The sequence below is a fragment of the Talpa europaea genome (assembly GCF_964194135.1).
Source record: "Talpa europaea genome assembly, chromosome: 9".
NCBI lineage: Eukaryota > Metazoa > Chordata > Mammalia > Eulipotyphla > Talpidae > Talpa > Talpa europaea.
Window position 1 is genome coordinate 107,868,740 of NC_140076.1, and position 287,740 is coordinate 108,156,479.

Genomic DNA, 287,740 nt, shown 5'->3' on the forward strand with positions numbered 1-287,740 from the left:
GAACCTCTCCGCCACCAGGGAGGCCTGGTTATCTTTTAAATGTTTTGTTTTTGAGATTGTGAAAGCTGTCCCCACTTTCACTGTGTATTTACTGAGGGTCATCAGTGGTGACCTTATTTTTGTTTCTCAGGAAGAGTTGGTTCTTCGATCCTTTTATAAATGATGAAAGCTGTAGATTTATTCCAGAAAATTTTTCATTCCATAAGCATTTGTATGTAATTTCAAAGGGCTCATTGACTGCCCCCTGAAGACCAACTGTGGAACCCAGGTTAACTGCCCTGCTCTCTGGGTAGGCTAAAGGGACGTTATAGCGCTAAGTATTTTTCGGAAGGCGGAATTCTTGTCAAACTCTTCCCACAGTGTGTCCTAATCTTGTGTTTTCTAGGACTGTTCCTCCACTTTTTATTTCTAATGCTTGGATCCAAAGGGAGCAGCCATTAAGATAGTTCACCTATAAATGATGATATTGAAGAATGTAATTGGAAGTGACAGTCTTTATTCTCTGTGGCTGTCTTCACGATCACATATTTTGTTCCCAGACCTTTCTGCGAATTCGATTTGTGGTGAGCCAACCTATTAGGGATGGAGATAATGTATTTGTAGAAAGGAAAGCTCTTTCCTGTGTACATACTTGTCTAAGCAGTATGAACATTTTTCTCTGGGGCTGTCAGCAACCATCCACAGCAATTGTCATTTACTGTTCAACGCTCACAGAACAATCCTAAAGTGTTTCACTTGGATTCTTATCATTTGGATTGGGCAATGCTAGGCTTTATTTTTACATGTGTCAGTATGTTGTATGTGTATCTCCAAATTAGAATGAATTAAGACTACAAATAGCAATCTATAATTAGGTCCAGTATGCCATTAAGAAGTAGACTAATTACACATTTAAATCCTGTCATTGCCATATAATTGAACCTACCTTTTTTCCCCCTGGCCCTTTTCCCCACAAAGCAGCCCAGCTCATAGTTAGTCATTGCAAAGGGTTTTTTTTTTTTTTTTTATTGCTAAGGGATTTTAATTAGGATATTGCAGCATCTTAATTAGAGATGAAATTACCTATTAGCAGTGAAATTAATTGGATTCTCTCTTTAGGTTTATCTTTTGTGTTTGCATTTCTATTTTTTAAACAGAAAAATAAGCTAGAGGTGATCAGATGCATACCGCACGAAAAGACTAGTAGCTTCATTTTCCATAAGCATTTGCTAGGAAAATGACAGCTATTATCTTCCCAACTAAGGAAGGCACTTACAGTGGTGGCTGTGGAAGGAATCTGCTATTTGTGTGTGTGGCTATCTTTGTATAGAAATGACTTTCCTTTGAAATTGTTAGACTAAATGCATGTCTCTATCCTCTATCAAGGGACCACAGGTAGGTTTTAGTTCACTTGAGAATGTTCTGGTGCAGTGGAGTGTATGTTCTGCTGCTATTTTTTATTTTACCTTGTACTAGTTATTTAATACCTCTTAACGTCTGGTTTTCTTGACATCGGAACTCCATCCCAAAACTATTCTTTGTCTTGGCAGAATATTTTGTACCTCCATGAACGAGCATCTATGTTCCAGTTAATGTTAGTGATTTTAATGAAAAAGAATGCTTATCACGCACATCTGGTTTCCGGTTAACTTTGTTGGAAGATTATTTGAGCTGTGGGTCTGTGGTGACACCTAGTGGGAGATATGGATATGAGCATCAGTGATTGAAATGAATTTTACAGCCAACTTCTAGGGCCTTTAGGCATCACGCATTTCCCTGATGCTCCATTTTACAGTTTGGGATCTGGTTGGTTGAGATATGGTTGTTTTGGGGAAGTGTAAAGGATTTTGCACTGTTCCATTGCCACATTATGGTGAAATGTGAAATGCCTGTTGCTTTTACTACCTAGGTCAGAATTACTAAGGCTAGAGTGGCTCATTAAGACGTCTAATCCAGTTCGGCCATTTTTAAGATGAGGAAAGTGAAGCCAAGAGAAAAGTGAGTGGTAGGACGTCATACAAGTAATTGGTAGAACCAAAAATTGAGCTTCCATCTGATCCCCAAGCTTTCTGCTGCCTCTATACATTTAATTCTGTTTGCTTTTTAGTTTGAGACATTGGTTTAGCAGAAGGGGTAGCTTTTCATTGTATTCTCAGCAGAACCAGCACTGACACAAACGGGGGATTTTCAATAATGCAGGGCTAAGCCTCAAAATCAAGCTGTTGACAAGCAAATGCTCTCCTTGTTAGTGAATACCCATGGCTTAAGCATGCAGCAGGCTAGAACTGTCGGGGATGTCACACAGGAGTTGCTTGCCTTGAGGGAGGGTGGGGTAAGATGAGGCTAGACCCAGCAACCTTCTGAGATTTCATGACTTCTCTAGCAAGGTAGAAAGCCTTTCTTTCTTCAAAGGACCCTGTTTTCTAGTGTATAGCAGAGCCTTTGGGCGGACAGATGGCATTAAACATTCATAATCATTTTAGGGTTTGTGGCACATAGTTTGTTTAATCCAGATTGGATACATCAGGTACAGCAGTGGCACATGACTCAGTACTGTAAATGATATACATGTTTTAACATATGCACTACAGTTTCAAAAGAAGACGACAGGAAACTCAAAAGTTTTTTTCCGTAGAAAGTTTTCACATGTTTATCTTCCTGCAGTTTTGTACAGTATTTCTTCTTTGCCATTGTGATATTGATAAGCAAAGCCCATTTATTATACGAAAATAGAAAAGAACACACTTGATGTTTTCACGATAACATTAATGGGGGGGTGAGCTCTAAGGAAAACATTACATTGGAATGTCTTGATTATCAAAAATATACCATCCCTCCCACCTCCTAGGTTTGTAAAATAGTCCATTGGTCCAAGGAGCCCCTTCTCCCCCGAAGACTTGGGTCAGTGCCCTACACTGGGTAGAGTGACATCAGCCAGTGCAGGTAAGTAACCTAAGATAAACATCCCCACACTTGATGAGAAAAAAACAGAACATTCTGAATAGAAAAGATTCAAAAGGAACCCTTTAAAGCTATTTCTTTTCATTATAGCCATTTTCTCTTAGTTCTTACGATGTTCTTCATGATGCTATTTGGGCTCCAAGGATCGCAAGTCACAATGTTTTCCCTTCATCTAGTCATTTTAAAGCTTTGCAAATGATGAGATTTCATAAGGAAATCAAAAAGGGAAAGTAAAAGTCTTTCAGGTTCCTATTTGTCCTGGTTACCGTGCCTAATAGTTTGGAAGGGAAACTAATATTGCCTTAGGTTAAAACATCATTGGACTCTTTCTGCCTTGTAGTTACCTGGTAGTTGAAGTAAGGGAGCCTGGACCACTGGAATTCATTAATAACCTCAAAATCTAGGAATAGCTCAATTTCAACCACTACCTCGGCAAAGTCTGAAAACAGACAAGGAAAAAAAAAATCTAGGTACCTAATGTTTCAGTGTACACTTTTCCTTGCTTCTATTCTAATAAGTAAGTGACATGATCCTGAACCCCAGGAATCATACTTTGAAAACTGGATAAAGTCCTCAGCATATCCATGAGTGGACTTGGTGAGTCATGGGTCAGCATTAACCATCCGCTTTAACTTCTATTGAAATTCTTTGTCTTCCTTAATTTCGTTTTCCTACTTGCTGGCGTGACTGTGACTTAACGTATTCAACTGTCATTGAGAACATCTGTCTTTGAACAGGATTCTATGCAGGTAGTCCTGAGCTTGACACTAGTTATGAAAGTAGGGGGTGAGGGAGCGGGTAGAGGATGAGGGAGAGGTAGGGGATGAGGGAGAGGTAGGGGATGGGGGTGAGGGAATGCAGTTAGTCCTGAGCTTGACACTAGTTATGAAAATAGTTCGCTTCTGGAGGTCCTGGTTAAGGGTTCTGAAGGAAATGCTTCCTTCCTGTAATCGCCACCCTTGAGATCCAGGTGTGTAAGTAATGGAACATGATGTGGAGGAAAAATCCCAGGACAAAATATCTAAGCCCTGGATTGCAATCATAGTTCTGCTCCTAACTTGCCATAAAGTGACTTTGGATAAATCACTCAGCTTCTTCCTGCCTATTTTTCCTCTTATGAATCAGGGATTATAGTTCCTTGACCTGCTACCACCAGAGGTTATAATAAAGAGGACAAAGAATTTGAAGGACTATAAAAGCTATGCTTTTCAAATGTCACATTGACCTAGCCCTATCTCCATAGAGAGAAGATAGTATTTGACTGAAAAAGCCCAACTGTTCATTTGCTAAGTTGTTTTTGACAGAGTTGAGAGTCTGTAGCTGATTCTAGCCAGGGAGTGGTGGTTTCCAAAGTATGGTTTGGTTTAGCACAGTCTGGTGGTTTCCAAGGGCTCTGTCCAAGTAGCACTGACCTTTACTGAAGACTATGCCTCTAATTATAGCACGTGCTCTTTGATGGATCTCAGAAGCGTCACTGCTCGCAGAGGTAGTGGGTGCAGTGGAGAAGCATCAGTCTAACAGCCATGAGACTTGTGTTCTGGTCCCAGCTCTGTCTTTAAGCTCTGACCTTGAGCAAGTCACTTAATTTCTCTGGGCCTCAGCTTTCTACATTGGCAATTGAACTAGATATTCTTTCATCTTTTCTAGTTCCCATATACTCTTGATAAGGTGTGAAGTTGGTTTTGGTTTTTTTTTTTAACCCTCTTTAGTGCTGAGTGGGATTCAGTGGAATAGGTGGTTTTGGGAATCTTCAGTTGTGCCGAAGTGATCGTCATACCAGGTAGCCGCTGTCCCCAGGAAACCTTCATGTCCTGGTTTTTCATCTATTCACCAATGAGTTAGACTTAACTACACCAATTAACTAAACAAATAGTATTCTAGCACACTTTGGCCCACTTGTTTACTTGCATATGCCTTTTAGCAATGTAGTCTGGCATATTCTAATGCAATTGAAATTGAATATTAAATTTCCTGGGTTGACACCCTCCATTGGACCAGGGATGAGCTGGTAGTTTTTCCTGGCCAAGGCTACACTGGGGCTGGGGATGAAGATTATCTATTAGTTTTTTAGCAACTGGCATAATGTGAGCTTTGGATATGAAATCAAAGGGATACAAAACATTCAGTTCATCGGGGTCAAAAGAACGTAGTCTGTTGTGTGGGACGTGATTTTAAAGATGTGCTCATTCATTGTTATGGGAACCACTGATATGCTTTCTTGGTGCACCATCAAATAGGTCCTGCAGTGGATCAGTGACTATTCTAGCTCTACTATTCTAACTCTTTATGTGCATGAAGCCACATTCCTATTCATCTCATTCCCTGCCCCACTCACACCTTGTGATGTATAATTTAAGATACTTTGACCTTCCCATCTTGGTTCCAATACACACCTTTTGAGAGAAACATTCCTTTTCTAGTCCTTTGCCCCTCCTCCAAATGGAGTCCATCCCCAGCCCTCTGTCTTCCCTAGTGAGATACGTGTACAGAGTGAATGGATTAGAAATTGTTCTCAGATTCGTTTAGGTTGGTTGTGTGTACACACATATTCCTTTGTAGTTATAAAGCTTTTCTGCCCATGTAGACATAGTCTCAAACGGCCAGAAAAAACCCATCCCCAGATTAGGGGGAAATCCTTGAGGCCACACCCAGGGAGAGAACTCAGTCAGTGGTCAGTGTGGATAAACACAAGGAGATAAAGATAGAAGATTTCCTCTCCTCTGCCCTTCTGCCCACCTTCAGGTTAGATGCCATCGCATCTCCTTTGGGCCTCCCGCTCCTATAAGGTCAACAGAGCTGGGCTCATAGTGAAGTCCACAAAAGGTGGTTTTAGGTTCTTGGCTAATAAAACTCTTCTAGCTGGTGGGCAGAGAATTCTGGGCCTACAGTGGAACAGCTAACCACTAAGCCGCAGAGTGGGGAAGGAGCTTGCGAGTCTTAGAACCCAGGGCAGAGAGATCGAAGTAGGATGGCTGGGAGTTGGGGAGGGCAGGAGAGGGTTTGTCACTAACCTTGAGGCCCACCTGCTCTGCTGTAAGCAGTGGAAATGGATCGGAGGATGCCACAAGTGCTGTTCCCAGCCCACCAGGGTGCAAGCCACTGGAATAGGACCATTTTCCAGGTTCTCCAGAAATAACATCCACTCCCTTCACTTGTACAGAGGTGATCAGGCTTCTCCCCCATTTTCACCACCTTCAGGCACATCAGGCCTGAAGACTCTTCAGACCTCAAGGCATCTAAGAATCGCCTAGAATTTCTTGCTTTCACACTTTGGAGCATCCTTCGTGAGGCACCCAGCCTTCGCCTTCTGCAGCCTCTGCGCGGGAGCTGCCTCAGGCGCGGGAAGTCTGAAGCTCGGTTCCCACACCAGCGCCATCTCCGTAGGAAACTGTTTGTGGGGCCCCTCAGCAGAGCTCTGGATGGGTTTTGTGGTGGGTCCCGAAAGGGGGACAGAGCAAGGGGCCACAGGGGCCGGCCGCAGCTGTGATTCCAGCGCTTCTGCTCCCCTCACTGGCACACCAGCCGTGGCGGCGCTTCTCAGGTGTTGGCTGCTTCCCTTTTCAAGATCCCAGTGTGACCAATCCAGTCATACCCTTTCCTCCCCAGAAACCGAAACTGCAGACATCAGTGCTTCCAACCACCAAGGAAGCCCTTTGTTCTAGAAGGTGGACTTCCTTCATCCCTAATCTCTCCCTGTTTTTGCTTTCCACAAGTGCATTCCCACAGTGTAAATGCCAGGCGAGTCTGCCGGGGCCTGGCCCTCCTCGCTCTCAGGATCACTGAGGCTCATGTGGAGACACATGGAGACAGAGAAACAGCCGGGTGAAGCAGAGAGGGACAGAGACGCAGAGACAGGACAGACAGACAAAGAGGGTAAGGATTGCTGTGTGGTCACCTGGCAGCTTTGTGAAGGTCAACTGCGCAGTGGGGCCCGGCTCAGTTGCCCTCACCCACCTGGGGAACTGGAAAGAGAACTCAGTACCTGACTTCTTGGCCTAAAAGCTTTTGCTATAAAAGGAAAAAAAAAAAAAAAAAAAAAAAAAACCCTCACAAAATGCATTGTTTTGGTTCAAAGGTATCGGGTCCATGGAGAAAAACATTTCACAAAAATCCATTGGTGTTTTTGTTTTCCACCTTTTCCCATGAATAAATATTATCCATTAAGAGCCTTGAAAAAGGTGCTTAAATACACAGTGTTATATTTTCTTCCTGTTTTGCATGTGACAACTCGGCCTCTGTGCTGCTCTCGGTCTGGTATTTTCCTCACTGGGGTGTCCAGAAACAACTGATATTTGGTCTGAGGCCCCCTCCAGGCCTGTCCTGGCACGCAGCCTTCTATCCCCCGCGTCCCATCCCCTGCCCCCCACCCTCCCTTCCTCTGCCCAGTGAGCTGCAGTATCACAGGGCTCAGTCCACGCCCGCAGCAGTGAAGCTCAGGTGCCCTCTGCTGCCTCTTTTTCCTTCCAGGCACAGGTTTCAGTGCTAGGGGTGCAATGGGGGCAGGCAGAAATAGTGGGGGAAGGGGGCGGGAGTGGTCCCAATGGCCACCCACCAACATGCCAGCCCCCCTCACGCCCACTACCCACACTGGCCCTCTGTCCAGTGCTTTTACAAGGCAGAGACCTTGACCACGTTGCTGGCTATGGAAGGAATGTTCGTATTGGGGCCTGGGCTGGCAGGGGGTGGCCGGCTCTCCCCCTCTGGGGTTAGCACTGGGGGGGTAGGGATGCTGATGATGGCTGTGGTGATCTGGGATGTTTTGCAGTTTGGTCTCAGTCCGTCGTCTGCTTTCAGATTAAGGCTGGAACGACTAAGATAAAAAAAAAAAAAAGTCGATGTGAGCCGCTGGCAATCCTCTTGGCCTGGGTGCCTAAGCTTCCCGGCCTGCCTGTGGTAGTCAGCCATCCTGATTGTTATTCCTCAACTACCCGCTAGTGACCGCTGCAAGGTCATGTCGATTAGGGCGCTGGAATTCGTGAGGATACACCTTCTCCCCCGGGGATTTCACCTATTTCCTGGCATTTGGCATTTGCTGTCTCTAAATCCCTTGCCACTTACTGGAAGTAGCGGAGGTGGTCTCCAAGCAGAGAAGCCAGGGGAAGTCGGTCTGGGACAACCATATGTGACACAGCCGTGGAAGTTATGTCCTTGAGAAAATGTTTGGTCTATTCTTTGCACCAGGGAGATCCATTTGGGGGAATTTCCCCCCTGGTATCTCGCCCCACAGTGGGCCTGCTACAGTGGTCTTCAAAAATGGGAAGGGTCTTTGGGTTCCTTGCTGGGGTGAGAAGGAAGCTGGGGGGAAGTGGTGTGCTAGAACTCACGTGTCAGATAAGGGGGAGGGAGGCCTCGAGGACTGACGGGGTCTCCTAATGCTGAGGTTTGTTTAATTCTGGGAATGCCTCAAGCCTTTGGGGTCCGGGGAGGGAAGCCACCCACCTGGTCGTGAGGGAGGGCTGCTCGCTGCCTTGGATGTGGATCGTGCTGAGCTCTTGCATGCTGCGCAGGCGGGTGGCTGGCAGGTTCGACTTGGGCAGGTGTGTGGTCTTCTTACTGCGACGGGAGCAGCAGGTGGTGGTGAGGCCTGGGTGGCTGGACAGGGACGGACTCCTGGTGGACGGGTAGTTCTGCATTGAGCTCTCCATGCAGTTCTGCTCAAACATCTGCTCGTCAATAAACTCGTGGTTCTGTGGGGAGCAGAAGGAGAGGTAGGAAAAGGAGAAGGGAGGAGGGGCTGAGCCCCCACACTGTGTGGCTGCCTGACCCTGCGCTGGGCCTTGAGAGAAGGGCTGCCAGCTGCCTGGGGCACAGATAAGCATTCAGAAGGGGCAGTGCACCACGGCACCGAGAGAGGAAAGAGTCCCATGGGCATCCCTAGACATCAGGTTGCCGGGCAGGGACAACAGTTGTTAAATTGTAACATCATGTCCACTCCGGCTACAGCTTTGAGCTGAAAGGGTGACAGAGGACTCGAGGGGGTTCAGTGGCATCATCAGGGCCAGACGCAAAGACTTTACTTTGCACGGGATCTCTTGGGACTGTCCCGTAGGGAGTCACTGGTGATGGGTGGCAAGTAGGGTAGGGAGTCCTCCCTGGATTTATGGGTGAGACCCTATAAATCTTGGGCGAGGGTGAGTCATACATTTTCAAAGGTGCTGGATTGTTCGTTGAACTGGGAGAGCTTTGCTGGGGTCAAATGATCAGGGATGTGATTTATTGTTTTGTTTCCCCACCCCCACTGATTGTGGGACACGGATCCTTAATATGCCCGGAGACATGGAATTCCCTAAGTCAAGTGTAAGCCTGGCGGGGGACTGTTAAGAGCTTTCTGACTGGATGCCATGAGGGTGGGGTGGAACCGAACCCAGAATAGGAAAAGAATGGCCGCTTGGCCAAGGCTACTTAAGAATCTACGCGTTAGCGGTCCGGCCAAGGCTGTGAGAGTGGGGAGAAGGTCTGCAAAGAGGAGCATGAAAACTGTCAGAGAGAGACCAGCCCCGGCAGCCAACCCCCGGAGCCCCCGTGGAGCTGGGGAGGCCAGGCAGTGGGGAGCGTGGACACTCAGGATCCCAGGCCGGTGCCATGTCCCACCACCCGCTCCGAGCCCCTGGGGAGGTCTGAGAAGGAATCAGAAAGGCAGTTGCGTAGTTCAGCACACACAAAACTGGAAGGCTGAGCCGGTACTAGGCGTGACAGCGAGGTGGGGTAAGCCCGGGAGAACCAACAGCACATGCAGAGGGGCAGACCGGGGACTAAAAAGAGAGGCATCCACAGACTCAGAAGAACCAGAGAGAACAACAGTAATTGAATTTTTAAAAAGTTATACCTTGATGGTGGAGGTTCGTACAGATAACAGGGGATCATCCACAAGATAGGACAACCCCTACGGGACAACATGCCAACAGAAGATAAAAACACCATTGATTGTACATTCCGGCATTCCCGAGCTCGGCGTGACATTCAGTGTCTCCATCCCAGCATTCCAGCCCCTTCTCCCGGCCCCACGGTCCACCCCTGGCTCGACTCCATCCAACCCAACGTTCTTCGGTCTCCTCCCTCCCGACGTTGCTCCCCTAAAGCCCAGCATTCCAGCGAACCCCAGCACCACCGGGACCGACATTCCTCCCTGGAGCTCCGCATTCCACCCTCTGGGCGCCAGCATTCCGGCCCTCCAGTCCCAAATTCCATTTGTCCAATGCCAACATTGCAGCCCTCCCACCCCGGGGTTTCCCCCATGTCCTTTCCACGGACACATTCCACGTAGCACGTGCAACTTGGAAAGGGCAGTCGGGCCTGGGTCTCCCCCTTTGGCAAGCTCGGAGTCGCTGAGGGAAATCCTAGACATGCACGCGCGGGGCTGGGCTCGGAGCAGGAGCTGATCGATCCTGGAAACGATCGTTTCCACTTTGGAAATTCTCATTAGCTTCAACTCCATCCACGCGGCCACATCTGGCTCAGCTTAAGCGTCGTCTAATGTCTATTCCTCAGCAGCTGGGAGGACAGGGTAGGAACGTGCAGAAAGTTCCTTCTTTCGTGCGCTGAGCCCGACTGCAGGCTCACTGGGGGGGGAGTTTCTAGGAAGCTCCAGGAGAGGGTTTCACTTTGGTTCCCCTCCCTCCTTACCGCTCCTCACACTTTTTGCCAAAGGGTCCGGGGCTGGCCCTACTGCCCTTCCTTCGCCTGCTGGAGAGGCACAAGCATCATGCCGCGGCAGCCATGGCGCCCCACACCACGGCTGTTCTGACAATCTGCCTTTCAGAGTCTGGACTCCCTGGGGATTGCAGGGCGCCTGGGAGGGGGGCGGTGCCGGCAGAACCCCCAGCTGCAGGAGCAGGTGCGCTGCCTCCGTCCCTCACTCGCTCCAGTTCTAAGGGAGCGCAGCGAGCAGGGGAGCCCACAGATGTGCCAACCTAGCCCCCGGGCAGGCCGCAGCTCTTTCTTCTCTGCTGTGGAATCTAGCGCAGGCTCCGCCCTGGTTTGGAAAGGGGACCCCCTAGATTGAGACACTGATAGGCAGCGCCCCAGCCCTCAGCCCCTGGGAAAAGGCGCTAGAGACCATGTAGGGGTGTGTGGGGAGAACTCAGGGTACCAGCCCCACGGCCCAGAGCTGGACCCCAGCCTGGTGATCTCCCCTGCGGCGGCCTCCTACGGGCTGCTGGACACCTCACCTCTGCTGTTCCACGCGAAGGGGGCATGTTTCTGAAGCAGGGCCCAGGCGAGGGTGTGAGCGCCGGGGCTCACTGAGTGTGACCCTGAGGCCGGGTCTGGCCAGGGGCGAGGAGGGAGGTGGTCACGGGCAGGGACTCACAGTGGTTTTTTCCAGGCAGTGCAGCAGGTGATGGTGCTGGCTCTCGATGAGTGAGGTGGTCTTGCCCATCTGCTCCTCTTCCGGGGTACCCTAGTAAGCAAAGGCCAGAATGAGACAGAGCGGGAGGGTCCTCCTCTCTCCAGCTCCTCGTTTTTCCACAGAAGGTAGGAAGACACCCGAAAACCTGAATGAGCCAAGTTTTAGGGGCACTAGATACCGTATTAGCTTTCAGCCAGAAGGCCCTAGTGTTGATGATCCTATGGGAGACATAGGCGGGGGCTTTCACCACGGGAACATCTGAAACATACCCTTTCACCGTGCAAACTGGGCTCCGGGATGGGAGCGCTGGTGCCCGCGTAAGAGAAAACAGACCTTCCTTTCCCTCCTGCCCCAGCCCAGGGCCCCCTCCTCAACCTCCTGCCCCAGCCCAGGGCCCCCTCCTCAACATCCTGCCCCAGCCCAGGCCCCTCCTCAACCTCCTGCCCCAGCCCAGGCCCCTCCTCAACCTCCTGCCCCAGCCCAGGCCCCTCCTCAACCTCCTGCCCCAGCCCAGGCCCCATCCTCAACCTCCTGCCCCAGCCCAGGCCCCTCCTCAACCTCCTGCCCCAGCCCAGGCCCCATCCTCAACCTCCTGCCCCAGCCCAGGCCCCTCCTCAACCTCCTGCCCCAGCCCAGGCCCCTCCTCAACCTCCTGCCCCAGCCCAGGCCCCTCCTCAACCTCCTGCCCCAGCCCAGGGCCCTCCTCAACCTCCTGCCCAGCCCAGGCCCCATCCTCAACCTCCTGCCCCAGCCCAGGCCCCTCCTCAACCTCCTGCCCCAGCCCAGGCCCCTCCTCAACCTCCTGCCCCAGCCCAGGGCCCTCCTCAACCTCCTGCCCCAGCCCAGGGCCCTCCTCAACCTCCTGCCCCAGCCCAGGCCCCGACACTACCATCAGCTCCAGCGCCTCGTTGAGGAGTCCGTTGCGCTTGCTGTGCAGGTAGGCGTTGGAGCTGCCGGTCTTGGCCACACGGATCCGGGCGAGGCGGGCCTTCTGTGGGTGGCAGGGGTAAGAAGGGTGAGGGAGACCGAGGCGCGAAAAAGACAGGAAGGCCTCAAAGCCTGCAGTGGCTGGGCCGTCCCCGTGGGGTGTGTTCCCAGGGCACGTGTGATGAAGGGGTTCCCCTGCTTCCTCCCAGCCTCGTGGATCTCTGTTTAGGGACCTCGGGGCTGGGTCTGAGAGGCTGTGAACCCCCGTTATGCAGTGTGGTCATGTCAGAGTTTCTAGGGATTTCCTCGCATCTCTCCAGCCGGGCTGTAACCCAGGCAGGAGAACTGCCGCTCGCCAGAGTCCTCCCTCCTCCCGACAGCCTTGGGCCCTTTATCTGCTCCATGTCCTGTTGGAGCGGTTCTTGGCTCTAAGCCCCTGTGAGGGTCTCCTGACCCAGGGCCCAGCAGGACTCTGCACGCGGCAGGTGCCCACATCTCGTGCCCACATCTGGGTCAACCAGGAGGAGAGTGAGGAGTGGTTCCCCTTCAGCACTTCTCACTAAGGTGTTCTGTGCCTGCTCACCCTGCTACGGCCCCCTCACCCCTGAACCCCTTGAGGGTAGGGGTGGGTTTGCCAGATTTAGAGGGCAGGGGTGGGTTTGCTCATGGATATGCCCTTGGTGCCTGGTAATTTTTAAATTAAAAATGACAATTGCCTGTCTCTCTGGGAGTGGATTCATGCACAGCCCTGTCAGTGTATGTCTATCTTTTCTTTTTTTTTTTTAAGATTTATTTATTTATGGACACAAGAGCTGGGGTACAGGCCAGAGATGTGGGGGTAAGAGGATTCATCAGAGACAGAGTGGGGAACAGAACAGGCAGACTGACTGAAATACACTACTGAGGGGAGCAGTGGGGAGACAGGAGAGGTCTGCTGCGCCATATGGGTTGCTCCCTGGCTGGCCGGGGATCGAATTCATGCTGCAGAGGCTACGGATTGCTTCATAGTGCAGTTCTTAACCCCTTGCGCCACCAGGGAGGCCCTCCTTTTTTTTTTAGATTTATTTATTTATTTATTTATACATACAAGAGCTGTGGTTCAGGCCAGAGGTGTAGGGGGTGAGAGGATTCATCAGAGACAGAGTGGGGAGCAGAACAGGTGGATTAACTTAAATACACTGCCGAGGGGAGCAGCAGGTGAGTCAGGAGAGGTCTGCTGTGCCATGTGGGTAGCTCCCTGGCCAGGAATCGAACTCATGCTGTGTGGCTGCGGATTGCTTCATAGTCCTGAGACTTAACCCCTTGAGCCACCAGGGAGGCCCAGTGCATGCGTATCTTATGGTGGGTGCACATCCCTGGGATGAGCCAGTCGTGTGTGCACGTGACGGGGCCTCGACGTGTAAGAGTCAGCTTCTTGCGCCGCTTTGGCCCTGACTAGGAAGGGAGAAGCCCCAGCCGGACCTGGGGGCCTGCGGGGCTCCTGCAGGGGGGGGCGCCAGCTCCCAATACAAGCGCCACCCGCTCGTGGGGGCAGGGGAGAGGCTGGAGGCTCACACAGGCCGACTGCTCTTCTTCCTAATAACCCTAATGAGCGTCGCCATGACGGCAGCACAGACCCAGAGTGAAGCCTGGGCAGGCGTCTTGGGAGAGGCAGAAAGGACGGGCTGGAGGGGTTCTTGCTTCTTTAAAGACATGCAACTTGAGGTCTGGGCTCTAAATCTAGACCCTCTGCAGGTCCTTGCTCCTGGGAACAGAACCGGCTGCTCTCGCCTCCGGGTGCAGGGGTCCCTCCTTCGGGTGTTGGGGAAGGAACCCTTGCGAGCACTCTGGGGAGAAGAGATGGGGGAGATTGTGGCGGTTTTCCTTTGCTGTTACCCGCCCCACGCACGGGCAAGATCCCCTTGAGAGCCTGTGGCAGGTTAACCTGACACGAGCAGACCAGGGACGCAGGGACACGATCTCCATGGCCAGCTCGTGCTTGCAGGCCAGTTCAGCTCCCGGCCTGGACTTCTAAACGGGGGGAAGAAGCCAGGACTCGAGGAGGAGCGATCCCTCCCGGGCAGAACGCACAGGGGAGGCTGGGTCCCATCCTTCCACTTCTTGAGCAAAGAGCATCCACTCGAGGTCCAGAATGATTCTCCTCTGGGGGTCCTGCTGCAACCCCCCATCTCCCCCCAGCTAGATGTCTACATCCAAGCAAGGCCCTGGTCGCTGGAGGACGCTGGCTGTCTTGCTGTGGGTGAGAGCTGGGTGTTGAGAACTGTATATGGAAATCCAATTGTGTCAAACTCATTAGAGCCTTATATAATTTGATTGCACCACTTAGAGCCAGACCTTTCTCGTATCTGGGGTCTGTCTTCATTACTTTCCAGAGATGAAAGATTCTCCTGCTCTCCTTTGTGGCACTTCTTTTAATCTTATCTTACCCTGGGCTCTATTAAAGCAACAGATTGTCATATCAAATGCACTGTATCGTTTAATCATTTCCTACACAGGATAAAGAGGTTTGCAATGTATTTATGGAACCACACCGGGCATATGAAATTTGGTGAGGAGTCTTGGCTTGACTTTGAGCTCCCAAAGGCCACAGTCAGTGGCTTATGCATATATATATTTAAAGACTTATTTATTTATGCATACAAGAACTGGGGTGCAGGTCAGAGGTGTGTGTGTGTGTGTGTGTGTGTGTGTGTGGGGTGAGAGGATTCACCAGAGACAGAGTGGGGAGCAGAACAGGCAGATGGACTGAAATACACTGCTGAGGGGAGCAGCGGGCGAAACAGGAGAGGTCTGCTGTGCCATGTGGGTCAGCATCCTGGCCGGGGATTGAACTCATGTTGCAGTGGCTGGCAATATCTTGATAATGCTGAGACTTTAACCCCTGTGTCACCAGGGAGGCCCAATTATGCATATTTTTTATCTCCAGTAGCTGGCACAGAGCCTTACAGTGAGTGGGGGCTCCATCCATGATGTTCGTAGCAACTTCATGTATAATAATCCCAAACTGCAACCATCCAAGTGAATGGTAAAACAGACTCTGTGCATCCTACCATGGGATCCTGCTGTCCAGTAAAGAGGATGGCATGAGGGAGGCACACAATTTGGATGCATGTCCAGCAGCCACATGGAATGAGAATGCCCATCTCCAAAGTCTCCCCATTGTATGAGTCCATTATATATGACATTTTTGAAATGAAGACATTTTATAAATGAAGGCCAGATCAACAGCTGCCAGGCACTAGGCCTGGGGCGGAGGCGCTAGGGCAGGAGGGGGTATGGAACTACTCAGCCTCTTGACTCTGGTGGTGGATGCAGCAATCACAGGTGATAGAGTTAAGTAAAATTTTCCATGAAAAAGTTTTATTATTGTGCATTATTACATGTAGCATATATTTTGGAGCTAGCTTTCATGTACGTAGGCACCAGAATGGAGATGGGGACCAAATCCCCCACCCCAAAGTCCCCTTCTGTCTGTCCACAGCTAGAAGTCCTTTCCTGATCTCCGTGCACTTGGGCCAGAGAACACATATGCTAAAGAAAAGAGCCCTGGAGGCACCTCGGTAATAATCCCAAGCGAACTATTCACAGCGGCAGAGGCCGAGGACTTCTTACTGAGCTTTTCCCTCACCCAGAGGGGTGGGCTGGAGCTTACCTTTGTGGCTAGACAGGTCCTGCCTATGAGGTCTGAGCGACCACTGGTTTCCCTGGCCTTCCCCACCCACCCCTCTGAGTCCTGGGCCCTGCCTGCCTTGCCTGGAAGAGAGAGATTCCGAGCTGAAGCAAGGAGTTTTCCTGTGTATATTTTTTCTCCCTTCTCACAGGAAGCCCAAGGTGAAACAGACAGGGCTGAGCAACCTTGAGGAGAGGCAGAATCCAGGCTAGGTGAAAACACTGTAAATATTTACTCTGATTTCAAAGGGAGAGTGAAGAGGGAGAGGGAGGAAGGGCAGACAGCTGCGGGATGGAGGGAGCCTCATCTTTACGGAAGGAATAGGCCAAAGCTGATGCCTTCTGGGTCTTTTTTATTTTTTAATTTTTTTTACAATGGAAAGCCATTTCATTTTCCCTAGACAAATTTCCTTCTGGGTGTTAATCACACAGGATGAACTTTGCAAAGCCCCAGGAGGAAGGAGCACTGTTATATTCTTTGCAGGGGCATGAGCACTGCTGAGGTAAGGTCCTGCAGGAGCTGCAGCCAGCCCAGCCTGGTGGGGCTCTGCCGTGGGCACAGCTTTAGGCTCCTGTAGTTGCTGAGCATCCCTTTGAAGCTCATCTGCTCTGTGCAGAACCAGACTCAGCCTGAGCCCCTGAGGGCGGTGTTGTTCCAGGACCTCTGGCGCCCCAGGGCCTCATGCTCCCTGATTTGGAAAGAAGACCCTGGCTCCGCCCCCCCTTTCTTCAGGGCTGCATAATGAATTCAGATATTGCTCAAGTTTGCCAGCTAACTTGAATAGGGAGAGAGATAAGACTTTTATTTAGGGATGGCCTGCAGGGAATAGGGGTGGGGAACCCTGACCTTGGGTGAGAGGTAGGATAGAGGTGCTGGATGGGGAGAGAGAGGGGCACCCCCCAGAAGATAAGTCTTCAGAGAGGCTGGCAACATACAAGACCCAGGGTGCTGGGAGGCAGGCAGGGACACGGAGCTGCTCTGCCCCCCAAAGCCAGAGCTCTCTGTGCAGCGATGGTGGAGGGGGCCCAGGCCTGGCCACCCGAGCGACGGCTGCCCAGGAGAAAGGCCCCGCTCCAGGCCCTGCTCTGGAGCTGCCGCCTCTGTGCCCGCGCCCGCGGCTTACCTTCTGTGCCCGCCGCTTGTCAGCTCTCTGATTCTGGTGGTAAATGCGGCTGAAGTTGGAAACGATCACAGGGACCGGGAGGGCGATGACCAGGACGCCGCTCAGGGAGCAGATGGAGCCGAAGATCTTCCCGGCGATGGTCTTGGGCACCATGTCTCCATAGCTGAGAGGGAGACAAACAGGTGTGAGGAGCGGGGCCCGGGGGAAGCTGGCCAGGCTGCCCTGGTCGCCCGCCTGTGCGGCACTCCCTCGGCCACCAAGGCTGTGACACACCGGGGAGAGAATCAAGTAGGCAAGAGCCTTAGGCCGTGGAGCCAACAGCCTGCAGGGGCAGGACCAAAGATGAGCAAGTTCATAGAAACACTGGGACTTGGTTGTTTCCATGGAAAGAGGGGAACAGGGGCTGGGCCAGGTGGGCTGGAGGCGGCCAGGAAAGGCGTCTTGAGGAGGTGACACTGGAGCTGAGATCTGAGGTCAAAGGGTCCCATCAGGAAAACCCTTGGGGAGGAGTGTGCCAGGCAGCGGGAGCTGAAAGCAGGGCGCTGTGAGGGAGGAGGGAGCTGGGCACGTTCTTGGACAGTTACAGGGGCCGTTGGGAGCACGGCGAGGGAGGGGGATTTCACATTAGGAGGTCGGGGGGCCGGCAGGGGCCCCATCACACAATGCCCGTGAGGAGCCATGGAGAGTTTTATTTATTTTTACATATTTTTTAACATTTATTTTAGATGTTTAAAAAATTATTTTCTTATATTGTTTATTTTTGTTTACTGTTGTTTATTGTTATTGTTATTGTTTATTTTGTTTATTGTTGTTATTTTGTTTACAATATTTGATTTCTCCCCTCAGGTGTAGTCCTCATAAATCTCCCCCCACCACATCACCTGTGAACCATCACCACAGGCCTTTGTGTTCTTTCCTCCCCTGTGCCGACCCCCTTCCCTCCCTCGCCCCTACTGGATGGCTCAGATCTATGGTTTGCCTGAAAGTTTTGTCTTTTTTGACACTTTGTTCGGTTCCCCTATATTCCTCCTATAAGTGAAATTATCTGATATTTTTCTTTTTCCTTCTGACTTATTTTACTGAGCATAATCCCGTCCAGCTCCATCCATGTTGCTGCAAATAGCATGAGTTTATCTTTTTGATTGCTGAGTAATATTCCATGGTGTATAGGTAGCACATCTTCTTGATCCATGCATCTGTTCTTGGGCATTTAGGTTGTTTCTATTTCTTGTCTATTGTAAATAGTGCTGCAATAAACACAGGAGTGCTGGTTTCCTTTTGAATTAATGTTTTTGTGTCCTTTGGGTAGATCCCTAGGAGTGAAATCGCTGGGTCATATGGTAGACTCATTTTCAGTAATCTGAGGAACCCCCACACAGCTTTCCACAGTGACTGGACCAGTTTGCGTTCCCACCAGCAGTGTAGGAGGGTTCTTTTTTTTTGGCCATGGAGAGTTTTAAGCAGAAGAGCAACCCATCTAACTTATGCTAAACCCACTGTCTATTCCCGTGGAGATTTACAATCTACAAAGCACTTTTACATATTTACCTCACGTGAGCGCCAGCAGGCCCGCGGGCTCCGTGCTCTCACCCCGTGTTGTGATGAAGGAGCCTCAGAGACATCGTGTGGCGGCCCATGCTCTGTTCAGCCGGGATTAAAATCCACTCCCCTATATTTTCTCCCTTTTCTACTAACCACACTGTCTTGGAGGGAGACTGTGAACTCTGAAACTCAGTCCCTGAAGCCAGGAGGCCACTTTGGGATAGCGCTGGGTCCTCTCAGCGCCCAGGAAGCCTCTCCTAAGTACTTCACACCCGGGCAGCAGCCCCTGGGGCTGGCTTGGCCTGGCTCCCACCCAGCCAGGGCTGGCAGGCCAGAGCCTCTCTCCTCCAATCAATAAGACACTCTCCACAGCATTTAAGTGTTTAGTCTCCTCTTTATTGAGATAATTTAAAGGCCTTATTAAGCAAGACTGCCTTTGACCAAAGCCTGGCCATCTCGCTCCTCTCTATGCCCTCGGGGTGTTTGAGCACAAAGAAGCTTAGTATGTCCAGGAATTGTTGCTGCTGAAATAGTGGGGCTCCCTTCACTAGTCCTGAGGCCACCCAGGAATCCTGGGGCTCCAGAGAGGATGTGGAAGTGGCTGGAATGAGTGGTCGGTAATATACGGGCCTCACTTCCTCAACCCCGAAGGGCTTTGTGGAGGACATGTCTGAGGTTGGCTGATTTGGTGAGTGAAGGAATCATCTCTCTTAGGCCTCAGTGAGTAGGCTCCTGTTTTGAGATCTTCCTTCCTTCCCCTTCAGTGTCCAGACCCTTTTTCCTGACTCAAGCTTGCTCAGTCGTGCTACTGGCATTAAGGCCCATGATAGCGCCCCGGGGAATCTGTATCCAGGTTTGCCTCCTCCGCTGTGATGTGAGGCGTGGCCTCCGATGAAGCAGATGAGAACTTGGCTTCTAGAGTTAGACCATCTGGGTTCAAGACCCACCCAGCTCCACCATAAATAACTGTGTACCTTGGGCCTCTGTGTCCTAGTCTATAAAACGAAGAGAGTAAGAGTAACCTGTGTCCTACTCCTGTGCAGCTCTAGAGAGTTGCTCCATCAGCAGCGAATGCTCTTCCTGTGCCTAGGCAATTTGGAACCATGGTCTAGCTCTAAAAACACAGCAAACTGACCCGAGTTAAAAAATCCCAGGCCTCTCTGGTGGCGCAAGGGATTAAGCACAGCACTGTGAAGCTGTCCACAGCCTCTGCAGCACGAGTTTGATCCCCCAGCCAACCAGGGAGCAACCCACATGGCGCAGCAGACCTCTCCTGTCTCGCCTGCTGCTCCCCTCAGCAGTGTGTTTCAGTCAGTCTGCCTGTTCTGTTCCCCACTCTGTCTCTGGTGAATCCTCTGGCCTGTACCCCAGCTCTTGTATGCATAAATAAATAAATCTTTAAAAAAAATCCCAACAATGAAGAGAAGGGGCTTTTCACCCTGGAGGCAAATCGCGTCATCTGAGGTTTCCAGATGACATGTCTGAAAGGTGGACACCAGGCATGTGTCTGGGGAGAAAATAAAGCCTGGCAGGCGTGCGTGAGAACGGTGTCAGGAATATGGCGTTTCAGAGTGAGGGAGGCTGGTGAAAATACCAAGGATGACAGAAAGGCTGTTTTATCCACCAGAAGCAAGAGCGAGGCGGGAAGATATGCCTCAAGCCAGGGCAGAGAGTCTGCTGCTCACACATGACAGAGAAAACGGAGTTCTCTGTCTTCTCCACCGAGAAGGTGCCTCATCTTGGGGGGCTGGGACAAAGGCGAAGGCGGGTGAGAAGGAACCAGAGCTTCAGGTGGGGAGGCAGGTGCAGGTGAGGGCCCAGCTCTCTTACGTGGAGTCACATCACAGGTGACCCCACTGGATCCCAGCCCAGTGAGCCGGGGGAATGTGCAGAGGAGGCTGGAGAACCATTGCCTGAGGTCTTAGGGAACGCGTGCTGCAGCAGAGAACAACCAAGAGACCAGAGAGAGGGGGCCTTCCTCGTGGCACAGGGGTTAAAGACAGCACTGTCAAGCTATCACCAGCCACTGCAGCATGAGTTCCATTCCCAGCAGGCCAATGAGATACCCACATGGCACAGCAGACCTCTCCTGTCTCGCCCGCTGCTCCCCTCAGCAGTATTTTAGTCAGTCTGCCTGTTCTGCTCCCCACTCTGTCTCTGGTGAATCCTCTGACCTCCCGCATCTCTGGCCTGCACCCCAGCTCTTGTATGCATAAATAAATAAATCCTTAAAAAGAGAGAGAGAGACCGGAGAGAGAAAACTGTTGTGCCGGCATTTTTAAAGAAGAGAAAGGAGGTCTAAGAAACCACAGACCAACAGGCTTAACATCGATCAATTCTGCCACCAAATTGCTGGCAGAATTTGAGAAGGGATTATTAAGCGACAGCTTGCGAACACTTGAAAAATAAGCTGTGTTGGCTCAGTAAGCACGCATCTTGTCAAATTGTCCTTATTTTTTTGTTTTGAGAGGGTTAACTGGCCGGTGGATCAGAGCTGGGTACACAGCCATTGCTCTGGGTTCCTGTCCCAGTTCCTTCTACCCTTGACAAGCTGGAGGAATGTGGCGTGAATACCAGTGTGTTCGCTACAATTCTAGGGTTGAAGTGTCATCTGTGGCCTTCGGGCACTTCAAAGATTCCCAACAGTGCTCCTAGGCCAGCCAAGGATAGAGGGTCCACTTGGATGAAAGAGGAAATAAGTCAATAGAATAAAGAAGTGATCTAAAGTTAGGTCTCTGGTGGTACGTTCCAGAATTTTGCAACTTATATAAGCCAGAGGGAGGCAGCATGGCCCAATGATTGAAAGAGACTGGAGTCCCATCCGTGGTTGAACCCTAGTCGTACTAGGGTTACTAATTACTCAAGTGACCTTGGGAAGGTTATTTAACCTGAGCATCTATCAACATAACATTTGGTTCTATACTTAACTGACAGGGTTGTTGTGAAAATCGGTGTGTTTGGGTAAATGTAAATTCTCTATAAATAGCCAGTGCAGTGGGCATTGTTTTGTCTGCTAATAATCCCTCATCTGGGAAGTGCGCCCCTTGTGCCCCTCCTGACAGGGACGGACCAGAGCAGCTGCTTCTCAGAGGAGCTGCCCCCGTCTTGCAAATGTGCCCCATCCCCTGGTTCTCCCTGTTTCCAGTGAGTGAGTCTGGACAGGGCATCGGACTCAAGTGGCATCAACCAGTCCTTTCCTGGATTCATTTTTTAACAGCTTTATTGAGATATGTTATTAAACATCAAATTCATCACTGAAATTGTACTATTCAATGGTTTTTTAAGTGTATTTCTCAAGTTGTGTTACCATCACTACATTCTAACTTTAGAACATTTTCATCACCTCAGAAAGAAACCTTGTTCCCATTAACAGTCTATGACCGTTTCACACTCCACCCCTCAGCCCTGGACCATCGCTGATCTACTCTCTGTCCCTATAGATGTCCTCACTTTGAACACGTCCTATACATGGAATCATAGGACAAGTGGCCTTTTGTGTCTGACTTAGCACAGTGCACTCAGATCTCCGTGTAGTAGCAGCTTTCATACCCCATTCCTTTTCATGACTGAGTAATATTCCCTCGTGTGGATATACTGTATTTTGTTTATATGTTCTTCAGATGACAGCTATTTGGGTTGTTTCCACTTTCTGGCTATCACGAATACATTCTGCTATGAAAATTTGTGTACAAGTTTTTGTGTGGACATGTTTTCCTTTCTCTGGGAGGCATAAGGTAACTTTATGTTTGAACAGTTTGAGAAACTGTCAAATTGTTTGCAAAAGTGGTGATACCATTTATAGTCCCCAGCAATCATTTCTTCCTATCATTGCCAATACTTGTTACTACTGTGTCTTCTTGATTCTAGCTAACCTCCTGGGTGTGAGGGCTTGATTTGCATTCCCCTGTTGGCTAAGGATGTGCAACAAATTTACCCTGTTCCTGGATTCTTGCCCTTGAGACCAGATTAAGCTCTTGCAAAGAAGATCTTCAACAAACAAAGTGCTGGGGCAGCTGGTAGCCCGGCTTTCTGCCACGGGGAAGAGCCAGACGGTAGTTACAGAGGTAGGAGATTGACACATGGAGATGGGGGGGGGGGCGTGTGGGGGAAGTTGATGGAATGCCTGTCCTACTTCTGATCATGGACTTTATTTCTGCCTTTCTTGTGGTTAGTTGCTCCTAAGACTCTGTGCACCAACAAATTATTATCTGTGTTTAACCTTCTTCCATTTGGATTCTATGGAGATGATGATGATGATGATGATAAGGCTACCGCTGATTATTTTTCAGCAAGTTCTTTAAATTTCTAAATGACAGAGTTGCTGAGAATTGAGGTCTTTAGGCGTCAAAAGGATTTATAACAGGTTGTAATCATGGGTGAAACCAACCAGATTCATTTTAACAAAGAAAAATAATGATAGCATTTTGATTCAAATAATCAATGACTTAGATAGTTAACAGGAGAGTCCAGCTCACAAGCCGTCCATGTTAAATACACTGGGGGATTTGACTTCAACACAGCCACCCGTGGAAGGCCGCTGCTAAAAACCCAGGCCACCTGGAGGGATTAATGGGGTCCAGGAGAAGGGAGAGGGTGGGCCCACTGTGCTCTCGATGCAGAACCTCTCTAGGTGCAGCGTGGCCTTCCAGGCGTTACACAGTCCACAGGATGTTGTTTAACTGGATCATGTCCCAAGAGGGGAAGTTGGGGCTATTAACTGTGGCTTATGTGGGATGCAGTCAAAGAAGCTGGAATGTTTGGCCTGGGAAGAGAGAATGGAGAGGAAGATGGAAGGGAATGATGTTCTGAATCTGTGCTAGGAATGTCTCCTTCAGGGGCCTCCAGGGACCCTGTCAGGGAGGGTTAACCCTCCTTCGGGCTGAGGACCCCAAGTCCGGGGTCCTTGTTCAGGGCGCTCAAGGAGGAAGACAGAGCTGTCATGCCAGGTGAAAGAGCAGTCGGTCTGCTCCACGGCCCTGCCTCATCTTCACAGCCGCTCCTCTGGGGTGTGGGTGGGCAGAGAGGATGTGGAGGGGAGGGCTCGGGGCAGTCAGCTGGAGCTCACCCCCTACACCCCTTCTGCAGGGCAGCAGCATGGGGAGCTCAGTGTGGAGGCTGAGAGAGTGGACTCAGCAGCAGAGCACCAGGGCCAATCCCGCTCTGCCACGTGTAGCCAGAGGCCCGGGCCTCCAGCTCCAGCTCCAGCTCCTCCTCAGTTGCCTGATTGATAACACGGTAGCAGCTACTCATGGGGCTGTTGTCAGGGAGTCCATGAGGTTCTATCTGTGAAAGTGCTCAATTACGGAGCCTGGTGAGCATCTCACATGTGCTTATTAAATAAAGCCCCGGCCTCGACCGCTGTTGTTTCTGGACTGTTAACTGGACTTCTTGCTTCTGGTTTTGCTCCCCTGTAGCTCACGAGCTGCACACTCCAGGCCTGTCGCTCCCCAGCTGCGGCACCCCAACAAACTCCGCGGTGGGCGGGTGAGCGAGTGAGGCCACCCTGTGTGCCGGGGCAAAGACAACGGGCCTGTTGCGCAGGGGACACTCATCACCAGTGCTGAGCATGTGGTGATGACCCCGGGGTGGTGGCCTCTGTCTCGTAGCCCCCCGGGCTCGAGTGCTGAGGAGGGGAGAGCTGATGAGGATTCTCGAAGGCCTAATGGCATCTATGACCTATTTTCTTTGTGGAATTTGAGGAAAGAGAGGGGTCAGAGAGAAGAACTAGAAAAAGGTCACGGCCTACAATAAACTCAAGGTGTAACCTTTTTTCCTTTTTATCTTCCTCCTCTCAGGCAAACAAGGTTTCCGCTGCCCCCTCTTACCCCCTCCCCCAGCGCTGTGAGTAGGGAAAAGTAAAAGACAAAAGAGTCCCTCCTGGAGGGAGGTGACCTCCCAGGTACAGGAGACCTCTGGGGCTCACCCAGACTTAGCCTCAGCAGAAGCCAAGGTGGGGGCCGCTCTCTGGCCTCCTTGCTTCTCGGCGGCCTTCCCTCCCCCAGCACATCCTCGGCAATCCGCGGCGATGCCTGGGCTGTGGCAGGAGCAGAGACGCTTACCCTCCTAACATGGAAGGCTAATTAATTTGTATTAGGGCTTAGGGATAATTAAACTTTTTATCTGAACTTAAGCTGCACAAACCACCCGCCTTGTACAATTAATTGCTGCTTTCATTTCCTCCTCCAGGTGCCGAGAGATAAGTGCAAGCCCAGCTCCCCCGTCTGATTCCGCCTGCTGCTCAGGCAGGGGTGAGTCTGCCCATCTGGCAGGGAGTCCATGCTCTACTGGAGGCCAGGGCGCTGCCCATTCAGGGCCCAGCTGCTGACAGGGCAGGCAAGGAGCCGTGTCCTTGCATTTCTGCAAGGAAAACATCTGGGCCTCATGAGCCTCCCACTCTGGAGGACACATCCCCACCCAGCGGATGAATTCATCTCTTGACATAACACCTGGCCAGCCTCGTTCCACGCCCAGAGGCCCTCCATGACATGCTGAAGACATATCAGAACAGTTTGGGGGTCACTCAGGATGGGAGAGAGGACAACCTCTGGGTCTCCAGTCAAGCTCCCACCCTTTCCTTTCCTCTGCAGCCCACGCTCCTACACACTGGACTCTGTGCACCCAGATGCTCCTGGCACCATCAGGAGCCATCAGGCTAGCATGAAAAAGAACAAAATGGGGTTTCTAGAAGTGAAAAAGTTGTGTTGACCTCAGGACTGGACATGACGCCTTCGCCTGGCTGGTTACCCTGCTCTGGAGCAGACTCTTTCCAGCCTCATCCCCGAGTCTATTCCCGTCACGACTGGTGGGAGAACAGTAAGGCCAAGAAGCCCCGTCACCCGAGGAGGCCACCGTGGTCGCCCCAGACAGCGCCAGGGGAGGCCTGGTTCCTGCGGAGACGTTGTCGCTTTTGCTCACGTGGCTCCAGGGAAGTCGCTGACGGCGGAGTGGAGAGCGGGCAGGCGGCGGGGAGCCAGGACGGCGCAGCGTGTGTGACCCTGTGGGAGAGCCGCCTCCCACACCGGCCAGGAGAGAGACGCCATCGCACTGCCCACTGGTCTCCAGGCAATGGGGATCAGACTACAGAAAATGGCATTTGGCTCTTTCTAGTGCTACTTCCCTGGTATCCAGGCACCTGCTCCCTGCGCTCCCCTGGGCTTGCTGAGTGGGGTCTGCAAGACGCTTATATTTGGGAGGCAAGACGTGGACAGGCGGAGGCCCCAGAGACTGTCACACCCCCCAGCCCTGGCTGGACCCGCACTGGGCATGAGCCTGCTCAGCTCTGGGGAGGGCACAGACCCCACCTGGTGCACCCGAGGGCTGGGAGTCACCCCCAGGAGCTGGGAGTCACCCCGGCAAGTCCGTGCCAGCTGTGCTGTGCAGGAAACTGAGCCTGGCTCAGCCCCTTCCACCAGTCTCAGACGCCAGGAGATGTGTCCCCACTTATCCCGCACCCTCGGGAGGAGCGGTTGACAAGAAGGACCGCGAGGAGCAGCACACACGCCTGCTCCCTCAGAGGCCCTGTCCCTCGGGCCTGCGCCATCTGCTTCTCGGCCTCCATATGTTCGGCGCAACAGCCCTGCTCCCCGGGGCAGCTTCTCAGCCTTCTGCCACCCCTGGCCGCGAGATTCCCCAGAAGGAGGGAGCTGCCTCAGCCTCACAGAGGACAGGGCTTGGTTTGTGCAGAGATGACGCGTATTGCAGAAGGGTGGGGGGTCACGGGAGAAAGGAGGACCCCATAGAGTCTGAGCAGTAGAAGGGGGGACATGACCAGGGTCAGACCCCACATGGGACTCCCAAAGGAGGTGGGGCCAGTGAGGTCAAAGTCCACGGAGGTGACGGGGACCTAGTGTGGTTGTGCATGTGGGAAGCCAGATACTTGCGCAAGGGGTGCTTATTGTCGACTCAGGCCTCTCTGGGGTTCGCTCTGGCCTCGGCTGGCACAGCTGCTGCTTGCTTCTGGAGCTCCGGTGGGGTGGCCAGGGAGGGAGTGATAGCAAGAGGCAAAGGTCACAGGACTGAGGGGAGCCTTAGCTCCAGGCCAGAACAAGTGGAAGAGCTGAGTGACCTGGTCACTTGACCCTACATACGGCCACCAGGTGTCCCCGCTTATCACAGCACGTGGGCGCCACTGCCCAGAGGTAAATCAGGTTGGCCTGCTGCCCTTTCCAGACCTTCTCTGGCCCTCCTCCCCCTTGCGCTGCACTTTACTAGTAACCCCTTCCTCGTCCAGGGATTTCCTTCCTCAACCACACATGCCCTAAAGACCAGAAGCTCACCTGTGTCTGTTAAGCCTCATCTGAACTGCCCTTGAGTCCCTGTTGTCTCAGCATCTCAGACACAGGGTCTTGAAGGGTCTTATGGGGTGGCAGGCCCAGCCCCCTGTCACACCGGGATCCCCGCCACAGTGGCCTCTGCTCCACCCTGGGGCGGAGCTCCCCTCACAGGCTCTGGAGTCAGACAGGCCCACGCTGAAGGCCTTGCTCTCTCTCTTCAGCTGAGGGCCCTTGGCTTTGCACACCACCTGGGCCTCAGTGGACTCATCTGGTAAATGGGACAGCAGTGACCTACCTCCAGGGTTGTTAGGGAAGCCCCATCTGTAATGACACTTTACAAACTGAGGTGAACTTAGTTATAATTATAGATATAAAAATCTACATGCAAAATGTACGTCTATAGTCAAAATCGTAGAACTACATACAACTGGTTATAAGTCAGTTATAACTGGGAACTCAACCTGGGGACAGGTGGGTTCTCTGCACTGTTGGTTCACCTGTAACTTGCACTTGTAAGTCCCAGCTCCACCCTGGGGGCCTCGGCCAACACGTAGCCCTCTCTGAGTACCTCAGGCACTAAGGCTCCCCATCTCATCTGGCCTGCACTGCTGGCCAGTGTGACACCTGCCTGTCTCCTCTTCCCTGCGCGACCCAAGCCTGGAGGAAAGTTGAGGCAGGCAGCGAACATGGGTGTTAGCATGAGAAGATGCTGGGTGGCACACCTACTACTCCCTCTGGGTGTGCAGCCTCAGGTCAGGGGCTAGGAGCTCAGGGTCGAGATCCTCAGCCACGAAACCAAGAACGACTTCTTCCAGGACAGGGTCACTGTGCACGCAGAGAGCCGTGCACAGCACTCACAGGACTGCTGGCTTCATGTCTTTCTACCCCAAAGAGTCAGCTTTGTGGGCACAGCAGGAGCATAGCAGGTGCCACATAAAGTCAGCCCCATCACCTCTGTGTTCCTTCAGCACCTCTGCTTTCCTGGACACGGGGCACCTATTCAGAGGACACTTTTGGGGTGGTGGCCTGAATTCATATCTAAGGCAGGTTTCCCCTTGAGCCAGGAGCAGGACTAAATTCCTGGGTCCCCAAGACATTAAACTTTCACCTCTAACCTTATCCTATTCGAGGGCTTGGAGCCGATTCAATGATCCACTGAGCTTGGAAGAACCAGGAGAATCTTGCCGCATCTGACTCCTGCCAGCCCGGCTGGGCCTGCCTGGTTAGGTGTGATTCAGCTCGGAAGGCTCACAAGGCCTAGATCATTCCCCTGAAGCATTTCTCTGGTGTGGGGGGCGGAGGAAGTAAGCTGTGGGCCGCTGCTCGCCTGATCCTGCTGGAGGCTGCTGGGAAGGAGAGGCGAGGAGGCTGTACCACGGCCTTGGTGAGAGCCCGGCCTCTGCCTCCACCTGGAAGGGCCGGGAGACTCTGTGGCCTCCACCTTTAATTTCCTGGCCTCATTGTGTCTTACAGTCGTTCTGGGTGAAGGGCTTCTGGATGTGACACCCAGGAAGGGCACTCTCTCCCAGGCTATGCACCGGCCCGTTTGCTCTGACCCCCTGTTTCTCACCCTGTCTTCCATGTAAACTGGCGACAGCAGGAGCCTTGCCTGCCCCTGTCACCTCTGCTCCTTCAATGCCCAGCACAGCGCTGCCAGGCAGTGGGTCCTCATACATTCTATGGAGGAACAGGTATTTACCTGATTCGCTTTCATTCTCTGCTCTTCTTGGATCCCCATGTGCAAACCGCTCCAGCCAGCCTTGCCTGGGCTGAGATCTGGAGTTTGGGGGAGTAGAGGCAGCCTGAGGCTGCTGGTCATGTGTAGACGTACCAAGCAGCACCCCCCACATACACCAGACTCCCAAACACCAGGTCCCTCCTCCTCACCCCTGCAGAGAAACTCCCTGATACTGCCATCACAAACACACACACACACTCACACACACACACACACATACCACGTCAGAGCTGGAAGCAGCAGGACAAATCATCTGCTCCAGGCGTGCTGCAGAATTTATGGGTTAAATAACACATATCTGGGATTTGCATTAAAATACTCCAGGAGTGAAAAGGCAAGGGAGGACACACAAGAGGAAGCCAGGTTAGTGGGCCCATGGGGTTTCATACCACCCTCTCTGTCTTCTGTGCCTGTGTGACATTTCCATAATAAAAAGCTAAGAAAAGCCAGCTACCCCAAGCCGCAGATTGACAGGTCTGAGCCAGGAGAGTCTTGCTTCTTGAGGGCAGGGCCTGTCTTTTGCTATTCTGTATTCTCTTGCTGAGCAGAAAACAGGGCTAGCTAGGGCTGGCTGTATGCTTAAGGACTCAATAAACACTTGCTGGGGCCTGCCAGCCCTGGCTCCTTCTCTCATATGCCCAAGCCCTGGGTTGCTCCATCCTCACCCGCCCTGGCTCCCCTCTGCCTTCTGCCAAGGTGACAGGGGACTTTGGTCTAGGGCCCCCTCCTTTGCAAGCAGACCCTTTAGTCCTGGCAGCGCGCTCTCTTTGCTGCCAAGATCTCATTTAATTAGATCCAACTGGAAGGAAGCAGATGGGCTTGGGGGGTGGCCATAGGGTTGATTGGGCACACCCCCAGGCCCTCCAGTCCCTGATGCCGCTGCACACACACTGCCTTGTGATGGACCATGGCTGCTCCCAGCAAGGCGGTGGCTCCGGGGCCTCTGCTCTGCTGCGGTGGACATGAGTGACCCTAATGATAGGAATGCTCTGTGTGTCCAAGTGTTTTAATTCTAGTTTAATTCTCCCAGCAGCCCTAGGAAACAGGGTCTGTGTTATCCCCATTCTGCATATTAGGAAGCTGGGGCCGAACTGGAATCTGAGCGAGGCTTCCTATGAAGCTGGAGCAGCTGACCACTCCCTTCCAGTGAGGGGAGGGTGCAGAGCCAGTGCAGACAGACAGACAGAACAGCACAGGTGGTCCAGGTTCTGAAAAGACTCCGCACTCCCCCAACCCCACTGTCCCCTTCAAGGGCCTGGTGGGCGGGGCTGCTGGGGTGGGCGAGCCCACTGCAGGGGGCCGAGTATATCAAAGAAAGGGCAGAAGGCTCTTATCTCCAAAGCAGAAACAAGGGCTGTCTGAGCTGACAGGTGGGGCTTATTTACATGCTTTCTCTTCATCAAAGGGCTCCTTTAAAAATGACTCAATCAACTATTAATCTTGATGCAACATCAACCCAACAGGGAAAACAAAAGGAGTTAGGGAATCTGCAGGAGAATGCGTCTCAGCCTCAGTCCACCCGAGAGGGGACACGTGGGGACACGGCGGGAGGAAACCTTCCAGGTCCTGCTGAAGATCTATGGTCGCATCCTGGAGTGCACCAGCACCCCTGGCACCCCCCTCTCCCGCTCCCCAGCCACCCTCTCTGCCTCCTAGCTGGTGGGGTCCCCACTGAGCCCCATCACAACCAGACTGGCACACACCCTGTGCCTTAATGAGCTTCCAGTGTGGATGGTGTGAAAATTAATCTTAGAAATATCGCCAACTGCAAAGCGAAGTCCTAGAGGGGCATAAATCCGTCCCCTTCAAGCAGCGCAGCTGCAGAGGCCTCACACCAGGGAGAAAGCGAACTTGCCTTGAGAGCAAGATTATGGCTGGGCGGGCAGGCCTGCGGAGGCGGGGCTGAGTCGCGGTGAGCTGGGGAGAAATGCCTGCGAGAATCCCCCACTGCTGCTGGGGGTGCAGGGGGAAGCAATTACAAAATGTGCTTATGTTTCATAAATGCGGAGATCTAGGGCCAAGGTGTTCCGAAGAGGCTGTTGGGTGACTTCCCGGTAGCAGGAAGAGGACAAGAAGGGCAGGAGGAAGGGAGGGATGTGCTTTAGCTCCCTGAAGCTCCCATCATTACAGGGCAGCGTGAGGGGTGCCCCGGGAACCCCCAGCCTGCCTGCTCTAAAGAGGTTCTGCCATCTGACACATGAAGACAAAAAACATACTCTAGTGTGTAAGCCCTTCAGTAGACAATAACTAATACAACCAGTGTGCAATAAAGAAAAGAGAAAGAATATAGTTTAAATAGTTTCCAGTTGAACACCCAAAGCTACTCATCCCTTTGTGAGTAAATGTCCAGCCAAACAGGGTTGGCCCAGAGCAGAACCGCTGAGGCCCAAAAGCCTGCCACAAGGCTGGGGCATCTTTTGGTGGGGACACAGAGGAAAGGGGTGGAAGGGGCCAGGCAAGTCTGGAAGGAAAAGAGTAAAATTCAGAACCCAACTCAAGATAAAGGCTGCCGCTGTCGGCCTCCCCACAGGTCCCGGTAGGGGAAGGTAAACACTATCAGGCTTTTCTGCCCTCCCGCCATTAGGTGATGGAACCCTGTGGTCCCGAGTCGCGGAACCCTGTGGTCCCAAATCATGCCCAACGGCGGGCGCCTGGAGAGCGTGTGGGCGTCTGTAGATGGGATTCACCTGGGCTCATAAGGGCGATGTCACGGAGACGCCAGCAGAAGCAGAACAGAACTACCAGGGAGAGAGAGCCAGAGAGCAGCAGACAACTAGCCCTCGAGAAAATGCGGAGACCCCAGAAAGAGTGAAGACTTGCCGGGGGCTGGGAGGCCTGCCAGCCTCCCGGCCCCCAGCACCCCTGCCTGCTGTGTACACAGTAAATCCCAATAAAAGCCTGCAAAAGCCACCGAGGGCTCCAGGACTCCTCCTTCACCCGTCTGCTCGGGGCATAGAACACCTGCCCTGTGCCCCGTCCTGCCGTTACAGTCCCTCACATCTGTCTGTTTCAAGTGTCTCCTTCCACGTCCCCCAAGTCCCTGGGTCAAGTCCAAGGCCGAGAAGCAAGAGCAGCATCTTCACATGTCTCTGCTCCATGTGCCTCCTCCAGGTCTCTTTCTTGATCTTCCTCCCTTCTCCCTGTCTTCTCCAGCTTCTCCTTCCCAGACCTACCTTTCCTTAGGGTGGGGCAGGGATCCTGGAACCTCCCCTTTCCCTGCGGACCACCCTCTTACAATATCAGGCAGAACCCTAAATCCTCCATCTGGCCTCCTCGTGGGTCCTTTCACAAAGGACAATATGGCGTCGCCCAGTGGACACTCAGCCCGATCTGGGCTCCAGCTCCTGGGGTGCTCACCAGCCTCGGCCTGACTCCCCAGGCACAGGGGCACCTCTGTTTCAGTGGGGACCCTCCTCCAGTGAGAACACTTGCTCAGCTGGGTCTGCCATCAACATTTGAGGCTGGAAATTGAGACCAGCATTCAGACCTGGGAAAGTAAGGAAACTCTGGCTTTGAGCTCAGAAAAATCTTGATTCAACACTTGAGACCTCTCCTTGGGCACCCCTTGCCGCAGGTCAGGTTTCTAGTTCTCATTTTCTCATTTGCAAGATGGGAATAGTCATATCTGCTCACCTCACATGATTGTTGTAAGGAAAAATAAGGAAGGGACTTCCACTTCCTGTAATGGGAGAATAAACTATTTGGGAAAACCTGTCTGCTGAGGGCAAATAAAAAGTTGTATGAAAAAGAGCAAACGTTTTCTTAGAATCCTCAGAGAAAGCGAAGGAATGCGTGCTCAGCACCTTCCTTGCCTTTGAAATGAATCCAGAAGTTGCAGTGACAAAGTGAGCTCTGGCTTTTGCAGATGACTTGTCCAAGGGGGAAGCCTGCATAAATACTCACCACCTCACTCAAAGTTGGGATCGCGAAGGACTTTACCCTCGGGGCAAAGATGAACAGACTTGAAGCCTTGACTTTTTTTTTTTTTTAAGATTTATTTATTTATGCACAAAAGAGCTGGGTACAGGCCAGAGGTGTGGGGGGGGGGTGAGAGGATTCACCAGAGACAGAGTGGGGAACAGAACAGGCAGACTGATTGAACTACACTGCTGAGGGGACAGTGGGCGAGACAGGAGAGGTCTGCTGCGCCATGTGGGTAGCTCCCTGGCTGGCCGGGGATGGAACTTTTGTGGCAGAGGCTGTGGATCGCCTCACAGTGCGGTGCTTAACCCCTTGCACCACCAGGGAGGCCCTGAAGCCTTGACTTTGGGTAAAGGAAATGGATTAAGGTGATCAAGGGCTGGCAGTTTCCCAGGGGTCTGGCAGAAGCTAATTAAAATCCTCTCTGGGAGAAGAATACGCTCAATCCCCAAGCACAGATCATTCCTTTGAATAATGTTCAAGTGCACTGAGCAGCACAGAGTCAAAGATACCGAGTGCACAGGAGAGAAGACACCATGAGTGAGAAGCAGAAGAAATAAGAGCTAACAAGAGAGCCACAAAGTCCTACAATATTGGAGTTATCATTCACAGCTATGATTACAGTTCAAAGACATAAAAGGCAAGCTGGAAAATTCTGTCAGGGAATGGAAACTAAACCATGATTTAGCAATTTTGAAGAAATCCAAGTAGAGATTCTAGAACTAAAAAAAACCCCACAACAAACAAAACTAAGCACTCCATGAGTGAGTTTGAATGCAGATTAAACGCAGCTGAAGAGAAAATTAGTGCACTGCAGGCCAGAACGTAGCTCATAGGAAAAAGTGAGAAAATATATGCTCGATGCTTGCCACTGGCAAGCAGGAACTCAACAAACGTTAGTTTCATTCTCTTTCCTCTTGCAGATACTTAAAAAAAAAAAAAATTCTTGTTTAGGAAACCTTTTCTGACTCATTTGGCCTGACACACATCACTTTGTTATTCTGAATTCTCTCAGCATCTTTGTGGCTCTTTATTTTTTTTTTAATTTTTAATTTTTAAAAATATTTATTTATTTATACAAGCACTGGGTACAGTCAGAAGCGTGGAAGGGTGAGAGAATTCACCAGAGCCAGAGCAGGGAGCAGAACAGGCAGACTGACGAAGTACACTGCTGAGGGGAGCAGCGGGCAGCAGGAGAGGTCTGCGCGCTATGTGGGACCCTCCTCTGGTGGACGGGGAGCAGCTGGGGATCGAACTGGCGCTGCAGAGGCTGCGGGCAGCTTCGCAACCCAGCGCTCAACCGCTGCGCCACCGGGGAGCCCTGGCTCTTTATTCATATTGGTAGGAACTCATTTCTTTCTTGAGATCAATACGTGCAAAAACTGAAGTCACCCCCAAATCTTCCATGTCTCTTGGTCAAATGTTTCCTGGCCTACAAACCCATCCCTCCCCTTTGCCAGCGTGGCAAGGGTGTCCTTGTTAGACCTATTGCGCCGAGGAAAAGGGGTGAGTTGAATTCCGGAACGTGGTCATCTTCCTGGCTCTGTTCCGCGGTCAGTGCTGGGTCAAGGCGCCTGTTGGCCAAGCGCAGCCATGGCGTGCCCAGGTCCAGGGTGAGCGGGGGACACACACAAGCTTTCTGCTTTCCTCTTCCAGCACAGTTTCTGGGTTTAGCTCATTCTTGAATTGCTGATGAGCAAAACTGGTGAGTTGGGGGGGGGTGCTATGCATTACCACTAACGAGCAGTACACTGTCAGCTCTGCAAGTAGAACTTCTGTTTTGCAACCCCAAGTCCTCCCCCACTGCTGACCAGGGACTTTGAAGATCACAAGTGAGTCTTGTCCCATGTGCCTCCCTAACCTCACCCTAAAGCACCCGCCCTTCATTTCCAAGAGCCGGAGCCGGAGGGACAGGCATGCCCTGAGCAACCCCACACTCTACCCCCATCTGGGTCATCTCAGACCCCTGGCCTCAAGGCTACAGCCAGACTGATCTGTCCCCCCAGCAACAGGTCTGAAGTATAGGGGAGAGGATTGGAATCAGCTCTGGGAGAGAGAGAGCGATGAGAGAGACTTTGGAAGCTGCATGGCTGGCTGTGTTGAGTCCATGGTGCTGGCACAAGAGTGGTGCAGCGCTTGGGGTTGGTGCTGGGCTGCCACGGCAGCTGGCGGTGGGTGACAGGGAGTGGCTTTGTGTAGATGTCAAGGAGAAATGTTGGTTCTTGTGTTTTGATTAGTAAGTGCCCCAGGGGACTCCAGAATCCCATGTCCTGGCCTCTTGTGTTCTGTTTCAACAGCAGAAAATTATCTTTTTAGACTTGGAAAAAAATGATCACATTTCCTCTGTGGAGGATGTGTGTGTGTGTGTTTGTGTGTGCACGTGCACACACGAGTACGTGCACAGGCACTGACATCATGGGATCTAGGGCTCTCCAAGAACAAGGGTGCATGTCTCATTTTAAACAATGGTCGAAGGTCTTTGCATGTCAGATTCCGGGGTGAGCCCTGGGGACTCAAAAATACTCAAGACGGGTTCCCCATTCCTTCCTCGGACATTCACCAGCTTTCTCGATGGATCCTTGCTGCGCTGGCCTCCAGCATGCTTGCCATTCACTGACTAGCACCTGGTCAGGTCAAGATGGTTTTCACAGACCCTCCTGGGCTTCAAAGGCAGCCCTGGAAATTTCAAACAAGGAGCCAATTCCTGGTCCAGCATCGCCAGTGTGGACAGGATATTTCTGAGATGCTGGCCGGGTGCACTGCTTGGGCCCATTGGCCCCTTCTGCTGTGATTGTGGGACAGGAGATAAACAAAGAGTCAGCTGCAGGGGCCTCTCGAATCGACCTGCGCCTCTCTCTTGAATCCACTGGGGTGTGGGCTGTCTCATGTTCCCCTCTCGCTTTTATTTTGTCTTCTGATTTGGGGCTAGTCTATTTAGTGACTATTTAGTCTCCTCTGGTCCTCGTCCTCTGAAGTGGGACCCCATCTTGCGGGCAGAGGGCAGGCCCCTCTTGCTGAGCAGCACACCTTGAGAGGAGCCGTTCCTGGTTGCCTGGGGACTGTGGGCAGCTGTGCCAGATCGGAGCAAGCCCCAGGGCTCCATCCACCCCTTTACCCAAAGGCAGCACTCCAGGGGCCACGCGGGGCACAGCTGACATGTCTCTCAACTTGTCTCCAAGCGTCATCTTGGCTGGAGAGATGGCGGGTGTCTAAGAACTGTCCCTTCTCTGCTTGGTGATGATCTACAGCCAATTAGCTGGGCCCAGGAATGTGGAAGATGTCTCTGCAGCCCTGGAGCTAACAGCAAATCTGCTGTTTCCTGCAGGCATTTCTCTGAAGGGCAAGTATGGGGTGACCTCTCAGGGCCCTGGTGGCTTGTGGCTGTCAGCCCAGGGCTTTAAAAACAGAAAAGGCGAAGGAACATTCCACTAAGTACCTTAAAATAAGAGTAAAACTTGGCCCCATCTGTTCCAGATTCCAGACTGTGTCTGGGTTGTTTTGTGAAAAGGACAAGGACTCTCCCTGGGTCTGACAAATTGGGGTCTTTGCTGCAAAGAGCACACTAATAATGGGGGGCCTAAATAATTGGTCTCAGGAGGTATACTCCTGCCGGTCTCGCGTGTCATTCCCTCGGCTGCGTGGGCCTCTGGGCAGCTGACTCACACAGCCGCTGAGCTGACACATTCCTGACACCAATCAATATTCAATTTAATCAGATCTTATCTCTATAAATTGCTGCGTGAGAGGAGAGGGGATGGGGAGGGCTGATGTGCAGGGAGGTGCCAGTTCCATCACTATCCTGGAAGGTGCATACACAAACACACTCCCTCTGCGTTTCACTTTAGTTTGCTCAGTGGCTCTGGTGACCTGTGTCTGTCCCTTGTACCCAGCCTGAAATGAGGCTTCGTGCCCACCGAGCGAGGCGACAATGTGCTGGATGGGGGGCCAGGTAGGTTACGTGCAAGACCCAGCTTAATGTTATGGGGAGGCTCAGATGGAATAACATATCCAGGAACTTGGTCAAACCCCAGCAGAAATTCTACAAATATCAGGGTTGAAATCTTACTACTTGCCACCCCCAACTCAGCCAATCCTGACAGCGCCTGGCAGACAGTAGGTGCTTGGATGGAAGCACCTACTGGAGGCATGAACTTTGGGTTACCTGGGAGGCGTCCCTCCTTCCCTTAGTGGGCTCAGCCAAGGGGGCTGACTAGGGGAGGGAGGGGACTGAGCGTGGGCCCTGGGGTGGCGCCATCATGGGATTCCAAGCCAAACGCACTCTTGGTACCACCAAGTGCAGGGCTGGGCCTTCCGCCGGTGCCTCTGCCCCGCCTTCCCACCGGCCTTCGGTCTGGGCCTGGAGGGCTGAGGCTTGATTGCTTTTAGAAGTCAATCGGCTGCATGAAGGTATGACTAAAATTCTATTTTAAACTTCCCCTGGAGGATGTTGCACAACGGGAATAGGTGAGCAACGCTGGCATTTTTTGTCTAGTTGAAGGGGCCTAGAGAATTTAGGCTCAGACATTGCTTTTGCTTTTCCCCACCTGCCTGCCCCCTGGGCTCATCATAGAGATGCCCAGGGTCTGAGAGGCTGCGCGGCTGAGTGCAGAGGGGACTAAGAACAGGCACAAAGGACCTGGGAGAGTGCTTGTGGGGTGCTGGCACCTGGCACATGCTGGTGAGCAGGGCTATGGTGTGACAGGCAGGGCCTGCCCAGCTGGCCTCCAGCAGTGCCAGTAGGGGGAAGGGACAGAGGCCATTTGGGCTCTGCTGGCAGTGCTAGAGGGCTTGGTTTGCACCTATTGCACCCTAGGGTTTGCCCCGAGGGCCTGTGTGTCACACCTGCACCGGGCATTGAGGAGATGCAGAAATGGCAAAAAAGGTCTCTGGTCTCCCACAGTGCCCGTGGAGATTAAGTGCTGAGCCATGGCTGTAAGGTGCCATCAAGTCAGAACGTGGCTTTCCTCCGGAGTGAGCAGGGGCAGGGACCCTGCACCCAGTGGGTAATCAATTAAAACAAAGGCAGTGCACATTTATGGAGTGCTTACTGCATGCCAAACACTGCAAAGCACATTCCTCACTTGGAATCTTAATTTCATTTTATCTGCACAAGGGCTTGCACAAAGTATGTTCTCTTGTCATCCCCATTGCACGGGTAGTGAAGTTAAGACTCATTTATTTAATAACTTCACTGAGGTCACCCAGTTTGCAAGCAGCAGAAGCACACCTCAGACCCAGTCCCGGACTCCCTCAGCATCTGAGCCAAACTCCAGCACAGGGGTTGCTGGGCTCAGGCTGGCAGGAGGAGAGCCCAATGCCAGTCCCTGCTGTGCACATGCCGCACACACGCTGTGTTAACGCTGCACACACATGCTGCACACACGCCTGCACATGCACTTGCACTCATACGCTGCATTAATGCTGTAAAAATGCCTGCGCACAAGCACCTGTGCACACATGCTGCACACGCACTGCACATGCACCATCCCATACATACACTGCACGCACGCCACACTGCCATCCCTCGGGGTCCCCCCTGGGGTCATCCGGAAAGGTGTTCTCCAGTACTGTACCCTCTACCCCTTGCAGGACGGGGCCTGCCATCCAGAACTGGAGAGGAAGTGGCAGCGGTTCCCAGGTGAAGGAGCAGGTGTGGTCAGCCGCCATGGGGTGAAGTAACTGCCGGCTTCTGGGAACACAGCCATTGTACTACCCCACCCCACAGCTGGAAAGGAGTGGGGGCAGCTCAGCTGCCAGTCTGCCAGGTGGGGAAGGGGTCCCACCGAGACCCTAGATCACCCTCTGTACCCTACCGAGGGTCAGAAACCTGCAGATCTGGTGCCAGCCCTATTAGACTACAGTCCCTCAAATTAATGCACAATCCAATTTAATTTCCCTTTAGGAAATTATGTATTTTTTAAAAATACATGAAGAGTCAGGAAGGAGCCATGGTAACGAGAGAGGCAGCGCACCCAGCCCTGGCCAAACCTTTGCTCCCTCATCGGTTGTGGCTGGGCTTCCGGATCAGCACCTCCCGACCCTGCTCGCCTCGCGGCCTGGGGGCTGGGGGCTGGGGCACGAGCCGCAAGCAAGCAGAGCAAGCAGCCCGAGGCCCTGGCATCTGAGACTTCTCAGCCACAGCCAGGGTGGAGAGACCCAGGTCATGACCACCTGGACCAGGTGCGGAGGCTCTGTTCGGGGGTCTCTCCGCCCAGGTGCAGGTCCTCTAGCTGGGCAGGTTCAGCTGACACTGACTGGAACCTGTTAGGTACCAGGCGGTTTCACCCACAAGAATCCTGTGGCAGCTGGGATCACTCTTCTAGCACAGACGAAGAAACTGAGCCCAGGGGTCAGTGATAGAACATTTCTTGAGCACCCACTATGGCCACCCACAGTTCTGGGGCGCAGAACTGTGTCTGACATTACCTGGAGTGAGCCCTGCAGATCGTGGTGCTGCGGGAGGGGCCAGCTGAGGATGAATAATTGGGGTGCCTCTGTCTTCTTATTTTCTTATCCCTCAGATTAATCAAGCTTTAACAAATGCTTAAAGCAGAGAATTACTAGTGGAGAAACCTATTGCTGAGATAAAGATCTGCTCTGGGGGCACGGAGGTTATTGCCAGAGAGCAGGAGCGACTAGCAAGCCCTGGCTTCTTCAGCTGTCCTGGTGGCGCTGGGGACACGGGCTCAGTTTCCAAAATGGTGGTCAACTTTCCTCTCCTGGGTGTCGCTCCGCCCAGCCGCAGCTCTGAGGTCTGAGGCTCAAGCTTATTCATCTTCTCTGCCTGCGTCCCCAGGCTGGGTCTGCTTAGCCATGTTAGCGTCCTAGTATTTTTTTTTTTTAAGATTTATTTATTTATGCATGCAAGAACTGGGGTACAGGCCAGAGGTGTGGGAGGGTGAGCGGATTCACCAGAGACAGAGCGGGGAGCAGAACAGGCAGACGGACTGAAACACACTGCTGAGGGGAGCAGCAGGTGAGGCAGGAGAGGTCTGCTGCACCATGTGGGTAGCTCCCTGGCTGGGGATGGAACTCATGCTGCAGGGGCTGCGGATGGCTTCATAGGTTGTGTCTTAACCCCTTGTGCCACCAGGGAGGCCCAGCATCCTAGTATTTTGATCAAGGAGTGGGTGCCTGTCTATGTCTGCACACGACGCCTTGGTTCCAGACGAAGAAAAGCCACAGGCAGACTCATCCATTCTCTCTCTTTGGCAGAAGGGACAGCTAAGGCCCAGGTCTATGTCTGTGCCCCCTGGGCCGTGGTGGCCGAGTGTGGACTAGGACCTAAAGGGGAGAGGTGTTCAGGGAGGGGTGTCCATGCAGAGAAACTGCGTCGTGACGCTCAGTGCCATTTCTGGTGCTCTGTGAATTCACTCATCAAACAGCACCAGCAGCTCCTTCTCTTCCCTCCCTGGCCTCTCTCCTTCACCAGTCATTTCCCTCCCTGGGGCAGTGCAGCTCACAAGCTCCACTCAGGCAGGAAGGGATTTCTGGGCTTTCCTGGATGTTTCCACATGGGAAAAGCTTCCCACCAGCAGCCACCCCCAGGTCCCTAGGGAGGAAGTGACCGGCAGGGGAGCTGGGGTTATGGGGGGGGTTTACTGTGACAGGCAGCGAACCCTTCCGTGAACTCTCTCCCTGGATGTGAGGGAGGCGTTAGCACGACGCCTGTTTTACAGCTGAGGCAGCATCTCTAAGTTGTCACGCAGTTTGGAAGACGGGTCAGGATGTGACTCCGTGAAGCCTGGCCTCCCTGGGAGAGCGACAGTCCCAGGGTCCCCCGTGTTGTGACTCCCAGCAGCCCCCATGACCTCCTTGTCCCTCTCTCTTGCTCTTACTCAGAAACAGAGCAGGACGTGCTCTCAAGACCCTGCAGAAGGTGAGGCCGCTGGGAGCGCAGCGAACCGAGACTCCCACCTCTTCCAGTAAAGCCCCACGGGCACCCACACAGCGGCCCAGCCATGCGTCCCGCAAACACTTGAGCCCAAAGGACGGAAGGGGCTGGACTGGTGACAGGAAGACCAGGTGGGCTGGAAGGCCCTCCGGGAGCTCATCATCAGGTGGGTCCTCCCCAACATTGAAAGGTGTCCACTGCCCCAAGGGGGGATGGTGACTCAGGTTGGGGGGCTTCTGCTGTGTCTTCACTGGTTCTTGTCTTACTCTGTCATAGACAGTCTTATTCAGATGAGGAAAGAAAGACTTAGAAGACAGGCACTGACCAGGCACGCAGACAGCTACCAACGTGGTGTCACTGACCCCCAGCTCGAAAGACCCCAAAGCTTGCATTCTTCTCTCTTTACTCCCTTCTCCCACAAGAAAGTGAAGGTAGCCGTGCTTGACACTACTGCGCTCTCGCACCTGCAAATGTACCAATGGAGCTTCGGCTCTCCGAGGTGCTCGCGCAGCCTACCCAGCCGTGCACACACACACACTCACACGCACACAGTGCACTTCCCCTGTGCCCATAGGCACACACCCATGCACAAAGCCATGCTTTCCCCTAGTTTTTAAATGTTGCTAGTCACTACCTATGCAGAAAAATAGCCAAGCTCACTATCGAGTTAAAAAATATAAATAAAGGCAGCAAGGAAGGACTGTCAGTTCTGCCCATCAAATTAGCAAAAGAAGGGGGAGAATGAGAAAACCACCCTGGCAGGGATGCACGCCCTCCCCTATGCTGCTGGCTGGCGTGACTCTGTTGGAAAGTGACCTGGCAATCAAGAGATTGTAAAGTGTGCAACACCACTGGCCCAGCAATCTCGCCCGAGGGTCATCCAGAAATAAATGCACAAAAACGTTCAGGCTTCACTGTTTATGATGGCACAGATGCGACACTGACCCCACCGACCCCCGCGAGGGGCCTGGCCCGCTGCAGCCACAAGGGCAATGGCTGGAGGCAGCCCCAGCAGCACGGAGGTTGGGTGTGGATGATCGGAACCACAGTCCATGCCTTCCTTTTGCCTGTCCGTTTTCTTTCTTCTGGGTTTCTCTATTTTTTCAGGAGAAGAGAGCATACTTCCCATGCCCAGTAACTTTGTGAATAAAGCAGGGCGCCGATCACAACACCCCATGGTGATGGCAAGCCGGGCAGGAGCGCCCAGAGCCCAGCCTTGTAATCAAGCGGAACCCACAAGAGGAACCATCTATCACATCGGCATGAGCGAGAGCCGCTGTGCAGACGTGCTTGGACATAAATAGTGGGAAGAGCTCGGCAAGAGCTGTAATTAGCGTGGCTTTTAGACACAAAGCCAGCGTTTCGCTTTTCTCTTTGTACTTAGCTCTCGAGCATCTGTTAACCGCATCGGCACTTCCGGTTAAGCCAATTCCAGGTGGAGCTGCTGACAGATGTGAGCGCGTGCGTGCACACATCATTAGGAGGCAATCGTCTCGCCAGCAGTGTCCAGGGCTGGCTTATCAGAACGTCTCTCCTTCTGGTGGGTTCTAGGCAGTCAAAGCTGCTGCAAAAGGTGCAGTTGGGATGGGAAGAAGTTGGGTTTCTGAGCGGAGAGGGAGGGAGCACCAGGGCTGGGAGGACCGGGAAGGACCTGATGTGCCCAGACCCGGCTCCTCTCCAGCAGGAAAACAAACGGCCAAGGGCTTTGGGCAAATAAATGTTCACTGAAGCACAGGTGACTCAGGTCAGACAAGAGGCTAAGAGCAGAGTTGGGAGCCTGGCAGAGCAGGAGCGGCCCCAGGGGCTGGAAGGCTGAGGAAAGGCTTGGAGAAATAGCCTGACCTTTTAACCAAGGAGGGACCTGCGCCTTTCTGAGGGGGCTCCTCTGCATTTCTCTTACTGATATGCGGCCTCCAGGCTCTCCTGCAGCCCCTCAGGGATGAGGTTAAGACCCAGGAGAGCAGATGTGAGTGAGGGCGCTGCTCCATTCCCCAAACTTCTGGGTGCAGTTGAGAACGTCTATTGTCCCTCTAAGTTTTCCTTTCAGTTCCACGGCCTGGATGGGCTACTCCAAGGGGCCTCCTGACTCTCTTGCAGACTCTCCTGGGTCTGGGACTCTCTCTGCAGGTGGACAAGCCTCAGGCTCTCTTCCCTTTGAAGGAGGAGCTGGGACACAAGGCCCGGGCAGCCCAGTTCCACACCACAGTTCCTGTAAAGAAGAGACCTCCGGGAAGAGGGAGGCTCCCGCCTTATTATTTCTCTCAGGTCCGAGAGCTTCAAGATGAGAAGTAACCTCCAGTTTGAATTTGAATCCAGCCCAGTCTTCACTGCACCCGAGGCAGCTCACACAGCTCCATGCGTGGCCACACAAGCACACACAGCATCTCACACGCACGTGCTCACACGTGTGTTCACGTGGGGACACACGTGACCTCTAAGCCCATGTGCTTAGGGTCTGCCTGGATGGTCACGGTCAAGAGTCCACAGCGGGTCTTTTCGACTCACGGGGAGCAGGAGGAAAATGTGCAGCGTAGCTGGCGTTCAGATGAGAGATAGGAGAGAAAAAAATTCCCAAGCCCAACTGGGAAAGAAAGCTCATTAATGTCCCTGTTCCCCTCCTCATTAAGCAAGAGCTCGCTCATAAATATTCACAGAATTCTAAAGTAAGAAGGGGTGAAAGTTAAGTTAATATGCAACAATTAAGACTGCTCACGGCTCTTGAGCGCCCAACTGGGCTCTCGACTCCCCGGAGCGGAGCGGAGCGGAGGTCTGGAATGCTCTTGGCCTCCCAGAGGGGCAGGAGAGGGGAGCATGGGTGGAAAAAAAGGCTTGAGTAGAAGACTCCCCCCACCAAGACGCCCTCATGAAAGCAGCTCAGAGGCCCTGCTGGCTCTTCTGAGGTTGACAAGTGGCTGTGATGGGGTCACACCCATCACCAGTCTCCCTTTTTTTAAAAAAAATTAGTTTTTGGGGCCTCCCTGGTGGCGCAAGGGGTTAAGACACAACCTATGAAGCTATCAGCAGCCACTGCAGCACGAGTTCGATCCCCAGCCAGGGAGGAGACCCACATGGTGGAGTAGACCTCTCCTGACTCACCTGCTGCTCCCCTCAGCAGTGTATTTCACTCCGTCTGCCTGTTCTGTTCCCCGCTCTGTCTCTGGTGAATTCTCTCACCTGCCACACCTCTGGCCTTTACCGCAGTTCTTGTATGCATAAATAAATAAATCTTTAAAAAAAATTTCAGTTTTATTAAAATATAATTGGCGAATGAAATGGGAAGCTATTGAATGATCTGATGCACCTATACACTGCGTGGAAGGATCCCCTCCGTCTAGTTAATTAGCTCATTCATTGCCTCACGTGTTATCCTGTATGTACTGGGGAGAAAGTGTATGTTCTGCTCTCTTAACAAGTTTCAGTCATACACGGACTGGGGTCCCCAAGCTGACGTGAGATCCCCAGACTTTATTCCTCTCACAGATGAAAGTCTACAGTCCATAGCCTTTTGCCAGACTCCCCCATGCCCACACCCCAGCCCCCATGACCACTTTCCGAGTCTGTCTATGAGTTGGACATTGTTTTGTGCCCACAGACAAGCAACTCTGTGCAAGATTTGTCTCCCCAGGGTTACCTCACAGCCACTCTGTTTGATGAAGGAACGTGGCATGTCAGGGTGGCCACCCCAGGGCTCTTGCTGCGACCCACCTGTAGCCCTTAGCCAGGCCCGGGACAGCTCTCCCCTCCCCCGGGGCCTGTCCAGGTTCCAGTCCTGCCCCACCTCCCTGCTCCAGGGAGCCCTGAGCCTGCAGGCTGAGCCAGACTCATTTCTTAAATGCAGGTTTAATTGCGTCACTCCTTCCAAAAAACATTCATTGGCTCCCCATTGACTATGAATTAAGTGCAAACTCCTCATGTTCTGTGGCCCAAATGCTCCTTTACAACCTTAATTACCATTACTCTTTATTTATTTCCCAGTGTTCCAGCCAAATGGGACTTGGAGCTCTTCTCCAAGCCTCGACACTTGCCTGCCTCCCGGCTTGTTTATGTAGCTCTCACTTCCGGGAATTCCCTCCCCTGCTGGGTCTACCTGTCAAAATCCTATTCATCTTTCCAAGGCCTGTTTCAAATGTCATTTCTTCCATTAAACTAATCCTGTTTCCCACAATCTGATGTAATCTTCCCCGGGGTATTTTGCTTGAACCTCTCCTGTGCTACCGCTGCACACAGCTGCAGCATCTTGCAGCCCAGCTAATGTCAACGATGAGAACCACAGTCAGGCAACATCAGCTTTACTGACTGAGTGCCTACTATGTGCCAGTTACATATATTCTATGCTGTGAGGTCGATACTGCTGTCCCATTTTACAGCTGAGCACACCGAGGGCCAGGAGACCGGCTCTACCTGGCTCTGAAGTTTTTGCTCTTTCTCCTTTGCTGTGTTGCTTCACTCTTTGGGAAGCTCCCTGGGTTGAGCTGCACCTTCCAAGACCTATAGAATCCCTGACACCTGCAATCTGTGATGGTGGTCTTCCTCGGCGTAGGGTCTTTGTGGATGTAAATCAGTTTAGGTGAGGACATCAGGTCAGGGAGCACCTCTAAGGAGAAGGGGACTGGACCGCACTCACACAGAGGGCAGATGGCCGGTGAGGATGGACATGGAGACCGGACTTGTGTCTACAAGTCAAAGTTCGCTCACTACTGTCAAGCTGGGAGAGAGGCAGGGCTGAGTTCTCTCTCGGAGCCTCGAATAAAGAGCTGACGCCTTGATTTCTAGCGTCGAGGCTGCGGAGCTGTGAGAGAATCCTTTCTTATTGCTCTGAGCCCCCCAGTTTGTGATACTTTAGTCCCGCAGCCCTAGGAAATGAACGCAGTCCCCCAGGGCAGGATGGGTTTTTACCTTTCTCATCATCCTTCTCATACTGGCTGAGGATTTCACGTGGCAGGTGCCCAGTGGGATGGAGTGGAAACGTCCACGCCCTGCCTGTGGAGGTCCCAGGGAGGAGACCAGATTTAACATTTTATTGATGGGCATTAGAGGCCCAGGGCGGTTGGTCACCCTGCGGTTAGTGCCGTGCAGCTGGCCCTGGGGGAGGTGGGGCCTGTCTCCAAGTGTGAGGTCAGATCGGCCCTGGGCCTTGGAAATGCATGTATTTCTTTAGTGTCCTGACTGTTAGTCACTGATGGTGCCCTGGGTCCACGGTGGTGCTGGAGAGGGGGGTAGGGGAGGCCCAGGGTAGCCAGCTCTGGCCTGGGCTTCAGGGTCAGGCTGGGATTACAGTTTCCCAGGCGGCAGCTCAGGACGGCTTCTGGAAGCAGCCGTGGTGAGCCTCTCAGCCCAACCTGGTCCGGCACCCTCTCCTCCCACGGTGCTGGCAGCCAGGCAACCCCTCGCCCCTGGCTCCTGTTATCCCTGTGGGCAGGCAGAAGGACCTGGGGAGCAGCCAAGGGACCATCCTTTTTGGAAGGGGGATGGGAGCCTGTTGGCTCTGACATGTGCACGAATATGCTCTGATGTTCTAGAAGCCAGGAAGTGGGGTTCATCTCCTGTGTTGTTTACCTCTCCCCTGAAATGTGAGCGTTGGAGGTTCTTTTCAGGCAATTATAAGCAACACTCTGAGATTTCCCCGAGGCCTGTCTGGTCTCTCTCTGTCCTTGACAATGAGTCCTGATGGAATATATTTCTAGTCCTCTCTTTGTGTGGTGCCTCAGGCGGTCTTCCTCCACCCTTGCTTTTTTTTTTTTTTTCAATGTTAAAAATCAGTCTTTTTATTCTAAGATGTACATATTTTCACATTTTCATATTTCTGAAATTGCATCATGACCTCAAGTTAAGGTGTATTTTTTTGTTTTGAAAGCAATTTCTTTATTGTGGTAAAATGTATAGAACACATTTCAACCATTTTTAGGCGTCTAGTTCAGTGGCATGAAGCACATTCACTCCGTCCAGCTGAAAGTGTACCCATTAAACAATGACTCTCCATTTTCTCCTTCCCTCAGCCCCTGGCCACCACCATTCTACTCTATTTTTATGAATCTGAACACACTGGGTACCTCACAAAGATGGCACTATTTTTAGTATTTTCTCTTTGGCTCCGGCTGATTTCACTCAGCATAGAATTCTCCAGGTTTGCCCATGTCACCCATGTCCCAGGATTTCCTTTCTTTTCTTTGGGCTGAGTAATATTTCACTGTATGGACAGTCCACATTTTGTTCATCATCTGTCTATGGACCTTTACATTTCTCCTGCCTGTAATTAATTCTACTGTAACTACGCTGTTATGGATATTGGTGTACACACATCTGGTGGAGTCCCTGCTCTTCATTCTTTTGAGTATATATGCAGACATGGAATTGCTGGGTCACACAGGGTCTAGGTTTAACTTTGTTATGGAAGGAGCCCTGTTTTTAGATCAGAAACAGGGATGTGAGAAATGGAGAAAGGAAAAGAACTAACATCTCCAGAACACAAACTCGAAGCTATGACTTTCATGTCATCTTATCTCAATGCCACAGCAAGCCAGTGATTGTGAGGTCGTGGAGAGGTCATTTCCATTTCATAGATTGGAAAGGCTATGACAGAGGCTCTGTCAAGGGAAAGTCTTGAAAAAGCCAAGGAACTGACAAGTGGCAGGTAGGCCCAGCCAGGTGGCTGAGCTATGGATGGGGTCACAGAAGTGGGGTGTCTTAATCCTAATCTCCCAATACTGCTGAGGGGCAGCTGGGGAGATGGCAAGTTTCCCTCAAAAAGCTCGAGGAGTGTTGGGGTGTGTGTGTGCCACACAGGGTGGGATAGGGGAGGTGGTCAGAGGTGTTCCAGGAATGCCTGACCTGAGTGGGCAGTGGGATGGACCATCCTCTGGTCCTTTTTAATCTAAATTTCCAGTTTTGGGACCCAAGACAAACATCAACAGATATACCAAGATTGAAATCATACCAACCATCTTTTCTGACCATGAAGGCATCAAACTAGAAATAAACCACAAAAAGAAGGCAAGGAAATCTCCTACCTCATGGAGATTGAAAACCACACTACTGGAAGACCAATGGACTAATGAGATCAAAGAAGAAATTAAAAAATTCTTCGAATTGAATGACAAGGAGGACACCAATTTCCTAAAAGTATGGGATGCAGCAAAAGCAATAATAAGAGGAAAATATATAGCAATAGACTCTCACATCAAGAAACAAGAAAGAACTCAAAGAAACAACCTAATCTCAAAGCTCAAAGATTTAGAAGAAGAACAACAAAAAAACCCCAAAACCAGTAGAAGAAAAGAAGTAATAAAAACCAAAGCAGAAATAAATGAAATCAAAACTAAAAAAACAATCCAAAAGATCAATGAAACCAAAAGCTGGTTCTTCCAAAAAATAAATAAAATAGACAAACCCCTAGCCAAGCTCACAAAGGAAAAAAGGGAGAAAGCACAAATAAACAGGACCATAAATGAAAGAGGAGAAATCACAATGGACACAGCAGAAATCAAAAGAATAATCAGAAACTGCTCTGAACAGTTATATGGAAACAAGTTCAACAATCTAGAGGAGATGGAGAAATTCCTACAACTCTACAATCACCCAAAGCTAGATAAAGAAGAAATAGAACACCTAAACAGACCAATTACAAGCAGAGAAATTGAAATGGTAATCAAAAACCTCCCCAAAAACAAAAGCCCAGGACCTGATGGATTTACAAATGAATTCTACCAAACGTTCAGAAACAAATTAGTGCCTATCCTTCACAAACTCTTCCAAAAAATTGAGAAGGAAGGGATAATACCAAACACGTTCTATGAAGCCAACATTACACTAATACTAAAACCGAACAAAGACAACACAAAAAAAGAAAACTACAGGCCAGTCTCCCTAATGAACACTGATGAAAAAATCCTCAATAAAATTTTAGCTATCAGAATCCAACAATGTATCCATAAGATAATTCACCATGACCAAGTAGGATTCATGCCAGGGACACAAAGATGGTTCAACACCCAAAAATCAATCAATGTTATTCCACACATCAACAAAAAGAAATATAAAAACCATATGATAATATCAATAGATGCCAAGAAAGCTTTTGACAAAGTGCAACACCCATTCATGATAAAAGCCCTTGAAATTCTTGGGATACAAGGAACATACCTCAACATCATAAAGGCCATCTATGACAACCCAACAGCCAGTATCATTCTCAATGGCGAAAAGCTGAAAGCATTCCCATTAAGATCTGGAACAAGACAAGGATGTCCACTCTCACCACTGCTTTTCAATATAATATTGGAAGTCCTAGCCAGGGCAATAAGACAAGAGAAAGACATACAAGGAATCCAAATAGGAAAAGAAGTCAAACTATCACTATTTGCAGATAATATGATAATATACATAGAGAACCCCAAAAACTCCACAGAAAAACTAATTCAACTCATCAATCAGTTCAGTAAAGTGGCAGGATACAAAATCAACATGCAAAAATAAGTAGCCTTCCTATACACAAACAATAAATCTGAAGAAGAAGAAATAAAAAAACCCATCCCTTTTATTATTGAAACAAAAAAAAAAATCAAATACTTGGGAATAAATCTAACAAAAGAGGTAAAGGACCTATACAAAGAAAACTATAAAACACTGTTAAAAGAAATAGAAGAAGACACAAAGAAATGGAAAGACATCCCCTGCTCATGGATTGGAAGAATAAACATTATTAAAATGGCCATCCTACCAAAAGCAATATACAGATTCAATGCTATTCCAATCAAAATTTCAATGTCATTCTTCAAAGAAATAGAACAACTATTGATGAAATTCATATGGAATCACCAAAAACCCCAAATAGACAAAGCTCTCCTGAAAAAAAGAAAAGGGAATGGAGGCATCACACTCCCAGACTTCAAACTATACTACAAAGCCATACTCATCAAAACTGCATGGTATTGGAACAAGAACAGACACACAGACCAATGGAATCAAATAGAAAATCCAGAAATAAACCCACAGATTTATGGTCAGCTAATCTTTGACAAAGGAGCAAAGAATATGCATTGGAGCAAAGAAAGTTTGTTCAATAAATGGTGCTGGGAAAAGTGGGTCACTACACGCAAAAGAACGAAGCTTGACTACTACCTAATACGATGCACAAAAACCAACTCAAAATGGATTAAAGAACTAGACATAAGACCTGAAACCATAAAATACATAGAAGGAAATATAGGCAAAACACTATGTGACATGCACCTCAAAGACATCTTTACAGACACATCACCCAAAGCAGTGATAGTGAAGGCAAAGATAAACAGCTGGGACTACATCAAATTAAAGAGCTTCTGCACAGCAAAAGAGACAATAACAAAAACAAAGAGAAACCCCACCAACTGGGAGAACATTTTTGCACCCAACACTAATGATAAAGGACTGATCACAAAAATCTATAAAGAGCTGATGAGACTCAACACAAACAAAGAAAATAATCCAGTCAAAAAATGGGCAGAAGAGCTAAAAAGAAACTTCTCTGAAAAGGAAATGCAAATGGCCAAAAGGCATATGAAAAATGTTCCACATCACTTGTAATCAGGGAAATGCAAATCAAAACTACCATGAGATACCATCTCACACCAGTGAGAATGGCACATATTAAAAAAACTAGCAACAACAAATGTTGGCGAGGGTGTGGAGAAGAAGGAACTCTTCTGCACTGTTGGTGGGAGTGCAAACTGGTCCAGCCACTATGGAGAGCTGTGTGGAGATTTCTGGACCTACTGAACATAGAGCTTCCACAGGATCCAGCAATTCCACTCCTAGGTATTTACCCAAAGGACACAGAAACATCAATTCCAAAGAGCACCTGCACCCCTATGTTTATAGCAGCACTGTTGACAATAGCTAAGCTTTGGAAACAACCCAAATGCCCAAAAATAGATGACTGGATCAAGAAGATGTGGTCCATATACACCATGGAATATTACTCAGCATTCAAAAAAGATAAACACATGCAGTTTGCAGCAATGTGGATGTAACTAGAAGGGATTATGCTCAGTGAAATAAGCCAGAAGGAAAAAGAAAAATACCGGATGGTCTCATTCATAGCAGGAATCTAGAAAACTTAAATAAGGGACCAGGAAAAAGAATAACTATAAGAAAGAAAATATCAAAATCAACAAACAACTATGAACCAGAGACACTCTATGGGGGGTGGGGGGTGGGGAAAGAAGGGATTGGGGTCAAAATAAGGGGGTTGTAATTGTATGGGGAACATAAAAATAAAATTTAAATAATAAAAAAAAATTTCCAGTTTCTTTTGATGGTTCTCACGTGGGACAGTGGCCAAAGGTCCCACTGTCCCTCCTGTCTGCCCTCTGCTGACCAGCTTTGGTCCCCAGCACAATGTGCCCTCACACCTCACGTCACAGCCTTAGAGCAGGCCCGTTGGTTCTGAGGCGCTCAGGGACAGAGCTCATTTAAAGAGTGAACTACTCTTTCTCTTTGCTCCTATTTTGAGCTTTCGTTCTCTTTTTAATGGGGCTGGTTTTATGCTTTCCAATCTGAAGAACATTTTCCTTGATGGGAGAAGCAAAAGAAAAATAGGAGCTGAATAACACATTTCATCGTGGGGTGCATTATGCCCTGCAAAGCACTTTGTGCCTACTAGCTCATTTGGTCTCGCTTGCAACCCTGAGAGCTAAGTAGGGCAGACTTATTACCCGTCCAGAGAGGTTGAATGACTTGCTCAAGGTCCCTCAGCTAGTTAGCAGCCCAGCTAAGACTTGAGGGATGAACTCATGGCCCAAGCCCCTGGGGGGAGGGGGGGAGGTTCTGTCTATCTAAGCACAAACAGTCCCAATCAGAGGTCCTAAAGACAGTAATGTGGCCACCCTGGGGAATCTCTGACAAGTTCACGTTTGAAAACTTAAGACAAAAGAAAAGGCTGCCTTAGCTGTAAATAGACACAACCCAACTCTGGGCAGCAGCGTCGGGCTTGGAGAAAGGCAGGAGGATGCTGGCTTTGTAGGAAGGAGCTGAAGCTTAGGCCAAGTGCAGAGGCCAAGTGGAAACATTTTTAGGTGTGCCAATGGCATGTTCCAGGCCCCTCATACCCCTCAACTACAAAAATGCCCAAGAACAAACAGAACAAAACCAAACAAGAAATAACAATGCCTGCAAGGAGCAAGGCAGGATAAGTCTGCTGCTCTCAGGGAAGTGGAGAAATAACTGACCTGGAGGGGAAGAGCCCCAACGGGAACTGACAGGTGGTGGGTAGGCCCAGCCAGATGGCTGAGCTATGGACGGGGTGTAGGGTGGGGCTGGTCTGCCATCGGCCAGCCGGGGTGCTCACAGCATGCCTAGGTACCTCATAAAAGCGGAACTATGTAGGCTTCATCCTTTGTGTGTGTCAGGCTGACCCCTCGTCTTCCTTGACCCCTCGTGTTCTGGATGCCCAAGGCCTGGACTCAGTATTTATTACCCTCATGCACCCTGGTCCTGCCGGTTCTGCTCTGTGCACACACTGCCTGCATTAGGAATCCACCAGATGCCATTGTCTGCTTAAGGTAGGGAGCCCGAAGCTAGCTCATGCTTTATGAGAAAGGGAGATTAACAAGGCTTAGTGAGCCGCTAAAGATATTTCAGCATCAAACTAAGTCTTTGGAAAGATTGAAAGGAAATTGAAAAAGAAAATACTTAAAAGAAAAAATTCCTTGATCACACACCATCTCAATGCCTCTAGCTTCCTTTAGAGTCATTTTGAAGACCACATGTGGCCCAGGGACGACCCTATGGGGAGCGATGGACTCTGCTGGGGATCACAGAGGTCTCGACACCTTTGGGATTGTTGTCTAAGTCTGTGGTTCATGATTCTCCTCACTTTCTAGTACAACACTCCCCATTCAGGTTTTTCTGTGCACTCTGCACACATCCCCCAGGCAGCCACCCATCTCTGCGCATTCACACTGTGGGTAACACAGCACAGCCTCCTCCCGTTGACCCCTGAACGTCCCACGAGCCAGAGCCACAGGAAGACTCACAGGGCCTCCTTGATGGATGTGAGGCCTTTTCCTGGCCTTTGCAACTCCCTAGTACTGCCAACAAGTAAAGTTTCCTCCCCTGATAATAAAAGCAATGCAGGCTCAATGCAGAAAATCTGACCGTCAAGCAGAAGTACAGGAAGAACTAGCTGTCTTCTGTTCTAGCACTCCAAGATACCACCACTAGTGCTTTGCTGTCTCCTGGTCTTTCTTGCATTTTTAAAAATGAGAGTTGTTAATGCATCTGTGCATTTTTTGGTCTCCTGCTCTCCCCCATATTATCACGAACTCGTCATAAGCAATATCCTACATGGCTGCATTTTGATTATTTCTAATTTTGCTTGTACAAATAACATTAATAATGGTATTTCTAAGCATTATTTCCTCAGGATAGATTTGAGAAGTGACTCCTCTGGGTGCCATATCCCATCTGCAATGTCTGAACAGGACCATTTGCTGCAGTCTTACTAGAGTGCAAAAATCAAAATCAAAATCTTTGCTAATTTGCAAGGCAAAAATTGTTACCTAGTTGCTTGAATTTTCATTCTGATTACTGGTAAGACTGAAGAATTTCCATATTTTGGAAAGTTGGCTTTATTTCTTCTTCAGTGAATTGTTAATCCTTGGCTCACTTTCCTGAGGTGCCTGAGGGATTTTATTATTGATTTGTACGAGCTCTTTATATGTTAAAGATATTAACCCCTCGGGCCTCCCCGGTGGCGCAGCGGTTGAACGCTGGGTTGCGAAGCTGCCCGCTGCCTCTGCGGCGCCAGTTCGATCCCCGGCTGCTCCCCGGCCACCCGGAGGAGGGTCCCACAAGGCGCGCAGACCTCTCCTGCCGCCCGCTGCTCCCCTCAGCAGTGTACTTCGGTCCTTCTGCCTGCTCTGCTCCCCGCTCTGGCTCTGGTGAATTCTCTCACCCTCCTGTGCTTCTGACTGTACCCAGTGCTTGTATAAATAAATAAAATAAATCTTTAAAAAAAAAAAAGATATTAACCCTTTATCCAGTATTTGCTGCAGATATATTTTTCTCAGTTTGACTTTTAAAATATAGGTTTGTAAGCATTTTCCCCTGTAGCCACAAAGATTTTTTTTTTAGCTGCCACATTTTCTTCCTCCTTGGAATTATATGTGAGCTGTATTGTTATAATTTCATTTTTAGTCTTTCATTCCCTGAGCTATGTTTTCTTTCAGAGTTTTCAGGCATGGGACCATGATTTTACCTCTAAAGTCTAGGATGTGTGTCTGCTATTACCTAACATTCTTTTTCTCTACCTGTCCCCCTGAAAGGAGACATGCAGGAGCAGCCCTCAGGTGTGGTTCAGGACTTTCATCCTTTCTATTTTAATGCTTATTTGAGTCAGAAGCTCATACAGGTGGTTTATCATGTTAATGAATGCACAGACTCTGAAAGGTTCCTAAGGCTGAGTTTCTTTAGGATTTTCCTTGGACAGGGCACCATAGAGCAAACTTCCTACTCATTGGACAACTGGACTGTGCTTAATAATAATAATGGCTGTAATAGGAAAAGCATTGAATGGTCATTTAAAATAAGCCAGTTCTGGGGCCTCCCCAGTGGCACAGCGGGTTGAGCGCAGTGCTGTGAAGCTGTCCACAGCCTCTGCAGCGCGGGTTCTGTTCCCGGCTGACCAGGGAGATACCCACATGGTGCAGCAGACTTCTCATGTCTTGCCCGCTGCTCCCCTCAGCAGTGTCTTCGGTCCGTCTGCCTGTTCTGCTCTCCATTTTGTCTCGGGTGAATCCTCTCACCCTCCACACCTCTGGCCTGTACCCCAGCTCTTGTATAAATAAATAAATCTTTAAAAAAAATACACCAGTTCTAAGTGCTTCCCATGAATTATCTGGTTTAATCTCTGACAATCGGTTGTCAGAGATGAGACCAGTTTCTCCTCAAATTGAGCAAGGTTCCTGGTGACATGATATGCACAGAGCCCCAAAAGTGATGACTTGCATCTCAACTCCCAGCCAGTCCCTGTTCTGTGAGTCAGACCCACCTGATCCAACAACTTGCTGGACATTTCTACCCGGATGACCCGCTCTCCCAGGCACCCCCCAACCCACATGTTGCTAACTAAGCCGAAGATCATTCCCGTCAAGTGCTTCCCCCTGCGTGTGCACCGCATGGGAGAGCAACTCACCAGCTTCCCAGTTAGCAACTGACCTCGACCCCACCCTTCCCCTGACCGGAGAGCAGAGGTCCTGATCTCCAGGGGAGTCTTTTTCTCATGTCCACTGCTGCCCTGTGCCCCATCACTCCCAGGGAGACGCTGGTTACTTCTCTCCTTAGTCTAACTCTGCCTCTCCATCCTTGGTTGCCGGCGGGGTAGAGCCAGCTATGTCTATTTTCTGCTAATTACTAGAATATAAGTCTCATGAAGGTAGAAACCTTCTCTGCCCACTGTCACCCCAGGGCCTGGCACACGCTAGAAGCTCAACAAATATCAGTTGAACAAAAGAATGAATATAAAAATGCCAGTCTGATTCTGTCCCCCCACACCCTCCCCTGCTGATCACCCTTCCAGATACAGGGTGTCAGTGTAACATGGGGGACTTGCCCAGGCCTGTCCTCAGCTCAGTTCTTGAGCCTCTTCACTTGTTACTTTGAGGACCTCGGCCACATCCCGGCTACGATGACCTTCCTGCAGTTGGGAGAGCGTGCCTTAAGCCAGCGGTTTTTAAAGTATGTTCTGGGGAGCTCTGGGGGCTCTCAAAGGTCAAGGTTTTATTATGGGTAAAAGCCATTCCAAGTGCAAGAATAAGCAACTGAGTTTAGTGTAAACAGGGTATAAAAAGGACCTTGATATAATTCAGATTTTCTTTTTTTTCTTTTTAAATATTTATTTATTTATGCATACAAGAACTGGGGTGTAGACCAGAGGTGTGGGGGGAGGTGAGAGGATTCACCAGAGATAGAGCGGGGAACAGAACAGGCAGACTGACTGAAACACACTGCTGAGGGGAGCAGCGGGCGAGTCAGGAGAGGTCTGCTGTGCCATGTGGGTTTCTCTCTGGCCCGCAGGGGATGGCGGATTGCTTCATAATGCAGTGCTTAACCCTTTGCACCACCAGGGAGGCCCTGATTCAGATTTTCTAATGCAAACCCGCTACTTGTGTACTGGTCTGATGTCAAAAGAGATTATCCACCCTTGCCCGACAAGGCCATTAAAGCGCTTGATATTTTCCAACTTGCTGTGCCACGGGCTGGGACTAAGGTGCAGCGAATGAGGGCCATAGAACAAAGTTTAAGGGGATTGTCACTCTCAGGGCCAAGCCTGAGAGAAGGGGCTTCCTTCCAGGTCCTTGCTCCTCCCGCTCTTGAACTGGCCTAGCTGTGTGGTCTGGGCTTTCTTTACGAAACACAACCCGAACCACGTATGACAATAGATAGATCACAGATGTCCGGGTACGAGCCCAACTGTCTTCTCTTGGGCCAGACTTTAAAGAGATCTGCAAAAATATAAAGCAATACCACTCTTCTCACTACTTATTTTTTTGTGGAAACACTTATTTTTCATAAAATTGATGTTAGTGGGTAATGGATTTATTATTTTCAAATGAGTTCCTAAATACATATTCTTAAATATGTTACAAATCCCACCATTTCAATTCCTAATACCACATATTTCCCACATAAATTAAAGTCCTTTGGGGTCCTTGATAATTTTTCAGAGACCAGGAAGTCTGAGAACTGCTCTGTTAAATTAGAAGTTATGGGAAAGCCCTGTGTTTTATATTAAAACATGATGAACTTGGGCCTCCCCGGTGGCGCAGCGGTTGAGCGCTGGGCCGCGAAGCTATCCGTGCAGCCTCTGCAGTGCTGGTTTGATCCTCGGCCGCCGGGTGAGGGTCCCACGTGGCGCGCAGACCTCTCCTGCTGCGCCCACTGCTCCCCTCAGCAGCGTACTTTTTCAGTCTGCCTGCTCTGCTCCCTGCTCTGGCTCTGGTGAATTCTCTCACCCTCCTTCACTTCTGACTGTACCCAGTGCTTGTATAAATAAATAAATAAATAAACAAACAAATAAATAAATCTATCTTTAAAAAAAAAAAAGCCATGATGAACTTTATGATTAAATAAGACTTCAGAGAAGGGCAGTGGAGAGTCACGCAGCATCCCTGCTGCCTCAAAGGCTTAAGAGACTCACTTTCTTCAAAGCCAGCCACACCAACTGCCCTTTCATCCTCACGCAGCAAGGTAAGTGTTTCCCTTCCAGCAGGCTCATCTCGCCCCCTGTCTCCCAGCTCGATCCTCCTTCCTCATTCTGCTCATCCTTTCACCTGCTGCCCTCCTTTCCTTTTTTCCCTTTCAAGGTACAACTCAGGTCACCTCCTCCAGGAAGGCACTGACAACCCTCATCCCAGGGTTCCCAAAGGTGGGTCCACAGATCTGCACTGGGCTGGTGCCAGGAGAATCATTGGGGGAGCAATGAAAATACACAAGCCCTCTGAGTCCAACTCAGCCCCAAAGATTCTGATTCACAGGAGCCAGGGATATGTATTTTAAAGTCTCTCTAGCAGACCCATGCAGCCAGGTGGGTGGGGTGTGGGACCCCTGATTGTGTAAGGGGAACCACCTCTAGTTTTTCCCTTCAACAAGGCTGTAAGCTCCTGGAGCGCAGGGCTTGCTTTATATCCCCAAAACAATGAGTATGGAGTGGAGCTGGGGTTCAAGAGGTGGTCGTGGAATCCCACCAAACTGGGCTGGTGACAGGATGAATACTCTCGTCTGACCTCCCGGGGCCTCCCTCACTCAGGAAACATCAGGGAGCCAAAGGCACAGACTCAGCAAGCTCTGCCTTCACTGACACCTCCTGGCTGGCGTCATCCTCCCTCAAAAGCGGGTGCGTGTTGTCCCGAGCACATGCACACGCACAACTCATAACCTAAAAAGGCAGAATCATGGCTTTGAACTCTGAGATGCACCTGGGGTGCTGAGCGGTAAAGTGGATCAGAGCCGGAATTCCTTTCTTCATTCTTTTTCTGGAGACAGAAAGGGCTTTGCCAATCAAAGTCATCTTGAATAAATGTTAACGTAACTTTCCAATCATCTCTTCTATAATTTATCTATCTCCATTCTCTGAACCCCCTTCCTCTCTCCCATAATGCCTCCAACCCCACCCCTTCCCTGTTCCAAGACCGGTGCAGGGAAAGGTCATCACGGAGGGGGTCTGAGGTCCTGTTTCTTACCTAGACCCACATGTGTCCTGTCTAAAATTTCAGCGCTCCAATTCAGACCGTCGCTCTGTGTCTCCCACCCCTGCGCCCCATCCTTGCAGTGGCAGAGTAATACATGTGGTGCTGGAGCTAACTAGGCCAAAGGGAGGTGTAGTTCTAATGGCATAAATACATCTTTGGTAAATCTTCCCACCAAGATGTCTGTATAACTAAAAACAGCCACTCCGTTCCCCATGGTTGCTATGAAGGCCGGCGGGTTTTTGTATTTCCATGGGAGCTATCCGCGCCTCCCTCCCCCAGCGCCCCACCAGCACACAGACATCACACTGGGTGCCGGAAGCAATTAGAGCTTCAGGGCCAGGTGGGAGGCAAAGAGGGGAGAGCGCCAGGAAAGTAGTAGGACCACACGTTGGCAGCGTTGCCAAACTGGCTTTGGTCCCTGGTTCCTGGTGACAGCTGAGCATCCACATTAGCTTGTTTATCTGGAGATTGAGGAGAAATGGAGGCTTTACTTTTTGCCAGTGTTGACATTCCTTTGCTTTGCACATTAACACGCTCTCCACTTGACACCACGTCCGATCCATCCGCTGCTCTGGGAAGGTGTCAGGCAAACCTGCTGGAGATACCAGGGCCCAATTACGGTGCCCAGTTTGCACTTGGATCTTGACAGATGCTGGAAACCTTTCAGACTCGGATGATTAGTGCAGACCTTTCCCTCGCTTGCAAGCAGCTTGGGACCCTGGTACTGTTCTGCCGACATTCGATGTGTCCTTAATGAGTGGCCTTTCCCGGCGCGGCCCACTGGGGCAGTCAAAGGCTCAATGACACAGAGCCTGAGGCCCAGACTTGCTTGAAATTATACTTCAGGACTGTAACAAGTCTGCAGTTCCTTAGGAATCATGTTCAAAACAAGAAATACAGACAGGTCAGAGCAAGAGCCGTGAGCCAACCAGAGTTTGTTGGGTGAGGAAAAGAGAAGAAATTAAGGGGACTGCTGTCTGGAGTTGATGGTGCTGATTTCTGGCACAATTACTCTGCCCTTGGCTGTCCATTGATAAATGAAGGATAGAGTCTACAACAGAATCGCTCTGAATCACTGTCTTTATCAATTTCTCAATCGAGTGAGGCATAGCCCCAAATAACCAACTGATCAATATGCAGGTAGGAGTTCAGGTAAGATGGTGGTGGTAGAGATGGTTGAAAACCTTCCAAAAGGATAAACTAATCTGGTTAAAAATGTTGAAAAAGAAAGAGCGAAGAAAACCCACCCGAAATGGCGCAGAGCAGGGCTTATTCAGGAGGGCAGCAGCCTGTGCAGGGGCCGGATGGAGGGAGGACCCGGGCACACGGGCACCCGTGGGCAGACGACTCGCTCCCCATAGATACGGTTGCATCGTGCCCGCTTGGGTGGAGCCAAATCTATTTAGTGACTCTCCCACTTCACCCGGGGCCAGATTAATGCTTGGGCCCATGGAAGGGGTAGGTCTCTGCACCCACCCCTCCTGTTCCTGCGGCTACTTTGACATTAGAAAGGAGAAGGCCGCTTGCCTATGAGGTATAGGTGGCTTTAAACACCCCAAAGAAGCCAAGTCCTGGGACTCAGACTCAGACTTACTGTAAGCTCCTTCTGCTGCAAAGTGCTTGAAAAACAAAAACCAAAACTCAAGACGTGCTGAACCTCAGGGTTTTGTCTCAGAGGGATTTTGTCTACATGCTCATCTTGGTTCTTTCTGGTGAAGCGATGCTTCTCCTTCCGTGCTATCTCCACAAACACATAATGTGAGCTGGGAGAGGAATTCAGGGACCTCAAGAGCAACCTTGGCAGGAGCTCACCTGGTCATTGAGCTCTTACTACAATGAAGCCCAACTCGCCAGAAAGTCAAAGATACCAACTGTGAGAAAGTCCTCCTCAGGATGGAGCCAGAATCTGCCTCTCTGTAGCTTGCGCGCCTGGGTGCTAGTTCTGCCTCCTGAGGACACACAGAGGAAGTTTATTACTATTTGCTAGGACACCTCTGCAGGTATTTGAAGACAGCCAAGGACTCCCTAAATCTTCCGTCAGTGCTCCTGGCAGGACACGGTCTAGTCTGCCTAACTCTGGACGTGCTTCAAGCTGTCACTATCTTTCTTAAATCATGGGGGTGTCTTCTGCCTACAGAGAAGTCGACTCATCTGCATCCAGTGGGTTCAGAACAACAGGCAGAGACAGGCCGCACCTAGACCCAGGTGGTGGAGGGTGCACGGCCCACCTAAGCGTTAGGCTGAGAGCTGTTCTCAGAGAAACTCCGGTTGGTCGTTCTCCAAGGGATGCAGAGTTGCAGGCAGCACTGGCAGGGCGTCTGGGGAGGAATCAGCTAGACCTAATGAGGGTTTCACTGCAGCCCTCTGGGCACTTTGTGTTCACATTTTGTGCTCCCGACTCTGTTGGGAGCTTTGCTGCTTGGGCGGGTAAGGTGTCAGGGGTGGAGGCGATTCACTTTCATTATTGTTGATTTTATCAAAAAATATTCAGAAAATCAGTGTCTGTGTCATTTTATGTAAATCCAGATCCAGCTGTCACTCTTTACTGTACCTCCAGGCTCTGTAAAATTTTTTGAATACATTGTTGTTGTTGTTTTTCCCCAAAGACATGTGGTAACATCTTTAGAAATGCCAGGCATAAGATTGGGCACAGTGCATGACTTAATGCCCCGAATGATGTGCAAACTCTCCCAGGTGGATGCTGGGTTGGAAGTCACCCGTGATATGCAACAGGTCCCATGAAGCCTGACCAGTCCCTGCTACATCCCTGGTGTGCCCCTGATTCCTCTGCTTCTGGGACTGGACACTGCCCCTTGAGGCGCTTGGCTTCTAAGGACACCTGTCTCCTGCTAAGCCATGGTCACCGCTGGGTATGTCTCCAGACCTCCCCATCTCTCATCAACCCAATTCTCCTTCTTTTTAGCAATCTGATTCCTCCACTCAAGTTTTTTCCATTCCAGTAACTCATTTCATCCTCTCAGTCACCTTGCAAATTTGACCCAAAGGTGTCCCAATTTGTACTCTGAAGATAAGGAAGTAAAGATCCAGACAGACAGGCTTAGGGACGTGGTTAGAGTTTCAGTAAATTATTGATCAAGATTGTGGCTTCACCTGCTGGTCTCATTCTGCATTGAAGCAACAGCTCCCTGGCCCAGTGTCTTCTCCCAGGTAAACTCAGGAGTACCCCATCACTCCCTTATCTGATACCCCGACCCCCCCCAAGAATCTGGGGGGGTGCAGGATCGGCTCTAAAAATAGATAATCCTATTTTTAGGATTACCCCAAAAAATAAAGTGCAGTCACACCTCTGCTGGCTAGAGGTCCACCCTAGGGTGGGGCGATGGCTGGGCCCTGGCTTTGCCTGGTAGCCCTGCGCGGTCGTTATCTTATCAGCCCATTTTGCAGGTGAGGAAACAGGATTAGAGGGGTTAAATGAGTTGATTAGTTTCCTACAGTTCGTTTGTGGTGGGGCCTGGGCTTGAGCCCAGGAAGTTTGAACTCTGGAGTTGAGCCTACTCCGGTTGTCTGAGTAGTTGAATTGTCCACGCTGCTGATCTGGACCCCCTGGTTTGTTGGGGTGACCCGGGGCATACTCCCCTTCACAGCAATGCTGCCCAGGACCCTGTCGTGAGCTTGTGGTCAACTCAAAGCCCTGGGTTTCTTTTCTATAAGCTGAGTTTATTGGATGTCCCCCAAGCTACACTTAACATATTAAATCATTTTTTCAAAATGCTAATATAGGGCGGGGGCGGGAGGGGAGGGATTGGGGTCAGAATGGGGGGCTGCAATTGTATGGGGAATATAACAATAAAATTTATAAAAAAAAAAAAAGAATTATTACCCCCCCCAAAAAAAAAATAAATAAATAAACTTTCATATCAAGGAAAAAAAAAAATAAAAAAAATAAATGTTGTAGAACCAGAACTTTAAAATGTAGCTGAGAAAAGATGGATGACAGCATAATATTCAAAGGTAATTTTAAGTTGGTATATAGGTACTTTTAAATCACAAATCTTAAAAATTGTGTTTTTATACATTGCCCAGGCATTGAAATTCTATGTATTACCTTTACCAAGGTATCTGAAGCTCATACAACACGTTAAGAGAACTACTAGGGTTATAAACAGTAATTTTAACTGGAATCATTTTACCTGTCTTACTCTTTGTAACACCTAAAAATTCATGTTAAGACCTAAAATCAGGATACATATTTTGATCACTTTTAAGGGGTTCTCCTATTATTTTTACTTTCTGGGATCATTATGCTCATATCTGTTGGAATTAATATTTGAATTTTTTATGTTCATCACAAGGCTGTGTCCAGTTAAAAAAATTGATTTATGTGGGATGATATTTGTGACATTGTACTATGTGAGAGATATTTTTTCCCCTTTTGGTAATGGTTACACAATAACAATAATAAAAATCTGATTACATTCGTAAAAAAAAAAAAATGCTAATATAGTTTCTGTATTAAGTAGAATGAAAGCTTTAAAAATCTTAGAAGAGTATTGGGTTTGCAGAAAAGCGGTGAGGACAGTGTAGGGTATCTCCCACATGCCATACCCAGCTCCCCCTAGCATCACCGACATCTTACAGTACAGCAGGGCATAGAGTTGTTCAAAATGAATGACCCAATATCAGCATATTATTATGTAAAGCTCATGCTGTATTCAGATTTCCGTAGTTTTTAGCTACAATCCCGCACATTGCAAGAGTTGTCACATCTCCTCAGTCTCCCCCAGACCAGGAATGTCTCTTTGATTTTCTTTGTTTTCTGATGACCTTGACAGTTTTGAAGAGCATGGTCAGCTGTTTTGTAGACTGTCCTTCCACTGGGGTTGGCTAATATTTTTCTCATAATGAGATTGGGAGTGTAGGTTTTCAGGGTGAAGGCCACAGCGGTAAGTGCCATTCCCATCCCGTCACATCAGGCACGTGCTGCCAGCAAGCACTGGTGATGCCGACCTTGATCACCTGGCAGAGGTAAGTGTTCTCAGGTGTCTCCACTGTGAAGGTTAGGGTTGGGGTTACCCTAACTCCCTGCCCCCCTCCATTCTGCACTGACTGGAAGGCAGTCACTGTGCTTGGCCCGTGGGTACCTGCCTGAGGGCAGGCTGACTATGAAATGACCTGTAATTCTTTCACTTGTCTCCAATACAGCTTATCCAGTGCAAACCCCTTACTTCAGGGGGTAGAGAGCTCTGTTTGGCACCTATTAGCCCAGTTTCTGTGTCCCTCAGGAAAACAATGGACAAGCCAAAGACCTGTGCACAGGCCACTTTTTAAGAGATTCTCTTGACACTAGGGAGGACCATGTCAGAAAGCTGAGACTCGAACCACATTTGGCCTTTGAGGCGGGGACATCAACTTCATTAAATGTTTCCCTGAAGTCAAAATTCATGCCGATGGTATTCCTCAGCTACTCTAAAGACAATATCTACAGAAAATTCATTTTATTTTTTGCATGCCTTATTTTTAGTGGCTCCTGGGTATCTATTTCTTTAAGCGTACACAACAAACAATCTATTTACTGCTGCCTTTCTAGACTTTCCTCAGTTTGACACAGGGGGGTCAATCCTGAACATTTAGAAGTTCGCTTTTTCAAAACGAAGATGTTTCCAGTCTCTGAGCATCTCGTCTGTTCCTGGTGGTCTCTCAACAATTATTGGCAGTGTTTCGGTCGTCGTGTCTGCAAATTCTTTCACTCCTGGGGCATTGATTATCTGGGTCTGGAGGTCTGACCTCATTTTAGGAGAGAGATGGTCTTCCTGACATGACAGATCATAAGAGGCTGGAGGTTTTATTTTTCTCACTCTTTCTGGGCCATGATTCTCCATGCAGCAGCATGTGCTGTGGTCCTTTCCTGCCCTGCGAAGCTGCCTCCCCCCTCTTTTGCTTAGATATTTCTTTTGAACAAAGTTAATATTACCTCATCTTCCCCAAGGAGCAGTCTTTACCTTTTCATTTTCCTGCTTCAGACATTACTTAAAAATAACGAAATCACAAGAAGCTAAACTTTATTGATGGGTTTGTAGTGGGGAAGGAGAGCATGGGCATCGCAAGCAGAGAATAATGTGAAGAATAATGTAATGATGGCAATAATGATGGTTGCGACCTATTGAACCAGCTGTGCCAGGCACTAGGCCAGCACTGCCCAGGCATTACCTAATTCATTGTTGACAATAACGCTTTGGGAACAGACATCACCCCATTTCATAGATAAGGAAAGTGAGACCTATCGAGGTTGAAGAGCTTGTCCGAGGTCACCAAGCTGAGATTCGAAGAAGATGTGTCTGATTCCTGAATCTTTCCTCTTAGCAATTATATACAGAAATACTGAAAGTGAGTTTGTTGTGTGGATTTCTTTTTTTAAAGTGGGTTATTCTGGGCTTAGACAGTTCTTGCAGGGCGTGGAGCCCTCCGGCACCAACTTGCTATGGAGCCCGCCCACCTTCCCACGTGCCCTGCACCCTTTCGGAACAGGAACCCCTCAGAGGTCGTCTCTGAACCTTTATCGGTTTCTTTATTTTAGATCTTCTCGGCAGGAGCTCTCCAACATAAATAATACGCAAAACGTTGGAGAGGTGTTGTAGGTTTGTTTTCTGGGAGAACGGGTTTATAGTTTTCATCAGATTCTCAAAGTGATTTATTATCCACCCCCTCATTCAGACATGCAACAGTCATTGCTTTTGATGCCTCTCTCTCTTTTCTTTTTTTCCTCACATGGGGTTGTGGTTTATAACGGTAATGCAGACAATTTCATTTTTCGAGTCAAACAATCCTCCTGTGCTGGATTGCCCTCTGGCACCTTTGGCCATGGGACTAACTTACTGCCCCATTACATGTCCTAGATCCTTCCCTTACAAAACCTCAGGCTTATGAAGACACCAGATTTCCATTCCCTAGTTCCCAGCCTCACCAAGATGAAGGGCTATCTCCACCAGGTTCCCCTCCCTGCTCTTTTCATTCAGTGAAGAAATAATTATGTACCCCGCCAATGTACCAGGTGGAGGGGATACTGCAGAGAACAAAGACTAAGTCTTTGGCCAGGGCAATCAGCCTTCTTTAGAGTAAAAATGAATTCTTTGCTTGGGGTCACAGTTAAGTTTAGACTCAGCCCCCCATTTGCCGGCTCTACCTCTGAAGGGATAAAATTATTAGCGGGTCAAGTAAAAAATTCATCAGCTCTTCTGCTTTTAGCAGAGTGATATTTGAGGTCAATTAGCCAGAGGCCCCATCACGGTTCCTGTCTGTCCTGTTGGGGCAAGACTCTTGGGTGCCACCTGCAGGCAGTCAGCTGTATGTTCCCCCAACCCACCCCCCTGCACTCTCCCACCCATCCTGCCCCAAACTTGGGTGCCCCTCTGGCCCAAGGTCTGGCACTTTCATGGCCCACAGTGCTCCTCTCTCCCTAGGTGGCTAGAGCTTCTCTGGCTGGACGCTTCAGGTCTAAGTTCCATCCAACCAGCTAAGGAGGACACACAAACCAGTTCTGACCAGTTAAAACCAGTTTTGACCAGATCAAAGTGGCTGAAACCAGTTCTGGCTGAAACCGGTTCTGACTGGTTCCCACTGGTTCTGAATGGTTCTTACCACTTACAACCAGTTCAAATCGGCTGGAAATAGTTCTGACCGGTTCCAACAAGTACAGACAGGTTCTGAATGATACAAACCAAAAATGGCTGTAATTGTTTCTGACTTGTTTAAAGCAACTGAAACCAAATACATCACACTGGTTCCTACCAATGCAAACCAGCTGAAACCAGTTCTGATCAGTTCAAACCGGCTCCAACCAGTTCAAACCGGTTCTGACCAGTTCAAAAGGGCTCCGACCAATTCAAACCAGCTGAAACTGGTTCCAACCAGTTCTGACTGGTTCTGAAGGCTACAAAGCAAAAACATCTGTAACTGATTCTCACTTGCTTAAAGCAACTGAAACTGAAAACACTGTAAATGGCTCTAGCCGGTTCTAATTTGTTAAACCAACTGACAGTGAAACCAACTGAAACTGCCTTAAACTGGTTCCAACTAGCTTAAACTGGCTTGTGCAATTCAAACCAGTTCTGAAGGGTTACACATGGATCCGATGGAGCCAATCAGTTTTGACCGTTCAAACCGGTTCTGACCAGTTCAAACCAGTGAACCTGGCTCTGTCCAGTTCAAACCAGTGCAAACTGGTTCCACCAGTTCCAAAGAGCTCAAACTAGTTCTGAAGGCTACAAAGCAAAACAGCTGTAAATGCTTCTGACTTGTTTAAAGCAAATGACACAGAATACACTATAAATGGCTCTAACTGGTTCTCATTTGTTGAAGCCAACTGAAACTGAAACCAATGGAAACTGCCTCAAATCAAGTGGCTTAAACTGGCTCTGACCAGTTCAAACTAGCTGAAAACGTCTCAGATGAGGTGTAAACTGGTTCTGACCAGTTCAAACCTGCTGCAACCGGTTCAAACAATTTAGAATGGTTCTGAAGGCTACATACCCAAAACAGCTGAAAATGCTTCTGAATTGTCTAAAGCAATTGAAACCGAATACTCTGTAAATGGCGCTAGCTGGTTCTCATTTGTTGAAACCAAAAGAAACTTCCCCCAAAGTTCAAACTGCCTTAAGCTGGTTCTGACCAGTTCAAATCAGCTGATACTGGTTCTGAACAGTTCAAACTGGTTCCAACCAGTTCAAAATGGCTGAAACCGGCTCCAACCAGTTCAAACTAGCTGAAACTGGTTCCAATTGGTTCAAAACAGTTCCGACCAGTTCAATCCGGTTCTGAAGGCTACAAACCTAAAACAATTGTAAATGCTTCTGACTTATTTAAAGCAATAGAAAATGAATACACTGTAAATGGCTCTAACTGGTTCTCATTTGTTTAAACCAACAAACTGAAACCAACTGGACCTGCCTCAACTGGCCCCAATTGACTTAAACTGGCTCCAGCCAGTACAAACTATCTGATACAGGTTCTGATCAGTATAAACCTGTTCAGATCAGTACAAAGCTGTGACCAGTTCGAACAGGCTGAAATACATTCTGACTGGTTCCGACTAGTTCAAACCAGCTGAAACCGGTTCCAACTGGCTGAAACCAGTGCTGACCGATTCAAACCAGTTCTGACCAGTTCAAACTGGTTCCAATGGCTTTAAACTAGTTCCGACGCATTCAAACCTGTTCTGACCAGTTCAAGCCAGTTCTAACCGGTTCTAAAGGCTACAAACCTAAAACAGCTATAAATGTGTCTGACTTCATTAAAGCAATTGAAACCGACTACACTGTAAATGGGTCCCCATCAGTGCAGACTGGTTCTGAAGGCTACAAACTCAAAATAGCTGTAAATGCTTCTGACTTGTATAATGCAATTGACACCAAGTACACTGAAACCAACTGAACCTGTCTCAAATTGGCTCCACTGGCTTGAAATGGCTCCACCAGTACAGACAGGCTGATACCGGTCCCGACCAGCTGAAACCTGTTCTGACTGGTTCAAACCAGCTGAAACTGGTTCCAACCAGCTGAAACTGTTTCTGCCCAGCTCAAACTGGTTCAAACTGGTCCCGACCAGTTCAAACCAGCTGAAACTGGTTCTGAACAGTACAGACTGGTTCTAAAGGCTACAACCCAAAACAGCTGTAAATGTTCTGACTTGTATAAAGCAATTGACACTGAGTACAATGACACCAACTGAAACTGAAACCAACTGAACCTGCCTCAAACTGGCTCCAACTGGCTTAAAATGGCTATACTAGTACAGACTGGCTGAAACTGCTTCCGACCAGTTCAAGCCAGTTCCGACCAGTTCAAATCTGCTGGAACCAGTTCTGACCAGCTCAAACCGGTTCCAACCATTTTAAGCCGGTTCTGACCAGTTCAAATTGGCTGAAACTGGTTCCGATCAGTGCAGACCACTTATAGTCTACCATCCCAAAATAGCTATAAATGTTTCTGACTTCATTAGAGCAATTGAAACTGAGTACACTTTAAATGGTCCCGACCAGTTCAGACAGTTTCTGAAAGCTGCAAACTCAAAACAGCTGTAAATGCTTCTGACTTGTATAAAGCAATTGACACCAAATACACTGTATATGGCTCTAACTGGAACTGAAACCAACTGAAACTGCCTCAAACTGGTTCCAAATGGCTTAAACTGGTTCCATCAGTTCAAATCGGGTGATACCAGTTCTGAACAGCACAAACCAGTTCAAACCAGTTAAAACCATCTCTGACCAGTTAGAACTGGTTCTGACCAGTTCAAACCAATCTGAACTGGTTGAAACTGGTTTCAGCTGGTTCCAACCAGTCCAGCTGGTTCTGATCAGTTCAGATCAGTTCAAACTGGTTCTAATTGGTTCAAACTGGTTCCAACTGGTTCCAACCAGTTGAAAACTTTTCTGACCAATTCCAACCGGTTTTATCTGGTTCAAACCATTTTGACCCATTCAAACTGGCTCAAACCAGATAATTCCATCTCTCATAGGCTGAAACTTCTTGAAGACAACTGAAATCAAACCAGCTGAAACTGAATCTAAATGAAACTGGTTCAAACCAACTGAAACTGAAAACAACCATGAGACCAAGTGATACTGAAACTGGCTGAAACCAGTTCCAACTTATTCAAAGCAGTTCTGACTGCAGGGCAGCTGAAACTGGTCTGACTAGGTGAAACTGGTTCAAACCAACTGTAACTGGTTCTGACTGGTTCAAACTGGTTCAATTTGGTTGAAACCATTTCTGACTGTTCTAACTAGTTCAATCCAGTGGCAACCAGTCTGACTGGTTCAAATTGGCTGAGATTGTTTCTGACTAAATCAAACTGGTAGAAACTGGTTTTAACTACTTCAAACTGGCTGCAACTACAAGATGAATTGTTTTCCCTCTTTCTGTTAGCAGGCAGATGTCAGAGAATCTAGTTGCTCCCAACTCTTCCTGAGCTGCTTGGGCATCTCTTCCAAGAATAGTTCTTTATCCAGAATCTGTGCATTCAACGTAACTCTCAGTGCTACTTGGGGCAAATAAATTCTCTGGGGTCTTGTCATTTCTATCATGAGGATAGTAACTTATCTCATGGGGCTAATGTGGACATTAAATGAAGCAACTGGAGGTAGCTTGAGCGCCAGCTGCAAGGTGAGGCCTGTGTAAGGTCATGGACCAAGTCAGCCCCCTTGCTTTTCCTACCCAAGGGTTGGGCCTTTTCTGCACATTTTACCCCCTCCATTTTCCCTTTAAACTCAAACTTCAGGGTCTGCTTTCTTGGGGTACTTAAGGAGAGAGGAAGTTAAAGCATACCCTAAAATGGTCAGGGTGCCCAAGTTGCCCTGGGCATATAGGCTGTGGGGTCAGGCACGGCATTTCCAGCAGCTCCTGATGCTTGGCTCCTGCCTCTGGTCCGGGGCCACAGGGCTTTGCAGCAGGAAACATGCCCTGGGCATAGGGAGGGCAGCTGGGAAGCAAAGCACTGAGAGGGCCTGTGGGCATCAGTTTGAGTCCTGTTGTCCTGGATTCAGACTGTCTCTGACAGGTGGGTTTTCTCGGGGCACACAGGGCAGATAGGTTGCAGCAACGGTGCAGCCGCTTCGAGTCCCAGGTGGACCTCAACCACCTGGATTCTCCACCCCACCCAGAGGCCCTTTGACCAGATGGCTGTCTGCTCTTTACTTCACTTGCCGGATTTTAGTGTCCCCCTGGGGGGCAGCCATGGGGGTAGCAAGTGACCCAAGGAGGCCAGGGTGCAAGAGTGGGCAAGAGGTTGTCAGGGTTATAGGGGACTCTAGCAAGACCTGGGCAGGGAGGAGTCACGAGACGAGGTCCTCGAGGGGAGTCCAGGCTGCAAAAGGGCCAGCTGGAAAAAAGATTTCAGGCTGGGCTCCATGACCAGAGAGCAGGGGCAGGAAATGACTTGGGGAGTGGGGAGGGGTTTTCTCTCTGGATGGTGACCTGTGGGGGCTCCAGGGAGCAGGCTAGTGCTGAGAGTTCCTGTCTGTAGGTGTTGAGAGCATGTGGCAGGAAGGATGAGCCTGGGGGTGCTGCAGAGAGACTACAGGCCCCGGGATTCAGCTCAGGAACAACAAACACCGCTCTCCCAGCCCCACCCGCCACCTCCTCTGCTTTCCGCCCTTGGATCCCCGGGGGTCCCTGTGGGATAGAGAACAACTGTACAGCATCTGGAGGGCAAAGATGACGGTGTGTTCATTTCTGGCACCCTTAGCATCTTTCCAGGCACGAGCTCCCCCTTCGCGGAGTGAATGAATAAATGGTGCCCTTTATTACATTGTCTGCGTGAGCTCAACTGGGAGCCTCTTTATTGCTTTCACTGTCCTTTATCCTCCGAGTTATAGATTTGTTCCCAATATCGTGGACGCTCAAGCTGAGCTCAGAAAAATGTTAGCTGGGGCCTGGGAGGGGGGTCTGCAGAGCCAGAACAGCCCTTGGAGTTTGGGGTTCCCACAGGAAGGCCCTCAGATCAGAGACCCCGTGAGAGCCAGAGGGGCCTGTGTGGTTCTGGTCAACTCAGAGGCCCCACCATGTAGATTTTCTGGCTTAAATATATGGCCAGTTAGACGGCTGTGTTCTCTGGCTGTTCATCTGGAGTGGCGAAAAGGCAAAGCTTTCCCGGCCCCTGCACCGCGGCCAGGTGGTACTGCTGATTTCAGAAAGTGGGGCGGGGCTCAGGGACCCACGGGGCGTTCCAAATGAAGGCAGTCTGGTTCTGCCCCTTGGTGGGGGTATGGGTGGCAGCTGGGGACAAAAGAGCCAAGGTCTTCTGCCTGGAAGACCCTTCAGCCCTGCATGCAGGGCTCCTGATGAAGCCACAGTGCCAGACTCAGAAGCAAGGGAGATGAAAGAGGGACAGAAGTCTGATCAAGAAACTAGAGCTGTGGTTGCAAAAAGCCTAGCCCCCCCGCCCTAGCGTGACCCTCCTTATGCTGCATCCTCTATGCTTCTTTGGAGGCTCACTGCAATGCTAGTGACAAGGCAGTGCTGGCGACCATGTAGCAGTGACCCATTGGGCACACCCTGGGGTATGGGGTGGAGCAGCTGGCTGGGCGGGTCTCATGCTCTCTGGACTTTGGCTACCTCTGGGAGTAACAGCCAACACCCCTCTTTCCCCTCTGTCTCTCTCTTCCAGGCCCCCAGAAGGCCCCCAAGAAAACATGTAATCGACATGTAACTGGCACTTTTCCAGACAGCTCTAGAGGAAGAAACTCAGGCACAGGCAAAGTGCCCACCAGAACGGGAGCCTTCATTCATTCATTCATTCATTCACTCAACCAGCCACATGTTTCTGCTGCTTCTTGTTTTCCCACCAGCATTTCTTAGACCCTTTCGACTCTTTCTCCCTCCCTCAACCGCAGAAGCCTGAGTTCATTGATCAGTGTCAGCTCGTTTTTATAAGTATTTGGTTTGTGGAATCACCTGCTAATCTAAAAGTCGGAGATTTGTCTTTGTCATTCTGACTTGCTTTCCTCCACGTCATTCCCTCAAACTCCCTTTTTGCTGTAAGTGGCAACATTTCATCTTTCCTTATGACCAGCCAACATTTTTAAACGACCTATTAAATATGCCAGATGGGTAGGAAAATGAGGCAAAGGCAGATTGGCACTGATTCAAGTGCGCCATGTCCCCGCAGGCTCTCCGTGAGGAGTGCTCACTTTCCTAGGAGGTGGGGTGGCCGGTGGTAGCCGCTGCCACTTCAAAATGATGTCTGTTTTCGAAAATGTAAAAAGCAGCCCTGCTTCTTTGATGCCAGATATACACCGCTCCTGTCCTTTCCTGGCCTCTGCCATCTATCAACCTTCTGCTCACTGAAAACCATGGAATTTCATCTCAGCCCTCTGCAAAGCCTGCACCATCCCGGGTGACCCCAGGCCCCGCGTGGGCCACCAAACAATGGCGCTCCCTACAGCCCCAGCCTGTCCTCACCTTCCCCCAGAAAACACGTACTGCATGAGCGCACAGCTTTTCAAAGGTCCATCCTGTTGCTGTTCCAGAGAAAATGGTGCCATCTGCCTCTACCTCCTTGGCACGCCCCGGCAGTTATCTACTTCCCCACTGGTCCCTATCTCTCTCTCCCCATCTCCCCACAGAAGGCAGCCGTCCCCTGTCTGCACTAATCCTGCCCAAACAGTCCAGTCCCTTATTCCCTCAGGCCTCCCCCCAGGACTCTGCTCCATCAATTAAGCCTTTATCTGACATCAACTTCTCCCTCCACGGTTCTTTCTCAAGCTTCTTAAAGACGAACACCCGGCTCCCGATCCCAGCTCGAGGCGGCCACACACGGTCCCTCCCTGCCCTGCTTCCGGTCTTGATAGGTTTGACCATCTAAGGTGAAACTCGGCTTCCAAGGCTACTGGCGGCTCCATAGCTAAATCCTGGGGGTCCTGGGGGAGCCCGGCCTCAATGCCGCCTCCAGGACTGGTGCAAACTTCTCCAAGTTCAGATTCGATTCTTCCTTGGCACCTGGGACATAATTCTCTGCTGCTTTTTTCCTGCTTTTCCCATCCTGCCTCAGATCCCATTGTGGCTTCCTCTCTTTCAACCACCCAAAAGCTGTGCTCCAGGGTGTCTCAGGGGGGTTCGCTCCTGCTCCTTCCGGCTACGCGTGGGTGACGCCAAGGTTGGAGTCTCCAGCTCAGGCTTCCCTTGCATGTTCAACTTGGCATTGCCCTACACCTCTGACACTTCAAATCCAGCGTCTCCTACGGGGCTCACCAGCCCTGTGTCTTCCATCCCGGCGTCTCCTCCTGTCGTCCTGCTTCCATTCCAGGGACCTGGGCCAGCGACAGCGTCATCCCTGACTTGATACCTCTCAGCACGCCTCTCCCATGCCTTACGCATCAGCTCTATTAGTGCTCACAGCCACCGGGGAGGTGGTTCTATTATTGAACCTATTCAGAGACAGAGCTTGGTACAGCGAGACTAAATCAGTTACCACAGGCAAGGAGCTAGTGGCTGACCTGGGATTTGAACCCAGACGGCCTGGTGCCAGAGTCCACACTCCTCCCCAACAACCCCACTGCTCTGTAACCAACGCCTGTGAATCCTGTTCTTTAGTAACGCAGAGTCCTCGACCCCTGGACCGCACCCAGGTTGGGGTGGCCTTGCCTTGTCTCTCTACCTTCAGGACTCAGTGGGTCCCTGGGTCCTTTAGGATAAAGCCAGAGGCCCTGGGTGGGTCAGCAAAGTCATTTTGACTCCTGTGGTGCCTTCCCTGTGCGCCCCCTCACCTCGCAGCACATAGGGTGATGGTGACGTGTAGAATTTACCGACTTAACTGGGATCATCTGAGAGTGAACAAGGGACTGTTTATAATTAAGCTGGGCTGAGAGGAGTAAACCAGGACAGTCCCAGGCAAAGTAGGGTAGATGGGCTCCGACTGTCATCCATGGAGACGGAGACACCTGCTGCTCTGTGAACACCCTGTGTTCTCTCCCTTCTGGGCCTCTGGACGCGCCGTCCCCTCCACCAGAAAAAGGCTATTTATCCTCTAGGGGCTCTCCCCAGCTTATGTAAGGTGCCTTTCCTCTGTGCACCCAACACCCTCTGCCGCTGCTGCTGCTGAAAGAACGGGGGCCACTGTGACCTGGGGGTGGGCGGAGTGCACAGCAGGTGTGCAAAATCTCCCTCCTGTGTCACCCCATTACACTGCTTGGCCTCTTCCTTCCGCTGTTTCCTCCTAAGGGTTCTGTGGGAGAGTCCTGTGAAATCTGCCCAGTCAAGTCCGTGTCCGGGAGGAGGCTGGCACCCATTGAGCATGCGCTGCACCCAGGCTGGGCGAGCACCCCAGCAGGTGTAAAGCAGGTGTAAAGCAGGTGTAAAGCAGCGTTTTCATCGTCTCACTTGTACAACTGGGAAACGAAGCCTTGAAACAGTCCTGGCCCAGGTAGTAAAGGGCAGGCCCCAGGTTGGTGCCCAGACCCTCTGGACCCACAGCCCGCGTGCTACCCCTGGCTGCCTCTCTGGTGTCCCTACCCGGACTGGGAGCCACCTGAGGGCACAGACGCCACCTTGTGTCTCAGTCTGTGCCAGGCTGGCTGGCCCAAGTTTCCCGGATGAAGGCAGGAGCTTCCAGCTGGTGACAGGTGCGCTGGTGTTCATGCCCACGCGGGACAAAACACTGGAGTGGGTGCTGGTGGGGCCTGGGAGGTGGCAGGATCCTGCCACCAGGTGAGGGCACAGGGTAAACCCACAAGGGATTTGGGGTTTTATCACACACTATAAAGACCAGACGTGGCTACAGAGCCATTCCTCCTAGATTTCAGATTTTAAAACATATTTATTAAGGAGGAGGGAGGAAAATAATGTATAAGTGTGTTTGTGTGTGTATGTGTGTGAGTGAATTTGTGTTTTGCTGTAATTTGGGCTCCTCTACGCCTCTCATCCAAGATAAAAATAGCCAAAAATAAAATAAAGTTCCTTCAACCATTTCCATGTTCTTTTTTGGAATAAAAGCTGCACGAAGAACAGCCCAGAATGCCATGGGCCTTAGATGAGCATTTATAGTAATTCAGCAACAATGAAGACATCTCTGTGTGTGTGTGTGTATGTGTGTGTGTGCAGGGGCTGATCTAGGTAGGGGTTGGCATATCAGTCCCCATTCCTGAGGCTAAGCAGCAGCAAATTAACAAAAAATATTCCTACCAGGCCTCACACTGCTAAAGAGTAAATATAATTATCCTTAATCAATACAGGCCCTTCAGCACTAGCTAATGGCTGTCCTGGGCTTAATTGTTCCAGAGGCTGGGGAGGTAGGACGGCGGGTCCGAGTGCTCCGGTTTCCCTCCAGCAGCCGGCGTGTCCTGCAGTGAGGACAGGATCCCCAGGACGCAGGAAGGGGGACACTGGAGGGAAGTTTAGTCAAGGAGAAGCTCATGCATTTTGCCAGATGACTGAGCGGCCCTCCAGGCGTCCGCACAGCCCCTGCCGTGTCTGTACGGACACCTGTGCTGGCCTCCCCGCCCCGGGGCCCTTCCTCAGACCTGTGAGGTGAAGTGGGCAGAGGCCAGCGGCTCTTCTGCTGTTGCCTGATGCCCTCCAAATCCAGCGTCTGCCATGAGCACCCGCTGTGTTCTAGCCACTGCTGAGGACGGGCTACTGACTGAAGTGTGCCTGGTCTCGGCCTGCTCGTCCTTGGGACCTGACCTCTCGGCGCAGGGAAGCCATCTTGGGCGGGGAGAGGCGTCCTGCGGGTCTGCGGGGACAGAGTCTGAGTCCCAACAATCAGATCAGAGGACATGTCCAAGCGGGCTGCCCTACGGACTGAGGGGCTCCTGACCCAGCCCTCTGGGGGCATCCTCAGAGGGGTGTGGTTGTGTGGGATCTCTGGCACCTTCCATCTTCCAGAAAACCCAGTGGAGACACCTCAGGAAAGGGCTGTTCTTCCTCAGAGCCTAGACTCTTCCTGCCCTCCTGTCCCTGGATGTCGGCCCCAGGCGTGGGTCTCTACCTCTCTCAGGCGACTTTCAAGTGTCTGCTACGAAAAGTAGGCTCACACGTGTCAGAAATCTTGGCTCCCATTTCCTGGCACTGCACAAGCTAGGGGGGCCATACCTACTGACCTCATGGGCTTGCTGAGCAGGCGAGGCCCTAGACCAGCCTGCTCCAGGGAAGTCCTGGCTCCCCTTTCTTAGTTCCAGGAACCGGGGAGAATTACTGCCCCTCTCCATCCCTCAGGCCCTGCCTGTAAGCCACGAGTACTGAGAGTCCCTGTCCTGTAGGGGAGGGTACCATGAGGCATGCCCAGGGCAATGCAGGTGGGCCCAGCGCTGGCTGACCCACCCAGAGGTCGGCCGAGGCTCCCCCACACTTCACCATTCCCCTGGCTCAGGGGCCCCACCCCAGCCTGTCTTCCTCCAAATGTGGGTCTCCTGCCCTCTGGGGACTCACAGAACCCAGATTTTCTAAGGAACACCTGTGGCTTCAGGCCTGGCATGGCGCCCCTGAGGCCCTCTCCTCCTGCGGGCAATGCCATCTGTAGGGGCAGTCCAGGCCAGCGCTGGGCACCATCCTATCTCTAGGCAGGGGGCACAGAGGAGTCCAAGGGCTTAGCCTCAATGCCGTGTGCTCCTCACGCAGGCCCCGGCCAAGGCCTGCAATCTGTGCGCTGCCTCTGAGGACAGAGCGGCTGCACCTTCATCACACAGAGAGGCCATTTTGCCTGGCTGAACCCTACTCATCCTGGAGACTCTCTGGGGGTCGCTTCTCCTTGGAACTTGCTGGCCCGGATTCCTGCATGGCCTGCTTTCCTCTGGGACGAGGCTCCTTCTTCGGTCCCTCTGTCTATTCTTTTAGGAATCAATTTCCTGCCCAGCACGCCAGCCACCTTCCTGCCTCCGCAGGCCCCTCACACCTCCCTCGGTTCTGCCTGGAGTTGCCATCGGACCTCCTGACTGATTCAGCGCTTGCCTTTCTGAAGGCATGGAGAGTCCTTTTCTAGCCACCCCCAGGGAGCCCACAGCTCACTGGCTGTGCTCCTGTGCTCCGCCGCGTGACCTTTCCTCTGCAGGGCTGGCAAATACCTGATTCTCCCCCAACCAACCCCTGCCCAGGAATGCTATCTTTCCCGGTCAGTCCTAACAGACTTTGCATAGGTCTCCACTCCCCTGGCACCCTCGGTTGACCTGCTCCTTAATCAGAGAAGCCCAGACTGCCTGAGCACTAAAAATAGCATCTTCATCCCGGGCTGAGTCACCTGACGACCAGCAACCCCCTGGCCCCTCTGCCTTGTGTGCCCAGGAACACATCTCCTGGGCCACTGCTCCCTTGGGGGTTCTGGAAGGCTGCACTATTGGGGTCCCCCTCACAGCAGACCATAAGACCCACTTCCCCTTGGAACATACCCCTCTCTGTGGAAAGAGGGATGAGCAAAGTGGGGACACATGAGACCAAAAGGTCTCACCACAACCACCCTGGAGAGCTTCACTGCAGCACCCCCCGCCCCAGGGGAGAGTGGGGGCACATGCACGGGAGCCTCCAGGAATGCAGCCTCCAGGAGAGGCGGGGGGGGGGGGGGGGGGGGGGGGGGGGGGGGGGGGGGGGGCTAGTGCTAAGAGCACTCTCCGGAGATGCTGGCGTGGCTGGTTCAGGGGGAGCCACTGCACCAGGCGACTTCCCCGTGTTGGCCGTCCACAGGAAGCCCAGGAATTGGGACAGTGACTAGTGACACTGGGGGCATGAGAAGGCTAGTTCCACATTCAAACGCGCCCATGACTCACCCACACAGAGCTCAGGCCACACACACACGCAGACTGAGCTGCGCATGCTCACACGCGCAGAGAACCTGGGTTGGGCTCATTCTCCATCACAGCCATTCGGCACTTTGGAGTTTTGACGTCAATGTTGGGGGCCTTCTGTCACTCTCATGTGTCGGACTGTCGGACTCCTGTGCTGCCCAACTCTTTACGTCCTTATAACCATCCCCACCAACTCTACAACCTGCCGCTTTGACTTGGAAACTTCTAATTATCCTTGAAAGCTTTGACAAACCCATCCCTAGGAAGTCTGCCCCGAGCAGCTCCCCACTCCACGCAAGGATCTGTCTCTTCTTCTCTACAACTGGAAAACACTCTCTTTGCAATAAAAATATTCCACTCACTTGCAATATTTTTGTCTGTTTATTTTCCCTCCAGACCAGGGGCTCCTGTTGATCACCTCTGCCTTGAGTCCAGCACAGCACCTGGTGTACATGGGTCCTCAAGCAGGCTTGCGGGACAAACGAGAGCAACGCCAGTCTACCCACCTGCCTCTGTGCAATAGAGGAGACCTCGCTGCTCCGGTCCTGCCCCCCAACTCCTCTGCACTCAGTGGGAATCTCAACAATCTCACCACCAAGCCCCAGCAAATGCAGTCACTCCCCTTCTCTGCATTCAAACCTCTGGCATTGTGGTATTTATCTCACTGTATTGCAGCTATTTGTTTACATATCTGTCTTCCCCACTAGACAGGAGCTCCTTAGGGAGCAGGCGTGCTTCTCGCTCCTTTGTATTCCCCATCTCAGCACCCAGCAGGCGTCTGGCACGGTGGGGGTGCTCATTGCCTGCAGATGGAGTGAATCGCCATCATGATGGGGCTGTGGCTAGGGGACCCAGAATGGCTCACAGCTCGATGGAGACTCAGAGTGAGAACGATGTGGCTCTGGAGTCTCATACAACAGCCTTGCCAAGAGCCACTGCACACTTGTTGAGGGCAGTAAGGTGCCAGGGAAGTTTAGAAAGCTGCCCGGCTCCTGGGTTCCCCCCCACCCCATCGCCCCCTCTCTTCCCCTTCCTAAGACCCCGACAGACCTGCCACATCCATCTGCGCAGCTGCCAAGGCCTGGATAAGTGACCGTGCAGGGGGGTCCCGGAACATGTGGTCACAGGTTCGGTTTCTGCCCTGGAGGATTAATGGAGCATCCCTTTGTCTTCTTCCCATCCCAAGCATCTCTGCTCAGTATTAATCAGGTGTCCACTGTATTCTAGTCCCTGCTCCAGGTGCTGAAGGCGCTTTTCAGGAGAGAGTCTGAGCCGTCAGTGACTGTCACTGTTGGAGGAAGCCTGGTGGGGAGACGCGCGGGGGCTGGACCAGCACAGCAGATCCAGGAACAATAGGTTACACCTGCTGGAAAAACAGCTTCGGCACCTTCAAGGCCACTCACAGCTCTGCATGGGCCTGCTCCACAAGGGGGTCGCCAGGTAGGAGGCCCTTTTTGGGGACCAGCAAGGACAGGGCTGGGCAACATCCAGTGAACTAGCCCAGGAGGGTGTCCAGCCTGGTGCTGGGCTCTGCCCCGTGCCCCTCATTTAAGGGTAATCATTTTAATAAATATGAATTGTGGGGCCCCCGCCTGCGAGTGAAGCTGGAATCGAATCCATAATCCAGACAGAGGGGAGTGCAGCTGCACCGGGTTAATTACGCACACGCCAAGCATATGGCGGCGCACCTCCAGACCAGCAGGCGGAGAGCGCTCTCTGGGACGCAATTAGCTCCTGTGCATGCATAAAAAATGAACCAGCGTCTCCAAAAGAAAAATAAAATCGCTGAAGTCATAACCTCAAACCGGTGTAATTACAATCACAGAGTCGCGCCACTTAGGTTTAAGCAACGTTTACTCATCCGCTGCCTCGCAGGTGGGCTCGCCGTGGTGGTTCTCTCCACCCGCTTCCTGCCAGCCGGCCTCCTCCATTTGCAGGCCCTCTGTTCCCCCATAGCCTCCCTTCCTTCCCCAGGCCCCGGGCATCGCACTGCTCAACCCTGGTCCTCCAGCAGGAGTGGGTGAGAACGTCACTCTTAGACAAGAGCAACAACATGCACGCACCACCACCAACCCTCACGGGTCGCTGCCACGCAGCTCCTAAGGCCAAGTCCGCTTTGCAGATGGGGAAATTGAGGCCTGAGAATCAAGGGTATTGTGCAGCCCACCCTGCCTGACCCCAGCGCTTCCCCTTAAGCTTGGTGGGCTTGGACACGGAAGCACCAGGCCTGAAACCTGGCCCTGCCTGCTAGGTGCGTCACTTCATCTTTTTGAGTCATTTCATCTTTCCTTTCTGGAACTGTATGATAATAAAATTTACCTTCAGGGTGTTCTGATGTGGGGATTAAATGAAAGCAGGCAGGTGAAAGGGACAGGAGGGAGCAGGTTCTCAGGCGAGGCCTGCTGGGCAGAAATGCACCGTGATTACAAGCCCCGTGAGCTCAGCCACCAGGCTGGACCTCCCCCTGCTTCTGTCTGTCTGTCCTTCCTTCACCTCTTTGTTCAGTGGCACAAGTCAGGGGCCTTCCCGGTTACCCTAATTTGAATGACAGTCCCACACTGGCCCCCCATAGCCTTGTGCCTGCTTTGCTTTTCTCATGACACTTAGCGGCTTTCACCAGTTGCTGTCATGCATTGGCGCTTTGGCCAAGGAGGGACCGAATCTGCAGGCGGGTGCCAACTGGCCGCCCCAAACAGCCCGGGTGGGTGGTAGCTGCCCGTCTCGGTGGGTGCGACGATGCCTGCTGACCACGAAACTGCCTGACACCTGACCACACACCCCACCCAGCCTAGTGCCGCCTGCCTCGCCCCTGCGCCCCACCCCAGCCCGAGCACAGGGAGGTCAGGATGTTTATCTGCTTGGTTCATGGTTTGTATTCCCAGCACCAAGAACAGTGCCTGACACCAGTAGACGTGCAAGGAGTATTTGGGGGAGCAAACAGTTAGCCTCAAAAAGTAGCGCCTCTTGGGTTTTGGTGAGGACGGCGTCAGCTGGCAGCTAGGGTGTGTCACACAGGGCCTGGCGTTCAGTGCCAGCTCTACATGGTTACGAGAGACCGGACTGCTTCGTTCTGCTCCTTGTAACTCAGGGCTCAGGAGGGTGACAGGCACAAGGCGGGTGTTCACTCAGTACCTGCTGAAAGGGTTAGCGTTTGAGGTTCCTGGAGTCCAAAAAGGCGTAAGGGATATGTTAGGATGCAACACCCAGGTTTCCTACACGCAAGGATGGCCTGTGGCTCAGAGGGTGACAGCTGAGTGTGGGGTGTCCTCAGAGCTCAGCTTAGCCGAAGCCGGCCCCAGCAGCTGACAACACAGGGGTGCTTTCTCGGCCGGGGTCAGGGTTGCCAGAGAAATTACAGGATGCCCAGTGAAATTTGGACTGCCAATAAACGTTCATTATGTTAGGATAGGGATGTTCCATGCACCATGCACTATTTGGGACACACTTATACTAACAAGTCACTGATTATCCTATAGTTTCATTTGCTCAGCCTGGCAGCCCAGCTGGCGGATGTGTTTCCCAGGCCCCTTGAGAAGACGGAGCTTCAGGAAGATGCCCTCGGCCTCAAGCACGGCCCCTCCGCTGTGGCCAGGGGTACTTCGTGAACTCAGAGGGAGAGAGACAGGCAAAGGGGTGGGGTGGGGGGGGCAGGGAAGGCTTGAGAACTGACCCCCGCCACTGGACAGAGGCTGGTTCTGGGGGGAACAGGTATCTCCCTTGGGACTCAGACAATCACCTCCCCCATGTGCAAAGGCTTCACCCACAACCTCCATTCAGGTCGCCTCTATTCAGACATGAGGGTGTAGGGCCTCGGGCCATCAGGAGCACAGCCCAAGTTGCCAGAAGGCTGGCTGCTGGGCTAGGACTCAGCCCCCAGAATCCTGTTTGAAAAGGGGAGAAACGGGGCCACGCTGCCTCGTCTGTGCCGCGCGTGAGCCCCGGCGCTCCCGTAGGAGCCCACGGTTCCGTTCTGGCACCATGTCATGGCAGGGGTGGGTGTTTACAGTCTTGACTCCTGCCCCAAGTCTCATGAGCCCAGTCCCCATGCTGGCCTGGTGGGCCGTCCTGTCCCCGCTGGGGTCACCCTGGGGGAGGGGCGTGGGGAGCCAATACCCCAAGGCCCATGGGAGAGGTTAAACAGAGGCAAACTAGATGGAGACCTCAGAGCCAGAGATGCAGCTTCCCCTGGCCCCCAGACTCTGGGAGTGAGACCGCTGCCTCCCCCTCACCTGCCACCATGTTCTGGGGCTCCAAGGCCCGAGCTGCTCCAGAACCCGCGATCCCCAGGAGGTCCAGCTGGGCAGCTCCAGGCCTCCCCTCAGGGGGGCAAACCTGCCTTCTCCCTCCAGAGAGCCAGAGTCCTCGGTGTCCGTATCCAAAACCATCTACTCTCACCCTCCAAGGGTCAGGGAGGCATGTTCTAGCAAGTGAGACCCGGGGTGACTCTAATCACCAGCTTATAATTACTTTTCACACCCCAGCTGCATCTTGAAGGTCCTCTTTGAGCAAAGAGTCTGTGTCTTATGCTAATGACCAGGTAGGTGTGGGAGGGCCAGGAGGGATGCAGGCCAGCAAGGACACTGCAGGGACCTTCTTCCAGAGGCTGGCATTGAGGGGGTCCCCCTGCGGAGGGGCCAGGGTCAGCGGCCTTCTCTCCATGCAGGCCTGGGGGGACCACCCACCTCCCCTTACACCTTTCCCATAACCTCCGTCCCCAGCCCGCACCGCTGACTGTGGCTCACTCCAACGGGGCTAGGCATAGAGGGCCGCTGGGCAGAGGCGGGGGCAGCATGCGCTGAGACCCCGAGGGGCAGGCAGCACCGTCACCAACCCTTAGCCCAGCGGATGAGGGGACCTGGGACAGCATCCCCAGAAGGGCTTAGGGAGGAGCGCTGACCTTCAGCTGCTGGCGGAGAGGCTCAAGGTGACCTGCGGGAGGGAGCCAGGGACACCTGCACTTTGCGCTTCTCCCGCCCTCTCCCCCTCAGGACTCCCCGCTGGCGTGCAGGCCGCCAGGGCAGAGAGGACGGAGAGGGTGGGGAGCAGGAGGCAGCCCTCCCTGAGACATCCCGCTTCCTCAGGACGAGAAGTCAGAGTATTGGATGCCTCACGGAGTTGCCTTGTCCTGCGTTAGGTTTTGGCATTCATGTGGTGTGGGTAAATTTTTTAGAAATCTCAGGACAGACAAGGTGGGTGTCCAAGCGCGGGCACTAGAACTGCATGGGGGGTTCTTGGTGAGGTCACGTACCCTGAGGGAGTCTGTTCTTCTCTGCAAAGCGGCATCTAGCCCCAACCACCCAGGCCCACTGGGGGTCACAGAACAACGTGGCAAACTCTGAGCACAGTGTGCCTGCCGGCCAGTGCTGTGCAGGGAACACTACCCAAATCTAAATGTCAGCGGAAGGTCATTTGGGGGCCTGGGCGCCCCTACAGTCCCCGGCTTCGGTTCTCCAGCCTCTTCCCAGCTCGGGGTCAGCTCCAGGACGCGGCTGCCAGCCCCACCTGCCAGTTCCGGCCGCGATGCTCACCAGCCCTGCACTGCCCTGGCATCCGCCCGGAGCTTGGGTCTTCCTGTGCCCTCCAGTGACTGTGCTGCCAGGCACCAAGGCCAGCAAAAAGTTCTGAGGGCCAGACTAGGGCAGAGGAGGGAGGGGGAACCCTCCCTGCAAGGTCCTGTCCTGGGCACCCTGGATGAGCCCCGAAGCAGGGCCAGAGAGGCAGGGCCCCTCCTGCCGGGAGGAACCAGCAGCTGCCTGGCTACTTCTTTAACTGGAGCGCAATTAAGGCAGTTAGGAGTCAGAGGCTGGCTCATGTTTATTCATGGCCCTTCCAAGCAGTCTTTGCAGAGTGGGTCACCATCCCTGGGGCGCTCCCTTCTTTAACGTTCTCTGCCTCTGCCCAGCCCAGTTCCTGGGCTCACAGCTCTCATGGACTCATGGACAAGTCCTAGTGAACATCTGCACGCCCTTGGAGTTTACAAAGCACCTTCCGCATCCATTACTCCCTGCAGGTCTCACAGCAGCCCGCACCGTACCACCATCATCCCTATTTCACAGACCCTGCCTCTGGGGCTCCGGGACCCAGGGGAGAGGGAGGCAGCCTGATGGTGCAGCCGGCTCCTGGGGGAGTCTGGGCACAGCCACGGGGGCGGGGGGAGCGGGCTGCAGGGTCCTCATCCACATGCTGGGGGCCTGGGGCGCTGGAGACAGAGTGTTCCTGGGGGCTGAGCAGGGACTCTCTGGGTGAGCTGTCAACCTCCCCCTCTCCTGGCTGAGCTCCGGGGGCTCCTTTTGCCAGCAGTACAGCAGGGAGAAGCAAATACCCATCACTTACGGGGGTACTGGCAAGTATGCTGGAAGAACATCACAGCAGAAGTTGCCAGCTCAGTGCACCAGCCTCCTCGGACCATGGCATCCTGAGCTCCTGGGTACTCCAGCTGTGTCCCCAGCTCTGCTCCATCAGGGTGCCCAGAGCACTCCCAGGCATGCCCCTTTCTCAGCGGAAGGCCACCCTGTTCCTGGGGAACTCACTGTCCACACCAGCCTCCTCTGGGGGGCTTTTTCCAATGCTCCCTTCCAGGACTCTCCATCTTCTTAAACCACTTTTCTTCAGAGCACACACTTACCCGCAGTCCTCCACGGCTTTTGTGTCTGCGCTGTCTGTCCCTCCTGCTGGACCACAAGTTTCACGAGGGAAGGGCATGAAACTAAGCATTGGGTGTAAATGAATGAATGAATGATACTGGACCTTCAGGCAGGTCCAGATCCCCTCCGTGAGTGCCTGTTATGCCCCGGGCAGCTTCACTTGGGTCAACTTAGAAAATCTTTTGATTCCTGGAACAGCACTGTCAGATAGATTTTGGTACCCCCCATTTTGGATAAGGAAAGGGACGCTCTACTCAAGGTCACACGTTGGTCACATCTTTCTTCCTTGTAAAACAGGGGAGGGGTGTTCAACCAGCCCTGAGCTTACGTCTCCCCAAAGACCACGCTGTCCTGGTATGAAGGGCTGCTTTTTTGTGAGCCCTCTGTCTTCAAAGTCTTCTTTGAGCTCCATTAAAAAAAGTTAAAAACTACTTTGTAAACTACATTGGAGTAAAGAAAAAAAAATAATCCACGTCAGACTTCTTATTATATATGCATTATTATCATGCTCATTTTTACTTCCGATAAAAAAATGAAAAGTGAAACATTCTTGTGAGCATCTAAAGCTGTTGGATTGGCTGGTTCTGTTGGTTTCAGCATCGTAAGTTGGTTTCAGCATCAAGAGCCCCTCAGCCCTGGGACAATTGGTCACTCTGCTATAAGTCTCCCCACCTCAGTACCATACCCCAAACCCCTGTTGCCTCTCTGACCTCAATGCCAACTCTTTCCCTTGGCTAGTTCTACCACAAACAGGTGCACTGGCTTCCCTGTGGGCCCTTGATCAAACCAAGCATGCCTCTGCCACAGGACCTTTGCACTTACTCTTCCCTCTGCCTGGTATGAACTTGGCTAACTTCATTCAGATCTTTGCCAACTGTCACTTGTCAGTGTGGCCTCTGGACCACCAGTGCAATAGCCCTTTGTCTGGTCTCCTTCCCTCCTACTCAAGTGCTTTCTCCACATAGCAGCTGGAGTGCCCTTTCTAGAAAGTAAACTGATCATGTCTGTCTCCAGTTTTAGAATGTTTCTTGGTTCGAAGACCCTGATGGGCTGATGTGTCACTTCACGCCCCTGCTGGGCACACTGTGGTCAGAAGCGGGGCCCCTGGGAAGTTCCTTTCCCCCAGGACCCTCCCAGGACAAGCTGCCTTGTGAGCAGCTCTCCGAGGAAGCCCAAGCCTCAGCACCACCTTGTCTAAGAAAAAATGAGAGCTCCATGAGCCAAGGAAAAGGAGGCGTGGCGTACTGCACAGGCCCTGCAAGTGTGGGGTTTCACTCTCTTCCTGACCCAACTGGAAGCTCTGGGGTAACCCCAAAGGGCCCTGGGCCTACCTGGCAAGGGAAGCACTGATAGGGGTTTGCTTGGAAATGCTTGCCAGTTACTCCTGGGCACTGTTTGAGACTGGACAGTGCTTCCCAAAAGCTGCAGAAAAGGGGACTTACAAGATACATTTGGGGAGTATTTCCTTGTGCCTCCTTATCTTGTATAATACAGTTTCTCTCCTCAGCAGAAAGGGAGATCGGGGGATTCTCCTGCCGCAAAGCCCTTTGTTTCCATGAAAGCAGGGCCCTGCTAAAACAACAAGGATGAATATTTATCAAGCCTTTATCACATGTCAACCACTGTACTTAACATTTGTTTGCATAAAGTCACTTATTCCTCACAATAGTCCTAGGAGGTGGGTGCTATTGGAGGAGATTAGAAATTTGGGGTGCCTATCTCCTACAAGTTTTGATGCCAGGGTGGCAGGAGGTGTAAGGAAGTCTTTCCTCAGCCTGGACCCCTTTTGGGGAAGAAGCTTCTTCCACATTCTCCAGGAAAGTCCCCTAAGAATGATGGAGACAAATCTGAGGATTGGGGTGCCACCTGCTTTAGCTAAAGCTAGAGGAAAGCAGTTTCACAGTCTAAGGTACCATCACCCCCAGTTAGTAGAATGGTGTCGGCAACGTAGTGGGCACTTAAAAAACTCAGGTGCATAAATGAATTTATTGAGCATCTATTTAGTGCCAATGAGCTAAAAGAGAATTTGCATACATTGTCTCATTTAAACCACACAACGTCCTAAGAAGCAGCTATTGCTATTGTGAATTCCATTAAACAGATGAGGAAATAGCAGCTCAGCAAGAATAAGTAGCTTAACCAAGGCCAGAAAACTGATAAATGTGGAAGCTGGAATTTGTCTCCAGGTCTGTTTGACTTGCTTCTAATAGCTAAGGTGCTTGATGAATATGCGTTAGGCAGCTAATGAAAATGGAACAGCTGACAGCTCTCCCTGGGGTTAAAAACACCAAGCCCATGCATCCAGTCCTTTGGGGAAAAGGCGTTCTGGGAGTGGGAGAAGAATCTGATATGGCCACCGCTTCCTGGTCTTCCCAGCCCCACCTCCCCATGCATGCTACTAATGGATGACCTGCTCCCCAGCTCCCTCCCCAACCCTACCTATCCTTGAGCTTCAGCTGTGAAATCATAGTGACAGATTCAGTTTAGTTCCCAGGATGAGCCTGTGATTATGTCTGCCTCAGCAGGGAGGTGACTCCTTCTCTGTCCTTGACCTGTGACAAGAGTTCTCCTTTCTCCTTCTGAACTACTTTGAGATACCACCTCCTCCACTAAGGCTTCCTGGGTTGACTAGATGTCTGCTGTCAACTAATGTGGCTCCTTCCACTCATCCGTAGAAAGCTTTGGACCCAGAGCTCAATCAGCATCAGTGCCTGTCTTCTTGAATTATTGATGAAACATCACTGTGAAGGTTCAAGTCCTAGAAAGAAAATTCCCCTATTGTTCCTGAGAGAAGACCTATCTTGCTACCTCACATTCCAAGGGGTCTGGTGGTATAAACTCACCAGCTCTTAGATGGTGGCTGGGGAACAGACATGGGGCAGGAGGGGGAGAGAGGGAGATAGATAGATAGATAGATAGATAGATAGATAGATAGATAGATAAATAGATAGATGGATGGATGGATGGATGGATGGATGGATGGATGGATGCATGGATGCATGGATAGACAGATAGATAGATGGGTAGATAGATGGATAGATAGATAGAGATAAGGGGAGAAAGAGAGGCACAGACAACAATTCTGGGAGAAAGCTTATTTTAAAAAGAGAAAGGGAGCATTTCCTAGGGGAGGCCCTGCTGAGGGCCCTGGGTACCCCAAAGCAAGCTGAGTCTATGCCCCGAGTTCCAGTGAAGCTGTGCCCTAGCTCCAGGTTCAGAGATTTTCGCACATGGAGATGCTCTATATTTGGATTTGGGGGTTCATCTAGACTTTGATTGAGTGAATCCTCTTCCTTCCCCTGCCTTAGTATGATCTCAGGAATGCAGAATAATAAGGTTTTCGAGATCACTTTAAAAGTCATCTCATTTTATAGGTAAGAGAGACTTGTCCCGGGCTCACTGCAGGGTCCAGCTTGGGGGCACCTCACAGAGGGAGATTGGCTGTAGGAAGGGGGACGAGAAGACAGGACAGAACAGGGTATATAGTTCCTCTCTCTTCCTCTCCTCCCCACTTCCCAAGGCAGCATTTCCAGGCTGGCAGAGAAGGGATGGGTGCAGGGAGGCTCTGCAGGGAAGAGGGGCCTGCAGGGCCAGGGCAGACACCAGTGACAAGAGCAATTTATTTCCTGGGCACAGATTAGACGGCAACTGAGAAATTCTCCCTCTGCCATCCATCAGCTGGCCGCCGCCGGCAGCCTCGGTGGGTCAGGAAATTTGTCTTGACTGCACTGCTCTGCCACTTTATTTGGGCTCCTGTGGCTCAAGTCACGCCAGACACCCCCAAAGCAGCAGAATGAGTCAAAGCCTAAGATCATGCCCAGAGCTAGTTGGTATCTTATGAACTGCAACCTCCTCCTCCCACCTAGTTTGCCCAGATTCCCCCCAAAAGAGGTTGCCTTTCCTTGTGCCCCACTGGGAAAGAGGGGTTTCCATGAGTGCACCCTCAGCTTTGAAGGGAGCACCCCTGGAGACTCTGCCCAGATGTCTGGGATCGCTGGGATTTTCCCAGTCTGCTCCAAAGGGATGTTGGCTGAAGGTACTACTAGCTGAAAGGGTTGGCAGACTTGTCCTATTAAGGCCCAGATAGTAAATATTGTAGCCTCGCAGGCAATGAGGCCTGTCAGAGCCGCTGCACCCAGAGCGCCCGGAGACAAAACACAGGAAGGAGAGTAGTCCCTCTGGGCAGAATGCTAGTGCCCCAAGCCCCTGGGGATTTGGAGTTCCTCCACCTTTACAAGATGTATCGATGAATAATATAATGCTACATGTTTACAATGAAAAACTATAAACCAAACAATGGAGCCACTGGAGTTTACCCTGACTTCCACTAGGTGAGTTTGTCAGTTGTATCTCTGAGACTCAGAAGCTGAGGGGCCAGCTCTTCTGTGGGCCTGGGGTGTCATCGTGTTCTTCTGCGTGTGACAGAATAGGTTAGACGGTGAGAGAACAGACTCTGCTGTCATCTGTCTTAGCTCTGCTACTTAGGTAGCTATAGCACCTGAACCTCGCTTGTCTCAGTTTCTTCATCTGTAAAATGGGGACAGTAGCAGTTCCCCCTCGAGGTCTCTGTGAAGCTGAATGAGCTGTTATAGGAAAGCACTTGGGACATTCCTCTTTCAGGTCAACCCTCATGTCACCTTAACGTACATTAGTCCTCACGAAGCACTAGGCCAGGGTTGGCTGATCTGGGGTGATGTGAGAGGAGGAAGTGTGAGGTTGGTGTGCCCGCCTGATGGGCAATCACTGTTCATCCCCATCCAGTCATTGGGCATTTAGGATTTCTCTTTTCTTTTGTATTTTGATTAGAACAGAATTACAGAAGGAAGAGGAAGGAGGAGTAAACCCACTTATGGGATTGCTGTCATGGGCTGGGCAGGTGTTTGATATGTTTGATTTCATAAAATCCATGAAAGATAGGCCTTATAATCCTTGTTCGTAGGTAAAGAAAATTGATTCTCAGAAAGGTTATGTGACGAACACAAGGTCACCCAGACTGCCAATTTCATCCTTTCATCAAATGTATCTTTTTCACTCATTATGTGCCAGACATTTGTTTCACTATTTGTTTGGGGAAAAGAGACAAAACAGTTCGAGGTCCAGATGGGGGATGAGAATTGCGACCATTAAGGCAGGATTACAAAGGAGAGTTTGGGGGGGGTGGGGGGTCTTCACCAAGAAGAGACAAGACACTGCAGCTGAGTCTTGAAGGATGAGTGGGTGTCTACTGGATGGACGAGGAGGAAGAGGATTAGGATTCCAAGGAAAAGTAACATCATATGCAAACACACAAAAGCATTAAATAACACATGCTTGGGAGAGCAGCCATTTCTTTAGGTGACCCTCTGGAGGTATGCCAGGGCAAGCAATGGGCAATCAGGTAGGGAGGCAGGTTCCAATGGGCTCCAGAGGCCCTCGTGGGCCTTAATGAAAAGTCTGAACTTGATTCTGCATGCAACAGGGTTTTAAACAGGGTAGCAACAGAATCAAAGTGTGTTTTAGAAATAAAAAATGGAGATTGAACTGGAAGATGAATGAAGCAGGAAATAGGGGGATCCTCTGAAGACAAATGAAACAATTCAAGAGAAAAATGATGAGGGGTCAGCTAATAAGTGGCTGTGGAGATAGAGGAGGCTGATTTAAGAGATAGAGGAGGTAGACTTGTCTAGACGTGGTGATGATGGGAATTAGGGGTGTAGTGTGGAGGAAAGAATAGAGTCTAGGATGGCGTGAGCCTTGGAAGATGAGACATATGGGCACAACTTTGGTGGATGGGGGAAAACACGCGGAGAGGAGGATTTAACAAAGTGAGGTCACTTTGGCATGGTGAGGAGGGCTAGTGGGGGTTAGAGGAGGTGGAGTTTGTGGGTGTCTGAATGGCTGGATTTGGGAGAAAGACACTCATTCTTCTTTCAGTCCCATAGAACACTCATTGATAAGAGCTGAGAAACAGTACATTCATCAGACCAAGATAAACAATTTTGGGGAAACCATGGCATGAACACCCAAGGTTTCTGCTTAATGTTCTAAGAAGAACCTTGGAGTAGCAAAAGACAAAACCAGAAAATCTTCCTTTAAGTACATGATGGGAATGGAAGCTTTCAGTTCTTCTTTTCATTATTTTTTTCCTGGATTTCAGTAGAATGCAAATTATGATGGTCATATGAGGACCCAGGTATCTGGCCTTTTAAAGACTAAAAGAAGCACCATAAACAAAGATGAACAAATGGAGACCTTACCTGTTCTCTTTCTTGTCCCCATTCCCTCCAGATTCTAATCATTCCTAGCTGCTGCTGTCTTTGCCTCCACTAGGACAGCTCCTCCAAGTATACCCTTGAGCCACTCACTGCAATGCTCAGCCCTAACCTCAGAGAAGGGCACACCAGGAGGAAGGGACAGGGTTTCCCAAGGCGTGAGAGAATAGGGTACAGCCCCCCATCCCTCTCTCTCTCAAGTAAGGGGGCAAGGGAAGATAGAGAAACACATAGGAGACACATACGGTCAGAGAGAATGTTCACATACAAGAAAGGCAGAAATAGGGTGGTGGGGATAGAAAATAAAAGACAAGAAATAGAAGAAAGTAAGAGATAGGAAATAGAAGAAATAGGACACAGATGGGGGGGTGCTGGTGGTGTATCAGAAACAGCCAGGAATTCAAGTGGCCTTAGGGTGTTCCACTTGATCTTAGAGTGTCCTTGACCATGGTGCTGAACCCAGAAGCCATGAACCATGAACCATGGTTATGATTAACACATGAACCACGTTATGATTATCAGTTGTTATACTGTCTGGGATCCCGACCATAATTACTGAGTTTCCATCATATGCCAGACATTTGGTTACTTGCTTTCACATACACTATCTCATTTAATTACAAATAACTTCTTAACACAATAATTCAAAGAATTGCCAGTGTCTTGTCTTCAGCTAATCACACCCAAACCAATGAGGAGTCGGAGCCGACTGAAGGCATTTGACTTTGTGATAGAGCCAACGCAGATTTTGTCAGTAGCGCGTATCTCACAAGGATAGTGCCTGGGGAATTTTAGGTGTGACTGTAAATTAGTATCTTTTAAAGAAGAATTCATGTATCCAAAACCACCTTTCATCATAGAGATTCTAACAGCTCTAACCCATTCCATTTTTGTTGCTATTATTCAAACAGTTTTGTACTTCTGCGTTGGAGTTCTTCAAACACGTATTTATATGTTTTCAATTATAAAAATTTTTCATTCATTTTGTGCAAATTATTTTTGAAATAAAATATTTTTGGTCATTTTAGTTTTTATTAAACTTTTAAAAATAGATCTCATTTTTTAGAGCCATTTTATGGTCACATAAAAATGGAGAGAATATAATTTTCTTTTTCTGTGTTGTTTCTCTGGTTTTGCTTATTTATTTAAACACACAGAGACACATGCACACACACTGTGGCAGAGAAGCTGAGCAGTGCTATTTTGAGTCAAAAACAAGGTGTGACTCTAATGTATTAAGACTGACTTTCTCATTTAATTCCTAAGTCAGCTCTAATAGCCATTTTGAGAGAGGCATTTGCTACCAATCAGCAGTGCCAGCACCACTGAATCAAGTCTGCAGCCTCCCCAGGAAGCCCTGCGAAGGGCACTGCAAGCTTTCCCATGCATATCATGGCAAGATTCTCACGTGTGCTGATTGAAAAAAAAAAAAAAAACTACTTTTGCTTTAAAGCCCTGGCTCTGCCACTTATTCACCTGTGTGGCCTTGAATAAGCTACCTAACTTCTCCATGCCCCGTTCCCTCCTCTGTAGAAAGGGAATAGTAATAGTTGACACATGTGCTTCAACAATGGCCAGCCCATAGTAAGCACCAGTCAAAAGCTACTTTCAACGCAGGAAACCCAATGAGCTAAGGCACTCAGGTAGCTTGGTTCGGAGTGGCACCAGCTCGGTGGTCAGTATGCATCTGTGGCTGTAACTAGGGTGGGAGGCCTTCCATTAGGACAACAGAAAATGCTCTTGGAGTGTAAGATTCCAAGACCAACATGTTTTAACATTTACTGAATATAGAGAGCATCCCATACTGCCTGAGACTGGGTAAGCGGAGGGACAGGGGCCTCCGGAGCCCTTCGGAGCCCCTCCCCCATGGGAACACCCCCGCCATTATTCCCATGAAGTGGGGGCTGAACTCTCCTCTGGAACTCTCCTTGTCATATGGGAAAGCAGGTCTTGCTAGCGTGTTAGTTTTTGAGACTTAATGCCCTCTCTCCTGGGGTAATAGGCACTTCTAAAAGTGAGAAGCTTTAAAAACTCAAAGAACGGCTCTGCCAGTGAAAGCACGGCAGGCACCTTGCTGAAGGTGAACAGGAGAACGCTGGATATTTCATAAGGAGCTTTGAAGAATTCCTTTCTGAGTGCAGTGAAACCCCCAGGATGGTATAAGACACTGTTTCAGTGGGTAAGAGCACAGGCTGTGGTGTCAGACAGGCCTTGGTTCTGGTTCTGGCTTCAACATAGACGACTGCGTGACCTTGAGGAAGCTGCTCCTCACAATAAGCTACCTGAACTGTGACACAGGGATAACTCTAGCTTCCACCTCATTGGCCAATGAACTAAAGCTCTTAAAGCACCTAGCAGAGTGCGTGACACTCAAAGCCATCTGTAAGTGGTCACTATTGTTATTTCAAGTGACTGACAATAAAAATAGCAACCATTTCTTGAGCAGTTACTATATGCCAAACTACTAAAGTGCTTTATGGATGTTATTTTATTTAAACCCTGCAATAACCTTTTGTGGTATCATTCCCGTTTTACAATCAAGGAGACTGGGGATCTAGGTGGTTTTACCCCAGAGTCATATAAATAATAAGTGGGGAGCCACAATTTGAACCTGGGATGACGTGACTCCAAAGCCTCAGGCTGGATCCCCTTTCTTAAGCCCTGCCCCCGACCTCTCCCTGCAGGGCCATCAACACACTTGACTGGAATCTCAGCCCATCTTTCACCCTTTTACCGTTCCTTATATAATAACTTTCCAGGGCCTCTTGAAAAGTCTGCTTAACATTCATAGACTTGCAGACCTTTAAAGTAAGCTCACGAGACATGGAAATATACAAGCTGTTAGAATTATCAGACAGATATAGCTCCGAGAGTCCCCGTACTTCAACTGCCAGGACCCTGAGGAATCCTAGGCATTGGCTTCTGCTCAGTTTTCATTTCCGATTTGTCCAGCAGCTGCAACTCTCTCCTCTGCCCCACATCACCACGCCCTCTCCCAGTGTCACTATAGGATCCCACATGAGTTGGAACTACAGGCTCATTACACATACGGGTCCACATTTTCTTTCAAGGATCTTGTTGACCCTGTTTATGATTGAAAATAGAGAAATAGAGAAATAGAAGCAAAGAGTTAAAAGTGAACAAAGATCACTGAGTAGACAGGAGGCAGAGATGGAAACAGAGCTCAAATTTTATGCCATCAAGTCCTTTCCTGGACAGTTCCCGGATCTCGCTCTTCCCTGTGCATGGTCTGATCCCTGTCTGCACACTGGCCAGCTGGGCAATGAACAGGGAGCTCGAACCTCAAGGCTCCAAGCAACTCACAGCCCTATGAGCTCAGCCAGGGAAGAGGAGAGGAGTGAAAAATGCCATCCTGGATCCCGCGCCCTGCAGTTTCACATGTACCGTCTCATTTAATAACACTGTGAGATGTTGGAATTGGAATTCCACGCAGGGATTGGAATTCATGCAGATTAACATGCAGCCGGTAGATGTGGGTGTAAGTTTGGAATTTTTATCTGATAAAATCTGTCCTTTTAATTTTTTTTTTGCAAAACTGCATTTCAAAAGAGTGAAAACACACACACACACACACACACATGCACACATACACGGAGTCAGACACCTGACGTGCTAGACCACATCAATATCAAGGTCAAGGGTATTCAGTATGTTATTGGAGCAAGAGGATGGAAAGCAAGAGACTGAGATACAGACTAGCAGAAAAAAATCTGGTGAGCTTTATTGGGCACTTGCTGAATACCAAGCCCTGTTCTAAATGCTTCTATGTGTTACTTCATTTAAACCTCACACAGACCCTATGGAGAAGGTACGATGGTTATTCCCATTTTAACCATGAGAAAACTGAAGTACAGAGAGATGAGCCTTTTGCCCAAGGTCACAGACTCAGTCAGTGACTGAGCTCTAGCCCCAGCAACGAGTTCTCTTCTCCAGTCTGAGCCAGACCCCCTGGCCTCCTTTAAAAGCTGCCTTTCAATCAGGCTTTGCTAATAGCAGGTGTTAGGAGACAGAACAGCAGGAGGGAGGGAGGAGGTATGTTCCTATTTTTTCTGTTCCTGTCATTGTAGCTCTCACTGTGACTCTGAGCACCAGCCATCAGCTCCTTGGGGTGTTGTGGAAGCAGCCTGTATTCTCCAGCAGCAGCCGGGTACCTCCCTCTGACTCTCCCAAGGTCTGGGCACAGGTCATTGTGCTCTTGGTTCTGGTCCTTCCTGTCCTGCCAATGCTAGAGATGGTAGATGCTTCTGGCAGTTTTTATCTCTGTGTTACCTCAGTGTCTCCTGTTGGTTTTTCCAGCTCTCTCACAGCTGTGTGACCAACTCCCTGTATTAAAGCTTCTCCGTCTGAAATACCTAGGATGCCTTCTTTGTTTCCAGCTGGACCCTGACTACTAAAGTCCCTGGATCCAGTTTCTTATCTCCAGAGCACATTCTCTTACCCACTAGATCTTACTTAGCTCTCAGTATCTTTGGGCCTTTCAAATCCCAGCCCTTTTATTACTTATCGCACCCTTCCACCAATGCTGAGTCCACTTCTCACAAATAACCATTTACAATTTCCCTGCAGACCATGGGCACAGGCTTCACTGCAAAGATTTCCAGTGACAGGAGCCCAGATGGGCACTGGGCACAGTGGACACCAAGCCGGGCCAATCTGATTTTGACTCCCCTCATCTGATGCTGGGCAGAGTGAGTCTGAATTGAGGCCAATTTGACAATGAAGAAAATTAATGGGGATAATAAAGGCTTATGGTTTTGATTAGATGATTGACTGGTCTCAGTACTATTTTGAAGACATGGGCATCAGGCATTCAAAGGGACACAGCTTGGAGAACTTTCAGCTAGGGAACCTCATTAAAAGAACTTTGATCAGGTAAAGGGGAACACCAAGTCCAAGATTTGGAATGGCAGCTTTAAGCCAATGAGTGTAGTGCCGAGGGGTCTTTTATCTAAGATGGCATGTAGGGTTGCATCTTATCTAAGATGGCATGTAGGGTTTCAGCGAAAGAATAAAAGCCACAAAAAGAAGAAAGAGATGGGGTCCTCCCTGGTGGTGCAAGGGGTTAAGACGCAGTACTATGAAGGTATACACAGCCACTGAAGCATGAGTTCGATCCCCAGCCAGGGAGCTACCCACATGGCGCAACAGACCTCTCCTGTCTCGCTCGCTGCTCCCCTCAGCAGTGCATTTCACTCAGTCTGCCTGTTCTGTTCCCCGCTCTTTCTCTGGTGAATCCTCTCACCTCCCCCCACACCTCTGGTCTACACCCCAGTTCTTGTATGCATAAATAAATAAATATTAAAAAAAAAGAAGGGGTGGCCTTCACCACTCATCCATCCATTCATCCCATCATCTCTTCATCAGCTTACTCATTTAACAAACGTCTACGAAGTGTGCAAAGCATGTGTGGGATGGGACTCGGAGATGAGTCAGGCATGGCTCCTGTCCGAGGGGACTGCATCCAAAGTGGGAGAGATCAGAAGAGAAAGCCGCAGAAGCCACGCGACTTCATGAAGGAAGCAGCTGAGATGGGGTGCGGGAGGGGGAGTGAGGGGCATCTGTGAGACACACCGAGAAGTCCAACGGGCGGTCGTGCAGGCTTTGCAAAGCGAAGTCACGCGTGCATTGTGGAAGGACAGCTGAGTCTATACAGTAAAAGCCCTCGAGTCTCTGTTCCGGAGGTAGCAGGGGCTAACTGAATGCTTTCTGGAGGACATGAGAGGATGGAAATTGTTTCAGAAGAGTATTCTAGAAGCACAGTGTAAAAGGAGTATGGTGAGGACACCGGTTAAGACTTGTTATGATGGCCAAAGCAATGAATAGGCGAGACTCGTGGAAGGACAAGAAAATGCACCAGGAAATGGAGCCCAGAGCAAGGTGGTCACACCTGGGCAGGTGTGAGGGGTGGCGAGGACATGAAGAGAAGCAAGATGGGAAGGAAGGAAGATCCAGGGGAAGAGGGCAGGCTGGGGGTCAAGCTCTGGCCACCCAGAGCCCGAGGGCCTGTAGGGAATGAAGGTTGAATGCCCAGCACGGGGCTGGAAAGAAGGAAGCAAGTTGGGAGAGAAGCTGGGGAGAGAAAGTGAATTTAAGGGCCACCTGCCTTCCCACGATGAGCAGATGAAGCTCTGAAACGGGATGTGATTTCCTAAGGAAAGGATATTGGGAAGGAGCAAAAAAGAGCCACGGATGATTCTTGGATAAAATCTACATTATTATGGGGAGGGCAGGGAGAAGCAAGGGCGCTGTGGCAGGAGAACAGGAGGATAACAGAGAAGCAACGGAGGAGAGCGGCCCCAGGAGGGGGGCTGCAAGGACAGGCCTAGCAGAGCAGGAGCCAGCAGGAACAATAAAAGCCCTGGGCTGCGGTGGGCTGAGCGACCGACTGGGCCTACAGGCCTGGGACTGCCATTTCCCAAGCGTTCAGCAGAGCCCGCCCAGTAGGAGACCAGTCCAAGGGCTCTGAGGTTAAGTAAAATTGACATGTCCCTTTCAGGAATGCAGATTAGCAATTAAAGACCGAGAAGTCTTGCGCTGAAGGATAGTATTTAACTTTGTTAAATTCAATGTTTTCTAAACTTACCTGACCTGCAAACCTTGTCTGCAGCGCAGTGACCCGGGTGGTGCTGTCTGGGAAGTGCCCTGGTGAAGACTTTCCAGAACAGAACCACAGGAGCAGACAATGTGGGACAGAACTGAGGGGGTGGTGAGAGCTGCTCTTTTTTTTTTTTTTTTTGAGAGGGAAGAGCATTTGTTTTTATGATGGGGAGCAACATTTTAAGCAAGTGAGGGTGAGAGATGATGGGAAACGAGGTGTGCCCCACAGTAAATCCACAATGCGGTGATAGAGCTTGGAGCTGGAATCCCTGGAGAAAAGACCCTGGCAGAGCAAATGATTCTCAACTGTGTGGCAGGGTCTTCAGGCTGGCTGTCCATTCCCATGCACCCGCGGTCACCAATTTTCAAAGGCAGGGGTGGCCCCCTCATTCCAAGGTTATTCTGGTTCTTCCCCACCCACTCATTCATTCTTTCAATAAATACAGACTGGACTTGCTGGAGGCCAGGGGCCTCAGATGTTGTCTCTTCTCAACTCTGGGCTCTCGCTTCAGCAGCCTGGATTTTGTTCCTGTCTCTGATCCTTTGGAATGAAGTTTGTACTTAGTTTTCCCAGAGTCTAAAATGCATTTCCCCATTAGCATCTGGTGAAGCTTTGAGTAAGAGCACTAATCCTGCACTATTTAGTAACCAAAATATGGAAACAACCTAAATGTCTCAAAACAGATTAATGGATCAAGAAGATGTGATATAGATATATGGAATATTACGCAGCAATCAAAAAGGATAAACTCATGTCATTTGCAGCAACATGGATGGAGGTAGAAGGGATTATACTAAGTGAAATAAGTCAAAAGGAGAAAGATAAATATTGGATGGTCTCACTTACATGGGGGAATACTAGAGAAACCAAACAAACGGTCAGGAAAAAGACAAAACTTGCTAGCTGACCATAGATCTGAGACATCCAGCAGTGTGTGGGGAGGGAATGTGGTATTAGGCATATAACAGGGATGGAAAGAGAACAAGGGACTGTGGTGATGGATCATGGGGCTATGGTGGTGGAAGAACCACGGGGACTGCACCTGAGGGGGGAAGTCAAACACTGTCCAAAAATGAACAATGATGTAAGAAAATAAATACATATAAATCAATAAAGTGTGTGTGTGTGGGGAGAACACTGATCCAGTCCTGGGCCATCCACCCTGACACTGTCCCCTTGGGTAGTGTCCCAGCCTGGCCTGCCTTGAACTCTCCTTGTCCCCTACTGGGAAGCGTGTGTGTTGGGTGGGGGTGGAGTGGTGCAAAGGACAAGAATAGACCCTGCCCTCAAGGAGACCCAAATCTATCCAGGACAGAGGGGACACGGGTTCTCCTTAGGACCGCCTGCCTGGTGTCATATAAACTAGGCATGTGACTGTGTGGCACGTGACAAGAGACACACATGGTGTGACAGGTGGCAGGAATTATTGGCTAAAGATTTCTGAAGGGTTGAATCTTAGGCCAGTGGTCCCACTAGGGGGCGAGGGGCTGTGGGCAGAAGGAAGTAGGACTTGGAAATTCTACTTTATGCGTAAGAGGCTGCCGGTTTGGGCCAGAACTGTTCCACGGGGAAAGAAATGCTGCTCACTCCACCTGGGAAGACAAGCTAAGTATATACTAGTGTGCAGCTGTAGCCCAGCCCGGGGCCCATTTGGCCCAGGGCATCTGGCTGGAGAGGGTCTCTTTTAAGCAGATGCTTATTATAGACTTGTTCTGAGCACTTAACATGCCTTTTCTTTCCCAGCTGCTGAATGTCCATTTCCAAGTTATTGAAATTCACTGGGAAGTATGGTTAATATGCGAATATAGATTAGTCCCCTTGCCACTGCTGCAAAGCTGCCTGCTTGGCAGCCTCTGTACTCAAGATTCATAAAATATCTGGCACAAGCAGGGGAGAATGAAGAATGACTGGTTGGAGGTGGGGATGGGGTGAGGCTTAGTTGTTGAGCTGCTAGCAAACGTGATTGCAGGCAATGCTCAGTTATACCCAGGTGGATTTCACACTGGGCACGTAGAAAATGTTAAATCCTGTGAGATCTCCCATCTCTGCTTCGCACACCCCAAAAGCTTCCAAGCAACCTGACCCAGGCATAATTGGCGTGCGTGCACAGCTGGCCAGCTTATTTCCATACTGGTTTAAGCAAAACATAATTAGGAAGGTAAACATGGTGTACGGGGTGTGCAGTATCTATATATCATGCACATATCTGAAGTCAAACAAAAGTGAGCTTTTTGGTTAACCACTGTTTGGAATTAATCTCCCCACTGCTCTCCTGCCACCAAGAGCCAGTGAGAAGGAGCTGTGGGCCATGAGGTTGGTTCTACAAACATCTGAAAACGTACACACTCAAGAGTCTTCTTTCTAAACAGTCACCTTGGGGCTGAGCTGCTGCCTGGCTTAAGCCATTCCTAGAGGTTCTTTTGGGGGGGCAAGGGGAAGAGCTTTTTGCCCATTCTTCAAAGTGCCTGTCTTCCCCCATGGGGGCCGATCCCCACTGTGGGGGCAGGGTTGACTTCCCGTGACAGCACAAAGCACGCGGAGCCAAGCGTGGTGAGTCGAGGCAATCTCATTGTTTTTACTCATAGAGATTTGTTACCCCACTTCCTTCTTGTATTTCTTTTTTTCCAAGAAAGTAGTTGCAGAAGAACTTGGCATAGTAAGCCTCGCCTAAACAAAGGTGAGCTCATCAGAGCTCCCCTGAACAAATCGAGCAATAGAAAAACAACCCCCAACACTGACACATAAACCCTTTTTCTTCTGAGCACACACGTCTCCCCTGGCACCCCACACGGCCGCGCAGACATGGCCACATCTGACTGGTCCCGGGGCCTCCCTTTGTGCGTGGCTGGGGCATTGCTTCAGACATCCACCCCCCGGCCGCCCACCCACCTGCCAGGCCAGTGATGCCTGTGCTAGTAACAACACGTGGATTCACAGGAATGTCAAAGTCCAGGGTAGTCAGGAGCTGGGGTTGAGGCAACAGCCCTCAGGAAACCAAAGGTCCTGAGAAGGGACTCCAGGTCCAGAGGGGCAGCGTGGGTGGGGGCTGGGACTGGACATGTTTCCAAAGAAAGAGCATCACTGCCATCGGAGCTGGCAGTGCTACAAGGTGAGGGCCCCCAAGAAAACCTCTCAGGGGCGAGCAAACCTCCTATGGGACTTAGGAGCTCTGATGGCTAAAAAAAAAAAGTTATTGCTTGTGGTCAGAGGGAGTGCTGCTGTGCTGTGCCAGGGGAGGGGGTGGGCAGTGCTGGGGGTGGGTAGACACTTGGCGAGTCTGTGAGAGATGCTGGGGTCCGTGGCTGGATCTCTAGGAAGGCAGGCAAGCTGTCCCCAAGAGCTGGCTCCTTTTCCCTAAATCAGTCTCTCCCTTTTGCACATCGAGGCTGTAGGTGCTACAGTGGGGACTGTCCATTCTGCATAAACAAAGGGGTGAGAGTTTTAAGAATGAAAAATCACAAGGCCAGACCCAGAGGGGAGGGGTCCTGCAGATCAGGGAGAATTCTCTGAGATGCTCCAGCCTCTTCTATAATCCTTCCGGGGAGCCACGACCTCTGCAGGCACCTGTCCCTGGAGACTTCCCTGACACCGGGGAAAAGTGAATTCTGGGGTTGCCCCCAGCTCGCTCTCCCCCAGGGGGGCTGCACAACCAGCTCCAACAATTTCCATCTTTCCATTTCCCTGGACACGGAGCCTCCAGATTCAGAGAATCTAGAATCCCATTCTTGCCTCTAAGGAAAACCATTAGCCCCACACTTAGCAACCACCAGGAGGGTATTTTTAGCTCCCTGGCAGAAGTGTAATGTACAAAATGTAATAATCTCGGCCTTGAAGTTCCTCGCAGCCCCATTCAACATGAAATTGTGGCTGATGGATGTGCGTGGAGGGAGCAGAAAAACAGGGCCAGTGAGCTCGTCTCCGCCGGCCTTCTCCGATCAGGATGCAGGTACCAGTGATGGCGAGAAAGAGCAAACACACACTGAGGATGTTCCCCGCTCCGCTGGCAGGGAACCTGACCCCCACGGGTCCATCTCTGACCCCCAAGGGTCCATCTCTTCCTCGGGTCAAGTTGATAGCCCCTGGGCTAAATCCACAGAACTGGCATTTCTGAGGGCACCAGTCGCCTGGATCCCTTCTCCTGGGTGAGCCTGTCTGGGCGCTGATTTGCATACCTGTAAAGTGACCCTTTTCAACTAGGACATTGCAATCGACCCAAGGCAAACCCCAGAGTGGACAGGGGCCCAGAGCAAGCAGCCGCGTGTCTGCTGAGCCTGTGTGAGCCACACCGCCGGCTGTTGCTCCAGGCTACTCCGCGCCCTGGATGCTCTTTGACAAGTTTTCGTCCCCATGATGCCACCTCTGGTGTCTCTGCTTCCAGGCTTCCAGTCCCAACTTTGCTAATGGAAACTGTGAGTGGATTTTAACTCCAGCCCCAGCAAATCAAAACCAGGCTGGCTCCTTCTGCTCTGGAATCGTCATAGGACTGTAGGCGTCGCCCATAGGCCATAGGACTTATTCTGAGGCTAAAGAAAAGTGAGCTGGGGGTGAGTTACTATTTCCAGATAAACTAGGGGTAGGGAAAAGGCACATTTTGTCTTCCCACTACTGACCGTGTTCTCCCCAAGGCAAGAAAAGGTGAGGAAGAGCAAAGGGAAGTTTGTAAGGAGTAGGGGTGGGTGGAGGATGGGGAACTGGGTCTCTGGTCCAGAGTGGGTAGGGGGTCAAGATGAGGGGGTGGAGATGCTCTGTCCTGATCTCCCATCAAGCCTGGCACCTGGGGACCCTCCCAGGTGTCATCGCCAGGTGGGAGGGCGCCACATCTCCCTGGGCTGACTGGAATTCTGCCTCAGAGCTCCATCACACAGTCACTCATCCATCCAAACGCATTTAGAGAAGCACCTCGCATGCGTCGGGCGCTGTATTAGGCTCACAAGGTGTCTGTTTAGAGCACCAGTCTCTTGTGGGGACGGGATGAAGTTTCTCTGCTTTCATTTTGCCTAGATCTGAAACTGCTTCAAGCTCCAGCCAGCCAAGGTCCTTGACACTTCTGGTTCTTGTACACCTCAATGCTCACACTTGAGAAGTGGAGGCAGGGCCCAGGGCGGGGGAAGCAGGGAGACAACACTCTGCACACAACGAGCAAGCCCCACATTCCTGCAGTGGGGGTGTGGGGTGGGGAGGGGTGGAGCGTGGAGGGCTGGGTAGATCATTCACTCTGGCAGCATGATCGGTGGTGAGGAAGGGCCAAGGGTGAGGATGCAGGGGCTCAGGGCTGGGAGGGGCATGGAAAGGTTAAGCGATTTGCCCAAGACCTCACGGCGGGTAGGTGGTGGATGAAGTGTGCCAGGGACAAAAGCCCCCATCTGCTCCTCAGCACCATCTCACCTATGGCCTTCTGGAGAGGGAGGTTTGCACTTATCTCCTCTGGCTTGTTGCCACCGCCAGCTTCCAGCCAGCAGGCCGAGGAGCATGTACGTGAAGCCCCGTCCCGTCTCTGCTGGTTCCCATGTCCCAGAGTGTGAAATGAGCTTCCCTCCTGCCAGCCACAATATGGCCTTATTATGCCTAATCAGACACGAGGCTTCTAGTCAGCACAACTCAGCTGCTGAGCAAAGGGGAGACTTGGGGACTCTGCTTCCGCTCCAGCATCCTACTGCTCAAGGTTCCCAGGCTGAGGCCCAAGGCCACAGACTAGGCAGGGCCCCTGTGTAGACCGTCTCCCCATCCCTGGCTTCCCTGCTCCATTTCCCTGCTAGCGTGGGGTCTGGGAAGGAAAGGAAAGGAGGCAAAGCATGGAGGGAGGCGCTCCCACTGTATGTGCTGCTGCCTCAGCCTGCACAGCTGGCTGCTGAAGACGGCAGATGTGGGAGGCCAACGGAAAGGGCAGCCTCATTAGTGGAGCTAATGGGATGCTCTAGACAAGCCCCACATTCCTGCCTCCTGGAATAAGAGTTTAGGGGTGTGGGGTATGCAGAGCTGGCTGCACCCAGGCAGGGGCACAGTGACAGTTAATGTCATGTGTCAACTTGGCTGGGCCACAGGCATTGAGTGGGGTGAGCGGGTATTCGGTGACGTCTGATTCGGGTGTGTCTGTGGGGGAGTTTCTGGGCCAGATGACCAGTTGAATCAGCAGACTGAGTAAAGCAGACTGCCCTTCCTAAGGTGAGTGGGCCCCATCTAATTAGCCAAAGACCTGAATAGAGCAAAAGGCCGACCCTCCTGAAAATTATAGGGAGACTCCCGATGGCTTGAGCTGGGACATGGGTCTTTTCTGGCCTTTGGACTCAAACGGAAACATCAGTTCCTCTTGAACTGACACCATCAGTGCTTCTGGTCCTTGAGCCTCAGATTCAGACTGGAAAATTGGTTCTCTTGGGTCTCTAAGTCACCAACTTTAGATCATGGAATTTTTCAGCCTCTGTAATTATATGAGCAAGTCTTTAAAATATGTATGTTTCTATTGGGTCCGTTTCTCTGGAGAACTCTGGCTAATACGAGCACCATAAGTATCATTGGTGAGGACCTGGCTTGGAGGGTGGCGGCTTGGGTTTCTGTGTGCAACCGAAGGTTCTGTTTCAAGCATTTACATTCTTGTTTCTCAGCTTCCGGGGTTACTTTAATGGCCCCTGAAATGCAGCCTTGAGCAGGAAACTCAGCATGAAAGCAATTCTCGGGCCAAGTATTCCTAGGTATGGTCTCACTTTCAAAACTTGAAATTAAAGTCTGAGCCGGAGCTCTCCAGTCTCTCCCAGCTCTGCATGTGCAGCAGGGCTGAGAAAACTGGTATGACATGACAGGCAGAACATTTGCATCTCAGTCTCGCAGAACAGAGCGTGCTTGGGTGCCCAGATGCAAGGACCGTCCAGGGAAGCAATGGTGGAGTTCAAGGGCATTGTCCTGACCAGTCTGCTGCCTCTAAGAGGAAAGGCTCGCCCCCAGATATGTTACCTCCTCAGTTTCTCCTACCGCCCCAAGCTTCCCCACTCATTTATCCCAGCGTTGGCACATCCAAAAGATTTCAACTACTTTAATTCTAAGGGAAGTCAATGTTTCTGCAATGCAGACTTGAGTAGGTGAATCCAGGGCAGGCTGGCAAAGCAATGTAAGGACAAGCACTTGCATTGAGCTAAACTGTCCGGTCCTTCCTGGCTCTGATGGTCACCACCTATGAGGTCTTGGACAAGTTACTTAAGCTCCTGTCCCTCACTGAAAGATGGGATGATTATCGTCATTCTACTCTTAGATCTTTGAGAGGATGAAATGAATTAACATATATAAATATATATAGGAGTATTCATATGTATGCACACATATATACATAGGTACTTTATTAAAATGCATGCTTTGTACAACGGCTGGCATCTAGTGTGCTGCCTACATCGCAGTTACTCTGAAGTACTTACGGCTGGCAGAATAGTTTACCCTCCTGTGTATCCTCCACAAGGTCTAGAACTTATCTGCTAGTCTAGAAACTATCCATAGAATCATAGTATAAGCAGATGCTAAATCAGGTAATATCCTGATGTCAGATATTACCCATGGAAAGATCCCAGCTCAACCTGGCCTCAGCAAGTGGATACTTGAGACCTGGTCTTAAGCATCAAGGACTTGTAAACCGAGTTATAGAAACCTTCCTAGTTTCCGTGGGTCACAAATTGGCAACTCGCACTGCAGGAGGAGCCACTGAGAACACCAGGGCTGAGGGGGCGGTGGTTTGCCAGTCAGTAGGAATCTTAGCCTCCGGGACCTGAGGTGAGTCCCCTGCGGCCTGAGGCTTACCCCACTGAGGTCTCAGGTGCTGCAGGGGGTGACTCCTCTGGGGCGTGGATTAGGAGAGAAGCACTTTGAATAGTAACGAAGTTTTGAAGTTTCCTGCTGGGACTTCTTTGCTAGTGCCATATAAATACGGTGTAGGAGCACAATGTCTTAAGTAATAAAGGAGGAGGAGGAAAAAATAATCCTGAGAGAAATCAACTTATGGTTCATTTAAACCTTATTGAAATTTCTGCTGTGGAAATATTTAAATATCATAGTTACTGCCGTGTGTCTTCGCTCCTGCTATTCCCGGGTGGATGTTTCGCTGCACATTTGGTTGGGGAGCAGAACAATAAAGCTGCTTGGAAATTGCTTTCCCACTGCTAGGTAATTACAATAGGTTTTTTATTCCAAATGTAAAGAATGAACCGTTATTTTTTTTAATAAAGGGAGCCAGCTCTGGGTGGCTCCCAGCCCTCTCCACTCCCCAGCTTCTGTCTGCACTAGCCCTTGGCCGCCACCTCCTCTGTGGGCTACCCGGGCATGGCCCCTCCGTTCCTGCCTTTCCCCTGAGAGGCAGCTGGAAGCAGCTCTGCAGGCTCCTCTGTCTCCTGCAGGGGCCTTGCGCACAGCTGTTTAGAGAAGGGGCGGCCCCTCCAGGTCTCTGTCAAGAACATTCAATATTTAGCCAGACTCCCTCCAGGCCATCAAGCACACTCCTGTCTCTGTCCCCACCCAAAGGGACACATTTCCCACCTTCATCTTTTTTTAATCCCCGCAAGCGATCCGGGATTAACTTGGCATTTGTCAGTTCTGTATGAGCAGGGGCGTGAGCTTGCCGGCGCTCTCCCACCACATGGGCCAGGGAAGTGTCCTTCGTCCTCTCAGAGGCACACGGAGCCTGGCAGTCCAGGGATCACCAGGCCGAGGCCCTCCAGGCTCGGGACCCCCCAGCTGTTCGCACGCTCGGGACTTGTCTCAGCTCAGGCCTCATGTTCAACCCTGGGGCCGGCTCCCTTGCCACCTGTCTGCTTCCTTCTTTCCTCCCACTCTGACGCTGGCTAAAGTGTGCTGGAGAAGCAAGTTCTCTTCATACTCGATCACCTCCAACATCACCAAGAGGGAGAAGCCCAGGTGACAGCCTCTGTGTCTCATGTGACATCCTGGGAGCCCGGGTGGCCCCTGGCAAAGGGGAAGAGCAGGGCCCCGTGGGCCAGCCCAGCATCTCCAGCTGTGCGCCTCTGCACACCTGCTCCTCTCTCGGAGCCTCGGCTTCCCTCTGCAAAACATGGGGATTACACTGGGTATCTTCGCGCTCTTTCTGGCCGGCACACCCTGCAAAGCAACATTAAAATATCCACGCGATCTGCCGCCTGTTGTTTTCTTTGTTGAGTCTGTGCCCACGTACCCTTCCCTGAGTATGACCATGCGCAGCCGGGGTCAGATGGGAGAGCAGTGCTAAGCTGAGAGCCACACGACCTTGAGGGGCGACTGTCCCCACAGTCCCATTCCAGGGAGCAGAGGAGACAGCGGCACCACTGGCAACTAAGGACTGACTATGATCGAAGACATGGCATCTTGGAGGGAGGTAGATGGGGGGCCTCTTCAGGGCAGACTAGCTGTAGCTTTGGGGGATGGCTCCTATACCTCATTTTCTGTCCCTGACCTTTGGGGACCCCACCTAACTCTCTGAGCTCTGGCTTTCTTCAGAAAGAAAACTCTCTGAGCTTCTGGCTTTCTCTATTTGGTGGCGCAGCATTATCCATGCCCCCACTTAGAAACATCAGTGAGGAATGGGAAAAAAAGTTCTTTGGGAAGGAAAAGAAACCAGAGGGCTAATGGGGAAACTGAGGCATGGGGTCCCCCACATGAGCGTAGAAGTGCTGCTGAATATTCTACCCTGGAGTGAGGCAGAGCCTCCTGCCTCTGTGGTGTGCTCAGTGGGCAGGGTCACTGTGAGAACAGCCTCCTGCTAGTCTCTCCTGCCTGGGTGCAGGCCCCCTGGGAGGAGCCTGCTAAGGAGGGCAGGGCTAAGAGGCGGCCTGGAATTCCAGTGTGCTGGCCGCTCTGGTCCGGAGTGTGTTGGGGGGTGACAGCACGGGCGGGAGCCTCAGGGTGTGAGTCCCAGTGCCCAGGCAAACTGGCCCAGGCTGCTTCTGAGGTGTGGCCTGTGAGGGGCTGGGGGAGGGGAGAGCAGCGGCTGTGCTGGGGGCGGACAAAGGGAGAAGACAAAGATTATTTTAAACCTGTATTAATCACGGCTCCAAACAGGGACTGGGGGTGGGAGCTGCAGCTGTCATCGGGAGGCTGGTGAGGATGGTGGAAGAGAGTCCAGCAGGGAGGGTTCTGGAAGGCTTCACTTCCATCCAGGGCCTCAGCCCAGCCCAGCTGTGAGCCCAGGGTTTTGCAGAATAGCTGTGACATGCTCTGAGTCCAAAGTAAATAAATGGCAAAAACTAAACTGCAGTCTAGTTTCCTGGGCCAGCTGGTCACTGTGGCCTCCAGCGGGTCTCCTCCACAGTCTACCCTCCACACTGATGCCTAAGTTAGTCTGCAACAGTTCAGATCATGTCACTGTTCTCAGAAATTGATAATGGCTTCCATTGCTGAAACAATTGGCTCCTTCTTGGCCTGGCATGCAAAGGCCTTGACAACTAGACTATGGACTTTCCAGTCTCAAGGTCAAGTTCCCAGCTCAGTCCCAATAGTGACTGTCCATCAAGCACTTACCATGTGCCAGGCACGGAGTTAATGCTTCGATGTATTGCTCCACAGAGCACTCACATCCACCCTGCCAGATACTTTTTACAGAGAAGAAGACTTAAAAGCTCACAGAAGTTCGATGAGCAGACCAAGGTCTGTCTGACAAGCTCTGAACTTCCTGGAAAGTTCCACAAACACACACGCGCCCCTTCTATGCTCAGCTCCCGTCTCCCCAAGAGGTCTTCTGGGCCTTTAATGTCCTCACAAACATTCTCCTCCTTCCTCGAGACTTGGCTCAAATGCCACCTGTTTCAAGAAGTCTCCCTGCTTGAAGGTCCACTGCAGACACCAAGCATTTATTGAATATTTACTGCCATTTAGGCACGCTGTATTATCTCTATATTATAGATAAAAAAGACAGAGACTTGAAGCAAAGCATCCGTATTTATACAACTATTGAGATGAGAACAGAGTCAAGGTCAGCTCTGTCAGCAGCTCCTAGTTCAATGTTCTCCCAAACAATGTTCAGCGGCTTCATGACTCTTCCTTTATGGGTCTACGGTCCTTTGTTTGCGCCTTTATTCAGGGCTGATCAGATTGTGCACATCTAATGTCTGTACTAGGATATTAGAGTGCTTTGTAATAACAATATTGACTTATTCTGGGCACCAGGCATTTCAGATGCTTATTTTCAGTTTGTTTTCATAACCCCTAGCTAGGTCCAGCTATCTCCACCCTATAGAGGAGAAAAGGGCAGTCTGGGGCATTAACTATTGAGTCCAGTTAACATAGTGTCACGATTTCTGTGGGATTCAGATGCAGGCTTGTCCCAATTTGATGCTTTCCTCAATATTCGGGCTGCTCCTTGTAAGCTCTTTAAGAGCAGCGTGCAAGCTTTATTTATCCCTGCGTGAACAGGGCCTTAACAGCATTTTGGATACAGAGGAGCTCAGGTAATATGGTGATGGACTATCTCTGGCTGGGAGTCCTGGTCTTGGGGAACCTGGGGCTCTGGGCTCTGCTGGACACCAACTGCTCCTTCTTTAAAGTTTCAACTCAATTCTCATTAGACTTAGTCTTCTAAAAAGGTCCGGGAAATGCTTTCTATTTCCACTTGTCAAGATTTTTGACGCTCATTTGGGGACCCTGACACCTCCCTAAGTGGGAAGCAGGCACATTTAAGAAGGCTACTGTCCTGCGCCTGTCCCCCTGTTGCTGACATCTCTGTAGGATTTCCTAACTTACCGTAGATTCTGTGTCCTTCCCGGCTCGGGTGGGGAGTAGAAGGAGTCATCCCCAGGAAACAGGAATGTGAGCAGTCCTGGATAACAGGAGAGAAAGCTCTAGAGAGGACACAGTCACACTGAGATCTCTCCATGGAGCAGGGCACCCCTGGAGAACTTACTCCCCAGGAAAGAAGCAGCCCCCCAAATCTGGACACTCTAGCTAGGAAAGATCTAGATGATGAAAAAATCATTCAATCAGAGGATCCTCTCTCACCAAACAAGAGTATGTTACTGTAACACTTGAAAAATGGTGATTATTAAGAACCAGAATGGATTTTTAAGACCATATAATGCCACATTAATCTTAAAACTTACTTTAAAAAAATTTTAGTAAGCTTCAGCATTTCTCAACCTTGCAACTACTGCCATTGAGACCCGATCATTCTTTGTTGTATGCGGTTGGGGGGGTGGGGGGTGAGGAAGGGCTGTCCTATGTACCGTAAGTTCCCCAGTTCTGCCTCAGCTGTGCTAGATACCAGCAGTAGTCTCCTGTCCACCCCCTCGTACTCTAACACACACACACACACACACACACACAACCAAAATGTCTCCAGGTATGGCCAAAAGCCCCTAGGGGAAAAATATTCCCTAGCAGAGAAACACTGCTCCAGATTGATAAATCAAGAAGCTTCTCTGCACCTAGTTCTTTACTGAGGGCTATAGATTTAGATGCTGTCCTTAAGAAGGAGAAAATGGGCTGAGAACCAACCAGGTTACTGTTCTCAGTAACTGTTAGAACAAAGTACTGCACTGCGGTGTTAATTTTTTGAGTGGGATCAGCCTGGGATATGGTTGTGGTGCCAGACCTCTGGTTCTATACATTTCCATCAACTATGTGAACAGAGAGTGAGGATATGCTTACTTTACATACTCATGTCACAAGTCTGGTAGATAGGAAACCATGTCAGATGAAAGACTGAAGCTTCAAAAGGATTGCAGACACTGACAGGGGAAAATGCAAGGCTCAGAGCACTGTATACCAGGAGCTACCCGTTGGGTAAAAAGCAGGTGAAATAGAAGAACCAATCTTGGAATTGGCTTGTACCTGCCCAGAGAAACTTCAGGGGGATATATAAGAAACTGAGTGCAGTCTGGGCAGATGGGGTGCAAGGATGGCGTGGGAACTGCTCACAGTTTACCCTGTTACATTTTTTTGATTTCTAAATATGAAAGTGTATTATCTGTTCAAATAATGCAATTAAAAACAGATTTTCAACCTACAACTAGGGGTCAAAATAAATTCCGTGTATTAAACAGACGCAGCATCCATCCTGCATTAGTTCAAAATTTTAATTTGGCTCGTACAATGAGATCAATGAAATCGGGCTGGGAGATTCATGGAAATCTTGGAGTTTTTCTCTGGCCACAGGTTGTCAAGTCAACTGGTCCTCAAACAGACACATGGACACACACTAATGAAGACTGGCTGCTCATGGTGCCCAAGGTGAGGGTAACAGGTTGCATTTACTGTGGGCAGGTCAGACCACATCTGTAGCCAGACTTTCACTTCCGTGTGTGCTGTATTTCTGGAAAGGCATTGCCAGGTATGTGCAAAGGACAGTGACCTAGATGGCACAGGGCCGAGGGAGAAATATGAGGAATAGGTGATGAAACTAGAGCTACTTAAATTAGAGAGGAGAAGATTTAGAAGGGACAGGAAAGCTGCCTTCAAACATTTGAAGGGCTATCCTATGCAAGAGGGATTAGGTGCTTTTTTGTATAGCTGCAGACTGCAGAAGCTGGCTCTCTTCAGTTTATTGGGAGGCCAATTTCAGTTCAGAGCCATGCAAAAGTGGCCTTGCGAGATAATAATAAAATAGCTGACACTTTCCGAGCACTTACAAAGCGTCAGGCACTGCGATAAGCACTTTCCCTGCACCATCTCCCTGACTTTTCACAATACGCCAACAAAGGTATTTTTTCACTGTCATTTTACACAGGGGAAAACTGAGACTTAGAGAGGTTAAGTAAACATGCCTGAGGTGATACAACCGGTAGGTGGTGGGTCAGTGTGACCCCTGGACACATATTCTTTTTTTAAATATTTATTTATGCATACAAGAACTGGGGTATAGGCCAGAGGTGCAGGGAGTGAGAGGACCCACCAGAGACAGAGTGGGGAGCAGAACAGGCAGATTGACCGAAGTACACTGCTGAGGGGAGCAGCAGGCGAGTCAGGAGAGGTCTGCTGCGCCATGTGGGTCACCTCCTTGGCTGGGGATGGAACTTGTGCTGCAGTGGCTGCAGATTGCTTCATAGTGCTATGTGTTAACCCCTTGCATCACCAGGGAGGCCCCTAGACACATAGTCTTGACCACCAAGCCAAGTGCCTACAGGCTGGCCAGCTGTCCATCCCAGCCAGCACCCACCAGAGATGTAAGCCTGCCTGGTGCACACGATGAAGACAGTCCTGCAGTGTGTAGGGAAGCTGCTTCACCCTAATGTATCGAAGTCCCCCAAGAAGATAATAAGCCTGTGTGTGAGAACACCGGGAGCCAGCATGCAGGGAGAAGGCAACCAGGCTCCCGCTCCATTGTTTAGGGGCAAAACTGCGGTTTTAGGTGCGGGTGGTGACAGAAGTCAAAGAGGGGAGTCAGTGGGAAACAGCCCCAGGGCTGGGGAGCTGCCCCTCTGTCCAAGGAAGCTGTGACAGCATTTACAAACCAAGTGTCAAGTTTTCCGGTTCAGGGACACAACCTTATTTAAATATTCAACAACCTTGTAAGAAAATATCCCTCTGGCAGGTGGGGGTGAGAAGGGATAAGAAGAATGTCTCCAGAGACAGAAGGGGACAATGACAAAAATAAAGAGCAATTTAGCGGTGGCCCTTCTACAGATGGAAGAAGAGGGGGGAGAGAGGCGACAAAAATACATCACCCTTCCTGTCCTCAGGAGCCCAGGCAGACTCGCTCTGCTGCCTGCAGGTATTTAACAACATCAAGTGAAACAAACTCCCCAAAGGCAGAGGATCCCTCAAGCACCCCATGATTCCTCTATCACAGAGTAGAAGGGGTGACTATTTACTGCTTTGAAAAAGGAAGAATCAGCAAGTGAGCCAGATTTAAAACAGACTGAACCAAAGCAAATAAACCAGAGGCTGGTGGTAAGTTGTATAAAGTTATCTGACAAGCTGGCTATAAAAGAGAAGGATGGGCAGGGCTTAAATATGACAAGGAATCGCTTTGCAATGTCCAGAAGTGGAAAATCCACGCTCAGTGGGAGCTGAGCTGCAGAGAAGCATTGCGTACCTTGGAGGGGGCTTGGAGGGGGCTTTTCCAGGGAACCAGTTACAGTCAGATACTCAGAAAATTAGCATGAAGTCTTGAAGAACCACCACCTTGGGGTTTAGACCCAACTTCAGGGCCAGCCCCTGAGAAAGGGAAAAGTCCCAGGTCCTAGCAAAGGCCACACAGTGGGCCAGGACAAGGTCACCCCTTTTGGTAGACCAGAAGCACGGAGCAAGCAAGCTCCAGAAAAGCAGAGGCGTTAAGAGGGTAGGGTCCAGAGAAGAAGAGGAGAATCAGGAGCAAGAGGAAAACAGAAAGGGGAAAAAAAAAGGGGGGGGGGTTGGAAAGGAGGAGAAGACCTGAGATTGGAGAGGCACCAAAACACGCAGACGTCGATGGAATCAGAATAAAAACTTAGACGAGACAGAGACCCAGATACGGAGAAACTCAGACCTAGAGAGACAGAAACCTCCGGGGCGGGGGGGGGGGGGCAAGAGAGAGGCGGGAATGCAGAAGCAGCGGCGGAAAGAGGCAAACATCCATTTGGAGAAAGAAGGGAGGAGCTGGCAACACACCCATCTTCCCATCACTACGACAGCAGCTTCGCTGATGCAGGATTTTCTCTGGTTGTGTCTTGAGGGAGGCGGGAGGCCCGCAGAGGTCAGTTTATCCCGCTATAGACAGGGGCTGCCTGTTTATCTAGATACGTGAGTCCGTCTGGGCAAATGGAGGTGCGCGGCTGCTCGGCTGGTGTTGACTGAGCCTCTCAGGGCCCTGCTGCTCAACTGGGCCAGCTCACGGTCGTCACCCCACAGCCAAGGTTGCCTCGGAAAGGCCAGCCCCATAGCAGACGGGGAGACCCTGACCCTGATGGAGCAGCGAGGAAGGACAGGACAGGACGCTGGCACCCTGGAGGCCTTCACCCAGATGGTCACTCCCCGGCGCCTGCGGCTCTGTTAGGTTCTGTCTTAGGTGCTGAGATTACCCATGCACAGAACAGCGCACCTTCCAGCGAGGGGAGCAAACCATACCACGTGTCAGAAGGTGAAGGACGCTGCGGAGGAAGGGGGAGCGGTACTCCTGGGGAGATCAGGGTGGGTTTAGAAGGCAAAGTAAGAGGGACTTGGCTGAGGGCATCTTGGGGTGAGCTTTGCAGGCAGTGGGAACAGCCAAGTGCAAGGCGGGAGCAACTGGGGTAGGGCTGGGGGGTGAGAAATAAAAGGCCCTTCTGAAACCCTGTCATTAGTCTAAGAGGAGGGGACGTCCAGGAACCCCCAGCCTTGGGCATGTGGGACAGGGAGAAGCTTCTTGGAGGAGGAACCTGAAGAACAAGCCGGAGCTGGCAGAGCGGGCAGGAGGGTGGGGTGCGCCGTTGCAGGTGGAGAAGCGCGGGCCAGGCCGCGGGGAGAGTGGGGTCAAAGCTGGCTCGTCCCCAGGCAGCCACCGCCCGCCTGGCCACCCAGCCTGCAGACCCTTCCGCGACCCCAGCAGTGCCTGCCCTGAGCATCGCCTGCCTTCCCAGTGTGTCTCCAGGTGGCTCAGCAACAGCTTGTCCCTGGGAAGCCTCGAGAGTCGTTTGCTCACAAAATAACCCCTAAGCGCCTACCAGTGCCGGACACGGTTCTGCTTGCTGGGGAGTCGGCCATGAAGGAGACCCATCAGGGGACTCACATGGCATTTGGGAAGATTCGTCAATAAAGAAACAAGCAGCCGGCGAAAGATAATCTCGGGGCAGGCAGAGTAACGAGGAGAGCTCGCGAGGCTGGTGTTCCTGGAAGGCGGCTCCACGGAGCTGAGGCCGAGCGATCACTAGCTCCTCAACCAACTAATGTCCAAGAGGGAGTAGAGGCAGGAGGACCTTCTGAAAACCATGTTCTGGGGAGGATGGAATTCAAACAGGGAGCCCAGGGCTGCAGGGACTCCGTAAAGGACGCGCAAAAATCAGAGAAGATGTCCTAGAGGCGGGTTCCTCTCAGTTTAGCCTGAAGTAAGGTGTGCGTGAAGGGGACCAGGGGATATTTTAAAAATCCCTTCAAGTCCTTAAGCAGCTTCCCTGGACATGAAGTCCTTTCCACACTGAAGGCAAGCGAGACAACTCAGCAAGCGCGCCTCTCGCCCCTACGCGGCCTTGTCTCCTGGGAAGAACAGATGACAGATGGGGGTCTCAGCAGCCTTCACCCCCGGTGGGGAGTGTGTCCTGTGACTGCAGGGGCCCTGGGGAGGCACAGCCAGGGGGACACGTTTGGGGTGAACTGGACCCCGGAACTGAGCCACCCCGAGCGATCTCTGATAAGGCCTCAATCTAGGGTCTGGGCAGTGAATGAATGCTGGTGAATGCTGGTGACTTGGGTTGGGGGAGTACCAGGTGGGACCTGGGGAGAGAGGAGTCAGCAGCCCAGTTTTTGGACATGCTAGGTGGGAGGAACATGCAGCTCAGGGGAAGGAACAGGACGGCCGGGAGAAGTCAAGCCCACTCCCTGGACTTCATAGTCAGCCTTCTCACTGGGTGTGCAGCTCCTCTGGTGCTCCCCACGGTCTACCTGCACGCCAGCAGGAGTTAGCTTTCAAAGCACAAACCAGGTGCAACCACCCAGCTACTTCCAACCTCCCAGTGGCTCCTCATTACCCCACAAATATACTCCTTGGCCAAGAGTGAGTGAGGCCTGTGGCCAGCTGCCCCCTCTCTGCCCCCGTGTTCATGGCTCCACCTCCTGGGCTGTCCTCCCGTCCCACCTCGGCCTCCGTGAGGCCGTGTCCTTCTTCCTCTCTCATGTTTACAGAGTGACCTCCTGCGTATCAGGGCCGCGGCCCTTGCTCATCAGGCCTTTCTAAGCGCCTGGGCTAAAGCTGTCCTTCTCCTGCACCCTATGCCGCCTGCGCTTTGCTGCACTTGTCTTGGTCATTTGTGTGTATCATTTTACGTGCTTGTTTATGTCCCGCCCCCGACACTCATTTCCCACCCATCACCAGATTGCAGGCACAGGAGCTCCGACTTATTTATGGCCACCCCAGGCCTGGCACAGCGCCTGGCACACAGTGAGCACGGATGGACTCTCTCCCCAGAGCGAACGCTGCAGCAGTGACGGTCCCGGGCTGGCCGCCTGCTGGCAACGTGGGAGCTCCCAGCGGTGGGTGGCGGAGGCGCCTGGCAAAGGGCTGGTCCAGGGTCCGCCTGTGCAGGGGAGACGGTTCTGGCTTCACAATGCGCCTGCGAGCAGGACCGTGGCCCTGCATCTGCCTGACCTTCCTGAGGACTTCTGTTTCCTAAAAGATGACCAAGGAGACCACGCCACAGCGTGACCAAGCAATGCACAGGCCATGGGGGACTTTGGAGACCTCACTTCATGATCCAGCCGTCCATAGGGCGTCCCAAAGCAGAACAAGGGGACGACAGAGCGGGAGCAGGAGGAGGATGGAAGAAGAGAGGAGAAGGGGGGAGCCCGAGGAGGGGGAGGAGCAGGAGGAGGGAGAGCCACGCAGATCTGCGGGAAGGGGCTGCGGCCCAGACTGCCTGGGGGCTTATCTGCCTTTACTTTGAGGATCTTGGCAAGGGACACACGTTCTACCTTCCCTTGGCCTCACAGAACAGAGTGCACCCCAAATGCGGGTGGGGGTGGGGGAAGGGTAATAAAAATTAAATTAAATTTTTTTTTTTAAGTTGGAAGAACAAATTATTTGGAGACGGAGCAAAAATATCTGTGACACACCGAGCACTGTTTTAATGACAGCCCGTGTGGGAGGACAGTTTAGTCATATTTTTCATTTTCTCTTCCCCGGGGAGCTGCGTTCCAGTGATCAGGCCCTGATATCAAATTGGCATGTTCCCTAAATCAGTCACCTTCTTGGATTATTCAGCAGTGTGATGAGTCAGGGGGCTGCCGAGTAACCCCTTCTCCATATGCTCAGGATGCCGCCCTTGGCCTCCTGGGGTGTGGGGGGCCAGCTGCCGGGTGCGGAGCAGGCCTGGTGGGTGGGCAGGAAGCCGATACGGCAAGGCTGCCAGCTCCCCACCGCTGGGCAGGCCCGGGGGGGCTCACGGGTGCATCCACGCCTCCCGCGAACTCCCAGGGGTAAGGATATGACGAGTCCCCCATCTGGGGCCACAGCAAGTGCGGAAAGCATTTCTTCGAAGAAAGCTTGGTTCAACGCCAGGAGGAAGGAGTTCAGGAAGCAGCTCTGCCATCCCCTCAGGCACCAGCACTTCCAGGACTGAAGATAAAAATAATGAGGAGAATTTTAAGTGACTACCAGGACGCCAGTGCTCAGTGTGGGCAGACGCTGCTCACCAGCGCCTTCCTCTCTCCTCACAAGAGCCCAGGAAGCAGGTGTGCAGCCCCGGGCTCCGCAGGAGACAGAGGCCGAGAGCGGGGAGGAGCCGTCCCCAGGAAGGCAGCTGCCACCTACACCTCAGAGCAGAATGTGAACCCTAGTCTGTGGGATCCAGAGTCTGGCCGCCCTCCTTCGCCCCGCTGTGGGGTCAGAGCCTTCTTCTCTTGTGAGTGCGCTGAGGTGAAAATACAAGACGGAGCCACCCAGAGGGGCCAACTCCAGGTGTCCACTCAGATTTCAACTCGCTTAGTTACTCTCTTCCTTTAATGCTGTCCTTCCAACACCACGTTCCTTATGCTCTGGAAATTAGGGGGGAGCAGACGTGATTCTTCCTTCCTTTACAGATGGGGAAACTGAGGCTCAGAAAGAGGAGGTGACTGGGACTGGCAGAATGTCTGAGCTGAGTCCTACCAACTCTCCAGGAAACAATGCATTATTAGATATTTGGTCTCTAGTGTCCTCACCTGTAAAATGGGAATAAGGACTCCACCCAGACACCTGCTGAGGGCTCCAAGGGGCTCCAAAAAGTGTGTTTAAAATGCTCTGCACACTCTAAAGGGCCACACCAAAATGAGAGGTGGCGTCTTCCTCCCTCCTGGACACCATACAGCACCGTCGTCAAAGATCACAGTTCACACAGGCTCCCGGCTGCCTGGATTCCTTCATTAGCTGCAAAAGCTTAAACAAGTTTCTTTACTTCTCTGTGCCTCAGTTTCTCCCTCTATACGTGGGGGTGTTGTCAGTACCTCCCTCATGGTCCTCTGGGGGATCAGACACACTGAGGCTGGTGGATGGGTGAAGAGGAACCTGGTACATGGGCAGGGCTGGTAGCGAGGGTCATTATACCCTCATCGCCGCCCTGATACTTCCTGCCATGCTGCACCCGCCTGAGCATTCTGCGTGCTCGGCAGGCCCCAGTGTGTGCTGGTGAACGGAGGGTTTGGGCCGGCACCGGCCTCCTTTGGGGCTTCCCTGCCCAGGAACCCCCAGAGACTTCCTAAAGTGCTCGCCCGTGTCTGGTGTTAGGGGTTTCCCGGGGTTGTCACTTGTGGACTCTGTTTATGAGGACACTGAGCCTGCTAGAGCAGGTACAGCGTGCCCCTACGGGGGTGATCATACATGGGGCTAGAACACTGACCCGGCTGTCTGGATTCTGAGCTGGCCTCGTAAGGATGCCCAAGGACCGCAGAGGCTGGGTAGAGAGAGAGATTGTGTCTCCTAGAACAGGGCTGCGTTTGGAGATAGGAGGCCGCGGAGGTCTCAAGTGTTTGTCATATTTGGAAATAAAACATATTTTCTGCTTTGCAACTGACCTACACTTATTCCTCCCTCAGATTCCTCATGGAGATAAAATGTGGGATGCATTTCCCTGTCTCAAGACCCAGTTATGGGGACGGGCTCCAATACTCTCTCCACCCCTGCCCCCTCTCCTGCGTATTTACACTTCAACTCCCAAACGGCACCCAGCCCTCACCTCCTCCGCCCACCTACAGATGCTCTGGTCTCTCCCTGTGGCCCAGACACCTGCTCCTGGCCCCACCCGCCTCCTGTCTCAGTGCACACCTCCCAGACCTGCAGGTGCCTCCCCGCATGATCCCCATATACAGGGACACGTACCCCTCCACTGCTTCCCCCCTGTGCCCCCAGAGATCTGCCCACATTCACATGAGCACGTGCACAGAACCCTACTACGGCCCCAACTGTCCCTATATACAGACTACTCTCCCCACACGCCCCTGGGGACCCCCACCCCTCCAAGGCAGTGATGGGGGAGACATAAAGCCAGGGCCAGACCTGGAAAGACATTTGGACCAAAGTTTGGGCTCCATGCCAAGGACTCGGGGTTAGCAGTTTTCTGGGGGTGTGGAGCCATGGAGGGTAGGGTGGGCTCGGCTCCTCACCTCTCAGGCTGTGAGGACCTGGGGGCAGCCTGCCAGGTCCTGGATGCCAGGACCCAGCCTCTGTGGTCCTTGGGTATCCTTACTAGACCAGCTCAGAATCCAGACAGCCGGGTCAGTGTTCTAGCCCCACGTTCAGAATCCAGACAGTTGGGGTCAGTGTTCTAGCCCCACGTATGATCACCCCCGTAGGGGCACGCTGTACCTGCTCTAGCAGGCTCAGTTTCCTCATAAACAGAGTCCACAAGAGCATTCCTGGGGCGGGGCTGAAGGGGGGGGGTGTGAAGAGGGAAGGGCGAGGTTTGTGAAGATAAGTAAATTAAATAATCCACGTGGAGTGCTTAGAGAGAAGGACTCCAGTATTCTTATTATCCTCGTCTTTCTCTACCTTGATTACACCCCTGGGGCTGGACATAAAAATGAATGAATTCCAAAAAGCCCAGCCACCCGCTGGGAGAAACCTCCCTGAATCTCCCGCAGGTTAGCTGCTGGCTCCTCTGCTCCCCAGGGTTCAGGCAGCGCCTCCCAAATTGCTCAGAAAGGGCAGGTGGCAGGACATCATGGCCATCAGTGGGGTGAGCCATCTGCCCCGGAGGCCGTGCGCTTCCAAGGCTCTGGGGTCTGGCGCAGGTGAACCAGACACTCAAGCAGAGCTGCTCAGGGACCTCTCCCCTTCCACCCTTTGCCTCCCTCCCTTTTGCCTGAACGCCCCCACCCTAATTCTCTGCTTCCAGCTCTGCCCTTGGCCAACCGCAGAGGGTCCCCCATAGCAGGAGGCTGCATTCCTTTAGGCCTGGGAAGTCTGGGTCAGACCTGGGAGGGCTGATAATTTGCCCTTAGATAATTTGCCCTTAGAATGTGCATGAGTACACAAGTGTGCACGTGAGTGTGAGCATGTGTATGTGTGCATGGTGGGTGGTGGCAAAGGAGGACAAAGAGAACTGGGTACTCCCAGGGGAGCCACCACCACACAGGGCAGGTAAGTGTCCACTGAACATGTGTGCAGGTGCTGCGGGGCCTCCCAAGGAGTAGCTGGGCTCCTCCACAGACCCATCGGCGTCCCTGGGGGACCACCATGTCCATGCAACGCCTCCCAGATGCTCCGGAGCAGGGCCACCAGACATCCTGTAGTGCTGCTGGTCAGCTAACCTGAGTCAGTCCCTCCACATCCTCTTCCCTGGCCCCCACATGCTCTCATTTCCTGGTGTTGCCTCTGGCAGAAAGAGAACCTTTTTAATCTCCAAAAATCCAGATGATACTGGATCTAAGGGGAGTGCAGGGGCATCCCCCACCTCACCCCCTCGCCCCCAGAGTATCTCAGGGACTGACAAGTTTACCCACCAGACAGTCATTTAGACAGGAACTAAGCAGCCTCCACCCTACAAATTGGCTACAAACTTGTGTTTGCAGAGGGGCTCAATTCCCTGACTCGGCAAAGGAAGGATGATTCAGAAACAGTTGGGCCTCCCTGGTGGCACAAGGGGTTAAACACAGCACTGTGAAGCTGTCAGCAGCCTCTGCAGCAGGAGTTTGATCCCCTGCCGGCCACGGAGCAACCCACATGGCGAGGCAGACCTCTCCTGTGTCGCCCCCTGCTCCCTTCAGCAGTGTATTTCAGTAGATCTGCCTGTTCTGCTCCACACTCTGTCTCTGGTGAATCCTCTCACCTCCTGCACCTCTGGCCTGTACCCCAGCTCTTGTATGCATAAATAAATATTAAAAAAAAAACAGTTTTGTCACCTAGGCGCTTTCTAATCACAGGTAAGTTATTCCAGAAATCCCCGCGCCAGTTTCCTCATCTGTAAAACGCGGAAAGTAAAATGGTGCTTATTTTGTGTCCCATTGTAGGCCCAGTGGCTGGCAAGCAGCGAGTGCTCAGAAAGGATTGGCTGAGCAGATGAATAAATGAATACAAGAGGATTGTTATTGGGATTAAATGAGATGAGGGAAGTAAAGCATTTATCACAGCGATGTCACATATTAGCATTCAAATATAAGGAAGTTATTATTGTTAGCTATTATCCAGGAGAAAAATCTTATCAGTCAGTCAGACTGGTTCCCAGAGCTAATATAAAATCAGGTAATTAAGGCTAAATAGCAACACACCCCCAAAGAATCGAAGCAGTCGCCCCTGGAGTCCACGGGGTGATATGTTGAATTTCATCCCATTTATTTTAACAAGTGTATATTGAGCACGTCTTTGTGCCAAGAATAGGTGAGATCCTATGCAAGACACAGAAAAATTAAGTCAAGCTACCCTCCTACAGGAGTTCCTGCCTAGTTGGAGCGGCAAGATCAACACCATTAGCATAAACACCTAAGAGCTTGAGCCAAAGACCAGGCTGATTGCATGCTGAAGGCCCGCGCAGAACTTCCATTTATTTCTTCAACAAAAATTTCTAGCACAGCTACCGTGCAGCAGCAAGTCCCTACTAGGCACTAGGGACAGCGAGATATATATGATGAATTAGGAGTTGCTCTCAGACTGGACCATGAGTTCTCGTAAAAATGGGTCAGGACAATAAATGCTAAAACTGAGCACCATATGCAGGTCACTGTCCTTGTGTGGGGTGACAGAGTCATTCCCAACGCTCCCTGGGAAAGGCGATAGCAAGAGTGCTTGCTCTTCTTGGGAGATGGGCTTGTACAGACCAGCCTGAACCGCACGACCGGGGCCCCCGGGGCCCAGCCTGAGCCCCCTTGGCTGGTGGTTGGAGACCTCGCTGCCAGTCCAGCACCCCATACTGCCCACTGTGGCCCTTACCCCCAGACTCCAGGGCCCCCTGCCCTATGAGAATCCCAAAGGATCAGCACTGGAAGGGAACTTGGAGACCATCCAAATGGAGGCAGAGTCCCAGGTGAGGACAGCAAGTCACCCCATTAGGCAGTGATAAAGCCCAGTAGGTCCCCACGCGTCCTGATGTCTTGGACAGTGCTTGAGTTTCTGAAAGACTGAAATGCTTGGGGGTTCAGAATCTACCAGAGCCCCTGGCTTGACCCGGCAGGCCCAGATGTCAGATGGTGCCTGTCAGATGCAGCAGGTAAAGGAGGAGAGGTGGCACCTGCTCCCAGCACCTCACCAGGCGTGGGGCCCCAGTTAGCCGTGAGCAGAGGGGAGGCCAGTCCCAGGGTGGTGTTCGGATGCGGGGCACCTTGTACCGTGTGTCAGGGAGTCTGGGTGCAGGGATGAAGGAGAAGGAGGCAGGAGCAGGTGAGGGGCAAGTGAGTCACTGAAACACCTGTTCACGATTGCAACAGCTCTGCACTCCATCCGGGTCCTGGAGAAACTGACAGCAATTTGGTGGGAGAAAACGCACTGTGGGACCAAGGAGAGCAGGGATGGGAGACAAGGAAGTGTGGCTAAAACAAGCCCCTAACCCAGGCTCAGGGCTCCAGGGCAGGACTTAGGGTGCAGTACTAAGCTCCAGTTCAGAGACATGTTGTCTGTACCCCGCCCTGACCACGCTGTGGATGACACTGTGAGAACGTGCCTGTCCTGTGAGCTCCTTGCACACTTGTGTGTAAGCTCCCACAGGTGGGCCATGTGTTGCTCAGGGCTGGTGAGTCAGAGGGTTTGCCAGCCCTTTCCAGTGCTGTCGCCCGGGCAAGGGTCATCTCGCTGATCCTTAGTTTACTTGTCTGCAAAGTGGGGCTGAGGCTGCGAGGTATTTGAGAGGCATTAAATGCACCAGGTGTTGAGCAGCTAATACAGTGTCTGGAATCTACTAGTTCTCAGCAATTAATGCCATCAATCCCTTCACATATTCCCTTGGCCATTTTCAACACATTTTAGAGAGCTACACAGGCTTTGCTCATAGTAGGTGCCCAATAAGTGCTTTAAAAAACACATATTTACACATACACAGACATATGGAGTCAGAGTAAACAAGCTCACTTGTAAGCATAAGAGCTTACACACACACATAAGTACAAGCTGCAGGAGCTCCGAACAGACCCTGAAGGCAGAAGGAGTTTCTCCTCCCAATATGTTACAGGGCGGGGCTGGGCTGTCCAGAGAAGGCAGTGGGATTCATTCAGTCTGGGACATTACGCAGCCTGGTCACTGTCCTGAGAACCTGGGGAGCAGCAGACCACAGCGGGTGGGGTACAGGGGGGTGCTGTTTCCAGCACTCAGCTGGTTTCTGTGGCCTGCTTTGAGGCCTCTCTGTCACCTCCAGGTATGCTAGGGCGGGAAAGGCTGAGCAGATGGCAAGTACAACGGGCCACGTGAGTACGGCAGGGGTGGAGGCTGTTCAGACATCCCAGCTTACGGAGACGCGCCCTTTCCATGCTTCCCGGTAGCCGAGGCTCAGAGGCTGAAAGCTGCTTCTCTCCTCAGTTTCAGAGCAAAGACTCCAGGGAAAAAGCCATTGATTCCCGGTCTGTCTTTTAACTAGCTCGTTAAGCAGCAGGGTTACCTGCATTTACTACCATATCTGAGCAAAAATTTAAGCTATGATAATGAACTTGGCCCCAAACTCCTCAGCATCACTGAGATCTATAAAGAAAGTGAAACGTGGGGCCTTCCTGGTGGTGCAAGGGTTAAGACGCAACCTATGAAGCTATACGCAGCCTCTGCAGCACGAGTTCGATTCCCGGCGATTCCCCGCCAGCCAGGGAGCCACCCACATGGCGCAGCAGACCTCTCCTGACTCACCCGCTGCTCCCCTCAGCAGTGTACTTTGGTCAATCTGCCTGTTCTGTTCCCCACTCTGTCTCTGGTGAATCCTCTCACCACCCCCACCCCCCGCCGCGCCCCTGGCCTGTACCCCAGCTCTTATATGAATAAATAAATAAACCTTTAAAAGAAAAGAATGTGAGATGGGCCTGATACTCCCTATACAGACTGACTGGGGAGAAGGTGCAAGGCCTGAGCTGGCAGGTACCCTGCCTTTAGTCCCCCAGTCTCACTGCCTGTTCCTGCCAGGCCCCTGCACCAGTTCATGCTGTGCAGATTTGCTCGTGGCTCTGTCTCTGTTCTCAGTCTCCTTTTCATGCTGGCGTTCCTGGGAGCTCAGCACCTTGGGAGCCCAGAGCGTCCAACTCTCCGATGCTTCTTCTCTAAAAGGCCCCAGGTTTGGGGGAGCTCAGACCAGGCTACCGGATGGCTGACAGCCTGGGTTGCAGAAGCAAAGTGAGGGACATGCAATTATCTGGTGAATTCAGGCACATAAACAATTTGTCCGCCTCTGACTCCCCTGGTGTGCTGACTCTCTTTCATATGTCTTTGGATAGCTTTGGGGGAGTAGTGGGGCTCAGAGCAAACACACAGGCTGGCAGGCCATTAACTTGAATCTCTATTGAACCAGATCCCTCCTGTGTCCTCAGCCCCCCAACCCCCCAAAAAGTAGAGCCTCTTCAAAGGGTCATTACTAGGACCAGGACCAAGCTGAAGGCTCCTTGATCCACAGAACCTCTTTCTCTCATGCTCCTGTTCCAACACTGGCCCTTGCTGGTCCCCTCCACTGCCCAGAGGCTCTAGAGATGGGGGTGGGGTGGTGGTGATGGGTAGAGGAGCTGTTCACGGGTACTTTTTCCTCGTTGCTATAAAATCAATTTAACTTAGTTGCTCTCTTGCCTCTTGCTTTCCTTTTTCCCATTTTTCTTTAACCCTCTCAATGGGCAAAAAACAGCCCCTCATAGTGTGCCTAACTGGGGGCTGCTAAACCTTCCCACGCTGGCCTGGAAGTCAGCCTCTTTCAAAGCTGTCCACCCGGATGTACCGGTGCAGACACTAAATATAGAAAGGGCTCCTCCTCCCCAGCCCCCTCGTCCTCTGTGGGCACCCGTACAGGCGAGATCAATGTGCGCCTGGCAGTGCCGGCTGCATGACAGCCGCCCCTGCTCCGAGACCCTTGTCTGCACCTGCCACCGATTGGCTCTGATCGAGCCCTGCCAGACCGGGCACAGGAAGTCACCATGGCGACCTCGCACAGCCGAGCGGGGCGGGGACGAGGGCTTGGCGGTGGGGGCAGACACAGGATGCACACGCGCCCACCCTCGAGGCCTCGCCCCTCTGCCCTGGCCACTCCGGCGGCTTCCTGTCCAGCCACCTGCAGAGGGGGCAGCCCAGTGGGCGACAGAGGGGGAGGCAGCCTGTGTTATTCATGCCGGAAGTCCATGGCATTCACAGGGACCTCTTCCGTGTGCCTCCCCAGAACACTGAGAATGGATGAATCAGTCCCGGCTCATCAGAGCCTTTCATGCTAAAGCAGCCCAAGTGACTGATTTAGAAACTGCGTGGTCTTGTTCTTTGAGTGGATTTCTGAAGCACACGCCAGACTAGGCCAGGTCTCCGTTATCTCCATCCACACCCTTTGACTAAGCATCTGTGGCCACACGTAACTGGGTCCTGCACCCAAAGGGGCCCGGAGCAGGAGACCCCATGCAGAAATGCACGCCCAGAACACTCAGGCCGCAGGAAAGTAAGAAAGACACTGGTGTTTGTATCAGCATCTCAGCTGATCGTCACAGCCCTGAGAGGAAACACTCTCATGCCGCTTTAACATGAGAACAGCAGGGCTGGGAGGCTTTCACGAGAGCCCCCGGTAAGGGACAGGACGGACACTTCAAGCTTCCCAGTGCCAATGTTGGTAAGGGCACCCAATGCCTCCCAGACCCTGGACTGTGACCTGGTATCAGAGGCAGCTGGGGAGAGACAGCAAGGCTCACTCCCCTGGCCCGGATTCTGTGCCAGGAGGGAGAGATGCAGCTCCGTCCCTGGTGAGTGTGGCCTGTGGCTCTAGGGTACTCGGGACACTGACCTTGCTCTAGGAGCCTTGGGAGCTCAGGTCCAGCCCTTCTGATGAGCCCAGCATGGAGCACAGCTTTTCTAGGTCCCTTTGTTTTGCTAATGAGGTCCCCAAGCTCTGGGGGGTGGGGGGAGTGGGCCGCTGGCAGGAACACACTGAGCTGGGTGGAGAACAAGGAGAAACCCATTTCCTGACTCTCACTTCAGAGCTCTCTCCGCTCCAAGCTCTGTTTTGGGGCTGTGAGCCCAGAAACAGCCACGAGATGCAAACTTGCTTTTCCTGGACTCCCAAGTTTGAGGAATGAACTATCAGGCTAGAAAAGCGTGTGCAGACAGACACCAGGAGCTCCCTGCTCTAAGGTGCTGGAGGCAGGGCGAGCCCCCTGTGAGTCCCCCTGAACCCCGGCCTCAGTCAGCATTGGTGATGATGAGCATACCTGGACACAGGGGCTGCCTCCCTGGCCTGGGGGGCATTTTGCTGCCCAAACCCCCTGGCCATGTTTCAAAATCCATTGAAAGTGCCACCATGTCCAGACCCAGCCCACTTTGGAAGGAGGTGCTTATGTGACTCGGTGTCTGCATGAGGTATGGGGGTTGGTGGTGGCTGGTCATTTACTTGTGGCTTATGCCAGCCACCTGGTACATCACTGCATTATTTAAAAACAATCATATCACCTGTCTTATCAAACCAGTGACTTGGATTTTGAATGTTGTTCTCATCTTGACCTGGTTCTCTCTCAAGACACCCCCTTCTGCACCTCACTTCTCTGCCCTTCCCTGGCTGTCGGGTTGTGCCGATAATTCCTTCCTTTCTTATTCCAGATTGACCTGTGCATGCGTCCCACTCCTTGCTCCAGCTGGACCTAGACCATCAAGATGGAGCTATTGAGAACTAGAGAATCAGCTGCCCAGTTAGCTGCTGGGCCCTGGTGCTTCCAGTTTCCCACATTCCCCCAACTCTCCCACTCTAGCAGTCCCAAAGCCTTGTTTGTTCCCAACACATGACCCAGTTCTTATCTGTCCCCAGCAACTCAAACACACGTCCACTCTAGCTCACTCCTTGACCCTCAGGATCAGTTTGGAATGTGTCTTATGGGCGGGACACCTTCGACCCCATTCCCTCTATGCTCTCCATGTCCCCTGCACTGGGTTCCTGTCCCATCGTGTTCTGTCATGTTAGCCACCAGAATTCACAGGCACAAGTCCCAATAAAGACTGATGCACTCAACTGGTCTCGAAAGGGGACAGGCGTGTCATGGGGCTACGCTTGGGAAGCCCCAAATGTTGACCTCAGACTCACAGGCTCAGAAGACAACGTTGGCTCATACACACGAGAAACAACAAAGCGGACATGGACCCCGGCTCCAGGGCGCTGTGGTTCTTCTTTCTGCTGGCTGTACTTAGGAAAAAAGCATCCTGCCTCCTCGAGTACCCCCAGTGATACCCCCTGCCTCCTGGTCTCACACTTAGTGCACTGTCCTTGGGCCAGACCTAATGACTTGCTTCTGAAGAACAGAATATACAGAACTGATGGGATCTCACTTCTGAGATTATAAAAAGGCGGTGGCATCCATCTTGCACACTCTCCCTTACATCAGTTGACCTGGGGGAAGCCAGCTGTCATGTCGAGAGGCAGGCCACATGGTGAGGGGCCAAGACAGACCAACAAGGTCAGGAGTCCAGCCTTCAGATGATTGCAGCTTGTCAATGACTTCTGATTATAGCCACACAAGAGCCCTAGAGCCACAGGCACCCAACTGTCACAGCTGGATTCTTGAGCCATAGAATCTATGAGCTAATGATGTTTGTTGTTTAAAGCAGCTAAGTTTGGGGGTATTCTGCTATGCAGCAATAGGTAACTAACATGTGTCTGTGTATTTCCCCTATGTGCACATCAGCCATGGGCACACCCAGGGTAAGTGACACCCCGTGGGGTGTAGGGCTACCCAAAGGACTGGGAGGGAGCATTTACCATCCTGGCCCTCTGGGTCCTGGGGTCTCAGCAGAGTCTGATGAAGACTAGCCAGTGCAGGTTCTTTCTGCTTTTCAAAAAAGTCTGTTCACATCCCAGCTCCTCCACCACCTTGCTATGCTTTCTAGCACTCCCTGGACTCTGCCTCTCCAAATGTCTCCAGCACACATGGCCTGATTTATTAGTGTTTCCTTCTCTTTCTACTGGAAATCCACCCATTCATTCATTCGACATTTGTAGAATACCTACTGCGGACCTAGCACTGCTCACTGGGCAGGGGTGTTCTGCAGCTCACAAAGCAGATGTCATTGTTTCACCTGCATTGTTCTTTAACCCTTGGCTACCCTGAAGACACCTTGAAGCAGGTCTCTTGCTTTTTTGGACTTTCCACCAACCTCAGCCCAGTTAGCACTCTGCAAGATTCTGATGGTCGAGAAGGGGAAAATGAAGAATTGCAGTCAGAGGCATTTTAAGGATACACGTTTGTGTGGGGCGGGACAGAAGAATGGGTGGCTGAACCTGACAACTCTCTCGACTGACTCCCCTCTTTAGAATAATAGATCAAGGGTTGACTGACATTATGTAGCATCTATTGTATGATTAGAAGACAGCAGCTGGGTGTTCTCCCACACATCATTTTATTGAATCTGCACAAGTATTTGTGTGAAAATCTGATTCCCATTTTACCAGTGAGTAAATCAAGGTCCAGAGAGGTAAAACAACTTAAGCAGGTTGCACAGGAGAGAGAACAGCTAACAGCAATGGAGCATCCCGAGCCAGTTCATTTCATCTTCCTCCCGTCTAGACTGAGGCAGATGAACATTAGGTGAATAAGTTACCCAAGTTTGTAAGATAGTAAGTGTCGGAGCTGAAGAGAATCTGCGAGCCTGGTCTCTTCCTCTTAAACATGCGAATGGGCTCAGAGTTAATTCTGCTCAGAGTTAATTCCCACCGAGAGTTGCTTTCTCCTGCCTCCTCCCCGGCACCCCCATTGTTATAGGGCAGCCCCGATATTGAACGGGTTGCTTGGCTGTGGGTCCTCACCTGCGCGCTTACAAGGGACTTATGAATACTCCACTACAGGCACACACAGAAGGTTCATAAAAGGTTTATTTACAAGGGAAAAGGAAATAAGGAAAACGGACAACTCAGGGAGAAAATAGGGAAATAAAGTCTTTAATGCGTCCTACCAGATCCGCCGACCTGGAAACCCAAAGGCACTCTCCCAGCTGGCCGGACACTGAGAGCTGGCGGGGCGCCAAAAATGGGGACCCCCCCCACCCCCGCAAAGCCCACGTGTCTGGCTTTATACCCACCTGGCTGCTTAACCCCACCCTCAGGTCCCAGCCACCTTCCCTTGGGTGGGGATGGGATTTGGAGTTCCCAGTGTCTTTGGCTTTGGCCTGGGGTGGGGGTGGAGTCCACAAAGCCTGTATGGAATCAGCTTTAGGACAGCCTTTTCCCCCTAACATCATCACCCACTCAACTCCAGCTCCTCCAGGGTTCCAGGAAGGTCCCAGTTTGATGATGAATTTGGTTGGCCTTTCTTTGACTTAATTCAACATTTTTTAGTCTCAAAAATAAAGAACTCAGAGCTCTTCTCCTAGACTGTCATGAACAAGACCGACCCCCCCACTCGACTCTACCCCTTTGTCTTCCCCAGCTTTTTGTAGGTTGTGTGGTTGTGTGTGGAAAAAAAGGGAAGGAAGGAGGGATGATGAGAAAAAAACAAAACATAAAAAAATAACCTAGAGCAACAGGGAGCGTCTCATCTCTGAGGCTAAGTTTTGATTCAAAATGAGTCTAAAGCCTTGTGTGTGTGTGTGTGTGTATTTGATAAGACTGTGTCAGTAGGAGAATAATGTGACCTGGAAAGTAATAAATAAAGTTTCCATTGGGCAGGGAATTAAAATTCAGAGAGGAGACTCCTCAATTTTGAATTAACTTGCTTTCTTCCTGGACGGAGGTTCATGTTTTTGCTGTCTCCCCAACCCCACACAGGCTTTTTCATGCAAGTCAACATTCCTGCCCCACAATAGGTGTGATTGCTTCCCATTATGTTGTCATGGCAACACCCATTGCCATCTGGGGGGTGGGGAGGTGGCAGCTGAAACAAGTGAGTGGCCAATCAGGTTTTCCAGGAAAGTCTCAGAAAGACACTGCTCCTCACCACCGCTGGAGCCACACGGAAGAAGGTCAGTGGACAAGGACCCTATTAACGGGGTACGGGGAAGGTCTCCCTCCCTCCTGACCGAGGCATGTCGAGTTCAAGTGAATGTATATTTGCTGATTGATGAATTATTGATCAGTGTGAGAAGAGAGATTCAACTACCGAAGGGGAACAAGAAAAGTAAAAAGCCTTTCAACATTGTAATTGTCATATGATTTGTATGAAAGACACAAGGGCTAAGTCTTTTCCTGGCCCAGATATGTGGAAGATTATAGAACCTTGGTATCGTCATGGTCTCTACCAACCTCCCCTTCCCCACCCTGAACCCAGGAAGAAATGAAAAGCCCACCGTAAAGACAAGTGTGGGTCAACCCCTGGTTCTGGTAATAGACCCTGTCTATGAAGGATCTGCCAGTAGCAACTGGGTGGCCTCTCTGCTGTGAACATCTCTCAGCCTCAGTTTCCCCTTTGTGAGATGAGATCAGAAGACCACACGTCTCGTGGGGTTATTATGAAGATCAATTGAGCTCATGTGTGGGCTAAGCACTCAGTAGGAGTTAGCCATTCTCATAATCAGAGGTCTTGTAACAGGGTGGTCCCCAGGAAAGGGGGAGGTTCCCTGCCCCACCCAAGGGAGGGTGGAGCTGAGCAGGGAGAGGAGAAGCTGCAGAAGAGACTGAGGAAGGAAGCAGGATGGAGCAAGGAGACCTGGAGGAGGCGCATGGAGCCTAGAGACACGTGAAGAAACTGCGCTTGTCTTTTGGTCGTGGACTGGGTGACACAGATGTGGGTGAGACCCATGGGGAGGTGACCATGGCAGCTTTTATCTTGATGTTGATTTTTCTCTTTTCCTTCCGGGCTTGTCTGGTAGTTTCTGATCCTTTTCTGTGGGTCCCCACTGGAAGATGCTTTAGACTTGTGGCAGGCTTTGGGGCCTTGCTCTGGGCCGATCCCATTTGGATGGAGTTTTACCCATTAGGGGATGGGTAACTTTGGGTGCTTCATTTAGAAACTAGACTCTTTGCCTTACCTGTATTGTTTCCTAGTTTTATTAAAGTTCCTTCCCATTAAAGTCTCATATGTTTTGTGTTGATGCGGCGGATGGCAGAACCCATGTAGAATAGGCAGGTTTGGGGGTTTGGGCTGCCCCTCTCCCTGTCCTATAACAGTCTCAGATGCTCGGTGCTGTCAGGGATGGGGGTGATTGCATTGTCTCCCCACCCCGCAACCTTAGGTTCTACATTCTGCATGAATTTTCAGTGGCCCAAAAGCCACAATCTAAACCTTTCATGATAAGTGACTCCCAAATTCTCTTTATCCGCCCAGGTAGGAGAAAGAATTACTATTCTCTCCTGGCCAGAGAGGGGGTGGACAACTTGTTGACTTCAAATTGCTATGAACCAAAAAGTTCCTTTGGCCTCACGTGGGGAACATCCATGGATGTAAAGATGAAGCACAGAGTCATCCACAGAGCCGCTGCAAGTGTTCATGGGAAATCTGTCAAGGTTCAGATCAACAAGTCTCTGCTCCCGTTCCTGTCCCAGTGCCTAGTGCCTGACACGAGCCCCTGGGGCTTTCTGATGAAGACTGGGGAAGACAGCCAGCCAGAGGCAGCAGTGAGGTCGACTGGAGCAATTAATCCTAAAGGTTAGGGAGCCTGTCCTGCTGGGGAGCAGGAATCCAATTACCCAAAGCGACAGCAGCTCCGTCCCCAGGGAAACGCTTATTTGCAGGGCAGTGCGACAACCTGTTTGCCTGAAACCTTCCTGACAAGCAGTCCCCAACCCTCTTCATCTCTACACACCTTCAGCTGACCAGGTCACTGGGGCTGCAGCTCTGGGCCTTTGGAGCAAAGGAGTGAATTCTGGGAGGCTGGACCAGGACAGCCTGGAGGGCTTGTGAGAAGAGCCCATTTACCATTCAGAAACACAGAAACAAAGACCAAAAGAACAGGTCATTTTTCCAGGCTGAGCCAGACCTTTATAATACATCAAAGTGGGAGGAAAAGAGAGGGAGAGAATCCAAATGAGTTTATTTGGTCATAAAATAAATATGCAAAATTATGCAGATGTGGAAATGGGCATATAATTTTCAATCAATTGCTCTGCCATCATGTGACACAGACCTGTAGTTCTGAATAAGGGGGCTACTGAGAGAGAATTCTGGCACCTTTTCCTCCATCATCCCCCAAATGTGTTGGGGAAGGAGCAGGAAGTTGAGAGGAAGGCGTGCTATGCCAGAGGATATTTTTTCTCTTTTTGTGACCCCAACTCAGACTAAGATGGGTTCCTGCTTGACCAGGACCTCCACCCTGGACCAAAGTGAAACAGAGGCTAAGTCTTTTTGCATGACCCACCACTGGGGAAGGGAATAGACTTTTGTAATGCAAATTGGTTTCCTGGCTTGAAAGTGCATGATTTAAATGATATGTTTCAATGCAGGAGCCAGATAGCAGATTGGGTATTAGAAAGCAGCAGCTGCTCTTTACACACAGAAGTATAGACAAGGTGTGGGCAGGTAAAGATGTGTTTAATGGGGCTTGGAGACTCCATGACTTGCTAACCAGCACAGACCATTCAGATGAGATTATTATAAACACAGTCTGGGTATATTATAACAAAGGCTGTGTTCCTTCTCTCTTCTTTCTGGGAAGAGGTCTATCCAGTTCCAGATTGATCAATCAATTATTCATTCATTTATTCAACAACATTTACCGAGTACTAACAGCATACCAGGTGCTGTGCTAGGGGTCTGGTGTGTAGCAGTGAACAAGAAAGGCAAGGTTCTTGACTCCTAGGCAGTGATAGTTTAGTAGAGACCACTGACCAGGATCTAAATCTAGATCCTGCCACTTAAGAATAACGTTATCTTGGGCAAGTTGCTTAATCTCCTTGTGTCTCACTTTCCCTATCTTTAAAATAAACACAGTGAAAGCATATATTGCCACTTTGTCTAGCCATGAGGGCCTGGATTTAACACTCCTATCTTAAACAACTACAAAAATCATATACAGTATATAAAACAAGTAATTCCAGACATAGGGCAGAACTGTAAGAAGGGAGTCTCAAGCAAGGGGAATTCTACAATTTCTATTCTTTACTGTCTGGACCCAGTTTCCAGGCTGTAGTACAGGAAACCCAGAGGTCAGCCTCTTAGAGTTCAAGGAAGCTGAGGAACTAGAATGTTTAGGGCTGAATATCAGAAAGAGCTCTGTATATCTGAAAGCAGTCCCCTTAAATCCTTGACTAAACACTGATTTGTACATACAAGGAACAAAACTCCATGAAGCTAGGGGGAAAAAAACCCACAAAGAATCAGGCCAAATCCTTCCTAGAGCTTAAATGGAGCTAGGAAGGGGATGTTTCCAGAAGCCAAAGTGAACAGACTGTATAATAAATGCATAAGGTATCAGGTGGGCGCTCAAAAAGGCACTTGGTAGTGAAACTGAAAGGCAGCTCCAGACACAGCCTACAAGAGCTTAAGCACAAGCCTCGGAAGGATCAAACTGATCCCGAGTCACTTAACTGTATGCCAGAACAAAGTTCAACACTCTTTAACAGAATGCAGAAAGAAAAAAAATTGGCATCTAGCAAACTAAACCCCACAATGCATGGCATTTAATTTAAAAAATAACAACACAAGTAAGAAAATGACCAAGAACCAAGAGAAAAATGAACCACTAGAAAAGGACTTAGAAATGACAAAGATGAAGTAGTAGACAAGAATATTAAAAGTACTGCAACAAACATACTATACATGCTCAGGAATATACAATAAAATAGGCCTGTTGAGTATAGAAATGGAAGATCTAAGAATGATCTAAAAATGTCTAGAAATGAAAAAAATATAATAAGTGAAATAACACATAATGAATGAGAAAAACAGCAGATCAGACACTTCATAAGGAAAGATCAGTGGATTTGAAGATATGGCAATAGAAAATATCCAAAATAAAGCAAGGAAAGGAAAAAAAAAAGACTGAAAAACAATGAGTATAACATCAGAGTCCCCACCAACAGAAAGGGAACACAGGGCCTCCCCAGTGGGTCCTCAGGCTACAACCTGAATTTAATCCCCCACCAGGGATCTGACCCACATGGTGCAGCAGACCTCTCCAGTCTCACCCGCTGCTCCCCTCAGCAGTGTATTTCAGTAAATCCTCTGTTCTGCTCCTCACTCTGTCTCTGGTGAATCCTCTTACTCCTCCCCCCTCACACACCTTTGCCCTACACCCCAGTTCTTCTATACATGAGTACAAGTAAATCTTTACAAAAATTATATTAAATGTAAATGTAAATGATCTATAAACTTAAACCACTGGGTTGTCAGATTATTTTTTAAAAAGCAAGACCTAGCTAGTAAAAAAAAAGTTAAAGAGTAAAAGATATGCTAAGTAAATACTGTTCAAAACAAAATTGGGTACTACATGAAAGTAACCTTTAGAATAAGGAATATTACCAGGAATACGAAAAAAAAAATTTTTTTTTTTTTTTTGTGGGACCCTCGCCAGTGGCCGGGGATCAAACTGGCACTGCAGAGGCTGCAGGCAGCCTCGCAACCCAGCGCTCAACCGCTGCACCACCAGGGGAGGCCCCCAAAAGATTTTTTAAAATGATAAAGGAGTAGCATCAAAAGGATTTAATACTCCTAAATATCTATACATCCATTAATTGAGCTTCAAAATAAATAAGCAAAGACAGATATAAGTGGAAAGCAAAGCAGACAAAACTTCAATTATAGTTGGAAATTCAAACATTTTTCTTTCAGTAATTGATCGAAAATATAAACTGAAAGTCAGTAGGGAGGTGAAGAGTAGGGAAGTAAAACACTCAAACAATCCCATCAACCTCTACTTAAAACAATTAGAACACTCCACCCAGCAACAGCATAATGTGCATTATCTTCAGATTCCTATAAGTCATTTACTAAGTGCTTTGTGTTGGTGTATCCTGAAGAATACACCAATATGGGTGTATCCAATTGCAATATGGGTGTGGAGGGGGCTTCCTCATCCTCACAAGTAATTCTCAGTTACCAGCAGGATGTCCTGGAGATAGTGTCAGCCTCCACAGCTTAAGGGCTTAGTCTTCCAGATGCTGATGCAAGACTGCAAGATGGAGGCAAGCCAGTGCTTCTTTCTAATCAATGCCTAAATCAGATGTTCCCTGGCCATCTACCACAGGTTCCATTAATTTGCTAGAACAGCTCACAAAACTCAGTAAAACCATGTATTCACTAGATGACCAGTTTATTTCAAAGGATACTAAAGGATACGAATCAACAGCCAGATGGGAGAGAGGTACAGGGCAAGGGGTGGGAAATGGCTAGGAGCGTCCCTGCCCTCTTGAGAAGCACCATTCTCCACCAGATCTCACGTGTTCACCAACCCAGAAGCTCTCCAAAGCCCCCTCTTTTGGGCCTTTGTGGTGGCTTCATTATATAAGAATGATTGGTGAGCTCATTGGCCATTGACAATTGAATGCAACCTCTAGTCCTTCTCCCCTCCCCAAGGTGAGAAGGTGGGACAGGAATTTCCAACCATCTATTGAGGTTGGTTGCTCTGGCAACCAGCCAGGATCCTGAGGTGTTTCCCAAAGTTATCTTCATTATCATATAGCAAAAGATACATTTAACAATCTGAACACTTAAGAAATTACAAAGGGTAGCTGTGAATCAAGAACTGAATGAAGACCAAATATGTATGAAAAATATGTTTCCTATAAATCACAATATCGCATCAAGATAGACCATATTCTAGGCCACACAGCGATTTTCAGTATATTGTAATGGATTGAAATGATATGTTCATTTCTTTGCCTGCAGTAGCATCAAACTAGACATTTTTTAAAAATCGGAAAAAAATTCAAATAGTAGGAGATTAAGCAATGCCTTTCTAAATAACCTAAGGGTCAAAGAAAAAATCACAAGAGAAATTAGAAAATACCTTGATGAATAGAAATGAGTTGCTACATCCCAAATTCAGTGACATGTAGTAGCTAAGACAGTGTTTTGAGGGAAAGATACAGCATTAAATGTTTATACTAAAAAAGAAGCAAATTCTCAAGTCAATGACCTAAGCTTCAACCTTAAACTAAGGGAAAAAATTAAAACCAAAGTAAGCAGAAGGAAAGCAACAACAAAGAACAGGGATCAATGAAATAGAGAAATGCAAAGATAGATTGACGGAAACAAAAATTTTCTTTAAAAAGTTGAGTACTTTTGAAAAACTGCCAGACTGATCCAAAAAAAAAAAAAGACAAAATCACCAATGCCAGGTACAAAAGACTGAACTTTACAACTGCTTCTCTTCTCTCCCAAAAGATAAGAGAGATAAATAAGTTCATGCCAGTACATTCAGAAACTTAGATGAAATGGAGAAATTCAAGATATCAACTGCCAAACTATTAAAACTCACTCAAAAAGAAACAGATATCTTGAATAGCCTTAGAACTATTAAATAAATTGAATTCCCAGTTAACATCCTTCCATAAATAAAATTTCAGTGGCTTCACTGATAAATTCTACCACATATTTTGGGGAGAACAATGCCAATTCTATAAAAGACTCTTCAGTGGAATTTACCATGTCAATGGATTTAAAAAGAAGGCCCATAGGATCATCTTAATAGATGTATAAAGTGCTTTTAACAAAATACAATGTTCATTTATAATTAAAAAAAGACTCTCAGCAAACCTTCTTATCTGGAAAAAAGCAATCTATGAAAAAACCTACAGTTCTCACCATAATAGGGAGAAACTAGATGCTCATAGACTGGTAACAGGCAAGCTGTCTGCTTTCACCATTTCTATTAAATATCATACTGATAGTCCTAGCCAATGTGGCAAGGCAAGAAAAATAAAATTTAAGCATATAGGTTGAAATAAAGAAATAACATTGTCTTTATTAGAAGATGCCACACTTACTTATATAAAATGCCCACTCCCTAGGGAAGGGGTATTGATTGAGTTATAGAGAATGCTCAGAATCTTTCCTGGCACATAATAAATGCTCAATAAACATTCACAATTATTATTAATCCAAGTGATTCCAGAACAGAATTGACACTATATAGTAGGGGTCTAGCACAATTTCATTGTTGGAGGGGAGGTTGTGAGAAAATGCCTGGTTGCTTCTGAAGTTGTTACGGAGCAGCCCACAAAGTCTGTATGGAATTAGCTTTAGGACATCCTTTTCCTCCTAACAAAGTGACAGGTGCTCCCACTTTGGGGATGGTGGGGAGGGTCACTCTAGGACAGGGGAGGGTGAGCCATACTTGCGTTCCTGCTCATAAATGTCCTCGGGACGTCTCACAGTCTTTACTTTCCTTGGGAAGGGATGGAGCAGGTGAATTCTTTTCATCCCAAGGGTTCTGGGTGGGATGGAGGTAGAGGAAGGCTAGTCCTGAGGGGTCCAACCCAATCCCGCACCTACCCACCCCAGCCCCTGCACTTTCTACTGCACCATCCTTCCTTTTCACCTGAGAAGCTGTGATGCAGGTTGCTATTCTGCAGCCACAGAGGGTATTTGCATTTTGACAAATCTGGGTGGCACTTTTATGAGCAGCTGGCGCAGCACATGAGTGACCCTTCATATGGAATGTGGGGGGAGGCGCTGGGGACACCAGGCCTGGGGACCTGTCTCCTTGCTTTTGTGAGGTCACCCTGTGCATATCTGGGAGGGTTCCCACGATCAGGCTTCCAGAACACTAAAACAGAAAACACCCAAATCCAGTCAGTGAATGTTTATTTAGCGACTTGGACTGACAGGCATCCAGGGCAGAAATAAGTGACTTAGATTTGGTGAAACGATTATGCAGGGGAAAACCACGTTACAAACCATGAAGTGCTGTCCAAATGCTGATGCTGATGCTAGCAACTGCCCAGAAGACAATGGGACAGAGGAGGAACACTGAGTGAACTGCCATTGGGGTGCATCGCTGGGAAGAGACTTGGGAGCCTCTAGGGAAACAGGATCCACAAAGCATGTCATAAATGGAGTGAGGGATGGGGACAGAAGTTTCTCCAGCATCTCACGGGGCTTTATAGGCATTGCGTGTCGTGATGGGTGGACAGAGATAAAGGACAGCCCACAGCACGAGCCGCCACGGGACACGGCTACTTCCGGCACATGATGGTAAGTGCTGGGGTGGCAGGTGCACGGCGTTGGGGGCGGGGAGCAATCTCAGGGAGGGCAGGGGAAGTTGCCATTAGAGCGGCAAAAAGCAGTGTTAGAAAGAATGGTTTTAATGGCAAACAGTGGGGCTAAGTGGAGCCCAGACACCACAAATGAAACAAAAACTTAACTGCCACTGCTGGCGAAGCAGCAAATAAGTACCTTCCAGGCTGGTGGCGGCCAGTGATAAAGGGCAGCTGGAGACGACGGTCAGTAGAGTCAAGAGGTGATTTTTCTGGGCAGGTTACGCCCTCCAGATTCCGCCACCTAGCCTTAAAATGATTTCTGCCTTTTAAGTGGCTGTGTGTGTAGAAGGCGCTGTGGGGAGAGGCGGCTGCGAGGTGAAGAGGGAGGCAAGCTGTCCAAGCGGTGGGAGAGCGATGACAAAATCAAGAGAGATTCCTGGACCGGAGCTGGCCTAGCCCTGCAGGCCCAGCTTGGGAGTCATTTGACCACAGGGTGTCACTCCTTCATTAATTCATCCAGCAAACGTTTCTTGAACGCCTGCTGTGCGTCAGGTGCTTCTCCTGACACAGAGATTCGGTAGTAGCCCAGATAGACTCCTGCCCTCAGCACGCTCACATTCTAGGTGGGGGAGACAGCACACAGTGCACAAATAAAGAATAAGACAAATACAGGGAGTGACAGGCGCTATGAATGAAGACAAAGAGGGTGAAGGGGCTGAACAGTGGCTGATGGTGGGCACAGGGCCAGATGCGTGACAACTTCTGACACGGTGTCCGGGGGAGGCCTCTCTTTGAGGATGTGTTTTCTTGAGACCTGAATAAGAGGCAGCCCTTGAAGACCTGGGGGAGGCAGAAACAACAGCCAGTGCAAAGGTCCTGAGGCAGGCACGGGATGGGCCAGTGTAAGGATTGGTAAGAAGGTTGTGGGGGCAGAGCACTGAGGGCCAGGTGTGTGGCAGGAGATGTTAGGAACAGAGGCAGAGGCCTCGCAGGATACGATCTGGAAGGCCAGAGTGACGGTTTAGGGTTTATTCCAAGTGCCTCATTTTGTCCCTTACCAAAAGGTCCTTAATCCTGATTGGATGATGTCTCTGAAGCTGGGCGAATGAACACATTCGCCAATAAAATATCACATTTTGTGCTGAGGCCTCCCAGTCAGTCTTTTTTTTTTTTTAAGATTTATTTATTTATTTATACAAGCACTGGGCACAGTCAGAAGCACGGGAGGTGAGAGAATTCACCAGAGCCAGAGCGGGGAGCAGAGCAGGCAGAAGGACCGAAGTACACTGCCGAGGGGAGCAGCGGGTGGCAGGAGAGGTCTGCGTGCCATGTGGGACCCTCCTCTGGTGGCCGGGGAGCAGCCGGGGATCGAACCGGCGCCGCAGAGGCCGCGGGCAGCTTCGCAACCCAGCGCTCAACCGCTGCGCCACCGGGAAACCAGTCAGACTTACCAAGGGACTAACCCAGCCAGAGCGGGCGCCCTCTCCTTCCTGTGATGGTCCTCGGACCAGTGGGGCTTGACTGTTTAGAAGCCAGTGCCACCCTTTCCTCTGGGTACCCGGAAGCATCTGAATGACACTACCTTTGAAGATGCCAACCTGGGTGAAGGAAATGGGGACTATTCCAAGGTTCCCATTCGCGCCCCAGTGGCTGCGGCACCACCCCCTTTTCTCTGCTACCCCCTCCTTTTGGAAACAAGGAGCAAAGGACAGTTCTGCCCCCAAGGCCACTAGACAAATGCCTAGCAGATGTCCTGGGGAGTCAGGGAGGGGGCGGCTGGTAGCTAAAATGGAGAGCCCCCATTTCAGTCCCTGCCGATGCTCCATCTGGGAAAGGTCACCCGGACCCTGGTCCTGCAGCCAAGTGGGCAGGCGCGGCCGCGTGGGCGCCCTCTGCCCGCGAGCCCTGACCCGGGGGGAGGAGAGGCCGTCTTCCCACAGCCTGACCTCACACATTCCTTCAGCATCTCTGGGAAATAATCACACTCCCCACACCGAAGAAACACAGTCAACAGATTCTGGTTTCCTAGATACGCCAGTGGCTTCTAAAAATAGCCAGGCAATGACAAAGCAAATTGGCATATGGACTGCAAATAATTCCAGTACCAGCTTGCTTGGCAGCGCTCGAGCCTCCCCGTGCTGGGCGCTTCCTCCTCTTCCCTCTCCTGTTTCTGAAACAGTCTCTTGTTGCTGAACACCCCAGGCCGAGTGCGAGCTGCAGGGGCTGCTGCTGGAGCCCCTGCCCAGGCTGGTGTGTCCTGAGGGGAAAGCGCCCCGGGTTCGCCCCTCTTCACCCCCATCACCTGCCTGCCCTCTGCCAGCCACACTCACACAGAGGGTCCGCCCTGGCACGCCCCAGCAGCAATGCCCACGTGTGTGTGCCCCCAGGCCACCAACCCCTGCCCTCCTGGGGCTCCTCTCCTGATGCTCCTGCTTTGACTCCATCCCTCTCCTGCCTCAGGAGGCAGACTTTGTAAAGGAGCTTCCTCATCTCAGCGCCTTCATTTCCCCAAGCCCTGCTGATGGGCTGGCGAGGCTGCATGTGAGCCAGGCCCTGAGTTACAGGCACACCCACAGCGGGGGTTATAGGGGGTCGGAGGGTGGAGGGATCCAGGCCCCGAAGAGCAAGAAAAACGAACATAGTTCAGCTCCTACTATGCCCTCTGCTCTTCACAAGTTGTTTTTTATTTCTCGTCCAGGCTCTACAATAACCCACCCCCCCCAATGTCGAATTCTTACCTCTTATCTGCCTCTCTCTATTCTTACTCTGGTTAACTGTAAACTGATGGAGAAATAAGCTCAGATGGGTTGAGTAACTTGCCCAAGGTTATAGCTGCAAAAAGTTTAGCTGGAATTTGCATTTATAGCCCGCTGCATGAAGACCCCCAAACCTCCACTGCACCCCACCATCTCCCTGGGAAGCTTAATCTTGGCCAGGCAGTTCATTGATTCCATCTCAGATGGACCCAGAGGCCCTGGTGGAAGGACCATTTACCACGGAGGGGGCAGGAATAAGTGAGCCAAACAGGGATGCAGAAGCACCCAGGGGCCAGTAGTGACCCTGACCTTGAGGTTGTACTCCCAGGCCAAGGGGCAGGAGGCTGCTGGCAGGAGCGCTAATCAAGGGGAGGTGCTCAGAGCAGTGAGGAAGTTGGGGGAAATAGATCCCCCACACACTCTCAGGTGTCCTGCTGGTAACTCAACTGGAGGCCAGACGGTCAGGGAGCACTAGAGACTCAGCCCAGGGCACAGAGCAGGGGAGGGAGGCGGGAAAGGGACCTGCAGGGACGAACATGGCCAGTGCATGAAGGAACAGCTCAGGGTCATCTGTCCTTGACGCTCAGTTCTCATTAAGGGGGTGTCAAGATAAGGCAGGGAAATGAGGGCCATGTGGACAGAAAGGAGAGGAATGCAGGGAAGGGTCAGCAGGAGAGACGGCAAACCCCAGCTCTGGTTTTGGATCTCTTGGACAAAACTCTTAATCTTGCAAATAACTTAAAAGTTATTTAAAAAATCACTTGATTGCAAAAACTACCATTTCACCTTTAGACTACGCCTGGACTACAATGCTTTGCATCTCTATACCACTTACACGGAGGAGCACATCATCTGTTATTTAGTGGAGTTCTTTGTTTGTTGAATGAATGAAAGATTGTTTCCCATGCTTTTCCCTTCTTATTTGGTCCTGAGAATGCCACCTCTGTCCATGGGAAGTGCAGCTTTTAAAACACACACACACACACACACACACACACACCCCTAGTCAATTAAGAGGAAAAAAAATATCAGAGGATCCTAATAATTAAGAGTTCTCATAAATCCATAGTTAAGCTATATCATAGGCAGGCCCAAAAAGTATTATTTCATATAATCCTCCCAACAGTAATGATCACATGATGGGACAAAGTTATTTCCATTTTAGAGATGAAGAAACTGGGGCAAGGGAGTATCCTGCTCCTGCCCTTTATGGCCTCAGATTGCTGCCTCGTTTTCCCCTAACATGCTGGCTTACCAACTTGCTCCTGGACAACCTGGCTTCCCAGACCCCACCCCCCCCACGCCTGTGCCCCCCCACACCCACCCCCAGCATGTGGTGTCTCCCTCCAGATGAACCACCATCATTCCACCTTCTGCTGAGTGATGCCCTGGAGGGTGGGGCTCTTGTAACACAGCAATCCCTCCTGTCCCCTCGCCCAGGAATGGTGGCTTCCTCATAATCTCTGGCTGCCACTACGTCCCCAATCTGGGTCATCACCTCATGACCAACTCCCTGCATTAAATTCCATTTTCCTGGTTTAAACTTGGACTTTGATAAATGAAATGTAGAACACTGTCCACGGCCACACAGGTGGCAACACGTCAGTTAGAATTCAAGCCCTGGTCTCTAATACAGCACTCACCGGCTGCATCTTAATTCAGAAATCATCTTAGTTCTAACTTCTCAATTCCTGAGGTCTAGAGAGGGTAAGTGGTTTGTCCAAGCTAACACAGCTAGTTAATAGCAGACTAAAGGTTCAGAGCGCAAACCTACCAGCTGTCCCCAATGATGCTCTCCCTTTATGGCACCATCAACCCCCGATTTTTCCAGGTCTTGGCTAGAAGGACTCACTGCTCATTTTCCTAGTTGATTTTTCCTTCTTATATCAGAGCTAAAAGAGCGTCTTGGTCTCGCCTCTCCCAGAGCTGTTAGGAAGATGAACAGGATAAACCAGGGCTCTGTACTCCTGGAGGGATAGCGTGGATGCTTAAATATAAGGCATCATGGTGGTGATGATAGCCGGGAAGAGTTGTGGGTAAGCAGTGATTTTTTAAAAAAATTAAAGTTACTGTAACAGCCACGGGTGTTCTCTCCTCATGGCAGCTGAAAAACTCACTCTCTAGACAGTTCTGTCTCCAACTATTTTGTTGCCTTGAAGCCCAAGACGGCTTCCAGGCAGCCCTAATTTGTCCAAGATGAACAACAAAGAAGGCAATGCCATTACAAAGCCATGGCCATGGGCGGCATCTTTTATTCATGAGCAGGGTGGCCCTGGCAGGGGGAAGGAGGGGAGACTTGAAGAGGAAATGCATTTACTCTCTGCCCTGAACTCAGGTGCAATCGAGATTCCAGCACGTTGCAACCCAGCTAAGTGCTTTTCAGTCTGCGTGTTGGGAGGAAAGGTGGTAGGGGCTGGCTAAGAGAGCTGGGGTTCCTCTGACCACCAGCCCATCATGTGCTAAGAGCACAGTGGAGGATGCACCAGCACTTACTGCTCCACTTCCAGTCACTTATCCAAGCAATGCTCACTGAGTGGAAGAAGTGCAGTGTTATGAGCGCGTTGTGAGGGAGAAAGTCTAGGTTCAAATCCGGGCTCTGTTCCTTGCCAGCTGTGTGACTTCAAGTAAGGCACTTTTCCATTCTGTGCTTTTAACTGGGGATCCTATTGCCGTTTATCTCACAGGATTAATTAAGTTTGTACACACAGGTCTTGGAACAGTACCCGGCATACAGGAAATCTTGATAGATATGTTTTGGCTCTGAAGTCAGGTCTGGATGTAGCTCCTGTTTCTAGACGTTAGCTGTGTGACTTCAGGCAAGTTACTTGACTTCTCTGAACCCTTCTTGACCTATAGGAGAAATACAGTTTCTGTTGTATACGGCAGTTGCGAGAATTCAATAATAGAGCCATGCAAAGTGGTCAATGTTTATTGAGTGTCTCCTCTGTGAATCAGAGATAATGGCCCTGCTCTGAGGCTTACATCTGGTGTACACCAGGCACATACGCTAAGCCCTGATGCTGCCTGCAGGATCTGTGAGGACCCTGGATCAGGAGTCCACGGGCCTGGTTCTCTCCCAGCTGTGTGCTGATTAGCTGGGTGCGCGCATTGCCTCACCTTTCAACCTGAATTTCCCCACCTGCAAGAGGAAGGGGTTGGGTATAACAGGCCTCCAAGCCCCCCTCCAGACAGTTCAACCATTCCAAGAGTCAAGGCATGTTAGTTCTCCAGGACTCCCCGGACTTCAGACCCAGACCTGGTCTCTCAGTGCAGAGAAGCGGGCTTCTGGGTGTAGACAGGAAACCTGGACAGAGCCCAACACACAGCCTACATTCCAAGGAGGTGTGCTGCCTGTCCCCCTTACTCAGCCTGCTTCCCATTACCAGCGTACAGTCCCGAGTTGGAAAAGCTCAGCTGTGCACCCAGATCACGGCCCCCTCTTCCTTCTGTGTCCCGCCTTCCTCCCCAGGCCTGACTTCTCTGACTCTCCAATGAGCTTCAGGTCTCCATTCCACTGGCTTCCAGGCTGGGACCTTGACATTAGTCATCTCTATGCTGGGGCCCAACCTGGGCAGTGGGGCTGGTTGGAGGGAGGTGGTCGCAGGGGCGCCAGCCTCGGAGGATATGTGCGTGTGTGACCTTTTCACTTTCATCTCCAGACGTCTAATCTCCAGCTTATAACACCTGGATCAACATCTTGGAAATGTATTTCTGTACCTCTAGCTAAGGCACAGGCTTCTGTGCCAGTGAAACACAAGTGGGGGCCTGACTACTTCCTGGGGAGCTCTAAGATCCTCAGTGGAGGTGCTGCAGGGACTGTTGCACTGGTAAAATGGCTCCCCCCACCCCCCCTTGCTTGCTCCTCCTCTAAAGTCCGTGGTGAGGGCAGAAGGACTGCTGCTACCTGCGCTGGCAAGACCAGGTTGGACCAAGGGACTGTTGGTGGTGGGGGCGGTTTGCCAGGCAGATGCACAAGTCTCAACATTTCAGATCAGAGGAATTCATGAGCTGTCCTCTGGCAAGAGACATGCCCATGGCCAGGACCCCCAGCATAGCCCTGACCAGGGTTCTCTTTGCATACGGCAGTCACGGGAGGTGGCTCACGCTGGCACCCCATGGAGGGCTGTGCGTCGGCTTGCCTCCCTCCCTTCTTTCACAGGTATCCCACAAACATTCGCTGAGCACCTGTGTGCCAGGCACTGAGCGTGGGCCACAGAAACAAAGGTGAACAAACTCCAGCACCCTCCTCTGAAGAGCCCAGAGCCTCCAAGAGATTGTGGATGTATAAACAAATAATTGCAATAGCTTGCACGAAGTGCGACAATAAAGCAATAAATAGGATGTTCGGGGAGCATGGAAGATTCCAGGGAACATTAGGTCCTGCAGAACTCTCAGTTAGGAGAGGCAGAGACCGGGGCTCAATCGAGCTTGCACAGATCATCAAATGCACTTCCAGCTTGCACTGTAGGCACCGGGAGTTTTTCTTTTGGGGTTGCTAACACGTGCATAGGAGACCAAGCCACAGGCTGGCCACTGCTTGGGCCACTCCCCCAGCAGAGCAGCCGCAGGCCCCTGTGCTTAGAAAGCGCCTCCCCGTGAGGACTTGGCCAGCCTGGAGGGTCAGGGCCCGGGTGCCCTCTGACTCGGAGCTAAGGAGGAGCACAGTGGTCCTGGCTGCCTCAGGCCTGGGCTATTTCAGGACAAGATGCACTTGAGAAGTAACAGCCTGACCTGTCTTCCCTGTAGACACTGGCTCCCTTGCACCTGACTCTTTAATTTCCCCGGAGGGGAAAGCATGTTGCTTCTGGCTATGACCCGCAGAAGGAAGACAGCATCCTCCTGCATGCCCGCCACAGCTGCCCTGCAGTCGCCTCCGACGTGGGACACAGATGTGTGCAGCAAGGAAACACTCTCTGGTGGGGATCGTGGCGTCAGGTCAGCTCTCTTAAAAGCCAGGCCTTCGATGCTCTTGTCTCTTGTCTTGGGCCACCCACGTGGCCAAGGAACAGCATGAAAGGTTCCGGCCAGACCAGGTGCCCCCTGAGCTCTGTGGCAGGGAACAAGGAGCAAGGCAGGGATAGGATCAGGATCTCTCCTCCTCCCAGGGCTGCCCCTGCCCCTTGCCACTGGCCCAGACTGTGGGAGTCATTTCCTCTCTGGACTGGTACCCCCACCCCAGAGCAGGTACCCACATCCTGCCAGGCTCTGAGATGTGCCAGACCAGCAAGGTCACAAGCAGGGCCTCTGCCCGGCTGTGTTTACAGATTTCTTTGCCTGGGGAGGTGAGGTCATCTCTCTTTCGCAGGGGCATGCATGGAGCTAGGGGCCTGGGTCACGGTGGGTGCCAACGGGGAAACGCAGTTGATCCAGACGGGGTGCTAGCACCCACAGTCCAGAAGTTAGATCCCAGCCCCAGGTGCTGCATGTGTGAGGATCCCCCATCAGAGAAAAAGGCCCTAGCCAGGCCACACTCCCCCACTCCCCCTGCCTGGGCTCTCCTGAACTCCTCTAACAGGTCAGCTGGCTTTGCCACCTGGAGAAGCTGGCACTGCAGTCGTAACTATATTTCTTGACTTGAATGGCCGATGGGTAAATGGCGCAGAGTGCGGGCTCTGCGCCAGGCTCTGTGCTAAGTGCTTTAGGTGGGTTCAGCCCAGCCAGTGCTCACAACAGACAAAGCGTCACTATTACTACCAGCTGTTCAGAAGAGGTGCTGAGTGAGAAGTGATGTTTGTTCAAGACCACTCGGCTCGTGAGAGACCCGACTGGGCCAGGATTTAAACCCTGGGATGTGAACTTCTAGCCTTGCTCTTACCCGCTGCATCACTCATTCAAATTCCTCGTTTAACTTTGGAAACATCTCAGTGACTGTTCCTATCAGCAGTTTTAGTGGTAAACAGGGGGTCTCTGGAGTGAGAAGGTCACTAATCTTTCGGACCTGAGGTTTTTCATTGCAAGATGGGATAACAATACCTGCCTTCATTAAAGGCGGCAAATGCAATCATATATTTAACACAAGTGCTTCTCACCGGTATGGACCCTCAAATGTTAGCAATGACCATTTTGCAAGTGTGTTTTCTTGGCTTTGCTTAGGTGAGCAGATCAATCCTTAATTGGTGACAGCTAAGTGACCTTGGGCAGGTCATTTCACACCTGTCTGCATTCTGCAAAACATTGGGGTGGCATAATGCATGACCTGAACCAACCCAGACTAGGTCACGGGCGGGGAGAAAGCAGCTTCTGCCTGGAATTTAAAACTTCATTAAAGAAAAGCCACACAGTGAGCATCCACACACATGCAGAAGCAGAAAGAAAGCGACCTTTCCACTTGCGGGTCAGCTCGGGTTTCCCATGCCTCTGACTTCCCCCTCCTGCCACTAGACTCTTCTCCCTAGCACGTTACACTCATACACCACATCTGCATTTATTAGCCACCTCCTTCTCTGTACCATAAGCATCAGGAGGGCAGCAACCTGGCCTGTCTTGTTCACGGCTGCCCCCCAGCTCCTGGAATCGGGCCCAGTGTGCTAAGTGCTCAGTGTGTAAACACATGCTCAATGAATGCAGGAATGAATGAAGGCACCCGAGCTCGCCCTGCGCCCCCCAAGGACGCCCCATGTCAGAATGGTGCCTGGCCGCTCCCTTCTACCTGCCTGTCTCTCTGCTGCTGAGTGCAGACAAGCGAGGCCACTAGGCTATCCCAGGCACTGGTGTTTACAGAAAAGGGCCATTAAGAGTGCAAATAAATGGCTTTATTTGGCACTGCTGATGTACTCTGCATGGGCTAAGCATTTTACATATATTAACTAAGGGAACTCATTTAGCCCTTACCACAATCAAACTGTCTCCAATTTACAGGATAGGAAACTGAGGCACAGAAAAGCTAATTGCACAGGGGTCCGGGTTAAGCAGTGTAGTTTGAGAACCCACACTTCTAGATGCTTTGTTCTAAGGTCTCCCGAAGGTGGCTGTACGCCCTGGAAGCTTCCGCTCTTAACTCCTAGACTTTCATCTCTCTCGATTTCTCCTCAGTTACAAACACCTGACCCAAAGGGATTTCTATGCACTCATTCATTCATTCAACAGACCCAGGTGCCAGTTGCTGTTTCAGGCCATGATCCTGAGAGAGGGGTCCCCTCCCAGCTGGGCACCCGGGCCTTTCAGGGGCAGTTCCTTGTGTCCTTTCTTCTCTTGTCACATCATCAGGCTTTGGAGAGTATCTGGTTAAGTGGTTTTGAAGCCCTGGTGTTGGAGCCTGGTAAAGGGTGGCTAATGGGTCTGGCATTGATGTGACCTGGAAAAAAGACCCATGTGGGACAAAAGGATGGGCTTCCAGGGTGTGACCTGACTGCCAGGCATCCTTCCCTGTCCCAGCACCTCCCTCCTGCCAGCTGATCGCAAATGCCTTCTTTGCCTAATTATTACACATACTAATTATTTTCATTTACATGCCTAGCTTACCATTTATGCCTAATTATTGTGCAGCTCTGAAACAATTATGCATGCCATTAAGAATGGAGCAGGGTAGTTTTGCAGTGGAAGTTATTTAACTTCGATACCCAATGGTTCATGTGCACTTAATCTCCACGGTTTGTGGTTCCCATGGTATGAAACTTTCCTAGACTGAGTTGGGAGGGACATCAGTGCCCGTGACATGGGGCTGAACAATAGCAGCAGCCACATAAGGAGGAGTCAGAATGGCTCCAATAACAGGAGCCACAGAAGTCACTCAACCGCTGTTTAGCATTTTATATCCATTATGCCATTTAAACGCAAAGACCCTCCTATTAATAAATTTGACACAAGTCATACTGGCTGCTGGCGGGTCTGGGGTCCCAAAACATTTAGTCTGACCCTTCTGTCCCATGAAAAGGGGACAGGTGCCTGTCCCATGAAAAGGGGTGCTCTGAGGGGGGCTGGGGTGGCATTCTGTCTACTCCCTTCACTTTCTAGAAAACAGGCCAGAGCTCAGGCTGGCCCAACCAGGCCAGGACAGAATACAGCGGCCCCAGTTCTGCCCCCTGCAGCTCCAGGAGGCGACTCCTCACCAGTCACCACTCCCCAAGACGCGTGCCAGTCCCGGCTGATCCTCTCCCTGGTCAAGAGCAGCATTTGCTCTACTTCTGGAAAGCTGACCTGCTTTAGGATGTGCTCACCCTGGCGGATACCTAGTCGCTTCTCCTTTGGTTCTTTCTTTTCTAATTCTCCACTTCCATCACACCTTCAATTCTCTTCCTTCTCTTCTCTTCCTGGCAACAGAGCATTGAGTGAATATTTATTAGGGATTGATGATTGTACTAAGCGCCTTGTTTTCCTATGTAATCCTCACAATACTTCTATGAGGCAGAAACGGTCACGATTTACCCGTTTTCCAGCCAAGAGCTCAGAAGCCTAGAAAAGTTCAGTGACATGCCCGTGAGGTCAGTTCATGGATCCCAGCCCGGTGTCTCGGAGTGGAAAGCCTGTTCTCTTTAAGTCAACTCACTTGTGATCTTCCTTAACATCAGTCTGCTGGCCGCCTGCCAGCTTGGCCTTAACATTTCTTTTTCTTTGGTAGGCAGCCAAAAGCAAACGCCCGAGAGTTTCGAGCCCGAGGATTCAAAGTAGCCCCAAAGCTTATTCCTTCCTGTTCCAGAGTTTTGGGCTCTGCAAACAGTGTGGACACTTCAGGGACCAGGCTAGATGCTAAGTGTTTCTGGAAGACACTCTACAGGGTCTCTGCTTCTGGATACCAGGAGATGGAGTTCCACAGAGCAGAAAATCTCTTCTTATTCATACCTGTTGTTAGCTATCATCAGGCAGGGACTTAGAGTGAGAAAATGACTTTGCCGTTAGAGTTTGGGGCTGGTCCTAAAACAAACATTCTTCGACACCTGGGCATATACACAGGACGTTGCCCATTCCCTGCTGTCAGAGACCAGCACTTTCTGGGACTCTCTTCAGGATCATGGGGGGCCAACAAGATGAGGCAGGCATCCGTGGGGATGCAGGGAGCCCATAGCCCGAGGAGGCTGGGGAGGCTGCTGCCCAGTCCCGGCTCCCTCCCTCTCCAGCAGCAAAAGCTCCGACCCTGTTTGCGGTCTTGCCACCAGGCCCCAGCATCCCCACCCACAGGTGAAAGAGCTGCGTCCTTTTATCACTTGCTGCTAGAAAGCCAGCCTTGACGGTCCTTGCCTCCCTCTTTTGGCTGTAAGCTCCTGAAGAACAAAAAACTGGGCCAGGAATGTGACCGATGGCCCATGTCAAACCGTGTAGTGGTCACTACTAAGGTGAAAGGGTAGGCTCACCACTTCCCAAGCGGGCAGAGAAGAGAACACTGGGGTGGAATGTCCAGGATGAAATGTGAATGACAGCACCTGTGTCCACCTCGCTCTTTCCTTTCGCTCCCTGCCCTGCCTTTCTCTTCCATCCTTCCTTGATTCTCTCTTTTCATCTACCCATGCATCTGTCCATCCGCCCACCCACCCATCCACCCACCCATCCACCCACCCATCCACCCACCCATCCACCCACCCATCCACCCACCCAACCACCCACTCATCCACCCACCCATCCACCCACCCATCCACCCACCCATCCACCCACCCAACCACCCACTCATCCACCCACCCATCCACCCACCCAACCACCCACTCATCCACCCACCCACCCATCCATTCCTCCCTCCCTTCTTCCATCCTTTTCATCCAACAAATATGCACTGGGCCCTTATATGCCAGCCACTGTACTAGGTACCGGAGATGCAGATAGAAATGATGCCCCTGTCCTAGGTCAACAGTTCTTTAGAAAAGAGACAAAGTGAGTCAGAAATTACAAGTGCTCTAGCAGGAAGGTGGAGTCAGTCCTTGAGCCTAGTACCTGATCAGATGGTCTCCAAGGTCCTGTGGGAGGCCAGTACTCCTTCCTTTTTTTTTTTAAGATTTATTTATTTATTTATACAAGAACTGGGGTACAGGCCAGAGGTGCAGGAGGATGAGAGGATTCACCAGAGACAGAGCAGGGAGCAGAACAGGCAGACTGACTAAACACACTGCTGAGGGGAGCAGTGGACGAGACAGGAGAGGTCTGCCGTGCCATGTGGGAATCTCCCTGGCCGGCAGGGAATTGAGCCTGCACTGCAGAGGCTGCGGACAGCCTGACAGCGCTGTGCTCAACCCGCTGCACCACCGGGAAGGACCCCCTCTTACTTTTCTAACCCAATCTCCTCCTTGTCTCCAGCCACACTGGCTTCCCAGATGGTACACAGGCATCCTTGGTCCCATTTGTACTTCTATTTGCTCAGTCTGGAATGTTTGTCTTTCCAGACACCTACGTGGCTCCCTCCCTCTCCTTGCTGCTCATCTCTCAGAGGGATCTTCCTTGTCTGTCCCCAGGGAAGACTGCCATACCTTTGTCATTCCCCACCCTCTCTAGCCGCCTTCATACGCACTTATCATACCTGGCAGATTTCGATTATTATTATTTTTTGCTTATGTGTCACTAGTTGTCAACCCCAATACAACAGAAGTTCATGAGGGCTAGAATTTTATTTCACTTTGCTCACTGCTACATCCCCAAATGACTTCAGTAGGGTTTGGCCATGTAGAAGCTCAACAAGTATCTGCTAAACGATGAAAGACCCAGCAGGGGAGGAGACTGGATCACCCACTTGGCCTGAACCTCATCTGGGAGGTTGCCCTCCTCTTAAAGATCCTCAGGAAGCCCCTCTCGTGCTTTCTCTTCCTTGCACAGGAAGCAGCACAGTGCCGGAGGCCTGCCTTAGTGGAGAGCAGCAGGAAATAGCAGCATCAGAGCTGCTATTTCAGAGCAGGGGGTGTCAGGCTATCGAGTGCACCCCTTTATAGCTTCAGAAGGCATCAAAGAATTGTTTTGGGGACAAATTCATCACCCTGATTCAATTAGTGTGAGTTGAGGTTAAGATAAGCTTTCAGTATGGCACGTGATGTGCAGACACAGGGCGAGGAGCCCCAAGGCTGAGTGGACAGCGGACAGGGGCCAGAGGGAATGATGTCGCCCTGGGGAGCGCTCTCTGAAGAGGAGCCGAGTGACAGGTGAGCTCGTGTGTCCTGGCTCAGGGCCTCAGGGCTGGCTCACCTAGACCCTATACAACTCTTCCTGGGAGCATTGACAGTCCCCGTTTCACACACCTGCTGTCCCTGCCTTCTAGTGGGGGGTGGGAGGGCCGGCCACACAGTCTGGGGCCAGGGGAGGACATTTCTTCTCCGCAGACAAATGTTTCAGCGATGACATGCCTGTGACGGCATCAGGGTTAATTGAACCTCCTGCAAACTTGGAATCCGAATGGCTCGGCAGCTGCATTAAAATCTAAACAGTCTTTCCTGTGGATTTTTCCGATTAATGCAAATTTGTTTTGCTTTGCAAATTGAAAATCAGTTGCAAGCACCTGGTGTAAGAATTCCAGAGGAGAGAGCGGAGAATCCTGAGAGGAAACCAAGGTCCTCACACCAGCCAGCAACCAGACCTGGCCCACCTCTGGTCCCTGGGCAGCCAGGTCTCCGCCACAGTTTTCAGCTGGATTTCTCTGCCTCCCGCCCCCGCCCCCACCTACTCAGCACCTGGTTTTTCAGCCAGCAACACTGACTCCACCAGAGTGGTTGCCAAATGCTGGGACTCCAGGGCTCTTTTTCCCCCCCTCTTTGGTGGAGGGTGATGGGTGCAATCAGGGAAGGCACTCAAGCCTTGTGTAAGACACCCGCCTTGGCATCTCCCAGGGGACTTCATTAGAATTATGAGACTGGCATGATTTCCTCTTTCTGCAAAGGAACCCACAGAGTGCCTTGGCGATGTGCTCCTGGTTGGAATCCTTTCCCCAGTGCTGGTCCCAACTGCACGGCCACTGCCCAGCTCTCAGCAAAGTGCCTCCAACTTCCCAAGAGCAGAGGGAGCAACTGGGTACGCCCAATGAAAGCTGGATGACCAGGAGGATGAGGAAGAGGCTGCTGGTATCTCCCCACCAAGTGCTGGCTCATCCTGCTTGCTCCCCCACCCCACCTGTCAAAGCCATGCTCACTCCGGAAGCCTGGTGCAGGGAACACCCCCTTCCCGCCAATCCCCTCCTCCAGCAGACACATTGTTCATTCAGCTCCAAGATCAGTCGGGAGGGAGGGCAGTTATGAACGGGCCCCATTATGCTCCCCCTTCCTCTGCTACGCAATTTAAAGGCAGGAGACGAGAGATACGCTCTGGAAATCCAAATTAAAATGTATTCTTGCAGCAATCCCGCACCCAATTAAAGTAACCCAGAGCCTATTGTCCTTTGCTAAATTTGGAAAATGCTCAGGTGTGTCTGATCCTACTCTGCACAGATATTTTTAATACAGATTTAATCATATTTTGGGTTAGAAGAAGAAGCTAATTAGGTAGGCAGATTTAGAAAGGCTGCCGGAATACGGGACAAAGCGGGGGGATTTGATGCAATTCACTGTGGGTTTTTTCCCCCCAAAGAGTAAGTTGTGTTGGGTCTGGGTTTTAGAGTCACAGCAAATTGGCTTGAAAAGTGAGGTGACAATGAACAGAAAAGCCTCCCCTTGTTAGCAGTCAATGAATCTGGGGCTGGAGGAAACCTCAAAAGAGGGTCTCCCCTACTCTCTGCCTCCTTTAACTGTGGGATCTGAGCACATGCAGGGGACAGGCCCTTGGTTGTTTAAAATGACATCCAAACAGGTGCAAATTGGTGTTCTTCACCCCAAACCAGGGAAGTGTTCATCCGGGTTTGCGCTGCTGGGAGGTGCAGGCTATTGCCCAGTGAGGGACCACTGCGTTGACAGCGGAAGCAGATAACCTGGGCCAAAGGCCCCTGTCCCCACCTCACCTTGTCCCCAGGGCACCTGCCTGCCTCTGTTCCTCCGCTGGGTTCCACCCCCACTCAGTAAACCCATCTCCATAAAGCACCCCTGACTGCACCGGAGTGTAACAAAGAAAATAGGAAGTCTTGGCTTGACTCTGCTGAATCATCGTGTGATTGAGTAAATGACTTAAAAACTCCCCTGAGCCTCCGCTTCTTCTCCAACATGGAGATTCTGATCTCTGTGTGATAAGCATGGCAAAGGTGTGTGAGGTTCCTGGGTGTTCTGGAAAGAAGCCCGCCCAGGCCTCACCCCTAGGGGATGCGGATCTGGATGCTGGGAGAGTGAGCGTCTTTGTAATGAAGTAAACTGAGCCCTGCACATTATCACTGGGGTCTTTGGGGTCTTCCTGAATGTTTCATGAAAAAGCAAAGCACAGGGAGAACCCCTAGTATGTCCCCCTCACAGAGAGAGAAAGGGGCCAAAGGGAGTGCATGGCCATCTTGCTCATTGGTGCAAAATGAAAACACGAGGGAGAAACCAGAGGAGAGATCGGTTGCCCACAAGAGGGAGGTGGGAAGGGATAGAAAGACGGGAGGAACAGGAAATGGGGAGCAGCCTTGAGGAGGGAAGGGTGCTCCCGAGAATTCCTTTTGGTTTAGCTTTAACTCTTAGTCTTAGTAATGTTCCACAGAGCATTCACACGGCCCCCAAATAAGCATGTGAAACCAAATGAGTGTGGCGGGACCCTCCAACCCCCAGAATTCCTCCTGAAGTCAGACCCTCTCTTTCTTAAGGGAAGGATCCTCAAAAGGAGAGTCTATTATTTTTATAGGGTAGCAGTTAAAAGCCAAGATTTCGGAGGCTGGGTTCAAATCCCAGCCATACCCCTTACAAGCTGTGTGATGTTGAACAGGTCACTTCACCTCTCTGGACTTCAGTTTCCTCAGCTGTAGAATGGGGTAAAATAGCAACTACAGCACATAATTATGAGTTTATCAATCAGCATAAAATGAGGGTTTAGGTCAGTACCTGGGAGAGAGTAATGGCTAGGTGCTTGTTATGATTGTTATTAATTTAGGGCTCAACATTTGGGGAAGTTGTAGGAATCCATGTTCTGTCTGGGGGAGAAAGCCTCCCTACCACCCCACCCCAGTGCATCTCTCAAGTATGGGGATCACACAGGTAGGAAGTGCTGAGCTCCAAATGCCCCTGCTCAGCGGCTCAATAAATTGCTACAATAGGGCCTCTCTGGTGGTGTAGGCGGTTGAGCGCAGCACTGCGAAGCTGTCTGCAGCCTCTGCAGTGCAGGTTTGATCCCAGCCGGCTGGAGAGATATCCACATGGTGCGGCAGACCTCTCCTGTCTCGCCCACTGCCCCCCTCGGCAGTGTATTTCGATCAATCTGACTGTTCTGTTCCCTGCTCTGTCTCTAGTGAATCCTCTCACCCTCCCACGCATCTGGCCTGTACCCCAGTTTTGTGTAAATAAATCTTTAAAAAAATAAGTAAATAAATTGCTGCTACAATAAATTACACAAACTTGGCTTAAACAGCACAACTGTCTCGTCCTACTGTGCTAGAGGGAAGACGTCTGAAATGAGTCTTACTGGGCTGAAATCCTTAGCTCATGAACCCTTCCTCCATCATCTCAGGTCAAGTCCTTATATGTCCTCATTCTGTTCTCTTCCATCTCCCTCTGCCCCTTTCAAGGACCCTTGTGATAATCTTGAACCTGGACAACCTTGGGTTTTAGGATGACCTTGGCCTGGACAACCTTGGATCCTCCCCCTCCCTAAGGTCAGATGATTAGCGACTGTAATTCCATCTAGGGCCTCACTCTCCTTTGCAGCATGGCCACAGTTCCTGGGTATGGGGACATGCCAGCACTGGGGGTCGTTACTCTGCCTACCTCAAGGACCAGCTCCAACCTGCTCCAGCCTCTTGTGCTCAGGGCTTGGTCTCTTGGGTTTGGTATTTTCCTCTGTAACCATTTTTAAGAGTATAGTTCAGTGCCCCGAGTACATTTACAATTGCTGTACCATTGCTGTCACCACCATCTGCCTCAAGAACTTTTCATCTTGCAAAACTGAAACTCTGTTCCCATGAAATAATAACCACCCACCATTCTACTTTGTCTGCGAATTCAGCAATTCTAGGTGCCTCTTCTGGAATCACACAGTATTTGTGGTTTTGTGATTGCTTACATTACTTGGCATGTCCTCAAGGTTCACACATGCTGCCGAGTGCTGGTCTTCTGGTTTTCAGACAACTCCACGCCACACTCCTGATTGCACCCACTCATCCCAAAGCTGGCCTGACAGGAGGTCCCACCAGGGTGGTGTTCCAGACTGTAAGTTTGCAAACAGGTGACCTGGAGATTTCAAATAAATGCGTTGCTCCTCAGGGTGATGGTGTGGAAGGTGCACAGCGGTCCTCCCCGTGCCCGGGTCATGATGTCGAGAATTCTGAGAGTTTAGAGTCCACCTGGAGCAGCTGCAGCCCTCTGAAGGCTGGGGCAGCCCTGGCATTGGACCTTCTTGCTCCATAGTTGAAACTTTCCAGTGAGACCCAGGCTGTACCCATGAAAATGCCATATTCAAGGGACAAGGGAAGTCTGGCTGGACGTCAAGACATGTGGTCTGCTGCCTGGAACAATTCCTCCGGCTCCCGCTCCTATCTGGGTCTGCAGGAGCAGCTGGAAGGACCCTCCTGGTTAGACGGGGTCCTTCACTGTCGGAGTAAGGGAGGGGGACCATCTGGGGTCACCCAGATTCTCTACCCTCACTGGCCTGGAGCATAGGGAAGCTCTTCTCTGCCTTCCTTGGGGACAGGTGAGTGTTCTGGGGAAGTCAGGCCACGCCCGCCAGCCGCCCTCCTGTCTGGTCCCAAGCCAGGCCTCTGTCTACTTCACCTGCAGAATGGGGGTTAGGCCGAAGGAGTGAGGCCAGTCAGAGGATTAAGATAATTCTTAATTCTGCACCCACTGAATCTTCTCTGCAGCTCTCCTGTGTGACGGAAGTAAGGCCCAAAATTGTCTAGGTCACTGCATTTAAGGAACAGAGTTAAGCTGTGGTGAGTTTACCATGTTATGACACTTCTGGTCATCACTTGGCTTCATTTCATTCACCTGGCGACCATCCCTCAGGCTTAGTGCTGTTACAGACGCGAAAACTACGTCCCCAAGAACACACAACTTGTCCCATGATGTTTGATGCTTCAGCAGAGAGAGAGGGAGAGCAGAGAGACTGGCAAAATGGAGTTCGGGAATTCCACGCTGCCCTCCCCTTTGTACAAAAGGGGGGCAGCTGCCCTGACCACCCAAGGTTAAAGAACCCCACTCCTGAAAAAAGCCACTGGCTCTCACTTATGAAGTCCCTGGTGGGGATGTGGATGACCCGGTCCTTTGTGCTTGGCTCTGGTGTCTGTGGTGCATGGTGTGATATTTCAGAGGCAGGTTTTTCTCCTTGATTATAAACATCTTGAAGGCAGGTACTCATCTGAACCCATATGCCGGGTTCATGAAGGGAGCTGGCCTGGACCGAACAGGCTGCAGAATAGCTTCCCGCGGCAGACAGTGGGCCATGGTGGGGAGGGCACCCCACGGTGGAGGCTGCCCCCGCTGTGCAGGGAGCCATCTGGTGTGGACGGCCAGGCAGGGTGTGGGTAGGGACAGGAGCAAGCCAGCCTCCTCAGTCTTCCCTTCTCACACATGCCTGCTCCCTGCCAGCCAGAGGCAGGGAAGGCTGGGAAGCTGTGAGGACTGGGTCAGTGCCCTGGGCCCTGCTGCTCCGCTTTCTCCAGGTGGACACCGTCTTCTGTTTGGTGAGAGCGCGCCATAATCACCGCTATCTTCCCCAGTAATCAGTGTTTTCCAGCTCCGTAATTGGGCCACTGCTGGGATGAGAGGAGGGTTTGGAAGTGATGCGAGGGACACGGTAGAGGCGGCTTTTTCCTGGCACTGCAAGGCCTGCCTGAGTGTGCCCACCCCACCGCCTTCCCTGACTCCCAGGCCAAGACCCATTCCCTCTACAGCCTGGTGAGGGGTGGCTATGTCAAAGGCACAGCCTGAGCAGGGAAGACTCGGCCCAAGCCCATGTTTTCTGTGCCTTACATGCCCTTGCCTGCCAAGGGACCAGGGTACTGGTGAGTCCCAGGATCTAGGCAACCAGAGCTAGGAGATGCTGGCCACAGCCCAGGTATGGGGAGCCTCCATAGCCCAGGTGAGTGCAACCGTCTAATCTCACAGGAATCTGTACATTGATCCCAGGTCACCCCCTTGACAGACTTGTGTGTGTTCTGCAAATGCAAATATTGTTCTTTGAAAGAAAAAAATAGGTAAATCTGCTGTTGAGCGTGCGCATGAGTGGGTGTGCACATGAGTGCATGTGCCGTATGTGGAGGTGTGAGTTCAGGAGCATGAAGCCTGTGTGTGTGATACATGTATGTGTGTGAGCATAGGTGTAGGTGTGTGCATACACATGTGTGCCTGCACCCTGGGCCCACATGGGTGTTGCAAGCAGAGATGCAGATGATGGCATGGCTGTGTTCATGGGTTCTGGGCTCCAGACCCGTGTCCTGATCTGTCACTTTCCAGTCAGTGAACTTGGCCAAGTTCAACCTCATCCATCCAATGGAGACAGTAATAATCCTGCAACCAGGGGACTGTGTGATTATTAATTAATAATTAAACTAACGCTTGGTCTATGAATCATGCACAACCACTCCTAGCTGTACTAATTCTTACTTGTTTATTCATCCGGTCAAGTGGTTGACGAGTGTCACCTCTTCTTGATTTCAAACTTCTTGAGGCACGAAGGCATCGCTGGAGGTCACCAGCCTTCAAGCCAAGTCCATCCATCCATCCACACAAAGGGTAAGATAAGACCTGTGCTTTCAAGTAGATTCTCAAAATCCCAGAAGCATCCCCACTGACAAGCTACCCCGAGAGTCCATGCCAACGGAACCCTTTAATACATTCAACCTCCTTCCAGGATACTTCATCCATCGAAACTTCTGAAACTTGCCTCACCCAACCCACCCATGCTCCCCGGCTTCATTGCAGAGATTTCTGAGTCGACTGCAGAGCCCACACTCTTGGCTTTTGGATTATTTGTGCAACCACCTGCTTCTCTTACTCGCAGAGAATTGAATTGCCTATTTTTACTCATTTATAGTAGAGAGATATCTACATAAACGAAATCATTTTAATATTGTGCAACCAATTTATTTGGTTGTAATCGCTCAGAGAGAGAAAAACATGTCTTGTCCCCGCCTCCCCCCAGAGATGCAAATCTTTAGTATAAAGGGTACAAGGAGCAGAGGATCTCGGTGATACATTGGCGATAATAATAATGAGATATTAAATAATAATTACAATCGCAGCAATACTAATGATGACAAAGATGAAGCTGGTGACAGCCTGGCTTTTGCTGAGCACTGACGTGTGCCAGGTTCTGCGCTCAGCCCTTCGTGGGGACAAGCTCACCGAGTCTGGCACAGGAGCAGAACTGTCTCTTTGCTGCAAAGTGATGTGCAGACTTTGCCTGCTCGGCGTGTGGAAGAGGGGCCGGGGTCCTACGGGCCTGGCAGCACACCCGGAGCGTCGGAGCAGCCTTCTGGAATCCCGACCTCGTTCCCAGCCATGGGGAGAACAGCCCGCCTGCCCTTGGCCCACACACCCCCATCCACTTTTCAATTATCCACGCACACACATGCCCCCTGTGTAATTATCCCAACAAATGTGCTGAAGGAAAATAAACTCCGCAAGGCTGCCTTTTAAAAATAGCAAAATGCACAGAGCAGGCCTGCTCTGTATAATTCATGCAGAAAACATGGAAACATCTTACCCTGATAAATTGTGCTTTCTGTGGTTTGCCTGAATTTGCTGATTATACACACACACGTGCACGCACGCACACGTGCACAGACTGCCTCTGTGTGGTCTGTATATTGATAAAGAGCTGGGGAGAGCCCACGTCTGAAGAAAGGCTGTGCCCTGGTGCCGCTGCCCGCTCAGGGCTGGGGATGGGGTGGAGGCCACCTCGGGCAGCTGAGGCAAGCCTTTCAGCCGAGGCAAGCTCAGGCTGCCCAGCAGGTTTCTGTTCCATGCCGATGCTGGGTGAGCAAGGGGTCCCAAAGAGAAAGAGCACTCAGGGGAGAAGCGGACCCTTCGACAGATACCAGCATGACAAAGTAGGAGTGACATGTTAGCTGGAGAATCAGGGGAATTCCTGGAAAGGGGTCTGAGTCTGGAAGGATGAGTGTGGTGGCCAGAAGTGGGTGACGCAGCAGGTAGAGGTCAAGGGAGCGTGTTGCAGGTGAGTGGTAAGGGGGCGGCCGCTGGAGTGGTAAGGGGGCAGCCAGAAGTGAAGGGATGTCTGGTCCCCTCAAAAGGAACGCGGCTTCTCTGTGTAAGTGAGTGGCCACTGCTTAAGCTCCACTGGGCCTTCAGGGCCTGCTCAGGCATCACCTGCTCCAGGAGACCTTCTTTATCTCCCACCTAGACGAGCTTAGTGCCTTTACCGAACACACTCGGCCCTCCCACCCTTCCCATCACGGCTGCTAATTCCAAACGGAATTACAGAGTGATCCGTGTGATTCTGGGTCACCGTCTCCCCAACTAGACACTGTGGACTTTCTCGTTCACCCTGTGCCTCGCACAGTTCCTGGTACATATGAGTCATTCAGTAAATGCTTATTGAGCGAGTAAACAGCCAGCGAGTGATTCCTGCAACTCACCACGGGATGGCTGGCGAGGTAAGATGCGAGATGGGGAGGCCAGGGGAGGCTGACGGAGCAACAGCCTGAAAGATGAGGGTCTCAGGTGGACAGTGGGAATGGATGTGCCGGCCCAGCCAGAAAGCACAACCAGCAGTAGGTTGGCAGCTCTGAGGGGGAGGAGGGAGAAGTCCCTGTACAAGTCCCGGGCTGGGTCTATCTCCTGGACAGGTGGTGGCCATTTGCCAACAGGGGGGACAGGGGAGGGGTGGGCGGGGGAGTGGAGGCCCAGGATGAGTACATCGGGGACATGGCAAGACTGGATTCTCAGAGGCTCAGCACATTTCCTTCCTGGAAACAGACAGAGTCACCCCTCTGGCCACACCCCCACCCCCGAATCCCCTCCACAGGCAATAGCAGCTGAAGCTTGACAGGCCCAGCACTTTTCTGTTCCACCAGCCCTGCCCAGGGTCGCCAGACTCCCTGGGGGAAGGTGCTGCTGGCCTGGCCGGCAGACACTGCTGGTCTTATCAGGAGGATGAAAAGGGTGTCTGCTGTATAAATGGGATTCAAGCAGACTCCAGGACAGGCTGGCTGCCTGTTCCACACCGGTGCTCACCCCTTACAGAACCTTTCTCTTGCATTATAACGAGTCTGAGCCTGGAGGCGTTAGATGGGACTGACAGCTCAGCCAGCTGAGGGCCACAACAGGGCAGGCTCCTGACCCTCCAGCCCGACTACAGGGACATTCAGGGACAGGGGGACAACCCACCTTCCAGCCTGGAAATGGGTCCACCAGCCTCTCCCTCCAAGCGATTGCTTGACAGCACTGTCTTTAACCCCTGCACCACCAGGGAGGCCCAAAACCCAGCATTTATTAAGGACCTAGTTTATGCCAATAACTGCGATAAGTACAGGTTTCCCCCTCTTTCTAAAAGTAGAGTGTTCTATTCAGTATGATTTGGCTACTTTCTGAGGAATGTTGATACCATTAATTTATAGAGAGTAATTTTGTGGGATCCCCAGACTCCCCCCAAAAACCTTACCAAATTATACCAGATAAAAACCATTCTACTTTGAGGCCTCCCCGGTGGCGCAACGGTTGAGGGCTGGGCTGCAAATCTGCCCGCAGCCTCTGCAGCGTCGGTTCGATCCCCGGAGAGGGTCCCACATGGCGCGCAGACCTCTCCTGCCGCCCGCTGCTCCCCTCAGCAGTGTACTTCGTCAGTCTGCCTGTTCTGCTCCCCGCTCTGGCTCTGGTGAATTCTCTCACCCTCCTGTGCTTTTGACTGTACCAGTGCTTGTATAAATAAATAAATAAATCTTTAAAAAAAAAAAAGTGGAAAAGACATTTAAAAAAAACACAGACACACAAAATTTTGAAAAAAAAAAAAAAAAAAAACCAACGTTCTACTTTCAGATAGTGGGGGAAACCTGTATTGACTCGTTTAATACCCCACTCCCACAGTTTTCAGATGAAGAAACGGGGAGATAAGTGATTTATTTAAGACTGTACTACCAGGAATGGCAACCACACTACCAGCAGTCTGGCTCCAAAGCCTGTTTTCTCAGCCTCACCTCTAAGCACTCAGAGTGGAAAGTGTTCCTGGTAGAAGTAAAAGGACAGGTAACACTAAAAGGACAGGGGGCAGTCATGCCTCTGGAGCAAGGAGGGTGCTGGCACTTTCCCTTTCTCTGAATGTGCCCCAGAGTTGAGGAGGGCCCGGTGGCTGAGAGCAGGAGGCCCCTGGCTCCTGCACCCCCATGCTGCACTTATACTCCAACATCCTAGACGATTGCTAACAATTCTTTAGATCCTAGCTTCTCAAATTGGGGGCTCCCAGCTCTTACTGAAAGGCAGAGTCTTAGGCTGCGCCCAGACCTCCAGAGTCAGAACTGGCATTTTGGCAGGACCCCAAGGAAACTGATGGCAGACCCATTAAATTTTGTGAAGTCCTGCTCCAGACCTCAGGTCAATCATGACTTCTTCAAGGAATCCTTGTCCAATGCCCCTACCCCACCCCACAAGTTCTCAACCACACTTCATTCTCTCAAGGCAGCTTCGACTCCTCCTTCACAGCATTCTTCACCCTGCCAGTCAGTCATTCTCAATTTCCTCTATCAAAAGTGCTGTATAAAGCAATTGTGGAATATATACTCAACGGACCACTACTCAACTATTTTCAAAGGTGAAATAGAGACTTTTGGAAATAAAATGGAAGCATCTTGAGGTGACGATGCTGAGAGAAATAAGTCAGAAAGTGAAAGTCAGATCCTGGATGGTGTCAATTATTTGCAGAATATAAATAACTAAACACAACAACCTAGCAGAGCACAGCAAAAGTAATTCTTAGGCTCTGTGAAAAATACACTGGTTACCAGCAGGAATAAGGGTGGAGGGAGGAGGCACTGGGGACAGGGCACTGGCACCGGAGTTTTGAGGGCAGATGAGTGAAGCATGTGCACACAGGGGGGTGGGAAAATGTCCCCCCTAATTACATAGTTTTGGAAACCAGTGACAACTGATTAAAATTTAATAACTGCTGAGAGTCAGCAATACTCCTTCCCAATTAAATCAGAATCTTAGGGGTTGAGACCCAGGAATTTTATTTTGCTTCCATCTTCCACATACTCTGGTGTTTCCAACGTACAATCACATTCTCTTGCTCTAAGTAAATGCTTCATGTCTCCCCCATGAGAGCAGGGACTACGTCTGTGGTCAGCTCCTGGAACAATACCTAGCACAAAATAGGTGCTCAATAAAAATTTCTTCAAGGAGAGCAGGAAGCTGGGAGGGTAGGAGGTGAGGGGGGAATCTGGCCTGACACATCTCAGAAGAGAGTCTCCACTGCTATTACAGGGGTAAAAAGAAGAGCAGGGTCACTCAGAGCTGCTGACCAGCTTCCCTCACAAACCTGACACAGGTTCCCGCTTCCTCACTGCTGACGGGCACCAGGAAAGCAAAGGGCCTGGCAGAAGTGGACTCTGTATCCCACCAGAGGGAGTGGTGATGAGTCCAGTGTTGGTGTGGGGCAGGGGAGCAGGAAGCCTGGTGTCTGCTGGCTGCGGGGTCCCTGCTAGTCCCCTCCCTTGCACAGAGCAGGAAGGGCTGCTGTACGAGCTGGCCTGGAACATCCCAGGCTCAACTTTTGGCCCAGTTCCTGGGGCTGGAGGGCCTGGTTTCAGGTTTTTATCATGGAAATAAATCAGAGCTTTGCTTGACCCCAGCGTGCACACTACTTTTCCTCTCTCGCTAAGCAAACTTCTCTCCCATTCCTTCTGGAGAAGTTCATTTCATAGTATGTGAAACGAAATGTCAACAAGAATTAGAACAAATGGCATTGTAATCCCCAGCAGATGATAAGCAGCCAGGGGTAGACCGGCTTCAGCAGCCTGAGCCCTGGGGGAGGTGGCCTGAGGGACCCTCAGTCCTGGCAGGAAGAGGGACCTCGAGGCACTCGGTCTTCCCGCTTGCAACAAGGACACGGCTTTGAGTTTCTGACAGCAGAACAGAAACTGCCTTTGACATAGGAAACAGCTTTCCTTGGACACACAAATTAACAAGGACAAGTGTTCCCCAGGGCAGGACCCAAGAGGTCCCATCAGTCAGCCCATGAGGGGTCAAGTGGATGGAGGGCCGGCCAGACTGGGGCCTTGACCTGCTGCCAATAATCATCAGCTCACCTTGTCTTGCATCCGCCTCCTGCTTTCACAGGCCCCTGCATCTGTCAGCTCAGCTGCCCTGGGGACTCGGATGTGTAAGAGAAAAATGCCTCTGCTCCTGGCCCACTTGGACCACAGAGGGCACTAGCCACGGTGACTTAATTTGCTCATGAAAATGCTAAGTGTTTATGGGATGCTTACTCTGAGCCAGGGCCGGTGTTCAGAATTCTGTGTGCATGATTCTTTTTAATCTTATCAGGCATCCATTCAAACATGCATTTGCTGATATCTACTATGTGTCAGGCACAGTTCTAGGCATAGCGGTGGAGGAGCAGATACAATCCCTGCACCGAGGGGCTTACATTTGTGTGGGGTTGGGGTAGGAAGTCGCTGGTAAGATTAAGGAAAACCTCTAGGGCTGCTGCTGCTGCTGGGGTGCTGCCTCTTTCTCCCCACTTCAGCGGGCCGTGGAGTGATGCAGGCTGCCCCCCGAAGCTGGGGCGGGGGCTGCTGGGGACTTGCAAGGGCACAGCCACAGGGAGACAGGGGCAAGGAGACTCCTGTGCATCCTGGGCGACAATCCCAGGATCTCCAAGCCTCTTGGGCTCCCCGCCCACATACAGGGACCCCCAAGTCTTGGTCTCAGGCTTGGTTTTCCAAGGAACCCAGATGAGGACAACAGGGCGACAGGTATTAGGTGGAAAAGAAAGCGGGAAAGGGAGGTGGAGGTTGCATTTGAGTCAGGAAGAATTCTAGCGTTTTCCGTTTCTTAGATGTGGACACAAGGCCCCAACTCCCTTTCCTGACTTTCTCAGCTACGAGGTGGCAGGACCGGGACATCGCCCCTTCCTGGTGTGAAGGTGGGTGCTCAGGAGTGCCCTACTCCTATGTTTCCCCCGGTTCCAGGGCCGGGGCTGAGACCATGGAGTGTAGGGCAGTCCGAGCCGGCCATGCCAGAGAAGGGAGAAGCTGGCGCTCCCGGGAAGACGGAGCTCTGCGCAGGGAAGGAGCACAGCTCAGAGGCAGGGCTGCCCAGCTGAATCCTGGCTGTGAGAGGGCACGCGCAGCAGAGGTGCTGGGCCCCATCTGTTTGCACGCAGCTCTTCTATGTGGAGAGCACCACGCCTAGCCTCGCTGTCCTACAGGCCTGGCCCAGCACTTCCCGGAGAAATGTTCACCTGCTCCATGCATCGGACTAGAGGTAGTTAAAGCTGGAGGGGACCTGGACACTGGTGCATGGACCAGTCTTATTTTTCAGGGGAGAGGCTGAGGCCCAGAGAGAGGCAGTGACCTGTCTGAAGGCACACAGCACAAAGGAGCAGAACAAGGGCCAGGGCCCAGGTGTCCCGAAGGGAAAGGGTAGTGATGCCCTTTCCTTTTCTCTGAGGAGAGAGGCATGCGAGTGGCTGTTCTTGCCTCTTGTGAGTCACCTGGACAGGCTAGAGCAAGGAGGAAGGAGGCTGGTGAGAGGCAGGGGCCATCCAGATGCTTTCCTGGCACTCAGATGCATTAGAATTTACAAAGCACGTTCCCAAGCTTCCCTCTGCTCTGTGGAGAGGGCAGAGCTGGTTTATTCACCCCATTTTGCAGGAGCAGAAACCAAGGCTCAGACCAGGCAGGCATGGCTGGGATCCAAATCCAGAAACTCTGATTCCAAGTTCCATGCTCTTTCCAATTACTCTGAGCTAAACCCACCCGGGGCCTCACAGTGATTACCTTTCATTAGCTTCAGAAAAGCCTCTGCTTTGGCGAGTTTCATAAAGGACTAAATCTGTCAGGAAAACATAAAGACAGGCCCTTCATCCATCTTCTCGACAACTATTTATTAGACTTATTATTATGTAAATACAGAAGAGGAGGGAGGAAACTACATTAAAAATCCAATCCTGCGCTGCCTCTGCAGGCAGGGGGTAGATGGCAGGTGGAGGGCCAGGTCCCTCTGTCCCTGGCCAAGGCCCGGCCTGTGGGGGCCTGGGGAGTGGGAGAGGCAGGATGCAGAGCAGTCAGGGCCTGCAGGTGCTGCGCTCACTGCCACGCCTTCCCAATTAATGAAAGGTTAGGGCACAATTAAAAGCCAATGGTGCCCTTGATTGCAGCGGTGGGAGAGCAGCTCAGAAGGGCCCAGGAGGCCCGTCCCGAGGCGCTGAGACTCCCTCTCTCTGTCAGGAGGGCACAGGTGAGCCCCAGGCCCCCCACCCTTGGCACCGCCTGTCCAGTGCTTTGGGCATCCCCTCAGCTACCGGGAGGCCTGAGCAAGGCTGCCTGTAATGGATCTGCTGGCGTTGTGATTGCCCCATATTTGCTCATTGGTCTTGGGAGCCCCCCTGTACCTGGCACACATGAGGACTCAGTAAATGTTCCTTCTTAAACATGTGACTACACACCCTGGAGGTGATATGCTCCAAGGGGAGGGAAGTGAAAATAAATATGGGCATTTTGGTCATTATCATTTTGGGAGGCCCAGGGTGAACCCATCAACGCAGGTAGCAGTGAGCCTGTGCTCCATAGCACCCTTCAGGCCCTAGCCTGGGCCCTGCACGCATGCCATGTGCTGTCCTGCCTGCGCCTCTGCTCGGGACACGCTGTGAGCACTGGCACTCAGGGCTGGTCTCGAAAGTCCAGAGCCAGCATTGTACCCAACCACGGTAGATGCCCAGTAAATATTCAAGGGAAGGAGCGCAGGGAAAGTGGGTTGAGTCCTGGGGCACAGCAGCCCCTCCTACTACACACACTGGGTACTTTGGGGAGTGGAAGTTGCCTCGGGGTGAGTGAAAGGCACAGCCCATTGGCAGCAGGGTTATAGCTGGCCTTTTGTACCCATCTGAACCAGGTGCCCACACCAGGTGGACAATTGCCCCATTCGGATGCCCTCATGCAAAGCACATTGGCTAGGTCATAGGTGGCAGCTTTGTGTGGTTCAGGGGGCAGAGGAGGTATTTTTAGGGGGATTCACAAAGACAGAGTCACACTGGATAACCAGCGCAGTCTAGGATACATAGTCCAGCCTTCAAGGTCAAGAGTACTGACAGTTCTAGATGCTGTTCTAGATGACATGCACAATCTATATGCTATGCCCTTTAATCTCACAACAATCCCGTAAAGCAGGTACCACGACGGCCCATGTCACCGATGAGCTAACTGGATGCATAGGATGAAAGCACGCCCGAGTCATGCAACTGGATTTGTGCCCAGGAGGAACTGGATTTGTGCCCACACCGGCTGACCCAGGGGCAGACAGTACAAAAAGAATTCAGGTCCCTTCTTGCCTCTGTTGCTTCTGTGCTGAGTAGCCTGGCAGTGGGTTGTCCTTCCAGGTGAGCACCTTGAATGAGGTGAGGTCCTGGGCTGTGACCAGTGATGGGAAATTAGAACGATGTTCCCTAGAAGTTGCCTTTCCAGCCGCATGATGCCTGGAGCACCAGGCCAGGCCTGCTCATGTGCACTAGTGGGGCCAGGAGCACGGGCTTTAGGGTCAGACGGCCTGGGCTGGGTCCTGGCTCCTCCTCTTTACTTCCTGTGACCTTGGACATGGCTCAGTATCCTCCCAGGAGAAAAGGGGAGACTACCACCCACCTTGAAGGGTCTTGTGAGGACCAGATGTATTCATACAGCACCCGGCAGCCCAGAGCTGGGCACCTGGGGGAACTCAACACATGGGAGCTGTTGCTCTGAAAAATGATGGGCTCAGGCCTCCCTGGTGGCGTAAGGGGTTAAGTCACAGCACTATGAAGCTATCTGCAGTCTCTGCAGCACCAGTTCGATCCCAGGGCCAGCCAAGGCAGCAACCCACACAGCGCAGCAGACCTGTCCTGTCTCGCCCTCTGCTCCCCTCAGCAGTGTATTTCAGTCAATCCACCTGTTCTGCTCCCCGCTCTGTCTCTGGTGAATCCTCCCATCCCCCACACCTCTGGCCTATAATACCCCAGTTCTTGTATGCATAAATAAATCTTTAAAAAAAATGAAGGACTCGCCTGCCCCAGGGAGACATATACTACAACAAAGTGTTATGGGGCTACAGGGGACCCCTCCTCAGAACACAGTGGGGAGAGAGAGACAGTGCACATGCGCCAGCCAGCAGGGAGGTCAGGGTGTCCAGGGGAGTCCGCACCCCTGGCCTGAGTTGATGTTCAAGTGGTAGAGCGACAGACAAGGGGTCCCGCCAAACCCGAAGAGAACAGCAGGCCAACCCTTCCGCCTGTCCCCTGGTGCTGAGCAGGGCTGGGAGACACGCGTAGGGTCCAGATGGTGACCTGCTGAGTTAACAAGCTGGGAGCGCTGCTGCCTCAGTCCCTCTCGCCTCAGCTGGAAGACGCAGCCAGGCTTTACCTGATGGCAGGTGAAGGCCTGCAGCCCAGGGCCGACTTGGGCTCACTGCTGTCCCCAAGTCCCTCTGACTCACTTCATGGCCGTTTCCTCCTTGTACCTCGCTGGGCTCAGAACACATCCCCCCTGCAACATTCCCCCGGAGACCGCCGATTGTTATTAAATACCGAGAAGTGAGAACTCGGAAGGTTATGTTGCTCCTTGTGTTTGCAAAGGGTTTATGCACATCCTGCGGTGCAGCTCTCTGTCCCCACACCCCACCCTGCTCAGCAAGCAGTCGTGGGCCACTGGGTTGGCAAAGCGGGGAGACAGCTGTTCCACTGGTAGGTTCATACATTCAGTCAACAACAAATATGTGAGGCGGGACCGCATGAGCCAGGGACTCAGTGGGCTCCGCAGACGCAATGGCAGACGGTCCCTTCCCGCCTCCCTGCAGAGGGGAGCAGGCTGTGCTGTAGGTAAGTGGGGTGACTTGCCTGATTCCTGTGCTCAAGGTAACAGTCACTTGTTCATTGACTTGTCATGTGAGTGATCACGGTGTACCATGAGCTGTTTAGATGCTGGGGATACAGAAGTGAGAAAACAAACAAACAAGTTGCTGCCCTCATGGAGCTTACAGTCCCCGGGAGGAGACAAGCCATCTGCAAATCAGGCGTTTGTGCAGCACTTTAAGGATGATACTTTCCAAACATCACCTCAATTCTTCTTTCGGCCCCGTGACCACTGAATTTTTTTCATTTTATAGATGAAGAAATGAAGACTCTGAGGGGTTCAGTCACACAGCCAGTCAGCAGGGAGACCAGAATGCGACCCCCTGAGAGCACGTGTTCTTGAGGCGCTGCTCAGGCTGTACCAGGAGAGCCGACAGGGGAAGGCGGCTTCCCTGGCTTCTCGCCACCAGTCTGGGCTCCCAAGGGGGAGGCTAAGGTTTGGAAGAATGCTGAGTATCTTCAAATGGCTGGCAGATGACCCATGATGGCAGGCCAGGTCTCCAAGAATTGCCACAGGGACGATGAAGTCCTGGGCTGGAGTAATATTTTTGTTATTTGATTGGCCTTTTACTTACTTTTTATTTTTTTTTGTAGCCCTCATCTTTAGTATGACATTTCTCCGGCAGGGACTGTACATGTTTATAGGCGGGGGGCGGGGCAGATAAGCAGACAAGAGGTGGAGAGGGAGGGCAGGAGGTGACGCCTGACCTCTAAGGAACCTTATTGAGACACCACCCATCCCTCCCGTAAACATCCAGTGAGATCCACCTAGTGAGTACCCAGGACAAAAAAGGCCAGCCGGCCTGCCTGCTCCGGGGAGGCCACCCCACAAGCTCCTGAACAAACGATTTGACAGCCTCTGCCACATGCATGGCCGTGCCACTCGCCTGCTCGGCTTCTGCAGAAAGATCTATTTCAAGGCAGTAGGCGAGTGCTGGGCACGGGGCACCCCTGCCAGAGATGAGAGCTGCTCCCGTCTGTAAATGGCTCCAGCTCCTGCAAAAGCAGCCACAGACCGAGTGCTTAGCAGCAAATAGATCACTCCCCACCGAGTCGGTGATTCACAGGGCAGAGAGCCAGCCTCCCGAGGTGCAGGGAGGCAGTGCCCCGGGAGATGCCAGGGAGAGCACAGGGCTCCGGGCCGCACTTAAGGACAGGATTTACTTCTCCCCAATGCCTGTTGGGCTATTCTGCTAGTTCTTCCACTTATTTTATTTTTTCCCCAGGGTTGGAGAGAGTTCCCATCCCAGCTGTGCTGCGCATTTCCCCGGAGAGGTTCAAAAACCTGAAAATCTGTGGCCAGGGTCCCTCTCGTGTTTCCTCTTCAGCAGGCAGGCCTGCTCGCCTCTGGGGGGCTGACCCAGTCTGGTCCTTCCTACTTCTCAACGCAGGCCTGGGCCAGGGCCCCCCTCGCAGCCAGAGCAGGAGAGGGGAGCATGGGGGAGGCATGGAAGGAGAAGGGGAAGAGGCGGAGAGGAAAGGTGTGCAGGGACAGGGTGTCTGGAAGGCAAGAGCGGGAGGAGGGGGAGCAGGCAGAGAAGAGAGGAAAGTCTGAACACAGAAGAAAATGGCAGCGTCGAAGGGCTTGATATTACAGCCAGCCTTTCCTGGGGGTTTACGATCACCTGCCAATGTGGCTAGAAAACCACAAAAAGCCTTCCTGGGCCCCACACTGGTGTCCAGGACTGTGGCGGATGCCTGTGTGGACACGGCCCTCGCGTGGCTTACGTCCACGGGCCAGTGCGAGCATCGATATTTAAAGTCCAACATGACAGAAATAAAAATACTTTTGTTTGGGGCTAGAACAGGCGGTGACAGCTCTGACCCTGTGACACACAGCCGGGTGACTCCGGACCTCCCTCTGCCTCAGTGTCCCTTCTGCAAAATGAAATAATAGGACACGCCTCACTGCCCCTATGTGGCCCTTGGGAGACACCGGGAGTGGAAATGGAGCATAAATTCTAAAACTCCACAGAAATGCAGGAAACACAGCCTTCAAGGGCTGAACACCAAAGCACTGAAGCTGCTGGACTCAGAGGGTTCTGGAGGGAAGGGTTTTGGGCTGGGCTGGGCTGGGCTGGGCAAAACAGTCAGTTTTAGAAAAGGAAAAGGAATGCTGGTCACAGAAGGGGCGAGGACACCCAAAATAAATACATTAATAAACAATCAAACAAATGGCATGAATTCAGAGATACTCGTTTTATTTGTGGCTCAATTAAAACGTAATGATCCCTTTTTGTTCCTTTGCTTTGTCTTTCCCCCTTCCTTCTCCACCCTGGCACTTTTTGGTGATTCCTTCTGCCTAGAACAGCTCCTACCTGCCTACCCTTCTGCTCAAAGACCTCTGACCAACATTTCAGGTCTTTTTTATTTTTTTTTTATATATTTTTTTTTTTTTGTGGGACCCTCGCCGGCAGCCTGGGAACAAACCGGAGCTGCAGAGGCTGCGGGGAGCCTCGCAGCCCAGCGCTCACCTGCTGCACTACCAGGGGAGGCCCTTTCAGGTCTTTTTTAGAAGCCAATGCCCCCCAGAAGAAATCTTCCGACTCCCAAGTCTGGGGCTTCCCAAGTGTCTAATGTGAGTGCTTTCTAAACAATTTTTTTCATGACCCAAAATAAAGATATTTTCCATCACACACATATGGATATATAAAGTGGAAGAGAGCGTTTTAAAGGACATCTCCCCCTTATCTTGAGTGTGAACCCACAATCTGTGATATTTCTATTCTGCTCTACTTAATTTTTTTTACATGCTGGTTGTGACCCACTAAGTTAATTTCGTGACCCACTAATGCACTGGTTTGACAACACGGCCTTCTCCTCACCCCTGTCTTTGCATTTGCTCCCTGCACCAGGCCTCTGGCATGCCCGAGTGCCCCACTGGACAGCGTGGTCCGCAGGCAGTTCAGCAGACCCCCTCTCCTGCCACCCCAGCCCAGCCCCAGCACTGTGCTCCCTGCAGCAGGCACGTTAGAAGTGCTGGATTAGTTACTGAGCAGAGGCTGTCTGGCTGGAGCAGGGGAGTGAAAAGTCAGAGTGGAGCAGAATGAGGAGGCCTTGAAAAGCAGGCGGAGCAAAGTGAGTTCTAAGAGAAAACCCACATGAGGGCAGCAGGGCAGAAATCTCAGGCCGGAGGGGAGGCAGGCTGGCCTGGGCCTGCAGCAGCCACAGAAGGGTTCTTCCTGGTTGCTGTTGGAAGTGAGAGGTGACACATTTGATGGCAGAGTTGGGATGGCAGAGAGCAAGTGGCATGAGGACGGCAGTCTCTGGCCTTGACACCGTGTGACAGTACTCTGGCAGTCACTGCAACTTAGTAAGACCCACCGTCACAACAGCTTGTATTATTGAGCACCTACTATGTGCAGGAACCAGATCTTTTGTATATATCCACTGTTTACAACCACAGGCCCAAGGACTTGTTCAAGGTCACACAGCTGGTGAGTGGCCCAGTCAGGACTCCAGTCAGATTGGTCCAGGTCCAGGCCCCTGTTCCCCTTAGCACCTTGTCCATAGCACAGCTCTCTGCTCACTCCCTGCTCCTTCCTAGACAGATGCCACAGTCTGCAAACCCCCAATTTCTTAAGCATTGGAAATCTCTTCTCAGCAAGAGGGGAGCAGCTATGTACGTAATAGGGTTGGAGGGGTGGGCCAGAGTCAAGAAGGAATCTGAGTTGACCACCTTAGGCATGGGGAAAGTTAAGGAATGAAGAGCAGGGCACCAATTCCTTAATTCCATTGTCCCAGGCCCTGGCCAAGGTGCTAAAGAGACAGCAGAGAGGACAACAGTCACTCTCTGGGGAGGGAGGGAGCCAGATGATCATCAGATACAGAGGGTGCAGCCTGGAGACACCAAGTGCCAAGAAGGGAGATAAAGCAGAGCTGGGGTTAGGCCACGGCCACGGGCTGGACTGAGGGCTCCGCCAGAGGTGACATGTGAGCAGAAACCAGGGAAAATCTCCACGGGACACCGAGGGTGCGGGCAGGCGGGAGGACAAAGAAGGACACAGGAGCAAAGGGAGTCAAAGAAAACCTGTTAAAGCACATGAAGCCCTCCAGAAAGACAGCAGGGGATTTGGCAGGGAGGAGAGAAATGTTGCAGGGCCCAGGAACAGCATGAAAGCCAGGAGGCATGAATGTCCTTAGTGAAAGACTGGAATTATTGACAAGGACTGTGGGACACTGCAGCCTGCCCCGCACACATGCCTGCCCCTTGCCAGCTCAGCCTTGGGAATTGCGGGGTCTGCTGAGAGCGCGCTTTGGGTCAGCACAAGGACAGGCATCACCGGCTCTAGCCCCTGGGGGTCAGCTGCAGGATTGGGGTCACAGCGAGATGAGGGTTGTGTTCAGCCTGCACTGGGAAGACACCCACCTCCTGCAGCTGGTTGGAGGGCGCTGCGGCCTGTGTGCCTGGGGATGTTTGCTCTCAAAGGGGGTCTCGTCTCCCAACCCAGCCCACCCCATCCTTACAGGGCAGGGCTGACCTGGAAGCCTCTGCCACAAATGCAGGTGCCTTCTCTCTTCCCCCTCTGTCTCTCACTCCCCCTCTCTGGGTCTCAGAAGAGGAGAAGCAAATCCTGAGGCAGGTTCAGGGGAGTTCAGAGCCCAGGGCAGCCCGGCTCATGGGCTGCCATCTTGCATCAGAACATGCAGTCTCTGGCAACCCCATAAGGATGAGAAGCCTCTAGTTTAATAACCAGTCATCTGCCTGCCTTCCCTCACAGTCAAGGTGGTTGGAAAAGGAGGAAACATATCTATTGGCTTCTCCCAGTCACAAGACCAGGGCAGGAGGGAGCTCACTGTGGCAGGCTCTCTGTGGGAGGCCGCCCTCTAGGGACTGCATGGTTAGGTCCCCCTGAGTGTGGCTGGCCCAGCCACTGTGGAAGGCTGTGTGGAGATTCCTCAAGACACTAAAATGGGTCGAACACGTGATCCAGTGATTCCACTCCCAAGAATCTACCCAAGGAACAAAAAAACACTAATTCAAAAGGAAACCTGCACCCCTAGGTTTACTGCTGCACTAGTTACAATAACCAAGATATGAAAACAATGTAAATGCCCCCAGACAGATGAATACATCAAGAAGATGTGGTCTATCTACACAATGGAATACTACTCAGCGATCAAAAAGGATAAACTCATGCCATTTGTGGCACCATGGATGGAGCTGGGAGGGATGATGCTCAGTGAAATAAGCCAGGAGAATAAAGATAAACATCAGATGGTTTCACTTATATGCAGAATATAGAGAAGACGAAGAAAGGGCCAGGGAAGAGACCCAACTTGCAGGCTGACCTCTAGCAGGGGAGGGGGCGGGAGAGGGGTCAAAACAGGGGAGGGAAGAGCACAAGGGCCTAGGATGATGGATCACAGTGGCTATGGGTGGGAGAACTGTGGAGACTAACCTGAGGGGAGGAACCAATTGCTGTACAAAAATTAACAGTGATGTAAGAAAATAATAAATTTAATTAAAAAAAAAATAGGTCCCCTTGCCTGCCAGTGGTACAGGGGGGCAGGGATGCTGGGTCTAAGGAGCAGCAGAACACAGTGGCCCCTCTGTGCTCCCTCCACCCCGCTGCTCACTGTGGACGCTGCCCACTCCCAACGATGGCAGCCCCCTCAGGTGGTCCTGCCCACACAGCCCCCTCTGTCAGGTCTAGTAGCTTCTTCCCCATAGACCGGCAGGCCCTGGCACCCTCTATTCTTGTAAACCCTGCTAACACCTTTGTAAATAGTCCTTTGCTGAACTACCCCCCCCCCAACTTTCCAGCTTTTGAGAGTGATTTGCTTCCTGTTATGACTGATCTCGAAGGGAGAGAGAAGAGCAGCCAGCAGTGCCCACCGCCCCCATTTCTGCTTGCTGCAGCCAGGGCCAGGGGGTGGGGGAGATGGCTTCACTTTCACGGAGTTAAAGGTGTGATTATCGGACGGGACTGGACATGGTCATTGGGGAACTGGGCTGTCTGTGCTGCCTAGAGATGACCCGAAAAGTCCTGGGACTTGGCCCAGATTGCATCCAGGGCAGCAGAAGAATCGGCTCCACTGAATAAATTCGCAGGGATGGTGGAGATGAGAGCAAAGCTGCTGTCTCATCAGGCCGAGGAGCGGCGCCGACTCCACGTCCAGCCACGGGCACAAGCGCCAGAGCTGACGTGAGGCACCCTCCCGGCTCCCAGGCCCGGGGGTGGGAGAAGCAGGAACTGCGTCCATCTTCAGTGACTGTCCCAGGAAGGAGACCCTGGTCATCCCCTCTGGCTCGTCCCTTCAACCCTCCCCCCCACCCCCCCCCGCTTCTGGCTTTCTCATCTAAACCTACCCTTTGGGGCGTTTCCCTGGCTTCTCTAGAGAGGAGACTGTCTCTGTCTTTTGGGTTGAAGCACCACTCAATGCTGTTTGTGAGCTGGGCCTCCTCCTTTGCCACTCTTGCAGCCTAAAACCTCCACCCCTGCCTTGGGCAGCCACTGGGTGAGGCAGCTGGTGGTGGCCTTGGGCTGGTCTCAGTTTCATGAGCAATCTGAATACCACTCTTCACAACCCCACGCCTCTCTCTGCCCACAGCCCCCTCTGCGGACACGCCCCCTTCTCCTCTGTGTCCTGTCGTGACCCTTCAAGTCCACCCAAGTACATCTGCTCCAAGAAGCTTCCTCAGAAGGACAAGCACACGCCCCTGTGGGCCCACAGGGTGTCTCCACACCCCCTCACCACCCCGACGCTCATGAGCACCCCCTTCCCGGCCCCCCTGCAGTGGGCATGCAACCGAAGTCAACCTGTACTTAATGTTCTCATAGTTTCAGTGTCCACCATGAGGCTGGACACATGCGGGCCCAAGAAAGGATTTTAAGACTAAAATAATAATGGCTCAATGACAGAATGAATTCCTTTACCTTTTGAGTCAAATGGACCAACAACAAGTCTTCTTAAACAGCCTCCAAGTCACCAGCTCTGTGCCAGGCACGGAGGGAGGTCACCTGAGTATAAAGGGACCATTTCCACCCTTGAGAAACACGACGGTAATTAAGTCACCACTAGCAGTAAGAGTGGCGGTGAGGACACCGAGATGGGGCCACACGCGCCAGGCTCAGTTCTGAACTTCCCCAGGGTAACTCTTTTTCACCCTCATAACCGCCCGGTGACGGTGCCTAAAACTAGAGCTGGGAGGTGGCCCGGCGAGTCCCAGGGTACGAAGGATGTAGGACAGACAGCAGATGTTGCAGGAGCAGAGAGAAGGGAGATGCTGCTGGGTGGGGTGGCTGGGAGTTGCTTGGAGGGAGAGGATGGATTTGAGCTGGGTGGTGGGTGCCAGTCACCCTAACCTCCCCGCCCGGCTGGAGCCCAGGACCCTCAGCCCCGGGCATCATGAGCCCTGGGTGAGGTTATTGCACATCCGATGGCCTTTCAAGGAGTCCAAGTCATCAGTGCTTCTGGGGAGCGGGCGCCCCAGCTCCTGCCAGGCGCCTCCCCAGCTCCGGAGCCCGAGGGGGCAGGAGCCCGTGGCAGCCGCTGATTAATTTCCACTGACAAGAGGTTGCGTCTTCGGCAAGCACGATATTAAATAGCTCCTTTTGATCATAATTAAGTTTCTCTCGGGCTGATGCTATAAATAGCCATGCCCTATTGATTGGAGGGTCTGGGCTGTGAGCTCAGCATCCTCCGGGAGCCTTTCCAGGCCTGGCCTGGGCTCTCGAGTCCCACTTTTCTTTTCCTGACATGCAGCATTCCTAATTTCAAGGGCAGGTGCAGCCAAATACCAGGCTTGGGTTCGGCTCATTTTCCCAGTGCCCCCCACTGGCACTGCCAGGCCAGATGAAGCCAGGTTGACTCACTGGTTGCCTGGCTCCTGAGGGACAAGCAGTCAGGGCCCTCCGGAAACAGGGCACCGGGCTTTGCTTCTCACCCCCTCTCTCTGCAAAGAGGCCAATGTCCCTGTGGCCCCCTACAGTGCTTGGACACCTCCCCGTTATTCCAATAGGGAAACTGAGATCCAGTAAGGATCATGTTGAAAGTCTCTGCAGAAGTGAACTCACAACTAGGGTCATGGCTTCCTTCTTTTTCCTAGTAACTACAATCTTGTCTTGCTGTGCTCAACACTAAGCCTGAGAGAGGCTGAGAGGAGAGGCCTGGGGCCTCTAAATCTGTCTAGGAGCATCTAGGGCACCCCCCCACCCCCACACTCACCACTAGCTGTTTACCAGGGACACTTCACAGAAAGCAACAAGGTCCTCTCCCCCAGACTTCTCCCCAACTCCCCAGAGACCCCACAACGAGGAGCACACCCAGGGCTGCTGTTCAGTCTGTGATTCCCGGGTGCTTGGTTCTGTTTTGCACTGCCCACTTGCTGTCCACTCGAGGACAGCGATGGGCTGGGCACAAAGCGAGGTCAGCCCTGAAGTTGCTAGGTTTTGCATGATCCCACTTGAGCCGCCACGGAGTGGCTGGGCCAGGACATGCAGCTCAACTCTCTCAGCCTTAGCTTTTCCCATCTATAAGTGGGGGAAATGAAATGAACTTTTCAGGTCCCAGTTCTGCTGTGGTATAATTCTAAGTAGCAAAGGGGACATGCCTGTGGGCACCGGGAAGGGGGCATGGGACGCTGCTGTCAAGTTTTCCCCTTAAAGCGAGATGGTGCTGGGGGCCCAGAGGAGGAAGGTGTCTGCAGAGGGCAAGCCCTGGGGTCAGCTTCCTGCCCCCTACTCTGCACAAACTTCACCCAATCGGCCTCATATCCTGTTTTTATAAACAGAGTTGAACACAGCCGTGCTTGCTCATTGGCCAACGTCTGCGGCTGCTTTTGAGCTTCCACGGCAGACCTGAGTAGCCACGTGCTCACAAAGCCTGCGATATCTACCTTCTGGCCCTTTACAAGGTAAGTTTTGTGGTCTCTGCTAGGGCATGTTGGGGGGCGAGGAGAAGAACACACGCTTGGGGCAATTCTGGGCAGAGCAGATGCTTATCAGGTGCTTATCTAAGGAGCATGAATAAGGACCCTCAAGTCCAGGGGGGCTCTGCCCAGTGACTTGGCAGCTTGCAGACAGGCTGTCCCCAAACCACCTTCCCCCAAACACACATACATACAACATAACACACACACGTGCGCACACACAGACATGGCTGGGGAGGGGGAGAAGGCAGGGAGTGGCGCTTATTTTCACCCTAATTGTGTGACAGAGAAGAGTCCTAATCCAGCTTGTACGGGGCTTCTCACCTCATCAGGCCGTGTTCTTCCCCAGCTAACCTGCTCCAGAAAACGTCCCCAGTGCCCTGCAGAGCCCCGTGCTAGGATCAGGGCAGCAGAGCGCCCAGGCCCTGGCAGTGCCCAGAGGCGTTCCCCAGGAAGGGTAGGAAAAGCTGGTCACTCACAAACAAAGCAGACTGGAGGCCCTGGAGCCCCCCTCAGCAATCTGATATGTGAACAGAGCCACGAGCTGCCAGGGAACTGGGGGGCAGGAAGCAGCTGGAGCCCGCGTGAGGGAACAAGGAAGCGCGGATGGAATAAAAACAAGTTGCTATTTAGCCTCCATGCTGTGCTCCCTGAGTTCCCTAAAAGCAGTCCAGGCTGGGGTTTGCTCAGCTTGGGGTTTCCGGGGTGCTCCTGTGGCTCCCCTTTCTTTTGTACCCTCTGGAGCTGGCAGGTCCCTCTGCCTGGCCCTATCCTGGCAGCCAGCACCCCCCAACAGCCCTTGATCTCTACCCAGAGACTCCGGCAGTCACGTGGCTGGGGTTGGGGGGCTTTGATGGTTTTCTGTTCCTCAACACACAGTTGATCTGATTTTTCAGGGCTGTGGGGGGGAAGAAATTCTCAGATTAGTTCTCACACAGAGGCTGCCCGAGGCCATGAGCATGTTCCCCAGCTCTGCCATTATGCATCTTGCTTGTAATTGCTTTCGAATGACACTCATCATGTTCTATTTTATCACCCAACGACAGGTCCGCACAGGAGAAGGGAGCACACCCCCCGCCCCCACCCGCAGGCGGCAGGACGGTCTGGCAGAGCGGGTGTCCCGAGACTCCTGGAGCTGGGCTGCGCCCACTTGACACTCTGCACCCACTGCCACTGCCCCTGGGTGTCAGACGGAGGCCACCAGGGAGGGCCCTGGCCTGTGCTTCCAGAAGCACTTTCCATGCCCACCTACTCCCTCCAATCACAGAACCCTCAGCTTTCTTTGCTGTAAAGACTCAAGGAATATAGATTTCTCTTCAGGAGCAAAGAAAGGTAGAGTTGGACTTATTCCTCGGTATTTGGAGGCCCCGCCTGGAGCTCCGGGAAGTGGCCGGTCCTCCCTTCTGCCACCCCAGTCCTCCCGGCAGGCGGCTCAGCCCCTCCACCATGTCCTGCCCTCAACAAGCAGCACCTCTCATTCCTAAAAGTCACTTCTAGGGGCTCCCATGGACTGTGGCAGAGACACTTCATCTTCACCCAGTGACTCCTGCTTCCAACAGGGGCAAAATCATCTCTGTCCATTCCCTGCCGCTGCCGGGGAGGGTGGTAAACCCGGAGAGAGACCATGGCTGTGGCGAATGAATGCAAGCAAGTGCACCACGCTGTCCCCGCCAGGTGCTCCGTGGCTGGGGCCCTGCGGCAGGCTCAAGTAGAACCCCTGAGAGAGCCCCGTCCCCAGGGCCCCAAGGGGCAGGCATGGTTCCAGGTGAGAATCCGTGGTCAAAGGTCATACAGTCCCAGCAACTTCTCCCTTGTCTGTCCTGGGCCAACGCCCCCAGGCTCCACCACCACTCCCTGAGGTCAGGGCCTCTATCAGAGCAGACTCCAGACCAACCTTCCAGGGCCCAATGCGCCCAAAGCTACTTTGTGCTTGAAACCTGGGCCCAGGGAAAATATCCCAAAGTCAAAGACCCCTTCTTGCTAAGGATGCTGATCCTCAGAGCTCTTGGGAAAGCCCCGCTTAGCAACCTGGAGGGGGACAGCCACCTTCCAGACAGAGAAGTGGGGTCACCGTGGAGGGGGACACCACTGGAGCCAAATGCTGCCGGAGCTGGGGACCCCTCCCCCTTCTCCACAGGACTGATCAGGCCTCTGCAGTTCCTTCCCCTACCCCAAAAAGGGAAACCTGGGACCAGGATGGGGGCAAAATCCCACAGGACCCATCCCCCAGGCTGAGACAGGGTAAGAGGCTTGACAAGCAGAGACAGTTACACATGCAAAACCGCCTCGACTGCAGGGGAGACACTTTCTCTCAAACCCCTTCTCATATTAAGACAGGAATGAGTTGCTGTCCCCCAGGGACAGGGGAGAGAACAGAACAGACTGTTTCCACAGTGTTTTCCCATCAGCTCTCATCTTTCTATTTCTAATGAGAAGCCCGAGGGGAGCCTGGGGCCTTGGCAGTGGGGGAGGTTAGCGAGTAATTGGGGGAACCCCATCCAAACACCCATTCTAGGGAAGGCGCCCAGGTCATGTCTTGCCTCATCCCCCCTCCTGGCTACAGCAGGGTCTGGGCCAGGAGCCTGGGAAGGGGGTGCAGACAGGCCAGCCTGGACCCCAGGCCCCTGTCCTGGGGAGGAGGGAGCTGCCTCAGAGGGTGCGGTTTTGCTTGCCCAGGGACCTGGGCTGTACCTGGCCTACTTACTCCTGCCAGGGGCCAGCCGCCAGGCCACAGAGGTCCTGTCCACTTGCCTCCTCACAGATGCAGGGGTGTCCTCAGCTGCCCCTCAGAAAGCAAATATTGACGCCAGAGAGGCCACAGTGCTCAAGCAGCCCCGTCACCCCATCAGACCAGGCTGGCACAGCATCTCCTGGTCTTTAGTGAACGTGTCCAATTTCCTGGCCAACTCCCTGATAAATAATCGCTTCCTCGTTCACTCCAGGCAGCTCCAAGCAAGGGAAGGGAGGACCTGGACGGATGGGATCCCTGGGTGTCTGAAGCCAGCTGACCTCAGCTTAGAGCAGGGCGGGGCAGCTCTGTAAGGCCCATTTCCTCCTCTGGCAGCTGCCAGCATTTAACCAGCCCCTCCCTCCCCCCCCACCCCACTGCACTTCTGTGCCTACTGTGGATTTCTCTTGCGCCCCCTACACTGGAGCTCTGCAACATGGCACCCGATGAAGACCCAATAGCAGGATGGTTTACCAATCTGGGCATTTTAAGGGAGGCCAGAGGGAGACATCAGAAGGTCTTGTAACTGAGGCTAAGGGTTCAGTTGATCTCAGACCCTAAAAGCACAAAAAAGGAAAAAAAAAAACCTTTTTCTGAAATTAGTTTTCACAGACACAGCAGAGAGTCTGGAAGCTTATAGGCTATCTTTGAGCTGAGCCCCAAGGCCAGCTAGGGCCAGAAGACCACAAACAGGGGCTATCGGGAGGCAAGGGGCCCACCAACAAAAATGCAAAACTCCTGTTACCTGCAGGAAGCCTCTTTGCGCTTCCTCATGGACGAACTGCTCTCCAATGAGCCAACAAATCAGCCAAGTCCCTATTGCCTTGCTCCAACCTGTTTTTTTTTTTTTTTCAGCCAATAAAATTGAACTCCTTTGTTCTCAACCCCATCCCTTCAAACCTATATAACCTCATTCCTTTTCTTAATCAAAATACCACATTCAGATGTGTCTTCGACCTCCCTGCAAATGCATTTACAATAAAACTTCCTTCTCTTCTTACAATCTAAGGTCATAACAGCAATTTCTGTACACATCACATAACAGGCCCATTTACTCGGCCGAATCTCACGACATGAAGGGCGAGCCTGGCTGGGAGTGCAGTGAGCTGGGTTCCGGTGTAACTCTGGTTGCTGCCTGGCTGGCCCTGGGGCTGTCATCTCAGCGTTTTCATGTCTCACCCAAGGGGCTCCACCAGGGCTCGTCCCCCCTGGAGAGAGGCGCCGGCAGAGCCAGGCCCCTGGGCAGCTAGAGCCCCACTTCTGTTCTCCCTGCAGCTCCTGCCCCGAGTTTCCCTGGCCCGAGTTGCTGGCACACCATCTGGCATTCCCGAGCAAGCCAAGAGTTATTTACCAGTGACAGCTTTGTTCATCTGGCCATCCTATCCCTGCGCAGGGCAGGAGAGCCCTCCAAGCCCGTGGTGGCTCACACTGGGCACTCACACGTGTCAGGCACTGGCGTAGGCGCCTCACGAACCTCATGGTTTAAAGCTCATGGCAACCCTCCTTGCTCAAAGAAGAAACTGAGGGTCAGAGGCAGACCTCTGTTTGGTCACATGGTGAGAACGTGGCAGAGCGGGAGGTGGAACCCAGGTACGTACCACACAAGCTCCCCCGGGAGAAGCCACGCCAGGTCTCTGGCAGCAGCCCTAATTCTCAGGATGAACAAATTTGTGGCTTCCTTCCCTCTGGCTTCAGGACAGGAGGACATGGGTGCTACTGTTTTCCCCAACCCCAACTCGGCACCATTACACCCCACAGTGAGGGACTTGAGGCCACTTTGCTGTACTGGTATCAGGCCCAAGCGGACCCCCCAGACTGTGCATAACTCTCTACTCACTCCCCCTGTGGAACTGAGTAAGGATCCTGTGGCAGGTTGCAAAAGTGGCCACAGTTCTTCCCAACCCTTTGCACTCACACCCGGGTGCAATGTGATACTGCAGCTCCCCCATCACCAGTCTCTACCCCTTGAATCTGGCCTGCCCACGTGCTTTGCTTTGACTGCCAGGACATCAGCAGATGGGACACGGGGGTTTGAAAAGTGCACGTGTGTTGGGGCTCGACCTCCTTGCAGCAGTTGGGAACTCTGACTGCTACCATCGAAAGACCCTGCTGGCCTGCTAGAGGGTGAGGGCCAAGGGCCAAGTCATCTACCCCCACAGCCGCAGCTGGTCTCCAGTGAACTGCCAGCTATGAGAGGGAGCCCATTCTCGGCTACCCATCTCAGGGTGAGCCACAATTTTGGAGGGTTCAGCAGAGCCCGTCCGAGAGACCAAGAGAACCTCCCAGGCAACCATAGCATCCTAAGGGTGAATGTTCATGGTTTAAGCCACTAGATTTCTTGAGTGGGTTATGCAGTAAAAGTGCTAGAAAATAAGTCCTAAAGGAGAAGGTTATGAACATGAGTGGCCATGAAGTGCAATGGTTAGGGGACTTCCGGAGCTCAATGCTTGGGTTTGAAACCCCCCTTTGCTGCTGAACTTGAACAAGGTACTCTGTCTGTCTGTACCTCAGTTTGCTCACCTGTGAAGCGAGGGCTAAAAACACTGTTACTTGGTAACAGTGCACACTTGATAGGGGGGTTGTGAAAACTGAGTTAATAAATGCAGAGCACTTAGAACATTGCCTGCCCGCTGCACGAGAGATTTCCTAACATTATTATTAGATGATTATTATTTATTCTAATAATAAACATCCTGCCGAGGTCTCAAATGGTCTCACTGTCCTCTTTGAGGCCCTGTCTCAGGGCTTGGAGGAAATTAGTCTTCCATAAAAAAAGAAGGCCTCATCCCTTGTCCTGCTGCTTAATCCCACCCATCAGTCAGACCTCTGAATTGCCTTCTGGTTATAACTCTATTGCGATTCAGCGGAAGGGGGGAAATAGACACTGACATACCAGCAGGGCCACAGGGCTCACAGCCAGGGCAGTGGGGGCAGGGCCGAGGCTCTACCTGTGCCACAACACTGGGGTGCTAGGATGTCACTCTTCCTGGCTTGCAGTGCTGGGATAGAGCAGACCACCCCTACAAGTGGCCCAGTCAGGACCCCAAAAGCAGCAGGTAAGTCGAGGTAGAACCAAAGACACTCGTGAGTGTCCTGACCTGTGGGTGGAGGTGCACAGGTGGGCAAGAATGGGTTTCAGGCCTGCAGAAGGCTGCAGCTCTCCTAGTTGCCAGGGTGTCTGGGCAGGGTGGGAGCAGCAGAACCCCTTGTCAATTTATTACCTCCTGCCTGGTCAGCCCCAGAGGAGTAAGGTCAAAGGCACGGCCAGTGAGCACACTAGAAAGCCCAGGTCTAAAGGAGCAGACATCAAACTGGGAGCAAGAAGGAAGCATGAATTCAGAGGGACCCCTCTTGGGCAGATTTGAAGTTTGTATTTTTGTAATTCTAGCTGCCACTAGGAAATAGATGCAAGAACAGGATGGAGAACAGAATCAACTTTTGCTCTTGCAAAGAGAAAAGGAGGGGGTATGGGTTTCCCTCAGAGTTGGGGGGGCCTTCCACTTTTGAAAGAGGAATCCCTGGTGCCAGGTCACCAGAGAGGACTGCTTCCTCATCTTTGCCCCCATCACCAAAGTGCATGGTCCTCAGCCTCACAGAGCATCATTAGAGGTGTCATTCCAGTTAATCTGATTCATTCTGTGTGCCTGGTGACCCGGTGAGCTTTGCATTACCCTAAAAACAGGCACACATGGTTAGCACAACAGAATGTTGGTTGAATGACTAAAGGAAATGGGCAGGAGCAGCCAGATGGGCGTCTGCAGCCAGACGCTTGAGCCTCCCTCCCCCCAGCGCACATTTGTGTAATCAGAACTACAAATTCAAGGGCCGCTGAATCTCTCTGGCTCAGGTTTAATTTTAAACAGACTGATTTCTGGTCTCTGGTTTAATTTTAAACAATTAACATGAAGACAAAAGAGGTTTTGCTTGGTTTTGTACAATGAAAAAATATATATACACCTTTGTGTATTCATTAGCCTCCCCCATTGAAGTCAAAGTCCCCCCATAGAAGTTTCATTTAATAATTGAATAATACTTCCACACCAAGGAGAGGCTCGCCAAGCTGCAGATGCTGCTTCAAAGATGACAAGATTTTTTTTTTTTTTGCCTGTTATTTGGTATACTTCACAATTTTTTTAAGTGAAAAAATAACATCTTCATTTATATGTAGTCCTTTGAAAAGCCAAATTCGTAGAGACAAGTTCCTCGTGGATTCTCTTTGGAGTTTCCAGGTTCAGAGTTGCTTTCTGGGAAAAAAAAGGGGGTGGGTGGGAGAAGCCTCAACTCTGGACCAGGATGACGCTCCTGGTGTGGAAACAAGGGTGACCTCCCAGCAGGCCAACCCCAACCTTTCACCTGGAGGGGACTCAGATGGTGACTGTAGAATAAGGACCTAGATGTTCCCCAGTGTCCACAATGGGCCAGGTAACATGAAAGCTTCCTCCTCACCCCGGGCTGCCAGTAGCTTCTCTCTCTCTCTCTCTCTCTCTCTCTCTCTCTCTCTCTCTCTCTCTCTCTCTCACACACACACACACACACACAGCCCCCTAGGAATCATAAGCCTGGTGCCTGTTTCTGAGTCTCTCCTCCAACTTTCACTTTTTGCTTAGAAAACTTTCCCTTTCAGCTCTCCAAGGCCACTTTCTCACATAATTTACACACTCCCAGAAGTTCTACCTACCCCTTCTGTGATTTCTCCAAGTTGAACAGATCTGAAGATCCTTTTGGTCCTGCCCCATCTGGTTAAGAAACGTCAGAGAGCTTCAAGCCCTGCCCCAAGTGGCACACGTCCTCACGCGCTTCGTGCTGTGAAATGTGCAAGCCCTGCACCGCTGACCGGTCCTGCTGGGTTTAAAGTTCTACCCTTCAGTTTGTTTGACCCACCATGTGCGGATGCTTCTCCCTCGGTCTGAGATGAACTGGCAGGGAAGATGGACAGTGATGGGGCAGCACCTGACCACCGAGCCCCTTCTGTGTGCCAGGCACACTATTGGGAGTTGGGAGCTGGGACCACAGTGCTGACTAAGAGGGGCAAGGGACCCTTGTGAGCCAGCACGGGTGCACAGGCAGGCTCTCGGCTGTGGTGCTGGAGGGCAGAGAGCTGGCCCTGAGAAGCCTCCCTCCCCCGGCCCATCTCCCCTGGCTTCCCTTCACTGCCACCGCCCAGTGCCCGCCCTCCAGTCCTTATCCTCTGCACATCGGAGTGAAAGCCCATTAGATGCTAACAGCCAGAGAGAGTCCACACGCTCACCCTCTCCCTCCCCAGTCCTCTGTGATCACTTAATGGCTGGTTTCATTTAAATAACTCAAGGTAATGTAGCCACGCTGCCCACACGGATGCTAACAGCAGTATATAGATTCCTCTGTGCTCCTGTGGGAAACCCATGCAATAAAGTAACGCGAGTGGAGAAGGGCCTGCGCGGAACAGGGTGACAGGGGAAGAGAACTGAGTTGCAGGTAAGCGTGGGGACAAGGTGAAAACCTGCTCCTGGTGGAGGAGGCAGAAGGGAGACCCTGGGAGGGGTGAGTGAGGTCTCCACTCACCCCAGAATCTGCCCGTTCGTGCCATGCACACCCTCGGCTGTTCATTCCAAAGAGTCTGGTGAGGAGCTGGCTCACCCAGGCAGTCTCCACTCCCCAGCGGCTTGGATCTGCCAGGGCTGTGCCTGTGTCACCCAAAGACTGTGCCGCAACAGATGTCCCAGGGTCTTCCTGCCATCAAGTGCCCCATCGACTTCCTCATCATAATAAAACTTGTCTTCCAGAACTACGTCCTGAAACAAATCTTTTGGGTTCTCAAAAGCCCTCGTTCTTCTGACTGCTCAGGAAGTAGGTGTGGTTTCAGTACGCAGAGGACAGGTGGTGTCACTGACCCTCTCCAGCGGTGGCATGGACTGTAGCCAAAGGGTACCCCCCGCCCCCCTGCATGTTCAGGCACACCTGTGCATCTTCTGGGGAGGCTGCTGGAGAGAGTCCAACTCTCAAGGGGGTTGTGAACTAGACTCTCTAACTCCAGGATTCCTGGGGCTTGGAGAAATGTTTGGTGTCATACTTTACCAACTTTTGGTGCCTGGGTAAATATCTTAGGCTTTCCTCTCACTCAACCATCCCAAAGTGCCCATGTTGCCGAATTCACAAGTCTTTGCTCTCTCCAAACACAGCACTTGTGGCAGAGGTTTGCTGACCTTGATATGGGTGACACTGGCTTATCATCACCCTGGGGCCCGTTGGGGAGCCATCTAGCAGGTCAACCAGATCCCTCGCAGACCTGCATTTCTGTGACCACTTTGATCAAGGACTTTTTAAAAACTGAGATACAATTGAAATTAAGACTGTATTATTTCAGGTATATAACATAATGATATGATATTCATATATATCATGATCACCACCTACAGTTATAAATTTTGTTTTCTGGTGATAAGAACTTTTAAGATCTGCTGACCAAGCAACATTCAATATATAATATGGTGTTATTAATGATGCTGTATATCACATCTCTAGGACTTATTTTATAACTGGAGGTTTGTATCTTTTGATCCCCTTCATCCATTTTCTTTACCCCCAAGCACCCCACCTCTGGCAACCACCATTCTTTATCTTCATCTACAAGCTCAAGTTTTGTTTTGTTCCAGACTCCAAATACAGGTGAGAATACACGATATTTATCTTTTCTGATATTCAGCATTGCCCTCCAGGTCCAACCATGCTGCAAATAGCAAGATTTTGCTCTTTTTAATGATCATATAATATTCCACACCACATTTTCCTTATGCATTTATCTGTTGATAGACACTTAGGTTGCTCAAGAACTCGTAACTTCTTCTTCTTTGGAGGTGAAGAATGGAACTGGGGAAGTCTCTGGCGTCCTGCCATCTAGGGGCTGGTTCTCCAGACTGGGAATCATGCAGGCTACTGGGCTAATGATCAGTTTTTCTTTGAAGAGTTAGAGAGTTACAGCTTGTGAAACAAAACCCAAGCCGCCATTATTCAGAAGAGGATGCCGTAGACCAGAGACAGCAAGTGACTTGTCCAAGGACACACAGCCTGCCAAAACTGGTTCCACTGCCCACATCTCCAGACTCTTGAGCCAGTGGTCTTTCCACTGTCCTCTACTGCCCTATCATAGCCAAAGAGTCAGCACGTGAGGCAGTTCATGCACCAAGCACCTAACTCAGAGCATGGATGCAGCAGCCTCTGCTCCTCAGACGAGAAGCTGACCTTACATGGAAATATTAAGAAAGTCAAACACAGTGTGTGGGGGTTGGGGTGGGCACAGTGCTTCATCATCTCTTTAAGCCCTGCCCAAATGCTGAGCACACCAGTTGGGCTACAGGGAAATGTTTTATTAATCAACACAAAGCCCTTTTGCTAGCCCAGAGAGAAGCTACTGCTGGTGAGAGGGAGGGAGAGAGGGAGGGGACTTTGGCTCAGAAAGTAGAGACGTGAGCCCTCAGGTACACATACACAAACCTCAGGAGAACTTTTAGAAGCTTCTGGAGGCAGAAGAGAAACAGACCAGGGAGGAAAAGAAAAGGAAAAATGTAGGGTCACAAATGGCAAACTGCTCTTCTTTATCTCTTGTGCAGCAATGGCACCAGCACACCCAAGGGGGGTCTGACGTGGTGCCGTCACAAGAGCCAGCAGAGGGGGACGTGAAGGGCAGGATGCAAGAGGCAAGAGCACACCTGGTGGCCATGGCCAGGGAGCCCGTGACACCCAGGGGTGACATTCCCCAGGGGACTCCCCCCATCCCCCACCTACCCCATGCCCTGGAAGGAAAGGCGCAGACAGCTGCGAGGGCCCAGCGCCGAGGGCCTGGGGGAGGCGGCAGCCTGTGCTCCGTCACCCGGGTCTGACAGGCTCTCCCGTCAGAACGGTTCCCTCGTTCCAAAAATGCAAGCGCTGGCCCTCCAGCTCCCCGGCAAGCGAGCAGAGCTGCGTTCTCTCCAGTGGGCTGGGAAGGGGCCAGCTGAGCTCCATCCAAAAGCGCGCTGTGGGGGTGGCCGGGGTGCGGCCAGCGTCCAGACACAGGACAGCAACAGCAAAGCCACTGGGAGCTGAAATCGCTCTGGAGCGGGAGATGGCTGGAGATTTTAAAAGTTATTCTAAAAGATATTTACATAAGAGATTTACATAGTAAATCTTTAATTGACTCTCCTCTAATTTTTTTTGCCTTTTTTTTTTTTGCACTAACTCCACGACTAGGCTAATTCTATTTTGTTTTTTATTCTCCCTCCTTTTCTCTCATTGGCACTCCACCTGCTGGGATTCTCCCGAGTCTGTGTCATTGTTCACGTCACCCTGGGGGTAAGCCTGGGTCCTCATGGTCCTGTGCCCACCAGCCTTGCCCCCCAAGACTGAGCTTTCCTCCACTGCCTCCCAGGTCCACTCCTGACCTCCCTGACCTTTGCCAGCAGACCCATGAGTGTGGGCCTGGCACACTAAGAGACCAGGGGCTCCAGGCCCTGGTCTTCCATAGACATGGAAGGAGATTTCCCCAAACACCTCGTACCAGGGATGTACCAGGGGCATCGTACCCCATGTACCAGGGGCAAGCTCAGAGCAAGACCTGGTTTCCTCAGCTAAGAATTCCAGACAATAGTAATCTCTCTCCTATAGTTACTGGAAGGTTAAATGAGGAAGTGCATATAAATAATTTAGAGTGAGCACAGTACCTGCAGCATGGTAAAAGTTCGATAACATTAGCCATTATTGCTGCTGCTAAGGGACAAAGGCCCAGTGTCGGGGGGCCTAGTTCCACTCATTCAGTCTTCAGGGGAGAAGGCAAACAGCTGCTTCTCCGCCTTCTGGCTAACAACCCTAAAGAGACTCAAACACAGCTATTAAATTGTCGTTTCTGTCCTGGGCCAGTCTCCCCGACTGCTGGCCGAGTGTGTAGGCGCTTTCCCTGGGGAGAGGCTGTGACAGCCCCTCAATTTCTCTTCTCTTGGCATCAGGCTGATGCTTCACTCTCTCTCCCCTGATCAGCTGAACCTCTTTTTTTCCACTTTCACTCTCATTTCATACATTTGTTTATCTGCTGTTCCTCCTAGACAGAATTTGTCTGTTCCCTTCATGAATTACATCCTGTGCCCCCAGCATGGCCTGGTCCATGTAAACCCACATCTGTGAATAAATGACCCAGTAACTTTTTCACTGAGATCTTTCAAGGACCAGCGGACATGTCACCTCCTCTAAGAAGCCTTCCCTGATTCCTGCCTCCTCCACTTTCTCTCATGCTTTCCTGCCATTGCTTGTACGGGTCACCTTGCTGGCTCCAGAAACATGGTGCTGAGTGCACCGGCATCTCTGTTACTAGACTGAGGTGCCCTATGAAGTAGGGACACTACAGGAGCCAGGAGATGTCTGAGTCCAGTAAAGTTGGATATGGGCCCCTATATTTCCCATGCCTCTTTCTTCTCATATACAGAATGGGAACCAAACACCTGTCTCACCCTCTGTGGAGCCCCTCATGTCAACTAGGCCTGTGTTTCACTCTCAGAGACAGCCGAGCCCAAATTTGCAGAATTATTGGCCCAACACTTTCCCCAGTTGCTCACAAGGGCACAAGACAGGCCTCGTCAATGGGGAGAAGGGAGGTCAGAGGTGTGCCCAGTGAAGCCAGCAGTGTGTCTGGCATTTCTAAGAACAAGGAGGGAATGAGTGGGACCAGCCATGTCTTAAGTCCCAGGGGGCTCGGCCCGAGGGCCCAGTACTGCAAGGACCAGGACAGGGTTACCATGGAGGCCGTGACCTATGAGTCAGCACCTCTCTTGGCCAGGCACAGAAATGGCTGTTGTTCTGCAATCATTTAAAGCTGTGCCCCATCACGTGCCAATGGAAGGATCTGCTTATTTATTTAAGCCCCACCACCCCCCACCGCCCCCCCAAAGAAAAGCTCTGCTTCCTGGGTCAGTGCTGTTTGTTTAATCATCATTGTAGGAGACTAAAAAAAAAAACCCCTGTTTTACTCAGAAAACCAATAAGACCTTTTTGCTCCAGCAGAATCACAGTACGAAGGGAACTTCCACAAACCCAGAAGGGGCACTGAATGGAGGCGCAAGCAAAGCTGTTCAGAGGTGGCACTGGCACTCCTGCAGGGGCAGGACATGTTGCCCGAGGCTCTCTCCTCTTCCTTCATTTCTGTTTTCCTTGGCAGTCTCATCGACTGTCCCTGCTTCAGCTGATGATTTTGAAAACTGTGCCTGTAGCCCTCTGCTGCTTGCTGAGCCCCAGACCTGCCTCTCCTCCTGCCGGTGCCACCTCAGAGGCACCCAGAGTTAGCAGAAATACCAGTCAAGAGCCAAGTTCACTGTCTCTATCTTGCCCTGGGTTTCCTGTTGACCTGTTCGTCCTCTCATGTTTGCCAACTCTGGTTTGCTCACTATCCTGTCTTAGAGTTTCAGAGTTACGTTTGACATCTCTTTCTCCTGGGCGTCCTCTCTATTCTAGATCCTCTCCTTTCCACTGTTGCTGTCAGGGTCAAGTCTTCTTCACCTCTGACCTGGATCAACCTCTGGCTGACTGCGCCACGTCCCAGGGATCCTTCTAACATTCATCCAGAGACAGCTGCCAAATAAAGCTTCCTAATCAATGCATGACCGGAACACCTTTCCCGGCTCCCTAATGCCTACCAAGTAAGTCTCGAAGCTTAATATTCTGGTCCCTCTGCGTCTCTAGCAAACCTTTCCTTCCTGCTCATCTCTAGTCATTTGCTTCTTATATGCCCTAAACACTAGCAAACCAGCATATTAGTTAAGCTCCCCAAGCACCGTGCCCTTTTGCAATTTACATGGATTTCCCATTTCCACATATCAAAATCCTACCCACTGTTGTCAGTCTAGCTGAAATGTCACCTTTTCCGTGAAGCCAATCACTCATTCATCAGCAAATATTTATTAAGCATTACGTCTGTGCCAAACGCCTGATCATTTCAGCACCAGCCCCGTTCTCTCCTGTATGCTCATACACATACTCTCACCCCCTGCTATAGTGTAAACTTCTTAGGGACATCGCTGAGGTCTTATTTCCATATCCCCAATGCTACTTAATAAGGAGTTTCAAAAACACCAGGTGCTCAACAATATTTGTTGAATTGAATCAAGATTTATGCTTTCCACGGCTTTGATATGGTTTAGTTTAGTTTAATTCTCTGAGTCCCCCCCCCCCCCGCTTAAGTATGCGTGACCAGGAAGAAGTAAAAATAAACTAATGATACTTCTCAGCAGCAATAAACCTGTAATTATGGTTAACTCTCAGTTATCCATGCCCTTGGGAAGACAGTGGTGGAGAGAAACCCAGTTTTGTACACCAGAAATATAAAAACATTATTTATAACAGTCCTTGACACGTATTGTGTAAGTTTTAAAGAGTTGATTGTTTTGTTTTGTTTTTTAATTCTGTTTGGCTGATCAGCTAGCTATTCACATTTGCAGTCACTCAATAACTGGAGGGCCCCTAGGGCTGGAAGGGGAGATGGAGGGCACTGCTGGTAGGGGAATCCAATCCAAATGAAAGGTCTGCTCTGTACAACCTCAAAGGCAAGACTAAACAATCTGTATGGCAGGCCCTCCGGTGAGTTAGTGCCACCCAGGCCATCCATCCAGACTCACCCAGACAACTCCCAGGTTAGAGACACCTTAGGCTCCTAACTGCCCACTCAGGTGTCCAGAATTGGCTTTTAAAAAGAGGACAACAAAGTGCCACTGGGGTGCAGCGAAGCTCTGGGGGGAGAAAGCCCCACATGCAACCCTCATTGGCATCAAGCTGGTACCTCGCTGTGCCACTGGGAACCACTGGATGCAAATCAAAGAAAATGAGATTTGCAATTTTGCATTGCTAGCCAGATAATGTAGGGGGAAAAGTTCCCCTCTTCCATTTTTGAAGCAAACAAATATCACATGTGGTGATTCGGCAGCTGCATTAGTTGGAGAAAATTGATGCACATTTCATGTGTCAGGGAGCTGAATCCCAGAGAACGGAGCCAGCCTCCCAGAAAATGGTTTCTTTATATAGTTCCATCCATTTATTGTTTGATTGGACTTTCTGTATATTAAATTCAAGCTGTTCTGCCGCTCATGGGTATTATGATGCGTTGGCTCGGTGGGAAATAATGAAGGTGATGGGATTTTACAGCCTCACATTACAAAGGAGGCGTCCCCAGCCTCATCCATCTCTCCATCAACTAGCCTGTGTGTGAGGTGGCACTTAGATTAAAACGATTTTTCTGATTCAGTTTAATGACACTCATTCGAGCCTTGACACTGGGAATATGATTACATGAGCCAGATGCCACCTCCCTCCACCCTGTCACGGCTGCAGAGACTGCATTATCACCCCCCTCAGCCCCCACCTGCCCACCCACCCATATTTGCTGGGAGCTGGGTGGAGGCAGGCGAGGGTGGGCGGGGTGAGGCCCGAGGAAAGCAGGCTGGACACAGGCCAGAGCAGTGGACACAATCTGGGCCCACAATGGAGGGTGTGCGAGCTGCACCATTTGGCCGAGAACTTCAGGTGCTTGCGGGCAGGTGTTGTGCTAACTCCCTCCTTGACACAGGTAAGTTCCCATTAGAAGCTGCTTTCAGGTCACTACTGTATTCTCTTTCCAAAAGAGATTGCCCAGAGCCTGGTCCCCACTTGCCAGAAAAGAAGAGTTGACTTGGGTTATCACCAGAGGGTGAACACTTAAGATAGCAGTAGAGAGTCAACTTCTGAGTACAGGAGATGTGGCGGGACAAACTCACAGCCAGGGTGGTGCAGGGACAAGTGCCCTTTGTGGCCTGGAGCCGGAGCTCCCGCCTGGGAAAGCTCCATCCTAGACACTCCGGCAGCTAAAGGGGCTCAGCCCCTCCCCCGAGGAGAGGGAGGGCCAGACTGCCTTTTATTTACATTATTTTCAGGCAGAATAATTACTGCTTCTCAGGAAGAATCATGTTTGTGTTTACGGGAGTGTTTAAAGAGGGAAACCCAAACAAAACCAGAGAGAGAGAAAAAGCAAGAGAGAGAGAGGAGATTGATTTTGAGAAATTCCAGAATAGAGCTGTAAAATGGGCAACAGCCTGGAAATCCCTTTCCAAAAATTGCAGCAATGTGAACTACTGGATTGGCAGAGCTATCTAATGTGACACCCCTGGTGTAAAGCACCCAGAAAGCTCCCATCCCACTTGCGTGAATCAATCTCTTCCTCTTCTGCACCCTCTGAGCCCTCTCTGCCCACCGCTCTGTTGAAGCAGCTACCATGGGCACCAACTTTTAGGGTGGCCTGTCTGAGTTTCTGAGCCAAGACTGTGCCCCTATTGTGGGGCGCACTGCCCCATCCTGGCAGGTGCTGGGTGCGTGTGCCGGGGCTGAAAGGAAATCTCCAGCCTGGCCCGCTGTTCCCACTCACTGCCCACACTGCTCTCAGATATCCATGCTCTAACCCGGACTCTGGAACTTCTTCCTTCCATGCTGGGTCTGGGCTTCCACAGGCCCAGGAGCCATCCTGCAGGGCCTGAGGGTTCTTCTCGTGAAATGCTCTTCCCCAGGGTGGAGGGGACCTTTAGGGTCATGTCTCCCAGGCCAGGCCCCTGTTGTGGGAGCTGGAGAACCTTCCAGGTGGGGGGGAGCAGGGAAGCGGGTGCTTCTGGCTGCCTCTGCCTTTAAATATACCCAGAAGCTCTCCACTCACCATGTCCATTGCCACAACCCTCAGACAACATCAGGTCTTGTCTAAAAGATGGTGCTAGCTTCTCCCTGCAGTGTATTCACCACCCGGCAGCCAAAGTAATCCTTTGGGAACATAAATCAGGGCTACTCAAAACCCTTCCCATCCTAAGTGGATAAAGGCAAAAGGGTTTTGATCACCGGCTACTTCCCCATTAACTCCATTACCTGCCTTGCTCATGCCCCTCAACCATTAGGACATTCTGGCTATTCCAAGAATAGCACACCTACCAAGGCCTCTCCTGCCGAATGGCCTGATTTGCTGTTCCCTCTGCCTGGAATGCTCTTCCCCACGCTTTCCACATTCCCCTGATTTCTGCTCAAACACCACCCAGCTGAGAAGCCCATCTTGGCATCCTGACATGACAGCACTCTCCTCTGCCCCACACCTGCCCAGGCGCACGCTCCCTGTCCGCCACACTGTGCTGTACTTTTGTCCACAGCACAAACTGTTGCCTGACAGGGTATATTTGTTTATCTATTTGCTATCTGGGCCCCTCCACTAGTGTGCAGGGTCCATTGATCAAGGCCTATCTGCTTTCTTTGCTGCTGTATTCCCAGGCCCTAGAGGGTACTCGTTAAATATTTGAATAAAGGGAAACAGCATAGGTGGGGGGCCCTAGCCGTGACTCCCTTTTTGCTCCTCCCTGGCTGCATGGTCTATAGTGTGAGCACGGCCAACTGGCCAAAAGCAGAGGAGGACAAGCATCTAAACTTCCCTTGCAAAGAAAGCCCCAGCCCCGAGGTCTGACCAGAGATGCCCTGCTTGGCCTACCCATCTCTGCCCTGCCCACAAACTTCCAGCCTGGCTTGACAACATTTGGACAACCTTTGTTGGTTTGCACAATGGCCAGGAGTTGGCTAGCAAAGGAGAAAACTGATGCCGGCACATATCAGACAGTGAGCTTGGGGAGAGACCTGCCCTTGAAGAGCCCACCTCGTGGGCGAAGGGCGAAGGACGAAGGACGTCTAAACAGAGCACATAAACAATGGGTGTAAAACGACAAGGCAGGGCTGTAGCAAGGGCTTTGTAGGAAGCAAGAGGAGGGATAACCAGCTCCTGCTGGGCCGGGAAGGCTTCCTGGAGGAGAGGGGGCAGGGCTGAGTTTTGAAGGATGGTGGGATGAGTTAGTAGACACAGGAGCAGAGTAAGGGGTGGTCTCCTGAGCAGCATGGTGAGTGTGGCCTCTTTCTTGACCCTTGGTTCGCGGATCTTCCCAGCAGCTCTCACTTTGGTTCAGAGGAAGAGAACAGACTCCTTCCATTCATTTTGTCTGTGCTTTACATCGGGCTGGGCTGCAATCACAGTGCCTGCGTATTCTCAGGGCCTGCCATCTGCCTGGTACACAGCAGGTACTCAGTAAATGCTGAATGGCTGAAAGTTTCCTTGTTGGGATTCAGGAATTTCAGCACCAGAGAACAGCTGGTTAACACATGTCAAACCAAGCGAACACCTTGAGGTTATTCATTCTCAGTATGTGGGCTCTGATCACGGTCCCCTGGGCAAAGACCCCACGTCCAGACAGGCCTTGTGGGTCAGTGTCCCGGGCTGGTGGGCCCCAAGGCAGTGAGAGTCTGGAGGTGGAATGATGATGTGTTTGCCAGGAGCTCTTGGAAGTAGAGGACAGAACGTGGACAGAGGCGCAGGCAGAATTTCGGGGAATGAAGGGTTAACCAAACAGATCTGAAATTGACTGCACTTTGGCTCTGGGAGGGAGCCTGGCAGGCCAGCGTAGCCTGTTGTGGGGTGCCTATGCTGATCTCATGGGCTGGGCTCCTGGGTCCTGAAATCTCAGGCAGGCCCCTTCCAGGATGATGTTTTAAGGAGAGATGCAAATTACCTGGAGGCTGCTTCGAGCTAGTGCTTGGAGGAAGCAAAAATCGATTCTGTTTTTGTTAAAGTGATTTTTGGACACTGTCAAAAGCTTTCTCATCTTAGGGCATGGGTGACAGATAGGCTGCCGGTCTCAATTACATAACCAGGCCAACTGGGCAGCAGTGGGCCATCATCTTCGGAGCCAGGCTGCTCCTGCCCTGCCCATGCTCAACTCCCCCTTCCTGAGGCCACTGGGCGCCTCAGGCACCCAGGCCTGGAGATGCTGCCTCCCCTCCCTCCCCCCCCAGCCTTGGTGCTGCTGACTCTCACTGACAAGGCTTCCCTCCCAAGTGCTCCCCTCCTCCCTGCACCGCCCCCCACCAGCTCAGGTGGTCTAGGCCAACTGTAATACCAAGCAAAGTCAAAGAAAACTAAGAATAAAATCTGCTTTCAAAAAGTCTACAGCATATAATACATTTCCAAACTAGATATGTTGGTCTTATTTAATATTGGGAGTTCTGTATTATTCCCTTCCCTCTGTTAGCTGAGATAATTGAGGATTTATTTTATTTATAGCATCAATTATGAGCACGGAAATTAATCCTTTAATGGTGCACTTGGGAGCTTGACTGTCAAGGGGGCACAAGGGAACCTGGGCTGGACCAGGGGGTCTCCCCCGCAGCACAGGGGACACCAAGGAAAGCCAGCCCCAAGGTTTGGTGGCAACTGGGCTGTTAATGTTCTTGTGTGTTTGAAGTATTTTGAGATATTAAATAAACAGAATAATTGGCTCCAGGAGATCCGTCCCTGGAGGACACCTGAGTAGTAAGTCATCAGCGAGTCCCGGGAAAGCCGGCAGAGCCAGAAAGAGGGGGTCCTTCCCTCGGCACACTCGCCCTCGACCGGCTGGTCAACGCTGCAGTCTTTCCAGCCTGGAAACAGGAAGTCAGAGGAAGATGAGAGCTAGGAGAGTCTGGAGATGGAAGGATGACGTGTCTGCCGGGAGCTCTTGGAAGCAAAGGACAGAACATGGAACTTGGAGAGAATCAGGTCTTAGTACTCCACAGTCCCTTGGGGCCCAGATGCCAGTGAAGAAAAAGAAAAAAAGACAGGCTCTGTAGAATGGCTCATAAGCCTACGAGTAGCCATTAACATGCTCAGGATAGAAACTAGCCAGGGGAGAAGAAAAGTTTCCAGGGCCCAGTTGGTGAAAAGGGCAAGAAGACCCCACAATCCTGCAGCACAACCTGCAGGGGATGGGCCAGTGACCCGTGTCTCCCAGGGGTTGGGCTGGGGTACAGCATCCACCTTGGGTTGACCCTAGAGACAGACAGGCAGGTTGAGGCAGGACTGCGAACTGTATCAGACCAAGCAACTGGAAGTGGCCAGGCCATGCACACCGACCCACCCATTAAAGGCCTTGGGCCACGCACCCGCTCTGTACAGCCAAGATATGAGCCCGGTCATGGTTCCCAGGGCCAACTCAGGTCAAAGTCAAAGTGACCCAACCCAGTGTTGGGCGACAGGGGCTAGGGTGGAGGGCAAGAAAAGGCCTGCTTCTCTGTTACTTCTCTGAGGTTAAGGAAGACACTGTTAAAGTCCTCCTTGTCCATTACTTTCTCCTCCCAGAGCTAGACACCCTGACGCATGGAGAAAGGAAGGACAAGAAGCCATGGGGTCCAAGGTGAGGGGAAGCGTGTTTATCCCCATGCAGGTGTCCTCTTTGCCTTCATCCTCTTGGTCCCCACTTAAAAGTGCATGTAAAGGGCCTCCCTGGTGGCGCAGCGGTTGAGCGCTGGGTTGCGAAGCTGCCCGCAGCCTCTGCAGCACCGGTTCGATTCCCGGCTGCTCCCCGGCCACCAGAGGAGGGTCCCACATGGCGCGAAGACCTCTCCTGCCGCCCGCTGCTCCCCTCAGCAGTGTACTTCGGTCCTTCTGCCTGTTCTGCTCCCCGCTCTGGCTCTGGTGAATTCTCTCACCCTCCCGCGCTTCTGACTGTACCCAGTGCATGTATAAACAAACAAACAAATAAATAAAAACATGCCTCTATAAAAAAAAATTTATAATAAAAAATTTAAAAAAAAAAGTACATGTAAGGCTAAGATTTCCCATCCTCTGACATTGAGCTTGCCCCTTGACAGGCATGGCGGATGCTAAAGGAAATCAGTGGTTCCCCCCAGGGACAGAAAACACTGCATTTTCTTAAGAAAGCAGCCATTCACTTCAAAGGCAGTATTTCAAATCCCTGTGTACCTAGTACAGTGCCTCGCATGCACGCCTCATGAGGCTGATGCGTCCTTTGAACAGTGATATGACTAGAATAGACTTTGATACCTTGAGACCATAAAAAAATTAACTCTGAAAGTCTGATTTCCACCTGTGGACCCTGATGGCGTGGGGCAGTGGATGGTGGGTGAACAGGGAAAGGGTAAATGGAGACAGCCAGACTAGGATTTGGAAATCAGCTCTGCTCCTTATCAGCTATGTAACTTAACCTCCCTGAAACCCACCTTCCCCGTCTTCAAAGTTATATAGAATTTTTCCTACATTTAAGTCTTGAACTTGCAGAGATAATAGATGCAAAGTGCTGAGCACACAGGACACACACACACGAGCTGCAGCTACATGAATAATAAAAAGTAACGGGGAGGTGGCTGCTGAAGTGTCACTGTTCTCCTCTGAAACGGTCCCATTTTAACTCTCACAACCATCCATCTGCCCTCTTTTCTCCCCTGGCAGTCCTGAGGCATTCTTCTGCAGGTGTGAGTACCATCAAGGGGCAGTTGATGGCACTGGACAGTCAGGCCATGTCAGGGCGTGGCCAAGGGGGTACTGGAAGGGGCAAATATGCACAGCAGCCAGCTCCCTGGGCTGTTTTAACTCTATGTATCCCCCTGGGCCCAAACCCCACATCTGCCCCCTAAGCCAGTAAGGTCAAGGCCTGAGATACAAGGTCAAATGACCAGACATTATTCATGATTACCCATTTTGGGTGGGTGCAGCTACCCGAAGTGTGTATGTGTGTGTGTGTGTGCGTGTGTGTGTGTGTCCTGGAGTGAGAGGAAGGGGCAGGACGGCCTCTGTCAGAGATAAGAGGTTAGGGAATGCCTTCATCAAATGTGGCTTCGCAAATGGACAGTGACACCCCTGATCTCCCCCTCGCTCCTTCGCTCCTGGTGGCAGAATGACAAATGTCATCATTTTAAAAGGTCCCATCACCTGCTCGGTCACCCCCAATAAGCACACACCACACCATGAAAAACCGACACCTGCACCTCAGGAGTTGGCCAGGAAAAAAATGGAATTGCCAAGACACCACCAAATGAATTGCCAAAGACCAAATAAAAAGCTTCATGAATTCTCCATCAGCAATATAACGCTTCCCGGCCTAAGCAAATACAGACCCAGCAGATGAATTGTGAAGGGATTTCGCATTAACCTCAGCATCATCCAACGGCTGAAGCAGACACCCCTAAGAAATACACATCTCCACAAAGCTGCCCTCCTTGGCTCTAATCCTGTTAGGGTGAGGATGGTAATCTCCTTCCTGAGCCCCCTTCCTCTGATGGAGGGCGTCACATCCCAGCACCAGGAGTACATTTCTGTGCCCTCAGCTGGAGAGGGAAGCTCTGGGAGTCGGAGACAGTGGAGTCACCCGTGACCTCGCTGACCGCACCTGCCTCCCCCTGATAACATCGTTGCTTCCATGTTTGACCACACGACCCTTTCAAACCATCTCACATCATCCAGGTGGGCCAGGTAATTCAATCACAAAGTCAGGCTGCGATGGCAAGACTGCTCCTGCTTTCGAGAACAAACCGAGTGCCCAGCTTCATGGAAACCCCAAGTTCAGAGTCACTTGGAGAGAGTCAGCTCAGAACTACTGAACCCTTGAGCATCTGCAGCAGCAGAAAAGTAAGGAGAAAACCACCCACAACCTTACTACAAAGACGAGATGGAGGAAGGCGCCCAGATGAGTATTCTTGGTGTTTCCTGTGAATGGGATTCGGAGCCCTCCTTACAGTGCCAGCACAACCTCTCCTCCCCACCCGCTGCAGCCCTTCTATGCAGGCTACAAAAGAATGCAGCCACTGTACCGCCTCCCTTCCCCAGCACACACAAGCAGGTAGCCTGAATGCACGGTTGAAAAAAGCAACGGCGGCTTAGTTCTGTATGTTTTCCAAAACACATACCCAACTCCCCACAGAAAACCCACTTCAGAGCAAGCTTCCCCTTCCCAACAAACCATGCACGTGTCATCCTCTGCTGAGCAGGCAGCTTCTTTTCTGCTCAAACCCCATACCAACCACAGCAGCAAGGCAGTCCACTCTCCACCCTCCAAGGCCGGCGCGGGAGACTTACCCCAGCGTGGTCATGGTGACGATGGTGTACCAAAAGGACGCAGGGATGCTCGTGAACTTGCTGGCGGAGGAGCCCTTCTCGGCATAAAACATCACAGTGGCAAAGATGATGATGGCCATGGTGAGCGAGAAGAGGAGGAAGCCGAGCTCAGAGGCACAGCTCTTGAGCGTGTAGCCCAGGATCCGCAAGCCCTGCGAGTGGCGGGAAAACTTGAAGATCCTGAAGACGCGGAACACGCGCAGCGTGACGAAGGCGCCCGACACGTCCTCGTTGTTGGTCATGACCAGCCCGATGTAATAGGGCATGATGGCCACCACGTCGATGATGCTCATCACGCTACGGATGAAGCGGTAGCGGCTGGGCGCTGCAAAGAGGCGCAGCAGGTACTCCACGGTGAAGATCATGACGCACGCGGTGTCCAGACAAAAGAAGGCCACGGAGTAGCGCTCCCCGCATGGCAGCTCCTTGCTCCCGGGCACCGTGCCACATGGCACCGTCTCCACCACGTTGGTGATGACCGAGACAGCGATGAAGAAGCCAGTCACGTAGTAGAAGACCAGGGCCAGCGTGCTGGTGTGCGGGTTCTCGAAGGCGCGCCACATGGTCTGGCGAAAGCTGAGCGAGGGCATGGACTCCTGGTTGTTCTCAGAGTCGTTGTCGTCCATGAGCCGCTCGGCGTTCTCCCGCTTGCGGTCCTTGTACTCCTCGTAGCAGCAGTCTCCGATGATCTCGGGCAGGATGCCATAGAAGGCCAGCTCGTCGTCGTAGGCCGAGATGCACTCGTAGCGCGGGTAGTGCAGCTTCCCCGTGCGGTAGAAGTTAAGGACGCAGCGGAACACCTCGGGGTCCCGGTCGAAGAAGTACTCCTTGGTGTCCTCGTTGAAGAAGAACTCCTTCTCCGTGCTGCCCAGCAGGGTGTCCGGGTAGCGCTCCAGGGTGGTCCGCCACGTCTGGAAGCGCCGCCCGCTCACGTTGAGCACGATCAGCTCATCCTGCCGCTTGTTCTTGTCGGCAGGGGCGAGGGGCATGGGGCAGTTGGCCACCGGCATCCAGCCGATGGCCGCGGCCCTTGCAAAAGGCAGCCAGGCTGCGACGCCGGCCGCCATGGTGACTCCAGCTCTCGGGCCGGCCCCGGCGCGCACGCTTGGCACAGCAGCTTGGAGTTGGTTCAGCGACCCCTGCGAGACGGGAGGAGAGAGGGAGAAGCAGGTGAGTCTTCGTGACCGACTCCCAGGGAGGTTATGCAACTCAGGGAAGCGCCCTGGGTGGGTGCAAGAGCCTATAACTTGAAGGCCAATTATTTAAGCTGAAGTCACCACCCAAGAGAGGGGGCTTGTTCCCTTCACTTCTGCCCTGCAGGGAGAGAACCTAGCGCCGGTGGCACAGTCAGGTGGGAATCACCAGATGTTGTTGACAGCCTGACAAATTGTCAAGTTCCAGAAGGGCTCAGGAGCCTTCGGAGGGAAAGTCTCCCTAGCAGAGAGATCTGGGAGGATGCGGGAAATAATCAGCTCTGAAAGGTTATGGCGTTATTACGAATTTAAATTGGGAGAGGGTAAATGAGTCCTCATTAAACGAATTTAAAAGTGGGATAAACATGTTAATTTTTATTTTGCTCTTCACCCACCAGGGTAATCAAGAATGGGGTATGGATGGCGGAGATCAGGTAAACACGTTCTTTCTACTCCTCACTGGTTAGGGGCAGCCCATATCTGGAAAATTCCTCGAGAGGCAGGTGACGACAGTAGACCCCGTGATGGGTGGAGTTCTGTCTCCAACTACCACGGAGCAGTGCTGCTCCCCCAGGTACCTGGCGGCTAGAATCCAATCGTCCCCCTCAGAGCCATGAGAGAAAGATGTGGGCGAGGCTCTGAGGTTGCGTAGGGTCCCTTGTCCACCAAGAGTCCCGCCTAAAGGGACTCTTGGGTTCTCGGTTCACCTGCCTTCCACGCGTGTCCCGCTCCCTCCCGGAGGAAAGCTGATGCACACTCCCTGCCTGTCTCCAGACTCCCCGCCTCTCGTTTCCATCTGCCCACCAGCCGTAGCTCCCTTGGGTTATGTAACACCAGCTTCCCATGCCAGCCTCTTTTACCTGGCTCCACGCCTCCCTTGGAAGTTCCCCCAGAGCTGGGCACCTTGTGGCTTCACCCACAGCTCTCCGAACTACACCCCAAACACACCTCCCCTCACCTGCAGGGATGGAGGGAACCATGAAGGACAGGGGGGATTATTTTTGGCTCTGGGAAACAGATTTACCTTCCCAAATCTGGCTTTTTAAAGATGATAGTGAAATGACTCTGCAATCCCCAAATGTATACCATCTGTGGGAAGACATGCGGTGACACAGAAACACACGTAACAGCAGTGGGGAATCGTGCGGGGTTGACACGCTCATTTTCACTGGCCCTAAACTGATCACACAGAACCAATCCTGACTCAAGGTTATTTGGACCCTCTGAGCTTCCATTGGTTTGACTGTAGGTTTAAATAAATGAGACAGAGGTGTGTCTTATGAGATCTGATCTCTATCTTTCCCTGGGTCCTGCTTCCTTCTCCTGATTCCCGATTCTTCTAGAAAGTTCAGATCTCTACCTCTTCTTGCTCCTAAGCCTCCACTGGACTCTTGCACCTGCCTTTGAAACTGGACAGGTTTACACTGAATAGCCTCCTTGTGCCTGTCACCTGGCCGTGTTCTTCCTGGCTCTACCCAAAGCGTGTGCAAATAAGGAAACCATAGCTCTTCCTGCCCTCATTAAGGCCCCAATTCCCTCAGGCCTCCTTCCCATTGGCCTGCTTCTCTCTTAGTCAACCCCCTAACCCTGTTTCTCCTGTTCCCCGGAAATCCATTCTGCTCAGAGTAATCTTCCTAAAGCAGGATTTCCTCCACAGCCAGCAAAATCAAATTCAAACTCTTTGGTCTGGTAGCCCAGCATTTCCAGAAACAGACCCCAGCTTATGATCTCAGCCCAGGGTCCCCCAGGGTCCCCAGACCCTTCCTCGCCTCTAGCACAAAGACCACAGATCAGATTGGCTGGTGCACAGGCTTTGTGGGGGAATCTGTCTTCCTTCTGTTGGGGATACCCTTCCCCTTAAGCCCTCTGATTAGAAGCCAACCTGTCCCTCGCCCTCTCTGTGATGCCCCCTCTATGGTATTTTCTTCTCCTTTGTGCTTTCAGCACTTTCTTGCCCCTTGTCTGTCATGCCTGTCACCCTCTGACCTGGCTCCCAGACACGTCTTTACACATCTTATCAGTAATCACAGCTATCAAGGACTGTGAGCGCTGACTCGATGCCAGGCACTCACTCTCTCCCAGGGATCATCGCATGCGATCCCCACAGCAACCCTAGGAGGAAGAGTATGAAACCAGCATCTGCCAGCCGGAAAGGGACCCACCTGGGCAGCCTGACCCCACACCATGTGCTGCAATGTCCACACTGTTCTCAAGGTCCCTTGTAAGCAGAGCAGCAGCTGATGTTTCTGAGAGTGGACTGCGTGCCAGGTCCAGTGCCCTTGAGTCACGGACCATCTCAAGAGACCCTACCAGCAACCTTGGGCAGTAGACACCACTGTCCCCATTTTGTAGGGGAGGAAGATGAAGCAAGAAGAGTGGTAATGACTGACTCTAGGATGCAATAAGTAGGCAGAGAGATTTAAAGCCAGGCTGTCTGAATGTGGAGTTCAAGGGTACAACTACTCTGCTCCTCTCCCATCCCACATTCAGCTCCTCAAGGAGAAAGGCACTGATGCTTCCATTTTTACCTGACAACCCGGGAAGCAGCACACAAACCGCAATAGGAGCTGCAAAATCGGGGAACCTCGATTTTGTCAATGCCATTTGCAATCCATTTTACTCCAGGTCTTGCTAATGTATTTCAGGGGTTTTCAAGGGTAGACATCGCTCTCCAAACAGACAGTAAACTCTAGCCAGAACTGAATCAAGAGAACCCAGTGTAAGTGCCTCGGACGCAGTGTGCTCTCAGGTGAGTTTCCTAAGAGCTGATCTCTACCTCAGTTTCCCCATCTGCATGTTAAGGAGATTTCACAGGTCTCTCTGCTCTCTCATCTAGGGAACTCGATTCAGATGCCACAGAAGACAACAGGAATAACAATGACATTCCCCATAAATGTCACCACTTGGAGAAGAGAAAAACAGCACAGGCCTGATGAGCTCTTGATTACAGGAAGGGAGGAAGGAGCAGAGGGATCGTTCATCCACAGCAGTGGGTAATCCACATACCCCGAGAGGGCATCTGGGCACACATCCTGGGCATTTTATGTCTTTGTTCAAGAAATTTACCCTGATCGCTTGATTTCTTTCAAGTTACTAGGGGAATCTGCAGTCCTTCAGCATATGGTTAGGAAGAGAAGTTTTCAAGAAAGCCCACAATTGAAACAGTGGTCCCAGATAATTCCAATGCAGATTTAGTTGGCATTTATTAAGCATTGACAATGCTCTGGGCACCGTTTTAGACACTTTTATAGCAACATTTAATTTATCTCTACAAAAATCCTATGACGTGTTAAGTTTCTGCCCACAAGTTTCCAGTAAGGAAACTGAGCCTCAGAAAGGCTCCTTCAACGTGGCTCGGTGCCATGTCTGACAACCCTGGACACCGTGGGTTTGAACTGCACGGGTGTGCTGATAAACAGATTGTTCTCTAATCATGCGTTTGGCACTCACAGATTCTTCAGTCAATTCTGGATGTCAGATGTGGAACCCAGGGACACTCAGAGCCCACTGCAGCTTATATCTTGATTTCAACTGTTCCGGGGGTGGAAAGCCCTAAGCCCTATGTTGTTAAGGATCAGCTGTTTAGGAGTGGCTGTGTTCCAGATCAACCATCGATCAGCTCTCTTGGCCTAGGTGTAGCCAGACACTGATGCTCCCCTGAATTTCAATAATCTCCTGAACTCGCAAAAGCAAGCCACCATCATGCTCAGAGTCCTCATCTATAAAATAAGGGAAGTGGACAAGAAGGGCTTTGGCTGAAATATTCATTCATTCTACTAAGCCAGGACATGGAGGCTGTAGCTCAGGTCTCTGAGGTCAACTGGCCATGCAAATCTGGGCTTCCTGTTGTGGGGATGGAGCCTCCTTTTTACCAAGGGAGTTCTGGAAATTCCTGACGAGACTGGTGTCTAGTACCTGGCACACAACTTGTATCACTTAGAACTCAAGGAATCCAAGGTTAGGTCTCCTCACCACCCTGGCCACTCCTGTGAACTCCATCCAGTGGGTCCAGGTTCCCACTTCCAGGGCTCTGGACCTCTGATCCTGAGCATCCCTGCATTATCCCAGAATGGAACTCAGAGTTGAGAGACAGTCAGTGTCTACTGAGCCAGGAAGGACTCTGTAGAACACTGTGTGGACCAGATATGCAGCTCCACATCCCAAGAAGATGATGTACTTCCCCTGCCCATCCTAGTGCTGCCCCTGACTCCTGAGCCTCATGCCTGGTGCCCTCCAGACAAGCCTCGCTGCATCACCTTACCCTCTCCACCCCACCCCAATCTCCTTTTCTCCAGAGGCCATGGGTATTTTACAAACCACTTTCAGATGAATAGTTGAGCTCTGAGAAGGAAAAATTACCTTTCTCTATCCATCATAAAAGCTGCTGGCCCCAAGGCCAAACTTCTGCCCCAGGCATTCATCTAGGTTAGTCTTCCCGAGGACCAGGCAAGAGCCAGGCTATCTCCAGAGGCCATACCTTTGTTCTCTTGGCAAAAGTTAAGCACAAAGGACCAAGTGCCCTATTGCTCCCCCCACCCCCACCCCGAGAGTGAGTGAGAGAGAGTGTGTGTGTGTGTGTGTGTGTGTGTGTGTGTGTGTCTGGGTTTGCAAGGGGAGGGAAAGTCTTCCAGCAGAAATCCAGTCCAAGACCACACTAGCCATACTCTCCAAACTGCCCTGCAGGCATGACCTGCTCAAATAGGGCTCCTCCGTGGTCTCAGCACAGCCTTGGCTCCCCATTGGGCACCAAAACCTCCCCGAGCAGCCTGGGTATGAATGCCTGCAACAGGCAAACGGTGCGGCCCCATTTTCAGCCAATGGCACTGCACATGCCTCAAATGCCAAGGTTTTACTAGGACGTGGACGCCTTACAAATGAAAAATCTGAAGCTATTTTTGTTTTTGGCAGAAGAGTTTGACAGTGGGAAAGATGGAAGTGGGGGGAGGCTGGAGAAGAGACATTTAAAACAGGTGAGCACTGAAATGACAAAGGCAAAAAATCCTGGAAGAGGGAAACACATTTTCCCCTGCTGTAAAAGTCGGCCCTGTGCAACAGCTTCTGTTTTGGGGGCAGAGGGCTAAAAAGTGGGCAAAGTGACGGGACAGTCTGTCCTGGGGATTGATATTCAACCTGAGCAGAGGCACAAGGCAGCAAAAGTCACGTCAAGGTCTGCCCTTCAATGACCTCAGCACAGCACTCAGGGTGGAGAGCCTCTGGAAACTTTTCACAATTTTACATCACAAGGCTTAGCCCAGAATGGGGCTATAGCCTGGGGGCAGTGGAGGGTCCAGGTGGCCCAGGGGGCTTTTCTCCTGTCCCTGAAAGGTTTGGGTAGACTGGCAGGAAATGAACAAGGTGCCAAGCTGGGGATCATGAGGGTACAGGCCTGGGACACACAGACAGGTCCTCTTCTCCGGCAGTGCCACTCCTAGGCTGGCCAGGAAGCTTTCCTGAACTCTTTTTCTTAGGAATCTTCAGCAGCAAAAAGGAACAAGCTACTAATCTTTCTTCCTCTGGGGGTCCCTTGTGTACTTGGGTTTTGTTGCATTCAAGGAGTGACAAGGAAACATAAACATCCATTTCCCACCACCATTCGTCAACATGTCCACATGGGGAAATGTACACACGCTCTGCATTGAATTCGGGCCCGCCCAGGCCCCCTTCCTATAGACATTAAACATTCAGGTCTTCTGGAAGTAACAGTAAATAAAGGCATTATTGAACCACCCCCAAATACTCATGCAAAATACCGACGTGCGCCATATAACCACCAGCACCCGGTCTTGCAAACTGATCGCATGTTGCCTAGGATCAGGGGAAAGTTCAGAAAGCACCCTGGGAGCTGTCTCTTTGCCATAAGATTCCAGGTCCCGAGCCTCACAGCCTGTTGCTGACATATCAGGTCCGCCCGGGAGAAAGGCAGAACATCTTGCACCTGACGCAAATGTCAACACTAAGCAAGTGCAGGAATTTAGTTGATTCCAGGTAACTTCTCTGCCCAGTCCCTCCGCACCCCACCCTCCGTGCAAATACCTCAAAAAGTGAGTCTTTCGACCCTCTCTCCCCAGGACCGCGTCGGCCCCCGGGGTCACCTGGAGACGGTCCCCGCTGCCCGCAGGTGGGAGCTGCGCGGGGCAGGACGGGGCGCGTGGGCCCCCGGCCTCTGCAAGGCGCGCCGCCGGCTCGCGGGGCTGGAGAACTTTGCGAAGCGCCCCAAACCGCTCGCGGCTTCCCCCCTCAGCCATGTCTCTCCTCCTTCACAAAGAGCCCGGGGACCCGACGAGCGGTCGCCACCTGCCGCCGTATCCCGGGGCGCTGCCTGCGGCACCCCCAAGGGAAGGCAAGCCAATGGAAAGGAGGCGGAGGTTCACACACCCCCACCCCCAGACCTCGCATCTCCTCGCGGCCCGGAGGTGGCTCCGCAGCCCGCGGGCGCCGACGCCCCCAGGCCGGCTGCCTGCTCCCCCGCGGCGCCGGCCCCACCCCCCATCCTTCCGGCGCCCCGCGCCCACCCACCCGGGCGCGAGGGTGGGAGGGCGCCGCGTGGGCAGCTGGAGCAACAGGCGTGGGAGCCGCGCTCCTCGCGCTTCCCGGCTCGGGAAGGTTCGGCCGCGTCCCTCTTACCTGCAGCGAAGCGAGCCCCGGGCCCCGCGCCCCGCGCCCCGCGCGCGCAAGGAAGCCGCGGCCCGGAGCCGGGGCCGCCGAGCGCCCGGCCGCGCGGGGAAGAGCCCGGCCGCCGCCGCCCGCGCGGCTGCTCTCGCCGCGAAGTCTCCCCGCTCCTCGCCGGCTCGGTCCGCTCGCGCGTCCGTCTGTCGGCGGAGCCCTCCCGCCCCGCCGCGCCGCTCCGGCCCCGGCTCGGCCGCGCGTCCCTCCCCGCCTCGCCGCGCCGCTCGGCTCGCGGGCTCGCGGGCTCCTCGCTCGCTCCCTGCCCCCGCCGCTGCCGGCGCCGCGCGGAGCGGAGCCCGGCGGGCCACGGGCTGCCAGGCGAGGTCCTCTCCCCGAGGGGGACGCGGGGGGGCGCGGCGCGGGCGGGGCGCGGAGGCGAGTCCGGGGGAGGCGGCGAGGCTGCGCCCTCCGCTCGCGACCGCTCCCCGCGCCCGCGGCTCCAGGCCCGGCCCGAGCGTGCGGGGCCGCCTGGCAGCGGAGGGAGCGAGGAGGACCCGGAGCCGCGCCGCGGGAGGGGGCCCGGGGCGAGGGCGTGCGAGGGTGTGTGAGTGAGTGAGTGTGTGTGGAGAGGGGCGCGCGCGTGAGCGGGGGGTGGGGGGCGGGGAGACGAGGCAGAGCCGAGTGTGTCTCTCCGCGCGAGTGGAGGAATCCGAGGGTGTGCCTGGAGGTGGTGGAGTGTGCCGACGCGGGTGTGAGCGCGCGTGCCGGCGAGGGTGGGCCCGGGGGTGAGTGTGGCGAGGTGAGCTCGGCCCGGGGTGGGGGCTGGGGACGGAGCGGGGACCTAAGCGTGAGTGTGGTCTCGGGGCTGGTCTGCGGGGCCCTGGGAGAGGTGGCAGGAGGACCCCGCGTGTGCGCGCGTGGGGCGTGTGCGCACCGAGCCGTGCGTCCTGACCCGCGGGCTGTCCACGCGACACCAGCACTTGCCGCAGCCGAGCCCGGCCATCTGGGGGAGCGGAGCCGTCACCGCGCAGCCTTCCCGGCTCACCCTGGTTCTCAGCTCCGCGTGCCCGGGCTGGAGAGCGCCCTGGGCGGGGGACACCCTCTGCCCCACGGCACTGCCCTCCCAAGCGCGAGGGCGCGACCCCTAAGGTAGGGACTCGCCCTCCTGTCTCGCCACGTGTTCCCGGGACCAGATCCCCAAGTCTGGACTCGGAAGGGTGCACTCTCAACCCGAGTCGCCCGGGTCCTCAGCCTCTCCTGGAAGCGCAGGGATCCTCAGGGTCTCGGCTGAGGATGGAGAGACGCGCAAGCTCACGGGATCCGGGGTCCCTGAGCATCCCGGCAGAGCGTGGTCGGGTCCAGACTCGCACACTGCTGGGGGCGACACGCCGAGGGTTCGGCCCCCGCCGGCTGTGCGCGCCGGCGCCTCCAGCTCTCCGCGTGTCCCTGGCCTCGGCGCCGGGAATCCCACGAGCTCGGCCTGGCACGGGGCAGGCGAGGCGGCTTAAGTCAGCAGGGCCGGCTGGGCAGGTCTTGAGCGGTCACCGCTGGGTGTGGGGAGGTGAGCGCGCGTCTGAGAGCAAGGGAAGAGCCAAGTGGGGCGGAGAGGAAATGCTCTTGAAAGGCTGGTGTTGGTCTGGGCACTGGGAAGGGACGCTGAGTCCAGAACTGGGCTTCTGCCGGTGAGAACCCTATGCAACGAGGGGGGGTCATTGGGTTCTAGGCCCCTGGCAGCTCTAGCCCCCCTGGCTCGCCCTCTCCTCCCACTCTTTACAAAGCCCCCTTTCGTGTGTAAGTCTGAAAGGTGTGCAATTGGCCCATCAAGAGGTGGGTGTGGGCTTCATTAGCATTTGCCAGGAGTCCCAGCGTGGTGTGAGATTTGCATGGTGATTTGCATACAGTAATAATGATTAACAACACTGCCACTCCCTGGCAGACAGGGGAAGAATTCGGGAAGGCCCTGGCACTGCTCCCACCTCCCTCCTTCCTTCCCTCTGGGGAAGAGCTAATTTTCTCACAACTTCTACCCCAACCTCTTTGACCCCTGGAGGGCCTGGGGCTCTGGGTGGGCAGGTCCAGGGAGAGGCACTTTCTTCAGGCCTCCATCCGGATGTGTAACTCGAGAGAGCTGAAACCCAGTATTTTATTTCTACCCAGGTCTGAACTCCTCTGCATTCCCACCTTTGTTTTGCATCTTAGGGGTGACTCTGGGGCTGCATCTATTCCAAAGCCAGGAGGTTCTGAGGACAGTTAGCTGGGGGGGCGGCCTTCCTCTTGTTCCTAACGGGACAGCTGTGACCTCCTGGGCCTTGAAAACCCTGATGGAAGAGACGGGACACCCTTCAGAGGCTCCTCCCCACTCTACACCTGGCCCCCAGCCTTGCACCTCATTGTTTAAGGGAAGGAACTCTGGGCTTTGCTTCCCTTTCTCTCTAGACCCTCTAGAGGATGGTCTCCACTGTAGGTTAGACTTACCAGTCCTTCCCACAGCCAGGTAACCTGGAAAATAAAAGCAAGTGACGGGCATCGGAACCCCCTGACCTGGGCAGCTGCTGAGCCCCCCTCCTGAGCTGCTGCCCAGGAGGCCCTGCTCAGGGGCTGCCCCTCCCTGGCCTCCCCACCCCCACGCCCCCCACTTCTTTCCTTCCGGCACCACCTGGCCTCACCTTCCCCCCTCACAGCCTCTGGCCTGGCCTGGCCGGGATTTTCACTTGCTTTTCCCCCATGACGCGGCCGCTTTTCCTTTAACTCTCAGTTTCTATTTAAAAAGCTAATTTGGGAGCTTGTCGATGCTCCCAATTCAGACATTTTAAATAGGAACTGCAAGTCAGGAGCTGCCAGGGCACTAGATCTCCTCCCTTCGCCACCGGCACAGCCAAGGTATTTGTTCAGCAGCCACGCTGGCCCTGACCACTGAGAGTGTGTGTGTGTGTGTGTGTGTGTGAGAGAGAGAGAGAGAGAGCAAGAGAGCGAGAAAGAGCGAGCGAGAGAGAGAGCACGGAGAGCGAGCTGTCAGGGTGTATTTCAGGCTATCTTTTCTATTTAAAGACAGTGCTCCTATTGACGACTGCTCCCTGTGTGTGTGTGTCCTTTCCAAGCCGTGCACACATGAGGATTCTTCCTCAGTCCCATGGCTCTGGCTGCTGTTTACAGAGATTGTCACCGCGTGGACAGTGAGAACAAGAGGCAGCCCAGCCTGAAGTCGCAGCCTCTTTCTGACACGCCAGGCTGGCGTGTCCATGGCTGGTTCCCAGGACTGCTCGGCTAGGGCTTGCTCTTTGAAGTGGCACCTCAGAATGCCCGGGAAGGCTGCCCCCACCCTCGCTGCCTGCGACTGTCCTACTGCAACAGCTTGCCCCAGGAGGAGGCAAGAATTTGGCGAGTGGGGCTGCGCCTCTGAGGTTGCGGGCTTTCTATGGTCAGCGAGCTGTGTACTGGGAGATCAGAAAGCACAGGCTGTGAGGTCAGACTGCCTGGGTGTGAACCTGCCCCATTACCAGTTGCTGTGTGACCTTGGGGAAGCAACTTAACCTCTCTGTGCCTTGATTTCCTTTGAAATGGCAACAAGTGGTATTCTCAATGTAGGGTCACTGTGAAGACTAATAATTATCACAAAGCACTAGGACAGTGCCTGGAACATGAGTACAAGATAATTGGTGGTGGTGGTGGCTCAAGGTAGGGATGGGGAGTAATTGGAGTGCTGGGCTTCACACGCCGATACCCATGACACCCCCCCCCCCACACACACACACACTGCCACCTCTTCATATAACAACAAAAATCCCAGGCCAGTATCCTCAAAGCATCAGGTTCATCTTGTTGAGATCTTGAATTCCCTAAGCCCGAGAGGAGACTGTTGATGGAGGGAAAGTCACAGAGATGGTGACAATGAAGGAGTTGGGTGATGGCAGAGATCCATGGGGTAACATTATGCTGAAAGAGTAAACCCCAGAACCCTCCCCGTCCATGTGGACCCAGCCTCCCTGACTTACCTAACCACGTCAGGGACTCATGGGGTAGCCCCTCATTCCCCTGACTCTCTCCTTAGTTTCAGGGTCTTCACTCTTTGATCCTGCCGTGGCCTCCTCGCTATTCCCAGACCTGGCCATGGGCCCACTTATTCCTCAAGCACCTGAGTTCCCATCACCTCAGTCCCTGAGCGCTTCATCAGGCACAGAATGGCTGTGACTTGCCCAAGGTCTCATAGCTAGGGACTCAAGAGGCCACCAATAAAGGGGATAAAAGAATGAGAATAAAAAGCTGTGTCAGGAACCCAAAGCAACATTGCCAGTCCTTATGTCGAGGAGCCACCTTACACTGGGCTCCTGGCCGGGTCCAGTAACCCCAGCTGGAGAGTGTAGCCCCTGTCTTATCGGTGGGAAGACTCATCCCCCAGCTGCACACACAGGGAAGCTCTCGCCACTCCTTCAGGCTACTGAGACTTTGCACTCGCGAGAGCAGGCAGAGAGAGGGTCTTCCTCTAAGAGGACACTCTGATCTGGCTCCACTGACATCTTCCAGGTTTGGAAGCAGCTTGGATATGGGGTATGGACTCGACATGGGTTTGTACCCTCTGAGTTTTCTTGGGGGTGAAGTCTCCTTGAGGCATTCCAAAGCTGGTGGTGCCTTGGTTTTGTCTAGTTTTTAAGATGAAGTAGGTGGTATTGCTATAAATGCTGAGGGGCTTTGCCCCAGTCTCAGAAGCCAGGAGCCCACCTGCTGGTCAGCAGCTCACATTGTCCAAATTGGCCAGACAGGCACACCCTGCCCAATGCAGGAGACCCCGAAGGCTGAACTCTCACCACCACTAGGTGTTTCTGCTTCCTCCCTGAGGAAGGAGGGGCGGCCTCACTTCCTGCAGACCTAACCCCATTGGAAAGCCACAGTTGCCTCAGGGGACCTTCTGTCTGCTCCAACTGACAGATCCTGGGGAACCTGGGGAGGCATAGGCGGGAGGGCTCTGCTCATCGAGGCCTCCCCCAGAAGGAGAAGCTTGGTGAAGGAAAAGGAGGGAAGGAATGAAGGGAAGAAAGGATCAGCAGGTGCCACAGGCACTAGAAGTAAAAAATAAATAAATAAAAACAAAGACATGATGGTGTCAGTTCTCCCTGGAGACAGTTTTGGGGAGGGGGCAGAGGTTGAAGGTGCCACTCCAGGTGTTTTGTCTCCTCTGGTGGCTCCTTTTGTATATGCACTGATGTCTGCCAGGTCTCTGTCCTTGGCCTTCTCTGCCCTTTGCTGTTCCTGGCTTCAAGTGCATCCAGGCACTACCGGGTCCTTCCTGTGTTGCCCCCAACCCCCACTGTCTCCTATGTGTGCATTCCCGTCTTTGCACACGGAGCCTCTGTGCTTCACCGTGCCACCCTCTTCAACCTTCTGCAATAGATGGTTTCCTCTAAAACCCTGTTCTGATCATTCCATCGTCCTCACTTCCTTTCTGCACACACACATGCACACACACACGCGCACACACGCACAAATACTTCTTTTTGGTACAAAGACCTCTTCTCTGTTACCTGACCACATTACCTCCTTCCACACCTTTGTGCTTCTGGACATTCTGTACTATCTTCCAGAAATGCCCCCACTGCTTCCTGGTTTCCTATTTTTATTAGTCAACTTCCATTCAGCCCCAAGGTCACATAAGTAGTATTGGTAACACCCACCCCTGTGTCCCAGGAGGAACCAGCCATTCCCTATCATGACGGCCACAGTCCTTCTGCCTGCAGCAAACAAATTCTCACACTCTCTTACCTTAGCCCCTTGCACAATGGTCTCCCCATCAGGCTTTAAGCTATTTCAGGCCAGGGCAGCATCTCAGCCATCTCTGAACGTGCTCCTCGGTGTTGGGCATGCTGCAGATGCTTGATAAATTTTCCTTAGGAAATTATTTTAACTTTCATTCACATGCAATGAATTTGTCAACTGGCCAATCTCAGGCGCCATCTGATAGATCTTAAGCCCTGGCACGGACAGAGAGAAAGGATGAGGGGTGTCAATTTTTGGCTGATCCTAGATGAAAAGAGCCCCAAAGCACCCTTCTTCTAGCCCTTTTGGATCTACAAAATGAACCGCAGTTGATTCTGCCTGCAGAGACCTGGCTGGTTTCTGCTTTCGAACCAGATTGGTTTTCAAGCAACTCTTTCCTTGCCTTTCTGGCGAAATATCAATCGTATCCCCAGAACACCACCTCCTGGAGAACACCGGGATGTCGGCCCTTGGAACAGTACCTAGTTGCTTGCACTATGACTGCACTTGTCATAAAATCCAGCCTGGGGGCCTGTCACAGCCTATTAGTTAAAACCCCGGTTTGTTCAAGGAGACATCAAGACCAAAGCTTGCTGGACTTTAAATATAAAATTGCATGAAAACCATATCAGGAAACCTAGGGCAGTGGAGACCTTGTGGTGAGAACATGCTCTCCAGATAGGCCAGGCTTCAAATCTTAGCTTGAATTTACAAGTATTAGCAGCATTCAAGTGTATGAGTATTCAAATGTGAGTATCACTCACATTCAAGTACGGTTTTTCTTCAGAGCTCAAGGCTGGGGTTGGGTATTTCTGTCTCACTCCATCTATGGGAGACCCAGCTGCAATTTAAGTATTAGCAGCAATTCTACTAAAACTTGTGACCTTGGGTGAACCCTTTGCTTCCCTGGTCTTCAGTTCTCTCACCTCTAAAATGGTTTAAAAAGATGGTATTGACTCAGAGGTTTGGTGACTACTGAATTTAATAATGCTTACAGTGTATCTCATGTGCAATTATAAACCAAATTGTTGGATGTTATCATGTCATAACTGAGTTTATATTTGTTCAAAGCTTCCTCTTTTAACTCTTGGGCATACTTCTTTACCTAGTTCTCTAGCTCTTGTTTGTGAAGAAGTTTACACAGGTCCCTCAAGTCCTTCTGTGTGGTTTATGTTCATACTGAGACTGCAGGAAACATGGGAAATCAGAAAGGTTTATCTCCATGCACACATTTTTCTATCGGTTCCTCTGGTGGCACCCCATTTCTGCAGTCTTGAGATTCAGGTGCCTATACCCCCCCCCCATCAACAAGAACTGATATAATCATTTGAAGTAATATGTAAGTGACTATCTCATCCCGAGATACAGTACTCATATTTTAACAAAACAGACCTTTAAGCCAAAACAATAAAATAGAATGGGGGGATTTCAGGCATCCATCAGAGTAATGGGAGAGGATTTGGGAGAACCAGAGGCTCTTTCCAACTTTACAAAGTCACTATTCACTCATAAAACTGGCCCCATTGATGCAACTCTCCCAGGTGGATTGTTTCTGAACTCTGCAGCTAGAAAATCAAATCCCTAGCCTTTGCAAAAGTATTGCATTAAGGAGATTTGTGCGCCAATTTTTTATACCAATCTCTTGGTAAACAGACACAGCTCTGGAGTTCCAAGGTCCCTTCCAGTTCCACACGTCTCTGATACTCACATTCAAGTATGTTTTTTCTTCACAGCTCAAGGCTGGGGTTGGGTATTTCTGTCTCACTGCATCTATGGGAGACCCAGCTGCAAAATTGTTAATTGCTTTGGTGAGTCAACAAGTAAACAAAGATAGTCCAGCTACTGTCCCCATACTGCAAGGTCATGAGAGGTTTCTGAACTTCTCTGCAAAACATTTATTTAGGAAGGATTCCCTTTGTTATGGAAAATTTCAAGTGCATACAAAGAAGAGAGAATTGTACAGTATACCCCCCCCCGTCCATTCCTTAGCTTTGATAATTACCTACTCAAGGCCAATCATGTTATATCTGTACCCCCACTCACCATCACCCCTAATCATTTAGGAGAAATTCTACATGTCACACAATTGTATCTGTAAATAATTCACTAATTGCACTGTCCTTTTGACCAACAAAATCCATATCTCTGGGGAAGTTCTCCTATCTTCCCCTATGATGCTGAGAATGTTTGGCCAATACCCTTGTTGTCAGAGGGGGGCAGTCCCAAAGTTAGGCAAGCTTAAGGACTTGTTGAATTCTGTGCAAGATCTGTCCAGCTCCTTGGGTGAAAGAGGCATGCATAAAATGCCATTTAGTGGTATATCCTTGTGAAAGTTTTTTGGTGTCAGTGGGACTACTACCCAATAACTGTAGTGGGACCCAACTTGAGAGACAAGAAATCATAGCTATGAATTCCAACTGTGTTTTATATTTTTCACATGCATTACTTCAGTTAATCCTCACAAATCCTTATTTTACCCGCATCTTAAAGATAAGAAAACTAAGGTTTAAGGTCACACCAGTATAGGTACCTATGTCAGATACTAGCTAGATGTTAATCAAACTTATTTCCTCTTTTTAATGGGCGTATCTAGACCACAACTCCCAGGCTCCTTTGCAATTAGATTTGACCATGTAACTAAATTCTGGCCAGGGTATTAAAACCAGTCCCATAAAACCATCCAGGGCAGAGCCTCCCTGGTGGTGCAGAGGTTAAAGTCTCAGTGCTATCAAGCTATCAGCAGCCACTGCGGCATGAGTTTGTTCGATCCCCAGCCAGAGAACTAAGCCAGACCTTTCCTGTCTCATCTGCTGCTCCCCTCAGCAGTGTATTTCAGTGGATCTGCCTGTCTGCTCCTCACTCTATCTCTGGTGAATCCTCTCACTACCATCCCATCTCACTACCATCTGGCCTACACCTCAGTTCTTGTATGCATAAATAAATCTTAAAAAAAAAAAAAAAAAAAAACACCACCACCACCATCCAGGGCAATCCTGTGTGATGTTTCTCACTCTCTTTCTCTGTCCCCAGGCTGAATGGGGGAAATTTCTTTTTTTTTTTTTAAGAAATATTTATTTATGCATACAAGAACTGGGTTACAGGCCAGATGTATGAGGGGTGAGAGGATTCACCAGAGACAGAGTGGGGAGCAGAACAGGAGGATTGACTGAAATACACTGCTGAGGGGAACAGCGGGCAAGTCAGGAGAGGTCTGCTGTGCCAAGTGGGTAGCTCTCTGGCCAGCGGTGGTGGATGGGGAGAAATCGAACTCATCCTGCAGTGGCTGCAGAGAGCTTCATAGGTTGTGTCTTAACCCCTTGTGCCACCAGGAAGGCCCCTGAATAGGGGAAATTTCAAGAACCCAGGGGAGGTCAGAGCCACAGAGGGAAGGAGGCTGGGTTCCTGCATAACTGTGTGGAGCTGAGACTCCCTCACCTTTACTGGACTATAAAATGGTTAGAAAAATAAAACTTTATTATGTTAGTCCACTGAAATGCAGTGATGTGGGTTAAAATAGGAGGCCTGACCAATATGGTGGCACAGATTGGATTGAAACCCTGAGTCTGACTGCACCAACCTTCAAAGTGCTATCCTCCACCACCTCCACCACCTCCAGGCACAAGAAATAAGAATCCACTTATAAGAATTTCCTACATGCTTAGCTTTTGCTAGAACTGTCTGTGAGGATCTCATATCTTAGATTTGTACTGTCTAATATGGTAGCCAGCAATCATATGGGACTACTTAAATTAACAAAATAATTAAAATTTAAAAATCTTTTTCTTAATAGCACTGATCTTTAAGTGTCCAATAGCCACGTATAGCTAATGGCTCCAGCACTGAGTACAGATAACTGCCCACATGACAGAAAGTTCTATGGGACAATGCCATACAGACCTGGCGCTCACAATGCACCACCTGAAAGTAAAGGCAACATCTCGTCTCACCTTGCACCTGTGCAAGTGCTGAGCATCACACACCCAGAGACTGTGGAGGACCCAGGGCTGTGCTTCCTGGCTCGAGATAAGGATAGGCAGGGAATTTTCTAGAAATGGAAGCTCAACTAAGAAGCCCACTATGTTAGTCCACATTCCACCCGGCAGCAGGGTGATTTTTCAAAACACAAACCCAACCATGTTGCACCCGTCACTCCCCAACATCCTCGGAATTAAGCAGATGTACCTTGGCATGTCTCCTGTTAGCAAATCCTTGATTACTTCTGCTTCTCCACTTTTCTCTCCTAGAACCCATATTCCTACTGCATTGAAAGGGCTGTAGTTCTCCAAACCCTCAGCTTTTCTTTTACCCCTGAGTATTTATTTGCTCAGGCTGTTCTTCTGGAAGAACTCTGTCCTTCTCCAACTCTGCTTGGCTATGTCCACAGGGAGGGCTAAGTTTGGAAACACTCCTCCCTGGACAACTTGCCTGTCTCTCCCCCCTCCGAACCCTCTGTCATCTTTGAGCATCTGCCCTGCCACCCTGCGCACACTTCCAAGACTTTCCTAACAAACAAAGCTGTGTATGCAGTTGCTTGGGGGCTCAAAAGCAGAGACTATTTTGTAGAGGTTTTCCTCAAGAGACTGACACTTCTGACTCCCTCTAAATGATGATTCTTGCTCCCTCCCTCCTCTCAACACACACACACACACACACACACACACACACACACACACAATTTTCCATCCATTTAACTTCTCTGCAGAGGCACCAGGGAGGCAAGTGAAGCCTTGTAAATCTCTCCCAAGCTGCAATGCCCAGAGCCCTCTGCTCTTTGGCCCCACCAACCACTCAGAACAAATGCTACTAAATCCAACCCCCTTTCTCCCTGCCACAGACTCATTGTCTGGAAGGGAGACCTAATAAACACAATTGGGTGTGGCCGTTCCAATCCCAGCTGTGCCAAGATGCACCCTGGGCCTTCCCTTCATTGGATTATTTTTATGGGGCTCAGAGGAGATAGAGGCAGTGGATTCCAACTCCTGAGACAATATCACGATAAATCGCTTCGGCAGCTCTTCTGTGGCTCATAACTACTAAATCAAATCTATTGAACAATACATTTACTGCAAATTTAAGAAGTTGTTCTCTCATTTTTTAAGTGTATGTTTTAAATCATACCCAGAGTCATAAAGAATGGAGACAGCTAAGCTCAGCGTGAAACAACAACTACTAAAAACATAGTTAAAGTCAGAAAGTTCCTTGTCCTTTGTTGATAGGAGAATGAACAGCCTTTACCTGGCTGATGGGACGCTTGTCCCTCCCAGACCAACTGGAATCCCCAAAGTGGTAAGCTCAGGACATCTTAACTAACGCCTGAGCTAATTTTGCAAATACAGACTCAATGTTAGCACTTCCCTCTGTGCTAAACATTGCTAAAAAGGACAAAAAAGGAAACATACAACAACCTTCTCAGTGAATTACAGTGCTGCTTGCAGAGGTGGGATGGTGATGAGGGGTGGGAAGAGAGTGACTTATAGATTGTTTTCCCCAGGAAGGTCCCTTTTACTTCCTACTTTGTCTTATTCAGATGTTCCAGGACCAGTTTCCCAGGACACCTGAGTATTCTTTGTCTGTCTACACCCTCCTCTACCTAAGTATTAACAGGGACCCCTAGCCCAGAGCCTAGTGTTCAATACACAGGCCCCATTCAGGGGCCTTCCTGGTGACACAAGGGGTTAAGACACAACCTATGAAGCTCTCTTACATCAGTTCAGCCAAAACTTATCAAACCATTCATTCATTTCCCACATACTTGTTGACCGTCCACTGGCCACTGTGCTGAGCATATGGTGGTCAGGTAGAAGGCACAGCCCTGCCTTCCAGGACCCTGTGGCTTAAGGAGAAGGGCAGAGAGTGGGCGTGTGCTCTACTCAGGTGTGTAGGCTTCTGAAACCTCACCTGGGTCTCAGTGAGGACTGAGGGGTGGGAAGAAGCTAGATTTACAAATTCTCAAAATGGTCTCATGAGCTAGATTGATTTCTACTTCCATTTCTCAGATAAAGGGTTGGAGGAAATCACCGCATGGCTGCAGTGTGGCAGGAGCGTGCCTGAGAGGTAGGGGACAACAGAGAGGGGGCTCATGATCCTACCTGAGAGGTGTGGGAAGAGCCTCTGGAGGAGATGACATCTGGGCCAAATCTGGAAAGAGACAAGGAATCAGCCAAATAACCCAAGGGATGAAGCAAACACCGCAAAGACATTAGGGTCCGGACGAGTTCTGTACATGTCTGGGGGGTGAGACCAGCAAGACTGAGGCTGATAAGTAAAGCCAAGCAGTTGGGCTCTAGCCTCCAGGTCACAGGGAGTTACCACAGGGCCCTGGGCAGATGCATGGGACAGTCAGATTTATTCTAGAAAAATCCACACGCCCAGGATGGGTTAGACTAGGTGGGAAGTGGGGGGACCAATTAGCAGGCTATTGCAATATTCCAGGAGATGACACGGGCTGAGCTTCTGGGGATGGAGAAGGGGGGTGGGCCAGAAATATGTTGGAGGTAAACATTTTCAGGACTCTGGCTGGATGATGGGGTCAGTCTGGGCCAGGAGAGTGCAAAGCAGAGACAGCGTGCACCCCTCCCAAGAAAGAGGGGTGGTGAGAGTCCCTCTCAATGTCCTTTCTAGACAGAGCTGCTGGTGCTAGGCTGCAGGAAGCTGTCAGCTGGGGACCTTCAGTACAAGCAAAGCAGACATTCAGGAACAGGCTGGGTTTCCCTAAAACTAGCTCAACAGTCCCTTTGGTGATAGGGGAATGAATTTTCAAAATAAGACTGAATAAATTCCGGCAGAGCAGACAACAGTATCTAGAAGCTTATGGAACTGCTGATCTCTTAAGAGATAAGAGGAGAGATTGACGCTTGGGTCTCACCCCCTGCCATTCTTTTCTCCACCCCCTTATCATTCCTCAACATGCATGCACACACTAGCACATGCCACACACACACACACACACACACACACACACGCAAGCTTTATCATCCCTACACTTCTCACCTCCCCCAGACACACCAGGCCCTTTCACACTCCCTCTTTGCACCTGCTGTTCTCTCTGCCTGCAGAGTCCTTCTTCCTTCTCCGCTGGGCAAAATGTATTCCTCCTTCCAACCCAATCCAGATGCCAGTCCTCTGTGATGCCTGTCCACCGTCCCAAACAATCCTACCATCCTGGCCTGTCAAATAATACCCCGTCTTGTGTTTCTCTGAGGACTTTCTTCATCACTGAGCCAAACCTGAGTCTCAGTCACCTCGGCTCCCCAGCAGCTCAGCAGCCCTGGTCCATCCTGCGGCTCACACAAAGCCGGTGGCAAGGAGGAGCTGGACCCTGCAGGTGGTCCAGCGACACCCCAGTCCCGAGTCCTTAATGTCACTGTGGAGGACTGTCTCGGCCCTAGGACTCTCATCTGCCTGCCGTTCTGCACGTCCATGAACGGGACTGTTGTTTCTCCGTGACTTTATTTTTATCACAACTTTACAGATGAAGGGTATATCGCCAGGAAAGGCAACAGCTCTTTGCAGCTCAAGATCACAGGCTTGTTTAACATCTTTAAGACAAAATAAGTATGTGAAGGAGGCCACTATCTGTCTCTTTATGGCGATTCCCCAGGTTGACCACAACTGGCTGGCCAGGATGAAGGCCCGGGTGAATGTCCTATGGAGCAAGGCCATTTTCCTGGTGGCTTAGCAGCCTCTCTGGTTTCTGACTGGCCTCTGGAGCAGGAGGAGACTGGCTACCGTGATCTGGCTTGTCTGCCTCTGGGGAATCTTCTCTGTCTGCCTCAGGCTGGGCACATTGACCTAACAAAGGTGGTGCCTATAGCCGGGAAATAAACCAGTGCGGGGGCGGCGGGGTGGGTGTCTGGAGTCATCACTGTCATTGTGATCATCACGTCATCATCACTGTGAAATTAATAGCAACAGTAGTGATGACACAGGAACAACACACTCGCGCTAGCATTGAACATGGCCACACGCTGTGCTAAGGCTTGACGGGCGTTCCACCTTCTCAGGCCCGACAGCACTCCTGTGCAACAGATACTGACCCGTTTAGCAGGTGAAAAAGGCAAGGTGCAGAAAAGTTCAGCACTGTGCTCCCTAGCAGAGCTGGCATTTGAAGCCAGTCTGATGCCAGAACTTCTGCTCTTAAGTGAATCTGCAGAGGTGCAGAAGGCCGGCGGCCTCCTGCCTGTGCCCAGGAGGCCACAGTAGCACGTGAGACGTCAGCACAAGGTCAGGCCTGCTCACTGCTCGCCCCCCTCCCCACCTACTCTCCAGCTCCCTGCAGGGGTGGGTGCCTGCTCTTTGGCAGGTCAGTGCTCTGAAGAGTCCCAGGACCTGCTGGTGAAGGTGGGGGTGCTGGGCAGATGAGCAGGCTTGCCCCTTCTCCCCAGCCCACCCCTGGGTCTCAGCGCCATTGCCTTTGGATTGCTGCCTCTCTTGGATGCCTGGATGGCTGCTGCCTGGAGCCTAATCTCCATTCTGGTGGCTTTGGTTGCTATGGTAATTGAATTCGCTTAACGTTGTCTCCAAGCTCGTCTGTCCACCTCTTTCTGCCTGCAGCCTGGAAGGGCGCGAGCCCAGGGCTGAGGGCAAGAAGGAGGGGGCTCGGTGGCCTGGGAAACCTGCGTGTTTTTCCTGATGCAGAGGTCGTCCTCAGGGTACACAGAGGAGAGAAAATAGTGGAGAAACAGTCCTTCCAAGGCTCCCTTCACCTTTCTCTTTGCTGCCCCACTCCTTTCTGCAGATCTGGAATTGGATGCAAAGGCAAGGATGGCAAACATGGGGGTGCGGGCGGGCGGCTCAAAGTGTCTTCTGTGCCTGGACACTTGGTTATGCTTTCAACAAACATTTACAGGGCACTTGGGGCACTGATTGTATTTAGGAGCTGATGCTTATCTCTGGATGAGGGGGTTCTCTCTAGGGACAGCTCAGAACCTGGGGCCACAGAAAAAGCCCCCAACAGCCATTTCCATGAGACTATCTCTGAGGTGTCAGAGAATGGCCAGCCAGGGTCAGACTAGGAAAGTTCCCTCTTCTCCTTTCTGTGCTGGAGGGAGGTTCATCAGACTGAGCTGAAAGCAGATCGGCGCCCTCTCTAGGTGGGATGGAGGGTCCAAGCATTCCTTCCACCATTCTAATGCAGGAGAAATTTCGACCTCTAAGACTAGCGACAAGGGCAGAAGCCAAGGTCAAAGAGCTACCTGAGGGTGCGTGGGGAGACAGACTCTCTCTTACTCACTCTGCCTGGATGGTAAAGAGCGGGACAGAGAAGGTTGCAATAGACTATAGGTGGCTCCATGTTTGCAGGTCTCAGACTTTTATGTAATAGCTAGATGAAGCAAACAAAAAGATGATTTATATAGCTCCAACTAGGTGCCAGGAATCGTGCTCTGGACTGAGACTCAGCAGAGACTTTCCAGAAGCTCATGATCCGGGCAGGATGACAGATGGGTGATACAGAGGGTGTGTGCGTCCTATAGGAAGGACAAGAGCAGCGTTCTGGGGGAGCACAGAACTGGGAGGAGGGACACAGGGTGTCCAGGAAGGGTGTTCATCAGGCGGGTGCGTGGAGGTGCATTTTTGTGGGTGAGAAGGAGTTCTCGAGACAGAAGTCATTCTGTGCAGACTAGAGCAAGAGCAAATGCACAGAGGTGTGAACATGAGCAGCCTGGCTAGCGGTGGGAATGCAGGCTGAGCGAGGAGCACGGCAGGAAGCCGAGCAGGGACGGCCAGGGGGCTCCATCTTGAGGACCATGAGCACTAGCGCGGGCTGCAGCTGAGCAACTCTAGGAGCAGAGCAAAGGATGGGAAGAATAGGGCACTCAGGGACCTCCAGTAGGGCTGCTGAGCTAGCAAGGAGGCAAGGCCAGCCAAGAAGGGGAGCAGCAGGTGACCGGGCAGTGGTGGGAATGTGTCTCGGGAGGGAGAGGCAAGCGTGGAGGGAAATGGAGGCCAAAGGAGTCTCTTTCAGAGTCAGGGTGGGGAGTGGTCACAGTAAGGAACCCAAAACATGGGTTTAGGGGAGGTGACTAAGATGCCTGGTATATTCAAGGTCAAACGCCGGCTGGGCAGAAGGAAGCATGTTTCTAACACTCGGGAGAGCTGTTTGTTAGAAACGGGCATGCAGGAATCGTCAGCATAGAGGTGACAGTGACGTGGTGGGAAAAGACATGTGGCCAGACACAAAACACAGAGGACATGAAAGGAGGTAGACATGGATCCTGCGAGAGGGGCCCAAGGTGGGGCCTTCAGGGTCCTCCAGGAAGGCAGGGGAGTGACCCCAAGTCCTCAGCTTGTAGACAAAGGCAAGCAGACTGATGTATGGGTTTGAGAGACGGTGCTGCTGAGAGAACGTTGTAGAAAACTGGTCTAGTGCAGTGGCTCTCAGGGCATCAGGGGGGCTTGTTCAATGCAAATCACTGGCCCTACCCCCAAAGCTGCTAATATGCCAAGTCGGGGGTAAAACCCAGGAATCTGTACCTCTAACAAGTCCCACATGTATAGTGCTGCTGGCTGGGGGACCACATGTGAGAACCACTGAATCCATGTCTAGAGTGATAAACCTGGATGTGACGGGGGCAAATTCATATTCATCTACTCTTTATCTTGGCCCAACTTGGACAGGACAGGAGAAAGCTGGAGTCTGGTCAAAGAGTAGGGGTGGGGGGAAAGGTGGCAACTGTAAGGTAAGTTCTTGGAAATAGAAAGGTGCCAGTGAGACGTGGGGTTGGGGTAGGGACGGGAAGGAGGGGAGCTGGAGGTTGCAAAGGGGGTGGCAGGCCAAGGAAGCCCCAGGATATGCTAACACCAGAAAGATGGCTGGATGGGCCACAGCCATGGCCTTGGCTATGGAACACAGGAGAGGACAAGGGTGAGGTAGGCAGAGGGGAGTGTGGGGATTAGAATCAGCCTCGGGGCTCTGACTGGAGTCCTGGACAGAATCACAGCCTCCCTCCTAGAGATCTTTGTCCCTCTCGTCTACCCTTCTAGAGTCGTTGCCAGCCTGTGGGCCCAGGCCTCCTCAACAGCACAGAGACATCTCTCACGATGCCAACTCAGGGTTGGAAGTCAGTCCAACTCAGAGACTAAACCTTGTTCCCCCAGGTCCATTGAACTGGCTGGGGCCATCCTGGGCCATCTCTCACAATGCTGATCTAAGGATCAGACCTGATTATTCTTCATTTTCTTTCCACGATCAGATTAGAGACCCTGAGATACTATGAGAAGGGTCCTGACTTCAATGTCAGACAGTCTTTGGGGGCTGACCCACCCTGCCAGGGCTATGGTGTAGAACTTGAGTCTTATTTTCTATCAGTGGAGCAAGTCCATAAAGAAAATCCAATTCATCGGTGTCCAGGAGAACATTACCAAGATAGACGAGACACCATGGGCAGTATTTAATTATGAGCAGGCAGAGCAAATAGAAGGGACGCAATAAAAATGCTAATCAGGAAGGAAAAAACCCAGGCTTCATTTTCTTCTAGAACAGACTAAGGCTTGTGTCAGACTGCTCCTCACACAGACCCCAAATGAGCACCCTGGGTCTGGTTCTTACTGTGACTTGGTAACAGGGGAGCCTGTTTGGGTCCCAATCCCCAGCTTCCATGGTCGAGCCCCAGTTCCTCGAAGGTCCAACCCAGAGAGAGAGGGAGGCTGGCTTTCTTTGCAAGCATACTTTGGCCAGGGAGAACTGGCAGGAAACGGAAAGTGAATGAAGCTATTATTCAGGGCTCAATTCCATGTCCCAGGGTACACCTTAGAAAAGGACAATCTTCCTTACAGTGGCACATTCAAAATACAGCAAAGGGAGCGAAGCTGGAGACGTGCTCTCGCTCAGCCTGAATTCAACGTACTGGGCTAAGCCTCCGGTCTGGAAGTCAGTCCAACTCAGAGACCAAACCTTGTGTCCCCAGTTCCATTCAACTGTCTGAGCTTGACTTGGGAATGTGGTTCAGGACTTTGCAAACCATTCTTGGTTCCTTCCCAATTGCCTGATTCCTTACGTAGCCAGATCTTTTGGATCACATGCTCTTCCTTGCTGGTTGGCTCAACTTCCACACTGTAGCCAAAGGCTGATTTATTTCTCTCATTTGTCTTGGTTTCTGGGATGTTTGGGCCCCAGGGCTCATGTTGGTTTTAGGTACCCAGGGCTCATATTGGTTTTAGATTTGCTTTCTGGGCAGCCCCGGGAATCCTGATTCAGCGGGCTCCTCCCTTAGCCTGGCCTCTTCTGTTTACTGGGCTCCAGAGCCACTCTGGCAGGTTTCCCTGCAACTTACTGCTCTCTTGATGAGTCTCTTTCCTGCTTCCTTAAATCTTGTGTAGCCATGAGCTCTTTCCAACATCACCAAAACACGAATTAGCCTGAGAATTGACTGGCATCTCATTCTGGATCATTTCTTCTCTTTGCAACACCTCAGGGAGATAGCAACTGGGCTATTCTCTCTAGAAAAGTATCTTCTAGATAAAAAGTTTATCAGCCAGCTCACTTACCTGCTATGAGATCTTGAACAAGTTACCTGTGCCTCAGTTTCCTCATCCAACAAATGTAGGTAACTACCTTGCCTACCTAAGATTTGTTACAAGAATCAAATGGAAATGCATGCAAGGAGTGCATAATAAGCACTCGGAAAGTGTTAGCTATCATCATGATTGCTGTGATATATATCATATTATCACCATAATATTTCTTATTAAGGTCAATGGTTGTCTTATTTCCCGCTCTGTCCAGGTATTTAGGAGAAAGCCTGGCATGAAGAAACACTCAATAATCATTGAATCAATGAATAAATGTTCTTTCAAGTGAACTCTTCCAAAATGTTACCCTTCCCAGGAATATTTCAATTTAAAGAGAGGATCTGCATGTTGATGACAATGTTTAATGCATAACACATAAATGACTAATGGTATGATTCCAGGCATCTCTGGGGAAGGGATTTAGAGTCCATGGTTCTTTTCACTGTTATTTATATTGAGTCATATCATCAGTTACTAGAAATATAGCTAGCCTTGCCCAGTAGACCACAGTTATTTTCCCTAAGATGGAATCTCCTTCCTGCCTCTTTAAAGCAGTAAAAGCCTTAGAAAGAGAACTAGCAAGGGGATCGGGAGACAAAGGAAATTCTCCTAGTTACAGACAGTATTTCCTGGATCCCCTTGGGCTTCTATTGCTGCAGCCTGTTGGAGTTTAAAGCTTGCACGCTCTTGCCCGCTGAGATGCTGCAGCCAGCTGGTGTCAGGGCTGGTGTGACAAGGCTCCTTCTAGGCTCAGCCCTAGACCTCGTGAGAGAGACTTACCCATTCCATCACCTCACCAGAGGTTTCTGGTATTGGAGAGTGGAGATATTTTATCTAAATGTCACTGGAAGCTTGTAGTGCGAATCTGCTATGCATGATGGGGATAGGAGCTTGGTTGGAAAAAGGCTTGGTTTTCAATTCAGAGGTAAGAGGGGATATAGGCTTGGAGGTAGCAAGAGTCCCGCAATAATTTCATGCCCTGCAGCTAATGGTTATTTTGAAAGACATCAGAAGAGTGAGTGGGTTGAGGCCTTTATTCGTATCTCTTCTTTTGAGTATTCTTTTGAAAGTATTATTTATTTTCACATGGCTCAAAATTCAAAAGATCCTTAAGGTCCTAAAGTTTATTGAGTGAAAAGCCCTATTCCATCTCTGCCATCCACATCTCCTGTCTTGGTGCAACCAAAGTTCCCCAGGTCCTGTGAACCCTTCCAGAAGGATTTTATATATATATATATATATATATATATATATATATATAAAAACACACACACACACAAGCAAAGACACACATATAGTCTCTCCCTCTCTCATGCAAATGAAAAATTGGCTTTACACATTATTATGCAACTTGTGCTATTTTCATTTAATGATATACTTTAAAGATTATTTGATAACAGTTTATATAGACTTATATCATTGTTTTTTGTGGCTGTATTCTATTATATAAATTAGTTTATTTAAGGAACCCACTTAAACTGTTAGGTTTAAGTAATGAATAAACTCTGGGCGAGCACACCTGTAGTGTATATGCAAGTGTGTCTGAAGATGAATATTTAGAAGAAGAATTACTTTAGTCAAAGGTGTTATCCATTGATAAATGTTATTATTTACACATGGCCTTTGTAGATAGTCCATTTTTTAAAAAAGATGACAAAACTGGAACTCAAAGTGGGATAGTGACTTGACTAATATCATCTAGATTGTAAACAAAGAAACTGGGATGAGAACTGAGAATTTTCAATTCTTGACCCATGACTCTCTGGGTGCATGGACCCAAAGAAATCAGAAACATCTAAGAAACATCGGACAGATTCCCGAACCATAAAAAAAAAATCTGTAGCTTCATATTTTAAACATTAAACATTGTGGATTCAGCTTTGATAAAGCCACAGTCTCTATCCTCCAGGAAACTATATTTTAGAAGGAGAGAGAGACAAGGAAAGGAGCACTGTGGGCTTAGCACAGGGGACAAGGACTGGATATGAGGAGAGACGGTGAGAACCCGGGAAAGGCTCTTGGTCAGCTTTGTCTTTCTAGAAGAGGCATTTAAGGTGACATTCGACAATCTAAAAATTTCCTCTGTGACATTCATTATGACTTCCCTCTTTTTCAACTCTTGCCATTTCCTACTTTAGAGTTGTTGATAATTGACAAAATGAATTATCTTGTGAAAGTCTGGGATGGGGGAATAATAATAAAGGTTACCTACCATATACTGGTTCCCCCTGTGCACCAGCCACTGTCCTTTCTAGATCAACCACATTAACTAGCTCTATGATCTGCAGCAGGCACATCTCCTCTGTGGGTTAGTGCCCACATCTTTAAAATAAAATGGTTACGCAGTTCAAAACGTTCAGCCCTGGGCCACCTGCAGTTCTCATATACTCTGACAATGTCTCTTCTTCTATCACCGAAACCTCTGTGCAGGGTGATGGATGAGTCTGCATCCAGTGAGAATTAAGGAAAATGAGTAAAAGGAAAGGAAAATCCTTAAACTGGCAAATCAACTTGGGAAATTCAATTTTCAGAGAAGATACTACACACTCTGATTGATAATAATATTGACTATTCATTACTGCTGTACCTTTCCAGCGTGATTTCATATGCTGTTTCATGTGCTTTTCCTAACAGGGATGAGAGGAGGGGGTTCAGGAAGTACAAGTCTCTTCTGTAGGTGGGGAGACTGAGGCTGGGTCAGGTGGACTGCTCAGCTCAAGTGCCATGTGGGGCAGGGGTGCACCTTGGGCTAGAATCCTCTCTTCTGTCCTGATACCTGACTAGTTCTATTCTGTGACTCTGTATGAAAGGCAAAATTCTGGTTGGAAGCAATCTGAAGTCCCCATGACCCCCCAGAAGCCTGGGTTTAAAGGACCATGCAGGGCCTCCCTGGTAACTCAAGGGAGATGCAGCCCCCTCCCTCACACCTACTCAGAGCACCTTGGGCCTTCTCCTGGGTGCTGGCCTTTGTTTCTACAGAATGAGCCTAATGGGTGATTTTGCTGATTTGTTGCTAATCAATCAGTCTGACCCACCTTGGTCCATCTGCAGTGGAACTTCTCCCTCTTCCCAGTGCCAGCCTCCACTCCTTAATAAATCTAGGCCTGGGCCCTGCTTAGCTCTTCTGGATCCTTCCCCTTGGAGTTCAGCCCTTGCTAGGGCTGTGCCCGAGGCTGAGACCCCAGGGCCTCTCTCCTGACCACAGCACTTTTTCTAGATCCTCTTTGCTGTGCTGTGTCCCCCTTACTGATACTGTCTGCTGGCTTCCCAGAGCCGACAGGCAATGAGGATGGCTGCCCAGCTCCCAGGATGTCTTTTTAGTAATTCTTTGTCTGCTGGACCACCTACATCCCATAGCTAGCTTTTCCCCTAAGCCACAAAGTGTATGTCCCAATTCTAGGCTCAGTTTGGGGATTTGGGAATGTGGTTATCTTTAGGCTCTAAACTCTGTTTTGACAGCTATCCCTTACCCCCATCAAAGCCGGAATCTGATAGGCTGGGTAGCTTGGGGGTACTTGCTACCCACCCTTTCTGGGGCCTATTGGCCTGTCTATGAAAGTGCCCCCTTGGATCTCTTTCCTTGCATAAGAACACAGCCATTTGGAGCCCCTTGAGGTAAGGCTCTGTCTGAAAACAGACGTGATTACTATTTCCATCACCTTTATAATCCTTTAATCACACATTTGCAGCAGGGAGCCTGGGCAGGGCGAGTCCATTTATATAAACAGCAGGAAAAATGAGACTCTGTGCTATATGCCAACCATGCTTAGTGGAAATGTAAGAATCACCAGTCTTTTATGAATAAAAAAAAATGAATAATTCACATATTTATCCCAAAATGGCCCATATCCAAGCTGCTGGGATCTGTGCTTACATTATAAAGACTTTGACAGAGACATATCACCCCTCCAGGGCCAGCGGGGATGCTGGCTGCGCTCTCAGCAATGGCAGTGGGCTGGACAGCATGGAAGGACATGATCTCTAGGAAGCTGAGTGTCCCTGAAAAAGACATCTCCCATGTCTCAGGACCCTGGTATTGAAAGTATTAATTTGGAAGTCTGCACCTGTCATAAATGGGATAAGGCAGTTAAGGGGGTTCTGAACCCATTGTTTAGGTGGGTCCCTAACAGATAGAGGGCTCATTCTCTCTTGTCTTCCCTCCCTCACGCCCTCCCTCCCTCTTCTCCTTCCTTTTCTCCTTTTCTTCCTTTCTTCCCTTCTTTTTGAGAAGGGGAATGATGGGGAAGGGGACCGGGGACATCCCACCAAGATTTCTTCATGTGGGACTGTTAACCGGTGGCCCAGTTGGCAGAGGCAGAGAGAGGCTGTGGTGATGAGGCAGTGGGCCTCCACTCTGAGAAGGGCATCTCAGCCTGGGAAACTTAATTGTCTCTTAATTTAATTTAATTATTTAATTTCCTTTTTTTCCTTTTTTATTGAAAAATGTTACTTTTTTATTGAAGTAACATTGCATTATAACATCATAGGAGTTCAGGTGTACATCATTAAAAATCAAAGTGTGTGGGCCTCCCCAGTGGCGCAGCGGTTGAGCGCTGGGTTGCGAAGCTGCCTGCGGCCTCTGCAGCGCCGGTTCGATCCCCGGCTGCTCCCCGGCCACCAGAGGAGGGTCCCACATGGCGCGCAGACCTCTCCTGCCGCCCGCTGCTCCCCTCAGCAGTGTGCTTCGGTCCTTCTGCCTGCTCTGCTCCCCGCTCTGGCTCTGGTGAATTCTCTCACCCTCCCGCGATTCTGACTGTACCCAGTGCTTGTATAAATAAATAAATGAATAAATAAATAAATAAAAATAAATCTTTAAAAAAAAAATCAAAGTGTGTATATACATCATTTAATTCCCAATAAGGATATTAAGGGGGAAATTCATAGCAATGTAGCCCCACATCAATAAACAAGAAAAGCCCCAAATACACTGTCTAAGCTAACACCTGAAGGAACTAGGAAAGGAGAAAAAAACAAGACTAAAATTTAACAGAAAGAAGGAATAATAAAAATTAAAATGGAAATAAATGAAATAGAAACCAAAAATATAAGAAACAAAATATCAATGAAATCAAGAGCTGATTATTTGAAATGATAAACAAAATTGATTGACCTTTAGTTAGACTTACCATGAAAAAAAAAGAGAAAAACACCTAATAAAAAGAATCAGAAATGAGAGACAATATTACATATACCACAACAATGCAAAGGATTATAAGAGACTGTTGCGAACATTTCTATGCAAGTAAATTAGGCAACTTAGAAGAGATGGACACATTTTTAGAATCATAGAACTATTGTCCTGAACCAGGACAAAACAGATAGCTTGAACAAACCAATTATGTGCACTGAAATAGAAATGGTAATCAAATTTCTCCCTAAGAACAAAAGCCCAGAACCAGATGACTTCACAAGTGAATTGTACCAAACTTTCGAAGTTCGGTACATACCCAATTTTCTTAAATGCTTAAAAAAATTGAAGACGTGGGGAAAGCTTCCAAGCACACCTTATGAAATCATCATAGAGAAAAGAGAAATTAAGAAAGCAATTCCACTTACAATCAAACCAAAAAGGATGAAATACCGGGTCATAAACTCAACAAAGGAAGTGAAGGCCCTGAAACTGAAAACCATAAGAACTGGTAAAATAAGTGAGACCTATGGAAAGATGTCCCATGTTCATGGATGAGGAGACTAAACATTATTAAAACAACCATATTATTTAAAGGAAAACCCAAAGTCCCAATGAAACCACAAAAAATCCTGAATAACCAAAGCAATCCTGAAATAAAAGGGAAAAACATGGAGGCATCATGCTCCCTAACATCAAACTATACTACAAAGTAATAGTATATCAAAACAGGATATTATTGGGATGCAAACAGAAACACAGACCAATGGGATAGAATTGAGAGCCCAGAACTAAACCCTCACATATATGGACAGTTAATCTGTGATAAAGGGACCACAGCCAGAGACTGGAGATAGGAAACCCTCTTCAAAAAGTGGTGCTGGGGAACTTGGACAGCCACATTAAGGAAGGAAGGAAGGAAGGAAGGAAGGAAGGAAGGAAGGAAGGAAGGAAGGAAGGGACTGGATGATCATTTAATTGCATACACAAAATTTAAAGCAAACTGGATCAAAGATTTGGCTATAAGACCTGAAACCATAAAGTGCATAGGAGAAACATAGATATACTTCTAAGTCAACCTTAGAAATACATATGGGGACTTAAGTCCAACAGCAAGGGGAAGTAAAACAAAAATAAACAATGGGACTACATCAAACTAAAAAGCTTTTTTTTAAGGTGAAAGAATCTACCACAAAACAAAAAAAGGTAACCTATGGACTGGGAGAAGATATTTGCATATCACGTATCTGACAAAGGGTTGATTTCCAAAATATGTGAAGAATTCATATGACCCAACAACAAAAAACCCAATCAAAAAATGGACAAAAGAACTAAATAGATGCTTCTACTAATTGTCTATAGTTGGCCCAAAGGCACATGAGAAACTGGTCAACATTAAATAGACATTTCTACTAAGGGGCCCACAGGCACATAAAAAAATGGTCAACATTACCAGTTATAAGGAAAGACAAATCAAAGTCACAATGAGACACCACCACACACCTGTGACAACAGTCTATCTCAAAAAGACTGGAAACAACAAGTGATATTGTGGAGTATGTGGAGAAAAAGAAACGCTCGTTCATTATTGTTGTGAACTTGAATTGGTGCATTCTCTATGGAAAACAATATGGTGATTCTAAACTAAAAATGGAGATGCCATATGATCCAGCAATAACATTTCTAGGTATTTACCTGAAGAATATGAAAACATTAACACCAAAAGAGTTATGCACCCCAATGTTCATAGCAGCATTATTCACAATAGCCAAAACATGCAGTCTACCTAAATGCCCATCAGCGGGTGGCAGGATACAGAAACTGTGACTGATACACTCAATAGACTACTGCTCAGCTATTAAATGAGACAAGACTGTGCCTTTTGCAACATATGGAGGGAACTTGAGATGATTATGCTACATGAAATAAGTTAGAAAATTAAAGACAATTATATAATAGTTTCACTCATTTGTGGAATGTAAATAACCAAAGAAAACAAACTGACAAAACACAACACAAACAACTCTAAGTCTGTGAAAACTGTGTTGGCTGCCAGAGGGAGGGGCGGGGCAGTAAGGAGGGCACAGAGCAGTTGTGTGGTAGTTAGAGGCTCGGGAGCTCAGGTTGTGGGTGAGTGATGTATACGCCTCATGTTGAGGGATGAAGTTGTACTACAGAAATTATATAGTTATATAAATGAATGACAAATCAATAAAATTTGAGAAAAACAACAAATAAAACACGAAAATCCTCCTGCTGGCACTACCTACAAAAATGTTCACCAAATACAGTTCTCTCCTTCACTGTATGATTGTCCCTCCACCTACTTTTCCCCTTTCTTTCTGGTAAAAGCTCTTTGGTCTTCTAGTCTAAAATTATATATTTGTTTTATTTAGGTCATCCATTTGCTTTCTCTATAAATCCCAGATGAGTGAAATCATAACAACTTTTGTCTTGCTTAATTTTTAAGTAATTCTTTAGGAGAAACGATCTTTCCCTACCAAGGATTGGTATTTGTATACAAGACTCTCTTTCCTGATTTCAATGGGTCTTTATCATTTGCCATGGCTGCATAAGAGATCACACCAAACCACAGTCATGTACGATGCGAGGCATCCACTTAGCTCACTGGCGTGTGGGCTACCTTGGCCAGATTTGGCTGGACAGGTGAGATCAGCTCTCACCATATGCCCTTCATCTTCCTTCTGGGCTCAGTGGAGATGGCAGCAGTCTCCCTGAAAAGGAGCAGATATGCACAATGCTTAGGCTTGGAGCTGTCACAATGTCTTATGGCCAAAGACAAAGGTGAGGAGTGGGGAAATACACCACTCTTTTACAGGAAGAACTACAAAGAACTATTGGAAGGAAGAACTACAAACAGAACTACAAAGTCACAAGGCAAAGGATGTGGCTAGTAAGGGCTGATGAATTTGGGCTAATGACCCTAACTGTACCTCGCTGCCAGATGTCAGAATTGTGGTGGTCCCTTGAAGCTCTGCCCCCACCCCCCCACCCCCCGCCACAAGTCTGCTCAGAGCCGGAGTGATGAGGAAGGAATGAGATGAGGAGATGAGGAAGGGATAAGATGATGGGGGATCCCCTCCAGGGGGATCCAGTCAGCCCAGAAAAAGTCACCTCTGAACTCCTTCTCTGTCTCCCCCTGTGCAGAATGTAGGCACATAAAGACTGGGAAGACAAAGTTCACACCGAGTCATGCAATTATTTCAATCTTGTTAGTGGTTAGGTGCTTAGGAGTTGTCATTTTCAAGTCTGGAATTTTCCTGGGATAATAAAGCAGCCAAAGGAACATAGAGCAGGGAGTGGAAAACAGAAACCACCACAATTTCCAGTCACGTGCCTGGCATGACTGCTAAGTGGGAAGTGGGAAGGAGAGATGAATAATGCCTTGGGCAACCTCAAGCGAAGACCAGAGCATGGAGCCAAGATCTTGAAAATGATCCAAACAGTGATTTTACAGAAACTTGATAAGAGATGCTGGCCTTGCCAGGACCCTGGACTCTTCAAGTCAACAGGTTCAAAACACAGGTTGTTAAGTTTGCACAGCACAGGGTGGCTGTGAACTCAGCTACAGTGATAGCCGCTCTTGTGCTTTTCCAAAATCTGTGCATGAAACTTTCCCTTCTTAGCCCTGCAGCCCTCCCCAGCCCCTAAATTAAATAAACCCTGTTGTTTTCTTCCCTGCCATAAAGCATATTATTTCACGATGTCTCATTTACAAGAGGTTACCAAAAGAAAGCTAAATTGGGATTTTATTCAGCTGCTGATGATGCTTCCCTATTACCCTAGCTCATTTTCGGTGGCATTTCAACACTTTGATAATGAATTACTTCTACCATTTCTAGCATAAAGAAGAAGAGAGTTTAAATTAATTTTCAGCAAGGGATGCTATTGGTGCGGGCAACTTCCCTCCCACTGTGTTAGCATCAATGTCTTGTCTCGTTAAATGCCAATAAACAAGTGTAACACTCTAACAAGCCACAAATTGGCTTATTGACACCTCCATCAGCTGTTGTCTGTGTCCAAAAACCCCCTGTCTGGTAGGCATACCATGGTTGTATAAAATGGGGGCTCTAAAGCAACATCAGAGTGAGATGCTTTTAGCATCTGGGTTCCCTGGCTACTCACTTTTGCTGTATCTGGATTTTGTCTAATAATAGATTGGATTAATTTGGGTTTTCCACACTGTGGGGTTCATTTGGGGCTTAGTTCATGTGTTTGTGGCGTCTCCATGGAGGGAATAGACCCATCCTTTTCCCCCGGCTTCCCAGTATTCTTAAGAAATGCCCCCACTGGCGATTTGACTGGGCGACCTTCATGATACTAGCAAATCAGACCACCGAGGAGGAAACCAGCAGTAGCCCTTTAAGCTGCTCACTCTGTACTGCTGGGATTTGAGGACAATTTCGAGGACACAGGAAAGTAGGTGATGTCCTATATAAACCATGGACAGTCTGCCTGCCAGACCAAGGCATGACTAAATAGCCAATTGCCACTCAGTAGGCTTTTTTTCATTATAGGAAAAGGCAAGAGAAACGGTAAGGTATGACCTTACCGCATAGCAAGAGAACCTTAGTGGGAAGATCAGGAAAAACTATTTGAAATCAAAGTTGGTCATGGCGAGGCCAAACTCTACAATGTGGCACATGGTCAAGGTCACCAGGTTCCTCCTGCCTGTCTTCTCCGCAAGATCTCAGGGACAGTGTAGACATCAGCCTGGTCACCTGGGACAGGCTCAGGTGACCCCAGAAGAGGGACATGGATGAAATGACTCATTCTTTTGGTGTGAAGGCGCCCTAATTTGTCTGGTACTCCAAATCAAACACTACATTTCAAGTTCTTACTGTTGTGGATTCATATAGGAAAGCTCTCGTCTTTATAGTTCTTCCATGCACATGGCAGTGCTATCAGCGATTGGTTGACTCAAAATAGAAAAGGAAAATAACAGTGCTGGGGGCTGACCTCCTGGGAGATGGCTTTCCTGTTCCTGTCCAAAACTGACCCTCATGCAGCCAGGCTGGGGAAGGTGTTCCATGCTCTGCCAGCTCTTCTCAAAGGCATGGGAGACAGGAAGTCATATTTAGTATGTCAATGTGGTGTGTGTCCACATGTCAGGTATTGAGTGTAGAGGACATCTGGGGGACTGGCTGTTGGGGGCAGCTTCGTAAAGAACAAAGGTTGACCCTCTCAAGGTGACCTTGATCAAAACTCCATTTTGCCAAATATTCAAGCCAAAAACCTTAATGTCCTCTTTGCTCCCTCTCTCTTAGTTCCACATCTAATCCATCCTCAAATCTTATTGGCTGTACCTTCAAAATATATTCAGAACCCAACGCTCTCAGGACTTCAGTCCTGGTCTGAGCCATCGGTCTCTCCCTGATCTATCCTTGTACCAGCCCCCACCGTCACTTCTCAATAGCACTCAGAGTGATCCTTTAAAACGTTCACTGGATCATGTCACTCCCTGCTCAAAATCCCCACTCAGGGAAAAGCTCCAAATCCTCACAACGACCTCCAAAGTCATTCAAATCTCCATGGCCTCTCTGGCTGCAGCCCTTAGCCTGCTCACTTTGTCCTAGTATTCTGTCCCCTGTGCTTTTCCTAAAGTCTCCTAGGCACACACACCTACCTCCAGGGTTCTGCAATTGCTGTTCCCTCTGCAAGCAATGCTTTCCACTTGGGTATAAAACTCTCAGCCCCTCAACTCTTTCAGTCCTGTTTTCTAAGGTCTGACTGGCTCCTATAAAAACTTGTACCTTTCACCCCCAAAACTGACATTCCCTATACCCATTTCCTGCTCTGCCCCCAAATTTTTCACTATTATATTTTTTATATTATGTATTTGTCTGTCTTCTCCACTAGAATATAATTCCATTGGGATAGTTTTTTAAAGGTTTATTTATTTATGCATACAAAAACTGGGGTGCAGGCCAGAGGTGTGGGGGTGTGTGAGAGGATTTACCAGAGAAAGTAGGGAGCAGAATAGGCAGACTGACTGAAAGACATTGCTGAGGGAGCAGTGGGCACAACAGGAGAGGTCTGCTGTGCCATGTGTGTAGCTCCCTGACCAGGGATCAAACTCGTGCTGCAGCAGTTGTAGATAGCTTCACAGTGCTGTGCTTAACCCCTTGTGCCACCAAGGAGGCCCAGGATAGATTTTTGAGGGGCCTGCTTGTTCATGGCTACATTTCATCATATAACACCATGTAACAAGAACATAACAGCTATGAATGAGTGGATGAAAAAAGTGAGTAAGTGCTGTTATCCCTCTAAATCCCAGCTGGAACCCCAGGTAAATGTGGGGTCCTCATCCCTTCTTCTCCCAGATGTACCAAAGTCCAGAATATTCTCTCTTAACCTAATATCAACTCTTCCTTGAGGGATGAACTCAAATATCACTTCTTCAGCCGAAGGAACTCAATTAGACTCCACACTAAATGCTTCTATAGTTCTGGGTATTTCTTTTTGAAGCACTTTGCATACTTAGAATCTTATAATAAATTATGCATAGCTGTTGTTTAATGTCTGTTTTCCGCATCACACTGTGTGTTTCATCGGCAGAGACTGCATCCGTCTGCTCACAGCTGGGTCCCTGCACGTAGCACGTGGCGTGGCTCTTCTGTGTGCTCAGTTAGTGACAATCAACACAAGAAAAGGTGGGATTAAAAATGTGCAATTAAGGTTTGAAGACATGGTGAGGCTTCTCTAGGGGTCACAGGGTGGACCCTCACAAACACTCATTGAATATGTAAATAAGAGATGGACAGTCTTCCAGAAGGGCCCAGGACCTGGCTCACCTGAGCTGGGAGAGGCCGCCAGGTCACTGTTTGATCCCATCCTACCCCTGATTGGACTGGTCATTGTCACGGCAGAGGTTTAGTACCAAATCCAACTCTCAAGAGATTCTTTATTTGTCTATAGTCAGGGTGTACTAACTGCGGTAAAGGACTGCTTTGTTTATGACCTTGACCTTGGGTTTCACAAGGTCAGGCAGCCCATTAGGGGTGTTAACTGAGAGGAAAATGAAGGTATTTTCTACTCATTTAAAAAGCCACACACATTTAGAGCCAGAGGAGACCATTTAGCCCTCTCCTCTCATTTCATAGAGGAGAAAACTGAGACTCAGAGAGTCGAAGTGACTTGCCTAAGGTCACACGAATAATTAATGACAGAATGGAGCTAAAAATTCAGGAATCTGATGTCAACAATGCTGTTTTCACTATGCCACAATGGCTTTTTCCTTCTTCTAAAACAAAACTCCTTTTTAAAAAAACTGCACAGTAACATTAAGAAATGAAAGAATATTATAAGAAATAAACTTTAAAAATACCACCTAAATCATCATGGAGAAGCAAATCAAAACTACAATGAAATATCAGCTCACCTGTGAGAATGGCTATTGTTATAAAGACAAGAAGCTGTAAGTGTCGGTGAGGATGTGGATAGAAGGGAACACATGTATACTGTGGGTGGGAATGCAAATTGTGACAGCCAATATGAAAACAGTATGGAGGAAATCCTTCAGAAAATTAAAAACAGAAATAGCAGATGATCCAGCAATTCCACTTCTGGGCTTTAGAATGTGAAAACACCCCCCCCCAAAAAAAATTACAAATCATTCCCCTTGTTCATTACAGCATAATTTACAAAAACTAACAAATGGATAAAGGGTGGAATATTACTCAGTCAGAAAAAAAGGATGAAATCTTGCCAGTTATGACAACATGGATGGGTATTGAGGACATTATGCTAAATAAAATGTCAGACATACAAAGCCAAATACCACATGATCTCATCTGCATGTAGGATCTAAAAAATAAACAGCTCATAGACACACAGAACAGATTGGTTGCCAGAGGGGAGAAAGGGTAGGTGGAACAGATGAAGTGGTCAAAGGGTATGAGCTTCCAGTTATAAAATAAACAAGTCATGGAGATATTAAATACAACATGGCCACTATGGTTAACAATACTGTTTCGCATATCTGAAAGTGCTAAGAAAATAGATCTTAAAAGTTCTAATCAGGGCCTCCCCTGGTGGCGCAGCAGTTCAGCGCTGGGCTGCGAAGCTGCCCACAGCCTCTGCAGCGCCGGTTCAATCCCGGGCTGCCGGTGAGGGTCCCACATGGCACGCAGACCTCTCCTGCCGTGCCCGCTGCTCCCCTCAGCAGTGTACTTTGTCAGTCTGCCTGTTCCCCGCTCTGGCTCTGGTGAATTCTCTCACCCTCCTGCACTTCTGACTGTACCCAGTGCTTATATAAATAAATAAATAAATCTTTAAAAAAAAAAAGTTCTAATCACAAGAAAACAAATGTAACTTTGGTGACAGACACTAGTTAGACTTATTGTGGTATCCATTTCCCAATATATACAGATATAGAATCATTATGTTGTACACCTGAAGCTAATATAATGCTAGATGTCAATTATATCTAAATAAAAAATTGTCATCTAAGTATTCCCTTTATGAATATTTGTCTATGGATTTTAATCTAACCTGATTTCTTTCCCTTAGGTTTGAGCAAAAAGTTTCCTTTAGCTCACCCTGACTCCTTATTTCTCAGCTCACAATTCTAGGCCAGGTCCAAGATTGCCAAATTCATTCAACTTCCTGGCTTAAGGCTCTTCGGAGGCGTGGGAAGGTGATCACTTTCCTGGGCTGTTGAAGCACATAAGTGAACCATGTTCTCCGCTCTGTCTCTGTCCCTCCTTCATTGTTCTCATGCCTGCTTTTCCCTCTTTCTCTTCCCTCTCATGATGCTGTTGTCCTGCTAGTCCACTGCACAAATGCCTTTACCCATTTGCCTTGAGCCTTTGCTCAGACCAGGACTTCTCAGTGGGGCTGACAACCATGGACATCCCATTTTGCATGTCAGCTGCCCTCCCTCCACCACTGTGCACAGTAAGTCCTCACTTAATGTCATTAATTGGTTCTTGGAAACTGAATTTAAGAGAAAAGACATGAGGAAACCACGTTCCAGAATGACTGTGTTTCTTTCAATGAGGGGGATAGGGGCTTGATGATTTTTTTTTCCTCACCAACATTATAAGAAACAACCACTGAAGGAAGAGAAGTTATTGGAGGACTTGCTGTCTCTTAACCTGCTCTACTTTGTCCTTTTTTCACAACACTTGCCACCTTCTGATGTTCTAAATCATCTGCATATTCATGATATTCAATGCTCATTTTCTATCTTCCCAGCTGTCTGAGGGCAGGGATCTATTTCGTTCCCATGCACCTAGAACAGTGCCTGGCACAAAGCAGGCACCTGTTGAATGGACTTGTCCAATTGCTAAGCTACTAGTAGCAGCCACAACTTTTTGAGGAATTTGTTCCTGAACTTTGTAGCTATAAATCACTTCATAGACAGTAAATGCTGACTGTTTTCAACTCCTCTAAACTGTGAAATATTAATGTTTGGCTTTGTAAGTCACTGTCCACCAGGTAAAACGTGTTGTCCTCGACAAGGTGGAAGGGGTTAGTGCTTCTGCAGAAGGGGCAGGTATGTGTACCTGAAAACTGATTCTGTAGATCAATGTCTTGTAGTCCAAATTACAGAAGTTAAACTTTAAAATATCCTACTCTACTAGCTGAGTTAGGATGAGAGGAATAAATAAATGGAATGAGGAAAAGAATTATAGGTGGCTTGAATGAAAAAGAAGCCAGGAAATATAGCATTCATACTGTAGGTAAACAGAAGCACAAAGGTCAAGAGGATTGCTAAGATCCAACTGATATTTTTATGTGATGCTCAGAGTTAAAAGTACAGTTAAGCGTACGCCAGAATATGACTTTTAAAGATACACATATAATCTGAGCTCCCTGGGTCTCTCAAGTCCACGGGTACGAGTGCTCTCTCATTCACAGTAATAGTCTTATTATGTAGACTGAAGGGTGCCCTGGAACCTCCAAACTTGCATGCTCTAAAAGGGTTCTGCCAGCTGCTGCATAAAGACATAGCATTCACTTAGGATTGGTGTAAATAAAGAGAGAAGAAAGGATAATAGTTTCCCAATAAAACACCCCAAGAACCCATCCCCTCGTGGGCAAATGTCCAGCCAATCAGGGTTGGCCCACTGTGGAGCTGCTGAGGCCTGAAAACTTGCCATGAGTCTAAGGCACTTTCTGGGCTGGGAACCAGAGGCAAGGTATACAAGGGCCCAGGCAAGTCTGGGATGAAGGAAGCAAAATCAAAGCACAAATCAAGATAAGGGCTGCTGCGGTCAGCCTCCGCAAATGTCTCTCACCATGTGTCTCTCCCAAGTGCCTCTGCATGTCTCTCCCCCACCTGCCTCCTTCCATGTCTCTCCTCTGTGTGTCCTCCAAGTTTTCTCTCCAAGTGTTCTTCTCCCAGCCTCCTCTAGCTTCCCCTCAGAACTAAATGAGCTTCCCCTCATTTCATTAGGTGGGCAGGGAACATGGAAGCTCCCCCTTTTTATGGAGATGCTTCTCTGTAACAGTAGCTAGATTTCTTAGGCTCACACCCTCACTGTCTCACTAGGGACCTCGGCCCCATTGGAGTCCCTGCTCCCTGCTATTGCTGGAGACTGAGTTTATTGGCCTTTGTCTTTGAGTGGAGTGGGGTGGAGAGAGCCCTGATGTGCTCACAATGACTGTGGTTCCCTGAGCACTGCTGTGCCCAGACCTGCACTGTTCAGAAGGTGCCTATTGGGTACTTGAAATGCAACTAATTCAAAATGATGCAGTAACGCATATACACTGGATTACAAAGACTTCAAACAAAATATGTAAAATAGTAATATCTTTTACATACTGATCACATGTTGAAATGATCATTGGGAGGTACTAAGTAAAATTAACTATAAATTAATTCACTTGGGGTTTGTTCTTGTTTTATTTTTTAAATGTGGCTATAGAAAACTTAAAGTTGCACCTGTAGTTCATACCTGTGGCTGGCATTATTTTTTTTTCTGGACCATGCACCCAAGGATCTATCATTTCTCTCGGGCTCCACTGGGCCAGTGCCCACGCTTGTGGCCACACCCATCTCCATACTGCTCAATGTGACTGTCGCTTCTGCTCCTCCAATAGGTGCCGTATCACCCACCTCCCACCCAGTCACCATCACCAGCCTGAGTCCTCCAGGTCTTAAGGTGGCCCAGTGGCCCATAGCAAGCTGGAGAGTATTTCCCCTCCTCTTGCGTATTCTTAATAAAAAAGTCCCCAAGCAGAGAAAGCTGTCTGTGCTCTAGTATGGTGGAGAGCTTTGAAAGCTTCTTCTTTACAGCCATCTCTCTCTGCAGGACATTAGGGAGGTGGGCCAGGTTCAGATTTTTACTTTGTTTTGCTTCCCGTACATTAATTGCTTTTTCTTTCACTTTTTTGCCTTTAAATTCAAATGTATTGAGGTCTAATTTCCATATAGTACTGTGCATCCATTTTAAGTATATGGGTTTGATGAGTCTTGACAAATGACAAGCCTGGGTGATATCACCCTCATCTTGATAGAAAGCGTTTCTTCACTCCAGAAAGTTCCCTTGTGCTGGGGGCAGGTCTGAGTCCTAAAGCCGAAATTCAGAAATTTCCCTTCTGATAAGCTGTCCACCCGTGAGGCCCAGCTTTCTTACCCCATAGTGTGGTCCTCCCAGGAGATGTCTTGATCCTCACTTGTTCTGGGCAGAAGAATTCACAGCTCCCTAGCACAACCCCCTGCAACACAGAGACTTGTCTTGTTTGCTTTTGTTTATTGTATAAAGAGACTTCAATACATTGATCAGAGTAAGGAAGCTTCAAGAGGAGGTGTTATTTTCCTAGCAGCACTGAATAACTGTCAAGGCAATAGTTGGGTGATACAGGGGGGGAACAGCAACAAGTCAGGCATCTTCAATCTTAGCTCACACTATGTTTTCCTACCTTATTGCTCCAGACACTCTGGATTTTACTCTGGTTTTTCAACCACACTAAGATCACAGCTTCCTCAGGGCCTTTGCACAAGCCACTCCCACTGGCTGGAAAGCCATGTGTCCTCTATGTGCATGTCTTCTCATCTGCTCAAGCCTAAATGGCAACACCTCAGATCAATCAAATTTAAAAGTAGTTCTCTCATATTATTCATTTTCTTTATAATATCTATCCCAATTCATTATACATTAATTCACTTTTTGGGGGTTCGTCTTAATTTTTTTAAAGATTTATTTATTTATATAAGAACTGGGGTACAGGCCAGAGGCACGGGAGGGTGAGAGGATTCACCAGAGACAGAGCGGGGAGCAGAACAGGCAGACGGACCGAAAACACTGCTGAGGGGAGCAGCGGGTGAGACAGGAGAGGTCTGCTGCACTATGTGGGCATCTCCCTGGCCTGCAGGGAATCGAACGCGTGCTGCAGAGACTGCGAACAGCTTCATAGCACTGTGCTCAACCCGCTGCACCACTGGGGAGACCCCTTCTTCTTATTTTTTTAATGTTTAAATTTTAAAAAATGTTTAATATCCATCTCCCACATTAGACTGTGAACTTTATGAAAGTGGAAACTATTCTGTATTACACTGTATTATTTGTCTACAATTCTTTCTTCTTTTCCTGTACTTACCATGGCTTAGCTGTGAGTGGCGTGTTCTACTGTGACTTGCTTTCTTGCCCCATAGGGTGGTTCTCCTGGGAGATTCTTTGGATCCTCATTTGTTCAGGGCAGGGGCATGCCCAGCATCGCAGCACAAGCTGGGGATGTTAGTGGAAGTAAAATACACAAAATCTGACCAGAGGCTTTAAACCTACTTCCATGCTTTGGTTTGATTTCTTGAAGTTCTCTAACTGAGAACTTCAGATCTCCTCTGAGATCTGAAGTAGAACCCGTGAAGCAGACCTAAACCCAATCCAGAGTCATGAAGAAGGGCTTTCCCAGTCATCCTGTAGCTCTGTGAGCAAGAAAAAGAATGTTTGTTGTTAATAACCATTGATGTTAGGGGGTAGTTTCTTAGGTAGCATTATTGCAGCAATAGCTATTACGTGGCCTACTATATAAAAGACACTCATAAATATTTGTTGAATGAATGAAGCATTTTCCTTTGGAAAGTCAAAAGGTAGAGAGTACCTTGGAGACTTTGGAAGCTCACACCCCCCCACCCCACCAAAAAAAAGAAAAGGTGACCTAAGGCATAGGAGGAAATAAGAGCCCAAAGATTCTATAGGACATATCTCAAAAAGATCTTTGTGGCTTAGAGAAGAATTTGCATTTGGTCTTTAAAGTCATACTAGCATTTAAGTTGTCCTAACGAACGTTAGAGAGAATATTTTTGGGAGATAGGTTATTGAGTAGAGGTGAGCCAGGAATCAAGATTAAGGCACAGAATCTTTGAAAGCACAGAACCATAAAGCAGAAGTGGATATCTAATCCAGCAAAGAGCAACTTGGCCTACAGTTAGCTCTATGGGCACAGGAAGAAGAAAACTTCCCACATCTCTTTTTCCCTTTCCATGACTCCACATTGAGTCTAATGAGGTTGATGAGGTAAGAGAGGAAGGGGCATAGGGGTGACTCGTCAGTTCAAATGAAGATCAGGATTCAGAAGTATCACCTTGTTTCACTCCCAATAATGCCTCCATGGGAGATGGCTGTGGGGTGTACACTAGGAACTGGACTCAGTTCGAATCTTAAAACACCTCCTTGAAACCTGGGAAGTTACTGAAGTTCCTCCAGAACCCAACGTTGTTGACTCAAATCCAAATAGGGTCAGATTTTTAGGAAAGCAAGTCTCTTACCCTTCCAATCCCATTCTGGCCATCTTCCCCCACCCCAAATAACAATCAGATGGGTTCAGCGCATTTCATTAATGTGGTCCAGAGACATCATCTCTTTGCAGGGGTTGATTTCCCCTCTGCAGACAAAGTGGCACCAGGCAGGGATGCCAGAGAAGGACAAGTGTCCTCTGTAAGAGGAGGCTGTTCTATCAGCTTCTGCTGCTTGTCTCCTTAGCACCTTGCCAGTCTGTCTGGCAGCAATTGGATATGCTGTTCACCAACAACCTTGTCAGATGTTCCCAAGAAAGGCTGTGGCTGAGGGAAGTGAAAAACATAAAATATTTTGTCACTTTCCTAGGCTTTGCAGAGCTTGGGATCCCAAGGGACCCAGCAGTGGCTTAAAGTTAAATTCTTCCTATTTACATCTTCTCTCTCCTTGTTAACTCTTCTTCTTTCCCCACATTCCTCTTGTCAGAGATTTGGGGTGAGGAAATGCCGATGGCAAAGACCAGGCTTCCAACAAAAATTTTAGCAGATTTTTACCCAATATTTAGGCATCTTTCTCCAGAGACAGGTCTGGGATCAGGAAGTCTTCACCAACTATGAGAGACAAGATGGCACCCAACTAAGGCTGTTGAGCCCTCCATGGTCATAGCTGGGGACCTAGACTGGTAACTGCAGATGGAGTGCCTGGGAATGGGCCAAAGTCCAGAATCAGATCCGCCCACTTAGGTGGGGGAAGACCGTCAAGGACAACATGGAGTTTGATGTCTTGTCAAGTAGGTTGAATGCTAATGTTTATAGGAAGACAGTGTCAGTTTAGGAAATACGGTCTATGTGTCTCAGCTCCCACCAGGTCTGCTCACCTTATCTTGGCTGGAGTTGCAGAGTGGAAGCAGAACACCCCTGGAGACAGAGCTAGGGCTTCAAACACCAGACTTGGTGGGCAACTGAGTGTCTGCCAACAGAACTGAAGTGAGGCCCAAGTATCTGCAATGAGCCCTGCTCCATGCCCAGTTCCTTTGCTTGGAAGTCCTGTCCTGGGGCTTTGTGGGTCACTGATGACACCAGAGGCTGGGAGCAAGAAGGTACTGTTTAGGGAACTGTCTGATCCCCAGGGGGGCTTCTCTTTTCTGAGATAATAGGATTGGTGGGGAGGCACAGAGGGGCTAGGCTGAGTAGAAGTGGGAAGTAGTGGTCTGAGATTCTGGGAACTCTGCCTACTGGCTGGTCATTTTCCTGACTGGAGGTAGAATTCTTGGTGGGGATCTTGGCACTCAAGAAACTGAAACAGAGCAGGCTGGAGGTGGAAAAACACCACAGCTTAATACATTTTGAAGGACAGTGAAAAAAGACCTTGGCCCCAAATCAGATTGTTCCTGATCTAAAATTAAAAGCGACTTAAGCCTTAACGTTTGAGAAGAGCAGCAGATAATGGTTGTGAGGGTGGGGAGAGTGATTGCTTTTCTTTGTACCTCGTGGCTGGGAGCAGACCTTTCCAAGATTTCTCTGGACAGGATTTATTTACTGTCTTAAAAAAAAAAAACTTTGCACTTTGCATGAAGATTTGCAAATGCCAGGCACACGGCATGCCGGGTGCCCAGCCAAACCTCTTGTGGCTAGCCTTGAAATGAGATCATTTCACAGTAAGAAGGAGGTCAGGTTGCAAAGAGGGGAATTCATTTGGCTGCGTCAATATGTAGGCTGCAGCAAAACCGCAGAACAAAATTGTGTTGTCCTGTCATAGCAGCAAGCACTGGCTGCAGACTTGAACTCCTAAGGTACCTGCTCCCAACTCCTGCAAGTCCTGTCTGTCTGTGCCTTTCACCTAACCAGTCTTGTCTTAGAATGATACAATTGGGATCCCATTTACATGGCAGGTGAATCACAAGAAATATCTAATAGTATCTAATACGCCTCTGAATTCAGAATATATGCATATGAAAGGGTCATACCTATCTCGCCAAATTATTCCCTATTTTCTTCAACAACGTGAAAAATGAGGGGGTTTCCTTTTCCAACCAGGTTATAGGAGGAAGAGCCTTGTCCACCCTTGTCCCCCCATTTGAATAGTCTGAAGTTATTGGAGACCAACAATGTGCTCAGAGCAGAACCAGAAGCAAGGAAAGCACACCTGGTCACTTCCTGACCTAAGTGCCTTGGGATCCTTACTGGACAGACAGTAGATACAACATGATTGGAGTACCATGTGAGATAGTTCATGATGACAGGTGGGGGAGCCGAGCCAGGCCCCTTGTGGGGCACGAGGCTGCTAAGCGAGGGCTCTGTGGGCCAGCTCCTAAGAGAGGAGGCTCCGTGAAGAGTGGGCATGCAGGTGGCATCATTTTCTTTCCATCTCCAACCACGCTGATTTCTGTTTTGTCTGTGATGCCATTCTGCCCTGCATGGAATAAGATTTCATGCAGATCTTGGGCTTCCCCAGGTGCATAAGAAGAACTTGCCAATGCTGGTATAAATGCCTGGACTCTTGATTCTCCACAGAACATGAGCAAGGGAGGGCCGCCAGCTGTTGCTGCCGCTTAAAAGGAAATATTTAAGTATTACAACCCTTACTTTCTCAACCGTAAAATGGGAATAATAATAGCATCTATTTCCTAGGGCTGTTGTGAAGATTAAACAAAATGAGTATTGTACACGCATGAGTGAAATGAGTTTCTGATACCCAGAACTGCCCAGCAACTCTTCACTATTATTATTCCTCTTCCTTTTGGAATTCTAAGACTGAGTACCTTTTTTTTTTTTTTCAAAAAGGGAAAATTAGTCCTTTTTTTTAGAAATGGACTTTCCTAGTGTTCAATACATCGTATGTGACAATAAACCATCAAACAAATATATCAAGAGCTTATAGACCTGACTCACCTGTTGATGGTCACCCCAGATCATTTGGCTTCCCTATTCATGTGGATCCTTCCTGGAGGATTGATTTCTGGCTCATTCTGCAGAGAGGACAGAGGTGCATGACCCCCTCCAGTTGTCCACCCCTCTTTGTCAATTCTGGTCTTTTAATGGAAAGGGCACAGAAATAAACCACAGAGTATATTCCCTTCCCTTTGGTTTGTTTGTTTGTTTGGAAGCAAAAAAGAAGCGACAAGCTTTGAGCACATTTCAGATCTATAAAAGACAAATTAATTATCCCCAAGCAGAAGCTGACCTTTTGCTGGCCCCAGCTCCAGCGCCTGAGCTCCAGCTGCACCTGCTTTGAAGATGACAATATCCACTTGCTAAATACTAATAATTAGTCACCAAAGCAGGATAAAGAATGTAGAGCAAAGTGAACCTGCAATTACTGTACTCATGTGCATCCCGTGCGCCCTTGGAGGGCCAATTACCCCAGCACATTACCATAATTGGACTGACATGTTAACAGCGTCCTCCATTCTTTGAAAGTGTCACTGTCCCCCTTCCCTGCCCCTCAGACCCCAAGCCTGTAGGCAGTCTGCACTGGGCCTTATGGCTAGGGCTGGCTGAAGATGTCAAAGCTGTGTGTCCTCCGAGGGTGCAGGGGGTTTACCAGATGGCCCATGCGCAGGCCAACCACATGTGCAGGGAGTTCAGGGATGAAGGTCATTGGCATTTCCACCCAGCTTCTCCCTCCCTCAGTTCCACCTCTAGCCTTACTGGAAAAAGGCACACTATGCAAGTGACTCCACCAACCAGTGGTGAACTAGTTGAAATCTCAATCTCAGCACTTAGTGGGGGACGCCAGAACCGCTTAAATTCTTCCCAGCAGTGGCCGAGCCTTGGGAGATTAAGGGGACTAGACTCTCTAAGGGTGGGCAGGTTGCTCAGGAAGAGGTGTTGCTGAGCTTGCAACAATAAGCAAGGCCAGCCAGCCACAGAGGGGGTTCCCCTGAGAGTGAGGCGAGGTGTCCTTTGACTCCGAAAGGGCAGCAGGAGAACCCAACCCTGGAGGACAGTTGGGGTGAGCGTGGGGCTGGTGGCAAGCAGTCCTCCCTCAGGCAGACATCAGCCTGGATCCTGCGGCCTCAACACCATTTTATGGGGTGATCAGTGTCCTATCGATCGAGAGAGGCAGTTGAGCACTAGCACCAGCTTGCATTGGCAATGTAGCGGTTCCCACTGCTGACCTTTCCAAAGCAAAAATCCCTTTTTTAATTTTTTTTCTGTCTTCCCTCTGCTTTCCATTTGATTTCTTTCCCCTTTGAGCAGCAAGAACATTTCCCTTACAAGTCACTACCGCCTTCTAAGAGAAGAGGGCTCAGTTTCTGGCTGTGCTCAGACACCCTGGGGATCCCAGGGACTGGGAGTGTGATGCGGCCTCCCCCCACCCCAGCCTCAGCTCAAAGAACCGCGGCAAGAAAGGGCCTGGTCTGGCTGGCTGGCTCAGGAGAAAGCTGAGTTGGTTGAGATGTCAGGACTAGGAGCAGGGGTGCGGTGGGAAGGAGCCTGCCCCCTCCCGCCTCTGCACAGACCCAGGTGGCATTATTCACACTGCATTAGTGTGACTAGTGCCTCCTGGAACTCAGAAAATGGTGCCATTGTGTTTGGGCAATGTGGGGGTGACTCACACGCAAACACACACACATGCACACACATGCACGCACACAGGCACACACATATGCCTCTGCCGCCTCCTGGAGCTGCTTTGGACCATGCAGGCCCCAGGTCTCTGCAGTTTACCCATAAAGTGGTCTGTAGGACAACTTCTGCTCTAAATAGCACCAGCGTCTTCTCCCCACACCATCACAAACACACACTCAAATGTACTCTGGCGACTCTGCCCTCACCATCCTCCCGGGGCTGCCGGTACCCCAGGAGAGCAGCACTGGAGTGTCAGCGGACACTCTAAGGTGGATGTTACTGTGTCACTATCGTTCGTTGCTGTATCCATCTTGGATAATCCTCCACTAATGGATGAATTGAGTCCATCCCTGTTCAATCTGAACTCGAAGATCCAGTAAAAGGAAGGCAGGGGATTTGTTCTCCACTCCTTGGATGTCTCGTGCTTGCCTTTACATTAGTCACGCACACACAGGGCACAGACAGAAAGCCTCACACCTGAACTCAGGAGACAAAGACTGTCACTAACACAACGTGGCAATACCCACAGGCACCCATTCCCGGAGACAGCCTGCCCTGCTCACATAGGCACCCACGTCACAGACCCGGGAGGTACCCAGGAAGCACACTTCTACGTCACACAAACACACATTCACACGGAAACCACATGACACACTCAGAAATGCACTTCTGAGACACGTCTATCTGTAGGACCTTCGAGGGTCACAAGTGTGACCCATCATGTGACCACCAGAGCCTGCGAGCTGAGCTCCGCAGTAGGCATTCCTTTCTGGGCGGTGACCCCTTTATTGCCTGAAATATGCAGGGCCAGTTGAATGCTTTGTAGGGTGATTTATAGGGCTCCCTGCAGGGCCGCACTCCTATCTGCCCATCACATTCCCTTGGGGAGGTCAGAGTTTCACTGTCTCCCCCGGAGCAGCTGCACACAGCTGCGGGTGCCTCAGTGGAGGGGTTCAGGCAGTATTTTCTTTTGCCCAGAATGTGTGTTCTGGGCTTCTCAGAAAGGATCTGGATCCAGGTGCTCTGATTCTGCAACCAGATAAGAAAGGTAGCTTTCAGACTCTGCTGCAGGAGGTAATACTTTACAGTGAGAGCCGAGCTTGAGGCATGGATGTTGGCGGGGAGACAGCCCGTGTGTCTCTGAGGGTGCCCTACATCACGGAGCCTAATTGCTTTGCCTCAAGCGACCTGTTGTCAGTCGGAACAGGAAAAGACCAGCTCCTTTTAAGATGGGCCCTCGGAGCTAAGGGAGGGTTGCTTGGATGTGGTGAGTTCAGGCTGGAGATGGGGCCAGTGTGGTCCGTGTTAGCGAGAAAGAAGAGAGGAGATGAGGTTTGGGAGGGAGAGAGGGTTCTGCAGCTGTTATTTTTAAAACCCCGCACCTATTTTTGCTTAGATATCCATTGTTTAGTCTGAAGGAAAGTGAAGGTGAGGTGCAGAAAGGTGGCAAAGGGGGATGCTAAGGGGAGAAACAGGGCAGGGGGATGCTAAGGGGAGAAACAGGGAGGGCACCCTGGGGTGTGAGCAGATCTGAGCTAGGGCTCAGGAATCCTTCCCCAGGCCAGAGACTGTGCTATCTCCCCGACAGCCTCCGCCACATGAAAGGCTGTTTAGGGAGACAAATGGTCCCCATTAATTCCATCAGGTAATGAGCCAGTTGGTGCCATCATTAATTATTCTAATTAAAATATACTGGCCTTTGAGGTTGGCGCACACTGCCGCACCACCCCAAACATTTCACTTCTTTGTCTCTGCCTGGGGTGACTGCTGGGCCCATGCAGGCCCCCAAGACCCCACAGAAAGAAATAGACTTGGACAGCTGACATAAAGTATTCATCCCCCTCCCCCCACCATCTTCATCCATTAATTCATCCAATGAACAAGCAACAAGCACCTACTGTAGCGGGTGCTGAGCACACGGAGAGAAACGAGAACTGGGACTTGCCAGCAAATCAGAGATGGCCTAGAACCCAATACAGAGTTCTAAGATTTACAACTTCAGGGCATTTTCATAGGCCTCGTCTCATTTAATCTTCAAATGCTGTTAGGAGGGCACTCTCATCTTCCCCATTTTGCAAATAAGAAAATGAGATTAAGAGCCATTCCATGGCTTGCTGCCAAGTAGAGCGGGGCGGGGACTCAAATCCATGCTTTTGATTCAGGTTCTTCTCTTGACAGTACAAGAGAGCAAAAGCAGCTGCCTGTAGCTCATTTTGACTGGTGGTTTCAAGGAAGCCTTCACCAGGGAGCTGCCTACACGTTGAGCTTTAATGCATGAGCAGGGGTGGCATGAACAAGGCCCGGATGGAGAGGCACAGAGTCCATCACCAGGCCCTCCGATGGGCTCTTTGCTGGGGACTCGAGACGTGCCTTTGAGAGGCAGAAGGGAGGAAGGTTTAAAACATCCCCAAATTCCAAAAGGCAAAAGCAGCAATTCCGGGCTCTTTCTTTTAGGCCAAATGGAAAATCAGGATGAGTTTAGAAAAGGCCAGATGAAAGTTTATCCTCCGCATCTGTCATGCTGTCAGGCTGCAGGCAACAGAGGAGGATTTCATTGTTCAGACCTCTTTTTCCATAGTTCACTTTATCATCTGCACTCTGTTTTTCCATAAGCTAAATACGCCTTCCCCTGTCTAAACACTTGGTTCCAGGCCCCTTTCTCTACCAAGAGACCTGTCTTCTCTGTCCCCCGGGCTGCACCCCGTGTGGGGTTTTGGCTCAGTTCCCACCGTGTCTGTTCTCGCTTCCATGGCTGTCTGCCAGCATGGCCCTCAGAGCCCCTGGTACAAAAAGACCTCTTGCTTTGCTGAGAGAGAATGTGTGTGTGTGTGTGTGTGTGTGTGTGTGTGAGAGAGAGAGAGAGAGAGAGAGAGAGAGAGAGAGAGAGAGAGAAAGAGTTTTGCAAGGTGAGATTCACTGCTTCAAGAAACAGCTCCCAAACTTCTTTCCCTACCTCTACAACACCTTTATCACCGCTTTGCTTCTTGAGAGAACTGGGCACCTGGTCCATTCTACCTTCTGACTGTCACCCACAACCTTGTCTTGCCCAGAAAGAGAGTGCATAGTAGGCTCAAGCCGTGCTTATTAAATAAATCAGCATCTCAGACACAAGGCACAAGGACATTCCTTTAGCAGGGCAGGCTGCGTGAGACGTGGGCCGGGCCCTGGCTGTATCCAGTGGCAGGGTTTTCATATTTAATGGCATCTCCGCGCCTCCTGGAACCACTTCTTCCCACCCTCAGCCACCCTCAGCCACCACTGCCACCAGATGCACGTCTGCTTAATTACAATTCATGAAGCGCTCACCTATTAATAAAGCCTAATTAATCCAGTCATGTCACCCTGTGATGCCAGCAAGGATAGAGAGCCCACTGGCCTCCACAGCCCTGACGGGTTTAGAGAGACCTAGCCCCGGGGCTGGCCGCGTCCACCTGAGGGCTTTGGAAGCAGGGCCTCTGCAGTGCCCACCAGTGCTTGGTGCCGTTCCCACTGCCTCCATGCCCAGCAGGCATTATTCTGCCCTCTCTGCCCTCCCAGGGCCTGGAGGCAGCTCTGAAGACAGAGCTGTGCTTATTGGCTTTTGTAGTTGTCCGTCTCTCCCTCCACCCGAGTCCTCCATGACAGACTGAAGACTGGCTTCATGTGCCTCGGTGGGCACACACCTGTATGTATGTGGGCAGGGGGAGGGGACGCTGAGGTGAGGGGTGCCTGAGGAATCGCTCTCCTGTCACAGTCCCCAGGGGAGCAGGTGGCACAATGGAGAGGTCACCAGTTTTGAAGGAGCCTAGGTCTCCACTGCAGACCCAGCACTGCCATTCCTGGCTTGCGGCTTGGACAAGTCCCTTAACCTTTCTGTGTCCCCTTGCCATCGTGGGTAAAAAGAAGAAAGCAGCACCTGCCTTTCATGGAACTGTAAAGACTACATAAAGCCATTTTTTCAAAAGCATTTTGTTGAACATACATATCGAGAGAAAAGTCTAATGTCCTAAGTGTTCAGTGGAGACTCAGTAGAATGAAATTCATAAACTTCAGCCACCAGCATCCAGAATAAGAAGCAAACAATAGCGGTGCCCTAATATCTCACCTGGGCTTTCTGTATGTACAGAGGCTCATCCAGCAGCACCCTGGCAGCCACAACCTCGGGGACACTCTCTGCCTCTACCTGCTCTCCACCTGACTCGTGCCCCTGGACTGAGATGATGCAAACAGGGGGAAGGAGACCCAGGTCTCTGCCCCAAGTCAGACTCTCTGCTTGTTTCTCAGTGCTCTGGGGGGTGATTCATGGATTTCTAGACGTGGAAGAAGTCTGGAAGTGATCCACGTCTGAGCTCTTCCTACTGCTTGAGTGACACCCTTACTCTGCAGCGCGGGCCTCAAGATTCAACCTGACCTGTGCATGGCTCTGGGATATGCCTAGAATCGCAAGATCTCAGAACTTGGAAAGCATCTCAGGGATCACTTACTGACCCAGTTTCTTATTTTAAGATGAAAGACCGAGACTCAGAGCGCACAGAGACGTGCTCCATACCACAGCTGGGCCTTGTGCAGGGCTCAATTAGGCAGGTAGTGGCCTGACACCCCACGCTGTGTGTGGTCTCTTTTCCATTGTCGTATGGAAGGATTTACAGAGGGGTAGACATCGCAGTGCAGCTAGCACAGGAGCGGGAGGAGGGATATATCACTCTCCAGCACCACACACCAAAAAGGGCGGCCCCTGACACTTGTCACCTGCTAATTACCCAGAGCCCAGTGATGAATGGGTTGTGATAGGAAGAACCTTCCAGGCAGAACCAGGAATCCCAGCAGTCAGCTGACATGGTGGGGATGGGAACAGAGTTTGCAGGGAGGCCTGGGGCAGACGTTTGCAGGACCGGCTGACCCCGGCTTACCTCTGAAGGGGGCAGGGGACAGCTCTGTGCTCCCATGCAGCAGAGTAGCAGATGCCCACAGAGGGTGAGGTTAGGGGTGCTTGTTTCTGTCTCTTTGAATTGCAGGATTATAAGCCAGAAAGAGATTTCTTAGGCCTAGAATTATAACAACAAAGTCCAGTGATTATTGTGGATTCAAAAGGCTTTCTGGTTTTAAAGAAAAGCATATGGGTATGTTCCCAGATGAAACAGGGCTGGGTATGATGTAAGAAAGGATGTTTCACTGTGAGGGGTACCGAGAGGTGGAATGGACCCCACAGAGCGTGAACCCCATCCTTGGAGATGCAGGATTTCCCCACAAACACGTCACAGAGGGAACCCACACTCTGGGCAAGTGATTGATCTTCACCTTCAGAGTCTCTCACTGCTGGGACCCTGAGTCTGTGAGCTGGTGCTCGGACCCTGGCCTACACAAATGCAGGTTCTCTGGGGACTTCTGCATCTCGTGGTCTGCACTCCACCCAGCTGGGGATGCCCCCCCCCCCAATCCACTTGCCTATTTCTACCTGCTAGACTGGGCTCCATCCCGGCAGGGCTGCCTACAAAGCGGGCATTCAGCAAAGTGAGCTGCTGTAAAGACATTGCACAACCCCCTGAAACTCACCGCCTCTTTGTTTCTCCATGTATCAAAATGGAGGGAAAAAACACCTTCCTTCAGGGTCCTGAGGAGAGAAAGAGCTAGATGGACCCAGCTAGCGCTCAGTGGACACCCAGGATCAAGGTCTCCCCTTCTCTTTTCTCATTTCTTCCATGCCTCCTCCCTACCTTTCCAGAGTCCTCCCCTGGGCCTTGTTCTGTAGCCCATCTTACAACTTGTCATTGTGGTTTTGTCATGGCCAACACCCCATACACATTGGGTACTAGATAAGTGCCAGTGGAAGAAACCAGTTTTGGGGAGCTAGCTCCCCAAACTTGAGGAAGCCAGCGCTACTGAGGCTGCACTGATGGCTGGTGTCTCCAGCGAAAGTTGTGCCTTGAGACTCACAAAATCTGTCACCCAGCTCTTCCATCTGTGCCACCCTCCCCCAACCCTGGCCGCCCCCTCTTCCTTTGCCCTGAGGATTAATCCGTTTCCACCCACACAAGAGTCCTTTGGATAGTTGATGGCTATCTCAATTCCCCCAAGGCTTCTTTCCTTTGAGCTAAATATTAAACTTTTGCCCCTGCCTCTGCCTCTGCCTCTGCTCCTTCTCAGCCACTCATTCCAAGAGAGAGCCCTAACCAGCAGGTGCCCACTGGTGGGCTCCCCTGGACTGCATAGTCATTGCCAGGGACTCAGTCATGTATTCAAAATGGCCTGGTCTTGGGCATCCCATCCATTTGCCACCCCTCTTCCTTGCCACCCTGCCACCAAAAAAATCCACGAAGGGAAAAATTTATTGATGGCCCTGATGTCCATATATCTCTATTTTCAAAAGTGTTTTCTATTTGACCTTTCAAACAGAAAGGTCATGTCGGTGATCATGTTTGGAAAACTCTTAAGCCCTGTGCAAATGGAAAAGGTTTATCTCAATATTTGTACTGACACCTATGAACCTTTGAGACATGCTCGGGGAGTGTGGGTGTTAGCTCTACTATAAAGAGGGGAATTCTAAACATATCTCTGTAAATGAAGGCAGACTGCCTGGAGGAGGAGAACTAGTTGGGCCAGACTGGCAAAGCGAGCTGTTTGTGCTGCATGACAGCTCGCAGGGTTCTGCATTGGGAAAAAGGCTTTTTTCCATGCCAAGCAGTTGGAATTTGCTTATTGCTCAATAAATCCCATTGAAGGGCTTCACAAATTAATACAATGATGATATTTCTGCCTTTTCCATATACATGAATTCAGTAATAACTGTAATTATTATAAAGTTATAATAAAACATGATGTGTTATGCTGTTAATTCGATGGCAATAAGGATGATGTATGAGAAACTCCCCGTCTCGGCATTTATCATTTCCCCCCTTCATTAATGGAAAAATTCCCCAGACTGAAAGGCAGGAGAGAGGCCTCCCTCCTTGATAGGGCTTCCTCTCCGTGTCACTGTCTCATTTTGGTGGCTGCAGGCTTCTAGCTTGATGGGTCAGGGTACAGGAGAGGAGCTCCCACCCCGCTCGTGGATGAAGTAAAAGATCTAGAGGGAAAATGAATTTATTTCCCTTTCTCCATCCCTACCCCTCCATCTGCCCTTGGAGCATCCAGTCCTTTCCCTCCCAGGTCACTGCTGATTGGACCAAAGGTAGGTTCCTGGGCCCCAGAGAGCACAAGGACAGACTGGAGGGGAAGATCCTGCAAGGGTAAGGCTGGAGCAGATGCTTCCTGCCACACTGGAAGGTCTGCAGAGAGAAAAGAGACATTAGCCTCCCCAGGAGCCTCAGGAGTAACCCCGTGTCTGATTCTGCAGGACCCAGAGCCAGTGCTTCCTTGGTCTTTGTTGCACAAGTCACACCTACATCATTCCAACACATGCCCTTTTGCTGTCTCAGCTAGCTTGGGGGCAATTTCTGGTCTTTGCATCTAAACAATTCTCTGGACCTCACTGAAATTTTCATGAGCAGAGGAAACTTTGCATCCTGTGGATCACTGTCTTTTTTTTTTTTTTTTGATCACTTTTTTTTTTTTGATACTTTGAACTTTTTTTTTGATTTTTCGATACTTGGCATGTAGAAGATATGCTGTCAAACTGTTGAATGAATACATGGAAAACACTAGAACTTTGACCTAGCTAGGGAGAATCTTCCTAAATGAACCCAGTGTGTGTCAGCTGGACTGAGGGGATGGCCCTGCATTTAGCCCTAAAAAGAACAGTTTTCCTGCAGAAAAGAACAGTTTCCTATTCTAAGATGGTGTTCTTGGGTCAAAGTTGGGACAATCTCATGAGTCACCACTGTGGACAAGCGCTGGCCCGCCACCAGGGATATAGGGAAAAACACATCACATACAGGCCCTGCCCTCAGGGAATGTAAGGGAGAAACTAGACCTTTCTCCATGTCCAGAATCTCTGGAGAATGGGGTTTGAAGTTGATGACACCTGTGCGGCCTGTCAGTGCCAAAGTCCTCCCTCTGCAGCAGCTCAGACTGGCTTCTCCAGGGAGAATGGACATTGCCAGAGGAGCCCCTCCCCGCCCAGGGGAAGCCTTCTGGGCCCGAGGTGTGTGTGTGAGTTAGACTTCTCAGAGGGAGGGTAGCCAGAGACTGATCGCATGTCTGGAGTGGACAGTGACTGTGGAGAGAGTGAAGCCAGGGAGAACATTCTCCAGTAGTCCTGAGGGTAAGTAAAACCCAGCTGACTTCCCTCCCTCCTCCTGCGTCCTCCTTGTATATCACCCTGTCTGGTATCAGGCCCCCAGCCCACTTGTCTCCCACATTCCGGCAGTGAGGTAAGCCTTGAGGCCCTTCCAGTTACCCTGTCACCAACCCCAATTCCCTTGCCCCTTAACCGTCCTGCCCATCACCTCCAACTGTGTGGTGATGGTACATCAAGATCTTTCCACTTCTGCTCCCAATCTTCTGAAAGTTGGTAGAAAAAAAGCTCAGAACCTCAGTTATGAATTATGTTTTTCAACCCTCAATGGACTGGGAGAGCTGCTCAGGGATGAGCTATTAACAGCTTTCGACCTTCAAGGCTCTTTTCTCCTTCGACACCCTCTACACTGGCCTGTGGCCCTTTATTCCCATGTCCATCCTCCACCACCTTGAGTCCAGCTCCCTTCCAGGAATCAGGAGGCCCCAAGCGCTGACCACCTCTGTTGGACCAAGCATGGTTACCTGTTCCGGATGAGGAACCAATCCATCCCCTGCTTTAGGAATTGGGACTTAGAGGCAAGTTAGTCTCTGTGGGACCCCTGGGCTAAAGGGTTGCAGAACAGCAGAGAGCCAGAAAGAGGCAGGTGAGTGAGAGCAGAAGAGCAGGGACTCCACGTGGTCCTGGAGAGAGTATGAGAGCGTCCCTGCAGGCCCAACTGTCTCCTTCCTGACCCTTCTATCTGTAAGAAGTTTGTTTGCCTCCCAGTAGCTCCTCATGTGCAGCACGGGTCACTTCAGGACAGGGATGCATTCTGAGACATGGGTCCCCAGCCACGTCACAGACCGTGATCACACAAGCCTGGACACCCCAGCCTGCCAAGCACAGCTGGCCATGTGGGCAGCCTGTCGAGGCCACCGTGGTGTGCATACCTCATGGTTGATGGAACCACCATTCAGGACACAAGGCTGTGCTGAGCCGCCTGTCTGTCTGTCCTGGAAAAGCACATGTGCCAACAAGGACTGAGCAAATGACCTCACCTCCTGCCTCACGAATGAGGCTGAGCCCATCAAAGGCAAACCTCGCTTGATATCAAGCCTCGGGCCTCAAAGCTTACCTGTCTGTTCTGCACAGAGTTTCCTGCCCTCCAGCTCAGAGGCAGCTGGGCCTGAGTCATCCCACACGCTCAGTTCCATCCCTGTCACCTCTGGGTCCACAGGGGATAGTTCTCTCCTCTTTCATCACTGTCCCTCTGACTCTTTCCCCAAAGCGTACATAGCTGTAAAATATCTTCAGTCCCCGGATCAAAACATTATCCTTTGACCCTGCTTTCCTCATAAGCCACCAACTCATCTCCTTCCTGTCCTTGTGTGTTAAAAGGAAAGGCAGCATGGGATGGTGCCTGCACCTTGATCGCTGGAGCTTGTTGACTGTCCCCTCCACTGGAGAGCTCTAGCTCCAACTTGTCACATGAACAATTCCTCCTCAGGTGTCAACCCAAGGGCCCAGGTGTCATCCCAAAGCTCCCATCATCCTACCTAGAGGAGACGCCCAGCCCTGCTACGACCCCCTGCATCGCTTTCACCCAGCCTTGTTCATGTCCTTCCTTGCGCTTATCATCAATCCCAAGGATCTTGTGCTGATTGGGCTCTCTGGAAAGCAAACTCAGAGGTGGAGCTGTTTGCAGGACATGTGATGAAAAGGGCCCTTGGCATCAGCGCCAGAGAAGGGGAGGGCGGCAGGATGAGGCAGTGGGGGGAGCATCCACCTTCCGCACCGTGCTGATGGGCCTCCTGCACCCACATGCTCTGGAGAGGCGCTGCTCTGGGCTGAACTGACTGAGCTCCAGCCCCCCGTGTCCATTGGGGCCACACACAGATGACCGTGACTCTGGGCAAGGCAGCTCTGCATCTCATGCAAGCGGCCCCCCTCACCCCTCGCTCTCCTCACTTCTCCAGAGCCTCCTCAATTCTTCAGAGCTTACTTCTGAATTTTGTTCAAAACTGGTTCTTTTTTTTTTTTAATTTCTAGAACTAAGAATAGACATAAAAGTACAAAGAAACCCCTAATTTGGGGGATAATGAAAACTGTGGTTTCCTTTCTCAGCATTGTTTGAGCTCTGGGCTCCAGGACTTGCTTTCAAGTGCCCATCTCCAGGGCCTCCTCCTGGCCTCCAGCCAAGGCAGAGAGAAGACCCATAGGACCAGGCTTCCCTGCAGCGCCCGCCCCCCTTGCTCGCTGGCCTGGAGTCTGACACCCACTCCTTCCTCTGACTGGAGCCCACAGTTTGGGGGAAGAACAGCCGGGAGAGAGAAGATGCAGCCAGGGCTCCAGGGGGCTGTGGAGCCAAGGTTCTGGCTTCATGAAATGCTCTCTCTCCCCCTACAGATACAGTCAATAAGGATTATGCTCTGACTCTGAGTGGGTCCAGGGCTTAGTGGGAAAAAAAGGGTGGAGAAAATCCTCTTTTCTTCCTCCCACCTTCAAAGCTGATGAGAAATCAGCAAAGCCGAGTCCAGGAACTCCCAGCCACCGTCCACCTTTCTCGCCTCTGTGGCACCCCTACCTCTGTTTCAAATCTGTGTGTAAGTGGCTCCGAACATCTCCCTGCTTACTTTCCAGGCCTGTCTGCACCTTGAAAGCTCCAGAAGAGTGTGTCAGATGCTGTCCCGAGGGGCGAGACCACAGGTGGGCGAGGGCTCAGCGCTCTGGGCAGGCAGAAAGTGCATCACCGGGGCAGGAGATGGCAGGAGGCAGGCCCGGCTGCCAGCCTCACATGATTACATTTTCATGTCCCTGGACTTCCTCTGGAAGCTCTGCTCCTCCAGAGCTGTGTGAGCTGTAACCACACGAGGCGGACTCAGAGGTACTGCAGCACACGCATACACACACACACACACACACGCACACTTGTACGTGCACACACAGACCATTCTTACGCCTCCCAAACCATTACTGAACAAGCAGCTTTTTCCCTGAAGGACTGACAGGGAGCAGAGGGGAACACAGAGGCGTCATAAGCCAACGTTCCCCTTTGACCCTCTCTCTGCTCATTCCCCCTATTTCCTCTCCCTGCAGCAGCTACTTCATGTCTCATTTCTCTTTCATGCCCCCCCCAAACTCCTCTCCTGGTGCTCCCTCCAGCTGCCTCGCTCTACCGGCCCCTTCTCCACACAAGCCTCTCAAAAGCAACTTGAATTGGGGTTGAGGTCAAAGGGAGCCACAAAGGAGACAACATGCAGAGCCTGGCGTGAGCCTGGAGGACCCCACGGGAGGCAGGGCCTGGGCATCTGCAGGGCCCCCCACACTGCTGATGCTCACCGGGGCCCCTGCTCCTCCATCCCAGGAAAGACCCCCGGGCTTTGAATGGGAAACGGAGATGTGAGGCTCAGTTCCTCCGCTTTGCCACCCTGAGATCGGGGGTAGCGGCGGGTCCTTGTGGGGTGTGACCTTCGTTCCTTCTGGGTTAGTCTCCAGGGTCAGTGGGGCAGGTGTAGCCGAGAGCCGAGAGGTCCGAGGACTGGAAACGGCTTCTGCTGGACAGGAAGGGCCGGGGGAAGGGCCCACACTGCCCTGCAGGGAGAAATGGTGGGGCTTTCCCCCACAGCGCCTCTGTGAGCAGGAGGCAGCCGGGTTAGCCTCGCCTGTCAGCCCAGCGCTGACGCGAACACAGCAGGGCAGAGTGAGGCGTCTCCTCCGACCAGCCCAGCGGCTCCTGCATGAGCTGGGCACATGGGGGTCATTAGCCTGTGCGCTCCCGGCCCCGGGCTTGGCGCTGTGTGTGCCTGTGCGTGGCTCGCTGTTGTGGGGATTCTCACTCCCGCCTCAGACTGATGCGAGGGGTCCTTCCCGAGGGACCATAGTCACAGAGGGAATGGGGGGGTCCTGAGCGGAGGGCAGCTCTGAGTGGGCAACCCTCCCCCAGCCCTCACGTGTCCTCACTGAGTTCACGGGACAAAAACCTGCATCCCCTGCATCTGCGGGAGGCTGCAGCTGGGGCCCACTTTGGCCAAATCGTAGAGTTTGGAGCAGCTCCCAGTCAACCCTGCCTGTGTGTGCCCCTTTCCTTCCCCACTGCCACCTCTGCTTTCCAGTTCCCGGAATCCTCTGGCTGGCACCTCCCCTCAGTTTCAAACGTACCTACTCCCTGCAAAGAGTGGCTGCCAGCAACTAGTACGTGTTGTATCTTTGTTGGTAACAAAATGAATGACAGGACATCATGTGCACGTCATCACGTGATGTTCATGTTTCACAGCCCAGGGGTGTTTGCACCCCAGCCGGCCTGCTCACCTGAGCCCGCCCTTTCTCTCTGGGTGCAGAGCATGGTCCGGGGAAAAATTCCCGGAACCAAACATGTCTTCAAGGAAGGCAAAGCCAATGTTTGGCTGCAGGTAGCCATCGCTCCTGCGCTCAAGCTCAGGGTGGGCCCCTCCAGCAGCTCTGCTGGCCCCGCGGGGATATACTGTGGAGACCAGCAGAAAGTGCCAGGACTCAGGGACAGAGCTGCAGCAGAATGGCCTAAAAATCCAGGTGACAAAGCCATGGAGATAAAATTGCAGAAAGAGGACAGGACAGGGTCAGCAGGCCTGATTTCCAGTCCCAGCTGAGCCACTCTGTGGGTCTCCATTTTCCGTTTTTAAAAATAGACAGGAAGCTCTTTTAGATGGTTTTTCATATCTAACATTCTGGGGGGACATAGAAGGGAAGCAGACATCATATGGGACGTGCAGGGAGCTGTGGGGCTTTGTTAAGGGCGGAACAGAGCCTCCCAGAGCAGCGTGCAGCCCACAGAGGCCTGGGGAGGGGTGTCTGGATACTCAGGAACTCAGCTCACACTTTTCCCAGGAGCTTGTGAGTCGGGTCAGCATGGGCCAGGGCCACTCAGACGCAGAGTCCTTTACACTTGCAGGTCTCTAAGAAGGGGGTGGGGGCAGGCCCTCCAGGCTCCTCTCCTGTAAGCTTCCTCTTTTAGGTTGCACCAGGGTTGGGGAGCTAGGAATGGTCCCCGTATGATTCCTTGTAGAGGAAATTCAAGGAAGGTCATAGAATTCACAATAATAGTCACCCATCTCATGAGGGATGAGACCCCAGGGAGCCTGCTGGGGTGCTGGGGATGTTCAATATCTTGATCCGGAGGGTGTGTGTCTGGGTGTACACCTACATCAAAATGTAAAGAGCTGTCCAATAAGATGTGTGCACTTCATCCCGTGTAAATCACACCGCAATAAAAAACAAGGAGATCAGAAATGGTTCCAGGCCAGGGAGCGCAGGGCCAGAGACAGACAGAGCAAAGTGGCAGGGGAGTGGGAAGGGAACAGCCCCCCAGGAAAACATCAGACAGGTAAGAGGGCTGGGAAGACAATGGGGGGGGGGGCGAGGAAATGCAGCAGGAGAGCCAACCCCAAGAGAGTGACAGCAAGCAGGGCTGGCGGCATGTTTGGGAAGGAATGGCATTTGGGTAAAGTTATCGGTTGACCTTAAGGTTCTTAAAACAATCCCTTCATCCTTGTAAGAACTGAGGTTTCTTGGAGATCCTCTAAGGAACAATGGCACAGCCAGGGGATTAGTTGTGATGAAAGATGTTTCTGCTAAGCTGCAGGTGAAAGTTTGGGGCCACGCCAGGTGGGTATAGGGTCTCCCAAGTCCCTAAAACTGGACTACCAAGACTGACCCTGGTGCAGAAATCCCGAGCTGGAGAGAGAAGACAGGCTTCTTCTCATTGAATTTTCCAGTTTTCGCTGCTGGGAGGAATGAAGCTCATCTAGCATTCAGAGTCTGCAGACGGCTGAGCTGTGACATGCGCCACTTCGAGCTGGCCGACATTGATGTACAGTGTTAATATTAAGCTCTAAGTGGCTTCTGTATGTTATCCAAAAATGGGGAATAAAACTGAGCAAATTCATTTCTTCTTTTAAAAAATGAGTGGCTTTCAGAAATGATGATTCAGAGCTGGAAGTCATAGAATGAATCCAACACTATTGGCTTGAACAGCCTTGTCACGTAGGCAGGGAGCATGCTAGATGCCCTCATTAATCGGAAGAGTCCAGGAAGATGAAATTCCTCGAAGGAACTCCCTGGGGGCCCTGGGCAGCCTCCTCTGCTCTCCCAACAGGACTGCTCCAGTAGAGACAAATTTGGGGCTCAAGCCAGGCCCACCTCCATTTCCCAATTTACTCATAAGCTAAGTATGAGAACTACGGGGTCAGACTGCCCCCATTGGCATCCCCTCTCCATTATTTGCTTGCTGTGGATCGCACTACCTCTGTTTTCTCCCCTATAAAACGGGATGCTAATAGTATTTAGTTCTCAAAGGCACTATGAGGATGAGGTTGCTTAATATAGGCAAAGTACTTAGATAAACACATGCCTGGGATATTTACATGCTTAAGAAATGTTGTGACGATTATTTTTTCAGTAACTCCGATCAAGCATGTTCTCCAGGGGTCCGGCCTTCTTTGCTCCCATGGATCCCCAGCCTAGGATATCCTCTGTCCTTATCTCCCCAGGAAAATACTCCCCATTCTTGAGGATCAGACTGAGTTCAGCTGACTAGATAACCTCTCTTTCATTATCCTCTCAAATAGGGTAAAACTTAAGAGTGGGTTCAGCAAAACCTAGATCTTTTTATAGACTATTTTGCATTGATCTCCCCAACTAGATGCTAATCTTCTTGAAGGCAGAGCCTGGGTCTCATTGACAGAGTGTTTGGGCCTGAGCACACACCCAAGTGAGGGATTTGCTTTCCTTTGCCAGTGACCCACTAACAGAACCCCCAGGCCCAATGGGAAACCAAAACTCTGGATGGTTGCTTGAGGCAGGCAAATGCTATGAGCAGGAATCCACATGCAGAACCAGGCATGAGAGTCCTTTCAAAAGGGAGAGAAGTTTTAGCTTCATAAGAGCCTACATTTCTCTAAATTCTGTGTGGCCTATTCCCCTTAGAAGTCTACTAGGCATCAACACATGGCACATCCCAAACCGAACTCCTGCGACTCTTACTCAACTCCCATCATCCCATATGCGTCCTCATCTCATCCTTCCAGATGCACAGGGGAAAATCCTAGAGCCACCTTGGACCCCTGCTTTCCTTTACATCCCACGTTGACTCCATCCCCCCTTCCTGTTATCTCTACCCTCAAAATATGTCCAGACCCACCCACTTCCTACCATGGTGTGCTGAGAGGTGAGTGTTAAATATTTGTGAAGTTTTTTGAAAGCTGGTTGTTAAGCCAGTTGGTTGTTAAGCTGGTTGAAGTCAGCCATGGTGGGAATATTTACTCCGCAGCAATTGGCAAATGCAGCAAATCAGAGCTTTTGTTTTTATGTATTTAGTTTCTTCCAAGAGTCAGTTGCCAAAACTCTGCTGACTTCTCCCTCCCTCCACTGCTACTCCTATGTTTCAGCTCCAAGTCTCCCTCACCTCCAGCTGCAATCATTAGGATAACCTCCTACCTGGTCTTCCTGCTGTTATTATACTTGCTCCAGTGTACCTGCAACATTGTAATCCTTTTCAGACGCAGATCAGGTGATGTCTAGGCTGCGCACCAAACTCTCCTGTGATTTTCCTTCTCACTCAAAGTAGAAGTCACATTTCTTAAAAAATGCTCACAATGCTCTTTGCCTCTGATCCTCTACCACCTCTGTGGTCTTGCTTCTACCGCTCTCTTAGAGAGAACACTAGACCTAGCAAACAGCCTTCAAAAGCCTAAAATCCCTGATAAGAAGGAATCTTCAATAAAACAAAAATTTAAGATGTAAATTTAAGATGTTTAAAACCAAGCTGAACACAGCTATTCTACCAGTGTTTATAACAGACTGTTTTCATAAGATGGAACTAGAGCTTCAGACTGAATTGATTAGAAATCAAATGTTTGTATCTTCTGCTATAGACCAGACCCTAATTAAAAGCACACGCATATGTGTGTGATGGTTAATTTTATGTGCCAACTCGACTGGGTTGTGGGTTGCCCAGATATTTGGTTAAAAATTATTTTGGATGTGTCTATGAGGGTGTTTTTGGATGAGATTAACTTTTGAATTGGTAGACTGGGTAAAGCAGATTGCCCTCCCTAATGTGGGTGGGCTGCATCCAATCAGTTGAAGGCCTAAATAGGAACAAAAGGGTTGACCCTCCCTTGAGTAAGAGAGAGCTCCTTCTGCATGACTGCTGGAACTGAGACATCAGTCCTCCTGCCTTCAGACTCAAACTGAAACATTGCCTGTCTGTAGGTTTGGAGCCTGCTGGCCTTCAGACTGGACCTTACACCATCAGGTCTACACATACTCAGATCTTGGTCTCTAAATACAACCCACTTCCAAAGGCAACCATTACTCCTTAGAGAAACAATTGATTGCAGTTTTTGACAAGATGGTCCTGGAGCACATTATGTCCCAGAAAGTAAAGAGATGTTCTAAAGGTGATGGAGGCACAGCCAAAGGTGACAAGAGCCACCTTGAAGGAGTTCTGACTGGCTAAATCTTGGACAATTTGAGTTTCAAAATAATGAGTAACAGTAAGAGTACAACCCAGGCCTCCCTGGTGGCGCAGCAGTTGAGCGCGGGTTGCCTGCAGCCTCTGCAGTATCAGTTCGATCCCCGGCCACCGGGCGAGGGTCCCACATGTCGCGCAGACCTCTCCTGCCGCCCTCTGCTCCCCTCAGCAGTGTACTTCGGTCCTTCTGCCTGCTCTGCTCCCCGCTCTGGCTCTGGTGAATTCTCTCACCCTCCCGCGCTTCTGACTGTACCCAGTGCTTGTACAAATACATAAATAAATCTTTTAAAAAAAAAAAGTACAACCCATTGAACAAAATAGGAATCCATAAGTCCACACTGTTATAAATAAATTAACAAATAAACTAAAAAGAGAGAAGGAAAAGTTCTTTAAAGTATAATGCCCCAGCGAAGATGGAATTGTGGAAATAGAAAAGCCCCATTTGGCAATTTGATGCAGAGGATGTGATCAATGGAGACGAAGACAGGTGAGTGGGTTTAGATGAGGACAGGGCATTGCCATCACACACATCCTGACTAAGTCACAGAGGGGCTTTCATCTGGAGAACTTGGCCACATGACTGGGGAGTCAGCCAGAAAACGCTGGCCTGACTCAACCAGATGCATTGGCAGACCACGGAGGTTGAGTGACCTCCAGAGAATGTGAAGCCTGTACTCTTTGCAGTGGTTGGGGACGGAAAGTCCAGAAGACTGAGGAGTCCTCCAGAAAGAGCATGACAACCACACGCAAAGCATGTTCCTGGATCAATAAGGACAGCAGTTGGGACAGTTGGGGACATCTGGAGGTGTGGGTTGCATGGTGATATTATATCAATGTGGATTTCTCATTTGTAGGATTATATGTGGCTTTGGGGAAATACACAATGGGGTATTTAGGTGCAATAGGCCATCATGTCTACAGCTTGGGTCAAATTGTTTAGAAAAAGACTCGTGTAACAGTTATAGACAAGAACAGATAAATCAGCACACACACACACACACACACACACACAGAGATAACAAATGCAGTGACACTCTAACAAGGAGGGAATCCAGGCAAGAGGTCTGATACAGGGATTCTTTGAACTGTACTTATCCCTTTGCAGTATGTTAACATTATTTCAAAACCTATTTCTAAATGCAGGGGGAAATATTTTTAAACGCAGGGTGAAAAAAATAAAGAGTATTTCAATCACTTTCTTCCCCAAGGCAATTTCAGTTCCTTGAGAATAAGACTCTGTCTTCCATCCCTGGGGCTTCCTTGGCACCAAGCAAGGCACGCAGGAGGGAGCAGAGACACACGCGGGCAGGTGTGTCTGCGACACGGCAGATATGCACAGAACTGACACGTGCAGGGTTCACGCCCTCCCACTTGGCATGTTTCATGGATGGAATTGGGTACAACCTGACTGATCAATTAAGGATCACAGTTGCTTTCACAAACCACTATCGGTTTTACCTTATGTGGGTGGGCTATCGGGAACAATCATCCTGAGGGCAGGGTGAAATCGGTGGTGAGCAGGGCAGCACCGCACAGCTGCTGTGTGGCAGTGGTTAGTGGGTCCACGAGGCTTGCCATCCCACGAGGCTGACCGTCTCTGGCTGAGAAGCAGGCTGCCACTCACTTTGATGGTCCAGGTAGAATCTTGCTGATCTGTGTCAATAGTTAAGTGTCGTTCAGGATTCAGTGACAGTTAAGTTTAGTGTCAGTTTTGATCAGCCAGTGTATTATTTTTGGTTTTCAGTGAACAAAGTACACACTTAAAGCTATAAAAGCCCCTTTATTATTGAAATTCCTGCAGGGATAGTTCTGTTACACAAGTCTGAAGTTCTGTCTTCTTTTCCCTTTTTTTCCTCGGAAATAATTGTTTATGCAACACAATTTTTAAATGTTTCTTTTCTAAAGACTACAGTGCTAGTCTGGGATATTTCAGAGTTGGAAGAGGGCTTAGAGGTTGTGGAGTTCATAATGCCCCACTCAGATGGTAGTGTGGCTTCTAGACCATAAACCTGAGGGTGCAAGTGAGGGGAGACAGGGAGGCTGAAAGGAGACTCAAGCGTGGTGCCTCCCCCAGAAGGAATGGGCAGGACCCAGCAAAAGTGCGTCTTGCTCAGTTGTAACCAAGTTAGAAAACACCCATCCGCTCCAATCTCCCCAGTCCATGCAGGAAATCTACCAACGCAGCCACAGTAGAGTGCCAGCTCCTGCATAAACCCCTCTAGGGATGGGGTCTAGGCATCTTCTCAAAGCCCCTGCTGGTACTCTCTAAAGCCACACTCAACTGAGGTCAGGTTTGCAGCTCTGCTCCCCTCCCCACCCTTGTACCTGCCATATCTTCAATCTCTCTGCACAATCCCCTCCCCCAGGCAAGGGCAGCCTGAGAGGTACATTTCTGAGGCAGCTCTGTGGGGTGGGAGGGGCCCCTACATACCCCCCAAGGGGTGCTGTGGCTATAACAGTCCTGTAGTCTCTTTGACGGCTTTGTGATCTGCGCTATAAATAAATGATTTTGAATGCTTATCTGCTTCCCTCTGTCTGCTTTTCAAGTTATTTTTGGGTGACAGGCCTCTTCTGTGTTAGGTGGGGGCCTGCATTATTGAAGACCAGCGGCTCCTTGTCAGAGGGAAATAAGGTCAGAGAGCGCATGGTGGCGGCTGGGGCTGAGGCGGGGCCCAGGCTAGACTTGTCTGGGATTCAGAACAGTGTTTGTGTGCTTTTGCTGACGTGGCTAAGGGGCCACTTGTAGACCGAGGGACCCGATACAGCCCCCACAAACTCTTCTCCACAGATAATCTTGACCCTGAGGCCTTTCCTCCAGTGTCCACAGGCCTTAGTCTCTTAACACAAGCAGCAGGGACTGCTCAAAGGACGCTTAGAATAGAAGTGAACCCTTGGTGCCTTCAGCTTCCTGGCTGGTTGGCCTTGAGTGAGTCCCTGCGTCTGCACCTCAGCTTTTTAATTCAGAGAATCGTACTGCAGATGGCTGCCCTGTCTGACTGTGGGCTTCCATGTCCCCCCAGTGGGGGCAGCTCTGCCTGCTGAGGCCCCAGAAACCAAGCCAGAGCTTGGATCATCAGTGTCTCTGTGGGAGGCCCTTGGTGGCCAGCAGCCAGAGGCTCAGGGGCCTTTCTAACTTGCAAATTGAACCATGTTCTTCTGACCTCATGTCTATGCAAAAAACTCCAAGAAACCTCACTTCAGATCAGAACTCAGAAGAGGCTTGAAACCACAGCTTCTCCTAACAGAGCTGCCCACCTCCTGCCCCACCCTGCATCCAGATCCCTGACTCGCCCTCTGCTGTGGACTTCCCTCAGCCCTTGCCTTCCTCTCCAGAAGACCTGCCTCAGCCCTTTCCTCCTTCTGAAAGACACATCTGCCATCTGCCGCTGCCCCCCACCCCTAGGCCTGCCCCTCAGAGCCTCACCACCTCAGGCTCTTCACATCGCTGCATCTCCACAGTTTTCAGCCCCAAGCACCTGTAGCCAGAGCTTAGCCCTGAAGGTGGTGACCTAAGGAGTCATCTGCATTTACTAGGCTTTCTGAGACTCAGGAGAGAGGATGGATTTACTGACTGGCATCCCTCCTGTAAAGCACAGCACCGAGGTGTTTTGATGCTTCAGAAAATATCCACTGGCCTTGGACATCATTCCTCTGTATTTTAAGGAGTTTGTTCTACCTTCCCCATCCCTGCCAGGTCATGTTCCCCTTGGAACTCGGCTGGGCTCCCGCTCCAGGCCTTCGAAGCCTGGAGACTCGTCTCCCTTTGGGGTCCCTGGCTGCAGCAGCTGCTGCTGTTCCCAGGTTCAGCTCCCAGATTCCCTGGCAGAACTCCCTGTTCCAGCGGCCACTCCTGCAGGTCAGGCTGTCACCAGCTATTGCCCCACCCTCCCTCCCCCGTCCCATTACTGCGGCCCACTTCCTCATCCGGGCCTTTGCTGTTTCTCACCCTCCACTGCCTTGCAGCAGGGTCCAATCATGAACTGCAAACAGTCAACACTTTCCCTTAAAATTCAGGAATAATGGAGATTTAGGCTTAAATTAAAATTTGCTAATCTAGAAACTTCAGTCCACAAATTGCTGCTGAAGGGCCGTCGCCACTGGCCGCCCTCCCCTGGCCTCTCCTTCTCTCGAGTCAACCCAGCCGTTCTCAGCCCAGGTGATTTTACCCCTGACACGACATTAGGAAATGAACACATTTTGGTGGTTACTACCTGGGCACGGGTGCTCCTGGCATTTGTGGGTGCTGGCAGAGATCCTACAGTACAGGACAGTCCCCCATAACAAAGGATTATCTGGCCCCAAATGTCAACATTGCTGAGGCGAAGATAACGTGGAGATAGATAATTCCCAGGCTTCTCCCCAGAAACCTTTCCTTAACACCCTGCATTCTCTAGAACAGGCTTAAAGTTTTTATTCCCAGAGATCTAGACACTTACAAGAGCAAAATGATCTCCTTACATGATCTAGATTTGTTTTTATTGGACCATGTAGTTTGTTTTCATGGATCCAGTATCTGAAATTGGGACTTTTCAAGAAAATCTAGATATAGAATTTGTCCTGAAAAATAGAAGATCTGTTTATTTTGCTCCCTAATTTTCAGGTGGCCAGGTAGCAGCTTTCAGTGGGAGCTGAGTAAAATCCCCTGTGGTCCTTTATGTGGCACAACACTTGTTCATTTCACCTCAGTCGCCACCCTTCCCTATCGCTCTGTGACCTTGAATGTCAGTGGCCATCTGTTATTTTACTTGTTCTGCTGTTTTCTCAGAGCAGAGTAACACTTCTGAATAATTGCAATCAAAAGAGGGAAAACAGTAAATCATATGGAGAGCACAAACACTGTAGAATTTCATTCGTATGTGGTAATTAGAGAAACCAAACAGACGAACTAAATAAAACAAAAGCCTTTGGACTATAATACCAAGCAGTGGTTATGGGAAGGGAAGAGGAAGGGAGAGGGTAAATCCAGTCAAAGGGGTCAGTTGTACAACAAAGGATAAAACTGAATTTTTCTTGGGCAACTTAATGCAGTTCACACACATGTTGATTGTGAATAATGCACACCTGAAACTTACATACTGTTACAATGCAGTGTTATTTCAATGTTTTTAAAACATTGAACCCGCTGCATCACCAGGGAGGCCGTAGAACCCCCAGATTTCTATCCCCTCATGGCAAATGCCCAGCCAAAGAGGGTCTGTCCAAAGTAGGGCCACTGAGCCTCAAAAACTTGCCACAAATCTAAGGTATTTTTATTACCCACTTTGCTGGTGGGCATTTGTGCAGCCATGGACTCCTGATGACATTTAACCCTTTAGATTCCCTCCCAGCTCTGACTCACCATTGGAAGATGCTTGAAGGTAGGTGACAGGTGAGTTTTGGGCTGTTTTCCCAGTTCCAGCTTCCTGCTGGGAGATGGGCCTAAGGAGGACCAGGGTTTCCAATGGATTCTCGCTGAACACACAGTTGGAGCTGCAAAGAGAAAGATGCAGAGCAGACCTCAGTCACCCAGCCTGAGGGAGCCGTGTCCCCACCCAGCAGCTAACACCGGCTTATAAACCATAGTCCCCAGGCCTACACGGACAGCTGGTTGCTTTGCCAATAAGTTTTATTGGAACATTTACCTATTGTCTAGGACTCCTTCCCTGCTACCCTGGCAGAGTTAAGTGGTTGTAACAGAGACTTAACGGACCACACAGCCAATAATATGTACTGCCTGGCTCTCCACCGTTAAAGTGTGCAGAGCCCCCTTCTAAGATGGTGGCATCTCTGATTTGTGGACACTTTGCCATTTACAAATTGCTTTTGGATTCTGCCAAGAACCCCATGACCTGGGCGGGGCAAGGACTGCTGGTGGCACAGGGAAACATTCTTGAGCTCTGGGCCTCACTGCACTTCCTCACAGCAGCATTGTGAGGATTGTTTACCTTCACTGATGAGGCTGCAGAAGCTCAGAGGGGTTAAGTGACAGGCCATGCCAGGCTGGCTCTGAAGTGGCCTGTGGGGAGGCCCTGCAGAGGTGATGCTGCTTTGCCCCACCTTTATACTCTGTGAAGGGGCATCTCCAGATGCAGCCTTTATACTCTGTGAAGGGGCCGTTCCCCTTCCATGCAGCTGCCCCCACTTCCATGCAGCTCCCTTGGATTACCCTGTTATTACTAAGAATGCATCCAAACCTCTGGAGATAAAGGCAAAGTGCAATGAGGACTTAAAGAAGGTAGGGGTCTCTGCCAACACAGGAAGAGGAAGGAGAGGAAGACTTTCTGGGGGAGGGAGCACTTGAGCCGAGCCTGGGACGCCAGTGTGCCGTGAACTGAAATTCCTGAGTGGGGTTGCTGCTGGGAACTAGCGGCACAGCCGAATGGCCAGGTGAAGCTATGGAGCTCGTCCCCAGCTTTGGCTTGCACCCAGGGACTTGGGGGAACTTGGAAGGAAACACATAGAGGATAGACTTGTAGAGACACTTAAAGACACATGAGAGCGAGACACGTGGGGAGACTGTCCCTGGCGGACAATGGCAATTGTTGTCTTGATTTGTATTTTTGCATCTCTCCTTCTGCCCCAAACTTGCCTAAACCCCTTCTTGTGGTTCCCCATCAGAAAGTACCTTAGATTTGTGGCAAGGTTTGGGGCCTCTGTGGCCCTACTTTGGACAGACCATTTGGCTGGGCATTTGCCACGAGGGAATAGAAATTTGGGGGGTTTTATTGGGAAACTATTATTAGGAATACCCTTTTTCTCTCTTGATGCACACTCTTAAAGATCTTTCACAGTAACAGTCTACTTCCTTTGTACTAGATGGCAGAATCCTCTTTAGCGCATGCACCCCTCAAATTTGGGGTCCATGAGTGTTGTGCGCTTATGCTAGGGGCAGAACTTTACTGCGGCAAGGACCAGCCTGCTGTAGTTCATTCTTTTTTTTTTTTTTTTAAAGATTTATTTATTTATTTATTTATACAAGCACTGGGTACAGTCAGAAGTGCGGGAGGGTGAGAGGATTCACCAGAGCCAGAGTGGGGAACACAACACGCAGACTGATGAAACACACTGCTGAGGGGAGCAGCGGGTGCGGCAGGAGAGGTCTGTGTGCCATGTTGGATCCTCGCTGGCAGCCGGGGATTGAACCAGTGCTGCAGAGGCTGCGGGCAGCTTCACAGCCCAGTGCTCAACCGCTGTGCCACCAGGGGAGGCCCTGTAGTTCATTCTTGCCCCTCTCAACAAACCACTCAAGGCTGGATGCCCCATTGACTAGTGGACAAACTGCCCTGAAACCTGACTCTTCCCCACTCTGAACTGGTGCATCCAGAGGGGAGCAGACATCTGTGAACACCAAGATGGCTCCACCAAACCCCGACTGTTCGTGATGCCAGGATGAGACAGCCTGAGACCTGGAGTGGGGGAGGCTGTCTGGAAAAAAGGGCAGAAGGAGGGGGTCTGAGCTGAGGAGAGCACAGCCCACTGGCCATGATAGGGCCGAGGGCTGAGGAATCAAGGCAAATGAAAAGCAACCGTGTGTTTCACTGCAAACTGCCCAGCGGCCTGTGAAGGGTAATAGATGCAAAGCTTCAAGGAGCTGTAATCCAGCTGATAGGACGAGTCACATGGAACCCACACACCTCTATAGCCATTTATCCCCCATTAATTTCACACATTTGGGCCTCTATAGCCATTTATCCTCCATTAATTTCATACATTTGGGCCTCCATGTGCACCCCCTTGGCATCTGTGTTTTGTGTGAGTGAGCAGGACTAGTCAAGCTCATGGGACCAGTAGTTTTGTGCATGGAAAATGTCAGGTACCAGGAAGAGGTGATGACCCCAAACACCTGAACCTGCCCTGGAGCTGATGCCCTTTTAGTCCAGGGTCATAATCTGCCTGATGCAGTAACTGGCACCTCATAGATGCTTAGTAAATATTAACCTCAACCCATCCTTTCAACTAGGTAGGATATTCTATACAGATGTGTGTAGGTGCATTTATACACACCTAGGTACACATACGTGTGTATTCCACCTCAGTATCAATGTAGAACACAAACTGCGTTTCCTGCAGTTATTGGTTTCTCCTTTTAAATCGCAAGAGTAGTCTGATGTGGAAAAGAACTGTCGACAGACAGTTAGGGCTGCTAAATGCAATAGCCTCACGTGGCCTGGCTGGCAGAGATGAGGCTGGAACAGTAAGGGGGGACTAAAGAAGGATTTGAGTGCCAGGCTGGGGAGTTTGCACTCGACCTCACAGGCATTCAGTTGGAGCTGGGGCTACTTTGGCACAAATAACAGAAGTGGGGGGGTTGAGAAGGTCAGTCGGGCATTGGCTTCAGGGATCTGATTGGAAGGCAGAGGTCACTCAGCACATGATGGTGGGCACTTTATCTTCTGAGATCCTCCTGGTAACCTGTGAGGTTTACATGTCCCCATCTTCTGGATAAGGAAGCAGGCTTAGAGCTATGGGATTGGATGGGGTGCTGAGAAGTGACAACAGGCCTGGAGGGCAGGAGCTATCTGGCAGTATATCCCCAGGGAAAGGGGAAAGGTACAGGGCCAGTTCCCAAACTCAGAGTCCTTCCTGGAGGAGGGGCAGCCTCCCAGAGTCCACACTGGCTTCCATGGTTAATTCAGGCCATCTGAGGGGACACTGTGCCCAGCAAAGTTATGGATCAATGACAAGCAACTCATGTCCTCTCTCCCACAGATTGGCAGAGAGAGCTGGGGGCTGATGGGCAGCCCGAGGCTCTCTTTGCCTTTGGAAGGTTGTATAATCCCGCTCGCACGCCCTGCCCGCCACACATATCTTCTCACTGACTGCACACGACGAAGGCCAGGTGTGGTGTGAGGCTCCTTGATTCCAGAGCCCAAGTCTCTTGTTCTCTCTCTCTCTCTGGCAAGATGCCAGATCTTTACTCAGTGGACCTGGGGAGCCCAACATGATATAAAACAAAACAAAATGAAACAGCTTCATTATCTGCCAGAGAAAGATGATTAAACTGGTCCGCTTTGTGTCCTGATGGGCTGTCTCTGAACTTTGTGTCCAATATGGCTTTCTGTCTGGATTAGGATGAGAGAGAACTGTCTGTGGGTTAATTAGTTTCTTGGAAGGTTTATTCATTTCTCCCTTTTCCCTTCCAAAGGCACAGAACATCTCATACTGAGTCAAATGCTCAGCTTTTATTCTGTTTGGACAGAACACAACACGCAGCAGCCACACACAGCATCACAGGCCAATGAGCCTGGCATCTGTCCCCTCCTCCACAGCCTGCTCACCACCGTCCACGCAGCCCCCGCCGGCATGGGGGACGGCCTCTCTGTCGGCCCCTCGAGGACCTGGGCCACAGCTGCTCCCCATTGGTTCCTGGGAGAGGCTGAAGGAAGTTGACAGTGAGCTTGCCCTTCCTATTCCTCCGTTCCCCCCTCCCTCCATGCCCATCAGTGTCGTCAGGGCTTGACAAGACACTCACCACACCCAGGAAGCCACCTGGACCAGCTGTCTGTGCATTTTGATCACAGTTGGTGCAAACCCCCTCCTGCACCACAGTACACACTGCAGGTTTTTCACTCCTGCTGGCGAAGAGCATGTGTTTTGCTTCTGTGACGACAGGTGCTTACACAAGTATATAGATTCTTTTTTGAGGGGGTGTGTTTGCTTGACTCTTATACTGTCCTTTTCAATGGTTTTTGAGTCATTTAAAGGTGTTTTCCTTGCACTGATTCCTTTGAGGCAAGAACTACATTGAATTGTCTGCAGCGTCCAATACCCAGGGACATCCTCAGCACACAGTTGAGTAGGCAGATGCTCCAAAGCACCCCACAAAGCTTGGGGTATTCTATGGGGGTCTGTGGATAGCTCAGAGAAGCTGCTAGAGGCAAGTACAGACCAGACCCCTCCTTGACTATGTGAAGTGTCAATTCATCTCACCCTTCCTTGCCTCCCTTTGTGTATCTGTAGATGGACAGCATGATGGTGGCCCCTCTGGGGCCTTGTGAGGACTCCATGGTTCATGACACAGCAAGTGTCCGGAAGAGAGGCGGATGCACAGGAATTGCTGAACATACATGTCCAGGGCCTGGTCACTAAGCACACCACGCCCTGCTCCCTTACCCCACCTCTCGCTGCCTCCTGGACATATCAGGCTTGGCCAGTAAAGGGATAGTGGAGAGGACACAGAATGAGCTGAGCAGAGCCCCCAGCACAGCTTGTACAGTTTTTTCCCTTCCCAGCATGGAGAAGGACACTCCCTCGGGGGAGCTCAGACTTGCTCCCACACTCCCGGCTCAGCCTGAGGAGCTCCCACCCATTCACTGGTATCTGAGTTTCTACCCCCACTCCTCCCTGTGCCCCTGAAACTGATCAGTTGTTCGCCCCAAAGTCCACCCCTGCCAGGGCCATGAAAGCTTCATTAACTGAAAAGAACAGATCCATGACTCAGCAATGGTGGGCCTGGAACCTGATTGAAATTCCCGACAGATATTTATTGCAAAAACATCTCTTTATATAACAATTTAATCAGGCCGAGGTGTGATAAGCAGGGAGGCAGCCATTAAACAAGGCTGTTAATGCGGCAGAATCGGCTCCTGCTGATGGATGTGGCATGGGCATGGCCGTTCGTTAGAAATTAAAGCGGGACTGAAATCCATTTGCTGCCCGGTGGCATGGAGCGCTGTTGCTACAGCTTAACACAGCTGTCTCTTGTGTCTGCGAGGCCGACGCCAAAGCAGCCTCCCGCCTGTGCCGGCTGCAACTCGGAGACGGTGCCACTTTTGTAGGCTTTCTCCACAGCCACGGACAATTGACCTTAGAGACGCTTGATGATCTGGGAGCCTCAGGTTGGAGGCAGCAGGACCTGAAGTGGAGAAGAGTTGCGGGAAGAGGCAGGCGAGGAAGGCGCAGACCAGGCTTTGGGGATGAAAGGAAAGACTCTCCCTTTGAACAGAAGGCAAGCTCTTCCCGCCCCCTGCGCTTGGAATAACCTCCCTCACAATCATGCCTCAGTGGTCTCTTCCCTCAAAGCCTCCCTAATGCTCCTTCTCTCATTATGTCGTTATCCTACAGGCAAGCCGCTGTCAACCGAAGGACAGGGCTGGCTTGGCCAGAGCTCAGGAGCAGACACTGGGAGTTCAGGGACCTGTGGGGCTCTGAAGAGCTGCTGGGGCTGGAGGGCAGGGCCGCGGTCTGTTTGGATGGATGCCAGTGCCTGCCATGTCATTGGGTGTCCTGAGCATACTCTCTGCCTGGAAAAATAACAGGTGGTTTATTTCTCTTTGTCTCACGAATCACTGGACTAATGGCAGGTGGTCCCAGCAAAGGTTTATGTTGTTATTGAGTGCATTTAAAAAAAAAAACAGAGCAGAATTTTCCAAGCTGGTCATGTTTTCTCCATAAGATTCCCCTCTCAGCATCATCTTAGGGGGTCACTCAAATCCTCAAAACCTTGGATACACTGAAAATACAGTTTGGCTGAAGCTGCCCATCTCTCCCCCTGAACACAATCAGATTTCTATGTAACTTTTTGGAGCAGCCCTATCTCATAAAGTAATAGGTTCTTGTACTTAAGTTCTTTTTTTTTTTTTTTTTATAGAGGCATGTTTATTTATTTATTTATTATTTGTTTGTTTGTTTTGTTTATACATGCACTGGGTACAGTCAGAAGCGCGGGAGGGTGAGAGAATTCACCAGAGCCAGAGCGGGGAGCAGAACAGGCAGAAGGACCGAAGTACACTGCTGAGGGGAGCAGCGGGAGGCAGGAGAGGTCTGCGCGCCATGTGGGATCCTCCTCCAGTGGCCGGGGAGCAGCCGGGGATCGAACCGGCGCCGCAGAGGCCGCGGGCAGCTTCGCAACCCAGCGCTCAACCGCTGCGCCACCGGGGAGGCCCTGTACTTAAGTTCTTGATGGAACTTAAGTTCTCACATTCAGAAGCATAGATACATGTCCTCCATCTGGACTCCAGGTTATTGCCAGAGAAAGAGGAGGTCAGTTTCTCCTGGGATTCCCTCCAGCCCCCAGCGCCAAGAGGCTAAAGGCAGGCAGATTTCTCCAACAGTTACCCAATGCCTGAGTTCCTCACTGAGCTTCCGAGCAATGGTGCAGGGCCGAGAAGCCTCCAGGAATAAAAGCAAAAACAGAAAGGGAAAGCTGTCAGCACCACTGTCCCTGCTGAAGAATCAAATGCGCATCCCGAGAGTCTATTAAGATAGGATCCATTCATTAAACCAGAAGCAACTGTATCATTTGCAAACAACAATTCATTAGTCTAAACGGGTCTGAATGTCATCCCATCCCAGGATTCACCAGACAATTAATTACAGCACAAAGCTGGAAGGAAAAACAATACAGCACATAAGACCCAAGAACGTTCTCACTCATGATGTTCGAGCTTTCTCCGTGTTTCTGAAATGCAGAACAAGGGTCAGTTGTGGCAGATGCAGATCCAGAGTTGCCTTGTGTGGTGGGCTTGGGCTTGTGCATCTGTGTGCATTGCTCCAAAGGGGTCTTTGGGCTGAGCCCTGAGTGATGGGCCAATCTGGTGCTAGCTCTTGGAGAGTTAAGAGAAGGGCACTGGAGACAAATCACTGCCCAAGAAGAGGGGCGCACAGCATGCGAGGCCCAGGGAGTGAGTTGGAGCATGTCTAGCTGGAAGCCAGGGGCTTTGCCAAGGAGGCAGCCTTTGACCGGATCTTGAATGCCTGATCCCTGCAGCCTGTCCACGCACCTGCATCCTGTCCACGCAACACAGCAGCCAGCGAGACAGCAGCTGTGGCTGCCAGTTGTGTTCCAGGCCTGTCCTGGGGTCAGCTGCACTCTCAGTGCCCTGTCTATCCCACACCATCTCTGACTTGCTAGCAGACTTGCCCCTCACCCATGTCACCCTTCTGACTATTTCTAGAGACTGCTCCTGACTTCCCTGAAGGCTCAGAAATGGGATCTTGGAATTGTTCTCAAGTAATATTCACCTCCCACAAATTTTTATGTGTATTAGGTTTGACAAAGCACCTACACTGGAATTATTTAATTTCCTACCAAGCTTTATATCACATCTCAAATGAGATACCATAGGCAAAAAAAAAAAAAAAAAAAAAAAGCTTGATTTTGTTTTTCTTTGGATTTTTAGAGCACTCTGTGCTGTAGAAATTGACATTTGTAAACTACTGAAATGCTCATTTATCAAATGTTGATGGGCTCTGGATGTGCTGGATGAACATGCTCCTACTGTGTTTATTATTTTTAATTTTGACTGAGACCCTTGCAAACACTCTGGAAGATGTTACCTCCTAGTTACACCTGCTCACAGCCCTTTGTCTTCTCAGCAGCAGGAGAGTGAGGTCTGGGTACGTCTAAAGGTGACTGGAGTTAGACAGCATTAACAGGGCATTGCTGGCAGAGGGGCACAGGAAGGTTGCTGAGTTAGTCTGGGCCACCAAGATGGAAGGTGCAAGGATTTTGTTAGGGAGAGTGCCTGTGGTAAAGAAAACCACGGTGATGGTGGGAGGGCGTGGGGAAGGCAGGGAGTACTGTCGCACTTTGATGCTGAGCCCAGGGAAGGACAGAGGTAGGGATGCGAGGGTGGACTGCCAAGTTGCCTAACAGTGGGTTAGCAAAGCCATCGGGGAGTCCTTGAGCCAAAGTCAACCCATAAAGGGGTCACCTGGCTCCCAGGAAAGGGCCTTCCTCAGTTCCCTCCTGCCTGGGCGACTGGGCAGAAACAGCGCGGGGGAGCTTGCCTGCACATAAAGGTGGCTATAAATTGCAGAAGGCAGCAGCTGGCCCCTCCATGCAGGATGTTCTAAAGACACAGTCTTGGGGGCCTCCCTGGTGGCGCAAGTGGTTAAGTCTCAGCACTATGAAGGCCAAGTGGGAGGTGGTACCACAGCCACTGCAGTACCAGTTCCATCCCCGGCCAGGGAGCTACGCACATGGTGCAGCAGACCTCTCCTGACTCGCCTGCTGCTCCCTTCAGCAGTGTATTTCAGTTGATCTCCCTGTTCTGCTCCCCGCTCTGTCTCTGGTGACTCCTCTCACCCCCTGCACCTCTGGCCTACACTCAGCTCTTGTATGCATAAATAAATAAATCTTTAAAAAATAAAAAAATAAAGACACATTCTTGTGGCCTCCCCGAGGCAGGAAGGACTGGGGCCTGGGGTCTGGACAAGTTGTATGAATATTCTTTTACTGTATCTACCTGAAGGGGCTGGGGTGTTGCATCAGAGGGCGGGACCCTTTGCTGCCCCCTTTCAGGATGTGAAGTGCTCAAGCAGGGTGGGCTCCTGAGACCCAGAGGAACTCCTGCTCCCAAATACTCTCCAGCATGAGCCCACACTACCTGAACAGTTTGCTCTAGTGAATGAAAGTGCCCCTGGGTGGGTGTGCGGTTATTCCTCAAGATTAAAGCACCATCTAGATCAATTACTGATCCCAAGAAAAATAAAGAACAGCAGGCATGAGAACCAGCAAGAAGGGGTAGGGGCCCAGTGTCTCCCACTTGGCCACCACACCCAAGGTAGAGCTTAGCCTGAGATACCCCTCGAGGCCCTCCTGCTTCAGGTCTCCCAGAGACATGATATAATGACAGATTGTTTCCTTCCTTTTCCGAAAGCTCATGTTCTTGTCTCCCACTGGCCTTCAGATCCAAAAGCAAAGGGTTGTTTAGATGCACAGATGAAGCCCAGGAGACCCGAGGAAGGGAAGGGAGCTGGCATGGATTGAGCATCTATTCTGCACCACGTTCTCCATATGTGTTTATTCATTTGACAGTCAGAGTTAGCCTGTGTAGTCCTATTATTATCTGTTTCCTAATGAGGCAATTGAAGCTCAAAGAGGTTTGCTCAAGACCACATGCAGCAAAACCAGGGTGCAAACACCGGCTGACCGGAGTGCGAAATCTGTAGCTGTCCCAAATCTGGTCCACAATGGAGAGGATTGGGAGTTGGGAATCCAGGCCCTCCTTCCCTGGATGGGGCGGCCCAGGTGAAGCTTTTGCAGGCAGCCCATGGGAAAGTGGGGCTTGGGAGTAAGGGTTTGCTGCACAGGCTCTGTGTTTCTCCCTGTGTTGGAGCTGGCAGGGTGGGATACGTGGGTCAGTCACTTTCACAATATGTTACCACCCAAGAGGATGGATGAGTCCTAAACCAGTTGTCCCTGATGAAGAATTGGCTTTCTGATTGCATCATTAATTGTCTGTTCCTGCTGTATGAAAAGTGGCTAGGGAGGGCACAGACTGTGGCCACACAGCAAATCTCTAACACATGCCTGTTTCTGCCAGACCGCTCGTCAGGATCCCAGGCACCTCCGCTGTTCCAAACCTAAACAGGCTAAAACTTTACCCTATGGCTTTGGGCCTGCTCAGTTCAAAGCCGGGTTCTCCACAAAGTCTTCTATGGTTCTTATTTCTCTCTCCTGCCCTGGCTAAGTCTGGAAACCACTGGAGCTCAGGGACCTTACCCATCTATCCATTGTGTTTCTGATGACATCCCTGCTGCCTGTCACCCCACCAGCATCACTGTTGTCACAGCTGTCATCCATCATAGCTCACACCTGGCTCTGAATGCAGCTATGTGCCAGGAAGCACATTGCCATGTAAGCATTTGCCATGTATTCATTCATTTAACCATCACATTAACCTCACAAGATCGTTACTGTTACTACCTTTGATTTCCAAGTGAGAAAACTGGGGCACAAGCACATTAGTGACATGCCCTGTGGCCACTTAGCAGAAATGACAGAAGTAGAACCCTAAATATTTCTGACATTATCAGACATAGAGTATTAAACAAAATGTATACTTAATATGTTTCAAGATATAAAAATGAAGATTGAAAATAACAAGCAAAGAAAAAAAGACTACGTGACAAATGACTAAACATGTTTTTAAAAAGGTCAAACAGAACTCCAGTGGAAATATATAACCTGTTAAAAATTCAGTGAGCAGTTTAACAGTAAATTTAATGTGGCTGAAGAAGGAATTAATGAATTGAAAGGTAAAATAAGAATGTAGTTCAGAGATTAGCTGGTTGAGTCATGTAAAGCAGCGCAAATAATTGTAATATTTACCAAATAGGAATAAAGACTTGAAGAAGAGGCAATGGTTAAAGAATTAATGCCAAGAATTTTCCAGAATTGTTACAGAACATCAAACCACAGTTCCTGTAATTCCCACAAAGTTTAAGCAGAATATTAAAATTAAATTCTCACCTAGACAAAGAAGATTGAAGATAAACAGAAAAAAAGGGCCAGATCAGAAACAGACAGAACAGATCTGAGGCAGATATGAAAGCTGCACGGAACGCCTTCCGGGAGAAGGGTAATGATCCAGGCAAGCTTCTAGAGTGCTTGTAAAGTTTTATTTTCATTTTTAAAATCCAAGTGATCATTATGGGAGTGTATTCACTTTGTAAAAATGCAGCAGGCTGTACCTTTATGATTCATGCACTTTAAAGTAAAAAATAAGTTATACTTTAATTTTTTCAAAGGCAAAGGGAAAAGCCAGATCACATTTAAAGGAATGGTAATTGACTTTTCAACAGTTAGAGGAAACCAGAAAACAGCTGAATAATATTTTTAATGTCTTGAGAAAAGGACTTGACTTCCATACCTGCTGAAATCATCTTCTTGAGAAAGAGGGTGAAGTAACTACATTTTCAAACAAATGACTCTCACTGACAGAAACTCTGAAAAGTGCATTAGGCAGAAGGAAAATGATTCTAGATGGAATATTTGAGATGAAAAAGGAATGACAAAATAGTATATTGGAAATATGTAGATAAATCTAAATAAACATTAAAATCTTAGACAGTAACTATGTCTAAATTGTGGGTTACAGACAACTGGAATTAAAAATATTAGACAAAAGTAATATATTAGCTGTAAAGAGTGATGAGAATTCTAGTGTTTTAAGTTCTTAAATTTGGGGGGAGGATAAAGATACTGATTAATTTTAGACATCATTAAATTAAGTCTGCATGTTAAAATATCTACCTAAGTCTGCATGTTAAAATATCTCCCACTAAAGGAATAAACACAGAAAACATAATCTTCTAACAAGTGGAGGGAAAAAAATGGAAGAATAATAAGAGAAAAAAGCACTTCAATCAATTCAAGAGCCAGAAAGAAATGAGAAACAGATAAAGTGAGACAATTAGGAAGCACAAAGTAAAATGGTAGAGATAAATCTTAAGTAAATCAACAATCTCAATAAATATAAATTGATAAACTCTCCAGTTAAAAGGAAAAGATTGCCAGAATAGATTTTTTAATCCAAGTAAATAGTGTATATAATATAAAAACACAAAAATTGAAAGTGAAAACATGAAAAAATTTCCAAGCAAGTATTTACTATAAGAAAGCTGGTATGGCTATATTACCATCAAATTAAATAAGCTGTAAAGCCAAGAATAAACTAGATATAAAAAAATTACTACACAATGATAACTTCAAATCACTGGAAAAATAAAATAATTCTAAACTGGCATACATGTAAAAATATAGCCTCAAAATCTAGATAATATCTAGGATAACCATTAAAAGAATAAACAGATAAGACATAATTTTCAAACTACTAGAGGGACAAATTAAAGAATAAACATATAAAAAGTACTTCAATCTAATGATGGGTACATGTTATACAGTTATCCAAAGCCACAGAATGTATAACACCAAGAATAAACTGAAACAGAAACTGTAGACTCGGGTGAAATGTCAATATAGGTTCCTCAGTAGTAAGGAACATACCCTACTGGTGAGGGATGTTGATAATGGGCGGGGTTATGCATGTGAGGTTATGCATGTGTGAATATGCAGAGGGTACATGGGAAATCTCTGAACCGACCTCTAAATTTTGTTGTGAAACTTAACCTGCTCTAGGAAAGTCTTAGAAAGAAAAGTCTTAATTATGATAAATAATAAATATTGGGTTGTTGGAAAAGTCATGACAGAATTTTTCTATGTTTTGCAAGGAAAAATGTGTCATGATTTATCCAACAACCCAATAGATAAGAGATTTATAAAAATAAAAAAACCAAATCAGCTATGTTTCTAGAGCAATAATAAATTTAAAAAACAATATAACAAATGTAGAAAACAAAACCTACAACTATAGAGCAGTAGGGGGTGGGGCAACCCAAAATATGGCAAGAAAAGTGAAAAAAGTAAGAAACAGAAAAAATAGGATTAATGGCAAACAAAAAACAAAATGGTAGAAATAACTAAATACATTGATAATTACAGTAGATATGAAATTTGCTTGACCTGCTAGAAGATCTCAATAAATCCATCATCAGGTGTGAGATTTTGACTCTTATCTCTAGATAATTGATAGATAGATCCACCAGATAACATGATTAGCAAGGCTTGAAAACAGTAAAAAAAAATTGTTAAAATGAATATATAAAAATACAGGGTCCACTAAATGAGGATGCATTCTTCAAAAACCCATGAACTAGTTACAAAAAAAGGCCATAAAGCAACTCTCAAAAGGTTTCATGAGATCACACAATCTGACTACTCTGCAAGTTAGAAATGGATAACAAAAAGGGAATCAGTAAAAGACCACACATTTTGGAGACAAAAATACATTCTGAATAATTCATGGGTCAAGTAGAAATCATAATTTTAAAAAAAACTTAGAAATGATTGATAAAAATACTACATATCACAACTTGCAGGATACAGCTACAGCAGTAACTAGACTGAAGTTTACAGTTTTGAAACTTACATTAGAAAACGAAAAATAAAGAAATTATCTATACCTCCAACTTAAGAAATGAGAAAAGAATTGGCATCTGATGAGTTATCTTAAAGTTCCTGATTTCCTCTCCTGAGCTTATCATGGGAGTTCACTCTTCCACATTAATACACCAAGGACTGTGTGCCTGTGTGTGATCAGACATCAGAGCTCTTCACTCTGCAGTGGGTGGGGGTGGACCTCAGAGCCTCTTGAGCAAGGTGCCAGATACACTCCCAGCTCTCTTGGACCCTGGTTGGTGGCCCTGGTCAGGTCTGACATCTGACAACTGAATCTTTATCTGTAGCTGCACAGGCTGGCTGACACTCTGGTGCCCAGTATTTAACTGTCTGGGCTCAAGTTTTTCTTGAGTCTCCTCACCCTTGGTTTGGTTTTTGTTTTCTGCTTTTTCTCTTTTAAATTATGTCCCAGGAAAAGCAAGGAGCATGAGAAAAAAAGTCACCATCCAAAATTGTTGAGAGTAGATATTAAGAAAATCTTTGGAACGCCAAGGTCAATAATGACCCATTTGAATTCCCTGAGGTGCCCCTTCATCAGGGGAAGAGAAGTAATTTCCCCTAAACAAACCAAAAGAAGAAACAACCAAGATCCCCAGGCCAGGGAGGGAGGGAAGAAAACTCACCACATGGGTGGCAGAAAACACGTTCTGGGCAGAGACAGTCGGCACCCGCCCCTCCACCTGCAGCCGAGAACCAGCCCCCTTCCTCACATTCCAATTACAAGCCTCTGCAGAATGCATTAAAGTATTTAAAACCAGTGGAGAAAAATTAGTCCATATGTTTAGGCTAGTCATGCACGCACAGCCAAAAATGAAATAAATAAAATGAAAGCAGGAGGGAGTAAAGAACAAAACAACAAAATTAACTAAGCTTTCAGTGAGTGTCTAATAAACTTGACATTTTTAACAGGCACATTGAAATTTCCCCCAAGTGCTGGTGACAATGATAATAATTGAATGCATGGGGATAAAAATCTATTAAAAATAGTGACAGCAACTAAAGCTGTTGAGAGTTTTAAAATTCAGATTTGCTTCAGATTCAAAGTCGGTGGCCCCTGCTCACTTAGCTCACTGCAGCCTGGTCTCTGGTGAGACTACGGAGGGCAAGCTGAACTGGTGCTCGGAAGAGCCCACTAATGCTGGGGTGTGAGGCCCGCAGTGGCAGGATCCCTTAGGGGCAGGCCCTCTTGGGTTTTGTTGCCCTTGTAGGAAAATGCCCCTACTCCGGAGGCACAGAAGCAGTCACAGAGCTTCCTGCTTGGAGTCTAGTGGAAACACTCCCTTATCCTGTCTCCATCCCAATGCAAGACCAAAAGGAATAGAAAATCCCTTTTTAAAAACGAATTAAGGGTAGAATTGACATAATCTGAAATTAACCATTTAAAATGACATTTCACTGACATTTAGTACATTCACAATGTTGCGCAACCACCAGCTAAATCAAGTTTGAAAATGTATTTTATCACCTCATTAAACAGTCACCCATGAAGCTGTCCCTCCCTAGTCTCCCCTCCCCTCAGCCCCTCGCAATCACCAGTCTGCTTTCTGCCTCTATGGATTTATCTATTCTGATATAGGAAATTACATATTGGAATGATACAATATTTAATCTTTTGTGTCTGGCCTCTTGCATAGAATTTTTAAAGTTCATTCACCTTGGAGCATGCATACATCAATACGTCATTCCTTTTTATGCCTGAATAATATTCCATTGCATAGATATAACAATTTTTATTCATTATCCTTCAAGGGGTGGAAGTCCCTTTGGAGAGGCACCCTGGGTTCGTTTGAATAAATGGCTTGGAGATTATGAACATAATTTGATGCCAACTATAAAGTAACAACCATCCAATCAAAAACCCTCATTGAGAGTACATTGAAACTCCAGCTGTATACATTTAGGAAAGGGTTGTGGATAGATGGATGAGGGGGTAAGTGGGTGGATGGGTGGACAGATGGGTTGATGGGTAGATGGGTAGATGGGTAGATGAGTAGAGAGAGGAATGGTAAGTGAATGGGTGTCTTTACTGAATGGAAAAGCACTACATTTCAAGTTCAGAGACCAGGCCACCACTTTGTATTTGCCACAGGATAGTTCTATGACATACAAATCACTTCATCTCCATGGCCTTCATTTTCTCACTAGGTCATTAAACAAGATGATTTCTTGTGACCCTAGGAGACGCCCTTCCTCAATACTCTCTCAGGATAGAGTGGTACCCGACGGAGTGCTGAGTTACAGGGAAGAAAAACAGGCAGTCAGGTTTTAAGATGGATTTGCCAAATTCCTTCCCAATTTGAGTTGGATTCACCAATGACTTTCTTTTCCATCTCACTGATCCCTCATCCTCCAATACCCACTCCCTGCTGCATCCCAGCCCTTCTGTGCTCATTGTCACACGGTGTCCTTTAGTTGTTCTGTCCTAAGTCTCTCTATCACAAGCGGCATTTTTCCAAATTTGTGATTTTCTTCCTCAGGTAAAGTAAGAGAACTCAGAAGGCTGGACTCGTGAGCTGAAAGTCCCGGTTTTCTGCCAGGTCCCCCAGCAGGTCAGCACAGGCCCTAGGTGTGACTTAGTGGAGGCCTCTCCCCACCCAATTACCACCAACATCACACACTTGTGGGTTGTTTTACCAACAAACTGTGTGCATCAAGTTGCCATGGAAATCAGAAAGTGATTTCTTGGTATTGATATCCTGAAAATAAAGCGTGAGCCAAGCTGAAAAACACCAGAGGTAGAGGAGGGGTAAAGCTAGCAAGAGAAAGAGAGACCTTTCCATGAAGGGTGAGGAAGCATCTTACATTCTCCCAGGAGGACATGCCAGGCGGCACTGGAGAGAGGCGAGGCCACTGGGTACTGGATTTGGCCCCCCCAGACGGTGTTCATTTCCTGTTGGGTTTGCCCACTCCTCTCTCCTCCTTAGTAATGAAGATTAAAAACAGCAATTAAGTTCGGCCTTGTAATCGGACCCATCAGTATGCATCTTTCCCAGATCAGAGGGCGGTTCCATCTAGCTCGGAGCTGGCCTCATGGATCACTGTGACAGTAACAAGCTGGAGGTGGTAATTGCTTTTGCTCCCAAGGATTTTATTGGCGTGCTCCTCCCTGTGGCCCATGGAGCAGCTCCTGGCAGCTCACCAGATGACCCCCAGGAGGGAGTGGCTTTGCCTGGCCACCACACCTTCCAGCCACTGCACCCAGTTTGGTCAGAGTCACTCCTTGGCTGAAGGATCAGCGCGGCCTGGATTGGGTCTGTGCAGCAGTCCAAGTTTATGTGCCATTTCAGGCTTACAATTTCTCTTCTTTCAGTTGGAATCATCTCATTTCCTTTGGTCAAAAAACTATGTGACAGCAGCTGATACCATGTTGGGCACTTGTGGTTGTGTAATAAATGTGTGTTTCTTCCTCCGAGTTAACTGCAAATCCAGAAATTCCTTCCCAGGGAAATAACTCCTAGGAAGCAGGAGATGTCTCCTGGGCCACCATGCAGTCCCGGTACCCAAATGGGCCACAGACTTTATCTGCAGCGGCTAGAGAGGGAGCCTTAGGGACCTGGAACAGGTGGCAGGTATGTGGGTGGGGGACACAGGACCTTCCCACCCTTACACCATGACTTACTCACCCTCACTTTTTAGGGAATCCGTATGTCATCATCTACACTCACTCACCCCCTTTGGGGACTTCAAGCTGGTGTGCTCACCTTTCTCCCACACTTGCATCTCTCTCGTGGTGGTGGTGGTGGTGGTGGTGGTGGTGGTGGTGGTGGTGGTGGTGGTGGTGGTAGGAGCAGGCTTTGCATTCCATAAAAGCTCAGCAGGCTTTATGGAAAAGGAGATACTGGGTAAAGGGTCCTGCCCAGAGCTCAGAAATCAGCCCAAGAAGGCAGATTTCTGTTGGACCCGTGGTCACAGGCAGCCAGCTGTGTGGGCTGCATTAGGAGTGTTAACAAGAGAATGCAGGTGGGCATACAGCCTCCCTGCCTGGAAGCCTCGGCTCGGCCAGGCCCTCATGCTTCCAAATCTGATAACCCATGTGGACGGTGGAACTGTGGCACATA

The 287,740-nt window shown here is 50.4% G+C and overlaps 1 protein-coding gene across 2 annotated transcripts; it reads right to left on the minus strand.

Moving 5' to 3' along the window:
- Window positions 1-7,548: 7,548 nt before the first annotated feature.
- KCND3 (potassium voltage-gated channel subfamily D member 3) lies at window positions 7,549-199,917 on the minus strand (the record flags this gene model as incomplete). 2 transcript variants are annotated; one of them, XM_084242239.1, is made up of 7 exons in its annotated part: window positions 7,549-7,750; window positions 8,380-8,627; window positions 9,767-9,823; window positions 11,249-11,338; window positions 12,177-12,278; window positions 17,008-17,170; window positions 198,812-199,917. In XM_084242239.1, the coding sequence occupies 7 exons, from the start codon at window positions 199,915-199,917 to the stop codon at window positions 7,549-7,551; spliced, it is 1,968 nt and encodes a 655-aa protein (XP_084098365.1). The 2 variants fall into 2 exon arrangements, with proteins under 2 accessions (XP_084098365.1, XP_084098366.1); XM_084242240.1 differs by lacking the exon at window positions 9,767-9,823.
- Between the last annotated feature and the right edge of the window lie 87,823 nt (window positions 199,918-287,740).